General features: G+C 38.6%; 6 protein-coding genes across 14 annotated transcripts in view; 2 read left to right on the top strand and 4 right to left on the bottom strand.

Moving 5' to 3' along the window:
• The first annotated feature begins 9428 nt into the window (after window positions 1-9428).
• LOC127421154 (stathmin-2-like) lies at window positions 9429-36812 on the top strand. The gene is made up of 5 exons (XM_051663965.1): window positions 9429-9668; window positions 17535-17630; window positions 18275-18450; window positions 28311-28502; window positions 33552-36812. The coding sequence occupies exons 1-5, from the start codon at window positions 9650-9652 to the stop codon at window positions 33609-33611; spliced, it is 543 nt and encodes a 180-aa protein (XP_051519925.1). The 5' UTR covers window positions 9429-9649; the 3' UTR covers window positions 33612-36812.
• A 2990-nt stretch (window positions 36813-39802) lies between these two features.
• Window positions 39803-43403, bottom strand: LOC127421139 (hairy/enhancer-of-split related with YRPW motif protein 1-like). Its single transcript, XM_051663932.1, has 5 exons — window positions 43201-43403; window positions 42839-42914; window positions 42650-42733; window positions 42463-42544; window positions 39803-41572 (listed from the first exon to the last, which is right to left on the bottom strand). Exons 1-5 carry the CDS (start codon window positions 43284-43286, stop codon window positions 40929-40931), a joined length of 972 nt encoding a protein of 323 aa, XP_051519892.1. The 5' UTR covers window positions 43287-43403; the 3' UTR covers window positions 39803-40928.
• Window positions 43404-107717: 64314 nt separating this feature from the next.
• LOC127421122 (zinc finger and BTB domain-containing protein 10-like) lies at window positions 107718-127356 on the bottom strand. Its single transcript, XM_051663899.1, has 4 exons — window positions 126439-127356; window positions 118641-119562; window positions 112771-112946; window positions 107718-111164 (listed from the first exon to the last, which is right to left on the bottom strand). Exons 1-4 carry the CDS (start codon window positions 127090-127092, stop codon window positions 110865-110867), a joined length of 2052 nt encoding a protein of 683 aa, XP_051519859.1. The 5' UTR covers window positions 127093-127356; the 3' UTR covers window positions 107718-110864.
• A 10648-nt stretch (window positions 127357-138004) lies between these two features.
• LOC127421147 (tumor protein D52-like) lies at window positions 138005-175577 on the top strand. Of its 4 annotated transcripts, none has more exons than XM_051663956.1 (7): window positions 138005-138151; window positions 166110-166234; window positions 166634-166782; window positions 167298-167399; window positions 169366-169407; window positions 173159-173207; window positions 173288-175577. In XM_051663956.1, the coding sequence occupies exons 1-7, from the start codon at window positions 138133-138135 to the stop codon at window positions 173408-173410; spliced, it is 609 nt and encodes a 202-aa protein (XP_051519916.1). In that variant the 5' UTR covers window positions 138005-138132; the 3' UTR covers window positions 173411-175577. The 4 variants fall into 4 exon arrangements, with proteins under 4 accessions (XP_051519916.1, XP_051519914.1, XP_051519917.1 ...); XM_051663954.1 differs by lacking the exon at window positions 138005-138151 and adding an exon at window positions 158400-158797; XM_051663955.1 differs by lacking the exons at window positions 138005-138151; window positions 169366-169407 and adding an exon at window positions 158509-158797.
• A 16803-nt stretch (window positions 175578-192380) lies between these two features.
• Window positions 192381-276109, bottom strand: LOC127421125 (zinc finger protein 704-like). Of its 4 annotated transcripts, none has more exons than XM_051663908.1 (9): window positions 276083-276109; window positions 268763-268992; window positions 215225-215325; window positions 210235-210476; window positions 205848-205948; window positions 199567-199825; window positions 198299-198409; window positions 197738-197835; window positions 192381-194487 (listed from the first exon to the last, which is right to left on the bottom strand). In XM_051663908.1, exons 1-9 carry the CDS (start codon window positions 276098-276100, stop codon window positions 194373-194375), a joined length of 1275 nt encoding a protein of 424 aa, XP_051519868.1. In that variant the 5' UTR covers window positions 276101-276109; the 3' UTR covers window positions 192381-194372. The 4 variants fall into 4 exon arrangements, with proteins under 4 accessions (XP_051519868.1, XP_051519867.1, XP_051519864.1 ...); XM_051663907.1 differs by lacking the exon at window positions 276083-276109 and adding an exon at window positions 275577-275668; XM_051663904.1 differs by lacking the exon at window positions 276083-276109 and adding an exon at window positions 274736-275486.
• A 1043-nt stretch (window positions 276110-277152) lies between these two features.
• LOC127421132 (phosphoprotein associated with glycosphingolipid-enriched microdomains 1-like) overlaps window positions 277153-283617 on the bottom strand; it is a 98844-nt gene continuing 92379 nt past the window's right edge. For all 3 annotated transcript variants that reach the window (XM_051663925.1, XM_051663926.1, XM_051663923.1), the window contains 2 exons: window positions 282784-282840; window positions 277153-280560 (listed from right to left, as the gene is read on the bottom strand). In XM_051663925.1, the coding sequence (XP_051519885.1) occupies window positions 280246-280560; window positions 282784-282840 (372 nt within the window). In that variant the 3' untranslated portion in view covers window positions 277153-280245. The remainder of the gene's footprint in view (window positions 280561-282783; window positions 282841-283617) is intronic.

Below are 283617 nucleotides of genomic sequence, written 5' to 3'. Positions count from 1 at the left end.
ATGACGTAAGCAGGTTGGCATGTCGATATCGTCGGATCTCTTGGCTGGTCTGAAATCAGCAGGAGAAAAATGTTCACTGCACACCCTCAACATTTGAGTAACTCAGTGGGTGTTTTGATATCCCAGTGATCAGTCAGCAGCCATAACTTCAGTCGCTCAGGATCATTGATAGGGAATCTGTGAAAAGTTAGTCTATCCTCTTGCGATGATACAAGCGGATGTAATCTAACATTTTTCAGTAGGTTGAGGCATCCAGGATAAATACACATAAGCCCCATTTTGAAAAAGAAACAGATACAAATACTAATCTATAGCAAAACCAATTTAGCTTCTGTATAACATTCATCCTCTGTTGTATTTTACGTATTTCACACGTCAGTTCTCACGTGAACTTTCCAACGTACATATGTCATGTGAGAGGCTGCGTGACCTTGACCCTCTTGAACGTGCAAATCAAACCTGGCAGTAAGGGAACATTTTTAGTAAAAAAAAAAGTTTTAAATATTGATCTATTTCTTACACACACCTAGTGTTTCGCTTCAGAAGACATTAATTAGTCCACTGGAGTCGTATGTGTTACTTTTATACTGACTTTATGTGCTTTTTGGAGCTTAAAAATTTTGGCACCCATTCACTTGCATTGTATGGACATACAGAGCTGAAATAATCTGCCAAAAATCTTTGTTTGTGTTCTGCTGAAGAAAAAAAAGTCACACATCTGGGATGGCATGACGGTGAGTAAATGATGACAGAATTTTCATTTTTGGGTGAATTATCCCTTTAAGTCATTCACTAAATAGGGAGCAAGGGAGCATCCTATAGCTTTCCTATGCAACTAAGTACATTCACTTCTGTCATCCGACCAAAAGTTCAGTTTCAGGGTGCAGATGATGTTTACACCACTCAACATGTTTGTCAGACATGGGACAATGATAATCAGTATAGATTCAGAATTTATAATAATATATATATTTATTTTAACATGGTTGGCTGTGATGATGATGGCCATTACTTGTATCAGAATTAATTATGCTAATCTTATTCTAATTGGTAAAATGCTTCAGCACTGGCTGTCACTTGCTTGTTTGACAGTGCAAAGAGTAAACATTGGGATCCTGTTTCTAAAGTAGAAAAAAACATTGTAACATAAGTCAAATCAAGCCAAATAATTTTTATTTGTATAGTTTTTTATTTGTGCTTTTTCCAATACACATTGTTCCAAAGCAGCTTTACAGAAAATCAACTGTAATGTCTGTAATGTCTCAAAATCATGAATAACCAAACACTCTCGGAAACATAATAAACAATTTGATAAAAAAAAAAAAAAAAAAATCAGACTTTCTATAGGTTGATATTATTTAAAATTTCACAACTTAGTCCCGCTGTCCAAATATGTGGACATTTTTAGAAAACTATTTGCTCTCTCTCTCTCGCTCTATTTCTTTATATAAATGTATAAATATATATTCTTTTTTTTTTTTTTTTTTTTGCATGTCTATTAGGAGCTACTAGTTACAAATCAAAAAGGGAAATAAAAAATTTACACAGCAGTCATGCTTGGGTCTCAGGAGGATAGGTATGAATAATTCTGTATTCCTAACAGATAACTTTTCAGAATCGCATTGTTATCTGTTGACCATGGCAGTCTCACATAAAGAAACTAAAGCACTTTAATGTTTTTTTTGGGTTTTTTTTACACTCAAAATTAAATTAATTCACCTTAAAATATCATTTTTTTATTTTTATTGTTTAAAGATTAATTAAATTTGATGGAATTTTGTTATAAAACTGAAATGTGTAAATATTAAAATTACTTTATTAAAGGTATGTAAAACTTAAATTATAGTAAGAAAATAAAATATAAAGCAATTTTTGTAAGAGCAATATAACAAAGTGCATATGAGAAAGAAAGAAAGAAAGAGCTTCTGCTCACTCAGCTGCTTAATGAAAAATATATTTTCATTTTCAGTTTTAGCAGAAATAAGGCGTTTGCATGCGCAAAGGTTACAGTGTAAATTAAATCCAAAGCAGCAACTTTTTTTTTCTGAGCTGAGCCAGGCAACAGGTTTTAAAAGAGATCTGTTTGCAGGAATTCTCTGCTCAAAGGACACATTACTCCCACGAAACAATACCTTTAACAGAACTAGTTCAACAAATCTACCCAGCCTGATCTCATTAATCACTCTAATCAAATGTTTGTCCCTAACCTTGCTATGTTGTGGGTTTGTGAACATATCAGATAATACCTTCTTGGCTCTTGCTGGATAAATAAAGGACCCCCAGTCCTGCTCAGCACGGTCCTCGGGGCCTTTAGTTAATGAGTAACCGTCAACATTATAGTGGACCTATACTTCCCCCAGTTATTATTGGTTTGCCTCTGAAGTGTAAAATCTAATTAGTTGATCTTACTTAGAAAAAGCATGCAAACCGATTGCCTTGAAATATCTAAGTAAATGTGCTTATTTGGCTCAAGTAAACTGAACTAATTTTTTAAGTAACAATAACAAGTTACAAGTAAACTTAACTCATCTGTGATTAAAGTATCATTGTTTATATTTTAATATTTAAATGGAGTTATCATGTCTAGCAGTATGAGGGAAGTTATGACTGGACTCTTGGTTAGCCCACATTGGATATACTCAGTACTTCTTAGTGCACATAAATCTGCACTTTTGTAAACTTCAATTGAGTAAAGAAGAATGCCTTAAACTTAACAGGCTCCAAGTTCACCAGAGGTAACACTAATCACCGTCATGGTGACTTCACAAAAATCTCAACTATCAGCTAGCTACAACAAAACAACAACAATAGTCATAAGAATTCAAACTAAATACAGCTGCAATCAAAATGTTTCAACCCCCCTGACCAGCAAGACATTCTGGTGATGTGAATTAAAACACATCAACTTAAACCTCAGTAAACAGTCAAAGTAAGTTTTTAATACACATTTGAGTGATTATGAGAACAAAGAGTTCAGTTTACCCAAATTTTAAAATAAAAAATAACTAATTCTCTCCACAAATGTCATGTCAAAAATATTCAACCCCCAAAGTCAATCATTTGTGGAGCATCCTTTATCCTTAATAACAGCAAATAAATGTTTCAGGTAAGTGTTCTCAGGCTTCGGACACCTCTCTATTAGAATTTTTACACATTTCTCGTGAGCAAAAGCTTCCAACTCATTGACATTCTTTGGTTTCTGTGCTGCCACTGCGTCCTTGAAATCCCAACAAAGGTTTGCAATGGGATTTTAATGATGGACTGAAAGGGCCATTTAAGGGCATTCCACGACCTATCCCTGAACCAGATTTTGGACAACTTGGATGTATCCTTGGTGTTATTGTCTTTCTGGAAAGTCCAGTGATCACCGAGCTTCAATTTACACACTGAAGGCATCACATTTTTCATGCCAAAATGGCCTGATACTTGTCAGTCACATAGTCAGGATAGCTGTTTCCTGCAGCCGCAAATCACCCCCATAACAGGACTGACCCACCTCCATGCTTGACTGTGGGAATGGTGTCGTTCTTGTCATCAACTTGTCATCTTACTCCAGACGTACTGCTGACCCATGGGTCTAAAACTCATTTTCAGTTTAGTGTCATACGTCTATAAAACCTTCTTCCAGGACTCCACAGGTCTTTCCTAATTACTTCTTGAATATTCAAGTCAACATTTCCCTTGGTGAAGTTTTGCTTTCTTCCACACCCCAAGAAGGTTGCTGTTGTACCATATTTAAAAAATGTATGAATGGTGCAGCCAACTTTGTCTATTGGAAATTGAAGTGCCTTGGAAATGTACTTTTAGCCATGACCTTTCTTGTGTAATGAAATAATCTCCTCTATTAGCTTTTGAGACAGCTTATTTTTAATTGCATTTTTTTGCATATAAATACATTTTTGCTTACAACGCTAAACTTAAATTTTAAAACTTAAATAAATGCCATTGCAGATTGATGACTTCATTTTGTTTTAAAACAATTACTTGTGTAGCCTTACATATTTAAGAAACAGCTACATGCAATAGGGGTTGAATAATTATTTTAATTCAATAATTTCGATTGCAACTGTACATTTTAAAATATAAGAATTATTGTTTTTCTACATAAGTTCCCTTGTTTTGACCAAACATTCATAATTTATTCAAGCATAAGGGCTTATGAGTATTCCACACGGCTGCAGTTTTGTACTTGAAAATTTTAAGTTAGTAGTACTTGAAGCCAAAGTTTAAAGAATGTATATATTTGAGTTATGATTCCAAAATGACATTTCAAGTACTGTTTAATTAGGACCACTTAAATATTTTTATTAATGACAACTTTAGGGTTAAGAGAGTAAAGGTAGCTTAATTAAAACTAGTAAGAATAGTAAAAACGTACGCTTAAGTTGAGTATACTAGTTTTTTACAATTTGAGATTACTATTAGTATTTGCAGTGTAAGAGTTCAGAGTGCCTGCCTCAAAGATATGACAGCCTCTTCTCTTGAAATATAATTTCTCACACTGACCATACTTAAATACCATGCTGGGATGTCTTTATACATGGAACCAGAAGTGTCATTCAAGCATGACCAAAACTCATTATAAATTCATTACGGACACCCTTTTGATTAATGAGTAAAAGGTTCATTGGCTTTGTCCTTTAAATGTTTAGTTAATCTACCATATAGCCAATAGCAGCTGTGACTTTGATTAGTGCTGCACTAACAACAGTCATTTCTTCACTGAACATTATTACCATTTCTTCTTATCCTAGAACATTTGTCCTGTTGAAATATTGAAAATTAAGATGTGCGCTTTGCCAAAAAAAAAAAAAAAAAAAATACAATCAGCTCTGATCTTTCTTGAAATATGAAGTATATAATGCAGCCTAGTGGTTGAAAATAAAAATGCAGTGCTCCTTTTGATCATGAATCTTTAGACGTGAGTGACCCTGAGTTGGCATATCTGATTGTTCATCTATGCATTAATACAATTTTCTTTCAGTTTAGTCTTTCAATAATATGAATGTATATAATGTATTCTAAATATAAAAAAATGTCAATTCAGGATTATTCGCTGATTAAATATCAATGTGGCCAATGGATGATTTAAACTACTAATCATTTTATATTGTAAAATATTTCAAGTCTCCTCTGTTCATGCTAATAATATTTTGATGTGAAATAATGATACACATGTTATCATCCACTAACTGTGGTACAATTCCTAACCCTCTGTGTTTAGTCACAGAATTTTTATTAATTCATTGTGCAGACAGCGCTTCCTTCATAATTGATGTTGAGCATGCTCTTATGAGCATTTCTATTGGTAGCTGAACTGGAAGTGCATGCTCGTGTAGTGAAGTGTGTGTAGTGATAAATCATGACTGAATGTGACTAGATAGATGTATACTGTAGATGTGTAAATTATAAAGAATTATTTTATGACAAATGTATTTATTCAATGCACTTACTTTTATACTTTATCAAGCACTACTCTGTGCCGTATACATTTATATACAGTATGTAAATTGGTCACTGACATATCCTGTAAGGTTGTCCAAGGTGAAAAATCTAGTTTAAAACACTTGTCTGGTTCACAGATATGTACACTTTGTGTCCATGTTGAAAAGCATTTTTAGTATTTTCTAATATATATATATATATATATATATATATATATATATATATACACACACACACTGGTGGCCAAAAGATTGGAATAATGTACAGATTTTGCTCTTATGGAAAGAAATTGGTACTTTTATTCACCAAAGTGGCATTCAACTGATCACAATGTATAGTCAGGACATTAATAGCATGAAAAATTATTATTACAATTTGAAAAAAATTTTCAGAACTTCTTAAACTACTACAGAGTTCTCATCAAAAAATCCTCCACGTGCAGCAATGACAGCTTTACAGATCCTTGGTATTCTAGCTGTCAGTTTGTCCAGATACTCAAGTGACATTTCACCCCATGCTTCCTGTAGCACTTGCCATAGATGTGGCTGTCTTGTCGGTCTCACGCACCTTACAGTCTAGCTGATCCCACAAAAGCTCAATGGGGTTAAGATCCATAACACTCTTTCCAATTATCTGTTGTCCAATGTCTGTGTTTCTTTGCCCACTCTAACCTTTTCTTTTTGTTTTTCTGTTCAAAAGTGGCTTTTTCTTTGCATTTCTTCCCATAAGGCCTGCACCCCTGAGTCTTCTCTTTACTGTTGTACATGAAACTGGTGTTGAGCTGGTAGAATTCAATGAAGCTGTCAGCTGAGGACATGTGAGGCGTCTATTTCTCAAACTAGAGACTCTGATGTACTTATCCTCTTGTTTAGGTGTATATCTGGCCTTCCACATCTCTTTCTGTCCTTGTTAGAGCCAGTTGTCCTTTGTCTTTGAAGACTGTAGTGTACACCTTTGTATGAAATCTTCAGTTTTTTGGCAATTCATTCCTCAAAACAATGATTGACTGATGGGTTTCTTTTTTGCCATTTTTGACCTAATATTGAACTTAAAGGAATAGTTCACCCAAAAATGAAAAATTGCTGATAATTTACTCACCCTCAGGCCATCCAAGATTTATCTGAGTTTATTTCTTCATCAGAACAGAATTTAAGACTTTTAGGATTTCATTTCAGGCCTCCTCCTCTGAACAAATCAAGTGAATGTCCTTAATTTTTTGACGGTCCAAAATGCATATTTAGGGTGCATCAAAATAATCCACACAACTCCAGTCGACAAATAAAGTTCTTCTGAATGCAAATGATTGATTATTTTTAGAAATAAAACAACACTTACAAATGTTGGCTTCTGTACATCTCTGTGACACATGCTCATGAGATGGATGACGTAAGCTCATTGGTAAGGTCACGTGTCACGTGGAGGAGTCAGGAAGCGCGTCATTGTTTACATCGTTTTTTTTATTATTATTATTTGGAAATGAATTTGTTTTTATTTTATATTGTTTTGAAATTGTTTTGGACTGTTTTGGTTTGTGAACAGCACAAGTTTCTCTTATAAACAATGACACGCTTCCTGACTCCTCCACGTGACGCGTGACCTTACCAACGAGCTTATGTCATCCCTCTCATGAGCGCATGTCACAGAGATGTACAGAAGCCAACATTTGTAGTTAAAAAGTATATAAGTATTGTTTTGTTTCTAAAAATAATCAATCGTTTGCATTCAGAAGAACTTTATTTGTCGACTGGAGTCATGTGGATTATTTTGATGTACCCTAAATATGCATTATGGACCGTCAAAAAATGGAGTACATTCACTTGCATTGTTTAGAGGAGGAGGCCTGAAATAAAATCCTAAAAGTCTTAAATTCTGTTTTGATGAAGAAAGAAACTCAGATTTTGGATGGCCTGAGGATGAGTAAATTATCAGCAAATTTTCATTTTTGGGTGAACTATTCCTTTAAGACATGCCAGTCTATTGCTTACTGTGGCAACTCAAAAACAAACAAAAAGACAATGTTAAGCTTCATTTAACGAACCAAATAGCTTTCAACTGTGTTTAATATAATGGCAAGTGATTTTCTAGTACCAAATTAGCAATTTATCATGATTACTCAAGGATAAGATGTTGGAGTGATGGCTGCTGGAAATGGAGCCTGTCTAGATTTGATCAAAAATGACATTTTTCAAATCGTGATGGTGCTGTTTTTTACATCAGTAATGTCCTAGACTTTGGGATCAGTTTAATGCCACTTTGGTGAATTAAAGTGCAAATTTCCTTCTGAACCAGCAAAATATATGTATATAGATACACATGTTAATGCACAGCAAAATCTGTACATTATTCCAAACTTTTGGCCAGCAGTTATATACACTGGCGGCCAAAAGTTTGGAATAATGTACAGATTTTGCTGTTTCGGAAGGAAATTGGTACTTTTACTGTGACTTTAAAAATGTCAAGTGATGTAACCATCAAGAAAAAGGTATTCAAATACTTTCCTTGCATCTTGAATATGTAAGAGTGTACACAACTTTATTATTTTACTTTCATTAATTTCAAACATAATTAAAATAAGGTACAATTATAATGAATTGTTGAGTCACGAATAACAAGAAGTTTTCTTGGTTACTCCATTTTACCAGAACAAATGTGCCTTTTCTTAAAAAAAAAATGTAAATAATTAAATAAATGAAAAAAAAAAAAAAAACTTCACACACAAATATGAGGGTCTAAAGAGGTGCTCTCTGTTTTATATGTTTCAGTGACATTACAACAGAATGGCTACCTTTATGTTGCTTAAACCTTTTTGATTTGGTGGACAAAAGTTTTAAATATTAATAATATTTTAACACAAAATGTTTTCACTGCTATTTTTAAGAAATAATAAGAATATGTTATTCCTGATTACTCTCTAACTTCCTAACTAAGAAATAATAAGTATATATTATTCCAAACTACTTATGCCAAAATTACTTTTTACAAGAATTTAAGCTATACAGTAAATGAGACCTTTTTTTAATTACTGTCTCTGGACGGTTACAACACTTCAATATCAAACTGTCTTATATCATATAATGATTTTGGGTGAATTGCATTTTGTATGCATTTTTTAATAACTTTATTGATCGGGACAAAAAACAAAACAAAAAAACTTGTCATGTTATTGATCCCAATAGTTAAGCCCATTGTTTTATCATTTATCTACATTTGGTGTTTATTTGTATACACTATACACCATAATTGAATGAGTTCTCCTGCCATATAATAATGACTTTATCATCATTAATTGATTATAAATATGTATTATTATTATTATCATCAGCATTATTATTATTATTACTGACCAAATGTACCAAATAAATATATTATTAAATATTGATATGCTTGTTCTGAGTTATTTGAACTGAATAATTTAAAGAAGTGGAAAACATAAATTAGCTATAACTAAAATAATCTTCTTGACAAATGATAATTATAGTTCATATGCATTTGATAGGAGGTACAAAGGCATCACGTTATAGTAAGCCTAATGCAAGACAGGCATTTCATCTCAGGGACCCTGTTAAATCTGGCACTTTTTGTGTCCCAGTGCAGCTGCCTCGTCAATGCTATTAGCACAATTCTCCCAAAATGCTTGTAAATAATAATAATAATAATAATAATAATAATAATAAATAAATAAATAAATAAAAACAACAGCATGTGACATATCATGAGATTTCATAATTTAGCTATTGTAAATAGAATAAATACAGACAGATAAAATAATAAGATAATTAAATTATTTGTACTTCATAGTCTACTGCAAGTTATCAAATGTTCTTCCAATATTCACAGCCTCTTGATGTAGTCTACCTGCTCCCCCATAAAATGGTTATAAATCAATGAGAACTACATGAACAGGCTGCACCACTGCTGCAAAACGGGGGGAGACACGATTAGTCACCTTGTAAGCTACACATCGTTGACATCCTCCTGTACATTAGACTGGTCGGTGAGCGCGCGACAGCCTTTCACTTGCGCGTGAAGGGACAAACAGAAGCCAATCTGATTGAACACACGCACGCTCACAATCCCCGGACTCTCGCGCACTCTTTCCCATAGTGCGCCGTTCTGCTGACTCAGTGCTTTTTCAGAGCGAACAGGTTCCTCTCCACCGAGCAGAGCTGAGACGCACGCACCAACCAACGCAACGACTCCAGCCATGTCCAAAACTGCAATCGGTAAGACAAACCCTCATGTCGTTTTGCATCCTGGACCGTTTCTCTGCGATGCACTTTAAAGGATGCTGAGAGATGCGCGCGAGGGGGTAGATGAGACTCTGATCGCACAAAAGAGCCTCATAGGGTGATGCTTGTAAAACGGAATAAAAAGGTTTTACATACTCACTGGGATATTTCAGGACTATATGTCTGCTGCCTTCTTTTAGACCCATGCTGTTTTATTTTCAAAGATGGCATTTTAGGTGCACGCAGGCTGACCTTTCCCACAGAAAAGGTGGTCTTCATTCATTAAAACAACAGTCAATTGTGTTATTATAGAGAATGCATTCTAGAAAACATATTGGATTGTTTTATACGCCTTAATGGTGACAGTGCACCTGCCGGCTCATGCATCTTCAGCATAATGCAGAAGGACCCCACCCAAGCTCGCGCTCTGTTTCAACCTTCAGAAAATCCAATAAAGCTTGACAATGTCGAACTTAGAACAGCTCAAAGCTTTTGACAGTCAATATACAGGATTTTTGAAGCCATCTTGAGATATTAAATTAGATGTAGCTGATATATTTATTGTCAAACAAAGCTGTTATAATGAAATACGACGTACTGGTTAATGAAACAGGGCGTTTTTATCCATGTGGGTATGCTTATTGCATGGACCAAATTCTTTAATTATTAGCAATTATCACAAATTACAGATGATTAATTGGTTGAAGTCACTGATTTGGGGCATGACTCATGAGATGGTGGGTTTATCACAGACTACACACTGGCTGCACCTTATTTATGATGGGTAAATAACAAGAAAATGCATGGTTCTCACACCTTCGATGCATTCCTGTGACATTCAGTCTCCAGCCTAGATGTCATTATTTAACTAGCATAACCTAATTCACCATTCAAAAAAATCTCCTTGATGATTAAATGATTATTTTAGGGTGAAATGTAGGATCTCTGTGTGCATACATTCGGTCACACCGTTTCTAGTGTTGTGGCACCATATTAAAGGCAGACTGCAGTATAAAATGATTGATGTTTTAACTGGAAATATGTCAGGGCTGTGGTTGTCTCGCCGCTGAGCATGTCTCCGTGTTGTTGTGATGTTGGATTATGTTGTAGGCGGCAAAAGTGGGGCATGTAACATGCACAAGGTGCATGATGGCTGTGTTTGCCAGACGCCTGCAGGGCAGGGCAATAGTGCACTGATGGACTCTGGGTGAATGTCTCTGTTCAAGCTGTCATGTCATTTGAAAAGTTAAATGACAGCTCACTGAAAGAGATCTATTATGGAAATCCAGTTATGTACAGTTAATCTTGACATGCTGTGCAGTTACATGGGGCAGTGTCTGTAGATATTTCATTTTATTTCACAAAACACATAAGAAATGTCCTGACAAAGGCCTGTGGGAATACTTCTGCTAATGAGAAAGACCATGCCAGTCAATATAATCAATCCACTTAGTATATTTATAGGGCTTTAAGATCCTGTCAGAAAGACCTTGGTACATTTATCAGCACCATAACCCTCCAAAGCAATCCAGATCAAAATAATAATCAAGCTTTGCTGTGCAAGATTATGTCACTTAAGTCTTAAGTCTATGCATAATCACTTGCTCATTATGGTGTCATATCGATGACCTGATATGACTCATCTTAAAACATGGTTGACTGACTTAGTTAATGAGACTTTTAATTGTGCATTTTCATTAATTACTGGTTAATTGGGTACAGTATCATGTCTGCCTGTCTGAATTGGCTTTATATTAAAACAGAGCTGCCAGTTGCTTGTAGGAAAGCTTTAAGTTCCAGGGCTTTGTCCTAAATCTCTTATTTGATCTCCACATGTACCACCCATCCATGTTTATCATCTAAGATTACTGGATATGTGAGTGCAGAATGACTAATCAAGCCCCTTTAATCTTTGGCCTATAAGTAACTAAAACAGTATGTGCTTAAATACACATTCAGCATTGTTGAAGTTGCAAAGCACTGGGGTGGGGCCACCCAAAGCTTTGTGAGATTTGTGATTTTCTGGGGTTTAATGACTGCTATATGAGAAATATATTTAATACAAACTAGTATCTGAAAGACCAAAACCTATGTAATTTTAATATAAATGTTACATATTGTATCAAGTGGTTGCAGTGTGAACGGATGTAATCATGGACTCTGCTGAACAGTGAAAGCTCAGCTTTGGGGACATCTGCCCAGCTGCAGTGGACAGAGCGTGTGTGTGTGTGTGTGTGTGTGTGTGTGTGTGTGTGTGTGTGTGTGTGTGTGTGTGTGAGAGAGAGAGAGAGGGAGAGAGGTGGGAGAGGCCATTATTGATTTCCAGGGTGGGCATGTTGATGCATTATCAAAGAAACCACACAAAGGGTAGACATTTACGTTGTCCATTGGTCCATGTTGCCTGACTACAGATTTTAAGTAATGTAAATTTCATCTACTTTGTATTCAGTGGTGGTACAAATGTTTTACATGCATCAAAACCACTGAATATATTAAGGTATGATATATTAAGAATCAGTGACATAATGTGCGGATAAAATGCTGTGACCATTTGCAGTGACCAAATGGACAACCATGTTTTAAATACAGTTTATTGTCTAGTATCAGTAAATCAGTATCAGTCAACAATGGCCACAATAGCTACAAGTCAAGCCAAGGGTGTGGTCCCAGGAGGGTGGGCTACAGTGGCTTCTCTTTCCTTATTACAAGCCTCTAGTATGTTCTGACTGATTCTCAATAAGATCAGAATATTGTAAGCACACAGATTCAGTCATCTATTTGAGATCCTTTCACCTGCTCACCAGCAGTTTGACCTGAATTACCTGCTTCACTGATCTGATCATCCTTATCTAACTGTGACTAGACAGCATAAGGAAAAAGCTTGCTGAGATCTTTGAACACACAATATGAACACCAAATATCACCGTGCTAAACCCCCATTGCCAACACCTCACTTTACCGGCAGGAATGGTTTGCTCCAGTAATTACTAATTAACAGTGGTGGAAAGAGTAAAAATTGTTTTACTTAAAGTTATGTGGTATGTAAGATTCAGAAACCCTTGTTATTAATGACACCTGTGGCCATTAAGTGAACTGCAGCCAGCTACCTGTTGCTCGTGCTCGCGCTCATGCACACACTCCATAGGGACACGAGTGAACATCGACCAAAACAATGACGTAACGTACAAAGAGACTGAACGTGATTCACTGGCATCATGCTGACTGATGAGGTAACAAAATTAAAATTACACAGCTATGATGGTTTTACTACAAACTTTGAGACTGTATATTATATTTGACTCTCCAGTGCTGGAACAGGGCTAAAACAAAGTGTGGATATAGGTCTGACTATGCGAGACTGTAGTTTGAAGTAATCAGTTTTCTTTGCATGATACACTGACTGCATTTATATGATAGCCTATGTCGGCGTAAGCTAGCTAACCAGCTTTATCAATAGCTATTAGCTAAATTTGGTGGATGATGACAGTAGCTGTTTATAAAATAGACTGTACATTATAAATATGTTGACACAATTCAGTATTGATGTGATTCCATCACAACTGTCATTTTGATATATCGATGTGCTATTGTTTTATAATAATAGATTGTATATATTTTCTGTATAACCAAGTTACGTTACACTAATGAATGGAGCTTTTTGCATTATCTTGAACATCGTCTAGCATTAATTTCATGTGTTATTGCAGTTTACCTTGCTGAATAATTACAGATTAACATTGTTTATGTCAGTTACTGTGAATCAGCATACCTGACTTTTAGTATAAAGTGAAGATCATTGAAATTATTTGAAAGATACAAAGCAAGGTAGCTTGCAATTCGTCAGCGTTAGCAGGCAAGATCAAGTTAGCTAAAATTACACAGATCAATCCTTATGGCACTATATTTCACATGCTTTGCAGTTATATTAGCTTACCTGTCCAATAAGAAGAACGCCAATTCAGGGTCTGTTTTGATCCCCAAAACCGAACGAAGGTCCCTCCAGGAATCAAATGCCCTGCCGATGTTCACTCTAGTTTTTGCTTGACCACGATCACATTCCCGCTTAGCCAGATGGGATTCAGTAGATAAATGTTTTTGTTTTTTTGGCTTGGAGTTGGTGTTGTGCTGGGAGCCGGACGTTTGCTGGATTCCATCTCTAAGATAATGTTTCCTAGTGTTGCAGTTTGTTGTCGCTGTTGAATAGCGGAAGAGAAGCTATTACTGTCTGAGGCAAGGCTCCTGGGAGCGTGCATAAATGTCACATCCTTTGGATTTTCCTGGCAAATGCGACCCTCTCCCTTCGCATGAAAATCAGTCTACAGGCTTTAATAGGCAACCTAGGAAGTCCTGGAAGGCTAATTTTGCATTACAAGCCGTTCACACATTGGCAAAAAAAAAAAGGTGAATATTACATGAAAATTGTTACGTATTGCACCTTTAAGTAAAAGTACTGCTACTGAAGAAATAATTCATTTGAGTACAAGTAGAAGTACTGAGATATATTATGACTCAAGTAAGAGTAAATAAGTAGTTTGCCAAAAAACTACTCAAGTAATTACATTACAAGTTACTTTATGAAAATTATATTATATATAGTATATACGCTTCCATTTTTATAACACAAAGAATTTTTGTTCTTGAAATAAATTGATGCTTCCTTTCACCAATGATGCATTAAACTGATCAAAAATACTGCCAATATCATTAATGGCAAATTATTATTACGGTTTGAAATAATTGTTTTAAGTGGTATTTATTCAGTTTTTCTTTAACCATGATGGCAAACATATACTGTGTCACCTGTTCCTTACAAAAGCATTCTAAAGTGCTAATTTGGTACTCAATAAAATGTTCTTAATATTAGAACAATTGAAAATGGTTGCACTACCATGCGGAAATCACAATACAGTGAGTTTTTTCCCCATTTGCTGAGGTATTGAGTTCTTACAAGTTGCTTTACACTTGCAAGTCAAATTTTGGTTTAAAATCAGGCAAAAAGAAACAAATTTCTCCTGAAATTCTATTTTCTCCTAAAGTCTATTTTTGAGAGATGAAGGCTATTTCATCCATGCATTACTGTTTTGAAAAAATAATCTCTAATCAGCATAGAGAAGGAAGTGGACAGCCCAGATGCACAACAAAAAGACAAATAAATCACAGTCTCTTGTTTGAGAAACATACTCCTCACAGGTCCTAAAGTAGCAGCTTCTAAATGCCAAAGACCTGCATTGCTGCAAGATGATTTTTGGAGAAACATTTTAAGAATAAAACATTTATTTAAACAGAAATAGCCATTTGTAACATTCTAAATGTCTCTAAATCATCTCTAAACTACATAATGTGCATTGTGAAACACATTTCTATTTCAGGTTTATTCTCATTCACGCATGTCCAACTATTTTGGCTATTAATTTAACATACTGTAAAAAACTAAGATGCAATATCAAGGAGGAGGAAATTTATCCTCTATGATATTGCAGCAATTATCCAGATATGGAATAAGATTATTAAGCAAATTGTTATCAACTCCTACATGCCAACTGAATAAAATAAGGCAAAAATAAACATTTCACACAGTGTTTAGTGAGAGATTTGATTGATTGAAACACTAAAAGTGGTTGTTCTGTATATGTATTATTGTATTACAGTTGTAATAATAAAGTCTTAATTTACATTATGGTTATTTAACATATTGAGATGTTATTATGTAAATTGTAGCATTTGGTTACATTATGTTTTGTGATTTCTCATACCTTCTTTATATAACATCCCTCCCTTGCGCACTTTTGGCCTCTAGCGGGTGAGGCTTTTCAGAAAGATAAACAGCAGAATAGGGCAGGGAAGTACAGTACAGCACTGTGACCCACTAGGACACTTCATTTTGAACAAGAGGGGCGAACGGTTATGGAATTTAACGTGGGAGCACAATACCGAACTGATGCGGATTGATAGAAGTGGAGAGTCCATCTGTGCACGCGACGGTGTGAGGAACCAGACGGCAGGGAAATAAAATAATGTTCAGTGAAAAGTCAAAAGAAGATCGCAATGTATGTAATTGTAACTATATCAGATATTATTAATAAAACATGGGAACTTGTTGCGTGGGCATTTTTTGCCCCCCATATTTTGAATTTCGGGGATATTTTTGTCAATTTTGGTGGCATTTTTGCCCAGAGTCCCCGATAATTTCCGACACTATTGGCATTGTATCTTTCTAAGGTGTTTAAAAAGTTTGTTTTAGACATATAGTAGCAAGTAAACAAGATATCACCACATATTGTACATGTTAAACTATACTGTGTTAATGTTTGACAGAGTTAAAACGTTGTCTACCTTAAAAACAAGTGAAGTTTGATCAGTGGTTAAACGTGTTCAGACGGTTCCCTCGTACCTGATTGAACGTTACTTTTCCAGAATAAAATGAAATATGCAGAAAATCACAGTATTACAGTTCTTGTATAGTGACAGGGCAGAAAGTCTTGGAGAAGCTAGAGAAGAGAGGACACCGGCACCAGTTTATGCGTTGCGCCACTGCGTGTTTTAGTTTATAAACAGATTGATTTCTTCCCAAAAAACTTCCGAAATATTATGTTTTTTTCTTAACTGTAATCTTAACTGTAGTGAAAAATAACTGTAGCGAAGTTGAATACTTCATTTTTAATCAACTCAAGGAAAAGTAAATGTACTATTATTTATTTATACTTAAAAAAGTTGAAAATTTGAAAAATGTACTCAAGTACTGTAAGAAGAGTACTTGTAATTCGTTACTTTCCACCTCTGCTAATTTAAGAAAATTTTGTTCATTGTTAGTGATACATAACCATTAACTAATGCTAAAGAATACATCCTTATTGTAAAGTGTTTCCATCTTTGTTATGTTTTAAGCATAGTCTAACATAAAAGTAATGTTTTTGCTTAAAACAAAGGCACAATTTGCCAATGGGGTGAGAAAAATACTTAATTCAAGATTTATTCTTATTATATAGCAAAGTTTTGCTTTTCAAGTAAATTCATCTTGTTTTCAGGATGTTTAGATATTTAAGTGTAAAACAAGGCAAAAAGATAAACAAAATATTTGCAGTGTTACATCTAAGGTACAATACAGAGAAAAATAAAATTTTGGGATGTGAATTAGTTCCAGTTTGAACAGCCATCTCGTCTGTCTCGTCTTGAGTCTGCTTTGATCTTGCCGACTCACTACCCACACACACCCTCAGTTGTGAAGTCTGGGTAAAAATGGATTTCAATAAATAATGTAACACATAGATGATGGTTAGGATGGTGGGGGATGGGTGGATCTTGTGGTGAACATTGTCTTTTAGAAAACCAGAGCATGTGAGGACACGGATGCTGGTTTGTCCTTAGAAAGCACAGAAGAAAAGCCATTTTTCCTTTAGATCAGAAATTGTCAACATTTTCCAACCCAGTGACCCCCTAAAATGAAAATGCTGGATTTTTTTCAGAGGCACTGTATAATCAATAATATTGACAAACATGATTACATTATGCTAAACTAGTATTTATTTAATTTCTTTAAACCCTTTGCCATGTTCTAGACTCATTGTACCATTAATTGTCTGAGAAAGAGATTTACGTTTGTTTAATGAATGATTTTACCCTGCAAATCACCCCAAAATGATATAAAAGTCTTCTTCAACCATTTAAAAAAATTCAAAAGATTTTGAACAAATTAACCACATTTAGGAAAAACATTTGAATAAACATATATAATATTGATATATTTTTAAATACATTTTGATCTTTTATATCAGTCCTCAGGCTCTAGATGATTTTGGTTATTTTCTGCAACATTAGAGATGCAGTCTTGAATAATAATTTTTTTTTATGTATCCCCCACAGCATACAAAGAGAAGATGAAGGAGCTGTCCCTTGTCTCCCTCATCTGCTCCTGTCTCTACCCAGAGGCACGCAGCAATCTGATGGGAGAGTTTAAAGGTAGGAAATGAAAATATTATACCAGTAATGAAAAGTTGTGTAGAAGAATTTACAATAAAGCTCTTTGGTTTAAAGGGACAGTTCACCCTTAAATGAAATTCTGTAATCATTTACTCACCTGACTTATTCTCTTTCATGGAACACACAGGGAGATGTTAGGCAGTATGTTTTTTCTCAGTCACCATTCACTTCCATTGCATGTGTTTCCATACAATGAAAGTGAGTGGTGACTGAGGCAAACATTTAGTCTAACATCTCCTTGTGTGTTCAAAATATGAAAGAAGACATATGGGTTTGGAACAACAAAAGAGTTTTTGCATTTTTTGGTGAAAAAAGGTTCTCATTTTGCTTTAATTTAATAATATAACTCATTATTGGCCTATATATGTACTGCTAAGCAATATGAAAAATTTGTTTGGCATTTTCACAGCTAAGATGGATCAATAAATGTATGATAAATGCTCTGGATGACTGTATAACAAAGTTATACGAGCTCATTACATGAGCAGAAGCCAGTTTGTCCATTTGATTTCTTGCATCTGGATGTTCAAAACTCACCAGTGTGCAGATGAATCTTTGTTGCCTGGCATACTGCAGTCTCTAAATAATGGCTATCCATCTCACTTTGTGTCTTGCATGCTCAGACATGGAGGTTAAACCCATTAACAAACGGGCTTCTGGCCAGGCCTTTGAGGTCATCCTTAAGCCACCCTCGCCCATGACTGATGGAGGCTACAGCATCACTTCTCCTCCCAAGAAGAGGGATGTGTCCCTGGAGGACATCCAGAAGAAGCTGATGGCAGCAGAGGACAGGAGGAGAGTAAGTGACCTACAGTTCATACAAACAAATTATATATACATGTGTTATTTTGTTACACAGCTCTCTGGAATACTTGATTCTGACTGGTCAATCGTGGCATTCTGCTGTGAAATATTTTTTTATAATTACTGCTAAACTGTATAATTGACCATTGTCCAATGCAACATTTCCTACAAAGTCTCTTTCTTGTCACATAATAGAATAATTCCCACTCAAATCAAAATTTCATGTCCATTTATTAATTAATTATTTTAGTAACTCCTTGGCTATGGAGGTAAATTCATGACTAAAGTCTTTGAAGCATAAAAGCATATTGAACTGCTCTATTCGAAAAAATAAATGCATTGTATTATCAGTGCTTGCATGTAAATACGTTGAATTTACAGTGATTGCATTTAAATGTGTTGCATTTACAGTGCTTGCATTTTGGGAGGCTGAAATTTAACATGGTTGTATTTTTAAGCATTGAATATTACATTTGGAAACATTTCACAACTAATTTCATTATTAAAAATTCAACAATAAATATTCACCTTCCAAAGTTAATTTCCAAAATATTCAGTTCATTTGAAAATACCATCTAGTTTTTTCGACAGGTAAAATTCAGCATGTTCTATTTTGCTTAACAAAATTCACTTCCTCAAATTCAGTGGTTCGAATTTGGTTGGAAATTCAACCTTCCGCATCCGGGAACTGCAGGAAAAGCAGCAGAATACCGATGCACAATCTCAACCTGGTGCTATTCCTTCACACCAGTAGATGGTGCAATGCAATCGGGTGTTTACTGCTGAAGACCAAAGCTACAGGTAGAGAGAACAGCCGTGTATGTTTTTAGAATTTGTTTTTCAATTTGAAAAGAAATGAGCAGAAACAAGAAAACAATAAAAATAATAAACTAATGATTAAAAAATTACATTAGGCCTTACTTTGTGCACGAGTTGGTACAAAGTGGCCGCGTGATACAGTATTCAATTCAGAAGGAATGATGATAAACGGATGATAAATTAAACATTGCAAACACACATTTGATGAACAAAGCAGTGATTGTATAAAAACAGCAGATCGTAGCCTCCAGCACAAAAATAATTAAAAACTATGTATTTAACTATGTAGTTAATTCGTTTGATTATTTAAGAAAATAACTTTGAACATTTCTCAGCGAGCAAAATTACAAGTATAAAGTTAATAAATAATAAAGTTATGCACATATCTGTGAATGAGCGACACTATACGGTCAGATTTCAGCAGGCGCACTGGTCAAGCTCCGTCGGCACGGCTTTCGAACAGCGCTGTCGAGTATTCATCTTGCGAATCTCCGCTCTCTTCCTAACAAAATGGATGAACTACATCTCCTCACCCGTACAAACAAGGACTTTTCAAACTCTGCTGCCTTGTGCTTCACAGAAAGCTGGCTGAGTGAAGCCATTCCGGACAGCGTGTTACATCTGCCGGGCTTTCAGATGTTCAGAGTGGATCGCATTGCAGAGTTAACGGGGAAAACGAGAGGCGGTCGAACATGCTTTTACATCAATGAAAGTTGGTTTACAGATGTAACAACGTTAAAGAATATGTGTTGTCCTAATTTGGAAGTGCTCTTTATTAACTGTAAGCTGTTCTACGCGCCACGGGTGTTTTCCTCGTTTATTCTGGTGAGTGTGTATATCGTGCCAAACGCATCTGTGAGTGCAGCGCCGCAACAGTTAGCTGATCAGATCACAGACACGGAACAACAATATCCGGACTCCGTTATTATTATTCTTGGGGATTTTAACAAAGCAAATCTCACACGTGAACTGCCCAAATACAAACAGCACATTACATGCCCAACCAGAGACAGGAACATACTGGATCATTGTTACACAACAATAAAGGATGCACATTGTTCTGTCCCTAGAGCAGTTTTGAAACTCTCTGATCACTGTCTGGTTCATCTTCTACCAACCTACAGACAGAAATTAAAATCAGCCAAGCCTGTAGTAAAGACTGTAAAGAGATGGACCAATGAAGCAGAGCTGGAACTACAAGCCTGATTGGAGTGTTTTTGAGGCTGCAGGCATATATGGATATATGCATTTCTACTGGGACTTATTTAACATTCAACAATGACAAACCATGGTTTACAGCAGAACTCAGGCAGCTTCGTCAGGCCAAAGAGGATGCTTACAGAGATGGGGATAAAGTCTTGTACAATCAGGCCAGGAATACACTGAATAAGGAAATCAGAGTGGCTAAAAGAAGATACTCTAAGAAGCTGAAAAACAAGTTTTCAGCTAACGACCCTGCATCAGTGTGGAGTGGCATGAAACAACTTATGAATTACAGGACTTCTCCTACCCCCAACCATGTGGTGGACCAACAATTGGCTGACGACCTGAATGTGTTCTACTGTAGATTTGAAAGGCCCAATCTCACACCCCACCCTGCTCTGACCTTCACTTCACACACCAAGACCTCCTGCAACCCCCCTCCTCCCCTTTCCTGATACTCAACCTGCACTTAAGATCTGTGAAGAAGAGGTGTGCCATGGCATTCAGAAAAAAAAGACTAGGAAAGCTTCAGGCCCAGATGGTGTTTCACCAGCGTGTCTTAAATCCTGTGCTATCCAGCTGGCCCCCATCTTCACACAGATCTTCAATAGATCACTGGAGCAGTGTGAAGTCCCATGCTGCTTCAAATGCTCAATCATCATTCCTATCCCAAAGAAACCAAAAATTACAGGACTTAATGACTACAGACCTGTCGCCCTGACATCTGTGGTCATGAAATCATTTGAGAGACTGGTGTTGGCCCACCTGAAGGACATCACTGGACCCTTTCTAGATCCCCTTCAATTTGCTTATCGAGCAAACAGGTCTGTGGAGGATGCAGTCAACATGGGATTGCATAATATCCTGCAACATCTGGACAGACCAGGGACATATGCAAGGATCCTTTTTGTGGACTTCAGTTCGGCTTTCAACACCATCATCCCAGCTATACTCCAGACTAAACTACACCAACTCTCTGTTCCAATGTCTATCTGTCAGTGGATTACCAGCTTTCTGACAGAGAGGCAGCAGCTTGTGAGACAGGGGAAATTTACTTCCAGCACCTGTACAATCAGCACTGGTGCCCCCCAGGGATATGTGCTCTCCCCACTACTCTTCTCCTTCTACACCAATGACTGCATTGCCAAGGACCCCTCTGTCAAGCTCCTGAAGTTTGCAGACGACACCACTGTCATCGGCCTCATCCAAGATGACGATGAGTCTGCATACAGAAACAGCTGGCTGTCTGGTGCAGTCAAAACAACCTTGAGCTGAACACGCTCAAAACGGTGGAGATGATTGTGGACTTTAGGAGGAACTCCCCAACACTGACCCCCCTCACCATTCTGAACAGCACTGTGGCAGCAGTGGAGTCATTCAGGTTCCTGGGCACTACTATCTCACAGGACCTGAAATGGGAGACCCACATTGACTCCATTGTGAAAAAGACCCAGCAAAGGTTGTACTTCCTTCGCCAGCTGAGGAAGTTCAACCTGCCACAGGCGCTGCTGATACAGTTCTACTCAGCGGTCATTGAGTCTGTCGTCTGCACTTCAGTAACTGTCTGGTTTGGTTCAGCTATGAAATCAGATATCAGAAGACTACAAAGGACAATTCTGACTGCTGAGAGGATTATTGGTTGCCCCCTGCCCTCCCTTCAAGAACTATACATTTCCAGCATGAGGAAAAATGCTGGAAAAATAACTCTGGACCCCACTCACCCTGTCCATTACATTTTTGAACTGTTGCCTTCTGGCCGACGCTTCAGAGCTCTGAGCACCAGAACCATCAGGCACAGGAACAGTTTTTTCCCTCAGGCTATCCATCTCATGAACAATTAAAATTGCCCCATTGAGCAATAATTATGTGCAATACACAGTTTAGTCTTTTTATATTTATCCAACACATCCAGTCTCTTCTGCCATTACATTCCCTTGCACTGTATATAACAGATTTGTATTTAGATTTGCACTACGTATATGAATGTATGTATGTACGCGTATGTGTGTATGTGTATGTATATAGGTGTGTATGTGTGTATATATATATATATATGCATATATGTGTATGTATGTATATGTGTATATAATTGTATGTGTGTATGTATGTGTGTGTGTGTATATATATATATATATATATATATATATATATATATATATATATATATATATATATATATATATACATATACATATGTGTGTGTATGTATATATATATATAAATATTGTCTTATTGTGTTTTCTATATATACTTTATTTTCTATTCAATTTTTATTTATTTATTTATTTATATTTTTTATTCAATTTTGTATAACTCTTGTATGTCTTGCTGCTGTTTTTGTATTGTTTTTGTATTGTTGTGCACTGGAAGCTCCTGTCACCAAGACAAATTCCTTGTATGTGTAAGCATACTTGGCAATGAAGCTGATTCTGATTCTTCTGATTTAGAAACCCAGTGAGCAAGCCGAAGGCGACTTTGGCAAGGAACACAAAACTCCATAAGATGCTGGTTAATGGAGAAAAATAACCTTGGGAGAAATCAGGCTCTCATTAAGGACAAATACTATATTAAATACTATAAAGCACTATTAAAGGTTCAGTATAAAGACATCATAACAGTAGTCCAAATGACTCGTGCATTATGTTCCAAGCTTTCTGGGGCCTTACAACAGCTGTATGTTGTATGGACTACTTTTATGGTATTTTTATAATGATTTTTTTTTCTCTTTGGACCTTGACAGCAGTGGTCAGTATGAACTGTTTTTGTATGGAAAAGAGCAGCGTAAGGATTCCTGAAGAAAATATTGTGTTACGATTCTACTGGGAGGAAAGAACAATGAGGGACAACTTGAGGACAGTAAATAATTTTGTGTATTTTCTATTTGCTAGCCAGCTGACACAGTCATGTCATTTTACAGATACATGAAATTCAAATTATATCACGTCATCTTTTCTATGAGACAGCACAAAAAAGAAAGAAATAATGACTGAAACAGGCAAATTGCTAGCAATGCAGACAGTGTTTGTCTTGTACTGTGTGAACTTTAAAAACTCATGTATCTTTTAAAACCAAAAATTATAAAATTTTTGCATTTCAAGCCTTTTATTCAGAAAATGATTGCATTCAGCGCCTTTACTATATTAAAGGACCAAAGAGGACCATTAAATTTGTGACCTCAACACTCGTGACCCCCCACCCCCAAAATGGTTTGGTCCCCCCAGTGTTCAAGACATGGTTATGGCCTTGCACACACATATTTTTATTTACTAAAACCAACGTAATTAAACACAAATTTCATTATCCAATGTCATTTAGGATCTGTTTTACCTTACCTCAAGGATAAGTGCCCTGTCAACACTCTTTAATTAAGATGCAGTTGACCACAGATTTTAAACTGGGCTCACTTTGTTTCTTTAACTGATGCACTTCATATAGTAGTTAAATAAAATCAGCAGATAAGTCAGTTGAATCATAATTGGTTGTTACATGAGATAAAATAAAAATGGCACTTGGGTTTATTGTTGATTTGTCTGTCTTTGAATTGCCTATGAGAAAACCTGATGCAAATTTAGTGCATTTAGTATTTTGTTGTTTATAATTTCATTAAAATCAAGTAAAATATTTTTTTGGTATGGTTTATGATTTGCACTGACAACATGTCACCCATTAAAATCAGTTCATTTTAAAATTAGGTTTAATTTTGCAGTTTATTTTAACCTGGCAAATCTACTTGTGCACTCATATGCTCCCAAGCCCTGGCTTTCAAATAATACCTCTTTATGAGCTTTTTGAAGGATCATGTAGTTAGGGAATTTTAATGGCATGTATCTTTTCTTCCATGCTTTCAGCATTCTGATATGAGCTCAGTAAATTGTTGTTGATTGGCTGTGAATAATAAGCCTTTCAATGACTTCTACAGAGGCTCAGATACTCGCACTTGCTGCGTCCCGTGTGTAACGGACTTTATAACGGTCACTTTTATGGGTGTAGACAGCCTCAAGCCGTCATGGCGCATTGCGCACCTGGTGTAGATAGCAACATTGATTATGACAGACAATAGGCCAGAAGTCCAAAAAAAGGACAGGCTCCGGTAAAAGAGGATGCGGTCAACCTATTACTGCTCATATGTGGCTGTTGTTTGTGTGTTGGATGTTAAGTACTTCGATAGAGACAAAACGTTATAAATCATCTGCTAAGCGGAACAAACCAATTTGGTGAGAGACACGACACGACCCATTTCAATTCATTTCAGTTGCCTTCACTTCTGAGATAGTCAGCCCGCGCATCTAGAGTCCTTTATTTAGATGCGTGTCTTGAAGAGAACAAGCTTAAAGATGTTGAACTTTGACACAGTAACACTGAATTCAACATGTTTCTTGTAGAAACACCGTGCCATGTGTTCCTCTAATAGACTATTCATATTTGTAGTTGACAGATAATGTGTAATTAATATGACATAATGAATATAATGTATAATGAATGTTAATAAAAAATATTTATTAAAATGGTTGTATTTATTCTTGTAGTGTTTACTACAAAGCAGGAAATAGGAAATTCGTATGATTTCGTACGAGTTCGTTCTTATGAATTTGTACGATTTCATCACATGCAAATGCCCGGATGTCTAATGCGGAAGTAAGCGCGAGTTTCACGCATGAGGTGTTAAGGACATGCTTATTAATATTATGCCCTTACCCAAACCCCTTATCTAAACTTAACTAATCAGTAGAGTGTGTAAACATGATAGGAAGCTGTTGTGTGTGACAGAAGCAAGTAACTGTCACGAATTAGATGGAAACGATGTCCAGCTATGTCATTGGCTGTAGTGAAAGTCATACAAATTTATATGAGTGCAGTCGTACGATATCATACGAATTAGCCAAATTTAGAAAAGTCGTATGAATCCTTACGATTTCGCCGTGAGAGTTTGTAGAACCAGCACTGAATCACTGATTGCTGTGTAGGTAGACATAGGCATAATGAAGTAGGGTGACCACAGTTTATTAAATTAATATGTAAGATGCAATTATTCCATTAATATGATTTGCTGGAACATGTATTGTTTTTATTTAACATTGTACCATGGTGAAAACTGAGCCTTGTTTATTTATTTATTTATTTGCGTTTCCTGATCTACGTCAATATCTGTGTATTAATGTCTGGTGCTGAAGTAAATAATTCCAAAAAAGGACATCTACACAGTCGAGGATTTTTAAAATCAGATATGTAATTGACACTTTTTACACACACACACACACACAAAGTATATATATTGGCTGCAACTTAAACTTTTATGATCATCTTAATTAACGCCACTCGTTATTTTACATAGAGAACGCCTGTTTCCCAAAACAGCACTTAGATTGCTCATTATAAAGTAGAACTTAAATGCTTAGTTACAGGAGCTGTACACTGTCCAACACTGAAATCTTGGCCAATATGTCCAGGAGTTTGTCTTCTCAACATGACAATAATGCGGAAATACCGACAAGCATGGAAATGATATGTAACCTTGTCGAGATACCGAAAGTTAATGACAGTCAATACATTTCATTAAAGAAATAATGATGACTTTGGTAAGATGGGGTTTCAGATCGATGCTCAACTTTATAGAGATTAATGATAGAAATGCATGTATGTGAAGGCATGCAATGTGAATCATAATAAGCATCTCTAATGTTGCCAAAAGTTTGTTTCTTTTGCTGGAAACTGAATGCACACGGTAATGTCATTTTTCCATTTCATAAAATGCATCACACATTTATTTATTTTCCTAAATGTTTTTGAATCAGTGAATGTAAAACCTGGTGTAGTACTATCAGTTAGTGCAAATTATCCCTCCATTTACATGTGCATTTGTCTTCTGGATTTTGAAAAATAATTGTGTAACATTCTAAAATAATTTAATCACATTTTATGACTAAATATTGAGCCTAATATTTGGATATATTAACAGGCATACCAACTCCATTGATAAAAGTGTCATTAATTTGTCTAGGCTAATAAATGGATTATAATGTAATGCAGGGCTAAACAAAATTAGTTTAGTGCTAAAAAATGGTGAATGGCAATTGTTGATAAAGTTACAAAAACAATCTTCAGTTCTTTAACAAAGTTTTCCCTTGTCACACCCAAAGCCTTGTTTCTGGCTATGGCTTTCCAATGATCCAAATATATCAATACAAGTTATTAAACATTCCTTATTCTCTGATAAACTGTAAAAAAGCGAGAAAGATACATTTAAGTAGCACTTATGACTTTAGAGCGGTTCAAAGCCCTCGTTAATTTACTTAGTTTTTACTTTACTACTTTGATGCTTTTTGGGAAATGTGCCATAGAGATTAAGTACTACTTTAGTGATACTAACGTTCTACTTAGTGCCTCTGGAAACCCAGCCATGGACAAATAAATGAAATGAGACAAAAAAAGTTTCCAATTCAGGACTGGTCACCTTACAACATTATATGTAATGCCTACCTACACAGCAATCAGCTCTTCAAACATCTGAGTTATGTAATAACCTGGACAACTTATCGGCAATTTTTTTATAAATATTTTTAAAAGTCAATGCATTCCACATACTGATCTGCACTTCACTACAATGTAAATACATCTGCTCCGCATGGTACAGTGGGTCACGCTTTGCACAGCTTCGCCACACCTTTTGATAGAGATTTTGATAGCTGACAGCTATATAAAACAGGCTATGTGTCTAAGAAGTAGGCTATGTAATTTTGCGTGCAGATGCAAGGGACATCATTAGGCTATTTCTAAAACAGCCAACTAATATTTCTCTGGCACACGTAGGTTGCAGAACCCATGACTACGCAGTAGATAGACAGGGCTTCGTGACTATAGACCCTTCCCTGACTAGTATGGTGTATGTCACAGGCATTCCTTAGTCCGGTTGCTTAATGAGAGAGAGATAATATGTAGTTGCAATAAATCTAATATCAATCTATTTTCTACCCATGAACAATTTTGAAAAACAAACTATCAAAACGTACACAGCTGTTCTCTCTGCCTGTAGCATTGGTCTTCAGCAGTAAACACCCGATTGCATTGCACCATCTACTGGTGAGAACGAATAGCATCAAATGGAGATTGTGCATCGGTATTCTGCTGTTTTTCCTGCAGTTTCCGGATGTGGAAGGTTGAATTTCTAACCAAATTTGAACCACTGAATTTGAGGAAGCAAATTTTGTTGGGGCTGAATTTTACCTGTCGAAAAATCTAGATGGTATTTTCAAATGAACTGAATATTTTGGAAATGAACTTTAGAAGGTGAATATTTATTGTTGAATTTTTAAAAATGAAATTAGTTGTGAAATGTTTCCAAATGAAATATTCAATGCTTAAAAATACAGCCATGCCAAAATGCATGCATTGTAAATGCAAGCACTGATAATACAATGCATTTATTTTTTCGATTAGAGCAATTCAACATGCTTTTATGCTTCAAAGACTTTAGTCATGAATTTACTTCCATAATTGCCTTTGCGTCATGGTCCTGATAACCCTGTTGGAGTTTATTTTTGTTATAATGTGGCTAAATGCACATTATCCCATTCTTATGTATCAAAATTTCTATTTGATATTTGTAATATTATATACTGAAGACCTCAGATATGAATCATTAAATCATATATAATTCAGGTTCCACACATCCTATAGATGAGGCACATGTTATAGGTTAATGTTTTCTATTGTAAATGTTCTGTTTTAAGTTATGGCTAGTTTTCTTTCCCTGTAGGCATGGAGTTATTGATTATTGATTATATACCTTATGAATTAATAAACAGATGTCATCCATCTCTCTCTGTTATTCTGCAGTCCCAGGAGGCTGAAGTGCTTAGAGCCCTGGCTGAGAAGCGTGAGCATGAGCGAGATGTCATGCTAAAGGCAATGGAGGAGAACAGCAACTTCAGCAGGATGGCAGAGGAGAAACTCAACATGAAGATGGAACAGATCAAGGAAAACCGTGATGCCCTCATTGCAGCCATGCTGGAAAGACTGCATGAGAAAGTGAGAGTTCTCAGGGTTGCTTTGTTAGAAGCAATAAAATCAAGTCTTGGTTTAATTTTGCTCTTCATTTTGAAGGAGAAAGCATGAGATTTATTGGTGTTTTTAAATTCCCACTTGAAGAAATAATTTACCCAAAAAAGATAATTCTATCATCAATTACTCATTACATCATCATTACATAAGAAAATAAGAGCAAATAACAAGCAAAAGCAGATTTTGCTTAAGTAATGAAGGAAGAAAGGAAGGACGGATGGACTGACTGACTAATTGGAAGGAAGGAATGAAAGAAGGAAGGATGGATGGATGGATTGAACGTACAGATGGACTGACTGAAGGAACTGACTGACTGACTGAAGGAAGAATGGATGGGTGGATTGGATAGATTGGAAGGAAGGATTGAACGGACTGACTGGAAGGAAGGAAGTATGGACGGACAGAAGAAAGGATGGAAAGGATGGAAAGGAAGGAAGGATAGATGGATGGACAATAGGACGGAAGGATGGATGTATGGATGGATGAAAGCATGGAAGGAAAGAAGGGTGGATAGATGGATCGATGGATCGATGGATTTGATAGATTGGAAGGAAGGAAGGATTGAACGGACTGACTTGAATGAAGGAAGTAGGAAGGATGGACGACAGAATAAAGGATGGAAAGGAAGGAAGGAAGGAATGAAGGAAGAAAGGATGGATGGATTGGAAGGAAGGAAGGAAGGAAGGAAGGAAGGAAGGAAGGAAAGAAAAAAGGATGGATGGATGGATTGGATATATTAGAAGGAAGGAAGGATTGAACAGACTGACTGGAAAGAAGGAAGGAAGGAAGGAAGGAATGAAGGATGGATGGATGGAAGGATGGAAGGAAGAAATGATAGAAGGAAAGAAGGATGGATGGATGGATTGATTGGATAGATTAGAAGTAAGGAAGGATTGAACAGACTGACTGGAAGGAAGGAAGGAAGGAAGGATGGATGGATGGATGGATGGATTGACTGAATGACTGACTGATTGGAAAGAAGGAAGGATGGATGGATGGATTGGAGAGATTAGAAGGAAAGAAGGATTGAACAGACTGACTGGAAGGAAGGAAGGAAGGATGGATGGATGGATGGATGGATGGATTGAAGGTACGGATGGACTGATTGAAGGAACTGACTGACTGACTGAAGGAAGAATGGATGGATGGATTGGAAGAAAGGAAGGAAGAAAGGAAGGAAGGAAAGAAGGATGGATGGATGGATGGATGGATTGGATAGATTAGAAGGAAGGAAGGATTGAACAGACTGACTGGAAGGAAGGATGGATGGATGGATGGATGGAAGGATGGAAGGATGGAAGGAAGAAATGAAGGAAGGAAGGAAAGAAAGAATGAAGGAAGAAAGGATGGATGGATGAATGGAAGGATGGATGGATGGATGGATGGATGGATGGATGGATGGATGGATCGATGGATTAGATAGATTGCAAGGAAGGAAGGATTGAACGGACGGACTGGAAGGAAGTAGGAAGGATGAATGACAGAATAAAGGATGGAAAGGAAGGAAGGAATGAAGGAAGAAAGGATGGATGGATTGGAAGGAAGGAAGGAAGGAAGAAAGGAAGGAAGGAAAGAAGGATGGATGGATTGGATATATTAGAAGGAAGGAAGGATTGAACAGACTGACTGGAAGGAAGGAAGGAAGGATGGATGGATGGAAGGATGGAAGGAAGGAAGAAATGGAGGAAGGAAGGAAAGAAGGATGGATGGATGGATGGATAGATTGGATAGATTAGAAGTAAGGAAGGATTGAACAGACTGACTGGAAGGAAGGAAGGAAGGAAGGAAGGAAGGAAGGAAGGAAGGAAGGATGGATGGATGGATGGATGGATGGATGGATGGATTGACTGAATGACTGACTGATTGGAAAGAAGGAAGGATGGATGGATGGATTGGAGAGATTAGAAGGAAAGAAGGATTGAACAGACTGACTGGAAGGAAGGAAGGATGGATGGATGGATGGATGGATGGATTGAAGGTACGGATGGACTGATTAAAGGAACTGACTGACTGACTGAAGGAAGAATGGATGGATGGATTGGAAGGAAGGAAGAAAGGAAGGAAGAAAGGAAGGAAGGAAAGAAGGATGGATGGATGGATGGATGGATTGGATAGATTAGAAGGAAGGAAGGATTGAACAGACTGACTGGAAGGAAGGAAGGATGGAAGGATGGATGGATGGATGGATGGAAGGATGGAAGGATGGAAAGAAAGAATGAAGGAAGAAAGGATGGATGGATGAATGGAAGGATGGATGGATGGATGGATGGATCGATGGATTAGATAGATTGCAAGGAAGGAAGGATTGAACAGACGGACTGGAAGGAAGTAGGAAGGATGAATGACAGAATAAAGGATGGAAAGGAAGGAAGGAATGAAGGAAGAAAGGATGGATGGATTGGAAGGAAGGAAGAAAGGAAGGAAGGAAGAAAGGAAGGAAGGAAAGAAGGATGGATGGATTGGATATATTAGAAGGAAGGAAGGATTGAACAGACTGACTGGAAGGAAAGAAGGAAGGAAGGAAGGATGGATGGATGGAAGGATGGAAGGAAGGAAGAAATGGAGGAAGGAAGGAAAGAAGGATGATGGATGGATGGATAGATTGGATAGATTAGAAGTAAGGAAGGATTGAACAGACTGACTGGAAGGAAGGAAGGAAGGAAGGAAGGAAGGATGGATGGATGGATGGATGGATTGACTGAATGACTGACTGACTGGAAAGAAGGAAGGATGGATGGATAGATTGGATAGATTAGAAGGAAGGAAGGATTGAACAGACTGACTGGAAGGAAGGAAGGAAGGAAGGAAGGAAGGAAGGATGGATGGATGGATGGATGGATGAATTGAAGGTATGGATGGACTGACTGAAGGAACTGACTGACTGACTGAAGGAAGAATGGATGGATGGATTGGAAGGAAGGAAGAAAGGAAGGAAGGAAAGAAGGATGGATGGATGGATGGATGGATTGGATAGATTAGAAGGAAGGAAGGATTGAACAGACTGACTGGAAGGAAGGAAGGAAGGATGGATGGATGGATGGAAGGATGGAAGGAAGAAATGAAGGAAGGAAGGAAAGAAGGATGGATGGATGGATGGATTGGATAGATTAGAAGGAAGGAGGATTGAACAGACTGACTGGAAGGAAGGAAGGAAGGAAGGAAGGAAAGATGGATGGATGGATGGATTGGATAGATTAGAAGGAAGGAAGGATTGAACAGACTGACTGGAAGGAAGGAAGGAAGGAAGGAAGGAAGGAAGGAAGGAAGGATGGATGGATGGATGGATGGATGGAAGGATGGAAGGAAGAAATGAAGGAAGGAAAGAAAGATGGATGGATTGACTGAATGACTGACTGATTGGAAAGAAGGAAGGATGGATGGATGGATGGGATAAATTAGAAGGAAGGAAGGATTGAACAGACTGATTGGAAGGAAGGAAGGAAGGAAGGAAAGAAGGATGGATGTATGGATGAATGGATGGATGGATGGATTGGATAGATTAGAAGGAAGGATTGAACAGACTGACTGGAAGGAAGGAAGGAATGAAGGAAGGAAGGAAGGAAGGAAGGATGGAAGGAAGGAAGGAAGAAATGAAGGAAGGAAGGAAAGAAGGATGGATGGATGGATTGACTGAATAACTGACTGATTGGAAAGAATGATGGATGGATGGATGGATGGATAGATGTCTATGGAGGAGATGCTTGAGTGTGCTGAATAAAGGAAGGAAAGACGGAAAGAAGGATGGATTGATGGATGGATGGATGGATTTACTGAATGACTGACTGATAGGAAGGAAGGAAGGAAGGATGGATGGATGGATGGATTGAAGGTACAGATGGACTGACTGAAGGAACTGACTGACTGACTGAAGGAAGAATGGATGGGTGGAAGGAAGAAAGGAAGGAAGGATGGATGGATGGATGGATTGGATATATTGGAAGGAAAGAAGGATTGAACGGACTGATTGGAAGGAAGTCTGGATGGATGGACAGAAGAAAATATGGAAAGGAAGGAAGGAAGGATGGAGTGATGGATGGATGGAAGAATGGATGGATGGAAGGAAGGAAGGAAGGATCTAGTTGAATTTTGAGGCATTAAAGGTTTAGTTCACCCAAAAATGAAAATTCTCATCATTTATTCACCCTCATGCCATCCCAGATATGTATGACTTTCTTTCTTCAGCAGAACACAAACAAAGATTTTTAGAAGAATATTTCAGCTCTGTTGGTCCACATAATGCAAGTGGATGGTGATCAGCACTTTAAAGCTCCAATAAGCACAGACAATCTTAGTAAAAGTAATCCATTCGACTCCATTGGTTAAATTAATGTCTTCTAAAGCGATACAATCACTTTGGGTGAGAAACAGATCAATATTTAAGTCCTTTTCACTATAATTGTTTACTTCCGGTCACTCTGCAGTGCGCGTCTCTGAAGGGAATCAGTTCACGCCTCCTCTCGCATGACGTAAGCGCAACTCGCATGGTCACGCAAGGACTGATGTGGTACAACCAGAAATGCTGCTCGATTTGTTCAAGCTACATTAGTTTTGCTCTCATTTAAGCATGCCAGCATGCTTATTGTCATGCGTGACGCAGCATTAATTGATTCCCCTCATTAACGCGCACTGGAGAGGGAGCTATAAACAGCTATAGTAAAAAGGACTTAAATATTGATCTGTTTCTCACCCAAAGTGATCATATTGCTTTAGAAGACATTACTGGAGACGAACGGATTACCTTTACTATGATTGTCTGTGCTTTTTGGAGCTTTAAAGTGCTGATCACCATCCACTTGCATTGTAAGGACCTACAGAGCTGAGATATTCTTCTAAAAATCTTTGTTTGTGTTCTGCTGAAGAAAGAAAGTCATACACATCTAGGATGGCATAAGGGTGAGTAAATGATGAGAGAATTTTCATTTTTGGGTGTCCATTTAATGCTAATTTTCACTGGCAATACATCAACTTTAACATGTGAATTACAATGTTAATATCAATTCATTTGTTTTCTTTCAGGAGAAGCATGCTCAGGAGGTGCGCAGAAACAAAGAGCTGAGGGAAGAACTGACAGCATGAGCACATCGCTCTACGCCCACCGTCCTATCACCCCACCCCCTCCTCCTCCCTTACCTGTGACCCTCTGTCCCCCGAGAGACCTCCTCTCATCCTACCACTGCAGCCCCGTTGAGGAGTCTCTGGTGCCCCACCCCCTGTCCTGCCCACCCTGCCCAGAGAAAGGGAATCTACCCTGCCCCCCTTACCATCAGCATCCTCCCCTGATAGAGTCCATAAGAAAAAAGTAACAAAAAAAATTTTTTTGTTTTTTCTTTTGCTCAGTTTGAAACCGAACAAATTAAGTGGGTGTTGTGTTTTTTTGTAAATACTTCCTATTTGTTTTATATGAGATGATAAAAAGTATTGCGGTGTGCCATTTTATAATTTTCTCACTGTATCTTTCTCTTTTAGTGGATGTACTCGTTTCTTCTCTCTCTGTTTATCAAATCTGCTACAGTTTATCTTGTGCCAGGCTTGGTGTTTGTTAGTTTGCTGGCTAGCAATGTCTTCTCTAAACCCAATGATCATGTTAGTGTCTCTTTGTCTATGTGGAGAGAGTAAAGCCGCAACAGTACACACAATATAAACGACTCTAACAGGTAACTAGCAAAGCATTTACAAGTCAACTCTTACTCCTTCTCTTTCTTCATACAATCATGTAGTATACTGTATGTTCACAAAACACAGACACACACACACTTACACACAGTGACGTGCACAGACCTCAGCAGGGACAGGGCTGAAAGGATAAAAACACTGATTTTCTTATTTTATTTATTTATTAATTTTATTATTATTTTTTAAAGAGTAGCATTTATATATACTTATTCCTTGATTTTTTGAGTATGTAAACATTTTTCTTGTATTATAAACATATAATACCTTTTTCCTTTTTGACAAATAATAGCCTATTCTGTTATATTCCAAACAAAAAGCACCATATTTTACACTTTTTTTTTTTTTTCCAGACATGGTCTGTGATAATCCCATTTTTTTGACATTTGTCATATTAAAACCATGGTATTTTTTTTAAGTATCTTGGAGTACTATGACAGTATCATGAAATTATATTACCCTGGTAAAGGCACAGTGTCTTTTTTTTGTTTTGTTATAGTGCTCTATTTTTTTCTTGTCTCATCACTCTTTTCACTTCACTCATCTCTGCACTCTCACTTTATAATTTTATCTCTGCTGCTTCCATTCTGGCCTCATCATGGTTTTGAATGGGTAGCCCACATGTCCAAAAATGGTAATACCATGGTATTTTTGTGAAAGTGATTAGACCACTAGTTTAAACAAAAACCAAACTGGCGTTGCCTGAATCAGATAGCTCCTTCAGTTAATGGTAGTATTCTATAAAAGGCATATTATATTTCTATCATTGAAAAGGATGCGACTGCTCCCATAATAATTAATAAAGCTGTCTACACTGCAGGTGTGCCATGTGATGTCGGAAATATGGTAGTAATCAAGTATTAATCTGTTGATGAACTTAAAACACAATACATAGAGTGGACATTTTATCTGACTTGTGTTGGTTTGCATTTATAGTTCCACATTGATGTGTCTGCGTCATTCTGTGAGTACACAGCCAAAATGCTAACTTTCATAAATAAACAAAAGCAATGCAAGCAATGTAAGTTCTGAATTCAAAAGTATTTATTAAATTATTGTAGCATCAAACATGAGTTCAGAGTATGTAAATACATTTAGTTACATATTATTTATTATTCATGTTGCCTGTATTGCAGACAGAAAATAAATGAGGAAATTACTGTATGCTTGCTCTTGAGTCGCTTAAATAATAATACATAAACATGTTTTGGAATACTTTTGACGTTCTGTGCTGAAAAAGAAATCATCAAAATAACAAATAACTACTCGCCTCAATAACACAAAACAGATATCGCTCTAAGACTTTACAATGCATAGATGCAATTTAATCAACTCTTACCAGGAGCTTTTTAATTTGCTGACAAATTAGAAGTGCTCCATTTCCATAACGTATGTAGTATGATTATTTACTCTTCACAAACTGTCAAGCATACAGTCAAATCACTGTGCCGATCGCAAAGTTTGCAAGTAGAAAACAACACATCATTCCACTCACATATTAAATGAATATCAAGTAGGCTAATGGCCTGGAATAAAACACATTTAGAGTATATGCTGTAAACAGATATCTTTTGTCGCGTTTCGCTTGTAACTTCATGAAACACAAACAGAATAGAAAACACAGCTAATGCTCCATGACGCCACTCTAATGCTCTGGGGCAAATTCAAAACAACATTTTTGCTCCCTCAAAGGGCACTGCTGCCACTTGAAAGCTTGTTCCAACAAAATGAGAAAATGAATGAGCCCTTCCACAAGATGAATGGCACATTCATACAGTAATGCCGCGTTCCCTTCAGAGTACCCACTTCAAGGGCTCTGCACCTCGGAGTGAGTATGGCATAGAGAATCACTTGCGATTAGAATCCGCCCCCGATTTGCTGTAGCGCGCTGTTACAGGCACCTCCGCTTAATTTTCTTTAATACCCCCGCAATCTACAAAGAAATCTTATAATAACACATTATTACTGTTATTGTGAGATTATTATGAGATTTTAATTTTGATTTAACTATTTTAATTTAATTATTAAAATGTCTACTTTTTTTCTAGACAACAAGAAGGGCACCTTTAGATTTGTGAATGAAAGGGGCAGGGGCTCGCGTCCCTGCTGCCCCCGTTCTGTGTACGTCACAGCTTACACACTTTAAGGATATGCTCAGCATGATTTAGTAAAAAAATAAAGACATGTTTCTCATGAGGAGCTTACTAAATCTGTGGTTTGAGCCACACAGAACCCATGTGAACATCTCTTGACTCTTGTTTGACCATTTGAACTCCGTAACCGTCTCATTGCTTGAGAAATGTTTGTTTGTGGTTCTCTTATTCTAATCAAAGTGTGCCATGGGGAAACCAAGGTTTAACCTAGACTCTTGGGTTTGAAAGGGATACAGACGTGGTTAAAATGGACACGACAGAATGATGTGTGTAAGTGTGTGTGTCCAGAGCAATGTGGGAGGACAGCGTTAGAATTTGCCATTTCTCTTGCATGAGATGTCAAACACCTGCCATCCACATCTTTTTCTTCCAGCTGTGTGCTTTATTCCCCAAACACATGTAACTTTGGGAGCAAGCTGTGGTGAATAAAGGTTTGGGGTTCTTTAAATGAGAATATCTCTCTTTGGCTCCTTTTCATTTCAGACAAGCTGTGTTTTCTTATTTAACATAAACATTTCATTCAATTAAAATGTAATAACATGTCCGGGTGTTGGAGAATCTGAAGTGTAACACCACAGATTACCAACAGGTGGCGATAAATGACTTGGGAACAAAATATACGATTAATGATTTTAGTCATTTAGAAGACTATATTGCACACTGTGCAGTGTATTTTATTAACTATGTACTATTTCTTAAAAAGTGGTACATTGAAAGTGAAACATTGTGCAATATCCAATGATAAAAGTTTCAAACAGTACAATGTTTGAAATTATGACCTCATAATGTTGAATGTTGTCTACTGAGGCTGAACGCTGTGTCCTGCCAGACATGGGCGTAATGTTGTTATGGACCCTGCGTGACATGGACGGGTTAAGCCGTTGCGTACCCTCTCCAGGACGTGAGCGGCGTCCGAGTTGGGGTGGCAAGTGGGGTGGCAAAGCTCATTTTTAGGGTGGCAGCTGCCAAAAAAAAAAAAAAAACTGTGCCACCCTTCTGGCCCCGCCACAGTTCGATGGGAGTTGGGCATATGGATGATCATTTTCAATTGGAATTCGCCCCATTTGTCATCTCAGAAATAAATACGACTAGTTTGCATTTGTATTATAATTTGGTGTAAAAAAAAAAAAAAAAAAAAAAACGTGGCAGTGCAGATAAAAAAAAAAAGAGATGTTAAAATTCCTTCATCTCAGTGGAAATAGAGGGTTTAAGTCGAGCACATTGCTGTACATTGGCTCCGTCTGAATATATATAGCCTACTTTCCTCTACATAATATGCCAAAAACAGTATGCGAATGGAGTATGTTGTCAGAATCCCCAGTATTCTTTAAACAGTATGCGAGAAATACACGGATGACCTACTACATTTGGCAAACTTCTGAAGTGTGCATCCACTGGACACATAACTATCCCATAATGTCATGCGAGTTGGTTGGCTTTTTTCAGCTGTAAGGGCTATACCAAGAAAGATGTTCTAGTGCTTGAATTGTGCTTGTTTAACAAAGCCAGAGTAAATTATTTTCACAATTGTTGTTATAATGTCATACATTTGGATCACAAGACAATACCCATGTTCAAGGATGGAGTATGTCCAGGAATTAATTCATACTACTCACCTGCATACCTAAAGAATGTACTTCATAAAATGCAGTACATGCTCTGATAGTACAAGATTTGGGATGCAGCCATAGTGGGATGCAGTGCGTAGTAAGAAAATACAAACTGTGAAGTACAGTATGCCTATTGCCTAACAGTATGTGTAGTATGGCAGTGCTATTCCGAACATAGCCTTTGCTGCTATCTACTTAAAATTCTAGTTTTAGGAAATGCAACTTGCAATCAACTCCTCTGAGAAAAATGAGGGGACAAACATGATAAAGGACTTGTAAAAAAGTTTAAATAATGCTATATAGATGAATCTGTTTACGGCTTCGGCTGGCAGTTTTAGTACCCATGGTGGTAGCGTGGGATTTCACCACACCAGGAGCTCAGTGAACCCCTGTGATTACTCTGGGTCAAAGATGCACTGTGTGGCTCACTCCTCCCTCTTTACCGCTCTCTTTCCTCCCTGTGCAGTCCAGGCCAGCCAGGCTGCCATTGTCCAGGATATCCCTTGGCTGTTAATGACTTCCTATATCCACCTTTTTCCTACGTCCCGTGATGCTTAGCGTGAAATATGGGCGTTACTTCTGCTGTCAAGTAAACACAGCTGTTGTTGCGGTGTTCGTCCATTCATTCTTTCATTGTGGTGTTGGGATTTCGAGGAGAGGGTGTCTGATTTCATGAGGACATACATCAGTCACTTTATCAGTGTGTTACTGAATGATAATAAACTGCAAAAAAAGTAAGAATGACAAAGAGCGAACAAAACCAGCGCGTTGTTTCTCCCAGATGCAGTTGAGATTTAATCTAAGCACAAACGCAACATTTCGAGCAACATTATTGGTTGTTTTTGTGGAGTATCTGTGTTAGTTCAGCTTCAGATGTGTGTGCTTGTACTTGTCACCCTGTGTGTTCAAATCAGACAGACACACTGAGGAAAAGCATTGAAGTTCTCGTCCTTGGGTATGTAATCGCTTTTTCAAATTTTCCAATTGGACTGTTCTTTCCTTTTAAATACTTTCCTAAAACTTTTGTTCGGCGGATGATTGACTGATGAGAGGTGGTGCTTCGCTGCTGTCTGGGATGCATCAAATGCGTCCGCATCAAATGTGTCCACATCAAATGCGATGTGGTTTTTGACTACCTCTGTATGTGATTTTTTTGATTCAATCACAAAACATTTAGCACCCCGTTTACATCTATATTTAGCGCTGACCATTTGCGATCAGATCATTCGAAATGCGTCTTATTACCAGCTGTAAACAGGGTCTAAAATGACTGCAGCCAGAGCTTGGGAATGCTATAGAATGGCTTTCGGCGGAAGTCCCACCCACAATAGTTTCCCCAGTAAGACCCCCAGGAAAAAGGTGGATACTGTACATAGAGAGGCCACAGAGAGGCCCCTGGGCTGTGTTTGATATGCGTTCAAAACACACGCATACATGCACTGGTTTAAGCCTGTAGAAATCTCTATGGCATGAAAAGAACTATTCATCACCAATGCATTAAAGCATGTGTAATGTAAGACATATTTATGTATTGGCTATGCACCTGTGAGAAGGGACTGCCTGGAAAATGTCAAACACACCAACAATTCCAGACGATAAAAATGTATGAATACTGATTAATGGATTTCAGATTTTATACTTACCTTTTAAAATCTTGCTGAATTAGCTGACAGTGAATAAAGTCAGCAAAATGAAGTGTTGATTTTAATACACAACCAAAATGTTTACATTTTTTTAAACTAGTCTATGTGATTGTTTATGTTGCAGTCTCTATGTAGTCTTTTTGATAATGCTACAAATGGAAATGCAAAAAGAGTACACAAATACAGGGATATCAGCTACACGTATCATTTTATTACTGGGAAGTCACACAGGTTAGTGAGGGACAGGCACAGTACCACACCATCTCTTCCTTTACTATCTATTCCCCTAGTCTTACTGGAGATATTTGATTTGCCAGTGCAAATTTCCCTATTACAATACAAAAATGATCTGATTTTCCAAAACACTCGTCAAGTACAGTTCACACAGGAAGAGAGAGATGATTTGGGGCAAGGATGAGTGAACGTGTGCGTGAATGCACAAATCTGTTATTCACTAACCTAGTGCCTTTCATTATAGTTAAATTAGTGCAGTTCTGAGAGATTGTCACTTGTGGATAAAGTATCAGATGGAGGTAGGACAGTGGTCCCTCCAGGCCAACAGCAAATTCATGACATTTCAAACAAATAAACATGGCACAAACATTGCAGGTCACTGACCAAAATTACTTAAAATCTTTATAAAAAATAAAGTACTTTTTTTTCATGAAGTTCATCTGAGACAGGTTCTGTTGCATAGGTTTCATGTGTAAGCAGAGGGAAAGTTGCAAAACATCAGTGTCACAAAACTTGATTTCATAGTTGCGCAATATCATGGGGATGCTGAATCTTTTTTTTTTTTTTTGCAAATAATTATCAAAAGAAATAATCTTTCTCTGTCTGAAGGTATTTTACAATATCTTGCCATAAACAAAATGATTTACTATCTTCTAGAAAAGATTTAGGATGCATATTGATATTTTATGTGATCAAAGAGCTTTCAAAACCTTCTAATTATATTTAAAATAATTAAATGAACATATTCTCTCTCTGTTTTGCTCTCTTTCTCTCTCTCTCTCTCTTTACTTCAATAGCAAGGTAAGGCAGGTACCTGCCTCATACCTTGCACATCTTAGGGACAAAAGAACTAGACTGGAACTGATAGGCGAGAACCTGGCCATCTGCAGAACCCATCACTGATCAACATGAGACTGTTTTAAAAGACAAGTACATCAGTTCTGCTTTAGCCTTTTCCATTTTTATAGAGAGAAAGTCTTCCATCTCCATCTCTTCCAAATAGTCAGATATTACAGAAAATGACAAGTAATTTCTAACTGACTGTGTGTCCAGAGAGTTCAGAATCTAATGTTTCTGTAGAGTTCAGAAGGCCCCTATTTCCATGCTCCAAGGCCTGTAGGGCTTCCCCAGGCTGCTGGAGGGAGCTGCAGGGGCCAGTGAACTCGGGGACAGCAGAGGAAAAGCGCTCAGCGGAAAGGGAAATGCTGATAGGCTAGAAAGTGACGTCAGGTGGGGAGGAGAAAGCTTGGATGCAGACGGTGGTGTGAGTCCAGGGGGCAGGGAGTTACTGGGCGGCACCCTGAGTGGCACGGTCTGCCCTGCCTCGGTGATCACTGTGCCAGTCAGCCTGCTTGGGGCGTGCGCCTCTGTAGAGGATGCAGATGGAGATGAGGAGGATGGGGATGAAGAATTCGAGGATGGAGGGCTGCTGGTGCTGCGTGGGAGTGGCGACCCCTGCTGGTGCTGCTGCTGTTGTTGCAGGTGAAGGTGGTGAGACAAATGGCCAGGAGGTGTTCCGAATGCAGATCCCCACGCCAAGTGACCCAGACCAGAGTGAGCTTCTCTCTGGGATGCATAACTGTTCAGGTGGGATACCAAGCGGATACGGAGGGGGTCAGTGTTTTCCAGTCCCTCAATGATACTAAGGTAACGTGCTGTCTCCGCCAGACACTCACGGAAACCCAGCCCACGGTAATCCATGGCCAGCGCATGAGCATCAAAATAACCTGTAAAAGAGAGGGAGAGTTGTTTAGTGATGTTATCTTATGATGATTATAGCTCATGAAAAGACTGCACTATTGTGAAGTCAAGGGATCATGCTGGGAGTGGCTGAGAATGAAACTGAATTGGCACGAGATAAGCAACGAGAGATTAAAAGAAAGTTTACACGTCTGGTTTGTCCTGTTTCAGTTGTGTAGGGATTAATTAATTCCAGTTTGGAAATTCCCTAAACAGATTCCCAAACATGAGATGATCTCTTAATGCAAAGTTAAATCCAACCACAAACTTTGCAAGATTTTAAATGAGAAGTTTTGGTGGTACTTTATAAGAACTTTCATTATTCATTATAGTGCAGACAGACAGACAGGCAGGCAGGCAGGCAGACAGACAATCAATACAGTGTATTGTTATTTTAATTCTCATTAATCCAAGTTATTATAAAGTGTTACCCTAGGTTTTATATTCTCTTTAAACGATGGCTAATGGACTCCTTCAGTTTTAAACAATGCCCACCAACATCTACTCAGTTAACTTACATAAAACAAGACTTGTACATGGAAAACTAATATAAGCATTATATTTTTATGCTGTTTAGGCAGAGGCGAACTGGCTCCCCATTTGAGCCTGGTCTCAAGGTCATTTTTCTCCATTAACCAACATCTTATGGAGTTTTGTGTTCCTTGCCACAGTCGCCTTTGGCTTGCTCACTGGGGGCCTAAAGATAATCATTTTCAAAGCATGATTTTCAATTGTGTTATTCATTTAAACCACACAATGAAGACTTTAAGACATCACAGCATCATTTTCTGTTACCGCATAATTTTATGTAAAGCTGTTTTGAAAAGATGTGTGCTGTGAAAAGTGCGATACAAATAAAATGGACTTGACTCCTTACCTTTTCCTCCAGCAGTGTGGAGCATCTTTAAATGGTCCACAGTCATCTGCAAAATCTCAGCTTTTTCTAGTTTGGCAGAGCCCTGAGAACGAGAACACATATATTGATCAGTACATGGTAAATGGCATATAATGATGCTGATACATGAAGAGTGAGATGTGAGTCAGGTGCAGTGATTAAGATTCACCTGTTTCTCAAAGGCACTGGGCACCAGTCTGCGCAGCTCAGACAGACTGTTGTTTATTCTGTCTCTACGGCGTTTCTCAATGATCTGTTGAAAGCGAGAGTGAAATCATCATTAAAAGGACAAGGAGAGTTATTTTGCATTTTAATTCGCTTGTAGTTTCTCGGGTTTTACATACAGAAATGCACTTACCCCTCTGCGACGTTTCCTCGCTTGCACTTGAGAGGTTGTGGATGGAGATATTGATCCAAGAGGAGAATTCACACCACTTAAATGACGAAAAAAAAAGATCACAAATAAGATATCTATTCTTTGAAGCAGTGTTTATTATCTTGAACAACATCAAGAGGAAACACAGAGTTTTTCAGTTGTTTTCAGTGGCATTATTCCACGTATTTTTGTCGACAGAACAGTTATCTGATAATATAACATTGAGCGTAGATCAAATATACTGTCCACATATTATATTGTACATGCCTATTTATCCTTATTCTTGTATCCTTACTCGAACACTAGCCTAAATTAAGAAGACACCAAATAAATAAATAACTTACGTGTTTTCATCTGCGCTCTCCTTCTCCACTTCAATATTCTCATCCAGTTCGCTGTCTGAAGAGCTAAAATCGTGAATTCTCTTCATTTTTCCGACAATCTATAAGCGCGTATCCTCGAGCGTGCGTTTTCTCTTCGTTCGTCTGTCAAGTGAGCCAGAAGTTCATCCGTATGAACCATCAAGCTTTCCCACGGTATCATTTCAACGCAAGAGCTCGCCAAGAGAGGCGGGGCTGGGCACGTAGATAGCCAATTAGCGAACACATCCGAGTTTGAGTGGCAGGTCGGTTGCCTGCGTCCCACTTTAACCCCGCCCCTCTTCTTAAATACATTAAACAACAGACCGTGAGTGTGGAGCTCCGCCCCCGGGTTCCGCCGGCGCTTGTGTTATCTCGCGCAGCTGAAAGGAGTGGCTGGCCGGCTGTCAGCACGCGCGAGCCGTGGGAAAGTTTCTTAGCTGAACGCTGATAACCAATCAGGGGCGACTGCTGTCTCCGGCGCTGGAATGAATGGGGCAATTGGTTGGGGCGACGGGCGGTCTGCGAGTGAGCGTGTGAACCTGTAATCTAATACTATGGAGTTAGAATTGTTTCTAATTTAGAGACAAATTGACAGAGATTCACAAATATAAGGTTGGTTCACAAATAAATTAAATTAGGTCCACAAATAAATGTAAGGAGTTTCACAAAAATGAAATGTATTCGCAAATGAAAAGAATGAGATTTACAAATATATGTTAGGAGTTTCACAAATAAATAAAATGAGATTTGCAAAAAAAAAAAAAAAAAAAAAAAAAAAAAAATATATATATATATATATATATATATATATATATATATATATATATATATATATATATACACACACACAAATATATTATTTAACTCACAAACACAACTCTGTCCAGCATTCATTTTTTATGAATCGCTTGCTGTGCATTTGTGACTTCAGAAACATTTCTTGCGCGTGACCAGAGTCACAGCGCTCTCATGAGCATGGAATCAAGCACATACAGATAAGCTCCAAGGTCACTGTGACTCTGGTCCCACCCTGATAGTAAAATGAAGCATGATTGGTTGAAGATAGAACGTGCTACGATTAGTCTGAGTAATGTGGCCGGCGTTATCTGATTGGTTTGAGTGGATGATGGGTGGAGTCCACCTATTTGTGGATTGTCCACAGCTCTCGTGCAAGAAATGTTTCAGAATTCACAAATGTGTGCTGCCATCCACAAATGCACAGCAAGTGATTCACCAATGAATGCTGGACAGAGTTGTGTTTGTGAGTTAAAAATTATATTTGTAAATATTTGTTTTATTTGCAAATCTAATTTTATTTATTTGTGAAATAACTTTATTTTTGTGAAACTCCTAACATATATTTGTAAATCTCATTCTTTTCATTTGTGAATTCATTTAATTTTTGTGAAACTCCTTACATTTATTTGTGGATCTCATTCAATTTATTTGTGAACCAAATTTATATTTGTGAATCTCTGTCAATTTGTCTCTAAATTAGAAACAATTCTAACTCCATATAATACTAACTCATCTGAAGGAGTACAGTGTGCGAGGAAGCCACTGAGTCTAAATGTACACCATGAAGATCCAGCATGTACCCTCTTGAGGGCATTCCCAAAGGTGCATTGCAATTAAAATGCACCAGTCACTTACTGTAAAATCCATTAACAACTGTGTATTTTTAAACAAAACGTACATAGCAAAAAAAAAAAAAAAAAAAAAAAAAAAAAAAAAGAAAAAACTGGGTTTCAACAAAACAGCTCGTAAAACAAATGGCATATTATTAGATTATTTAATAGAATTATTTATATGATTGTATAATATAATAAACAATCAGAATTACTTCAGAATATTAAATTAATATCAAAATACCAGGAGAAGGATATCAGGTAGTTCATGTGACATGTCAAGAAGTGTTTTATTTTTAAAACTTATATACTACATTTTTGTAAAAATTAATCTGTCACACTGTATGACTATTTATCCCCTTTTGCATTTGCGAGTCAATTTTGACCCGGTGGAATTTAAACTTCTAAAACATTCAATGGTTTTCATTAAAAAACATATTGTAACTCATTATTACCTTCTTAAGACATGGTTTAAATCAATGGAGTCTTATGGATTACTTTTATGCTGCCTTTATGTGCTTTTTGGAGCTTCAAAGTTGTGGCCACCATTCACTTGCATTGTATGGACCTACAGAGCTGAAATATTCTATTCTGAAATAACTATTCCTTTATCTATAGCCAAACCAGTGTGATACATGTGAAGATATATATATATATTTTTTCAAGATTTATATGAAATGTTATTTGAAAATAACATTATGTAAAATTTATATTAAAATCTAATGTGAGAATTACTAGTAATTTGAATGAGTTCCCTACAATATTAACTTTTAAATAATAACTTTTCAAAACAACTCAGAAGTCAAAATCAATCAAACAAACAAATTATTTTTCTAACTAAATAATATCAAATCAACTGTACATCACAACTATACAACATCAATACTTCTTTTCAACGTTTTTAAACAAAATGTATTCTGTTTACTTGCATGAACTGCCAATTGTTAATGTTTGATGCTGGTTCATCATCAGAGCAAAATGTGGACTTTTCCCTCTTTCAAGCCCTATTTAGCTTTAACTTTTTCTCTTCCCACACACCCTTTAGACAGTAGTTCATTTTTTGTGTGTGTGAGACTGTGTGTATAAGTGTGTGTAAGTGTTTTTAAACAAGATGCAGTCCCATCGGGAGACAAAAGTGTGTGTGATAGCATGGTAAAGAAGCTTAATACAAGTTTTTTCAAAAATATTTAATTCATTGATGTACAAAAATAATCTGCACAAAGTCATGTGTAAAAATTGACAAGAATTTGAAAAAAAAAAAAAAAAATGTCAAGAATATATTTATGTTAAGTGTGATAGTCCTGAAAAAGTCAGTTATTTTCTTATTTTATCTCACGTCAAAAATGACCCAAACGTAACAGGAGGGTTAAGTAAACGGCAAAATATATATATATATATATATATATATATATATATATATATATATATATATAAACTTAACATTGATTAAATGTGGTGCAAAAACATCTGAGGTATCTTATATACAGTATTCACTTTGCCTTTTAGATACAGTATATATACATTTAAACACAAAGTCTGATTTTGAAAACTTTCATATCTGTGTTATTTGTGAGCTACCATAATATATAGGCCTACAGTATTTAGTGCATGTTACATACAGTAGAAACACAACACAAAATATCAAAATTTATGCTAATGACATATGCTATTTGAAAGCAACTCTAACTTAGTAATGTTAAGTTCCAAGTAACTACTGAAAAAGAAACATATATCTTGTATTCTATGTATTTAGTTATCTCATCTTCATTAATTTTGAGAAATCTGTCATAACTACAAAAAAAAAAAAAAAAAGATACTTTAAATGTCATTCTGTCAGTCAACTAAGACAGCTGTGAGTGAGTGTGTGAGCCTGTGATCTAAATCACAGATTATTAAATAATTTACAGTATGTCATATATATGTCATATACATTCAACACTGGTACTAATAAGGGTGGGCAAGTAGTTGTCTCTTCATCAGGCCAACAGGGGGGTGTCAGAAGATTCTGGGGGGCAAAAGGTAAATCTACGGGGCCCCTTAGACCCCCCTTTAGGCCTTGCCATGTATATATGTCATACATTGAAGTAACCATCATATATTTACCCATTAACCTATTAAGTGAGACTGCAAAAGCACCAAGAAGACCAGAGTATCTCCTGCGTCTGGATCCTTATCAGCCAGTGCACATCATGCCTAATTGTCATTGGTACTGCATACATGAATGAGAATAAGCTCTTTGGCTGATTTCATGTTGTTATTGCTACCAGCCTCGGCTCGACAGTATGGATGAACTTCTTCATGTTTGGTGGGCAGAGAGAATGGGGTGGATGAAGAGCCATGGTGTATTGTTTGTGCACGCATGTGTGTGTTTGTATGTGCTTGGGGATGGGGGTGGCTCGTTTTGTCAACTCAAGTTTCCCACGCTGTTATTTTCTCCTGACGTTTGTCTTTGTTCTTGTGTCTCATCACATGTTGTGATAAGTGCTCCCTTTTGAAGGTGTGGGCCCACAAAACAACAGTATTTCCCCCCACAAAGCATGCCAGAGCCTCTTCTCATTCCAAGCTTGAGGTTTTTGCCTCTCTGAGTGGGTCTCCATGTCACCATGTTTTCATTTCAGACTCTTTATGTCCGTGCCAAGAAGTGTAGTCTACCCACACAAGGGGGTTTATAAAGGACACACTGCTTTTTGGGGGTTATGTCTCAGCTTATTTTGATGACCACAGCTCATTTATATCCTATAATGTTTCTATTGCATTAAATAAGGCAAAACCACCAAGCAAAGCAGCTTGTATTCCTTGTAATGTGCATGTTCTACAGCAGTGGGTCGCAGATTTGTTCTGAAGTGTCACAAACAGTAAGGAAAAACAATGTTAAATACGTTTAATAAAATGCAACTTACCATGTAATCGTACACAGAAAGGTAGGAGAAAACAGTTTACAGTACTCATCTACTCAAAGTAAAAAAAAAAAAAAAAAAAAAAAAAAAGACCAAAGGTCAAAGGTCCAATCAAACTCTACATTATTTTGCTGCAAATTCATCTGTTACTTGGTAAATTTTCCTATTCACCATATGCTATGTTAATCATGCAAAGTAAATTGTTGGTCTTATGCAGCATGGACACATTGATCAACATGATTTCTGATTTTTAAGACATTTTTGGCACTGTGTTGGGTTTCCACATGGTGTGCAATGTAAAATATGGGTCCTGAAGCAAACCCAGCTGAGAAAATCTCTTTAACCAGCCTAAGATGATTTAGAATGTCTCCTAGCATGATAACACCAAAAACAAAACAAAAAAGCATTGAATTTGCATGATGTTATCATGTACATCGATTCCACATGAGTCAATTAAGTTACATCAACATATATTTTCCTCTTGGTTTAGTTCATTAATTCTGTGCCAGAAAACATATTTTGTTCACACAATTTCAACATGGAATAAAGTTATTTTTAAATAACTTGATTAATTTCTTCAGTTTTACATAATATTTTAGTGTCACATTACTGAATTATCTAATAAGGTTATGCTAGTTAGCTAATGTTTAGCTAGCAATAGCATACATTAGCATCTTAACTGCTAAGTAGTAAATGCTCCATGAGTAAAACGACATACAGCATGTTGTTTGTGTACCCGTCCTCATAAGCAAAACTCCACTTTCCACCACAAAGGTACCTAGCCTAACAGAATCGGTTCTAAATTCCAGAAGAACAACATTAAACACTGTTATAGCTCCCCCTTTTCTCATCTTGCTCAAAAATAAATAAATAAATAACACTTAAATTCTTAAATGCTGGAAACTACAAATCCCCTGCCCAGTTTCATTTGTCAACCAAAAGTATTCATGTAGTCTCAAAACAAATAAGTAAACTTCCATTTAAAAATGTAAGTAGTTTGAAAGCAATGAAATTACGCTGGTTTAAGCTGATGTTTTTTCATCAGGGAAACCAGTTGAGAACCTATGATCTACAGTTACTGTATGTCGACTCATTTCGCAGTTGTATCCCTGCAGACTGTCTGGCAGTGAGGGCCACTGCTTCATGCTGTGTTGTGGCGTCCTGCGTCTTGCGCAGACAGATGTTCAGCTCCCTGGAACAATGTGTTAAACAATCCTGTCCTCCTCAGGAGGAGCATCAGGGGGACATGTTATTGTTTATAAATAGTGGTGCATTCAGTTCACATCGAAGAGGAAGAGTGGCTTTGTTCCTCTCACTGAGAGAGGAAGTAGAGCTTAATTCTCTCTCAGATACGAGTGACACCTTCATTGTGCCATATGTGCATGTTTGTGGGTGTGGGTCTGTATGTGTGTGTGTACACACACGCAGGCCCGTAGCAAGAAATTCTGGGCCCCATGAATATATATTGCTCTGAGCCCCTTAGCTATTAAAATAATACAGTTTTGAATTAGTTGTGGCCCCCCCTGGACTTTTGGGCCCCTAGAATCGTTACCACCTTTCACACTACTAGCTACGGCTCTGCACACACGGGTCCGGATTACACTCTCGTTCGAGTGGTAAAGATGTTTTTGAAGTTCCCCAACTGCTGGAGCTATTTAAAGAGATGGTTCACCCAAAAATGAAAATTCTGTCACCTGGCTGAATCATTTATCTGTATGTGAGAATTCACACTTATTTGAATGCACACAGGAAAAGCATGTGTTTGTTGCATATTTCTAACCTTATTTATGGAAAATAAATGACTTCAATGGTTTTATACTATATTATAATATCATAAACTGCAGTTTGTTTTAATTTTCCATTGGCATCATTTTTAATTTTGAAAAAAAGTAAGGCTATGTTCAGACTGCAGGCAAATCAGATTTTTTTCAAATCAGATCTTTTCAGGCAGACTGTCCGCACTATTAATTGCAAGTGATCAAATCAGATTTGTGCATTCAGACATAACCAACCTATCTGCATGGGTTGCTTTGGTAACAACGTAGACGTACCCACATGACAATGCTTTCAAACCAGATGCGAAAAAAATGCAGGTGCATCATCTCGCTCTCCAAATAAGCGCCCTGTCCAGTTGCGGTGCAGAACTCCTCCGTCGCACAAGCAAAACTCAGCGACGGAGGAGACTGGTAAATATTGTGATGTTCCGTGCTGCAGTCACCGATTTTTGACATCATCGTTGTGTGTCGCGTTAAGAGTGACGCAAAAGACCATTTGAAATCCGATTTGAGCAGCCAGAGCGTCCAGACTGAGACGCATTGAAAAAATCAGATTTCAATCGCATTTGAAACCACCTCCCGATGTGGTTTGAATCAGATTCGGAAAAATCAGATTTCATGTGGTTTTTTGCTGTCCAGACTATCAAAAACTCTATATTTCAAATACATTTCAAAAGTAACCCTCCCAACCTTGATAATAGTATACAGCAACAGCAGTATCACCCCCATTGTCTTCCCTAAGAATTGTAACTAGGCTACTTTATTATTAAACAAATCATTATTAATGGCTGTTAAATCCTGATGAGAGGTGTTTTTAAAATCATATAATTTTTAGGTGTCTGATGTAATATTGTTGACAGGTTTTCATAGATTTTGTAGTTAAAATGAGATTGATATTGGCTCAAGCTGTGATTGCACACAGGAGACACAGTTGCATGTAACTGGATGTTTTAAGTCGTGGGGTGACTCGAGGTGGGTGGTCATCCATATGAACACATGAGCCATGGGACTGTGGTCAGGGAGGAAAAGGGATCTCTGAACTCTCCTGCTTTCATCTCCTCCTGTCTGCATAATTAGTGGTGTGTGTGTATGTGGGTGTGAGTGTCCATAAGTTAGAAGTAGCAGAAGATTGTTAAATGCATCAAAGAAAGTTACAAATGTTGGCTTCAGTATGTAAATAAAAATAAGAGCAATGTCACAACATGTAATCCCATTGGAAAGATAATGGGAAGTCTCCTTAATATAGTTAATACTTCGGCTTGTTTTATTCTCATTTGGATAGAAGAATGAAAAAATGGCTGCTAAATAAATAAATATAAATAAATGAGATCTTTTTAATATCTTAATTGTGTCTTATAGACAGCCATGAGATTAAATGTAGAGCAAATGGAGCTTATGCTGAAGTCTTTTGAACAAGTTAAAAAATGTACAACTTTTACTTCCATGAAGAAAAAGAAATTAACCAACAAACAATGTAATTTTTTCTAAGTTTAACCCCTAACCCAAACCTAAACCTTTTCATAAAGTTTAACCCCTTAACCTTAAACCGAACTACGATTTTAATATGAAAATCACTTTTGTGGACCACGGAAAAAAGAAAAATGTGTGGATTGGAACGAGATGAGGGAAGTGTGTAACAGGTTATTGACACATCAGTCATTTATATTGCATAAATAAAAATGGAATGAGTAATTTGTTCACTGATGTTTCCTTTCTTAAAATAAAGTGTTGGATAGGAGGCAAACTAAAATTGAATGCCTATATTGTATCCATTTGAAATTCTGTTTGTTGATTGGTTGGTCTCTCTGGGAATAAAAGTCTTACAATCTCTTGTTTGCCATCTCGTATGCAAATTATTATGACTTAAGACTATGTTGGTTTCTGAGCTTTGAAAGACGACATCTTAGCAATAAAATTTTCCTGTGGGATATCTTTTAATCTAAGCTCCATTATTCTAAGCACAATTATTCATATAGAGTCTAGATGTCTGGAATTTTGTCTCAGCTGGATTTTCCTGAATGCCAAAAGTGTGTTCAAATAGACATTTTCAAACACACTTAACAATGTTTGCAGACACACACAGCCGCAAACACACAACCACAGTGCATGTCAGTTATGTAGTTTCTAATTTAATAAAGTTACCAATGATCAAAACATGCTAGTAATTGACTTTTGACCTGACAAAATGGCAGCATATTGGCCTTTGTGCAGGTAGCCTGGGAGAGCACCGGCCCGTGACCTGCGTAATGCATGGGGTCAGAGGGCAGGCTGTTTGACAGCAATATGACTTGGGATCTGTATGCCCCACCTGAGCCCATGAAATCAGTCTCTCAGGGCAGCAGACATAACAGGAAAAAGCCCCACACAGTGGACCGGCCCACGACCCGTCTCCGTCTGTCTGGAACCAGGGAGGGACTGAAATCTGAAAAGGGAAAGTATGGGAGTAATCACAGACTGAACAGAGAAGAAATGGTTTGCATTGAAGATTATTTTGGTGGAATGCTATACAATATGAGTGAATCTCATGAAATCTGTCAAGAACACGTACGTGACATATTTAACCTTAAAAAGAACAAAAAATAAATAAGAAATTACATTCTGTATAAAGAAAATTATACCTATTTAGATTAAGATAAAGAATAAAATCACATTAAGATTTTTTACATTGTAACTTTTTATCATGCAAATAAAGCAACCACCCCAAATTGTTATCATAATGCAAAAACAAACAAAAAAAATTATTCTCATTACTGTAATGCAAAGAAAATGTATTCTCAATACTGTATTTTCATTACTTCTTTGTCAGTGTATTTGTTGTACTGCCTTTAATTTATGCTGATTTAAATCAAATAAAAAATAATTGTCTTACAGTAATGAGATTCAAATGATCCAGATTCATTACGGTATTGAAAATGCAATTTTTTTTTTGCATTACGATATAAGAATTTTTAGAGGAATTGTGCTTAATTGCGGGCCCCAAAACTGTCGGGCCCCCTACTTGGGGGACCTTGGCCATTTTTCATCACCCCTCGGGTCCGCGGTCATTATTAGGTTTCTTTTGGTCGACCATTGCTGGCCTCCTCTCATGGCCCCTATATGGTAAATAGCAGCGTTATAAGCGGGAGTCAGTCACTCATTAAAAATAAACCCGGGAGGGTGACCATTTTTCAATAAAGGCTGGTTGCCTCTACATTATAGGCCTACTTTACTTGTTTGATTTTGGGGTAAAATGTGACATGGACATGTTTTTGTAATTGTAATGGTAATGTAATTGGACAGGTGCTGTCAATACACTCTATGCTTTCTCCAGATACACCCCTCAACAAACACACACACACACACACTCAAGGCTGCTTATTTAACAGTGCAAGTGTTTAACCTGATGTGTTTCAGTGATGTGGAGCTGTGAGCTTGATCACTGACAGCAGCTGGGTCACACTTGCCTCATAAATGTCATGGGGCTGTCAGCGATCAGAGACTAAGTGCTAGACATCTCAGATGCTCTGTGGTTTACTGTGCAGGGATCACAAGTAATGCAATCCTGCCTTTCTGATTGTGGTCTAGTTCAGCGGTATAGTAGTGTCTGAAGAGGTGGGCATACTGTGAATTTATGAAAGAAAAAAAAACATGCACCCGGTCTCTAAAATGTATATATGTATTTACATTTATATACAGTACATATGTAAAAGGTATAAGAAATATATTTTTTCCATAAAAAAAAAATTGCCTGTTTTAATCATAGTTATAAAAGTTTCTTGCTGGGATGGTGTACAGTACACTACTATGAACCATGTTATGGTAACTTGATGTTAAATATGTATTTAAATTAATAGGTCTCATTAATGTTACTTTCATTAGGCTTCTATGGAAATTGTTAATACTTTATAATATTCTAATTAATAAACTAATACATACATAATATGCAATAAACTGTTAAGCACTGTATAGATAATATGAGTGTAATGTTCACGTTAACACATTATCTTATTTATAGTGTGAAGAATTTACATGTTTCCATTGATCATCGTATAAATATTGGGGGGGGGGGGGGGGTACTTGCTTGTTTTGATTATTGGGGGGAGGTTACCTCTGTATTTAGATTTTTGGAGAAAAACATATTGTTTTTCTTTTGAAGTGACAAGGTAAAGTTAGACCCTTGGGGTAAGATGCATCCCCCCCACCCCCCCCACCCCACCTTCCCCTCGAGTTTAGGGTAGAAGTTTGTTTATGGTGTCATTATTATTCAATTTAATAATTAACTTATGGGATTATTGTTAAATACTTCCATGCATTAGATGTACACCGATCAGCCACAGCATTAAAACCACCTGCCTAATATTGTGTAGGTCCCCCTCATGCTGCCAAAACAGCACCAACCTGCATCTCAAAATAGCATTCTAAGATGATATTCTTCTCACCACAATTGTACAGAGTGGTTATCTGAGTTACCGTAGACTTTGTCAGTTCAAGTCAGTCTGGCCATTCTCTGTTGACCTCTCTCATCAACAAAGTGTTTCCGTCCACAGAACTGCTGCTCACTGGATGTCTTTTGTTTCTGGCACCATTCAGAGTAAATTCTAGAGCAGGAGTCGTCAACCTTTTTGACATGGAGTGCTATTTTTTATTTTCCTGGTCAATGGCTGTGCACATGTATGTGATTTTTCGAAGTTCGAGTCGATTTAAAAAAAAAAATTTAATCGTTTATGTTTCATTGCAAATGATATTATCAGCATAGCAGTTTGAGTGAAAATTTTGTGCAAAACCCAATGATTATGATATAATCATGATCCTGCATGTGAATTTTCACAGAGCATCTTAAGTGCTTTAATAAAAGAAAACCTGTCCTTATGTGCAAAATGAGTTAACACATTTAATGTCACAAATCTGCTTATTTGATTACTGATCATGAAATTGTGTGGAATCTTAAATATTTCTTATGTTATTGTAATCATGCAATCACTAGCACGCAAGCACCAGCGAGAGAGGAGCAGGCTATTTTATTTAAATGACGTTTTTCGCACCTGCATTCCAATCTACATGGTGATGTAGCCTAATCCTTCCTCATGATCACGCAGCGTGTTTTTATAACTGAATGGGAGGCTAAACACTATTAAAGTGTGATGAGCCATTCGAGCATCACAAGCTGATCAACTATACAGCCATTTTCTGTGTATTTCATCTGCAAAATCCTAAAACTTTAATTCCAGGTTTAATTTATAATTTGAATAGACTTCGAATCGTTTTGAACCACACGATGTGGGTTTATGTTTTCTCTTTTAATCGTTTAATGTAATTTTGAGTGTGACCATGGTTTAAGGAAGGTGTACCTGTATGTTGGGTTGGAAATCTCAAGAATTAATAGTGGTGTTTTCCTTCTTATATCACGCGTTGTTCTGAAAACAAAAAGAAACAAATGAAACATGGAATGTAGGCTGTCATCCACGCAGACTGACTGAAGCAAAGTCTCGTCACACTTTAATAATGTTTAGCCTCCCATTCAGCTCACGAAAACACGCTGCGTGATCATGAGGAAGGATTATATCAAGATGTAGATTGGAATGCTGGTGCGGAATTTATATAAATAAAATAGCCTGCTCCAATCCACTGGCGTGCCAGTGATTACCCCTTCACGTGCCAATGCTGGCACGCATGCTATAGGTTGCCGACCCCTGTTCTAGAGACTGTTGTGTGTGAAAATCCCTGGAGATCAGCAGTTACAGAAATACTCAAACCAGCCCATCTGCCACCAACAATCATGCCACGGTCCAAATCACTGAGATCACATTTTTCCCCATTCTGATGGTTGATGTGAACATTAACTGAAGCTCCTGACCCGTATCTGCATGAGTTTATGCACTGCTGCCACACGATTGGCTGATTAGATAATCGCATTGATGATTGTTGGTGCCAGATGGGCTGGTTTAAGTATTTCTGTAACTGATGATCTTCCTGGGATTTTCACACACAACAGTCTCTAGAATTTACTCCAAATGGTGCCAAAAACAAAAAACATCCAGAAAGCGGCAGTTCTGTGGATGGAAACGCCTTGTTTAATGTAAAATCTATTTTCTTTTCTCTTTACATCATTACAACTCTCCTAAAATTGACCTCATACATTCCCTCCCAAAGGGACTTTGTTCCCTTCTCACTCAAAGCACTCGTACTTGTTAAAGAGTGCCTTGCTATCACACAGGGTTGGGGAGTAACAGAATACATGTAACTGGATTACGTATTTAAAATACAAAATATAAGTAACTATATTCCACTACAGTTACAATTTTAATCATTGGTAATTAGAATACAGTTACATTCAAAAAGTATTTTGATTACTGAAGAGATTACTTTGCATTTTATTGTCATTTGTTTCATTTAATATTTAGTCCTTTCAGATGGAAAACATTTATACATATAAATGATGTGATCCAATGTGCATTTGAACAGCGATGAAACACTTTCTTATGATGTGTTACATTCATACGAGCAGACAGAGAAGTACGTTTGAAGTAAGTTTGGAGCAGAAGAAATAGAAATAAACCTTTTGTAAATTGTCAGCTTTACACTAAGCTAAAATGCTATTTCTAGCCATTTTACATGCACATGTTACCAGGCACGATCATATTTTTTACTTCACGCTGGATCATAATTTCTTTTTTTCTAGTAAGACTTTGATATTAGGGCAAAAATCATATTCTTGATAATCATTTTTGTATTGTTTTCCTGTAAAAATATCTACAAATCCTTAAAACAAGATCAGTTTGATTTATCTTGTTTCAGAAACAACACTGCATAAGATATTTAGGTTTTTCAGAGAATGAATTTTTAACGTGTATTTTGTCTTACTGTACTGGCAAAGTTTTATAGTCAAAACAATTGAAAAAATCTACCAGTGCTGAAGAAGTAATCCAAAGTATTTAGAATACGTTACTGACCTTGAGTAATCTAACGAAATATGTTACAAATTACATTTTACAGCATGTTTTCTGTAATCTGTAGTGGAATACATTTAAAAAGTAACCCTCCCAACCCTGCTGTCACAGCAACCATGTTACATTGTCCTACAAAGGCTGTCTCGTTTAAACGAGGCTTGTTTAATGGAGGATGCTTGGTATACTGCAGCCTTCAAAGGACGCATCCTACCTAGCGCGCAGGCTTCAAAACGAGACACAGATAGTTGTTGTAATCGGAGAATGCGGAAATGACGTGTCGTGGGGCAACCGATAGTTCCAAACACTGAATAGTTACAATACTGAACCCCATTCATTTCAGTGTTTCTCAAGCCCACTCGCTGATAAGTTGATGAAATGACTGCATTTTTTGACATTTTAATGCATTAGCTGACCTCTCATGAATCTAGTCTATAGTGGTATTTTATGTAGTCAGCTCTAGTTAATGTTTATCGTTAGATAATGGCTAGTTAGATTCTAATTGCAGTTAGCTCACGTGAGCAGCACTTCACTAGCTACCATAACCAGATGTTAGTCGGCCTACATTTACCTCAAATTAATTGCTGCTATTGGTGTTCGTTAATGTACAAGGTTTATCATCGGTGATTAGATTTGTTGTTAAAGTTAGCAACACTTATTACAAGACCGTACCGTATTAGTACACCTAAATTCAATGAATGGTAGCTAGCTCAACTAGATAACATGGCCAGCTTGTATCTAGCAAGGTTGTTCCTTGGTTAATTCAGTCTTTCCACACATCGTTTGTTAGACAGTGCATCAGTGATGGGTGATAAGATCAGCAGCATAAATGTGGATGATCATAGTAAAAAGAAAGTATAACTGCAGATAGCTAATTACTTTACATATTTTTCTGTTGAAGAGCTGACATGTGAAACCATGGGAGACTGACTTTGATGACCTAGCAAGCTAGTTATCTACAAATGACCCAAAAAGCATTTTAAAGCTGATATTTAAAAAAGTTTCTTCCCGGGGGACCATGTCCCCGGACCCCTGATGAGTTTGCACCTCTGATAATGAATTTTTCTGTGTTGTTACTTTTGTTATTAAGGAGATTGCTTGCCACCAGGCACATCCACATGGTGTTGCCTAGCAGTGGTCACGAGTAGACGGAACTGCTGAAATGTTGCCAGGGATTAACCCCTGATTCCTGATGGTGAGGAACACACCCCTTGTCCACAATGTCTGAACCCTTGTAATTGTAGGAAGGAGAATTGGTTTGGGATTTATATAGATTGGTCAATGTATTTGGACAATAACACAATTTTTGGTTATTTTGGCTCTGTCCTTCAGCACATTGGATTTGAAATTAAACAATGATTAGGAATTTAAAATACAGACTTTCATCTTTAGTATGAGGGTATTATTTGGTCATCAAATTCAAAGAATCTGCAACCAAGTGCTAAATATGATAATTTTATTTAGGTTAATAGGAACTTGTTCAATAACTTTTGGTCCTCTGAAATTGGCAGTCTGTCAAATGGCTATAATTACTACATGGTTCACTTGATACATCTGAAAATACCCACAAATTTAAGCTGAGAGTTTGCACTTGAAGTCCATAGTCATTATTTAATTTCAGATTCAATGTACTGGACAGAAATCATGCTAATGTACATATATGTATGGACTTAACTGTAGGTGTACACTCTCACTTTTGTAATCTCTACCTCATTAAATTATTTGGGAAACATTGGCTTTCAATGTATATTTAATCTATGTCCTTTAATGTATTAAACCTTAACACCATTTCATCTTTCTTTACTACTCCCAGTTCTCTCCAGCAGCAACAGGCTCGACTTGTCTCAAAACACAGTCTCCTCTGGGGCCTATGACATGGTCTGCGTCCAGTGGTGGAATGTAACTAAGTACATTTACTCAAGTATTGTACTTTACTTGAGTATTTCCATTTAATGCAACTTTATACATTTACTCCACTACATCTCAAAGGCAAATATTGTACTTTTTACTCCACTACATTTGTCTGACAGCTTTAGTTACTACAGTAGTTACTTTTCAGTTAACAATTTTTCATACCCTTCCTGTTCAGTGAAAACCAAGTATCTCCAAGTGTGGTGATTTTGAATGTTTGTGATAAACTGAAAGATTAAGTGTTCCTTTATGGGTTGAGAAAATTCTCCTACTTCTTAAGATAAATAAACTATTTAAAACCCCCCTTGGATTAGCTAGAAAATGCATTGTCACAAAGATGAAAACAGCTGTTTTTCTGAGATCATGAAAGTTCACTTTTTAGATACGTAGTTCAAACAGGACAGCGACGCTACAAACATATGATGATAGAATATGATGATAGAACATGATGCATTGCTGTAGATTAAACTACCCAACAGTGTATATAAAGTAGTTAAAATTAGCTCAACCTTAAACATCTACAGCAGTAAAATGCAACATACACATTAATGCAGCAGTAATATTAATCCAAAACATAATATATAATAGTAAAACACTGACAGGGAACATTTTTCTGCAGAGTAAGTACTTTTAATTTTGGTACTTTAAGTACATTTAGCTGATAATACTTACATACTTTTACTTAAGTAAGGTTTTGAATGCAGGACTTTTACTTGTAGTGAAGTATTTTCACAGTGTGGTATTAGTACTTTAGTACTTAAGTAAAAGATCTGAATACATCTTCCACCACTGTCTGCTTCTGGCAGTGGAATGCCCTCACCCAAAAATTGAAGTAACTAAAGCATTACTTGTGGCGTGGAGTTTGAATGTTTTTGCTATCATTGTATGGATAAGAATTTGACTCTGTGGTTCTTGCATGTGTGTCTGGAGATGTTTTGAGCAGTCATCATCCAGTGAAGTTTATTGAGCGCTCATGGCCATTTGTCCAGATCTCCTTTTCTTCCTACTGTTGTGGTGAAAGAAAGAATGCAATGGCTATTTTGAACACTTTTATGCCTTTCCTGGCCTGCTTTCTGCCATCATTCTCTCCCTGTAGGACGTCGAATTAGTTTCTCTAATGACTGCCCATTCAAGGAAAAATTTATCTATCCTCTCCCTGGATATATTATATAATAAAATGTTTTGCTGAATGCAATTGGTTGCCTTGTTTATTTTGCAATATTGACCAAACTTCTTGGGTTAAATTGAGCAGTTGCTTGCATTCATTGATATTCACTTGTTGTGCATGCTTATGTGAATGTCTTAACATAAGATAATATTAGGATGTGAGAAATTATGACCATAGAAGCACGAGAAAAATATGAATACATACATACTGTAAATTTATTCTACGTTATGGGAGCAATCCCCCTTAAAATTGAACATTGAAAAACTGATTAATGCTGTCTCTCCATCACTCCCCAGAAAAATGCTACTATAAATGTAGCCAACATAGTAATCAATGCACATTATGCGTTAATATTTACCGAAAATTGCTGCAAATATAGTTGCTTCAACCCATTCAAACAGGTTGACAGTGCGGATTTGTTTGGAACTATTAAGAGCTACATGAACCATGTGACCACGTGGCGGCGAGTTCAAAAAGTGTCGCAACTCTCTTTTTCAACAGCGCTAGTTCGTGCCATCAGTTGTGCTCCCGCCTACCACAGCTCTGTGCACATTTATAGAAAATCACTGTACAATTTTTTAAATAATAATAAAAAAACACAATTCACTCTGGGTCAAATGACTACTCGTTGTTCTGGCGGCCATACCTATCATCAATTATTTTAGGTGGGCATACGCAAAATCCTAAGAAAGATAGGTGGGCATCCGGCATATGCCTGCATATGCCCTAAATACAGCACTGGTCTAGTAGTGACAGACAGGTATAGACACCATAGTCTCTTAGTTTGCAATTCAGTACACACCACTTGGCCACTGGTAATATTACAGATGAGTCAGCTGGTTCAAATAATACCACTGAGTGTGGATTTAGTATAAGATCCAGTCCCAGAGGACAATTTTATTGCTCAGAGTTGCTCCTTCATAGCTCATGCAGGAAAGTTAGAAAAGAAACTACGTGAAGAGCAAAGCTACAGTACTTACAGTATATTAGTTAAAAACATAAAAATGCTATAAAACATGATTTAAGTCAAACTGCAACAAAAATAGACTATTATAGTGATATTAAAAGAAGGGATTATGTAATTTTGCTATATTCATTACTGTAATATCTTGACTCACTTGTGTTGTCACTCTCTTTGTCACACTGATATCAAAATAATGGTTTTACCTGGTCCTAGTTAGACCTCAGACCTCCTCCTGAAGAGAGTGAGGCCTCAGCAAAAACATTTGGTAGGTGTAACATTCTTGGACAAAATCAAGTAGTTTTTAACCAGCTCATGAAATGCTGGCTTCTTAAGACCCGGTGTGAATGTGGCTGCCTTCAGCCTCCTCTATGTTTCTGTTTGATTTCCACTGGGCATAGAAATGCATAAATTCTTCGACTACATACTCTTCTGTTCTCTGGTTTGTGTGCAGCTGTGTTGTGTTCTGTTGTCACCTTCGCTGTGGCGGACCTGTTTTTAGATAAACAAAACAAGTTTTCGCTTGAACGCCCCATGTCGTGAGGGCACCGCATGAATGTCATGGTTACTGGTGTAACCTCCGTTCCCTGATGAAGGGAACGAAACGTTGTGTCGATGTAGTGACACTAGGGGTCACACTTGGGAGCCCGAGACACCTCTGGTCTTTGATAAAAGGCCAATGAAAATTGGCGAGTGGTATTTGCATGCCACTCCCCTGGACATACGGGTATAAAAGGAGCTGGTATGCAACCACTCATTCAGGTTTTATGCTGAGGAGCCGATATAAGGTCCGGCCATTTCAGCGGGTAGTTCAGTGTTGTGGCAGGAGGGACACAACGTCTCGTTCCCTCCATCAGGAGGTTACACCAGTAACCATGACGTTCCCTGTCTGTCACTCACTTGACGTTGTGTCGATGTAGTGACACTAGGGGTCCCTATACGAAACGCCACAACTGGCTGAACTGTGTTACGTGAACTGGCGGTGTGTGGTGGGACACCAGGTCGACACGTAACCTCCCCCAACATAGTTATGAGTGTCGAACGGCCCTTTTTGGGGACAAGTCGACTACCCAAAGATAGAGACAGGCTTAACCCAGTCGTGGCCTCTTTTCCCCTTCTCTTTTTCCACTCTCTAAAAAAGAAGAGGGATTATCCGACTGGGCCGCCAGGTCTAGTCGGGGGGTGTCCCTCCCAAGGGGAAGACACTGCGGAGACCACACCTCGCCCAAAGTGAGGGGGGGATATTTAAGTGGAAGAATACGTCACATGGTCATTCCAACCATGTGGAGAGCCTTCAAGGTAGATCCTGCCCAATGGGGGAGGAGTTACTACAAACATGGAGACTGGGGCAGAGGGGCTCTGCCCAAGGAAGACGCAGTTTGCCAGCAGGGAAACGAACTAGCGGAAGATATATATCGCATGGGGTTAGCCTTACAGGGAACCGCCACATGCGGAGCACCTACCCCAGAACAGGGCTCTTAGTTAGCACGTGTACTGGGCCAGCAGAGAGTCTCTCCGAAAACTCGACTCCCACAGGGCTCGGAGGAAGTTAACCAGGGAACAAAGTTTGTGAACACTACTGGGAATTAATGGTGCATGTCTTCAGCTCCAAGGGAGGTGGAAGGCGCTATGTGCAAGTGATACACCCGGCCAGCTATCCCGGGCTTATCCGCTTGTGTTGCGTGCCACTACCTGGGACGAAACCGGTTCCACCTGGAGGTTGTAGAACCTTGCACAGGTGTTGGGTGTTGCCCAGCCTGCTGCTCTGCAAATGTCTGTTAGAGAGGCACCACTGGCCAGGGCCCAGGGAGCCGCTACACCCCTGGTAGAATGGGCTGGTAGCCCTACTGGGGGCGGCATGTCCTAGGTGACATATGCCATCGTTATGGTGTCAGTGAGCCAGTGGGCAATCCTCTGCTTGGAGACAGTACTTCCTTTCCGCTGTGCACTAAAGCAGACAAAGAGCTGCTCAGAGATTCTAAAGCTCTGCGTGCGATCCAAATAGATGCGTAAAGCGCGCACCGGACACAGTGACGACAGGGCTGGGTCTGCCTCCTCCTGGGGCAGCGCTTGCAGGTTCACCACCTGGTCCCTAAAGGGGTAGTGGGAACCTTGGACACATAGCCCAATCAGGGTCTCAGGATCATGTGAGAGTAATCTAGACCGAAATCCAGGCACATTTCGCTGACAGAGAATGCTTGCAGGTCACCTACCCTCTTGATGTAAGTGAGCGCAGTCAGGAGGGCAATCTTCAAGGAGAGTGCCTTACACTCGGCTGACTGCAAAGGCTCAAAGGGGGCTCTCTGTAGACCATGAAGAACTACAGATATCTGATGAGGGAACGAGGCGCGGTCTGGAGGGATTCAGCCTCCTGGCGCCTCTTAGGAACCTGATGATCAGGTAGTGCTTCCCTAAGGACTTACCGTCGACTGCATCATGGTGTGCTGCTATGGGGGCAATGTACACCTTCAAGGTGGAAGGGGACAGCCTCCCTTCCAACCTCTCCTGCAGGAAGGAAAGCACTGATCTGACTGCACATCTCTGGGGTCTTCCCGATGGGAAGAACACCACTTAGCGAACAGACACCACTTAAAGGCATACAGGCACCTCATAGAGGGGGCCCTAGCCTGAGTGATCGTGTCCACCACCGCAGATGGTAGACCGCTTAGGTCTTCCGCGTCCCGTCCAGGGGCCAGACATGGAGATTCCAGAGGTCTGGGCGTGGGTGCCAGATGGTGCCCCGTCCCTGAGAAAGAAGGTCCTTCCTCAGGGGAATTCGCCAGGGGGGAGCTGTCGCGAGGAGTGTGAGGTCCGAGCACCACGTCTGGGCGGGCCAGTAGGGTGCTACCAGGACGACCTGCTCCTCGTCCTCCCTGACCTTGCACAGGGTCTGTGCAAGCAGGCTCACTGGGGAAAATGCATATTTGCGCATGCCAGGGGGCCAGCTGTGTGCCAGCGCATCTATGACAAGGGGGGCCTCGGTCAGGGCGTACCAGAGCGGGCAGTGGGGAGGATTCTTGGGAGGTGAACAGGTGCACCTGTGCCTGTCGAATCGACTCCAATTCAGCTGGACCACTTGAGGCAGTTGATGTGAAAATGCAGTCGCGGACCCGTCCAGAGGCCGGCGGCTGCATGCCCATTGCGAACAGCGCCCCAGCCCGTTTTGGGGGCGTCTGTCGTGACCACGACGCACCTGGAGACCAGTTCTAGAGGAACACCTGCCGGCAGAAACGAGAGGTCGGTCCAAGGGCTGAAAAGACGGTGACAGACCGGCGTGATGACCACGCGACGTGTCCTGTGGTGCCATGCCCATCTCGGGACTCGAGTCTGGAGCCAGTGCTGAAGCGGCCTCATATGCATCCACCCGAGCGGGGTGGCCACCGCCGAGGATGCCATATGCCCCAGGAGCCTCTGAAAAAGTTTCAGTGGAACCGCTGTTTTCTGTTTGAACGCCTTCAAACAGGCCAGCACCGACTGGGCATGCTCGTTCATAAGGTGTGCCGTCAAGGAGACTGAGTCCAACTCCAAACCGAGAAAAGAGATGCTCTGAACCAGGAGGAGCTTGCTCTTTCCTAGTTGACCCGAAGCCCTAGTCGGCTGAGGTGTGAGAGCACCAGGTCCCTGTGTGCACAAAACATGTCTCGAGAATGAGCTAGGATTAACCAGTCGTCAAGATAGTTGAGAACGCGAATGCCCACCTCCCTTAACAGGGCAAGGGCAGCCTCTGCGACCTTTGTAAAGACACGAGGAGACAGGGACAGGCCGAAAGGGAGGACTTTGTACTGATACGCCTGACTCTCGGACGCAAACCGCAGGAAGGGTCTGTGTCGAGGAAGGATCGAGACGTGGAAGTACGAATCTCCACGGGTCACGAGGACAGGCCTCTTCCTCCCCTGTCCCAGGCTACCCATGGAGACTGTCATATCAGGGGCAGATTTGTGCCACAGCTGGGCTCTCAGGGGTGGGAGACCTCTGCTGGAGCGCCAAACCTTCCAAATAGAGTGGTGGATGGTGGTCGTGATGACGGCCGTGCACACCGGATACGTGACCCAGGGAACAAGGAAACCTCTCTTGCTGAGCTCTTGAGTACTGCAGCCACTTGGGCATGCAGCGCAATTAAATGCAAAAGGTAACAAAAAGATAGAGATCTGCTTACCAGCTCCAGAGCAGCGGGTTTCGTTGTCCCTGGGTCGCCCGTCTCAAGGGTGCATTGAAGCCTTTCACGGGTTCTGAGCGGCCGCGAGACGAGTGCCGTCTGCTTCCTGCGGTGGGCACCACGCCGGGGCCAGGCCGAAGGGGCGGGCTGTGGCGGAGCCGGTGCAGTTACCGCAGGGGGACGCCCTTGGCGATGAGTAGACGGGGTGCGGGATCTTGAACCACGCTGGGGCAGGATATGCCGGCTAGCATCCATCTACTGCTCTACCATCGAAAACTGCTGGGCAAAGTCCTCGACGGTGTCACCGAATAGGCCCACCTGGGAAATGGGGGCAGCAAGGAATCGTGTCTTGTCTAGTGTGGCCATCGTCCGCCCGAGAGACCGCGCCGTGACCTCCGTCGCTCGGGGAGGTCGGTCGCTGAGCGCAGTTCCTGCATCAATCCTGGGGTGGAACTACCCTCGTGCAGTTCCTTTAGCACCTTGGCAGACTTGCAGGAGAGCCATGGCATGCAGGGCGGAGGCGGCTTGTCCAGCGGCACCGTAGGCCTTGGCCGTCAGAGACGACATAAACCTACAGGCCTTGGACGGGTGCTTTGGGCACCCGCGCCAGTTGGCGGCGCTCTGCGGGCATAGGTGCACAGCGAGCGCCTTTATCCACCGGGGGATTGTCGAATAGCCCTTGGCAGCCCCACCATCGAGGGTAGTGAGGGCGGGGAAGCTGAAAAGATCGGGACTGGGCAGTAAAAATTGCCTCCCGTGACCTTGTCAGCTCTTCATGCACTTCCAGGAAGAAAGGAATGGGGGCAGGGCTTGGCTTTGAGCGGCGCTGCGAGCCCAAGAACCAATCACCGAGCCGCGAGGGTTCAGGGAAGAGAAGTGAGTTCCACTCTAGCCGACGCTCACGGCTGCCCGGGAAAGCATGTCATCGTCTCTGCGTCAGCCTGTGACTGGGCAATCGACCCCGAAGGGAGGAGCCCAGCTGAGGCTTCCACCTGGACGAGCCCGCTCTGCGATGCTGCGCTCGAGAGCTCATCACTTTTGCGGGCTCCAAATAAGAGGTCGAACTCGCCGTGAGACGAGCCGGCGGACTCATCCGGAAGCCCTATCGGGGCAGACGAGCGTGCTGGGGAATGGGAGGTCCGCGGGGGGTTACCCGGTGGAGGCGGTCCCATTGGGGTCCCCAAATCGCCCCCAGTGCTAGCCGCACTGGCCTCATACCCGTGGGTAAAAGGACCGAGACAGGAGCCTCTGGGGTGGCTTGCTTTCTTACGAAGGCGAGCCGCGACCGCAACGTTGCCATGGACATATTCTCGCAATGAGAACATGACCATCCACGAACGCTGTCTCCGCGTGAGCAGTGCCCAGACACGAAAGACAGTAATTGTGACCGTCAGAAGGCAAGAGATAACGAGCGCAACCAGGAATAACACACAATCGAAAAAACATCTTTCAAAAGACTCGTCTTTAAAAAGACGTTCCGTGTGTGCCGCTCTTTTAGAGAAATATTCTCTTTTATTTCTGCCGAAGCGCCCAGGGGCATTCTCTGCAGTGCACCAGTGCAGAGGGGGGAGAAGCCGCTGAAATGCACCGTCAGATCCAGCAGAGGTGAATGAACAGTAGTATTCAGCTCAGTGAGCATGACCGTTTGGCTCAAAAGAGAAAATCTGAATGAGTGGTTGCATACCAGCTCCTTTTATACCTGTATGTCCGGGGGAGTGGCATGCAAATACCACTCGCCAATTTTCATTGGCCTTTTATCAAAGACCAGAGGTGTCTCGTGCTCCCAATAGTGACTCCTAGTGTCACTACATCGACACAACGTCGAGTGAGTGACAGATAGGGAACTGTTGCTCTCTTGCAGTCTCATGAACGCGCACAGGAGATCAACGATCAGTCAACAGTTTCACTAAATAATACATTTGATTTTGGTTTGTTTCACACCAAACCTTATTGTATGCTTTCATAACAATCATGAGTCTCATGGAATCATTTATTAGACTTCTGAAATACTCTTTTGCATCCTTTTGAAGCTTAAAGAGGTGGTCACCATAAACTGCCATTGTATGACATCACTGAGCACAACTTTTTTTTTTCTCACAATTTCTCCCTTTGTGTTAAGAAAAGAAAGAAAGTCATATGGTGTTATAACAACACAGGGGTGAGTAAACAATGACTGAATTTAAATTTTTGGGTGAACTATCCCTTTATATTTACATAAAGTGTTACTAAGATTTGATTTGTGATTTTTCATCCCTGTGGAGTTTGAGACAGTGAGAAACCTTGACCTAAGTTTACCTTGTGCTAAAACTCACATTTCTTTGTTATGGTAATCTGGAGTGTATGAGGAGTTTTGAGTGACGTGTGAGCTGATAGAGGTCGTCAAGGTAAGATTTAGATAGTCTAAATTTGTGTTTATGCAGTCATTAACATGACAGCCCACGTTACTGCCACTACTCAGCACTGACATACTGTTTTCTAAAGCTCCCACTCTTTCGTAATACAAACACTGGGTTTCACTCTCACCACTGCCCCAAAACCTCAGCACAGAAGTTCCTGTAACACTGAGTATGCAATATGAAAACACTGTCCACTGTCTGCCCTTGTTATGACTGAAATTAGAGTTGTGGGAACTCTGCAAATGTGCTATTTTTATATCTCATAAAGTTTTCACATGACTCAGGGTATAGATCTGTGTCATGGACTGAAATGTTTGAGTTTAAAGGGTTAGTTCACCCAAAAATATAAATTCAGTCAGCATTTTTTCACCCTCATGTCACTCCAAATGCATTTTACTTATTTTTTCTTCCATGGCAGAATGTTCACACGTCTCTGTTCCATATACTTTACATATTGAGTAACACTTTAGTCATGTCGACTGTGTTTATAGTACTTTATTTTGGTCAATTTTAGAGTTTTGCACCCATGCCACCCCTACCAGGTTTTCCTTGTTCCCCCCAGAAACTTCTGATGCCTCCCACCCTGCTCAGATGGTGAAACAACCAACCCCCACCCTTCTCTGGTCAGGCAGTGAAACAAGAGAACCTATTGTACACCCTTAAGCCCAAAGTATACTTCGATTTTACGTGAAAGCTCGACGTCTGTATACAGTTGAACGTGAAACTGTCCAATAAATTATACTGGACTATTTCTCTTCAGGAGAAAATAGATTTAAGTCACACAGTCGCACAAACACACCCACTGTGCTAGAGAAAGCAGTGTAGTCTGGGCCCCTCCTCCATGGCCCCCAGGACCCATGTCTGTCAGACAGCTTGAGTGGATCAGGTTGAGATTGGCCATAGACATGCTGCAGTAACGGCTGCTTACCGCCAGCCCCGCAGCTGTCTGTGCACGATGACCCCATGAGTGAGACCCCCCTCCGCTGCTTCCCAGGCCAGGAGAGGAACAGAGGGAGGGGGTCAGGGATTACAACTGAGGACGTGTAGCCACCACACTCCTATACAAAACACATACACACAGCCTACCCCCAATGCCTGCCTTGAGGCAGCTCTGGTCAGAGCAGGATGTGATTGGAGTCTGTATGTCATCAGTGTAAGTGACTGTGGTATGTGTGTGTGTGTCTTACAAATGTGCATAAATGTGCTTACATGTGCATATAAGCAGTGTGTGTGTATATACTGGATATCTGTTTGCTTACATGCCCTATTAATTAGTGATATGTGCATTCATTCATTTTTTGCAAGCACCACTATTGTTATTGCTGATACTTTGGATAATGGATATTGACATAACCCTAACACTAAGTATTAAACTTTGGCACACAACTCATCCTGCATGTTTGTGTTATGGACATGAATCTCTCTGTGAATTCGGCAACAATAGGTCAAAAGTAATTTTGAAATCAGTCTATGCTTACCAAAATTAGAATTGCTGCCCCCAGTGGCCGCAGCTGGAAGTGTTGTTGAACATATGGGTTGAGTAAGCTTCAGTTTCTGGGTGAGGTGTCTAGAGTTGTAAGTTTGTAGCTGCAAGCAGAAGTGCTAAGTTGCCCGAACAGGAAGTGGGCAGCTGGTTCTGTGGTGACCTTTAACAAGCCTGAGAAACAGGGCAAAATATGAGCTGACTGGGCATTGGGAATGATAGAACTTCACCTTTTTTCTCTCCAAGGAATGTAAGCACAAGTAAAAAAAGGGGAAATCAAACATTTTTCTTTGGGAGACGTTATTTTCATGCCATTGTGTTGCTTATTTATGGAAGCTGGCTGCTGCTTAATGCAATGCGAAAACAGCTTACACAGTTCCTGCACATTCCCTGACTTTGTTTAACCTGTGTATTTATTTTCTTGAGCTGAGGAAAGGACAAGGAAGCACGGTTGTCCTTGCAGAGTGAAACCTATGTTGACAGTGGTATGAAACAGCACTCAAATTCATTCACTGTTCATTATAATTATTATTGTTATTATTTTTATTATTATATCCACATTTTAGATTAGTTGTAAAGTCATCAAAACAATGAAATAACTCAAATGGAACTATTGGGATTGTGGTCAAATATTTCAAAATAATCACCATACATTTAGAGATAGTGATATTTCGCCAGTCAAAATCAAATCAAATCAAATCAAATCACTTTATTGTCACACAGCCATATACACAAGTGCAATGGTGTGTGAAATTCTTGGGTGCAGTTCCGATCAACATAGCAGTCGTGACAGTGATGAGACATACGCCAATCTACAATAAACATCAAATTAACACAACACAATTTAAACATCTGTTATACATAATTAAACTCGACTTAAAACATCAAATTAACACAGCACAATTTAAACATCTGTTATACATAATTAAACTCGACTTAAAACATCAAATTAACACAGCACAATTTAAACATCTGTTATACATAATTACACAACTTAAAACATCAAATTAACACAACACAATTTAAACATCTGTTATACACAATTACACTCAACAATATACAATAATAACATACATTGCACAGTATACAATATGCTGTTTTTGTTTTTTGTGTTTTTTTTTTTGTTTTTTACTATATAGATACTATATAGATACACATTATTCAATAAAAATTAAAATATATATGAAAAAAGTATATATATAGAATGTACAGTATTGTACTGTATTGACATTCAGGCTGTCGGTTGATAGTCAGTTGTTAAGAGAGACATAATATAATGACAGTAATATAATTTATGACAGTCCGGTGTGAGATAAAAGAGTAATAAAGTGCAGGGATGATGTATTTTGATCGTGGGAGATCAAGAGTTCAGAAGTCTGATTGCTTGGGGGAAGAAGCTATCATGGAGTCGGCTGGTGCGTGTCCTGATGCTGCGATACCGCCTACCTGATGGTAGCAGTGAGAACAGCCCATGGCTCGGGTGGCTGGAGTCTCTGATGATCCTCCGAGCTTTTTTCACACACCGCCTTGTATATATTTCCTGGAGGGAGGGAAGCTCACCTCCGATGATGTGTTTGGCAGTTCGCACCACCCTTTGCAGTGCTTTGCGGTTGTGGGCAGTGCTATTGCCGTACCAGGCGGAGATGCAGCCAGTCAGGATGCTCTCCACAGTGCAGGTGTAGAACCGTGTGAGGATGTGGCGGTTCATTCCAAACTTCCTCAGCCGTCTCAGGAAGAAAAGGCGCTGATGAGCCTTCTTCACAACGACTTCAGTGTGGACGGACCATGTGAGTTCCTCAGTGATGTGGACACCCAGGAACTTGAAGCTGCTGACTCTCTCCACTGGTGCCCCATTGATGGTGATGGGACTGTGTTCTCTGTCTTTTCTTCTGAAGTCCACCACAAGCTCCTTTGTCTTACTGACGTTGAGGGAGAGGTTGTGCTCCTGACACCAGTGTGTCAGAGTGTGCACCTCCTCTCTGTAGGCTGTTTCATCATTGTCAGTGATCAGACCTACCACCGTCGTGTCATCAGCAAACTTAATGATGGCATTGGAGTTATGTGTTGCCACACAGTCATGTGTGTACAGGGAATACAGTAGTGGGCTGAGAACACAGCCCTGCGGGGCTCCAGTGTTGAGGGTCAGTGATGAGGAGATGTTGCTGCCTATTCTAACCACCTGGCGTCTGCTTGACAGGAAGTCCAGGATCCAGCTGCACAGCGAGCTGTTTAAGCCCAGAGCCCGGAGTTTCTCATCTAGCTTGGAGGGCACTATGGTGTTGAATGCTGAGCTGTAGTCTACAAACAGCATTCTCACATAAGTGTTCTTTTTTTCCAGGTGGGAGAGAGCAGTGTGTATTGTAGATGCAATGGCATCATCAGTGGAGCGGTTGTTACGGTAAGCAAACTGCAGCGGGTCAAGATTGAGTGGTAATACAGAGCAGATGTAATCTCTGATTAGTCTCTCAAAACATTTGCTGATGATGGGGGTCAGAGCAACAGGACGCCAGTCATTTAAACAAGTTATTTTCGATTGTTTTGGAACAGGCACAATGGTGGATGTTTTAAAGCATGTGGGGACTACAGACAAAGAGAGGGAGAGGTTGAAAATGTCCGTAAAAACACCAGCCAGCTGGTTCGCGCACGCTCTGATGACGCGGCCCGGAATGCCGTCTGGACCCGCGGCTTTGCGGATATTCACCCGTCGGAATGATCGGGTTACATCCGCTACAGAGACGGAGAGTGAACTAACCTCTGTAGCTTCGGCCGTGAGAGCTCTCTCCGCGAGGGCGGTGTTATTTCCCTCGAAACGAGCATAAAAAGTATTTAGCTCATCTGGGAGAGAGGCAGCGGTGTTCATGGCGGAGTTTTTATTCCCTTTAAAGTCCGTGATGATGTTAATTCCCTGCCACATGCTTCTAGAGTTGGTGGTGTTAAACTGTCCTTCAATCTTACTCCTGTACTGGCGTTTTGCTGTTTTGATAGTTTTTCGGAGGGCATAACTGGCTTGTTTATGCTCCTCCGCGTTCCCGGAATTGAAAGCGGAGGTCCGCACATTAAGTGCTGCGCGAACATCGCTGTTGATCCACGGCTTCTGATTCGGATAGATTCGCACAGTTCTGGTCGGAATCACTTCCTCTACACACGTTCTGATGAAGCACATTACGCTTTCAGCGTAAAGCTCGATGTCGTCATCAGAGGCGGACCGGAACATCTCCCAGTCCGTGCGATCGAAACAGTCTTGTAGCGTAGAGTCTGATTGGTCCGACCAGCACTGGATCGTTCTGAGGGTGGGTGCTTCCTGTTTCAGTTTCTGCCTGTAAGCGGGCAGAAGCAGAATGGAAGAGTGGTCCGATTTGCCAAATGGTGGGCGGGGGAGGGATTTGTAGCCATCCCGGAACGGAGAGTAGCAATGGTCCAAAACCCGGTCCCCTCGTGTGTTGAAACTAATGTGCTGGTGATATTTTGGTGCGACTGATTTTAAACTGGCTTTATTAAAGTCCCCGGTCACAATGAACGCGGCCTCAGGGTGCGCGGTTTCCTGCTCACTTATACTCCCATACAGGTCCTTGAGTGCCTGGTCTGTGTCGGCTTGTGGGGGAATGTACACAGCAGTGATAATGACCGCTGTGAATTCCCTCGGTAGCCAGAATGGTCGACACAGAAGCATAAGAAATTCCAGATCAGGAGAACAGAAAGACTTGATAGAATGTATGTTCCTCTGATCGCACCAGGATTTGTTGATCATAAAACATACACCACCTCCTCTAGTTTTACCTGAGAGGTCTTTCGCTCTGTCCGCTCGGAGCATGGAAAACCCCGCGGGTTCAATGGCTGAGTCTGGAATCTCCGCAGACATCCAAGTTTCCGTAAGGCAGATAACGCAGCAGTCCCTCGTCTCTCGTTGGAAAGAGATACGCGCTTTCAGCTCGCAGAGCTTGTTATCCAGAGACTGAACATTTGCCAGTAGAATAGTGGGTAGCGGGGGTCGATTTGCGCGGCGTCTTACTCTGATGAGAACGCCGGCTCTGTTTCCCCTTTTCCTCCTGCGTTTCCGCGGCCGTGCTGCCCAGACAAAGGGCTCCGCTTGCGTGTTTGTAAACAGCGGGTCGGCATTGAGGAATGTGAAGTCCGGTTTACAGTGTGAGATCGCTGAGCCAATGTCCAAAAGTGTTTGTCTGTCGTAGACAATAAGGCAGGCAACATCCAAGACAAGAAACATAAGAATTGTAAACAAAACAAACAAACCATTGCTAAGTTGTGTCGGAGCTCGCAACGCAGCAGCCATACTCGGCGCCATCTTGAGTCCAGTCATCCAGTTATTGCAAGTCATCATTCTGCAATCTTTCCAAGTAAGCTAATAAAATTATTTTTAACTTCAATATTTCAATAAAATCAATATTTCATGTCCATTTATTCATTTATTTGGCAAGTAGTTGTGTAATTATTGGGATAATGAGCAGTCAGTAGGCATGTGACGGTATTTAGTAATAGGGTATATCAAGGTAAGTAGCATGCACAATATTGTTATCGTGGGCTCTTCAAAATACCATAAATGATTCTAGATAAACTTTTTGCTAATTTTTTAGATTTTTCAAATCCTCAGTAGTTTTTTTCCATCGTCAACAAATCAAGAGTAACAACACGTGTATGTGGCACAAAAGACACAAGCACACTCTGATGTAAACAAAACCAACGTGGACTAGAATCATGGCTGAAGGAGGAACGCAGCTGACTTTATCCGCCTTCTAAAAGGGTAGTGTGGAAGTATTTTAGGTTCCATAAAAAATGCAGAGCGATTGTTGGTTGAAGATGGTATCCCTTTGTGTAAAACATGTGTCAGAAAAGTGGAAACGAAACACGGAAACTCCTTAAATATGTTCGCTCATCTGCAGAACAGGTTGTGACAGTTCTGCTCGTTTTTCTAAACTGTTTTTGAAAACTGAGAGACAACACTCTAAGAGACAACTAATTAAGTGACAAGTAAAATGACAAAGAAAGTGAACTGTTGTACCATTTGCAGATAATGTGTAGCTTGCTTTCAAGTGGCCAAAGAGTAGATAGCTAAAACTCTACACAGTAATGTTTGCATCTTTTAGTAACTAAAATAAAGTTGTAATCAGCTAACACTAAGCCCTGTAATTAATAATGGAAATGTGGCACAGTGATGATTTAAATATTATGTTCAAGTTGGAACACCATGCAATTGTACGTTACCATACAATGTGAGTGAACTTGCAGTTATTAAAGTTGTAGCTAGCGCCTAGCTATATATTAGCAACTGGCTTGCTAACCAGAAAAAACATGCATACTATTGTTGTAGTCTAGTATCTGGCTCGATAAAATTAGTCTAGCCTTACTTACTAACATTAGCCTCAACAAAACAAGTTGTAGGTCTGTACTACTAAGTGGCCCTGTGGCATAATGACCATTTAAATATTAAGACATCAACTTAATGGCAATATATTTGGCAATGTATCTATGTTGTTGATGGTAGTTTTTAAACGTTCAGGGTTCTTATCAAAGTTCTTTTTTATATGTTAATTTAAAAGGCCAGTATAGTGTTAAAAAAGTAATTAAACTTGTTATTAAGAGAACAACAATAAAGTTTATTGATCAATGCATTTTTGTAATGTAATTCAATACTGTGATAATACCGTACACCGTGATTATAAAAGCTTCAGCAATTATCTTGATGTGAAAATCAGACGGTCATTTTCGCAGTATAACCACCAACAGATCTCCGGAGGTGGAATTCACTATTTCTGGAGACTCTGTGGTCTCTTTCTTGTCATATATTTACATAATTTGAACTCAAATCTATATTTCATGTCCATTTAATTATTTATTTAGTAAATAGCCATGTAATACAGAGAAATGTACAGATAATCTACAACTGGTCATTATTGCAAAATAAACCACTTCAGGGTGATACTGACAAATCTGACGAGCTGACCAACAAGAACTGACAACATTATTATATTATATTATATTATATTATATTATATTATATTATATTTATTATATTCAAAACTAATTTCAAGAATTTAAGCATAAGATCATGAGAAACATAAGTTCATTTACCATGGTATTTCCATAGTACTGCAAGGTGCCTCAAAGAATACCATGGAAGTAGTACGGTACATGTCCAGAAACCTTGGTAATACCATACTTAAAAAAATAAAAAATATAGTAGTAACATGGTACATTTTGGTCCTTTTTATTAGTGAAGCACAAGCTCATGAACCACACATGAAGGGACAATCCTCAACTTTGACCAGTACTGAGAAGTCACACCAAAATGAATTAACAATTGTAAAGCAGTGTGTTTGCCTTACAAATAAACATTCAATACAAACTCTTTCTCCTACTCTCTGTCTCACACAAACACACAGAGAAACACATTTAGAGAAACACACACACTTCCTTTGTCTCTTGAGGAGCCAATTCCCAGGCAGTTTTGGGGCTGACTGGTTTCTGTCTCACCCAGCCGTACTGCACTGTAGGTAACGACGCATTGTTCTCCAGCTGGGTCCCGACTAGGGAAGGGTTACAGGAAAAAGGGTGGTGAGAGAGAGAGAAGCTGGCCTGGTAAGGAGCTGAATGGAGTTTTGTCTAGGCTGTGTGCTGCAGCAATCCGATCTGGTGGGAAAACTTTGAGACGATCACAGTCACAAATAGAACAACAGGAACTAAGGACAATCACAGACTGCCCCATAAAAGAGGCACTATCCCCTAGTGAGACAGTCAGCTAGGACCTGCCTTCCCCTCACACATGTGCTTAGCCTCGGACAAGTCCAGTATAATATTATATCCACTATAAAATGATATATCAACAAGTAGTCCCAAAACTGCTTGGACACTTAAGCCACATTTTTAAATATCTGAATATCATTGCATTAGATAACAAGATATCAAACCAAGTGCCATTTATTTTAAATAAATATAGTTCAACACACTTTTTAAGCTAAATATTTCACAAAAAATAGGTTTGTTTGTTTTAAAATGATAATATATATATATATATATATATACTTTTTCAAAATTAAGATAAAAAGTATTTGGACAGTATTTAAACGTACTTAGAATGTGTAACACCCAATCGGATCATTTGTTATGATTCAAATTTTTGGAATGTATCGAATTTACATTTATACATAAATCTAACAGTAAATTTGGTACATAATGAAAGTGGCATATTAACTTTTTTGTCTATGTATTATTATTCTCAGTTACTCATAAAAAAGCCAATGCCTCTTTGCTTTATTTTAGGGAAGAAAAATAAAAACAAAATATAACTGCAAGCGACTATTGTGGGGGGCAAATATGGCATGTGACGAGGAGGAGAGTGGGGCCGGGCCATGACTATGGAATGCCATGTGTGCATTTATGTTTTTGTGTCTTTTTGTTTAAGTTCCTATTAAAATATTACTTTGATTGTTCAGTCGGTTCCCACCTCCTCCTTTCCCATGTCAACCTTGTTACATTGGTGCCGAAGCCCGGGAAGGAGGAGGGATCCGCTGTCATGGAGTCCTCGCCACTACCAGCCAACCGAGGAGCAGCCGCGGCCGTCCGCCCGGGGACGGAGACATCACTGCCGGCCGCCGAGGATCTGAGGCACGCTGCCGTTTCCCCCCATAGAAAAAAAGAATAGAGAAAAAAAACAAAAGAGATAAAAGAGGGGGAGGAGCATGACCGTCTGCCCGGGGGCTGGAGGACCCACCGTTATCCACCGGGGGAGGAGCGAGCTGTCGTCCGCCAGAGGTTGGGGAGTGGCTGAGGGCCGGGCGATAGCATATCTGGGCGCCGGCGAACCAGGTTATTCCTCTCTCTCCTCTCACTCTCTTGCTCTGCTTTGCCCTTTCCCTCTCCTCTCCTCTTTTTTTTTTTTCCTCCCCTCGTCCACCTCCCCAGCCCTAAAGAGGCAGGGAAAAGCCTGTTGGGAGGCAGGGCCAGAAGTGCAGCTTTGGTGCACTGGTGGATTCAGAGAAGCTACAAATGTTTATTGTAGTCTATACGGTTCTGGAGATATTAGCAAAAACACAAATTAGCTAATTATAGCCCCACCGTGTGGCCGACTTTCACAAAATTTAATATGCCGATTCGTGTAGATACCCTGCATGTGTATAGTAATTTCCATAACCCACGGCCATTCCCAGTACAAGTTATAAGGTGCTGAAATTTGATTGGCCGTTGGTGGCCATTTTTATTAATTTGTCGAATACATTTGTTTCACAAATATGTTAGCATTTGAACCAAAAGATGCATATTTAATTTGAACTTTGTCACTCAAACGGCTGCAAAATTATCACAGTTTTTTAGCTGTAGTGCCCCCAAGGGGCGGAATTGTCCGAAACTTTGCTGACATCTTCTAAACATCCTGTTGACTATGTGTACCGAGTTTGGTACGTTTGGAGTTTGCGTTGAGTAGATATTGATCAATTACTCAAATCTCGTTAAACTGGAGGAATTGTATCATTAATATCTTTGGAATGATTCTATGTAACGAAATTCTTTTGATCAATTTTTGTCAGGGGGGTCTTTAAATGATGTATACCAAATTATGTGCTGATCGGACAAACGGTCTAGGAGGAGCTTGAAAAAGTAGGTTTTTCAAAAAATTCTAAATGGCGGAAAAAAATTATAGATGGAAATGAAATCGGAGATATACATTTTGTGGTGCTTTACTCAAGGAATCAGAGGAAAAATAATTTGATTCTAGCCCTTACAGTTGCAGAGATATGAGCCGAAATGTAAAAGTGTTTAAGTGTTTATTATAGCACCACCTAGGGTCAAATGGGTGTGCGTTTGTGCGCCTGAGTAGTGGGGGGATTTGGGATCATCCTGTCAAGTTTGGTGTCTCCACGACTTACAGTCTCTGATGCCCAGACACTTTTAGGGCAAAAAAAAAAGAAGAAAAAGAAGAAAATCAGTACAATTACAATAGGGTTCCAGCAGCTTCGCTGCTTGGCCCCTAAAAATAACTCTCATAAGCATGTCTACTAACGTCATTCACAGACATTACACCAATCATATTTTCCAAATGCATACGTTCTTGGATTAATGACATCCTCTGAAGCTGCGTCCCACAAGTCAACTGCTGTTTTTTTGGCTCCTTTATTATTGCCTTGGGCCGCTGATGTCACTTCCCCTGGCGTAATAAAGCAGAGCAGCTGTTGGCAACAGCAGCATCCAGCTGTCCCAATACATGGTTGAGCTGTGTGATAATACTCAGAAGACATGCACTCACCTACAGGAAAAACAAGCAAGAGATCACTGGGTCTCAGTACACACACCCTGTCATTGTATCAATGCTAAAGGTGTTTCACATCATGATAATCATGTTCTTTTGAGGTTCGGTTCAAGTTATTGGGATTAGGTAGGTTTTTTGAGAACCTTTAAAAAAGTAGTAGGCTAGTTGAAATTAAATCAGCTGACTTACCCCATGTGATATGTCAAAGTGAGCCTCTTTGCTCACTTTGAAATAGTGCGTTGCTATACGGTTGCTGAGGTGTTCTGAGTGGTTTTAGTGCATTGCAATGCAGTGGCTAAGGTGTGCTGGTGGGGGTTGCTATGGCATTGCTATATATTTGCTCAGTTGTTCTGAGCATTTTTAGCGCATTGCAAGGCAGTTTGCTTGGGTGCATTTGCCAGGATTTGCTGTAACATGAACACATAGGAAGCTGTCGGCATGCTGTTTCCGAAAGTTCCGGTACCCTAGGATTGGCAACAGTATGCCGACCAGACATTTTTGCATCTGTTTCAGTGTGTTTACCTTCCCACGTGGCTCGACTGGCAGTGCGTTGCATCAGCAGCGTGAGAGACTCAGGTTCTTTTCCACGTTGAAACCAGGAGGTATTCGTATTCGCTTTATCGGTGACGAGCATGATTCGGAGGTTGCACTTTCTCTCCTAACATCTCATTTTTACTCCACTAATGGTTAGGTTTAGATTTGGGTTGGGGGATAGAGTCCATAAAATATGCATTTGAGGTATCAAGTGTGTTTGTAGCACAAATTGTTCCACACAAGATAAACACTGAAATGTAATACTTAGGGTTAGGGGTTTGCTTAAACTCCTAACCCGCATTAGGCACATTTACAACGAATATCAAGGTTAAATTAAAGATCCTGAACAATTTCACCGTGACACTATCTGACCAGCTTAAAATGCGGAACAAATTTCTTCCTCTTTAAAAACAGGACGATCCTGTACTTTACGGGATGGGTGGCAACCTACTCACAGCACACAATTGATTTCAGCAGAAATTGGAATTAGCATGTTGCTAAGCTAATGCTGTGATACTCTAATGAACAGAAAAATACATAGCACACAGATTTAGGATAAAGTAGTCTATTTTAACTATTTTTATCAATAGGTTTTGGTATTGAAGTGTATTTATATTCAACATTTCTCTAATCTGCCATATTGGCCAAAGGCAGCTTAGTTATGCTGCGTACGGGAGCACCTATGATGCCTTAAAATACTGCCTACCTAGGCAGCTTACTAGGTTTTAGGGCAGAGCCTGTGTCTCAAAGCAGTAATTCCGCATGTACTGTATGTGATGTCATTATATGATCTCAGTAACTCCACATGATGTGACTAAAGAGTACAGACAGAGAATGGGAAGAGGAGAGAAAGCAGCACTGAGGATATCTATGAAGAACTTCTATTTTAGTTTAATGTTTTCCTGCCTTCCAATTTCAGACTGAAATTGTTGCATTGTACAAACACTAGACAGATATTGCCTTGACACAGCACACTTTGCATACTCGGTAAAATCCAGAGAAGCTGCATTCATATTAATTTCAAATAACAGATCAGCTGTGCATCAACTGATGCAAATAATTTCCATTCAGCATAGTCAGAGCTTTAGAATTGCATAACGCTTTATCACCTCTCTTTTAGTTACAGAATTTTAAAGCCAGCCCAGAAATAACTCTAATGGTATATCATAGCATTAGGCCAAAAACATAGTCTATGCCAATGCTTGACCAACACATTGCAAGGGTGGTGTCCATTGTACATACTTAACATTTGCTACAAACTTGATGTGTTATTATTCAGGTAGCTAAATAAAAACATGTTGACAGTATAACTAACATGCTTTGCAAGATTCTCTTCAAACTCTTGCTCCACCATAACATTAGTTGACCTGAAAATGAAAACTGACCATTGAAGAAAACATTTAGGAGTTTAAGAAGTATTGTTAAACAATACATTTAAATTCATGCCCGCAGTGGCGCCCCTTGAGGCTGAGAATGCAACATATTCTTGAACTGTAACATGAACCAAAACTATAATCATAAAAAGAAATCAACTATGATCAAATATAAATATTGCAGAATTTCACAAAATACATTTTCAGAAAAATAACTAATAAAATTATAATATTAATAATATTCTAATTAAAAACATTACAATAATACAAATTATAAGATGCATTGCATTTGGCTCTATAAAGTATTTGCATTCATGTGTTTGCATGGAGTAGATTTTAGCATTTACAGTTCTCAGCAGTTAACAAGTTATAAAGGAAATCAATGCGGAGACCACTATGTTTTTAATTGGGGCCCGTCTTTTACTGTGGCCCCACTGTGTGTGTGGTGTGGTTAAGGCCTGAGAACAACCAGAGAACAGAGACAGAGAACAACAGAGAACAACAACAATGTCCATGTTCTCTCTAATCAGCTTTTAATGTTTTTTCTGTTTTTTAATTTTATTTAAAAAAAAAACAATGTTTTTTTTCCCCATTCTCGCTGGTGGTTTGGGTGTGGTCAGGGGGATTCTCAGAGCCCCTCTTTTCTGTCGCCTGCCAGCACGCCTGGGCTAGTGAGAAGAAGCATGTTTATTCTCGGTTTTTGCCACTTTGTCGTTTGGCCACAATTTCAAACCACTTCTTTTTTTCTTTATTTGTCATCCGTTTTTCACAGGAATGTTTCGAAAACCTCAACCACATCAAACAGAACTGTACAGAATTCCACTTTGTGCTCAGCATGCCATTAATACAGCATTAAGAGGGTTCTTGTAGTCTTTAAACAAAGCCTAAATTCCTTTCAATAAGCAGAACGTTAATCCATTTTTAATTCTTAAAGCTGTTGTGTTAAAATATTTCCTTCATTTGTTTGAGCATCCCAATCAGCCTGACACATCAAAATCGGCACAACCAGTGGTGTGAATTTGGGGCGGGGCTATCTGTTTGACAAAGAAGACTGGGGGAAGTGTTCAAAAAACACCAGTGAAGACGCTAGTGGTGCAGAAGTTGCATGCTTCTCCTTTAAATTCCATTTTAAATTGTGAGGTATCAAAAAGGAATCAGTTGCCAGGGTGACTGGAAGTTCTAGAGAAATACAGGTTGCCTTGACATTAATGTACCGTCCTTGGAGGAACTTTTGGTCATGTATTCTTCTCATTCAGAATGGCTTTACTGCACCAATGACTCAGAGGTTTATGTGTCAGGCATTAAAGCCATTGTATAGAGTGAATGAGTCTGTTCCTAGTCTGGCGATCATGGAGCCTGATGCAATGGGAGAGGCAGGTTCTGTCAGGCAGGTCTGGTCCTCCCGGCGCCTGGCCTGTCAGACTGCCCAGGGGAACAGGGACAACTTGGCTTTGACCAAAAAAATTAGCTCCAAGGAGAAGGGAAGCACAGTTTTGAATGCTATTGGCTTTTCTACTTTTCTGTACTTTCGTCCAAAGTCAATAACACAGTCAAATTGAACCCCAACCACCACTAAGGTGTTAGCTAAACAAAGCATCACTATTACTATTTGTCATACTGCGGGTAAGGGACCGTCTAAAAAGTCCACACATTGTGCTAAAACATCCTAATACTGTTGCGGATGTGATAAGGGACTGCCTGAAAAGTCCACACAAGTGACAACTGCCATCGTAACAACCCACCTGAATATATTATGTTACACCAGCAAAAGAATTTTAAGGGTTAGATCAGGTAGAAATTGCTCCTTAAGGTAACAATTGCAATATCTATTTATACAGTATCCACCTGAATATATTATGTTACACCAACAAAACAATTTTAAGGGTTAGATTCTAATTTTAAGGGTTAGATCAGGTAGAAATGGCTCCTTAAGGTAACAATTGCAGTTACTACATTTTACAGTGTGGTAGACAACACGGCAGCTCACACAGAGCCACAGCATCATCCTTGAATCTCATTAATAAGGCCTTGTTACGCTCCCTTTATCACAGTAAGTGTAACTGGTCCTGCTCGACCTGCTCCGAGTGGGATTTAAACCAGCGTCAGTTGGCATGGGAGGCGGGTGCGTTAACGAGGAGGCTAAAGGCTACAGCCCTTAGCGTCAGTCACTATTGCACCTCTTGAGGCCTGGGGAGTGAGGTTTACACACACTGCACAGCTATCACGTACCAGCTGGCTCCCGTTACATAAGCACAGCAGTCAAGTGTTTATGACTGGGAGTCCCCACCATGGAGCTGCACGAGTCACAACATAGGCTTACTTGCATGGCTTATTAACATGCACTTGGTGACCAACCTCCCGTAGATGACCAGGCCTGTCTTGGTGATAGGGAATTAACTCAGGATATAGGTGAGTGAATGAAGGTGAGATTTTGATAAGAACCAGAGCTTTCTTACTGTAGGTGTTGAAGCATTGAGGGAAAGAGATGACAATTAAAGACAGGCTCGATCCTTTCAAAGAAGAAGGGAAATAATAGATGAATGACAGAGTGGGCTAATGTTGCATTCTGAAAATATGAACAAAAGAAGTACTCCTTGAGTCTGGGTTTATCTTTAATAAGCTTTGAACTAGCTTGCCTGAAGTGACTTCAGCTCAGGTATCAAAACCCTGGAGAGGAGTGGGGTTGATTCAGGTTGGAGCTAAATTCTTCAGGAATGGAATTGAATAGACATGCAATACACTTACACTAAAAAACAAAATATAAATTCCTACAACCAATCTGATAATGTAAACCAAATGTGTAATGTTCCAGAATCTAGGATCTTCCACCAGCCAGAACTGCTGGACAATACGGTGATCGCCAGGGCACGGTTCCCAATTTATCAGGCTTTGAGCGTGTATACAGTATGGGAAAGTCTCTCTATACATAAGCAGCCTCCATCATTCTCTTTCATTCTCCCTCTCTCTCTTTCGTTCTCTGTTTCTCACTCCCTCAGCATAGTTTGGCAGCCACAAACAGGCCATGCTTGTCTGGACAAAGCAACTGCCGCATGGCCTGCGGGCTGATCCCATGACCCCTGACGACATGGGAAAGTGTTGCACTCAGCTGTCGGACACCACTCATCCCAGCCACGAGGCTCTCCTGAGAAACACACTCTTCAGATCAACAACATATCAGCTCCACTGTAACTCACTAGCTATGTTCTGATTCACAGGGTCCCTACGCAGTGTTCATTTGTCCCTTTTCACTGATAGGTGATATTTGTAGAAGTTAACTTCACTTTAAAAATGCTCTGCAATATCATCAAACACAATACTTGAGTCGAGTCTTGCAGATTAGAATTTTTGTGTATGAGGACATAACATACTTTCTTATACAAAAATGTATCCGAGAGTATATATATATATATATATATATATAATTACACATACAGTATATACTGTATGTATACATGCATTTAAATTTATATAGTTAATCATACCCCTATATTTAGCGAAACCCCTTTATTTTATGGTAATTTGAATTTTTTACAAATATAATTATTTTTTTGTTTTTATTTTTATTGATATGGAAAAAAATGGATTTGGTTAATTTCTATATATATTTATACAGTATACATGTACAATAAATTATATGTGATCCATGGTAATTATAATGTCATTGTAATCATGTGCACTTTATATCTCATTAACTCACACTCATGTTGTTCTAAACCTACTTTTTGTCCCCCTTAGAACACAAATCAAGAGAGTTAAACCAGTGTTATGTCCCCTAGGGGTAGGACACAATAATGTAAAGGGAGGTGTGTTCCCCTCACAACCGTCAGACCAAAAACCCAAGTCAACAAGATCATAGATCCAATATTTGTTTTTACTGGAAGTAGATCAAGTATTAAAGATGTAAATTAGCAGCAGGTATTTGGGCTTCAGGATGACCCCTGGCCAAAAATAAATAAATCAGCCTAGAAAGAAAATGAGAAAGTAACTAACCTGAAAAAGAAAAGAAAAATACAATTATGCTTCCCTAACTTCACTAACAAAAACAGAACAAACAATAGTAAATAAACAGGCAGGTCACCCCTACAAACCTAACTGCATGAAACACTAATGCAAAGAAATATTGCGGTTCTAAAGCTCTAGATGTTGGTCTGGGAGCTGGTGGGGCGCGTGGAGTAGTGCGACCGGCCTAAAGTCGCTACAGCTAGCATCTGAATGCCAGCACAGAGATTTTATTAGCATTGCAATCAGGAACAGCCAATCGCCATCACACAGGTGGAACAAAGAATTGGCAAATCAGCTGCACCTGACACAGCCGCGGCCCGTGCATTTTAAGTCTAGGCCTTCAGTGCGATTTATGCCATTAAGAAAACACAGTTTAACAATGAAATAAGATGCCATGTGCCGATCATACATTATGTGGCAGTCAACTAATAATACCAACTGACGTTTTAAAAACACGTCCACGAACGAAAGCCAGAGCCAAGGAGGTCTAATACCAAGAAAAAGCTCTCTAATAATATTTGCGATTTAAATTTGGGTTGCAATAAATTTTGTTTTGTCAGGGTATACGGTTACTTTTCAAAACTTGATCCGACACTGAATGCTCAAGTAGCCTAATTTACACTTAGAAAACTCCTGATATTGCTATAAGAATGCAAAAAGCACTTACCAATTTGATTGAAGTGAAAATCAGTCCTCCTTTCCTGTTTAATATATCAATCACATGATCATGCAGAACATCTCAGGTTTGTAAATCCATAAGGATCTCTTTCTCAACGGCAATAACAGCAGTGATGACAGCTGACTTGTCAGCAAGATCTCACACTCTTTGCTTTCAAATTACGTGCATCGCTTAAAGCTTGATTGCTTCACTCAAGGCCAGCTAGAAGGCCTCCACTGGGACATATCCTAAAGATCACACCCACCAAGAACAAATAAATCAATCTGATTGGCTGATGAATCTGACAATCTGACTATAGATGCCTATTCACTTACACTATTGGGGGATTCTGTGGAAATTCTGAAGGCCTGACGGGGTGGAGCTCAGACTCACGCGCTGCTTCAGCTAAGGAGCATGGCTTCAGGCATGGAATAAATTCTGATTGGATACATTTTTTAGTTTTTTGCGATTATTTAGGAGTGGAAAGCGATTGAAAATACATAGGCAAAAATTATTAGGTATGTTACATCAGCAGAGAAGGCTTTGCTGGCCCTGAGAAATTGCCATTGCTCACACACACACAGACAGAGAAGGAGCAAAGCAGAATAGCAACAATGCACAAAACAAACATGGGACATAACAACCAGTTCCACACTAGCAGACTCCAAACAACGTGATTTTGGCCGAGGGTTTCACACATTTAAATGACACATTTGTCGTGGCTCGTCCATATAGGCAGGTAGGGCAGACCCCCACCTAAATATTCATCCATTTGAAAACATAGATGCATACTATAAACTACTCATAATGTAATTTGTTAACCTGTAAATGTGTTCAAAATGCTGACATATGTATTTAAAAGCAGGCCTTAAATAAGTTTTTATTCTATTTTTAAGTCGTAATGTAGCCGAAACCTCAGGTACACTGTGTTTGATATAGATCAAAGGCATGTGGGGCAGAGAATCTGCTGCCCTCCCGAACTCCACAGCGCACCTCATTTATCCAATGGAAATCTATGGTCAAATATGGTACTGCAACGAGCCCTCATTGAGATGCATTGGGGCAGAAATTAATCTGCCCATGATTGTAGAGCCAAACCAAAGGTAACTTTTGTATTAGTGCGCGCCAGCAGTGTGACACAGTGTGCGGATGTGAGTGCAACAGCATGTCATTCCTATTGCAAATTCAGACAAATTGGCCATCAAACAACTTGATCCTGACAAGCCAGACATAAAAACAGTTTGGAAATCAAAAGACAAGGGTAGGTGATAAGACATGTATATATTGAATGACAAAAAATTGTATGTCAAAATTGTATGCCTTGGCACTGTGTACACTGAATAAAATGTTATGTTTACCATATTTACTTTTTTTGTTCTTATTTTGCAAGGGGACAGTAGCGTAGATGTATGTGGTTTGAAACATTTCTACTGCGAACCTATTTACAACTTGAAACTTACTATGATTTTAAACTATTGTTATTATAATTATTATTATTATAGCATTTTGTTTTTTAATACAGTGTAAATGTGTAAATGGCATGTAGATAGTTATATTATTCATTATGTAACAAATGAGTTAAACAAGTTGAATAATGTATAAAAATAAATATTATTATAACCTACAGCGCTCATTGCCAGATCTGCCCCACCCATTTCTGTAGTCACGAGGCGCTACTGTCAGATTCTCTGTTCCCTGAGCTCACTGAAATTACAACAGGAGTATCGCGTGAGCATAAGCAATTGCAATAGAGTGATTGAGGGTGTTTTAAGACCTGTAGCTTGCTTGATTTGTTCCGAATCAGGGGCTTAAATAGTGCGGTCGGTTCAGTTCACTTTTACAAAGTACATTTTTTTAAACGGACCAAAAAGGAAAAAATGTCATTGTGGATATTTTGATCCGTCAACGGTTGCTTTTGCATTATTTCTGCATTGAAAAGTACCTCCCTCTCTCGCTCTCTCTCTCTCTCTCTCTCTCTCGCCTGACACCAATACACACACACTTGCACACACACACAAATTAAACCCACGTTTTATCTGTCAGAAAGTTGCTGATGGCATCCTAACGGTGTCTGCTCTGCCGCTATCCAAAAAAGAGAAGCGATTGTGAAGATCGACCTACAGTATATCCGACTTGATGATGAATTGCAGTGATGAGCTGACCTACTGAATTCTTCTCTGTCCAGGTGGTCTCGGACCGAATGTTTTGGTGTGGATCCGAGTGTGATTGCTGTGTTCATACAGTATATGCCTATACAAACCGAACCAAGGGAGAAAACGCACCATGTTCTGAAACAAATGCTCAAAACGAGCCAGGTGTGAAAACAACCATATGAAGCGATTCACTTATATTTATCCCCTCTTTTCATACAACACGTATGTCCAAATGCAGCTTTCAGTGAGGAAAGAATTTGCATTCAATTTAAACAGACTGTTGTGGCTCTGCTTTCTGATGTCATTTTAGTGAGAAAAAAAAAAGGTAGGAAAAATGCTTGGTGACAGAATCACTGTGTATTACAATCAGCGTTTGTGATGATATGCATCTGTGTACAATGAAAACGTTCAGATCAGCTTGGAACACAAGACGAGGTGACAGAACAATTTTTTTCAAGCAAGCTTGATGTGTTTTTTCAATTTATGAAGCCATTATCTCAGCAGGGAGTCCCGACAGTCAAGTGATTAACGACATCCCGCTGGCAGATGCCAATGCGCTCTTCGTCTCCCTCCGCCTGACCAATGATTATGTAAATGAATCTCACACCTGAAAATCCCTGGAAAAATCGGCTAGTGTGGCACCGGCCTCAGCCTCATCCACTGTTTACTTTCTTTGGAGAAAAAGATGCAATGAAATGGTGACTGAGCATAACATTCTGCCTAACATCTCTTCTGTGTTCCACAGAAGAAAAAATTTCATACAAGTTTGCAACAATATGATGGTGAGTAAATGATGACAAAATTATCTCTGTGATCGTGCATGAGAGCGACCACAACGATGCCGCACAGAGTGCCATGCTGAAATGTCAGCGCTATTGTGAGAAATTATTAGTGACTGATGAGTGTGTATGGGCCCTCTGTATGCCTGTGAAGGACTGGCTGCACTGTATTCAGATGGCCTGTAGCATTGCGTCCTGTGCAATACTGGCTATTCTGGTCCTACTTTTTTTTTTTTATGTGGTTCTCACAGTGGCTGGGGATGGTGGAATTCATGGTATCTGGGACCTCCACAAGCGAAGGACAGTTTGAGACATGACTGAGCGCAGGCCTGGTGGATCCCATGTCACCGGGCTGACAGCAGTGTGGGGAGTTTGTTACCGGCTGTGTGCCCTCTGCACTGTCTGAGACCCGCTGTGGCACTGCACTCACAGATGAGGAGAAAGACTGCACTCTCAGCTGCTAGCGGAGACATACACACTTCTCACCTCACACACATGTACACAACACACAGATATTTAAACACACGTGTAAAGTAATAGAAACCATCAGAACTATAAATCATGTATTATGTCTTATATGACTCTTTGGCCACCAACACTTTTTACAATCGCAGATACAATTTTTATTTGCAGTTTAAATTTTATATATATATATAGATTTATACTTATTATTTATAATAAATTATAATAAAATGAAGCCTATTTTTAGGTCATCGAGAATTTATTATTTATTTTTTTTACATTATTTTTTTATGTACCCGGTGTGTTGTAAATAAAAACAGGCTACAAAAATAACTTTTTGGGGTTTTATTCTGACAGCTGTTTGAACAAAGAGAACAAACAGCGTCAATGGGGCCATATTGTATTTTTTTAAAAGAGAGAGAGAGAAAAAAAACGGAAATGAAATATGGTTCAACGAAATACGCTAGAGGCTAATGTCAACAGAAAATACAAAGTCTTCATACATCACCTTAATACATGCTTATATCATTCACAGCATTTTATACATTCAAGTACTTGCTTAAATCACTCAGTACTTTATGCACTTTAACCAGGCTTTAAGGGCATGAATAACAGTTTAAAACAATAGAATTCTCATATATTTCACACAACACATAATATACTTATTTGGAAAACACTCTGGGCTATAAATCATTAAATAAGATATGATACGTATTAAATTTTCATACCCAGTTCCTTGCATGTGCAGCAAAGTGGTCAAACTCCACACATGCAATCCATATGCATTATCCAAAACAAACACTCAATTTTAACATATGACTCTTGTGAATACACATTTAATGAAATTTAACAACATTTTGTGTAGAATTTTATATTTACCTAAAGAATTATTAACATATGAACAAAACCGGGAGCTCTCTTGCACAACATTTGTTTTCAGGTCTCTAACACCAGAGAGTGGAGGGTCTTGCAAAACTCTTAAAGGGGCCACATCCGATTTATGTCTACAGTTAAATTACATGAAATTTCTCCACTTTGCTACATTTAAGACATTATTTTAAGGATAGTTATGCATATCCCCTCCAAAAGATTACTGTAATGTAAAAAATTAACAATAATGAAATACAATAACTAGTAATTAAAATCTATTTTTCTTTTTTTTTTTTTCATATTGCTGTAAAATAGGTTACTGAAAATTGTCATGAAATGAATGTCATAGTGCAAAAGATACTATAGTAATGGGTCTAAAAATATGCTGCATTTTATGTAAACAAAATATTTAATTTTATTTCATTTGATTTATGAATTCATGAATTATATGCACAGCTGGACAAATAAATAAACAAACTATACCTAAATTCAACGTACAATGTATAGAAACACCTTTAAAAATGTCTTTGAAAAAGTGAACATTCTTAAAATAATTTGAGGCTGTTATGCACAAATTAGTCAAATTGAATGAGCATGGCAAATGTTCAGGACAGGAATTAGTTGCCACCCCTTGACCCCTTCATCTCCCTCCTTCCTCACCCTGCTCATTTGCTCTCCATTGATCAGACAGACACAGATGCACAAGCAGTGAGCGAGACATGAAGGAGCAGCAGAGAGACAGGTGACCTACTATTGTGCCCTAATTGGTAAAGGCAGGGACGTACCTTTCATCAGACATGTGGCATGGGGAGTGCCGGGGCCTGGGAGGGGCCACCATCTCTCATGTGTGCAGCTGACTGCAGTTAATATTTCATAGCAAACAAATGGGGGCACATTCAAGCCTGATGGGGGGTAGTAGGTCACATGGTTTAAAGGGGTGTAATTACCCCAATTACACTGCTGTCAGCACTGGGTCAAACACACAGGCCTCGTAACAGATAAGAGCTCTCGCCTCCATACCTTTCCTTTTCCTGAGTGAGACATTGAGACCCTAATCCTATCTACTTCTAAAGTAGGCTCGTGTAGAGAGATTTCAGTGGCAGAATGGCTGGAAATGGGTTAACTCACACTTTACAATGAATGGTTTTATGGTCTGTTTGGTGTAGAGCAGTAGTTTGCAGATCTGTTTTGAATGGGGAAAAATAATTCAAAATGCAAATAATAAAAAGCAACTTATCGTATATTCATGCAAAATAAATAGGCTTTGCAACTTTTAATAGGGATCCCATATCTATTGTTACTGACATAAAAGGCCACGTGTCCACTCAAACTCCATTGTATTTTGACGCAAAGACACTTGGTAGAAAATAGCCAAATTAGACAGGTAACAACATGGAAGGGTTGTGTGAGCAGACTGATCGCACTGTGATTCGGCAACAACAGGTCGAATGTTTTGCTGCTGAAATCGGTGCTTAATGAAATTGTTTACCACTGCCTCTAGTGGCCAAAGCTGGAAGTGTGGTTGAACGTATGGGCACGTGTGAGCTCCAGTTTCTGGGTGCAGTGTCCACAGAGTGTGGTGTTGGTGGAATGTTGGTGTGGCATGCCCTCATCCTCAAAAACCATGAACAAAACTCTGCAAGGTAAAAGAAAATACGACCCAGACCATAGTAAATACAAATTCACTTGCAACAAGGATAATCATATTTGTGACCACAATTTGTTTTGTGTTGTAAAATATTGTCTACCAAGAGCATGAAACCACTTAAATTCAAAAGACATTATAAAACCTAAATCATTAACTTTCTTAGTTCATTGCAATATGAATACATTTCAATTAAAGGATATTTTTTGTTTATGTTTGTGCAATAAACAATTTTGCTACTATGTTGGGTTGACCAATATAAAATCTTAGTCCTGAAGTAAAACCAGCTGAGATCCACAGGCATAGGGTTCTGTTTGCTTTTCATTGTCATGGCATTGCAATAGTTATCACACTTAGAGTCAAAACTAAAACAGCATCAGGATGCCCTAAACCGAACTCCACCAAAAGAGCACCGTGAGGAATGAAAATAGCAAGCGTAAAGGCAGAAGAAGCAGGAGCATCGCTCTTTGATGTAAATGAAAGGCCGAAATGATTGTGATGAGATGAAACTGGTGCTCTGTGGGGAACAACATCGGATATACATGGATTGAATGGGAGCCAGACCCAACAGCACGATCTGTCAGATAAAAGGGTGTGGTGAGGAGGCAGATAAGTTTTGTGGGACGTGTGTCAGGGTGTATGTGTATTTCTAAAGTAGCTATACTTTGAAAATTGCTAAAAAAAAATAAAAAATACTTAGAAGTTAGCTAATTCTGACAAAAATTGTTGTGGGGATGTCCTTAAGGAGAAAAGTGGCTCATAAATGTTCAAGCATTGTAAACATGCAAAATGTTTCTATTAGAGGTAGGTTTAGGGTTTGGGTTAAAGTTTGTCTTAACCTCAATTGCTCGCTCATGCACTGTCCGATGCATATTGCAGACAAAATGACAAAATGACAGGAGCTGGCTGAAATCAACAGGTCCAATTTGATTGCCAGGCTTCTACGCAGTTTCTGGGAGTGCAAAGGTTTAAAACAGTTTGGCGGAAAACATGTTGTGTTTATAGGGTGAAATGATGAGCACTTCTGAATAAGAACTAGTTTATTGGTTTGCTAAAGTTGGCATTAAATCTTTGTCAGATATTCAAGAGTTTTGTTTGAGACACCTACGGTAGATTTCCTTGTGCACAACTGTATATTTCACTTTGTTTTTGAGTTAAATTCGATTTCAGATTTACACATAAAAAAAACAAAAACAAATTGTAGTTGGTCAGTTTGTCAGTCAGATGGCCTCTTCCTATCTAAGCAGGCAGGTCTTGGTCAGCATTAGTTTTTCACCATGAATATTTACTGTGAACAAGACTTTGATTTGAAAAATATTCCTATTCACACAAAGGAATATTCTGGGCTCAGTACAAGTTAAGGTCAATCGACAGCATTTGTGGCATAGTGTGGATTACCACTAAAATAACTTTGATTCATCTAACTCCCTCCTTTTCTTTAAAAAAAGAAAGTGAGCTGCTTTTATATATATATATATATATATATATATATATATATATATATATATATATATATATATATATATATAGTTAATAAGTGGTCTATAATATGTCCCTATTTAAATTTCATGTACCTACATAAATATGTTGGTATATCAGCAAGTGTCTAAGGAGGTCACTAGCTAGATATTAATAGTTGATGGCAGTGCAAGTGTGCTGATTGTGTGCACGTATGTATATTTGATCCAATCCATCTTGAATTTGAGTGTGCTGGGGCCCGCAAATGTTAACGACCGTGCGTGTGTCTGTGTGTGTGTGCATGTACCCAGGGCTAGCATGAGCAGGCCTGCTGCATTTGAATTGGCTGAACATTGACAGTCAGGTGGCCAGGCCTGTAGACAGGTGGTGGTCTGTTTCACACACAGCCACTAATTGTGGTGAAGGTCAACTTTACGACAGAGAGAGAGAGAGAGAGAGAGAGAGAGAGAGAGAGAGAGAGAGAGAGACTAAAGAAAATAAGGCAGAAGATAAAGAGAGTTGGGGGGTGAGGGAGGGATGGGGCAGCTCGCTCGCTCACAGGCTGTCTGTAGATTACTGCCCACTTGACCGTGTTGTGCGCTAATGGAGCTGGCAGGGCGGAATCAATTATTGGCCAGTGTAGATTTTCCCACAGGCTAGAGCTTGGGAAATCCAGAGAACTCCTGGGCCAAGACAGCTGGCACAGAGCGGACACTGGGAAAAGAGCCGGTGCCCCTGAAACAAGGACCTTTCTCTTTGATACATTTGTGACAGACCATTAGTTATGTTTCTTTTCTCCCACACCCCAATTAAACCAGCTAAACCTAATCACCTCTGCTCTCTTTGTCTGTCTGCACAGAATGCACTTTAAAATATACAAAATTTAATTGAGAGAATTATTGTGACTCATAGATGCATTTATTGTCATGATTCTACCATTTTCCCACGTTACCAACAATTCATTGCTGTTTTTGCACTGTGCCGTCCTATTCCATTTCTTTAAAAACCTCATGAAATGTCTTGCAAAGTGCAGTTTTCTTTCCTGTATTGACGTATTTCCAACCTAGTCTCATGACAAGATGTAGCCCTAATAACAGGGCTGGTACTAGGATGTGATCTTTGGGGGCCCGTGTGCATTTTACGAGCCCCCCCTTAGACCCAGCCATGCCTAATAATAGTACAAGATGGCGAAATCACATAAGAAATCGTGGGCTCGTAAAAACACATAAAACGTTTACTCCCGTAGAGAAAAATAAATGATCCAACGAACAATGTTAAGTTTTACTCTAACCAAAACCTAATTCTAACCATAAAGTCTAACCCCTTACCCCAAACTCAAAAAACTTGTGTACCATAGAAGAAAAAAAAAAACAGGGTTTTGAACGAGATGAAGGAAGCATAATACAGGTTATTGACATACATTATCATTTATTTTTATTGCATAAATGAATATGGAATGAGTAACCAAATTTTTCCTGAAATAAAGTGTTAGATAGGAGGCTAGCTATTGTCATATGTATTTTGTTGCATCATGTTTTTCATGTCTTTTATTTTGAAAGTTATTTCCTGTTTCATGTCATGTGTCCCTAGTCATGCGATTTCATGTTTTCTCTCCAGGTTCATGTGTCTTGTTTTCATTGTTTTTTTTTTTGGTTTATTATCTTGTTATCAGTTCTGTCTGTTTATTGGTTATCTTTGTCATGTGTTCTCCCATGTCCATGTATTTAAACCCTCATGTTTTCCATTGTCCTTTGTCAAGTATTGTTGAATGTAACACTGTCAAGTCAAGTCAAGTCATGTCATGTCATGTCATGTCATGTCATGTCATGTCATGTAATGTTATGTTATAGTCAAGTTCATGTTTTGTATTTTGTTCACATTTATAGTTAGGGTTTTTTGGATTTTACGTTTGGAATAAATTGCACTTGGGTTCTCACTATGTCATCATCCTCGTCTTCATCATTGCCGGCACCAACAGCATCGTTACAGCTATAACTGTATACCTATTCTGTATTCCTTTGAAATTCTGTTTGTTGATTGATTGGTCTCTATGGGAATAAAAGTCATGCCTTTTTTTACAAGCCAAGTTGTACAATATATTACGATTTCGCCATCTCGTTTGAATTATTACGAGTTGTCATGAGACTATATTGCATATTTCCTGTTGAAACAGGAAGTTTGTGCAGGAAAAATCCTCCCTTTAAAAAACAGCCAGTAGGCTTTCTTTATGTCACATGAACCATGTTTTGCTAGTTGCTAAAGGGTTGGAGGTGGTATTAGGGGATTAACATTCTCATTGTAGAGAGCATTTGATCAGACAAAAACTGTAGTAGAAGATGAGTCATCAATATTTTTGGTCCATTTTGCTGGAAGAGAAAGACTGCAAATTTTAAAAGCGTGCATCTGCTAAAAGTGTAATTTGTCAACTCTAGTACACTAGCATACCGATACCCTCAAAGCTAACAGACGTGAACTAAAAGCCACAAAACTCTGATAATGACGGGCTGACTGTACATTATTCTGCTTATTTCATGGCAACTTACCAAGTAAATAAATAAATGGGCATGAAATATTAATTTGAGTTTAAACTATTTTATTTTGTATGAAGATCCTTGCCTGAGACAACATGATCAATCTTTTTTTTTTAATTTAAAATATTATTTTTTATCATGCCATGATTTTTTTAAATGATAGAATACATAATGCCACAATTTACCAATCATAATCAAGTTTTCCAGAGTGCTTTATGATAATGTCACATAACTAATTTATGAAAATCTCCCATCACTGAAACGCTCATTTGAGACACATCAACCTTCAAGCAATGAGAGAGGCAAGACGTTTTGATGCCTTTTAGACTTTTCTGCCCATTGAGACGCTAGTCTGGAGCTTATGTGAGTCACAGCATCAAACTGAGTGCTCTGAATGGCCCTGTGAGGGTTCAGGCCCCTGTGAGTGCTGTCATGTGTCACTCTGCACAAGAGGAGAGGGGACATGGCGAGCGCTGGGGCCATTGTGTGATTGAACCGGACCTTAGGGGAGCTTTCAGAAGCAACAGGCCAGTGACACAACCTCAGTCAAAACGGGTAACCGAGCATGTGTGTGTTTGAGTGGATGTTTGAGTAAACTAGACAGATTCAAAGAAAAGAGCACAACAGCACAGACAAATGGGGAGAGAGATGTATGTTCATGTGGCAGCGTGTGGAGGGTAAAAGCGGAACTGCGGGTTTGTTTCAGCAAAGACTCCCTCAAGACATGTGACACTGATGTGACACTCACCGATCTATCATCACACACACACACATGGTTCTGAATTCAATGCAAGTTAAACTCTACAGAGCTTCCATGCTTGACTGATTACTACAGAAAATTATTTTTAATTGTTTCTCAGTTTGTTAGAACATAAAATTCATGTTTATAGTGATGCACTTATACTGGAAGCCTATGGGGCAAGACATTGCGCTGGAATAAATGTTAAGGCCGAAACAGACTATGCAACTACGTGAATGCAGACACTTCTAGCTAAGCAAGCTCCTTTTTTGTCTCATTTGCGTTCCAAAATGTGACAAGCTGAAATTCATATCTCAACGTAAGTACGCGTTGCATTCTCAACATTGACTCAAGGGGCACTGTAGCAGACATTAATGTGAACTGTCCTCTTCTACGATGAGTTTTCTTTTTCAAACCAACTAGTCTCTTGGTGAAGCAACAGTTTGAAGAGAATAATTATGCCTGAGTAATTACACATCCAGTTTAATGACAAAGACTTTTAAAGGTAACTCTATCGTCCCTTGAATACTGCGGTTTGTTACTGCCACAAGAGCACAAGAATGCATGTTTAGCATGTTCAGCGAACCGTGCATTGGCCAAGCATTTGCATCTGTGTACGCGTATTTGCGTAAAATGTGTTTCTGGCCTTAAGTGTACAATTTCAGCGGTTTAAGACTTTATATGTGTTAACATGAGACTAGTGTGACAAAGTTGCTTACTAAAGGGGTGATCACATTTACCTTCCGCAGGTGAAATACAGTCATCTCAATGGGAATTTGCGCGATACTGAATTCCGTGCGAAGGACTTCCAGTGGCGAACAATTTCCCCTCGCGGATTTTCCGTGGAGTTCAAGTTTGGTGAACTTTGACAGGTGAATTTGCCATGTTGACCAATAGGAAGCTTGGTTTGGGGGTGTGTGGGCGGTGCTTCGTGAACAGTGCCACGGAATATTCACAATGGACAACGATAAAATTTTAGTGGCAAGTTTTTATTTTCAGCTGAACTCTCATAGTGTATAAAGTGCAGCATTAAAAAGAGGCTGCCTGGCAATTAGTTATTTTCTGATTTCACACTCGCTCAACATTCGGCCACACCTTCTTCAGCCACGGAATTTTGCTGTGGAAAGTTAAATGTGACCGTGCCTTAACCCTGTTCATGAAAACTGATAAACAATCTTTCAGCTCCTGTCATGACCATGTTAAGCTAGTAAACCCTGTAACATTTGTGTGATATGCATAAGGATACCAGAACGGATGATGATAAAGTAAGCTGTTTACTTACAGCAGGAATGATGTCGCATAAAATATGACTGGAGTCTTCGTCTCATGTCACATCATTTGAATTTGTGAAAAGTACCTTAGATGTAAAACTTTCAAAGTGGAATAAATTACTTAAAGGACATTTAAATATTAATGTGCATCCACAAAATGCAGCCTTTTGAAAACCATTTAAATTCATAGTTCATCTATTAGCTCATGTAGTGCTTACTCACCTGTGCACAGTACATCAGAGCTCACATCCAGAAAGATCAAAAGTGAGTTACACAAGGAAATACACACAAGCACACACTCAGAAGTTGGGAAATGAATTGGTGTTACAGCTTTACTGTGCTGTAAATGCTTAACTTATATAGAAATCCTTTATTCCCTCATATTGTTTATGATTGCAGTCAGACGGCTATGTAAATGTAAAGTTGTTCTTGTTCTTGTGTTAAATACGGGGTAGGTTGAGGACCGTGAGAGAAGGATATGAGATCTAAAATTGTGTTGTTTGACATGGCTGGAGGTGAATACCTGATGTTTATTTTGAGGGGGCTGTGGGACAGGGGTTGAGGAGGGCTGTGTGTGAGAGAGTTTGTTTTCATGGGGAAGGGGAGCGAACTAGTGAGTTTTTGTGTGCGTGTTAAGAGTTTAAGACAGAGTCGTAAGACGTTTGGCTGACAATAGGTGATGTGTGAGTGCATGTGTGTGTGTGTGTGTGTGTGTGTGTGTGTGTGTGTGTGTGTGTGTGTGTCCTGAGGCAAAGTTAAACAGACAAGCCCCAACAGAAAGCAGGATCTACAGATCTCTATGATGGACAGATCTGTGAGCGGTGTAACTGAACCTCTACTCTAGATGAAATGCTGATGATGGTGATTCATGACAGAGCAATTTTTGTAACAGTTACTGGGCTGCAGCAATATACAATACCATCACAGGAAACCTTTGAATATGTGTGCCCTAAGGCCGCACATTAATGGAACAGTTCACCTAAAAATGAAAATAAAATCATTTTATTCAATGTCAGGTTGCGCCAAACTCATATAACTTTCTGCCCTCTGTGGAGAATGCAAAATGTCCAGACTGCTCTTTTATTAGCAATGAAAGTGAATGGGGACTGATATTGTTGAGCTCCAAAAATTACCAAAATGCACCATTAAAGTAGTCGTTATACAGTGCACTGAAAAGTTTTCCTCCTCTGTAGCTTAAATCTCATTGTAACAGGTAAAGGTGGGCAAGGAGGTGGGAACCGGCTGAACAGTCAACATAAACTTTAATGATATAAATGAACTTAAAACAACATAAAACATAAACGAACACAGACACACACGTAGCGCGGCCACGTGCGTCTCTCTCTCTCTCTCTCTCTTGAACTGGCACCTCCGGCTCCCCTTTATCTTGCTCTCCCACTGATCAGCTGATTCAGCGCTGACCATGCACCATCACGGCCTGGCCATGCCCCTCCTCCTCTCGGCAGCCGGCAGCGACCCCTCTGTCCACAGGCAGACGGCCGCGGCTGCTCCCCTGGCGGATGGCAGCGGCGAGGACTCCATGACAGCGAATCCCTCCTCCCTCCCGGGTTTCGGCACCACTGTAACAGGTAAAGGTGGGCAAGGAGGAAGTGGGAACCGGCTGAACAGTCAACATAAACTTTAATGATATAAATGAACTAAAAACAACATAAAACATAAACGAACACAGACACACATGCAGCCCGGTGGCGTGCGTCTCTCTCTCTTGAACTGGTGCCTCCGGCTCCCTTTTTTTCTCACTTTCCCGCTGATCAGCTGATTCAGCGCCGGCCATGCACCATCACGGCCCGGCCATGCCCTCCTCCTCGTCACACTCATACACAGAAAATATTACCTTAATTACATATTCTAATCCAATGCATCATGATCAGTTACAAAACACTCATGAATTAACGACATTCGTCATCATTCTGTACATTTACAAGCACTTTAAAGGTTTGATTTAAATTGTACTAAAACAATAATTTGTCTTTTTAAATCAACTTTAGTCAGACTGTATACACTTTAATCGGACCACAATTGTCCTTGCCGTTGTGCACATAGTATGAAAGACACAGGTGATGTGTGACGTGTATTTAACAGTTCCTCAGCTGACATCCTTCCTTCAAATATTCAATTATGCATTATGTCATTGTGACTGTAGCTCAACTAGGGGTTGATAAAAATATTGATTTTCCAATTAATCATGACCTTCATTTGAACAATCTTGATTCTTATATCCCAAGATCGATCTTTAAATCTATGCGCAACCTTCTACTACAATAAGATTAAATCACTCGCATTTGCAGCCAAATTTCGCGCTATGCGACTAAAATGTTTACATTTCACTCATCAGTAATTTTGTAGTTTAGTGGTTAAGTATTCAGCAGCTAAATCCTTTCACAGCGTGTTGAGAGTAAAAGTTGTTCCGTGTAATGTGTGCCTCTTTTAATACCCTTCCTCTTCTTTACCTTGAGTTGTTTTTGTTGATAAAAATAAAAATAAACATTTAATTCTAATCACATATAGCACAGATGAGGTAATGCCATTCGAGCCTCTCGTTAACATACGCTCATTTACAGTCACTCTTTACAGAAATTACGGTTTTCTTAAAGAGACAGTTCTGATTTTTAGCATGTTTAACAAATCAATGTAAATACTTGTTAATAGTACAAATTATGCATGTAAACATTAAACAAAATATAAACTAGTATCACATTTATTGATGGACTACATGGATTTTTTCATTTGTAAAAAGCTAAAATGTGACCAAAATTATGAAAAATATTTATTTATTAAAACAAATCATAATGTACCTATTTAGAAGGTTCCCTGTATAATTAACAGCATCCTATCTGGGAGAGAATTTCTTTCATATGTAAGCAAAAGGAGAATTATAACTGAAATATACCCATATGAATCGATATCTAATTGAATCGAAAGCTTGTGAATTAGAATCGAATCAGGAAATCTGTATCAATGCCAAGCACTAAGCTCAACTATGCAAAAACCTGCTGTAGCTCAATTACAAATGCGCATATAAAAGTACTGATTGATATCAAAGTTCCGTAACGCTTCTTGAAGCGGCCACATTTGAATGATGCGATTGAGATTTGATAGCTACAGCGGCCGGCAAGATTTTCTGTGGATAAAAATGTACATTTTGGTCTGTTCCTCACAAAATTAAGCTATTGTGTGGTATTCAGACAACTTGGAATATAGCGCTCAAGTCATATGGACACTTTTATGTGTCATGTGTATTTTGTTTATTCATGTTTTTCATGCCTTTTATTTTGAAAAGTTTAGTTCCTGTTTCATGTCATGTGGTTCCCTTGTCATGTGATTTCATGTTTCCCTCCAGGTTCATGTGTCTTGTTTTCATTGGATTATTGTTTGATTACCTTGTTATCAGTTCTGTCTGTTCATTGGTTCCCTCATCTTTGTTTTACCCCTTGTCCATGTATTTAAGCCCTCGTGTTTACCATTGTCTTTTGTCAGGTATTGTGTTTGTGTAGTTGAGTTGAGTTGAGTTGAGTTGAGTTGAGTTGAGTTGAGTTGAGTTGAGTTGAGTTGAGTTGAGTTGAGTTGAGTTGAGTTGAGTTGAGTTGAGTTGAGTTGAGTTGTTTATGTTTGTTATGGTTTGGATTCATGTTTTGGATACTCTTATGTAAATAAAATGCACTTGGGTTCATCTTTACTTCATCGTCATTGTCAGCACCAACGTTACAGAATGTCACATTATGGTGCTTAAACTTTGAATGTGTTTTGGACTTGTGTTTTGGAGCTGCTGTGATAAAATCCTCCACTGCTCATATGCATGCTCAACAACAAGCAAACCAAAGCCCTCCACACCACGTCCACCACTAGCATCCACCCCCCAAAGGCCCGGGGGTCCATTATTACCAGCATTCTTTCAAGGACTCCTGTTATTCAACTCAGTCAACTAAGCCTTTGTTCCACTCACACACGCTTGCACTCTCTCGTCACAAACACACACACATAGGAAGTTCTCTCACACTCCTCCACATCTGTTTTTATTTCTTCTCTGTCTGTGAACCCCCACATCACCAATACACACACACACACACATAAACACACACACACTCTCGTCTCCTCTCTCTTCCCAATAGTCCCAGCAGGCAAAATGTCACGAAACCCGATGCCCCCCACCCACCGCACCTCCCTCCTTCTCTCCTTCTGCTGTTCCCTCATTCCTGCAGTTGCTGAATGTCAGGTATAAGGTGTCAGAATGGTGTGCACACAGGATGCATCGGGGCATGTGGGTGCGGCTGCTGCCACCCGCTCCCAGAGTTGACATAGTAAACCAATCCGGGCGAGCCGCTGTGCCGAGGGGCCTGGGGGACTGGCAGGGGAAGTGAGTGCTACACACACACACAAATATAGTAGCAGTGGGAGGGAGAGCGCTGGCCGAGCGGTGCTCACACGGAGATTGGGTTACAGCAGAATTAGACCAGAGATGTGGGAACCAGCACCTCGTCAGGCACACACACACACGTGTGCACACATGGCTAAGCGCTCACATACGCAGTTGTGCTATGTACACAAACACACTCTGACAGATCATCACACACATACACATATTTACATGCATGGTTGTAGACATAAACACATCTGTATGGCATACATCTCCTAACTGCTGACACATTTACTAATATTGTGTATGTGTGTATATACAATCTAAATGCATGCATACTGTACTCTTACAGCTTAGTATCTCTTAAAACCTTTAGTTCAGTTGGACACCATTCTTAAACAAATTCTCACAAGTACTTCTTGCTTTCTCAGCACTGTGAGGGGGTGCTGCACTGGTAAGCAGAATTTGTGCTTATACAGCACCAGTCAAAAAATATGGACACACCTACTCATTCTTTATAATAATAAATCTTTTGTGTAATTTAGAATAATAGGGTGTTTCTTTAACTTCGGGCACTTTTAGCGCTATTAATTTCTAAAAAGTTACATTTTCTAAAATAAAACATTTTTCACATTCTCATTAGTTTAATTTGTCTACTAACAATATCCAACAGTGTCTGCACATGCATCATCGTAGATTTATGTCATTTTTTGGAAATGGAGATTACATTTTTAATGTTTTTTGAAAAAAAGGATGACTCCTTTGTCTTGCTCAGGCTAATTTCATAGCCAACATTTTATGTATCCTGTTTTCACACTTTTTGTGTAATTTGGCAAAATTACTGCTTGATTGGAAATGACGGCCAAAAAAATAAAATTAAAAATTAAAAAAAAAATAAATAAAATAAAATAATTTATGTTCTAATTGATATTTGCCTTAATTTTCTTTGTCTCATATTTCATCTCAAGCATGCTCTTCACTGACACTTTTGTCGACTTTATAAATGTGTAGACTAACGTTTGTTTGGCCAAAATTGTTTGGTGTGATGGAAATGACGCAACAAATGTGGGACAATCGTAATATAGAAGTAAATTAAAAAAACTTATGGAAACCATTTTTACACAATAAATATTGAAACAAATCTATAGAAACGTAATAATTAATATTTCTATTATGGATTCTCATGGTTTAATATTGAAAGTCTGGGAAAAGTCTAAAACAGTCAAATCTATACATAAAAAGCAGCAAAAATAAATGAAGGCCTGGTAGAAATGTTCCAGTTCAGATTTAATGAGACCTTCATATAAAAATATTTTTAAAAAGTTGAAATCTGTTCATTTTAATAAAAATCAACCCATGGGACATGGAATTTCCTGAAGCTGAAGGAACACTCAATAATAAAAGCACCAGAACTATGAATTAGCACAAAAGTGTAATGTTTGCAGGAACAAGACGAAAGAAAGAGGATCTAAGTGCAGGCATTTTAATATAAACACAAGAAACTAAAAACAGAACAAACCACTACACCCATGAAAGGTTAAGAACTGACAAAGGACACAGGGGGACACAGGGATTAAATACACAAGGACTAATAGGGTTACCAAGACACACCTGGGAGTAATAAACACAAGAACCAATGAACAATGACAAGGAAAAGAACTACAAAACCCATAATCAAACAAAAGACATGAAGTGAACAATCATACATAGCGACTCCTTGTGGTCGCCAGGGTAATCCTTACAAAAAAGGAAATGGGGGAATTATGTACTGACCAAAAAAAATAAAAAAATCAAATTAAATCAAATTAAATCAAAACTAGCTTACATTTTAGATTCTTCAAAGTAAAACTTCATAAGGTAGCCACCTGCGATGCGTTTTAAACACCACTGAGTAAACTCATCCATTTATTTTTGTTATTTTTTTAATTAACATTTTAGTTTTATAGAGAAATTCATGCATTAGTCCATCACAATTGTATGCATTAAAACATAAGCCTTCTGATCAAAAGGTTTTCAAGATCATGAGAAATGCAAATTTCGTCAAGCGCCCAAAGTTTTGACTGGTAATACAAGAGTTTTTAGAAGTGTGTGTTTGAGGTGTTGTGCAACACTCCTTGACTTCATGTTCAGCAGGGAAAACAGAGTTGTAATAAAGGAGTGTAGGGGGAGGTAGTGCGGATTGAGTGAACTTGACAACTTTATTTCCTCCTTTTTTACATGCTAATGCACCCAGTGCGCCAATGCAGGAGAGCAACAGGCTCTTAAAAAATCACCCCCATGATTCACAACCCAAGCGTGTGAACCGAACCAGCCTTTGTGACCCAGGCCAAGAGATGCCATAACAGAAGATTTCTCACATCTCTCTCTAGAGCAGCACAGCCCATGATAAAGACATGAAGTCTGCAATGACTCCTCATACATCAAATATGGAAGTCTCTATACATCTGCTGACCATAGTGAGACCACATGTCCTCATCAAACTCGCAATTAAACTAGATGCATTGCAAGGTTGTAGTGCTGTAATATAATTTAATGTTACAACATTTATACCATTGTTAGTTCAGGTCCACGAACTAACCATTCCACGACTGCTGATATTTAGTACAGCACGATATTTAGTTCATTTGTGTTCTGCAGAAGAAAGTCGTACACATCTGGGATGGCATGAGGGGGAGTAAATGATGAGAGAATTTTCATTTTTGAGTGAACTATCCCTTTAAGGATCTATGTCTACCTTATCTGACTCTTTAAAATGACTTTTGTTTGTGTAACCTAACGAAATCTGGCTGATTAAGTCATATAAAATAAGATTTTGACTCGTCTAAAAACAGTTCATTTCAAAGTTACCACATTGGACAAATCTAAACAAAATTCTGCATATGTAATTTAAGAGTAACCCTTTTATGTGAGGTGACTCTCCAAAAAAATAAGAAAATTACTTTTACTATTTGTATTGACTACATGAAGAGAAAACTACTGAAGTACTGAACTACTGAAGTCATAAAAATCACAGCACCAAGGAGTCAAATCAGTGTGATACAGCTGAGATTATTCCACAAGTTAACACCCACAATCCACCCCACCTGCCTGTGACGGTATGGGTGGTCCCGGGCGATAATCTCCCTACATACCTTCAAAACTAACTTGATCTCAGTCCATCCGTCCTCTATCTGACCTCATCAGCTCCTGTGAAACTATGCCGTCACAGAGAACACGACCACATGCAACAGGAGACACAAAGGAGAGTGAAACCAACCGCAAGCATTCACTGCTGCCCTCAATAAACGGCCGCCACAGGCCACTGTCAACAACTGCAGCTGTGACCACACCATTACCTGCTGTTCTTTAATTTGCCCAACCACAGTTCAGAATGAAACACGGCAGCAAACAATGGCACCAGGACAGAGAGAGAAAGGGAGCACAACCGGTACACTGCTCAAAGGATCCAGTTTCAGCCTCTGATGGGCCAAGCCAGAGGGTTGGAGCATGGGAACAGGCAAAGAGAAGGTCCTGTGTCAATAAGGGACAGTGGTCGGGTACAATGGGGCCAGCTCCACACAACAGCACTGACAGACACCCACACAAAGGCAGCCATCCATTCTCACACAGCCAGCAGAATGAGCCAGTGTGTGGATGCCCGGGGCATATTTGAACAACACACACACACACACACACACACACAAGCAGGGTGCATAAACAAACACACACTCGCATATACACAAACATTCATACAGATGAATGAACTTGGCCAAACAAACACACTTATGAACACATACACAAAATTTGTACTGTATTTTAAGACATAACACCAAATCACTGTCAATCATTCACGTGAGGAAAATATACAGGCCTAGTAATATATAGACAAATCATTTTGTTTATATCCTTTTTATGAATTTTTGCAAAGTGATTTTCAAAGTTACCCTGATGAAAATCTCTTTTTTTTTTTTTACAATAATTAAATAAGTATAATTATTATCAAATCAAAATGATTAGGAAAATTTCTGTTTAATAAAAAGATTACAATTCAATGTACAGTAATATAAATTTACATGAAGGATGAACGACATGTTTTGGGCGAGTTATTTGTCGTCCACCTGTTTTGGATATTTCAGTTCTACATACAGAAAGAATGTTTTGGTGTCGACCTTTGCAATAGTGAATAAAACAAGAAATTGTCTGCCATCTAGTGGTCAGAAGTGGAACTGTTTAAAATGAAAAGCAATAGATCTTTTTCATACTCCGGGTTTTGGAACGCGGAAATAAACGTTTGCATGGTAAACTTATGGGAGATCACAGCAAATATTAATTTCACTTATCCACTTGCTCCAAGAGCAAAAGTAAAAATCTTTTGTTACGTTTGAATGACTTTCCAGAAGAGTTAAAAAAGAGAGAGAGCGGTGGGTTAAGACAGTCAGACGGGAGATGCCAAATGTACTGTCACTCTCTTAGCAGCTGTAATAGAAACCCCTCGCAGCTGTGGTAATTATTTTTTTTAAAACTAGGGTAATATATTCCAGGGTAATATAACACAAATCATAATGTTACAAATTTACACTCAATATTTTAAAAATTTATAATATAAAAAAAAATGCTAGATTTACGCTAATAAATAAGGCGGAAACGCGTCATCACAGTATGTGAAAAAAAAGGTCTATTGTCTGCCATCTATTGGTCAGAAGTGGAACTGTTTAAAATGAAGGAGAATAAAATCATCTGCCATCTAGTGGTCAGAAGTGAGACTGTTTAAAATGAAGGAGAATAAAATCATCTGCCATCTAGTGGTCAGAAGTGGAACTGTTTAAAATGAAGGAGAATAAAATCATCTGCCATCTAGTGGTCAGAAGTGAGACTGTTTAAAATGAAGGAGAATAAAATCATCTGCCATCTAGTGGTCAGAAGTGAGACTGTTTAAAATGAAGGAGAATAAAATCATCTGCCATCTAGTGGTCAGAAGTGGAACTGTTTAAAATGAAGGAGAATAAAATCATCTGCCATCTAGTGGTCAGAAGTGAGACTGTTTAAAATGAAGGAGAATAAAATCATCTGCCATCTAGTGGTCAGAAGTGAGACTGTTTAAAATGAAGGAGAATAAAATCATCTGCCATCTAGTGGTCAGAAGTGAGACTGTTTAAAATGAAGGAGAATAAAATCATCTGCCATCTAGTGGTCAGAAGTGAGACTGTTTAAAATGAAGACGAAAAAAAATCGTCTGCCATCTAGTGGTCAGAAGTGGAACTGTTTAAAATGTAGGAGAAAAAATTGTCTGCATCTAGTGGTCAGAAGTGGGACTTTTTAAAATGAAGACGAAAAAAAATCGTCTGCCATCTAGTGGTCAGGAGTGGAACTGTTTAAAATGAAGGCGAAAAAATTGTCTCCATCTAGTGGTCAGAAGTGGGACTTTTTAAAATGAAGAAGAAAAAAATAATCTGCCATCTAGTGGTCAGAAGTGGGACTTTTTAAAATGAAGAAGAAAAAAAATAATCTGCCATCTAGTGGTCAGAAGTGGAACTGTTTAAAATGAAGGAGAAAAAAAATAATCTGTCATCTAGTGGTCAGAAGTGAGACTGTTTAAAATGAAGACGGAAAAAAAAATCATCTGCCATCTAGTGGTCCGAAGTGGGACTGTTTAAAATGAAGGAGAAAAAATTGTCTGCATCTAGTGGTCAGAAGTGGGACTGTTTAAAATGAAGAAGGAAAAAAAAATCTGCCATCTAGTGGTCAGAAGTGGAACTGCTTAAAATTAAGAAGGTGGGACTGTAAATAGTCTCACAGTATACATTTTTTGTCTCCATTGTGATTATCTTGAAATTTGGCTCCACTGTTAGTTTAGTCATCAGTGAGCGCTACTAATATAAAATAAAGCCAATGAAATGATACAAAACAGTTTGGGACTGTATGTAAACAAACGCCTAAGTCTATCCCTCACAGCCTCATTGTCATTCCCATTAAAAACCAAAGATGACGCTTTAGAGGTAAAAAGGTTTAGATCTAAGCAGGCCATCAAATAAATGTTTTTATTGTTTTCAGTTGTGAAGACTTAACCAAAAGTGAAATTATATTATAAAAATGACCAAGATTTCAAGCTAAATTTCTCAGTCACTTCTTTTCATATAGACTATTAGATGCAAATACTTATTAAGAATTGGCCTACTTTCAATATGATAAAGATCGATTTTGTGTGCTGTATTACTTAAAGGGATAATTCACCCCAAAATGTAAATTCTCTCATGATTTAGGACCCTCATGCCATCCCAGATGTGTATGACTTTCTTCTGCTGAACACAAATGAAGATTTTTAGAAGAATATTTCAGCTCTGTAGGTCCATACAATGCAAGTGAATGGTGATCAGACATATAGCTCCAAAAATCACATAAAGGAAACATAAAAGTAATCTTTAAGACTCCAGTGGTTAAATCTCTTTCTTCAGAAGTGATATGATGGGTGTTGGTGAGAAAAAGATCAAAATTTAAGTCCTTCTCCACTTTTACATCTGAAAGTCACATGTGGTGCCTGTTTAGTTTCACTTTCACAAGTTAAAATTAAAGTGGAGAGTTAGAGTAAAAACTGACTTAAAGATTGTTCTGTTTCTCACCCACATTAAAGTATTTAAAAGCATCATAACTTTAGACAGCAGAAAAAAAACTGCATACATTCAAATATTGCAAAATCAATAGGCATATTTCTCAAAATTTCATGCTTGATTTAAGATATTTAGAGTTGCAATTGCAACCACTCTCTCATACATATAAAAAGCAAATTAGTTCTGTTGCAAATATTGACAAAGCATTTCTACTATATGCACTATAATACATGCATACAATACCAATATACTAGATTTTTGCTGTTTTGAGCTTCCTTCAATTTCACCTCAGGAATCAAATGTATTTCTAATTTCTATCTATAACAAGGTTTGACGAAGTAATTGCCAACAAAACAGTATTGAAGTTGCACATATCCGCAAGCATGAGTTAAATTTGTAGGTCAACGCTGACAAAGCCTCATATTAAAAGATCAAATAGCATTCAATTATATAAATTATATCAGCCCCACAGCACCCCCCACAACTCGCTGGTGTAACAAGACAGTACAATAGAGAGAAATATCAAAGTTTTATTTTAAAAGTTATAATAGAGGAACAGTAGTACAATTGAAAGAGAAGGAAAATGTATTCATTTAAAACCTTGAAAAAAACAACAACATTAAAAGAATAACCTGATTTGATTTGTGTTCGAGGTGAGCCCATGGCCCTGTTTGCATCACTGTAAGAGAGTTGAAAAATACATCTTTGAAACAGCTTTTACAAAATACAGCTGGAAAAAAACTTCATCTGTAGTGTTTTTTTTTTTCTTTTCTTTTTTGTGTGTTATGTCCATATACAGCATTAAGTCTAAAGAGTACATTGTTGTGAATTGAACAGATACACAGACAAAACAAGAAAAATTATAAACAACATGATGGTGAAAGAGCACATATGAACAGAATGAGAAAACCTCAGTGAAAGTGAAAGCCAGGACAAGGTTTGAAACCATTTAACTGCAGCGGTGTGCCATCATTTAAATCAACTATTTAAATTTCTTTATACAGTACTGTGCAAAAGTTTTAGGCACTTGTGAAAAAAGTTGCATAGTGAGGATGTCTTCAAAAATAATGAGATAAATAGTTTTTTTTTTTAATTTTTTATCAATGAACAGCATTCAAAGTCCAGTAAACATAAAAAAGCTAAATCAATATTCGGTGTGACCACCTTTGCCTTTAAAATAGCTCCAATTCTCCTAGGTACACCTGGACACAGTTTTTCTTGGTTCTTGTTAGATAGGATGTACCAAGCTTCTTGGAGAATTCTCCACAGTTCTTCTATCTATTTAGTCTGTCTCAATTGCTTCTGTCTCTTTATGTAATCTCAGACTGACACAATGTTCAGTGGGGGGCTTTGTGGGGGCCATGACATATGTTGCAGGGCTCCCTGTTCTTCTATTCTAATCTTTTCTATTTGCAAAAGTAATGTTTGGGAGTCTAAAATGTATTTTTCCTATTGACACACTAAAGCTGAAGATATAAATTACCATCTTAAGACAAATGCTTTTGTGAAACATCTTATGTGCCTAAGACTTTTGCACAGTACTGTATATATATATATATATATATATATATATATATATATATATATATATATATATATATATATATATATATATATACGTACAGTATATAATATCCCTCCCACAGTGATCTGAAGGTAATAAACAGGATTTATTTTTTATACAGCTTTTAAATTACACTTTCATCTCGAGTAAAGGGAAAGATAGACTATTTCTGTATCAGTATAGCACTTAAATATATCCACTGCATATGAACAGCAACACCTGTTCCTACCAAAAAACAATATTTCTTATAAAATATGTGCTTAAAATAAAAAAAAAAAAAAAAAACACAACAAATGAACAAAAACAAAATAAAAGCTTAAAAGGAAGGACAATTAAAACAATATATGCATCTAAGGGTAAAGTGAATGATTGATTTTAGAATAAAAACATTTAATTCTGACAACATACACGAGCAAGGATCTACACTAAATATTTTACCTGGTTTTCTTATACATTATTTTTTAACAATTAAACAATGATTTTGGTAGGACATATAGAAATTAACAGTCTTGATTGCATTTTGGAGTCAGTACATATATAGCATTAAATAATGAAATGTCAAAAAAGAAACAAAAAAGAGGTTCCGCATGGAATAAGAACACAACAGTTTAAATCGATTTCCATCCAGACCAGCTTTGGGGAAATAAGAAATTATTGAACGCAGAGTAGTAAGTGCCCGTCTATGCGTTACCATAGACCTTCCACTCTACAATAGCATGAGCAAAGTGTTTTCCACTCAGCAGACACACAAAAAAGTCAAAATAATCTCTTCAACTAAATAAAAACCGTCACAAATGTTATGGGGGGAATCTACTGCAAACAACCTCGTTCAATCTCGATCTGCATTCTTCAAAAACATTACACAGGTCGTTCAAGTGATTAAAAGTACACTCAGTACCACTAACCAACTCAGGAGGGTCAAGGACATCAGGTCGTTCCACCTATACAAGTACTGCCAGTAGTTTTAACAACAAAAATGGTATGTTTGAGTGTGTATGTGCATTTAATAGAAAAGACGTTAAAAACGGAAAAAGCATACCTGATAGGCTCCTTAGCACAACAGTGTAAAGTACAAAGCTGATTAGTATAACTGAGTTGAGTAGGCTTTACGATTATTAACATCATATTCAGCTTGTAGGTCCAGGATTTAAAAATAATAAAAAAATAAAAGCGTTACAGCACCAAACTTTTCCATCATTTGGCAAAATTCAAGCTTTAAGTGAATGTCAAAATGCTTTATAAAGTGTTACTGTGATGCTGTGATTCAAATAAAGCTAGCAATAATATATTCCCCTTATATTTTATCATTTTCTCTTTTATGCTATTTTTTTTTTTCTATTTCTCTGCTTTATGTTCTCTCAGCATTTTCAGTAGTTTGTGTCCTGCAAAATCTTGGTGTGCGTTCTGCTTGGCACGATCTAACAGCCCCTGTATAACTTAATCATAAATATGGCTGTGGTGAATTAGAGTCACAAAACAGATTTTTGGTTCCAAGATTTGTGCAGGGAAAGGAAAATATATATTTATTTAATAAAATCTCACGACAATATTTAGCTAGAAAGGAAACACACACAAAAAAAATCTTCCTGTTGGCAAAATTTCTATAATGCTCCTTTGTCTAAATACTCCTCTTGAGCAATATACCTTGAAATCTTTCAGGAAGCGCAGTTATAAACTGAAACAAAATAAGCAGACATACAAAACAAATCTAATTCTATCATTTCATAAGACCATAATATCTTTCTTCATAAATTAAATAATTAATATTTCTTTTAATATGATTGGCCTATTGTAACTCAAAAACGCTGTACACCCTCAACCCCTACAAAAGAGAGAAAAAAAAAAACCCACAGAAAAACCTGATTTTTTTTGTTATAAATCATTATACCTCTTTCTCTGACAGGCACAAGGCCCAGACTCTGACACATAAAACAATCTTTAAATATTGGAGTCCCTCTCTCTAACAAAGCTATTTATCTCTTTGACATAACTTCACGTGCAACAAAGAGGTTGGATAGCACTTTGGAATAGTTGATTGTTTCCCAGCTATTTTTTTCTTTGCATTTTGATTTGTTTTTCTACCAGGTTATGTTTAAATTAGTCCTCCTTGGTGGTGCCACCAGTGTCACCCTCGCAGTTGGATTGGTCAATCTCGTTGGGCTCCTCCCCTTCTGCCTCCATGTCCTCATCTCCCTCTCCGGGCTCCTCGAAGTCTTCGTCGCGGGCAAACTCCAGGTCCTGCATGCCCTCCAGACCCTCTTGCGTGCCCTGGTGGGAGTCGGCGCAATCCACGCACACGCCGTAGCGCCTAGAGCCGTGCCGTATGCCCACGCTGGCTGCCAGCATGAAGATCTTCTTACACACCATACACTTGTATTTCTTATCTTTTTTGTGCACCTAAAAACAGATGACATGAACAGGGATATCAGTGAGTAAAGCCCATTCTGAGTGAAATAAGCAGAGAAATCACTTCAAGACCATCTCTGAGTCATATTTCATCCTAAAATCAAAAGAAATTATTAAGAAATTATGTATTGCATAAATTTGTTTTTAACAACAATCCACCCCAACTCTCATTACAGTAATACCACACAACAGCTTATTCCTTATTACTGTAATGAGAAAATAATACCCAATTCCAAAAAAGTTGGGACAGTATGGAAAATGATAATTAAAATAAAAGAGTGATTCGTAAACTACTTTTACCTTGTAAATTGAATTGTATTTTTGAAAATATACACTCATATCAAATCACATAATTGCAACATGCTCCAAAGTTGAGACAGTTGAGTGTTTACACTTTGTAACATCACAATTTCTTCTTATAACACTTATTAAGCATTTGGGCACTGAAGACACAAGTTTGTTAAGTTCAGCAAGCAGAATTTTCCACCATTCATCAATTATGCAGGTCTTCAGCTGCACAATTGTACAGGGTCTTTGTTGCCGTATTTTGTGCTTCATAATGTGCCACACATTCTCAGTTGGACACAGGTCAGGACTGCAGGCAGGCTAATCTAGCACCCACACTCTCTGCTTACACAGCCATGCATTTGTAATCCGGACAGTAAGTGGTTTGGCGATGTCCTAAAACATTTAACAAATGTGTTGTTGTAGTGCTTTTAATATAGAACATGGTAAATATAATTTACAGATCACTCCTTTTTGTTTTTATTAGCATTTTTCATACTGTCCCAACTTTTTCAGAACTGGGGTTGTAATATTATTACATTGTAAAGTTTTCACCTGTTTGAAAAACAATCATGATTTTGCAATTCCTTTTGGTGACCCTTTTGGTCTTGAAGCTGAAGTATGCAATTTCTGCGCCACTAGCACTTCTGAATACGTCCCCCAAATGCTGTTAGTCAAACAGAGATAGTCCCGTCCCCAACTCATGCCATTGGTTGAGTAAGGTTGTTGGGGCGGGTCTAAGCGGGTTACTCAAAACAGAGCGATTTTTATAGCTCCACAGAAAGACAGTTCTTACAGTTTCTGAGAAAATGTACCTATGAATGACTAACCAATAGTTGTCTTTGCAATTAAGCTGGGATAGGAGACAGTATTTTAACACAGAAAAAGTTACATACCTTAGATTAAAGCTTTAAATTGAAAAAATAAAAACTACATTCCAGTCTTTTTAATTTTTACTATAAAACATAATACATGTAACAAGAATCACAATTGAGAGAAATGGAAATCACCAAAAAAAAAAAAAAAAAAAGAAGCTCAGAAGTAACATTTGAAAGCTTCATGGAAATGGGAATATGGGGGAAAATATGATTAATTGTCATGAAAATAATGTCAAAATGATTTTTATTTTTGATATTGTGTGATATATGTTTGATATGTAATCTGTAATATTTTTTTAAAGATTCACCCATATAATATATATATATATATATATATATATATATATATATATATATATATATATATATATATATATATGTGTGTGTGTGTGTATATGTATTTGGGTGAATATATATGTGAGTTTGTATATTACCAGGGAATGTCTCTTGACGTGCTCTCTGCGAGTGAACAGCTTCCCACAGATGTCGCAGCTGAAGGAACGCACGCCTGAGTGGATGATCAGGTGTCTCTTTAGTGTTCGTCGGTGCTTGGCAATGTAGTTACAGTGGGGACACTTCAGCTTATTGAGGGCATTTTCAGATGCATCGCCTGGGAGATAGCACACAAACACAAAGAAACAGGTTTTCACCGAGCAAACGTTCTAACAGATAAAGCATAGCAAGTTATATTTATGTGTTTATGTATAAGTATCTTTGTATGTATTTAAGAAAAAAGAGATAAATTATATCTCTAGTGCGCAGGTATTTGTGTTACCAAAAAGTGCATTGCCCCTCAGTGTTGTTCTCACAAAAGAAAAACTCCACACACTGTGAAAGTGTGTCAGTTGCCATGGAAACCTCGTGCCAGAGGCCCTAACTCTATTTGTCTAATGCAATTTTTTTTCTACTGATAAACAAGCACTGTATAAAACTCCAGTTACCATTCTACTCCTCATAACTAACATATAAAAACAGACTACAGTGGCTGATCATTTATCAGGGAAAGAATACCAGAAATGGAATTCAAATCTCCACTTTTTGCTTCTGAAAAGATTCATCCCAACACTGCAGTTCCTATGGGAGTAGTGACAATTAGACCGGAGCTGTCTCTACTACAGCATGTGCGATGGGGTGGGGGTCCGGCTTTCTTTGAGCCAAAATGGCCAAAACAAAAGTGTTGTCAAGCATGTTGCCAAGGGGGTGATGAGAGCCAGATCACCTGGGAATTTGATTGAGGCTCTAAACACCACTTCGTGGGCTAAAGAAGCCCCGACAGCAGCTGTGCTGAGACTTACAGTTCGCTTGTGTTGACAGCCTCAAAAGTAAAGTTCAATCTGTTGCTGTAGACTTTTCAGGTACTTAAAATGGTTAACGATTAACCTGGATTATTATTGGCCAAGCTTAAGTCATGAGACTGCTCAAGACCATGCAAATGTGTTACAAAAAGCGAGATTCTCCTTGCAGCAGATCATACAGTAAGCTGAATGGGACCTGTTTGGCCAGATCTGTGATGTCTCACAATTGGAGATGATGGTGGTAAATGGACTCAGGGTTTTAGCCGACCCCACCCTTTAAGTGCTCCCATGGTATACTGATTTCAAAATCCCCAAGGAAAAACGGGTTTGAGACTAAATGGGCTCTCTTAGGCCCCTGAAACATACTCAAGGACAAGAACTGCAGTACGTTTAGCTCTGCAAGCTCGATTTCACATGCCATTGTGTTCCCAAAAGGTTTCAGAGCACAATTCATAATGCAACACTATTACACGTTGCATTTTCAGCGTTGCCGCAAGGGGCGCTATATCAGGTATTAGCTAGGGGTTCACCGATCAATTGGCCATCAATCTAAATAGTCCGATCTTCATCTTAAATCTGTGATTGGCCGATAACGCCTAGATTTAGGGCCGATCTTTTTTTTTAATTGCTTCACGCACAAAATCACACATTCACTGCTACTCTAATGAATGAGCACAAGCTCAGCCCTCAAAGCATTATACTGCGCCCACTGGAGAGTGAGTTACTGGTAATAACTAAGTATTTGCAAATTGACACTTTCAGACATGTTGTAATGTTTTGTTGGTTTGTTTTAAAAATGTGTTTGAATTACATGTGTATGAACATTAAGGTGCCGGATTTCAAGAGTTATGGTAGTAATTCTGACTTGCTGTACAGTTAGACACACAGAGAGGAGAAAGATGCTGCAAACAGATGTAAATCTAATGAAAACAACAATTAAAGATGAGAATACAAATCTGAGTATACTTAATGTAACATGAGTTGTGACAGTTAGACGGTTTGTGGAGCGATAGAGACAGTTTGAGTGATCACGTGCCCTTTCAGTTTCACTTTCCAACACGTCCGCTCTCCACTCCAGGTGCTCTCAATCTCTCATCAGTCACTCATCCAAGCGCTCTTTTGTGAGAACCCCAATTTAAATTAGAGATATATATTTGTCACAGTACCACTAATAACAGTGTAACCTTTAATAACGGCACTGCGTTTTCACGCAGTTGCTTAATAATTAGTGATTTGTGTTACAACAAAATGCCAAAGAATGTAAATAAATCATATACTAAAGCGGTTTTGGAGCTTGTAATAGATATATCTCTCTTATTTTTGAACATATCTCTGCTATGTGTGATGCTCTCATGGTGTTTACTCAATGATATTTGATAGTGACAACAGAACTATTCACAACTGTTTTCTATTAAAATAAATGCTAGCTTTTCACAATTAATATAATTTAGATGTAATTTTACAATGTGGGGCATAAACATGTAACTGCAGCATATAACTTGCAAAAGTGTGGCAAAGGGCAATTTAAAAAGAAAAATCTGTGATTGGATCGCTATCAGCCAATCTTAGTGTAAAAAACAAAAAAACTGTGTATCGGCATCAAATGTCCTGATCGGTGCACCATTAGTATTAGCATAAACCATCTTCTTCTACGTTCAGTTTACTCTTTCAGGTCAACTACTGTCTTGGCAATGGCTGAGTAACAATTTTAAGACAATCTTGGTGAGGAAATTAGTTAAACAGTCAACATGTCTGTAGCCAGCTAAAAGAATAATAATATATGAGGTTTAATAAACAAGCATTTGATGTATCTCTATCACCCCATTGAGTGCTTCCACAGTAACGCAAGAAATACGCTAAAAATGTACAACGTGTTTGCACACTTGTAATGCAATGGTCAAGTATTTGCGTCTGCGTTGCCGTGCTTGGATATGTTCTTTCTAGCAAGTCAGTCCACTGGCAGCCATCTTTGGAATGCTCCCGGGAAGTTATTTCCAGTCATGACAGTGCAGCTCCTATCTACTTGAATGGGGAAAGACCAAAATCTCAAAAGACAAGAGTATGATCAAAGAGCATATTTCAAATCAGCAGTAAAATCTGATAACACTGGTATTATAAATTGTGCTTCTTTACCTCGGGTCACACTAAAAAACGCAGCTTTCCCAGCTTGTATAGATAATGCGCGTTCTCAAGTTGGTTGACAGCCGATGTCTGTATCTAAAAGGTGATTGGCTCTTTTACCTGTAAGGCGGGACTTTCTTTCTACATCTGCTGACCGTTGGCTCCCGTTGAGTGTTCCAATTTCTCTCATTCATTTTAATAGAAGCGGCCCGTCTCTGCTAAATAGTCTCTGGTATGTTTCTGGCCTTACTGCACCTTCTCACTGTAACCCACTGGGGATTCTAAAATCCTTGATAATTTTACGGCACTATTCGTGCCCATGTGTACAGAGCACTACTTTGTTTGACGCTGATTTGCTTGTCTGATCTACGCAAGGCAGCAACAGTAAGTGTGTGTCTTTATGGGTGTGTGAAGCAGATATGATGTGTAAATACATGAGAGAAGCCCTAACAGTGGATCATCTTATACACTGTGGATTTACTGGCAGGCGGGCTAAAGCCGTTAGATCCCATTGTAAGTACCAATTCAGTGGGTCCACTCTGCCTGGGTCAATATTTGGAATGACAGAGATAGTTGGGCTGCATTAGCAGGATTAGGGCGGGACAGCCCCTGGCATCGCTGCACCTCAAAAGAGGGACTCGGGGGTAGTTTGCGTATATGAGTGTGTCATTGCTGCAATTCAACTGTCCTGTTTGGAAAAGACTCAAGCATTTACGGAGACCAATCCTACTGTGATCTAAGAGAGAACAGACAGGCTTCGCTGACCTAAAGAATTGGCCAACATCATCAAGAATCCATCGTGACTGATTTGAATGTCAGATTTGGTTTAATTTGGTAATCTGTAGTCTACACAAAACACACTGAAAGGAACGGTTCATGCAAAAATACAAATTTCGTCATAATTTACTCACTTTCTTCTGTGGAACACAAAACGAGATGTTTCAAAGTATATATGAAAAAGAGAAGCATGATCAATGAAAACAAACAGTTATCAGGGGCTGCAAGCCCAAAAAAGTATTAAAAGTCCCATACAAATTTCGATCAGTTTTTCACACAAAGTTATCGTATGGCTTGGAATATAGTGCATAAAATAGTCATATGGACTACTTTTATGGTGCTTTATTTGAGCTTGACAGCCCTTGGTCACTGTATGCTTTTACTGTATGTAAAAGAGCAGCCTCAACATTGTCACATTTCCTTTTGTGCTCCATGGTAGTCTTACGAGTTTAGAATGACATAAGTGTGAGTAAACTGTGACAGAATTATTCATTACTGGAAGAACTAACCCATTAGGCAACATGCCCTAGAAAAAGCACATATTGAGAAAGAAGGAAGAAGACTATCAACTTGAACGCAAGAACACATGAGCAAGTAAGCACATGTATGCATGTGTAGGCAAACACAGTCAGACACATGCCTTGTAGGTGTGATCTCTGAGCTCTGGGCAGCTTGGCACATTTAAGTGCCCTCAGGAATATGAGCTAAGTGCATTTGAGAGTGTTTAGGAAGCCTGTGGGTAGAATGTTCCCCCGCTTTACTTCATTATCCTGCATTAGAGGAGCTGACGACGGCGAGAGAAAGCCTCTTCTCAGATCCGCGTCACTTAAGACATGATACTATTCCATGCTTCGCTCTGCTTAATGGGGGCAGAGAGTTTGAAGCATGACAGCTCGGCTGGCTGGAGAGATTACGCAGGTTTTTTGTGGTATGAAGTGGAGGGAGGGCCGACTCCCTTAATAAGGGCAGAAGAGAATGGACTGGCCACTCTAATTAAAAAGGGAAGATGGTCTCGTGGCTCTGAGCAACACGGGGACTGAGGAAAAGCAATCATGAGGCGAGACTGTGGCTGGCTGAGGGCCACAGTTGAGGTCGATGGCATGTATGTGTGTGTGTGTGTGTGTGTGTGTGTGTGTGTGTGTGTGTGTGTGCATGTGTAAGAATGTGCTTAAACATAACAGGAGATATTTCTGTTCAAAAACTGCCAACATATCAGCTATCATTATTTGATGGTGCACGGAGGCATGCAGCCTAGATTTTCCTAAACAAGCAGACAGTCCGTGATCACGGATTATGCCCGGTTGATCGCACTGCCTTTCAAAGTATACTCTTCTGACCATGAACGAAAAAGAGCGCGTTCGACGCAAACACACTATGACTGCTTTTTGATACTCTTTAGTACAGTGAATGACGGGCGCATGCACCGACAATGGACAGAGAAAATCTGGGCACCGTGCGGACTGTGCTAATGACAAAATCTGCACCATACATAATCACCAACGTGGACAACCAAAGTATAATTTGGCCTTAAGACATAAGCCATTTTTTAACAAACTTATGTCCAAGTTTGGAATCAGATATATGCCATTAGCATACTGAAAATTTGTACTAGTACTAGTAGTATGATATCATGCTATTTTGAACACAGCGTGACCTCTTCCTCAAGGCTATTTGGACTCTGAAAAACACTGATTACACCATTCGTAACCAAAAGCTTATTCAATTCTGGTCTTTGTGTGTGTGCATGAATGTGAGGTGTCAAAGACACTGTTGTTATCCATTCTCCTTCACAGGTTTCATCAAATACACATAAAGTTTAAAGACAGCAATGAAGCCTGATGATGAGACAGACTAGTGTGATGTCATTATTCAAATAATCACACTACCACAACCTGAATGAGCTCAATCATTAAAGACACCTCCAACACACATGAAAGCGAAAGCATTTTTCTTGAGCACCTGCTGAGTGTGTTAATGATCCTTAATAACACTTAAATTTGTTGAGATTGATGATCTAAATTGCATCTGGTTTGAAGAGCACCTTCAGGGTGTCTCCAGAGGCACCATATTGTGTCATGGAAGAAGAGACAAGGGCATAATGGGTAACGTACCAGCATTTTCTGAGAAGTAGGAGTAGTCCTCTCTCGTGTAGGAAGCAGACGGTTGGATGAACATGCCCTCATCAAAACCCTCCTCCGGCTCTGGCGGGATATTGTACACAAAGCGCTTTACAGCCTGTTTTTTCCGCCTGCCGCTGCCTGGTTCCGGACGCACCTCCATTTTGACGTTGGCCCCAGCTCCGGGATTCGGCTCGTTCCAGACGAACACCGTCCCCGGGCCCTGTGGCTCTGTCTCTGTGGACTCTGAGGAGTTCTCCCCTCCCCAGCCAGAGCTCCCTAACGCGCAGCCTTCTCCCCCAGATACCTCCACATCGCTCGGTTCATCCTTCACTTGCCCGCTGGCCTTGATGGACAGCTTAGACAGGATGCTGGTGGCCCAAAAGTTGCTGGGTTTCTTGTCCGCACCCTGGCAGTCTTTTGCCACCATCCGCCGTTTGTTGTAGTCTACCACCACAGAGTCAGGGGCCTCCTGCTTGATGCTGATGTTAAGGGCATCTTTGATGAAGGCACGACAGGACTGGACCACCTCGGTCATCTGGAGGTAACTCGCAACAGACATTACCTCGATGGCATTCTGGCTGGTGAGCAAGAGGTTGCCAGAGTAAAGGAAGTCCAGGATGACGGAGAAGCCCTGCACGGCCGCCATGTCCAAGTGCGTGATTGTAGTTTGGTCACAGCTCTCGCTCTTTGTCAGGCAGTAGAGGGTCTTGAAGTAGCCGCTCCCAGCAACCAGGATGTTCTTGTGTGCCCTGAACACCTGGCCGCTCACCACAATGTTGACGTCACAGAGTATGCCGCTCTTGCGCTGCTTGTCCAGCTCTTGCAGAAGCTGATAGCAGTAGGAATTCTCGTTGGGCTTGCTACTGTAGTCCTCCACCTCTGGGCTCTCCGTGTCCTCTGGCCTTTCCATCTCCTGGTGGAGTGACAAAAAACAAAAATGAGAATCAGCATTAGTCTACAATGTAAACACAAGGCAGAGGGCAGGTGTACGGTGACAACTCTAACAAGAAAACTGGTTGGACAGGCTCTAAAGCTGCAATATTGTGGGAACTACACTGCAGTTAAACCCCTCCACTCACAGGACACATGCGCTGCACCCTTGTTAATGCTCTTTAAGATGAGAAATATTTGGCCATTATCCCATCCCACAATCAGTGTGCATCATCTGCTCTCACAATTAAAAAAAAAGAACCGGCTGGTACCTACTAATGGGAGCAAATGTACACAATATATTTCTGGATTGCAAAGCAGATGTCCTAATCCATGCAGAAATTCATACTGCTCAGGCCCTGCATTTTTTTTCCCTCCTACCACACAGCTGTGTTGGAGTAATTCAGATTAAATCTATTTCTCAGGGCGGAGGCCTTCCCAGATCCCCTCCTCCACACTGCTGGCCTTGTCCTGGTAGATGGGGTTATTACTGTAGCCTGATCCAGCTACAGCAAGCCCAACCAGTAGTCAGAGAGAGAGAGCGAGAGAGAGAGAGAGAGAGAGAGAGAGAGAGAGAGAGAGAGAGAGAGAGAGAGCAACCCCATTTCTCCACACAATGCCAGCCCTTTACTCCAGGCTCATTGTTCAGTACTGCTTAATGCTACACTGGAGCTTTGTGAAGAAAGCACTTAGCCTACAACTCCCTAGCACACTTACTAGTGACGGTTGGAACAGACTTACAAAGACAGTAGGATTTAAAGGAACAGTTCACTGGTTCAAAAATGAAAATTCTGTCATCATTTAATCACTTTCATGTCAATCCAAAACTACTTTCTTTCATACAAGAAACAAGAAATGAAAAACTTCAGAATTTCAGGCTGCTGTTCATTCCCATACAAAAGCATACAGTGACAATGGGCTGTCGAGAACCAAAAAAAAAAAAAGATAATCTATACGATTTGTGTGTTGTTTTCCAAGTCCTCTGAAGCCCTACTATAGCTTTGTTTGAGGAACAGAAAAAAAAATAATGCTACTACTTGCTAATAACATTCCCTTAACTACCAAATTTCATTTTTGGACGTACATATTCAAACTTGCTGTGTCAAGATACTACGTCACACCAAGTTTCATATCACTGATGGCACATCCCTTTGGTTCTTGCATGCCTCGTATTAAAGAATCAGTGAATAATTACTTAAATCCTGGTCTATTCCTCACACAAAGTAATGGGTTAACAAGACTTGGAATATAGAACACAAGTCCTATGAATTACTTTTATGGTGCTTTTTTGTCCAGATCTTGGTCACTGCCAACATGATTACACAGGAAATTGACATGTTGCTACCAAATTTTCATGTACCCTGAAATCTACCCCATTCTGTTGAATTACTGACAAACGCAATCCCCATTAGATATTTTTGCATCAATACAAATGTGTTCACCTTTTCCTGTGGTGCTACTGATAGCGCAAGTAATCTCAGAGAAACAGGTTTTGGCCCCATGGAAACCATGAAGTAAACATGTTCACATAAACATTGTTAGCATGATACTGAGTAGATCTGGGATTTCTGAGACCGATACCGATTTTAGAGGGGGGAAATTCACAGATTACCAATATGGTGGTCAATTTAGTTAATTTTTGAGCTGGAATGAAAACAGACCTTTTCTATGTGGATTGTGCACTGATTTTGCACTGATATGACTATGCAAAGGTTTCTTAAATATTTTTATCAAAGAATATTTGACATTTTTATTATACATTGTCAACAAATTCTAGAAATGAACACTGAGAAAATAAAGAATAAATAAAAATACAATAAATAGCTAAATAAACTTCAGTACTTTATGTTCAGTAACAGTCAGTTGCTGACCATTAAAATAAAGAATAAAGTTATATTATAGCTAAATAAAAATCAGTACTGTATGTTTAGTATCAGTCAATGGCTGACCATTTAAATAAAGAATACATTTATATTACAGCTAAATAAATATCAGTACTGTATGTTTAGTATCAGTCAATGGCTGACCATTTAAATAAAGAATACATTTATATTATAGCTAAATAAAAATCAGTACTGTATGTTTAGTATTAGTCAATGGCTGACCATTAAAATGAATAAATTCAAATAAAATAAATAGCTAAATAAACATCAGTAGTACTGTTTAGTATCAGTCAAATGCTGACTATTTTAATACTGCCAGTCAATTAGGGGCAGGTTGTAAAACAAGAAGCATTTACACCTGCCAAGTCAAGAGATAAACAGCAGCAGTGTTGTTACACCGTATTCTGCTATACAAGTTCAGGGAAACTTTCAATGGTGGAAAACCAAACTTTTAAATATTATATTTTGTAAATGCAATGACTGGAATTGTTCGGTTGAAGGGGGTACCAAACTGTGAATCCTGAACAAAACAGTTTGGTGAATACATGTTTACACATTAGCTTCCACTCAGCTGACAAGGTATGAAAGTATTTACGTGGTAAGCTAGTTAGCTATAAGCTTGTTGTCACGGAGAGTAAAAGACAGATGTTGTTTATTTACTTTCCAGCATTGCGTCTCATCAACTAGGTAACAGCATAGCGTGAAATCAACACTCAACAGACACAATCCACCACCGCACCGTTGTCTTCTGAGCTGCAAAAAGATGCTCTGATGTTTACCTTTCAATCTGCTACGTTACTGAATGCACTGACAAACTATAGCTGGCTAACATACAAACAGATGTGATAAACGTGTGACATGGTTGTCAGGGACAGGGTTAAAGTTATATTAGATATATTGAAAAGGGAAAATGATGGGGTCTTTGTTTATTAACTTTCCAGAATGTATTCCACAAACTAGTTAGCAACTTACCGAGAAGACACCACACTGTCTGCAGAACCACCGTCAGCTCAGCTCTGTAAACAATGGAGTCGGAGCGCGCTCTGCTGGACAAACTATGTTATGACACCAATTCTAAATCAACCCAAGCATTGTTTTCTGCATTATATGTTCTGAAAAAAAAAAAAAAAAAAAAAAAAAAACATTTATATCTGCGCATATTGGAAAACATATACGATATATTTGTGAAAGGCTAATATCGGAGACTGATAAACCGGTCAAGCACTAATTCAGAGGTTGCATTTTTGCTCTAATAAAAAAAGTTTTACGCCACTGACGGTTAGGTTAAGGGTTGGGGTTTGGGTTAGAGTTAATAAAATATGCATTCCTGTATTTTATGTAAATTATTACATAATTTACAACTAAAATCAACTCTTTAAAATTGATTTTTGGTGCCACTCTGTGAACATTTCACCTAGAAACTGGAGTTCACATGTTCCTACACATTCAACAACACTTCCAGCTCCGGACACTTGGGGCAGTAGTTAAAATTTTGGTAAGCACAGACCGATTTCAGCAGCAGAACTTTCGACCTACTGTCGCCAAATTCATAGTGAGATCAGTTATTTTTGTGTTATATTTTTGTTATTCAGGTTTGAAACAACACAGGGTGAGTAAATGATAATTTTTTATTTTTGTGTGAATTGTCCCTTTTAACTAAAATAAAACCACAGTCCATCACGGTGGAAACTGCCCCAATAAATGCTTCCCTCTTTTCAAAATCCAATTCTAAACAGCAGAAATGCTGAGTCTAGAGAGGTCTTGTGGAGAACAGGTTTGAAGGAAAAGATTGAGGTGAAGCAGAGGGGTGTTCATCCATTTGTGGTGTCACAAAGTCTCTGCTATTGTTCCCTTCTGACTATCCAGAGAGAGCCTGACTATGTGCCAAGCCATGCTCTGGTAAGAGGACAGATGAGGTGGCAGCCAGTGGAGTAGAAGAGGGTGTTAGGACATTCAGTAGTAGTCTGGAGTAAACCTCTTTCTTTCTCTCTCTTTTTTTCTTTCTATCAAACTGACATACTGCTCATCCTTTCTCCAGATGTGCCACGTGTAAACTTATTACTACAGAACAGATGCTTTATGAAGCTTCTCCTCGTATAAACTGTCAAAATAAGTCTGTGGTGACAGTTTACTTTAACTTTTAAAAAAAAAGAATGCTCTATTGTATTGTTACTGTCAACGGTTTTGATGCATAGTCATGTGTTTCTCGATGCATAAAATTAAATCCCGTTCTATTAAAAGTGTAAAGAGAAGGAAAATGCATTAGTTTTACAATGACTACAAATGCCAAAATTATGATTACATACAGCTGATGCCAGCTGAAACAAATTTGAGCATTTTGTTACTCAAAGTTGCCCTAATATTGTAAGAAACTTTTTTGGGGGGGGGGGGGAGATTTTTAATTAATGAATTAAATGAATTCAAAATCATTAATTATGCTAGACATCAAATAAAACAGGAAATAGTGTCTTTTCTTATAAAACGTCACATATGAAACTCGCTGTGGTTTCTCTCTCTGGTTTCCCACCCCAGACTTTCATTTTGATGCGAAACGGGAACATTGTTCAACCACCAATACCACTGGCCCTCTCTTGTGCTTCAGTTAAACAGACAGTGCCTCTAAAGCTCTTCAGGCGATGAGCTGCCAACACCCTTCTTCCTATTGTATACTTCCAACATGTTCCATTCACTGCAATCCAACAATGGTTCCCCAAAATTTAAACAGATAGCCTTCAGCAACACAGAGCCCTGCCTTTATCACCTATGAAAATATACTACACAAGTGGCATGTTAGGGGGACATTGTGCCTCCAACAACAGGGATGGCAGTTTTGTTTTCCTTGTGCATAGTCTTCCTGAGCCATCCCAGCCCCTGAGGCCAGCATCTGGTCCCATCATCCAGATGCATGAACAAAGCAGCAGTGTGCTTGACCCAAGGTGTGGGAGGGGAATGCCAGAATCTGGGCCTCCCAACAAAGACAAGGGCTCATCAATACAAAATTCTGCAGAATTCCACCCCCCAGTACCAACAACACAACAACCCTCCAAAACACACATATTTCACAAGCGGCAGACAGTAGGGGTGGGGACCCTCATCTTCAGTGCAGCTCACTAACAAGGGGGCGAAGTCCAGACTTGAGAGTGAGGCAACCCAGATACCCTTCTCTAGGGGTAATTGAGTTACGGCCAGTGAGAGACCAGGTTTGATATGGACCAGTGAAGAAATGTATTAGCCCATTATGAAGGACAGTTGCAGCACAGAAGAACATAATAGATCACAATTATGAAATTGGCTATTGGAGGATGTGCCTATGAGAGAGGTCTTTCTCTACCCAGACAGCAGATATCCCTATGTTTCTCTCAATTAGCTTACTTTAAGTTGACAGATACTGTTCTTCCATGATCTCGTGATCTGCTCCACTATCATTTCCTTTTCCTAAAACACCACTGAAAAAAAAACCAAGTAAATGACAAATGCCCTATATTTATTACATGAAATAATACATGTAGCCTACAGTTCACAAATTTACATTTCTCTGACTCTACATATTACGTAGAATTTAATAAAAACCAATTGTGAAAAGGTTCACTGACAGAGGTCCCTTGATAGAAAGTGAACCAAAATCGTAACAGGGTTGAGACCTTCTGTATAGCGTCTTAACCCCACTGTTGCTATAGAGACGGCAGTAATCTCTCCTCCTCCTTGCCTTCCTAATTAGTGTGGGGTATAAATTGAGTTAGTGGAACAATTTATGTCATCCTGATTAGAGTGACGGGACATTAGCATACCACACAATCCAACAGGATTTTACTGCCAAATCATAAATACTGTGGGCCTTCTGAACAGTTTAAGATCATATTTAGTATACAAATCAGTCATTTTGTTACTTGGGACAGGGAATTAAGAGATTATGAATTCTAATCAGTAATACTATGCATTCAGATGGTGACAGATTGCATTTAGCACTCAAATTGTTCATTAAATGACTTGACAAGGCACACTTAATAGAAATCACTGTAAAGTTTAAAGCATTAACATTAAGTAAATGTCTCGAGATGGGGTTACACCTACAATTACAATAGTCTTACGACAGTGCTAATTTTCTTTCCCAGTAGGAAAAAAACTCTTGATACGAAACATTTATTTACAACTTTCGTATCATTGTGTTAATTGTGGTTGCCTGCACATATCAGGCATAGCGGTCATTACAGGCAGAGGTAACATAATTTACTCCAGCCCAATGTTGCAAGTGACACACTATCTATGGATCTTGGGGAGTCACCTAACACAATGCCTCTAATTTAGGTGTCCTAAAGGGGAGGGTGAGATGTGCCAGAGGTCACTTTTTACAGTAAGGCACCAAAGGAAGGGGGTTGGGAAGGGGTGCGGCTCCCCAAAGGTAGTTGGGTCAAGCCCTTGCCATTGTATGACCTTTGTGGCAATTGAGTTAGTTACCATGACAACTAGGGTTGATAATTACAGTGTAATACATGCATGGGTTAAAGCACGAATTAAGCCAGTTGGGCAACATTCATTCTCAGCTAGAAACGTTATGCATTATTAAACAGACAGAAAGATATTAATTTCTTACTCAGTCAAATATATAGAGTTCTTACTGGTGAAGACAGCAGATTGCCAGTTTAAAGGGCTGGTTCCTATATGTCCAAAATGCATTAAAGTTTGAACTCCTACACATTCTGGTATTAAAATCGCTCAAAGCGGTGGTCTTTTAGCTCATCTCACAAACTGACAGGACTGACCCAGTTAGCTCACATATGCTAAACTGCTATTCGCGACATGGGTAGTCAGTAGCTAGCAGACCTGTTAGCTCACTAAACCGCCTCAAAAATGCCATCCTGTTCAAAAAGAGTGGGATAAACCGCACCGTTCGTTAACTAAAACGAATAAACACACCCCAGCTCGGCTCTATCGCCGATCAAACTGCCCCCGTCCCCGATGTGGCTGTATAAACGTACCTGTTTGGTCGGGTCATTCCTGCCGTGCTCCGAGGACAGGTGATGTCTCAGCAGCAAGGCCCGCTTGTAATTCCGACTGCCTTTCACCAACTCGTCGCTGTTGCTAGTGGCGATGTTATGGCACCAAGAGCAAGACATCAGCCCCGTCTCCTGGCAAAATCTGAGCCAGGGAAACTCCTGCAACCAGGAGGCTTGGAAGAGCGAGTGTTTCAGCAACTGCGTCTGTGGTCTCATCTCCACCAAGGGCTTCCTGGCACCCGCTTCCTCGTCCGCTCCCGTGCCACCGTCCTCCCGCTTCACGCCGTTGCCCGTCGCCCACCTACAAGCACCATCGGAGCTCTCGGTTTTAACCATGACGTTGTTTAAAGCGCCTTTGTCGTTAAATAAATTACCCCCTTCCGGGTCCTCGTCCTCCTCCGGCTCCGTGCTGTCGCTCACGGACCCCCCACCCTCGACTTTCCCCAGCGATGGTCCTTTCGCCCCCAAATCCCTATCGTCCTCTTGATCCGGCTTGTCCCCGTTCAAATGTCGCTCTTGACAGGCCGGGGCCTCCCTGCTGTTCCCGTTGCTGCCTCCTCCGACAGCACTGGCACCGGTGATGGCTAATCCACCTCCTCGGAAAGCCAGCGACCTGCGGTTTCGCTCTCCGGACATTTTCTTAAAATAAATGACAATCTATATACTTCCTCAACGAAAAAGATCCTAACCGGCTAAGCGTCCTCCACTCTTTTCAAAAACGTATTCCGCATGAAATGACCTGTTTTTTAGCCCCCCGCTCCTGGTAAGAGTATGTAGGTTATGCGGAAATAAATAGGGGTTTTGAAGGCATAATGAATTTCAGGGTTCTGTCTGCGTCCGCGCAGGCCCTGCAGAGGTCGAATGGCAACGACTTCCCCCACAATGCATCTCGGTGAGAGTGAGGGGGGCTGCGGGAGGGGGACTCGTGGTAAAGGAAGATGGGGGTGATGCCGAGCAGCCAGGGGGCTTTTGTGTCGATGACTGCACCCATTTTCCGCATGCTTTTTCATCTATAGAGCTACACGTCTCGAGCCAATAAGTCATTGTATTCTTTTCATGCCCTCCCCTGTGCGTGTTAGCAGCGTTGACATTAAACACGTCGCTCCATGTTTGTCGCGCGACTTGTGATTGGCAGGACAGGTGGGTTGGAGATATCAGGAAAAGGTTCTTGATGAGCGCGTGCATAGGTGTATTGTTCAGGTGATGACAAAGATGGATGCACAGGGTCTGCGATATCATTTAGCAGATTTATTGGTCTATTTTAAACTTGTTGAAATAAGTAACACGTCTAACATAATTTTAAAAATCCCTATGGAAAACATTTATAATAGTGTATTGTCCATTGTGAATTATGTAAAAAGAACTCCAATTAAGTTCTAAAATTAATATGTATTATCGGAGTGGCCTTGAATTAAAAGTAAATTAATTTCACTGATTTACGTTCACTTTCAGTTTTTATCTAAATAGTAAAAAAAAAAAAATCTATACCTAAACAACGCTTGTTTGCGTTGTATTTGTTTTTTCGACTATGTTACCAATACATATTGAGGTTTAAGAAATGTCTGAAAGCAAAAATAAGTATAATTATATATTCAGATAATATAGTCAAAAATATACTGTAGGACTATTTTTGTATTGTCTCTTCAACACAGTACAGTGAAAAGATCACCATACAATTAACAAGTTAGCTGAAGGAATAACATATTAAATGGAATAAAGAACAAGGAATAACACATTAAGCCAGAAAAGAAAGGAAAATAATAATACAATAAAAGACAAAAAAGTTAACAAATGAATAAATGAAATGACACAAAAAGTAAGGTAAGAGGGCATTAAAGGAAACAATAATTTACACATAAATTAAGGTAAAGAGTTTAAAGGCAGGACAAATTGCAATTGTTCTAAGTGCTTTTTTCTTTACAAAGTGTTACAGCATTCAAATAATGTTTCATCTCTTTTAAGAACACAGAGCAACTAGTATACTGTATGATTACGAGATCCTGTCACCCAGTGGGTGGCGTAATTTCCCAAAGTACTGGTGATTCACCAGTAATAAGCCAGTAATAAGAGTCACTGTCGCCTTTGGGGGTGTCTTGTTAACCAGGTCTCAACCTATTTTTGATGAACCATGTGACATCATTTGAAAGCAGGGACTTTGTTGTATCAAAAAATATAAAACACAAAACTCAATATTTGTGTTATTTGTTTATTTGCTCAATGCAAATTCGATATTTTTTCAAATGTTAAATTTTGCATAATTTTAAAGTTTTGTTAATAAATTCAGCAGGCTTAAGCGTCAAGAATGTGAGACCAAACCTTGCGTTTCTTGAATTCAAACAGAAGTGGGCTATATCTGGGGCCTATAAAATGAAAATGCAAAGACAGAAACTAATATTAAAAGTGATATTGTTCATATATTTCAAAAATAAGTGAAAAGACCAATAATATTGCATATTTGGTCCCCCTAAAATGCTCGTTCTACATTACAGCATTGATTTTGAGTTGGATGCAGATGCAAATTTACTCGTATCAACAACAATAAGGTTATCTATAACATCTATAAAAAGTAAACCAGTTATTTCTTCTTACACTCAAACAAAAATATTTTAGCCTATTTTTTTTATTTTTTTAGGATTTACACATTTCTATTTCATCTTTAAAAAGTAGTGTATTTTGCATTTGCCCTTTTGAAAATTGTAAATTATTCATAAATATATATATATATATATATAGTTTTAACAATGGTATATGTATATATATATATATAGTTTTAACAATGGTATATGTATATATATATATATATATATATATATATATATATATAGTTTTAACAATGGTATATATATATATATATATATATATATATATATATATATATATATATATATATATATATATAAACTATGGCATTTTTGAAATTATAAACAGTAGACCTACTCTAAACACATGTAGAGACAATTAATACAAAATATAAATATTTATAAGTTGTAACAAATATTAATTCCCTAACTCCCCTAATGTAGCCTATGACAAATTTAATAGAGCTGAAGTAGTGCTATGATAATATTTATTATCAATCTATTTGTGCCTCCGCCTGTGTATTTGGCGCTGCTAAACCAGATACTTCAGATGCATCACTATACTTCAAAATCGGATGAACCGCAGTACAAATGTGTACCAACCCATATAATTGAGAACCAACTGATATACTCTAAGTCTAGATAAACGTTTTAATGCAAAAAGGAACTTGACAATAGATTTTATTATTATGACTGATAAACGCCCCCCATTTGAACCTTAACGCCCTCCCCTCTTCTAATTTGCTCTCAGCGCCCCCTGGCATCCTTTGAACGCCCCCTTTGAAAACTTTCCCCTGACTTCTCCATGGGCGGCGCCATTGCGGCAAGAGACTTCCTCTCGGATGCTCCACACTTCCACAGTTGTTGTTATCAGCTAGACTAATGTTACTGGTGATGGCGAGCAGCTAAGGGTCTGGATAATTATCTGTTATAGTTATAGGGTGTTATATCAACTACTGGAGGCTTAAAAACTACTGGAAAATGAATGTCACAACAATAAGCCCCCACAAAAGCTGCCAATGCTGAAACATTTCGAGTCTAACCAGATGTAATAAGCAGAGGTTGCATTAAACAAATTCTCTGTCACTTACCTATTTTTTTAAAACATTGACAGATAATTCCAAATGATGTCCGTCATTTTGGAAGATAACAAAGATGAAAAACATTTAAACCAAGCCTTTGTTTTATTAATCATATTTACAAGGTTAATATCTAATGTCGCGCTGTGAGTGTATGTGAATGAGGGAGAGACCAAGTTGTTCTCGGCAGAGTGCATGAGAAGGCGGAAATTGTTAAAGCAGAAATAATGCAAATTTATGTGCCTCAAATCAAAGATTTTTAAATGCAACCTATTATGACCATACGTCCTCTTTTCACGGATGTTTCCTCTTTTTTTAGAACCTTAAAAAACGACCGGTCGTATTTGGCTGTTTTCATATTGAACTGCTCAGAAGAAAAAAAAAAATGTAATTAAATCTAGGGAATCATATCTCTCTCTCTCTCTCACTCTCTCTCTCTCTCTCTCTCTCTCTCGGCGTGCTGTATGTCGTGTTGTCTCTCTTTCACACACACACACACATACACACGCACACACACACACACATATTGGTGCAGCTATCATTATGAGGACTCTCCATAGACATAATGATTTTTATACTGTACAAACTATAGATTCTATCACCTAACCCTAAACCTCACAAAAACCTTTCTGCATTTTTATATTTTCAATAAAATATTGTTTATTATGTTTTTTAAGTGATTTGAATTATGGGGACACTAGAAATGTCCTCATAAACAACATTTATAGCATAATACCCTTGTAATTACCAGTTTGTAACCTAAAAAAAAGGTCCTTGTAAACCACATAAACTTGCCCACACACACACAGGGCGCGTGTAGAGAGCGCTAGAGCCCAGTAACTTTACCATGTAAATGTGTGTGATTGTGTTCTCATCTATTTGGGATTGCCGTCGAAACCGAAAGTCCACACGTGGCCTTTAGTGAGAAAGGGATTTATGTTAAGTAAACACAGACTGTTCACTCATTTTTGACTGTTGTTAGTGATATTTCAGTGCTTGGTACTGGGAATAAGCTGCGAAGCGGAAGTCATTGGAAGAACACTCTAATCGTGTGTTCCATTTGTCTCGGAAGTCGAAGCTCCGAGTTATTTTCCGAGTTCCGAGGCCGGAACTGACAAATGGTACGCCCCCCCGATGTCGGAATTCCTACTCGGAAAGTCGGACGAACTCAGAGTTCAGAAAACAAGATGGCTGCGAAGAGCATCGACTGTAGTATGCTGTAGGTTTAAAGGTTTTTTTTTTTAGCACTTTTGTCTTTTTTGTGTCCAATTTAGTAAGTCATATACACAATACTGTATTACCGTTGCCTATAGGCATGTTGCTACGATCCTGTTATGCGTGACTTACCGCGTAATGTGTTGTTTATAAACTGGTACAGCTAAAATTGTCTAGGTCGCTGCTGCTGCTACAAGAACAATGGTCAATGTTGCTACAACAACACTGCCTAACGTTACAAACCGTAAAACCGTTTACACATAAACCCCGTTAGGCAAATTTATATTGCAAATATACGTTTGTTCTTCCATAGGGCATTGCCCTTTGTTTACACCGCTGGTTCGATTAAAACGTGGTTAACATGTTTTGATACAATCAAATACGTGGAAACATTAACATACTTTCTCCGCTTTCTCTTATCTTCCTCGAGGTCTCTTAGGTGAAGGGCATACTTATTTTGTAGCTCTCTGTACTCCAAAAGAGCTAGTGCAACAATTACTTTCCTGGAGGTGTCCATCTTTTTTTCTGACTTGTTGTGTTGTGTGTAATAGAATGCATCCAACTCGGATTTCTTGTTTTTTTTTAACGGATATGACGTCGATCCGAGTCCTGAGCTCCGACTTCCGAGACAAATGGAACACAGCATAAGCATAAGAATAATGGCCTTATTCACGCTGGCGCCATCTTTGATTTTTAATGGGAATGACAATGATGTTGTGAGTTAAAGACTTATCTCTTCAATGGCACGAACAGTATAAAGCTCCTAGATCAGATCTGATTTGATCAACTCACGTTGTCTGGAGTTCTTTGTATACTGAATGTTCTTGGACAGATATTTTATCAATGTTTTGTCAGCGGAACGACCCAAAAACGCTTTAAACAGCAGTACAGCCCATTGAATGAAGCGTGATGGCCAACTGCAGTACAGCCCATTGAATGAAGCGTGATGGCCGACTCGGTGTGGAGCGCTCCTATTGTTTTGTTGTTTTTGTTTGTTTGTCCTGTGTTTAGTATCTTTTTCCAGTCAGTTTTACCAGAGACGAACTGCTGAACATTCGACAGCTTATACCAGACAGTCTTTTCCCGGTTTTTGAATATTCAGATGTTTTGCTGGACATTTTAGTCGGAGGCGCGGCTGTGTTGTTTAAATGCGCTATGAGACGCAGGCAAGGGAGATGAGCCAGAGCGCTGGTCAAACTCCGTCGGCGCGGCTTTCGAACAGCGCTGCCGAGCATTCATCTTGCGAATCTCCGCTCTCTTCCTAAAAAAACAGACGAACTACATCTCCTCACCCACACAAACAAGGACTTTTCAACCTCTGCTGCCTTGTGCTTCACAGAAACCTGGCTGAGTGAAGCCATTCCGGACAGCGCACTACATCTGCCGGGCTTTCAGATGTTCAGAGCGGATCACATCGCGGAGTTAACAGGGAAAACGAGAGGCGGTGGAACATGCTTTTACATCAATGAAAGCTGGTGTACAGATGTAACAACGTTAAAGAAGATGTGCTGTCCTAATTTGGAAGCGCTCTTTATTAACTGTAAGCCTTTCTATTCGCCGCGGGAGTTTTCCTCGTTTATTCTGGTGAGTGTGTATATCGCGCCAAAGGCGTGTGTGAACACAGCGCTGCAACAGCTGACTGATCAAATCACAGACATGGAACAACAATACCCGGACTCAGTTATTATTATTCTTGGGGATTTTAACAAAGCAAATCTCACTCGTGAACTGCCCAAATACAAACAGCAAATTACATGACCCACCAGAGACAGGAATATACTGGATCACTGCTACACAACAATAAAGGATGCATATCGCTCTGTCCCTAGGGCAGCTTTGGGACTCTCTGATCACTGTCTGGTTCATCTTCTTCCAACTTTCAGGCAGAAATTAAAATCAACCAAGCCAGTAGTAAGGACTGTAAAGAGATGGACCAATGAAGCAGAGCGGGAACTACAAGCCTGCTTCGATTGCACGGATTGGAGTGTTTTTGAGGCTGCAGCCACAGACCTGGATGAGCTCACAGATACTATTACATCATATATCAGTTTCTGTGAGGATATGTGCATCCCTACTAGGACTTATTTAAAGTTCAACAATGACAAACCGTGGTTTACAGCAGAACTCTGGCAGCTTCGTCAGGCCAAAGAGGATGCTTACAGGGGTGGGGATAAAGTCTTGTACAATCAGGCCAGGAACACACTGAACAAGGAAGTCAGAGTGGCTAAAAAAAGATACTCTGAGAAGCTGAAAAACAAGTTTTCAGCTAACGACTCTGCATCAGTGTGGAGTGGCATGAAACAACTCACAAATTACAGGACTCCTACCCCCAACCCTGTGGTGGACCAACAACTGGCTGATGACCTGAATGTGTTCTACTGCAGATTTAAAAGGCCCAATCTCACACCCCTACCCACTCTGACCTTCACTTCAAACAAACACCAACACCTCCTGCAACCCCCCTCCTCCCCCCTCCTGCTACTCAACCTGCACTTAAGATCTGTAAAGATGATGTGAGCCGCGTCTTTCAGAAACAAAAAACGAGGAAAGCTTCAGGCCCAGATGGCATCTCACCAGTGTGTCTTCGATCCTTTGCTAACCAGCTGGCCCCCATCTTCACACAGATCTTCAATAGATCACTGGAGCAGTGTGAAGTCCCATGCTGCTTCAAATGCTCAATCATTATTCTTGTCCCAAAGAAACCAAAAATCACAGGAATTAATGACTACAGACCTGTCGCCCTGACGTCTGTGGTCATGAAATCATTTGAGAGACTGGTGTTGGCCCACCTGAAGAACATCACTGGACCCTTTCTAGATCCCCTTCAATTTGCTTATCAAGCAAACGGGTCTGTGGATGATGCAGTCAAAATAGGATTGCATCATATCCTGCAACATCTGGACATACCTGGGACATATGCAAGGATTCTTTTTGTGGACTTCAGTTCGGCTTTCAACAACATCATCCCAGCTATTCTCCGGACTAAACTACACCAACTCTCTGTTCCCACGTCTATCTGTCAGTGGATTACCAGCTTCTGATGGACAGGCAGCAGCTTGTGAGACAGGGGAAACTCACTTCCAGCACCTGTACAATCAGCATGGGTGCCCCCCAGGGATGTGTGCTCTCCCCACTACTCTTCTCCCTCTTCACCAATGACTGCATCACCAAGGACCCCTCTGTCAAGCTCCTGAAGTTTTCAGACGACACCACTGTCATCAGCCTCTTCCGAGATGACGATGAGTCTGCATACAGAAGGGAGGTTGAACAGCTGGCTGGCTGGTGCAGTCAAAACAACCTTGAGCTGAATACGCTCAAAATAGTGGAGATGATTGTGGACTTTAGGAGGAACACCCCAACACTGACCCCCCTCACCATTCTAAACAGCACTGTTGCAGCAGTGGAGTCATTCAGGTTCCTGGGCACTACCATCTCACAGGACCTGAAGTGAGAGACCCACACTGACTCTATTGTGAAAAAGGCCCAGCAGAGGTTGTATTTCCTTCGCCAGTTGAGGAAATTCAACCTGCCACAGGCGCTGCTGATACAGTTCTACTCAGCAGTCATTGAGTCTGTCCTCTGTACTTCAATAACTGGTAGTCTGGTTTGGTACAGCTACGAAATCAGACATCAGAAGACTACAAAGGACAGTTCGGAGTGCTGAGAGGATTATTGGATCCCTCACAGCCTCAAAGATGGCACTAGCGTGAATAAGGTCTATAGGGACTTTGAGCCTACCCTGTGAATATGAGGGATCTGGTCTAATCTCCAGTAATAGCTTTGGTGATAATTTTCCTTATCATGCCAAAATTTAAAGGGTGAAAGTAAATTGTCTCCCTACCCAGCGTTACCTCCCCACTGGAATCTACACCCTTGGAGGCACTTACAATGGAAGTGAAAGGGACCAATTCGTAAACATTAAAATACTGTTTCTAAAGTATATCAACAAGAAGTAAACAATATGTGTGTTAACTTGATTTTAATCTGATTAAATCGCTTACTAACCTTTTCTGTGTAAAGTTATATACAATTTCACAACTTTGTTGCCATGATGATGGAACGCACAAACACTAAAACGACAGTAAATCATCTTTTTTTCTTTTTTTTGTCATTAACATTTTTTATTGATTCAAATCAAAATCAAATCAAATCACTTTATTGTCACACAGCCATATACACAAGTGTAATGGTGTGTGAAATTCTTGGGTGCAGTTCCGATCAACATAGCAGTCGTGACAGTGATGAGACATATACCAATTTACAATAACATCAAATTAACACAACGCAATTTAAACATCTGTTATACATAATTACACTCAACTTAAAACATCACATTAACACAACACAATTTAAGCATCTGTTATACATAATTACACAACTTAAAACATCAAATTAACACAACACAATTTAAACATCTGTTATACATAATTACACAACTTAAAACATCAAATTAACACAACACAATTTAAACATCTGTTATACATAATTACACAACTTAAAACATCAAATTAACACAACACAATTTAAACATCTGTTATACATAATTACACAACTTAAAACATCAAATTAACACAACACAATTTAAACATCTGTTATACATAATTACACAACTTAAAACATCAAATTAACACAACACAATTTAAACATCTGTTATACATAATTACACAACTTAAAACATCAAATTAACACAACACAATTTAAACATCTGTTATACACATAATTACACTCAACAATATACAAATAATAACATACACTGTACAGTATACAATATGCTGTTTTTTTTGTTTTTTACTATATAGATACTATATAGATTCACATTATTCAATAAAAATTAAAATATATATAAAAAAAGTATATATATATATATATATATATATAATATATATATATATATATAGAATGTACAGTATTGTACTGTATTGACATTCAGGCTGTCGGTTGATAGTCAGTTGTTAAGAGAGACATAATATAATAACAGTAATATAATTTATGACAGTCCGGTGTGAGATAAAAGAGTAATAAAGTGCAGTGCTGATGTATATTGATTGTGAGAGATCAAGAGTTCAGAAGTCTGATTGCTTGGGGGAAGAAGCTATCATGGAGTCGGCTGGTGCGGGTCCTGATGCTGCGATACCACCTACCTGATGGTAGCAGTGAGAACAGCCCATGGCTTGGGTGGCTGGAGTCTCTGATGATCCTCCGAGCTTTTTTCACACACTGTCTTGTATATATTTCCTGGAGGGAGGGAAGCTCACCTCCGATGATGTGTCTGGCAGTTCGCACCACCCTTTGCAGTGCTTTGCGGTTGTGGGCGGTGCTATTGCCGTACCAGGCGGAGATACAGCCAGTCAGGATGCTCTCCACAGTGCAGGTGTAGAACCGTGTGAGGATGTGGCGGTTCATTCCAAACTTCCTCAGCCGTCTCAGGAAGAAGAGGCGCTGTTGAGCCTTCTTCACAACGACTTCAGTGTGGACGGACCATGTGAGTTCCTCAGTGATGTGGACACCCAGGAACTTGAAGCTGCTGACTCTCTCCACTGGTGCTCCATTGATGGTGATTGGACTGTGTTCTCTGTCTTTTCTTCTGAAGTCCACCACAAGCTCCTTTGTCTTACTGACGTTGAGGGAGAGGTTGTGCTCCTGACACCAGTGTGTCAGAGTGTGCACCTCCTCTCTGTAGGCTGTTTCATCATTGTCAGTGATCAGACCTACCACCGTCGTGTCATCAGCAAACTTAATGATGGCATTGGAGTTATGTGTTGCCACACAGTCATGTGTGTACAGGGAATACAGGAGTGGGCTGAGAACACAGCCCTGCGGGGCTCCAGTGTTGAGGGTCAGTGATGAGGAGATGTTGCTGCCTATTCTAACCACCTGGCGTCTGCTTGACAGGAAGTCCAGGATCCAGCTGCACAGCGAGCTGTTTAAGCCCAGAGCCCGGAGTTTCTCATCTAGCTTGGAGGGCACTATGGTGTTAAATGCTGAGCTGTAGTCTACAAACAACATTCTCACATAAGTGTTCTTTTTTTCCAGGTGGGAGAGAGCAGTGTGTATTGTAGATGCAATGGCATCATCAGTGGAACGGCTCTGATTCCAACATAGACAAGAATTAATTTAATTAACTTATAGCCCTTATCAGTTGAATTCCATCCCCTTAGGATTAGGTAAAAAATATGTTTTAAACAATTTTACAGCTCAAATATTACAAGTTTTAACAGAACAATTAATGTGAATTAAAGTGCTTTTATAAAATTAACATTTCTGCCTTTAAACCCACCAAAAATTGTCCCCATTCACTTTCATTGTTAGTACCTCACTGTAACCTCGATTTTGCTTTTTATAAAGAAAAGGCAAAACAAGTTGAAATTATTTGAAAGGCACATATGCTGTCGATTGAGCTTTAAGCTACTCGTAGGCCTGTTGAGCCCGGGATATTCCTTTATCGAATATCGTCAATAGAGGCAATTTAGAAAGAATAAATGCACACATTTACATAATAATACAAATAATCTATTCATATTCTGTGTCTGTCGCCACAGTTTCGCCATACTCGGTGGGCTTGAGTCAACCGAACTCTCACTCAAGTCAAACGAGAGGTCGCGTCAGGCAGGACCTCGTGACAGTCTCTCTCTGTTTACATCTCGACGTGCTGTGCGTCGTGACGTCACCGAGGACCCCACCCCAACTCGCGCTGCAGCCCAGTCGCAGTGGCAGTTTCAGCTCAAATTTGCAAGATTGAAGTGGGGAAAGCAAGACCGCAAGGATCAGAATAACGCACAACAAAAAGAATCCTTAAACACAGGATGGAGGAAGCCGATAAAGGTAGCTGAATTCTTTTGAGAATGTGAGGTGACATGTCGGCGAGATTAGTAGTGCAACAAAACTCAACTTTCAGAAGTTAGCTAGCTCGTTTGTTAGCACAAGCAGCAGCTGGTTACAGAAGAGTGGTTACGAGTTTGGTGGAAATTGATATTGTGACAGTCGGTCAGACTAGATATGTATACTAACATCTCCCAGAATTCAGCTGCAAGACATGTTTTTAAAGGTGTTTTCACGTAACAAGTGTTTTAAATAACTATTTAACATGTGTAGGCTTAACTTTCTTGTTGAACCATATGTTGGCTTCAAACACCAGCTGCAAACGTGTGTTGTGAACGTGTCACTGATGAAATGACACTTAATCACACTTTTTAAACATACTGTAGACTACATGTATTGTTTACCTTTTGTGTGTGTGTGTGTGTGTGTGTGTGTGTGTGTGTGTGTGTGTGTGTGTGTGTGTTCTTGTGTTAACCCTTGTTTTACCTTCAGGACATTTTTGTTTTTTCGATCATTTTGACTGTTAATGCCAACGGCATACATTCGAACAAAGTTGTGTATTTTGGGGGGAATTTTGATATTTCAACCTCAGTTCCTATAATACATCTATAATACACTGTGTACACAAAATAGTTACACTCAGGACCTTCAAAAATGTCCCCATTGAAACCCATTAAAACTGCAATATTCGATCCCAGTGCCATTAAACCATAAAATCATGAATTCTATGATATTATGCTTTCACTCCGGAGCCCTGGCTTCAAATGTTACATTTTTAATATTTTCTGTATTATAGAATATTTGTAATATTGCTGTATTAGAGCACTGCAGGCCAATTGAATAAATGATGCAGCTAAAATTGTGTGGGTGTGTTAGTATGGATGTCAGAGTGTGTTTTGTATGTGTGTATTGAGAAGTGTGTGTGTGTGTGTGTGTGTGTAAAAAAACAACATTAGCATTATATAAACAAACTGGCATTTAAAGGGTTAAAATCCTGAAAATGAATGAATATTTGGTAGTTATGATCAGCACTGATGTTGGTTAAAAAAATGTAACTCATTGACAGTGGAAAATAATATTAATATATCATATTTTTATGGCAGTTTTTTGACGTGGACATTTTTGTCCTCTAAGGACCTCTGAGTAACTTTTTGAAATTAACACACAAGGGTTAATTACATTAATGTATGTTACTTTTTGGACTTTGTTTTAATATGTTAATGATAAACCATGTTTCTATTTAAAGTTATGACAGTGTCAAATAAGAGGATGAATAGGAAGGTGATCTACACTGTTTATACAGTACATCATCCATATGTAGAGTTTGGACAATATATATGATAACTTGTATTGTTTTGATGATGGTCAGATTATTAACAGGATCTCATGCATCATATTTGCTCTTTATAAAGGTCAGAGTTGTCACTCTGGCTGTTTGGTCTGTCCTTCTGATGTGATTTGTTCAGTCTGGGTTGCTGTTCAGGCACTGTATTATGCTTAAATAAAAGCTAAGCAAAGACTACACAGTTGTTATTCGTTATGTGAGCTATTTTTTCAGCTCAAGGTGTCCTCAAATTGTGTTCAGATGCCTGCTATTGATGTTATCTTTTGGGAGGGAACACATTGGCCTACATTCTACTGATTTAGGGGAATAGTCTTCTCCTACAACTTTTGCTTAAATACAGTGTGTGCTCTGCAGTTGTGTAATATACGTAAGAAACAGTTTTCCCGATTGTCCTGTTTTTTTTTTGTTTTTTAATTTTTTTTTATGATTCCGTTCTTTGAACAGCATTGGCATTTATTTGTTTAGATCAAACATAATGTGTCGCTATCTTACGGTGGAATGGTACCTTGTTTAGTAAAACAAAAGTTATTCTTTTGAATGTATGCTGAGTCCATATTTGGGCATACAACTATTTGTTCAGGTTTAAAGCCATGCCTTGCGGTGCCATTAAATAATAAAGTCCCTGCAAATTCAGCCTGTCTCTTGGCACGCATTTACGGTCTTCTTGGAGAAATACCATTGATTTCACCATCTCCACCCTGGTCACCACATCTCCGCCCTGCTCTCTGAATCTGAGCAGCCTGTTCTGTCTCATCCCTCCTGGGCCGCAGTGAGTCGAGGAGTAGCCTCCCCTGGAGCCAGAGCCTTCCTGCCTGATTCTTCTGTTCCCCTCCCCTCATCTCTCTCACGCAGGGCCACCATCTGCTCATTCCTCTTGTCCGCATGCCCATGTCTCTCTGCAGCTGGTGCCCACAGGCCATTGTGCGATATGACAAGCAGATTGCAGGACAAAGCCCGAGACACCTTTTGTTTGTTTGTTTACTCTGAGATGGTATGCAGGTAGACTCTCCTTGCAGTGGCATTGTTTCTGGACCCCACAGTGACTGTGTTTGCACACATTTGTTGGAGTCGTTTCATGAATCCTCAGTTGGTGATTTTGTATTGAGGTTTAGAGTGAGTCATAGATGGGAGACCTTTCACCCAAAAACTTAAAGCAGAGAGGGTGTAGCCTTATGTTCTTGTTTCTAGGAAACCTGCTCTGATGAAAGTGAATGAACTTTAATAAATAGGCTTGATTTGTCCCCAATTGCTTCTGTTGTGCTCAGGTAGTTTTACGCATTGTTCTCTTGCTGTCTTGGCAACAGGAATACATTAAAAAAAACCTTGAAACTACAGAGAGGAGTGAGGAAGCTGTAATCAAATTATTTTAGCCAGTATTGCTGAATTTGTTCTGTTATGAATGTGGTCATTGCACATTTTGTCAGTATCAATGAAATGGGCTTTTCAGCATCTCGAGGTTGAAAGTTTGCACGACTGTTTCATCTTTTTACTATTGCCAAAAGCTAGTAGAGAAGTCTTTTGATTTCAGTGATGGAAATTTCCACTCCTGAAGTTTGTTGGTATGGCTCAGTGTTAGTGTGTGCAAGTTATGACAGTTATACCTTTTACCTCTCAGAGCTCCAGACTAAAAAAATGACTTGGGAGCCATTGGTTTCTAAACTGAAACATTAAGGAGCCAAAGGTCTGTTTTTGGTCGCCAAATCACAGAATTGCCAAATTTAGATAAAAGCAGAAGAAAAGGAATTCAGCTGATAACCCATTCATCGAAGGTTTAATAAACAGTATATATAGTTGAAGATAAGTTTGCATTCACTTTTGTCTCAAACGTTCACACCCCTTTTATAATTTCTACAAATATAAGAGATGAAAGATTTTATGTAGTACTGCTCTTCAGAATCTACAAATGGTCGCATTTGTGCACTTGTATTGTTTTCATGCAATGTTGCAGTAGCACAGAAAGCTTTTTTTTGGAATTTAATTTAAAATTACATTTTTTAGGTGTTTCCCCAATATTCTTGTTTTTTTTCTAAGCTTTTTGTCTACATTTTTCTCATTCTTTTCTTTGTTTTATTCTGTGCACAAAGGAAGTGTGTGCCCATACATACATATATATATATATATATATATATATATATATATATATATATATATATGTGTGTGTGTGTGTTGTAGAGAGTGAGTTACAAATTAATTTGTTGTCATTGTAGGACTTCAGTTTTTGGGCTGATTGCTGTGAGGGTCCCAAAATGGCTTGGAATACAATTTTGTAGCCTATTCTTGGAATCACTGTCATTTGATAGTAGGTTGAAATCCCCTCACGGTTCAGAATGGGCATTTTTCACCCCAGTTTTTGGGTTTCAGCATCTGTTTTGGTTTGTTTAAATGGCCATGTAGTTAACTAAATTAGTTAGTTATAATTAAAGGTTACTTACATTTTCCATTTAATTAACTAAACTTAATTAACAACACAGTTAAGTCCGATTAAAGGTATAGCTAGTTCACCCAAAAAGCAAAATTGTTATCAGACATTTACTCATTCTCATGTTGTTCCAAACCCCTATGACTTTGCCTAATGTGGAATGGAGACTGGGGCTTTCAAGCCACAAAATGACGAAGAAGCACAATAAAAGTAGTCCATATGACTTGTTTGGTTAAGGCGTTTGGTGACATTGATGTCTCGCCAACGCATTTTGCTGCACCAAGTTTGAATATGTGCACGCACAAATTATATAAGGGAAGAGGGGAAGAATGTCAATGAATAACTGTATAATAGCCCTGGGCCCATATTCACAAAACATATTAAGGCAAAATGTATTGTTGTCACAGTACCAAAATTTCAGGAGTCTTCACTGATACCAGTAAAATTTCACGATTCTTGATGTCAATTTCAGTACCAAAAAAAAAAAAAAAAAAGGGAGTATGCATTTGAACACTCCTTTAGCCTATACAAATTATACATTTAGAAGTAAATGATACATTTAAACAAATGCTAATTTAAGTAAACATTGCTTCAAATAGGACCCTATGAAAACAGTTTTTTTTCTATATTCTATTTGTATTTTTCCCCAAATTCCAAGTTTAATTCCAAGTAAAAAGTTTTAGTTAAATTCAATTTCATCATCAAAATTGTGTTTAGGCTAATTAAATAGATCCAAACCTTAATCAAATGAAAATAAAACAATTCATTTTCAACATACCATCGCAATTATTTATTTATTTATTTTATCAAATTAAGTGCTTTAGTACAGATACTCTCAACATAATCTAAAACACAACATTGGTCTTGTTTTTATAAAATAAATTGCTGCCCAAAAGAGCATCACATTATAAATGAAAACATTGATGAAATCTTCTATTCAGTAAAGCAGCACTCCTGCTTGTGAGATACAGAGTGTAAAACATATAATAATAATGGTAGTATTACAATAAATTTGACTAAACACTAGTATTATATTTCTGTTGCAGTTTCTTGAATTTCAAGCATCAAGCTTTTATTATGAAACAAACTTTTATTTTGATGCAAAGTCTTTTCCGGCTTTTCTGTGTTTGTGACTGTAGTTTTCACTCTTCCGGATAAGACGTTGATTATATGAACCAGTGTGATTATTGAAGAGCAAAATTCTGCAATTTAAATATATAAATATATTGTCTGCAGGCAGCTTCACACATTCACTTTGCAATGCGCAGTACATGTATTCTGTTTATTTATTTCATTCAATTGTATCAATTAGCAGTTTAAAAATCATACTAGGACATATCACAATTTTCATTTGTTTAATTGTAGGCTCTGATTTAGGTAATCTTTTGGAATATCTGATGTCAAATCAGTTTCCTAATATCAAACATCATTAAATTAGAACATATATCAGACATGAGGAAATCTTTATACATAATTTGTTCAGAATTCTTCAATGTAAAAAAAGAATTGAGCAAACTTAAATCAAGGCAACATGATGCTGTAAGATTCGAGTTCTCTCAACAACTGTCTTAATAATTGTCATCGGTAACATTGCTTTTAGTCAGTGTGAATTTGTTTGTTCACTAAATGCAAATATTCTTGTTAAAGAGTACCATAAAAACGATCAATTCAGGGCTGCAGATTGTGACTTAAGTGGTCACAAATGCAACCGAAAATAAATGATTGCAACAATAATTAAAAATCTAGTCATTATTGGCGACAGTCAGCTTGTGTGTGTTCATATGTGATTTCATCAGATATCATCTTGTGAGTTATTGAATTATATCTTAAGAGTGCACACCAGTGTGTCTCTTGCCACTTTTCACCCTTTCTGTTGTGATGAGCTCACTGTTCTCATGCAACAACAAACACAGCACAAGTCATGACTCATGATGTCCGATTTGTGAATAAATGACTCGTTAACCAGGTCTTTTTAATTAATCACCCTAAGAGAACTACGGGTTTGTACTCAGGATTTCAGGTTAGCAGTTTGAATCACTTTCTCCGTGAATCAGTTCACACCTGGGAGCGCAGACATTTCAAAATAAGAGTATCAGGTGTAATTAATTGTAATTAAAAGTCCCGCATTATGTACCAAATCTTGTTTTTTTTCCTTCTGTTTATTATTGATTGGGATTGGAGCAGCACAATAAACTGCATCTGGGATTACATTCAATTTGCACTCTTGTAGTCTCTGTATGTGGTCACAGTAAAGAAAGATTATAATTATACTAATACCAACAATCATGCCATGATTCAAATCACTGAGATCACATTTTTCCACATTCTGATGGTTGATGTGAACATTAACTGAAGCTTCTGATCCGTATCTGCATGATTTCATGCACTGTACTGCTGCCACATGATTGGCTGATTAGATAATCGCATGGATGATTGTTGGTGCCAGATGGGCTGGTTTGAGTTTATCTGTAACTGCTGATCTCCTGGGATTTTCACACACAACAGTCTCTGTCTCACGGATGGTGCCAAAAACAAAAAAAACATCCAGTGAGGGGCAGTTCTGCAGACAGAAACAACTTGTTGATGAGAGAGGTCACTGGAGAATGGCCAGACTGGTTCAAGCTGACAGAAAGGCTACGGTAACTCAGATAACAGCTCTGTACAATTGTAGTGAGCAGAATAACATCTCAGAATGCACAAAATGTTAAACCTTGAGGCAGATGGTCTACAACAGTAGAAGACCACAATGGGTTCCACTTCTGTCAGCCAGTAGAAAGCTGAGGCTGCAGGGGGCACAGGCTCACCATAACTAGACAGTTAAAGACTGGAAAAACATAGCCTGGTCTGATGAATCTCCATTTCTGCTGAGGTACACAGATGGTAGGCCCATTTCTGATTTGAAATCTATGTATGAATTTTCTATTTTAAAGTGCCATGGGAGGAATTCAACCATGTCAAACGTCAAGAGAGCCCCGACATTGTGAAAAGCACTTACGAGGGAAAGAGAAAACACCTGCCCTGTACCAACATCAATTACAAGACATTTCACATCTAAACATCAACACTTTACTAACATTTATATAAACTGTAACAAATATTTTCAATACAATTGTTGAAGTTGTAGCCAAGAATAAAAACACAGATAGCAGCACATGCTCTCCTGTCGGAAACAAGTCGTGGGTATGTAAGTATTTTGGATCTAAAGACTTTGGCTGTTGTAGAGATGACAAATTGTCACTGTAGTGTTTCCCTCATTCCACAAGCCAATGAGCTGTTATCAAACGATTGATGATCACATGTATGTGAATTTATTTTTATATTTATTTTTCTGTATTATTATTTTTTTAACTAAAGTACCTTATTTTGTTTTGGATTCCCCAATGTGGAAAATGTATGTGCACTTTTTAAAGAGCTCAATAAAATATTCAAATTATATTTTTGATGCATTCGTGAGATTAAAATATGGCACAAAAAATAGGCACATAAAATTGTAATCTCAATCGCAGTCCCCTGAATCGAATCCACTCGAAATCGTATCTTGGCAGACTTGCGATTTACACCCCTAGTTATCAGCTGTCTTCCCTTTCTTCAGCTTTCTATCTTGTTTCTAAACAGTAATCTAAATCGAGCAATTCTGTGATTTGGCAACTAAAAACAGCCATTTGGCTTCTAAATGTTACAGTTGAGGAGCCAATGGCGCCGAAGTCTTTTTTATTTTTTTTTTTTTTTTCTGCTCTGCAATTCGCAATACGAGAACTTTAATTTTGTCACTATTTGAATTGCTTTCACAATAAGTTAATAGCAATTTTTGCCTCCGTAGTAAGGTTTGTCTTGTCTTCTGTTTTTGTGTATATCTTATACTAAATTGTTTCAAAAATCCAAACAACATCTCACATAAAACAAAGACAATCTGAGTAAACACATAATACAGTTTTTAAATGATAATTGTATTTATTGAAGCAAAAAAGTTATCCAATACCAACTGGGCCTGTGTGAAAAGTAAAAATTTGCCCCCTTAGTTACTAAATCCCCAAATCTATGAAACTGCATTCATAATGGGGTTCAGCTGGACTAAATACACCCAGGCCTGATTACTGCCAGCCCTGTTCAATCAAATCAACACCTAAATAGAACTTTTTCAGCAGCATGAATTTGGCTAAAAGGTCACCCAGTAGCACACTATGCCAAGGTCGAAAGAAATTCCAGAAATGATGAGCAAAAAGGTGATTGAAATACATCATCAGTCCGGGAAGGGTTACAAAGCTATTTCAAAGGCTCTGAGAGCCATTATCTCCAAAGGGAGAACACTTGGCACAGTAGTGAACCTTCCCAGAAGTGGTTGACCTTCCAAAATTCCTTCAAGAGCCAAGCGACAACTCATCCAGGAAGTCACAAAAAAGCCAAGGAGTGGCAAGGTGAAAACCACTGCTAACCCAGAAGTACATTAAGTCTTGTCTGAATTTTTCCAAAACACACCTTGATGATCCTCAAACCTTTTGGGAGAATGTTCTGTGGACTGATGAGTCAAAAGTGGAACTGTTTGGAAGACTGGGGTCCCATTACATCTGGCATAAATCAAACATGACCAAAATCTTATATCATGATATGAGTAATTTTGTATCACGATAACAGTATATATCACAATATGGTATACTGTATATTTTTTTTTCACACTGGAAAACCAATACAATTTAAGTAAATGTATTGTAATGCCTATTTTTGGAAAATTTAGTCAGTGAATTAAATACTTTTTAAATGAAAATGTCTTCCTCTTAAGTAATTTTCTCTTTATTTGGAACTTAAAACAGTCAAAGTAAAAAAATTAATAAATAAAAACTCTAAATTATGCTTACATAATACTCAATTTCACATTATCCCACATTTCATTCTGATGTTGTTGACCAATATTATTATAAACTTTCCACAAGAAACTCAATATCATTTCAAAGCAATGTAACAAAGTAAATTAATGGCTTATGTAAATTATTACATAATAAAAAAAAATAAAATAAAAAAAAGACCCAACGACAATAACACTTCTTGCAGTAGATAAATGTCAAATATATTTAGAAACACTTCTTGCAAAAAAAATAAATAAACAAAAATAAAACAATTTTTTAATTTTGAGTGATTATCATCACATGACTACAATTAAGTTTTTTTCTGCTCCGTGTCAGCTTTTGTGAATCCATACCACAGATGCTGCACCAGTTTTAATAACAAGCTCCTTTTCATTTTCTTGACTTTTCTGGAGAAGTACAGATGTGTGGTGTAGTCAATCGCACTTCGACATGTTAAAGAGATGATCTAGGTTCACAGTGACGCCGCACAGCAGAGTGTGTCAGATCACGGTGGACTGCTGCACATGGATATTTACATAGTACGATGTACATGATATTGCAAAATCTCTATCGATTGACACTTAGACCATTACCATGATATATATCGTCATATCGCACAGCCCAACACAGGGCCGCATTAATGCGCGGGCTAACCTGGGGCCGGTTGCATAAACATAGCCGTTAACTTAAGACTGTGTCTAACAATTCGTTTGACCAGCTAAAGATGCCATAGAAAGCCTGTTGCATAAAACAAGCTCACAGCTGTCTTTAGTAAGACAGTCTATTTTGCATTGCATTGTGGGAAAAATGACACTAAACAGCTTTAAAAAAATGGCCGACAGTGGACCCTCAATACAGTTTTCATTCGCTGAAAATATTTGCTTATTAGAGGACTACAGTGCTTTAAAATTTATTCTATTGAACAAATTTAGTGATTTTTACCCAAATAATAAAAAACACATGACATTTTGTTACCACCGTTGAAATCAGAGTCTTCAATAAAGTTTCAACTGAAGTCTCACTGGATCAGCTGATAGTTATTTTCCACGGCAACATAGAACGTAAACAAAAATTAGCCTAGACGTCTGCTGTCTTACATTTTAGTCTTAAATTAGACTGATCTAAGTTTTTATGCAACTGACTGAAAAAATGAAGACCAACATTTTAGTCGATTAACTAGTAAGTCTAATCTAAAACAGTTTTATGCAACCGCCCCATGGACTTAAGCCCCGGGGCCCCCGGCTGCAGTGGCGGGAGGACGCTTATGTAGAAACGCATTCAGCAGGAGAGCTGATGTTAACACGGAGACGGTGCACAACAGAGAAATGCTTCCGTGTAGTGCATGGTCATACAGTAACGACGTTCTGCCCATCCCCCACCCCCCATTCAACGACTGGCTGGGCCCAGTAGAACTGTAAGCCCCTGGAATCTGTAGTACCTTAATGCGGCCCTGGCCCTGCATACACGCAATAGACCTCAACTGTTAACACCCAAACCTCAATAACTGTGAAAATTAACAAACCTCATTAAGTTAAAAGACGAGCTCTTAACATCACCACTCTACAATTAACTAACTGTATCAACAAAAAACAACAATAACAGCATAAATTATGTCACCGAACAACAAAAAAATATGCCTATAACACTAACCGCATTATTTATTCATGATGCAGTGCATGTTGGGAACTCACGAATCAGCAACATTTGTTCAATATGATATTGTTTGTTCACACTACTAGGCAAGTTGGGAGAACATTTGTGGGAATATTGTTGGTCTAACGTGTTTTTATGTAGATGCCAAGTCATTCCCATTTCGTAGTGTCTGTGACTCGATAAAATGCAATGTCCAAGTCCTTTATTCTACATTGTACTTGCCCTTATGTTTACCATACTTTCGTTTTTAACAGTTCATTTGTAAAAATATATAATAAATAATAAAATCTAAAATATAATATATAACCACAGGTAAGAACATGGATGGCTTCTCATTACTTCGGTTTGGCCAATATAGCTAGTCTTTTCAAATAAAACAACAAAAAAATCAACAACAAATGATTGTATTCGTTTTTGTTATGAATAATAAAAGCCTAAACACATTTTAAAACTTTAACACAGTTGTAATCCTAAAAAGAATGTTGAGATATTATTTAGTATGTAACTATTCAGTAACATTTCTAGTATAGTTTACCGTGTTAAATTTTGGTAGCCCAAGTGTGGTAATGTGTAATTTTAAAAGCCTTGCAATTTATGAAATTTATTGACTTGCATTTTCACAGTTATTGAGGTTGGGGTGTTAACAGTTGAGGTCTATTGCGTGTATGTATGGCCAGGGCCACATTAAGGTAGAATTAAGAAATTCGTTGTCAATGATTTTCATTATTTCATTGCACTAATTTGTATATTTGCAGTAAAAGACTTAACAAACCGTGAAGTGCTTTTCTCTAAAATGTCCTCAATTTCTTCATTTGTCATGATAGATTACCTCCTTTTTCTAAATTTTTACACCCACTGAAGAAATAAATTTGCTCTTTTCTACCACCCTGTGTTGGTTTGCTGCAAGACATTCTCCATCCTGTCACGCTGCTAGAGTTGCACTCTGTCTCATGATTCTCATTTTGACCCAATCATGGGATGCAGTGCGCATGGAATAATCCAGTAATTGATTAGACGCTGTGGTTTATTAGGTGCTTCAAATGCACTCTTTGTTCCTTTATTGGGTTGTTAATGTCCTTGTGCTCGCCAAGTTTAAATGGAAGTCAAAAGAGATCCAGTTCTGAAGGGAAAATGGGTCCCTAATGTTGAAGAGGGAAGCGCCCATTAAAAGATTTGACACTGTCTGTTTGTGTGTTGGTCGGTCATTGATTGAAATCACAACACATCTCTATATGAGGTAATGGGATTCCATGTCTATCCTGTTATTGGCATTGTGATGGTCCCAGCCAGTTTGTGTGGGGTCAGGGGAATGTTACTGGGATAGAGGCAGATATTACAATCAGTAATCAGTGATGATTAACAAGTTGTCAAAACTAGGAATGGGTCCTCCTGATGATCGACTTGTTGAATAGTTGTCCAACAACCTATCGATTAATTTATTTTGATTTGTTTTTTCTTAGATATTTTTTGGTTGATATTTTTAGCGGCCACACTTTAATAATCATGCTGATAATGTGCTGTGCTTCAGCGTTCAGACAGTCTGCACAGAAAAGCATCTTGTGATGTTTTTTTGGAGCATCCCACTATTAGTGTTGCATAAGACTCCTAGACAAGTAGAAAAATTAATAGTCCAACTTTTAAAAACCGTGTCTGAACATGTTTTAAAAACATGTCAAATGCATCTGCATTGTTTTATTTTCTGTTTCACTCCCTCTAGCTGTTTTTGAACACAAGAACACATCTTATGTAAACGCACTAGTTGCTTAAACAGCCAACCAATGCAACCTGGTCTCATTGAATCGCGTGGTTATTCGTACGGTATATTTTTTGCAAAATTAATTTTTGTAGCTCGTATGTATCGTGGCAGATTCCTGGTGAAATAAATACTAGAGGTGCTAAGACAACAATGCAGTTTGTTCCCTTTCACACAAATAAACATAAATAAAACAGCAGATTGGTTCATAAACTCTAACTTTTTACCTTGTTACACACACAATGCTATATGACATCAAAACACTTTTACTATAGTGCATGACTTATAAGCCAATAAATTTTAACATATGCATAACATAACCAACTACATTCTCAAGCATGTTTGAGCACTAAATTGCACAGTAGCGCAACTGATAGAGCGTTTCAATTGGGAATACAATGCAAAGCAATGGGGTACGAGTCCTGAAGAGCAGGCACGTGCAGAGAGGGAGGCTCTAGGGGCTCGAGCCCCTACCCTTTTGCTGAGGTGTCCCTAAAAATGCCACCCAAAATGTTTTTATTTATTTTTTATCCCCTTTTCTCCCCAATTTGGAATGCCCAATTCCCACTACTTAGTAGGTCCTCGTGAGGTTACTCACCTCAATCCGGGTGGTGGAGGACAAGTCTCAGTTGCCTCCGCTTCTGAGACAGTCAATCCGCGCATCTTATCACATGGCTCGTTGTGAATGACACCGCGGAGTCTCCCAGCATGTGGAGGCACATGCTACTCTGCGTGGTCCACGCACAACTTGCCACGTGCCCCATTGAGAGTGAGAACCACTAATCACGACCACGAGGAGGTTACCCCATGTGACTCTACCCTCCCTAGCAATCGGGCCAATTTGGTTGCTTAGGAGACCCGGCTGGAGTCACCCAGCACACCCTGGATTTGAACTCGCGACTCCAGGGGTGGTAGTCAGCGTCAAAACTTGCTGAGCTGCCCAGGCCCCCTGCCACCCAAATACGCTTAATAGTATTTAGGAGTGTAAAAATGCATCAGTATTGTGCTGTAACCTCAATGCTTCGATTATGGAATAAAACAATCTGTTATAATGACTATAATAACACCCAATGTGATACAGAGGCCATCTCAGATTACAAGCGCACTCTTGTAATACCCCAATTTGGAATGCCCAATTGCCAGTGCTCTCTCAATCCTCGTGGTGGCATAGTGACTCGCCTCAATCAGGGTGGCGGAGGACGAATCTCAGTTGCCTCAGCGTCTGAGACCGTCAATCCTCACATCTTATCATGTGGCTTGTTGAGCGCTATTGCGGAGACTGCGCGTGTGGAGGCTTCATGCTATTCTCAGTGGCATCCATGCACAACTCGCCACACGCCGCATGAGAATGAGAACCACATTATAGCAACCATGAGAAGGTTACTCCATGTGACTCTACCCTCCCTAGCAACCGGGCCAATTTGGTTGCTTAGGAGACCTGGCTGGAGTCACTCAGCACGCCCTGGATTCGAACTCGTGACTCCAGGGGTGGTAGTCAGCGTCTTTACTCGCTGAGCTACCCAGGCCCCAATGCACACTTTCTTTCAGATATATTTATTTAGTTTATTTCAGATTTCTGCCTCATTATTCATAATCGTGCATGCCAATATACAACCCCAATTCCGAAAAAGTTGGAACAGTATGAAAATTTGGAAGGATTTTGGGCATTTCACCTTCTACAGTTCACAATATAGTTAAAAGATTCAAGGAATCTGGTCAAATCTCGATGTGTAAAGGGCAAGACAAAAACCACTTCTGAATGCGCTTGATCACTGATCCCTCAGACATCACTGTCTTAAAAAACATAATTCATCTGTAATGTACATCATGAACATGGGCTTGGGATTACTTTAGTAAACCTTTGTTAGTCAACACCACTCGCTGCTGCATCCACAGGTGCAAGAAGACTTTACTATGCAAAGCAGAAGCCCTACATCAACACTGTCCAGAAGTGCTGCCAACTTCTCTGGGCTCGGTCTCATCCTAGATGGAAAGTAGAACAGTTGAACCATGTTTTTTGGTCCGATGAATCCACATTTAAAATCGTTTTTGAAAAACACAGCTGTTGTTTTCTCCGGGCCAAAGAGGAAAAGGACCATCCAAGCTGTTATCAGCATCAGGTCCAAAAGCCAGTGACTGTATGGGCCAGGGGTGTGACAGTGCCCATGGCATGGGAAACTCGCACATCAGTGAGGGCACCATTAATGCAGACAGATATGTACAAATTTTGGAGCAGCATATACAGCCATTCAGCACTGTCTTTTCCAGGGATGTCCCGAAATTTTCAATAGGACAACTTCAAACCATATACTGGCCGAATAAGCAGAGAGTGCGGGTGCTAGATTGGCCTGCCTGCAGTCCTGACCATCTCCAGTTGAGAATGTGTGGTGCATTATGATGTGCACAATACGGCAATGAAGAATGGGGGAAAATTCCACTTTTTAAACTTCACAAACTTCAGTCTTCAGTGCCTACAGTGCATCCGGAAAGTATTCATAGCGCTTCACTTTTTCCACATTTTGTTATGTTACAGCCTTATTCCAAAATGGATCAAATTCATTATTTTCCTCAAAATTCTACAAACAATACCCCATAATGACAATGTGAAAGAAGTTTGTTTGAAATCTTTCCAAATTTATTAAAAAAAAAAAAAAAAAAAAAATCACATGTACATAAGTATTCTGTATTCACATGACTGTAGGTGATACTGTACTGCGCCTTCAGTCGTGATCATTATTTTTCCTTAATGTGTTACACATCATTAAGTTTTTTTATTCTGTGAGCCTGCTCGGCTTAAAGATCAGACTTAACTGCCTATTCTGTATAGTGTAAATTATCCCACCATTTATATTTTTGTCTTAAGCATTTTTTGGAAAATAATTATGAATACAAAATAATCTAATTATTAAGCATAATATTTTCATACACTAACAGGCCTACCTACTACATTGAAAAATGACATTAATTTGTTTAGTGTAGCATTTAAACGTAACACAGGGTTACAATAAATAATTATAGTGAAAAAGAAATAGTTAGATAGAGATTGTATTCCTGCCTGACCCCAATGGACAATTTTGAAGCGATTGCCCTTAAAAAAGGTTTAGAGCCCCTGCCCCTCAATGTCTGTGTAATCGTCCCTGCTGAAGAGCATGCGAGTCGACATGTGAGCCGATGGTGTCAAACAGGTTTTGTTGATTCCTCATCTCAAACCCCATCCGTTTGGGACTCACTTTTAGCACCACACATTGGACATTTCACCTTGAAACTGCTGCAATACGTGTAATGAACCACGCAATATCATTTTGCAAAAAGTTTGCCATGCCACATCATTTTCATGAGACCAGGCTGGACTAGTTGATTTTGAAAATATGTAGTTTTGCACCTCTCTGGTCTAAACAAAAGTGTGATTATTGCTTATTTCCTCTTTTAAATACTTCTCTAATAGTACAGAACTGTATTAAAAATGGGAAGTTGCACATCTTCCTTATGGGCATGGGATTGTTCTTTTTCCACGGTTTGTTTTAACATGTCAAATAGAGGCCTCCACAACCTAACACTTGTTTATGTTAGGTTGTGAGGGCCTCTCTGTGATGTTAGGTTGTGGGGGGCCTCTCTGTGACATGTTAAAACAAACCTTGGAAAAAGAACAATTTATCTCAAGGGGGCTTGTGTTGTTGTGACATGTAATGCTCTCACAATGCACCAGGCCTTTGTAAAGCGCGTGAAAAAGACGTGGTCTGGACTTGCCAAAATGTGCTGATGTGCTAATGAAAATTCATAGAGTTTAACGTGAAAACCATTTTTACCATCAAGGAACACAATTTAGACTTCAGCTGATTGTGCAGAAGTCTCTATTTGAACATCTGCTTCTGTGCTTTTGTTGTGCCATTGAAAAACTGAGTGATGCATCATCTGGCTGAAGGCCAACAAGGACTTTTGTGAAAAGCAAATATCCGGCTACTGGTAAACCTGAACACAACACCAAGGCATCGGTAGGGCTTTCACAATTATGAGATTTGGCTGACATTTAAAGGGGTAGTTCACCCAAAAATTAAAAATGTCTTATCATTTACTCACCCTCATGCCATCCCAGATGTTTATGTCTTTCTTCAGCAGAACACAAAGATTTTTAGAGAAATACCTCAGCTCTGTAGGTCCTAAAAATGCAAGTGAATAGTGATCAGACGTTTTGATGCTCCAAAAATCACAGTGAGCATTAACATCATACATACTCCTGTGGTTACATTCACAGTGCGAATTACAGGGAAATTACCCTGGAAAGCGAATTTGCACCACGGTCTCATTTAAAATCATGCAATTTACCTGATTGGAATCTGAGCTGATCAAGATCTGAGCAGCGTCGCAGTTAGATCAAATAATTGCAATCAGATGATGGTTTAGGCTAATAATCACATCAAGCATAGACATCAAGGTTTTGCCCTCCTAGATTTGTGTTTAAAATGAATTTGGTTAGGGAGGGTGTTAATTGACAAACACACACATACACATACATGTCTGTCACTTGTACATGCTTGGCCCCTGTATGCCCATGTGAGAATGTTTGAATAGTGTTTCTGTGACTGATTACAACCTGACTCTTTGTATCTCTGATTGTTCTCACAGCTCTCGCTGAACTCTGTTGGCGAGACCAGACCCATCCTACGTTAGACAGCAACTGTAGTCTGCAGAGATGTGTGATTTCAGGTTCTGAGGTGCAAAGCTGAATAGAGGGTGTACCAATGGTTTATCATGTCATGTGTTTTAGAACCTTGAGGCTTGCAACTGCATCTGGATTGGGAATAAACAGTGTGGTGCCCATAGCTGGGTTAAAAGTTAACATTAAACAACATTCACAACCCATTTTACTTATGTAATTTGGTTTTATTTAAGTGTATAGGGCGTGATCGCCCATCTTAATACCAGGTGTAAACGGGGCCTAAGAGGGATTGGTGACGTCAGCCACAGAGAAAATTTGTTTCAGAGGCAGAGCAAGTTGTTACATTTGGTTTAAATTTCAAAATGTCACGATTCTCTATGCCAATTTCAATACCAGTGGAAAAATGGCTAATATTGTATTAAACACACTCCTTTAGCCTATTTAAATGTTAAATTAAATGGTGTTTCTCAATTAAGTACACATTGCTTCATTTTTTTGTTTTGTTTTTTTGTTTGACCCTATGAAATCAGTTTTATTTTTTTCTAAATTGTTACATTTTTTTCCCCCTAAATTCCACATTTTCCATTTTCTTCTGAATACCATGTTTTTTGAAGTTCAATTCAAATTCATTATCAAAATTGTCTAATCAAATAAATCCAAACTTTTATCAAATGAAAATAGAACAATTACTTTTCAACATACCATTGCATTTATTTTTAAGTAAATGCTTTAGGAAAGAACCTCACAGCATAATCTAAAACATAACATTAGTCTTATTTTTGTTAAAGTGCTGCACAACAGAGCATCACATTATAAATGAAAACATTGAAAACTTCTATTCAGTACAACAGCACTTTTGCTTGAGATATACAGTAGGTTCAAAATAATTTATACTTTTTACTAAACACTAGTAATAGATTTCTATCGCAAGTTCTTAAATTTCATGAGTCGAGCTTTAATTTTGAATCAAACTTTATTTTGACATGTAGGCTTTTATGGTTCTGTGTTTTGACGGTTGTTTTCACACCCCGGATTGGTTGTGTGACCCAGTGTGAACACTGAAGCTCAAAATACTGGAATTTAACTATATAAATATATAGTCTGCAGGCGCTGCGAGCGCTACAGTGAATGAGTGTTCTGTCTGTCATCTACTTCAATTAGCACAATGCGCAATGCTCCAAAAATGTGGTGTTTTTTGTATTTGAGCGGCTTCACACATTCACTGCATGCAGTACATGCAGACTGGTTATTTATTTAATTAAATGGCTTCCATTTTCGACATATCTCAATTTTAATTTGATAAATTGTCCATTTCAGTGTAAAAGGAGTCATAGAAAACGCGCTCTAGTGAGCGTGTGAGCATTTGAAAGCAGCCGTGTCGGTCGGACAGCACCCTGGGACTGAATTGATTCGGTGCTCGGTACTATAAGTAGTGTAGAAACACTGGTATCGTTGCATCTTTTTTTATTTTAGTATCGACTTGGTACTGAAACACTGGTACTTTTGATGTCATTAGTACACAATAAGACCAGGAGCATGTATTAAGAAAGTAAATCGTGTCAGTTTTGATTTCATGCTGGCGAGGATAGATTTAGTCTATATTGGCTATGTTTACATGCACTAATTTTAATCAATCCGAATAAATTCAATCCGATTGCAGATTCTGAATGTACTGTTTAAATGTCCCCTAAACTTTGCAATATGATACAAATCTTTGTTTACATGTGCATTACATGTATTCCGAACCAAACTTCTGCGCATGCGAAGAGCGTCAGTCGTTGCGTTCTGAAGAAGCGGCGAAAGGCTGAGAAAGTGAGAATGGCACCAAAGTCCGTAATTGGTGTTTTTGCTTTGTTGAGATATCTAAAAAATATATACCAGAAAAGCTTTCTTCTTGCGTTACTCGGCAAACGAAGAATTAGAAGCAGCGTCTAATACCCTGTCTGACTTAACCATGTATTTGCCTCATGCCCATTCTTCATCCAGTCTAACCGCAGGCATCTCTGGATGCGAGTATGAAGTAAAGACATGTGGGTGAGAGTTGTCCTTAAAGGAGTTTACAGATGTGAAATGAAAACAGATGTGAAATGGGACTTTTAAGCAACAACTGCGGACGAGACGCTACGCAAACATCACTAAGCAATAGTGACGGTGGAACGGAGTATTTAATCATTCAAGAAAAAAGGGAGGCTATTTAAAACTGCAAGAGAAGTGATGCTCACTGTGTTGAATAACTTTTAGAAGAAGAGTTTTACTCTTGTACTATATAAATAGCCTACGTCTAAAACCTAGATATTATTATTAATAGTCTACCGATAATTTTGAGTTTTTTTTATTCAGAGCCTATAATTTAACATACGTTTTGAGAAGTATGTTTAGGCTATTTACGGTGTTCACTCTGCATCATCTCTTGTAAAACATATTCTAACATTTACTTTCCTAATCTGTCATGTGCGATTGACCGTCACTATGGCAAAGAAGAAATGCTTTAAAAATGTTGGTTTCGACATCAGAAAGTGAGTAAAATCGCGTACACGTAATGGAACACAACGCCGTAACCGCACCTGCTGCTTAAAGTCCCTATTAAGAATGACACAACATTCTTTTTTGCTTTGTGATGTCATGAAAAAACATATGTGCCCTGCAGAATATTCAGTGCAAGCCCTCATACCTTTAAAAAAATAAGTTTTGTCATTGCTTTGTAGGTTCACGTTAAGAGTATCATGTATAAACATACAAACACACCACATCTCTGCGCATGAGTGCAAGGTATTTTAGAATATGATTGAGAAAGTAGTCAGATTCAGACGTTTACATGGCTAATATTTTTATTTTAATTGGATTATTTTAAGTCTACACCACCCCCTTCAATTGGATGTACATTCATTTGGATCAGCTCAATTGGATAATTTTTGTGTTTAGATGAAGGCTTTTCAATCCGATTGAGCTATTAGTCGGATTCTAAACTGATTATTTAGTTGCATGTAAACATAGCCATTGTGAGAATGACTTGTGATAGTACTTGGAATCATCAAACAAATCAGTACTGTTTGCCATCATTTCCCAAAAAAGTGTGATTGAATTCATAGGTTTATTGGAGTTAAATTATAGTTGTATCATTTCAGGCTATTAGTGCAAATTATAAACAGATTAGTGAAAATGGTGACAGGACAAGTACAAATCTAAACTAGAAGAAAACATACTTATTGTTGAGCACTGATAGCTAAGCATTCCAGTATATAATTTGGCAGGGATGGACCATTAGTGTGTGTTGGCCTTTAGGTATCAGCAGTTCTCGATGTCTTGCGCTCGGCTGAGTCCATTTTAGTCTGCGTATAATGGTTTGTGCTTCTGGTGTGCATCTGATGCTGTGCAGAGGCCCTTTGTAATGGATTAGCGCTGTAATCTGGGCCATTGCAGATTACAGCTTCCTTTCATGGGCTTGCCCATGTGTCATGTGACCAGGGCACATATGGATCATCATTTCCCATGGATGTTAAGATGGATAGATGGGACAGAGCATGAGACAGCCCACCACAGCTGAAGAAGATGACGTATGCTTTTTTCAAGCATTAAGAACACGGGATTTTTCAGATTACAGCGGAGGAATTGGGAGTGTTGGCCCGTGACAGAAATAGAACGCTCTGGAGAAATAACTCATTAATGCGCTGCCGTTTTTCCACAGGCTGGACGTCATGTGAGCCGGCAGTAGCCCTACAAGCACAGTTGAATCTGCAATACACACTTTTGCATAACTGTTGCTAGAAGATAGGACAAACGGTGCAGTGAAAGCCTCACATGCTCAGTCACATGCGATCAATTAGTGTCCAGGGAGATTCCTGGTCATGGGCAGCATGGAGGAACCTGTAGAGGAGTACAAGTCTCCATTCAACTTTGAGGAGGGAGTGAACACCAGCTACCTCTACCTGTCACCCAACGAGAATTTCACCCCTTCGGGCTCTCCGGTACTGTCATTCAGAGGTAACAGTGTTTGCTCAGCTGCTAGTGTGTGTACGTTTAAGTGTGGACTGGTGTTTGTCACAGTTTAACCCGTGATGGAGACAGAGAGTGTTGTTAAAATAATGCAGGTGTATCTGAGAGCCCTCTACCTGTCAGGTGCTGATGCTTTGAAGAAGGCAGCTCTCAGGATCAGATGCTTTTCAAGGGGTGTTCACACTGACCGTGATCTGCAGTGACAAAGCAAAGGCATTAATTTTCTAAGAGAGTGGGTGATTTCCGCTGACATGAGTGACTATTTGTGATGCGATGTGAGTGTGTCCAGCGATGAATACAAAGTTGAGAAAAGCTTTACTTTATGCAAATGAGCAATGACTCAATGCAGGGACTACCAGTAGGAGTGAAGACAATAGAGATCACGTGATCAGTCTCCTTTGAGATACGGTAGTTGAGTCCAGGCAAGATAGAGAAGTTTTTAAGCTGAGAATCACTCATAGTAACTTCTACTTTCTCTGCCAGTATACCTATAGTACAACATAACACCGTAACAGTTATCATTTCATTTAGAGTTGGACTTGACGAAAGTCATTACTTGCGCACCAGTAATATTATTTCAGTAAACCATTGATGTAGAAGTGAGGAGGCAGAAAACTGCGTGTTCGGGACCATTAACGGAACCGAAAGTCATTCAAATCATATGGTTCCGGTATTTTTTTTTTAAACTGGTTCTGGTTCTGAAAGCCTAAATATTATGCATTATGCACTGCTTCAATTTTGCTTTCCCTTGCAGAATGTTAGTTTTAAGTAGCAAAAAAACACCTTGTCAAATTAAAATGACATCTTATTTGTGGTCAGATTTTTAAAAGCGATGGCCAGTTGTATTGCCTATAAATAAAAAGTGACCAGCAGCTGGAATGCCTTCTAACGACCAACAGTACAGCAACCTCCATTGAAAAAATTGCTGTCGGTGTGAACATCAGGAGGGGACATTACTGAGTCTTTAAGGGTTGCACAGTAACCCACATGAACAGAGTGCAGAAAACCCTGCAAGACCCTCACAGAAAGTACCACCTCAAATAATCATTAATTTAACCAGTAAACAGCCAGAACCACAATGGAGGCCCCAGGAGGGCCTTTAACAAACATTGATTTAATTAACACTGCTCTGGATTGGCACGTACCCAGATTACAAATGCTTAACAGTACTGTACAGTAAAACTGGATCTATAATAAATTCCATGGCCACTAGTGGTATTACAGTGCAGTTAAGATGTAAATCACTGAATGCAAGAGCAGTGAGCTTGGTTAACAAATTACAAGTGTGCTTACACAGTGCTTTCAGTCTGATTATATGGACAGAGGAGAGGTCATTGATTAAGCCTGTGTGCCAAAAAGAGGACAGATGTGGACAATGAACCACAAATTTATAAACAAGAAACTGTGACAATAAAGCCAGTGATGAAATCAGGGCTACAGATCAGGGGCGTCTGATCTAATTACAATTGTTTTCATCATAGCTCATCTTGGGTGTTTTCCAAAATGAAAGGAAATTAATCCTTCCTTTTTGCTTTCTTTTTAACGTCCCCAGTGATTTTTACATTGCTTGATAATCTAGTTTTTCCCTACCACTTTTAGGTAATAAGCATTTTGTGTAACAGATTTGAATTGTTTGCCTTTTGTATCATGACTAAAAGTCAATTGTAAGACTTTAAACTTTTATTTTTTACTTTAAAATGAAATATAAATTTTTTATGGTACATGGTATTTTTTTAATTTTATAGTACATTATACACAGTATCTGTTGAACTGACTTTATGCAAATAATAAAATTATTTGTGTGAAATGTCACAATGCAAAAAAGAAATAAATAGAATAATGATAATAATAATCTTAATAATATTAAAATAGGCTTTATTTTCTGTATGCAAAATACTTCAGATTTTTTCCTCATTGATTTGTATTGATTTTTAAAAGTAATTTATGACTTGTTCTTTGTTAGTGTCACTCAAATTGATTAGTTAAAAAAAAATTCTAAGCATATACAGTTGTGCTCAAAAGTTTGCATACCCTTGGAGAATTGGTAATATATGTACCATTTTTAAAGAAAACATAAGTGAGCAGGCAAAACACATTACTTTTATTTCTTATGGGATTCATATTCAACTGTAGGTTATAACAGAATGGCACAATCATAAAACAAAACATGGCAACAAAGAAAAAAATGAAATGACCCCTGTCCAAAAGTCTGCTTACCCTTAGTTCTTAATACTGTGTATTTCCCCCTTTAGCATCAATGACAGCGTGCAGTCTTTTGTAATATTCGTCTATGAGGCCCCAAATTCTTGCAGGTGGTATAGCTGCCCATTTGTCTTCGCAAAATGCCTCCAGGTCATGCGAAGTCTTTGGTCGTCTTGCATGAACTGCACGTTTGAGATCTCCCCAGAGTGGCTCGATGATATTAAGGTCAGGATACTGTGATGGCCACTCCAGAACCTTCACCTTTTTCTGCTGTAACCACTGGAGGGTCAACTTGGCCTTGTGCTTAGGGTCATTGTCATGCTAGAAAGTCCAAGAGCGTCCCATGCGCAGTTTTCGTGCAGAAGAATGCAAATTGTCTGCCAGTATTTTCTGATAACATGCTGCATTCATCTTACCATCAATTTTCACAAGATTCCCCGTGCCTTTAGAGCTCATACACCCCCAAAACATCAGTGAGCCACCACCATGCTTCACAGTGGGGATGGTATTCTTTTCACTATAGGCCTTGTTGACCCCTCTCCAAACACAGCGCTTATGTTTGTGACCATAAAGCTCTATTTTGGTCTCGTCACTCCAAATTACAGTGTGCCAGAAGCTGTGAGGCGTGTCAAGGTGTTGTTGGGCATATTGTAACCGGGCTTTTTTGTGGCATTGGCGCAGTAAAGGCTTCTTTCTGGCAACTCAACCATGCAGCTCATTTTTGTTCAAGTTTTGTCGTATTGTGCTCCTTGGAACAACCACACCGTCTTTTTCCAGAGCAGCCTGTATTTCTCCTGAGGTTACCTGTGGGTTTTTCTTTGTATCTCGAACAATTCTTCTGGCAGTTGTGGCTGAAATCTTTCTTGGTCTACCTGACCTTGGCTTGGTATCAAGAGATCCCCTTCCTTTTCTTTTTATATCCTTTTCCATCTTTATAAAGTTCCATTACCTTGTTATGTAGGTCTTTTGACAACTATGTGATGATAAATGGCTTCATATAATCACTATCCTTAAATAAAAGACAGTGTTTTTTTTGTATGATCAGTCATATTTTCAAAATCAATGCCAAAATTTCACAATTTCTGCCAGGGTATGCAAAATTTTGGGTATGGGTCACATAACTGTACAAAAATTATTTAAAAATTCTGAAAGATTTTTTTTTTATTCCACTTTATATACAGTATATGAAACAAATGGAGAGCCATAGTGAAGCATAGAATCTTAAACAACTTGAGAGAGAGTGTGTGCGATGCAATGGCAATTTATTTATTTTTTTTTGTAAAGATTTCTGATGGAGGAATGTGCCACCATTTTTTTTTTTTTTTATTCCCACAAATGCAGAATAATGTTACTCGCATCAAACCTGTTTGTTTATACTGTCATCGGGAGTGTCATTGGAGAGTGCTTCCTCAATTAAAACATTTAGAAAGCTCTCTTTTAAAAGACATTAGCTACTTTTAAATACTGTCCTCCTCCCCATGCAGAGAGTTCAGGCATTGGTTATAGGCATAATTATCATGTGAGTGAGTATTGTAAACCATTCAACTTGACTGTTGGGCTTGCATGACAGTGTCAATATTGATTTCTCTTGATGAATGAGCATGACAAACCACTCCCAAAAAATGTGTAGTGTTTTACTTCAGTGTGTATGGCATAACCTGGACAAAAGGGTGTAAAAGTGACCATAGAGCAAAGCAGAATATTTATTCATAGTTGAATGTTCACCCTCTCATTATGCCAGTACTAGAACAATCTGTATGGATCTCATTGTGTTTATATTAGAAAGGTAACATGAAGTCAAAATAATGATGTAACCAGTTCTTATGTTCAGATAAGTTTAAGTATGACTTGAATAAATCATTGTATTTCAGTTGTCTAGCAGCTAGCTACAAAAGATCAACTTTTGTTCCTAATTACTTTTGTGGTAGTGGGAGGCAGAACTACCAGTTCTACCAGAAATGCCAAACAAGATGCTTACAAATAAGCTGCACGCCCTCCTTAACATGTGATGCAACATTAGACGCAACATGTTTCTTCCTCAAAACATGGCCCTCCCTCATCCTAAGGGTCACAGCTGCAATGGATATTTTATAATTGGTAATTCAGCTTAAGGTTTACTAAACCTCTATTAAAGGTAGATGCAAAATTAAATCCATCAAATGAACACGAGCCTCGGATTTTTGCAAATAAACATGGAAAAAGCTGGAGCTACTGAAATACAGATTTAAGAGCTTACAACGATCTTATCAGGTTATTCCTGTAAATCTAGTAAGGCTTAATCATGTTATGCACAAAAACACAGACTTGTCTAATTAGGAAATGGACTTTAGCTGATACAGGGATAACATGGGGTATGTTCAGTACAGTGCAGGGCTGTTTAGCTGCTGGCATCCTTAATCTTCTGTCAGTTTGATTGACAGTGCTGCATTTTTGGCCTTTCCTGTCAGTTATCAGCCTGCTAAGTGATGCCATCCAGGAATTGTATTATTTATATTGTATTTCCATTGCATGACATGACAGTGGACACATCAAAGTATATTTTCTATCATGTATGAACCCTTGGGTGGGTGTCAACCAACTTATGAAGTTCTTGAAGCTCTGTGACGCATGACTTTCCATTTGCCTCCTGGAATGAAGTCTGACACTCCACAATCTCTCAATCCCAACTTTCACAAAGTCTTTCTTACCACTCACCACTGGGGCTAACAGGGTTTATTCTCAGAAGTAATTTATGGTCCATTCACGTCATGTAGGAGTTACCGTAATTACGAGATTCGGACTTCATGAAAACCGTTCATGTCTTCATAGATCTCGCAATAAGTTTTAAACTCTGTATTTATGAAAGCTATGGCTTCACTGTCCTAACGTCCTGTAAAACGTTTTATTCTCCTTGATGAACTAAAGCACCCTAGGTGAACAAAGCCGGCACTTATACTACACGCAACTTAGTTTTAAAATTAGTTCGTAGAGGGTCATATCACAGTGTTTAACTTAAGGTTCCAACCATGGAAGTAATGCCAATAATGCAGCCCTTTGTCTCTGTTGATAGCAGCTTTTAACATTGTATCGCTTCTTTGTCTTCATAAACATGTCAGGGAGCCCCTTCCACTTTTGCCGACAAGTTATCTGATTTGATTTCATAAAAAATGCCGTCTCTCTCAACGCATTTGTCGTGGCCATGCTGTCTTTGTGGAGGTTGTGTAGTGAATCATATAAAAAAGTATACTTCTGCAAAATCTCTGAGAGACATTCTTCAAAGTTATACATTTTTAATAATAGTAACCTATAGGGGTGGGAGAAAAAAATTAATGATCAGACACGCATATACTAGAAGCCTGTTTGCCCAGTAAGTATAAATTAGCCTTTAGAAGAACCGAAATGGTAGCGTGCTCAACTTACATATATTTCTGTTTCAAATGCCATTTTATTTTAAAACCAGTTTTACCTGGAGCACTATCTTTGTTCTTAAACATTTTGCACAAACATATAGAGGTGAATTAATATAGTGATTAAATATTTTGCTGTCATAAACAAAAATGCTGCACTTAAATCCGTTTTGGGATTAAACAATTTTGATCATTGCATTTTTTCTTTTATATATTCTTAAAGTCTATATGAAATAAAAATTAGGACTATTTTTATTTTATTTATACAATTTACTATTTTCAAAATTGGCACTAAATTAATGTTATTATTGTGCACAATTCATCTGTGCATATTATTCCAAATTTGTACACTGATGAGCCAAAAATTATGACCACTCACAGGTGAAGCGAATAATGTTGATCATCTCCTAACAAGGCCAAATATCAAGGTCTGGGTAGATTAGATTGTAAGCGAACAATCAGTTCTAGTCAACGTGTTGAATGCAGGAGAAATGGGCAGGAGAAAAGACCTGAGCGACAAGGGCCAAATCATTATGGCCAGACGACTGGGTCAGAGTATCTCTGAAACGGCAAGGCTTGTGGGGTGCTCCCAGTCAGTACCTACCGACAGTGGTCCGAGGAGGGACAAACCACAAACCGGTGACAGGGTGTTGGGCACCCAAGGCTTATCGATTCCCTAGGGCAGCGAAGGCTGTCCCATCTGGTCCGAATCGATAGAAGGTCTACTGTGGCACAATTCACAGAAAATGTTAATGATGGTTATGGGAGGAATGTGTCAGAACACACAGTGCATCGCACCCTGCTGCTTTTGGGGCTGCGTAGCCCAGACCGGTCAGAGTGCCCATGATGACCCCGTCCACCATCGAAAGCACCTACAATGGGTATGCGAGCATCAGAACTGGACCTTGGAGCAGTGGAAGAAGGTCGCCTGAAGAGTTCAAGGTGTTGCCCTGGCCTCCATATTCCCCAGATCTCAATCCGATTGAGCATCTGTGGGATGTGCTGGACCAACAAGTCCGATCCACGCCGGCTCCACCTCGCAACTTACAGGACTTGAAGGGTCTGCTGCTATTGTTTTGGTGCCAGATACCACAGGACACCTTCGGGGGTCCTGTAGAGTCCATGCCTCGGCAGGTCGGCACTGTGTTGGCGACACACAGAGGACCAACAGCATATTAGGCGGTGATCTTACTGTTTTGGCTCATCAGTGTATACTGGCAATATTCTAATCGTCTTAACCTTTTATTAGAGTGTAATAACTTGATCCATCTCTGAAACTTTCCATTTCGACTTATGTCATGAATTTAATTGTAGAACAGAACACCCACTTTCCATGATTTAATCAGTTCCCGATGGATAAAATAAATTCCTGCCTCCTTTTATTTTATCCCATTTCACTAGGAAATATGTCAGATTATGGAAGTAAAATGGTTTGCAAATGCGAAAACCATATCATGTTGTCTTTATAATAAAGTTAGTACTCTTCCAGATTGAGGATAATCATTATTCTGTACTGTGATATTTGTTTGCACAACTTCTGATGTTACTATTAAATGGCACCACGTTAAGTTATGGGGACCATACCTGAATAGTGAAAGCTTAAGGATCGCCCCTCGCAGGCTTGAACTTTCAAACGTTCGTTTAATAGCCTAATAGGCTATATAACTTCCATTTGTTTCATAACAGTATGTATGTTCTATTTGTCTCTGTAGGGACCCAGAGGCCAGACTCCATCCCAGAGGTGGGTGAGGATGCAGTGAATACAGTAGGACCCTCTGCATCCACCACGGCCCTTACTGAGGAAGAGCAAGCAGAACTCCGCAGTGAACTAGCAAAGGTGAACATCCTCCAGTCCTGATATTTCATAGATTCCACTGCTCATTGTGCACACAGAAAAAAGCCATGTACAAAAGCATCTGGTCAACTTATTGAACATTATGAGAATGGCAGCTTGACTCAACCACAGTCTCTGCAAGACCCCAGTTGAAAGGAAATTATGGCATACCATAATGCGATTGAATGCTCAATTTTCTCTTGGGGAAGTGTGGTTATTTCTAAAGGCAAAACTAATTTTGCAATGCCTACTTTCTGCTCTATTTTGCTACGTGAAAATCTGAATGCCATTATAATAACATAAACTACCAGTAAAAGTTAGCCTAATTTCGAAGATATAACATATTTTCCATATAAAATTCAGTATATGTCAGGTAACTTCTTGTATCCTGTTTCCCTACAGGTTGAAGATGAGATCCAGACTCTTTCTCAGGTGCTGGTGGCCAAGGAGAGGCAGATGGCGGAGATCAAGCGGAAGCTGGGCATCACTCCACTGAACGAGCTCAAACAGAACCTGAGCAAGAGCTGGCAAGAAGTCACCACCTCCACTGCGTATGTACCCTCACCTGCTTCAGGCATCTGTGTGCCACCCGCTGCCTGTCGTACTGCTGCAGAGGAGTGACTCCTTCTGTCACTGTTTCTGCTGTGTATTTACACAAGTTTAAATACCTGGTGTTTGGCTGAATCACATGAAAGATACACGGTTGTGAATATTCTTGCTTTTACTTGCTCACTCTATTCTTTCCAGCTGAAAGAATGAAATGATCTTGTGTTTTATGTTAAAACATATCCAAACCAGACATGGTGCGATAAGATTCCAGTGACAAGTAAGTTGTCGACACAGTCATCACTAATCAGAATAATGTTTAATATACAGTACATGTGGATTTATATTTGGGACCAGTGAGGTTGGAGCTAGCACAACACCACAGGAACACAAACCAAGCGATTGACAAAATGTCCTGTCACAAATAGCTTTATTGCATCACATCTGGTTAAGACATTCTTTTAAGGTGTGATGCTGGAGTGTGTGTTCTACAAATCTTCATCTTGTTTTTGCTGGACAGGTATAAAAAGACCTCGGAGACCCTGTCCCAAGTGGGTCAGAAAGCGACAACGGCGTTCTCCAGTGTGGGCTCAGCTATTAGTAGAAAATTGGAGGACGTTAGGTGAGATTACTTATCCAAACTTTACATTTTTTGTTTGAACTACCCCTTTCATCCACTTCAGTTAACACCAGTATCACATGGATGAAAACTTAACACTTACTAATAATGCCTATTTCAAATGACTTAATCTTATACATTTATAAACAGTGGTGTCCAAAAGTCTGAGACCACAACAATCTGGGATTTTTGGGAAATGTATTAGTTTGAAGTATTTTTAAAAATGTTAGACAGCAAATGACAAAAATAAAGAAAAAAAATAATACATTGCTCAGTTTTACTTTCCACTCAAATTTAAATACGTTTTTTATTTAATTAAAACAAATTCAAAATAGAACCATTTTTGACCAGTGTTTGTAAGAATATTGGATCCCACTGTTCAGTATGTGTGCTTTTTAACATAACATTTCTGGACAGCATAATGAAGGGCTGGGTCTCACCCCCCCCCCCCCCACCCCCAAAAAAAAAAACACACAAGGGGAATGATAGAAAATGATAAATTGAGCCACAATGAAACCATTAAGCATAGACACCCACATCTTGCACTGAAGTCAAAGGAAACTGACATGTGCTTGATTTCAGCATCTTACGACACACTGCTGCAATGCTGGCAAAATCATTTACTGTTTTTGCTAATGAAACCTCTGCCATTTACAGATTACAGTCATTGTCTAATTCTTTTGGGTAAGACTGTCTGCAATGGCTTCAAACAAAAGCCACTTATTTTGGATGCTATATCACTCAGTAGTGTGAATAGGTAGTATAGCATGTGCTCAGATCTTTGCTAGTCTCCCATTTATCTCTCTTGCGCTGTGCGTCTCCATGCATGCATGCTTTGTTTGTTTTCCCATTTTGCTCTGATGTCTTAATGTGCATGTTGAATGGATATGTGTATTATTCAGACTTCAGTTGTTGACCATTTTACTTGAATATTTTTGTTCATTTTTACTAAAAACTAAAACTTATACACTTTTCATTATGTGATCGATACTATCATCAACGACTGATTGGCAGTCAATAAAATAATTTCCCATCAGTTCCATTAAAACAAATTTGGAGTTTTGTGGATATACGTCCATGTTTGTTAGCTTTGAGTTCATAATAAAGCTAAAGTTTAAAATATTATCTTTTTTTTTTTTTTTTGTGTATGCAAATTTTACTCCATATTCACATTTTAAATGAACAGTCTTCCTCTTTGGGGAACACAGGACAAAAATACTGACTGCGTATCTTGCATTCACAAACTTTTTATCCAGTAAAATGCTCTCTAGAATGAGAATGTCCCCTCCCCCTTATATTTCTTACTTCTGATATGCAATAGCAAGTAGCAAAGTCTATTGGCTTTTTTTTATTATTTTTTAAATGTCCTGCCCCAACTTCCCATTTCAATAGGAAATGTGTCAGTGCAGAAAACTGTGCTCGTTAAGCGATTTTCATAGGGTCTTTAAGAGCAAAGATCTGCCCTTTGATCCCCCACCCATCCCATTAGCGATTTACGTGCGAGGTTCTGCCAACCCACCTGCTTGGCACATGCTTGCACGAAAATATCAAAACTTCATGGCCACGCCCACTGACTTTGTGCATATGATGTATCACATAGTGCTGCACTTAAGGCAAAGCACTCTTAAAATAGGGCCCTAAATCTTCTTTCATTGTTTCTCTGTACTCTATGTAGTGTGTAATAATGTGCATAAATTATTCTCTCACACACTCTTTATCCAAACTGGCCATCCCAGCTGTGGTGTGAATCCATGTCAGTGTTACCGGTAATAAAGTCTTAAAGCCCTGATGGATTAAAGCCTTACACTCTGTCAGTTTCACAGAGCATGAAGGGCTGAGGTGTTTGTTTCTTCACAAATTGTAAAATCAGACGCGTGTCTTAGCATGGCTTTATTCTCCTCTTGTAATGCGTTTGACACTCACATCTTTGCCTAACTCCTGTCTGCTCTTCTTTACTGCTGACGGATAGTATACGTTCCATACAGCATTCTGCTAGCATGCCCGTGATGAGGTAAGGAACAGCTCACAAAATGGAATATCTTGATTCTGATTGTTCAGTCGCAGCATTCTGTCGTCAAATGTTTTTGTATAATGACCACTAAACTGTATAATCGTCCCTTGCAACCGATTTCCTACATAGCTGTGCTAGTTTCATGTCTCTCATAGCACTCTGTGGTCTCTTCTCACATATTAAAATAATTTAAACTTAAACCAATTTCCTATGTCCATTTATGTTTTTGTCCATTTATGCTGGATAAAGTACAATCAGCTGGTCATTATCACAAAACAAACACATTCAAGGTGATACAAGATCATACTGACACCTGAAAACCCTGTCAAGGTTTTTGCACTAATGACCAGTTGGCTGTACATTTTCCCTTGCTTATGTTTCTTGGAGATCATATAAGCTCTGTTCCAAAACCTAGTGAGCTGCATTGCTGTCTTCATTGGCAGCTACTTTCTTAGGCAGCATCGTAACTGAAATGGGACTTCATAAATGACTGATTTGAAACACTTCAGCAACTGTTAACGGTCTCTCACGCAAGCAACACAAAACGTGCCGTGCACAAAAGCCACGTATAATGCTAACAGTTGTTTCCAGTTGAGTCTGACATTAGCATGTTGCTAAGGTAAGAACTTGTCTCTCGAATAGGCACAAATACATACGGTAGCACACATATTTGGTGAAATGCAGCATTATTAATTTGAACTATTTTCTATGAATACTTTATTCAGTACTGGAAAGTATATTTGTAATCTACATTTTACATGATGAACATTTTCCAACCTTATCTCATGGATTCAAGTTATATGCCTACATTTCTGCAAAATTATTTTTACGTGGCTTGTTGTACCCCAGCAGTTTTCTGGTGAAATATACACCAGAGGTGCTACAACAATGCTTATTATTCTCTTTCACTCAAATGACGAGTAAAACAGCAGATTAAGTTTTACCGATTACTAACAGCACTAACTTTTTTGCCTTGTTCCTTACACAGTGGTATCTTATGACATCTAAAAACTTTACAATGCTTGACTTTTAAGCCAATACATTTTAATAACGTTTAAAACAACAAAGTGGTTTAAGTTTTAGGTTAGAAAGGTTGGTTTTGGGCGTTTTCACATCAGTTCGTTTGAGCACTCCAAACTGTCCCAGAGCGATTTAACGTGAATAGATTAGAACAATCCAAATGATCTCGGAGCCCCCCCTAAAAGGTCCCACAAACAAACCATACTCAAACCACCTTCTGGGGTACGGTGTGCTGTCAATTGGGCAGAGAAACTAAATTTGAATTTTTACCTTATAAATTTTCTAAATTAGAATTAAATTAGAATTTTAAAGTCAGCTGATTTTTTATTTTTTTTAATTGACATTATTTCCTTAGTCCACAAGAGGACGCATTGAATACATATAACCACAGCACTGTGTTATATTATAGCAAAGAACATTCCTGGCTGTTAAAACAAGCATTCCATTTTAAACGAAAGTGCATACAAAAATTAAATAAAAAAGTTTAAGTCGGTTCATATTCTCAAATTTTAAGTAAAACGAGGGGGGAAACGCTTCAATAGGCAGTTCTGTGTTAACATGGTGTTATACTTGCACTGCTGCCACAGTATATACTACCAAAGACTCAAACTTCATAATAACAGCGATATACCACAGTGTTTTTCATTAATTACAGCTGTATATAGGGTAGAATTATTCCCAGAAAGCAGTGGTATTTGGCTGATCTCGGTGGTAAAGCGGCTCATGATCCCTGGTCAGGGGCTGTTCAAACAGATGGAATACAACAGAAAGGAACCGAACGCAAGGATCTCGAGACACACATTTCCAACTTGAACTCCTTTACAGACAAACCCATTGCTTAATCTGAGAAATGCTGATAAGAGAGCAAGACGCAACAGCCAAAGACCTCCACTTACTGTAAGGGGCTGTTCACACTGAATGCTTTTGCAACCATCCAGTTTAACATTTGTTTTTCTATGTAAGTGCATTAGACGAACGTATTTGTTTAATTTTGTTTTGTTTATTCAGCGTCTAAAAAGCAAGTTAAAAAAGAACTTGTCTCGAGACACCTGGTTTCTGTTAAAGTGTATTTTGTTGAGCTTCATATAACTTTTTTTTAGCACAAGAATACGATCGGTCTGAAGTCATCGCCAGTTCTTGGCACACATCCAAAATTCAAATGCACAGTTTTAGCATTCAAATGTGCATATTTTTCTTAAATTCAACGAATACTGGGGGCCTGGGTAGCTCAGCGAGTATTGATGCTGACTACCACCGCTGGAGTCGTGAGTTCAAATCCAGGGTGTGCTGAGTGACTCCAGCCAGGTCTCCTAAGCAACCAAATTGGCCCGGTTGCTAGGGAGGGTAGAGTCACATGGGGTAACCTCCTCGTGGTCATGAGTAGTGGTTCTTGCTCTCAATGAGGCACGTGGTAAGTTGTGTGTGGATTGCGGAGAAAAGCATGAGCCTCCACATGCGATGAGTCTCCGCAGTGTCATGCACACGAGCCACGTGATAATATGCGTGGATTGACGGTCTCAGAAGCGGAGGCAACTGAGACTTGTCCTCCGCCACCCGGATTGAGGTGAGTAACCACGCCACCACGAGGACCTAGTAAGCACTGGGAATTGGGCAAGCCAAATTGGGTTAGAAAAAGGGGATAAAATAAAAATAAAATAAATTAAAAATTTCAACGAATATTAAAATTTGAATTTGACAGCCCTAGTGTGCGTGCGTGCATGTGAGACAGGGAGAGCTCTATGACCACGAGAAAAGGCCATTTTAGTGCAAATAATGCAAAACCAAATAATGACATATAAAAATAACCATGCCTTAAATTTTACAACTCAATTTTTCAATCCGAGTGACGGATAATGTTTATTTGCAGCGCAACCTCTCACTGGAATAGACATTCTGTACCGTGCGGTGACGTTTTGCATGACCTTGACATAAAGAATGCTCTTAAAAATTTGTAACAGCTGACAAATGTATATAAATATATAATTTTAAGTGGTATATCAATGGATGAGCTACATCCCAGAACAGTGCATAAACATTCTGGCCAATGAGGGGACAGTTTGCTTACATGTGACTTATATAAAAACAGTTTTGGTCCATTTTGAAATACTGCCTTGTGAAAGAGAGGAGAAAATGCAACATTGTTACAGATTTATCCCCTGTTTCAGAACCAATCAAATGAGCTACAGGTCTGAAAACGCCCTAAAACTCGATAAAGCATTAACCTTCAAAATCTCATCTGTTTTTCATCTCACAAGTTTAGGTTTAGGCTAGGAAGGTTGGTTTTGTTGATTTTTAATCTCAATAATGCATTAACCTTAAAAACTGCATCTGTTTAGGAGAACATTTAACTCACTTTAAGTGCCACTTTCATTTAGCAAAAATGACGGCAAAGCCACATAATTTTAATGAGATCAGGCTAAAATTTTCAGTGAACTTGCTACAATGTATTCTGGAATGATGCACGAGCTTGTGATGCTGCCCAAGGTTTTTGCCAAAACAAGTTATCTTATAAGGCAGCATAATTTTGCTTCCTAGTGTTTGGAACAGTCATTATGTCTTTAGAATGCCTATGATTCCTAAAAATATTGCCTAGATCAGAAGCTTGTGAGGATTTGGAGCAAATCCCTAGTAAATAAAATAACAGCGTAACAGTTGTTATACTTTGCACAGTTTTGCACTGTATTAATTGTCAGGTGTGAAAATGATCCGTTTCTCATCACATCTCTTGCAGGAACAAGCCCACCTTCAAATCATTTGAGGAAAAAGTGGAAACTTTAAAGGTATAGGAATAATGATGATAATATAAACCGTGTGTGCATGACTTAAAGTTCAACAGCTGGCCTCCTTTCTGCCCTTGCAGACCAAAATGAGCCCAACACCATCGACGGAAGATAATGAAGCAGATTCAAACTCCACACCTGACACAGAGCCAGTGGTGAAACAGCCAGAGGGAACAGTTACACCAGATCAAGAACCCCACTGAAGATCCATCTGACAACCTTCTAAACCCATCAAACCATCCTCTCCTACTCCTCTCCCCTCTTGCTTTATCTCCTGCGCTCCTCCTGCCACTTCACAGTTGTTTGCCATGACAGACAGTGGAACAGTTTAAAAGGAGATAGTGCCCTGCCCCAGTCACATACATTCAGAACATGTGTTTGAAATACCTAGCATGCACAGGTGATGTGCATATGGCATATCGAAAAGATTCCAGTTTTTTATGCTACTATTCTCTACATGTCTCCATAATTACATTTGAGCATTTGCTTTCTGTTAGCTGCCTCTTTTGTGTACTGGAGACTGAGGCATCTCCAAACAGGACATGATGTAGGCATACACTGGAGTGTGTGTGTGTGTGCTCACATAAGAATGTAAGATGTATGTTTCCTCGAGCACTATAAGAGCTGTACATCACTCATTTCACTGCAGCATTGACCTCTGACCCCTGCCCTTTAACCCCTAACTTTAGTTCAGTGCTGCTCGCTTTGCTTACATGACAGACACGGGCAATCCTTTAACAAATGGGGTCTCTTTTTACACACACTTTTGATGGATATATCCTGGAGTGATTATATAAAGTTCAAATTAGATTTTCTAAATTGTTTACAATGACACTCACAACCCACAAAATAAACCAAAATTCTACTAGCATGAATCAGTTACATTTAGGGGTGCTTTGTGTTTGTCTACATATATAGTAGTACAGTATATAAAGTGGTTGTGTTTTTGTCTTATATTTTTAAAACAAATGCCAAAAATGCAGAACTTCTGGAGTTCTGTGTAGTTCATTGCGTGTAGTTTAGTCTAATCAAAAGGTTTTGCATACAAGTGTGTATTGTTAGCATTAATTACCATAATACCAAATATGATCAAACAATAGTACTGTTAAAGCATTGTATCATCACTTTCTTTTTCTGTGCTTTGGATTCATGTTCATGGTTTAGATGTGCTAGAGAGCTTGTGTCATAAAGTGAGGAAACGTGAGTGGTACAGCGTGCTTCATGTGACTTCATTTCTCTTTATTTATGTAAGGCTTTTGTTCTTGATGGTACTGCTGTTGCTTTTTTGAGACAGGGACTGACGACATATAATCTAGAAACTGTCCAGATTAAGATTGTCTTTAACACACCAAAAAATGAGTGTTAATCTGAAATTATTATCTTGCCTTTCAGCACAACTTTATCATATTTTTAAGCACTAGTTACAGTATTTGTGTTTCATTGAGTTGATTAGAGTATGTGGTGTTGTGCCATCTTTAAGATCTTAAAAAAATCTGGCAAAATTAAGTTGGTGTTATCATAGTTTATATAAAATACATTATTTTTCGGTATTGTTGGCAAAGTTTCTTACATGCAGAAAACTGTTTAGTAATGTTTTTATGGTTGTGGTATCCTAAATTGATTACTAAACACTTTGGCGAGCAGAGGGCTTTCTCCTTTTTGCATGTGCACATTTCTGTGATTTAGGACTTAACACACTAATTGTTTGTCCCATTCAAAGCAGATCTGTTCTCGTAATATTTCATTCTTGGTTATTTGACTGGGCAAATGTTAAATGTACTCTTGACAAATTAATTTGGGTGGTGTCCCGTTACATTCATTACATTTTTATATTTTGCTTTGATATGCAAGACACAAAGTTCGTTTTGCAAATGCTTGCTGCTATGCTGCTGCAAGAAATTTTCTTATAGAGGAGGAATATTACTTATATATATATATATATATACACAAATTTTTTTTAAGTTTGTAAGTTCAGCATGATAGATCTACCTAGCTGTGATTTCCAAAATAAAACTACTAATATCAAAGGCATTGAATATGGTCAGCAAAAAGTGTTTATGGTGACAAAACTGATAACGATGATAGATGGATTGTTAAAAAATATCTAGGGGACCAAATAATTTTTTTGTGTAACCCTTTTCAGAGGTCTGCCTCACTGTTTTCATAGCTCAGGATGTGTATGTTTCCTTTTCATCATCTTTACAATATGAATGCTGCTCTACACTGAATGTCTCGTATGGGCTTTTGTGTTGGGTATCAGTTGTAGTGGTTAATCCTGCTGTTAGGGTCGTCCTAAAAAAACTAGAACTACTTTGAGCACAGAAATGTGTTAATTTGTATGTCCGATGCTAATAAAGCACATTACACACTGCCTTTGTCCAGCCTTCATTCTTTGAAATGTCTTTTCACTGTTTCACAGTGCTGCAGTACCGCTACAGTACACGCGATGGCGCCTTAATGTTGACTTAGACCATGGACGAAATAGTATACTGACAGTTTAATGTAACAAAGTGCTTTACAGTATAGTGCAGTTTAAATCTTGATATTAATAGCTAGGTTGGATAAATACTGAAAGGGGAGAGTGAAATTGCTGTTAAAAAGTTTTTATTTCTCGATAAGAAATCTATTTAGCTCATAAAACTGCTTGCGAGCTTTCCATACAGTATTTACAAATAGTTACATTTCATACTTAACATAGGCCTAATATCCTAGAGGTATTTTAATAAGTCTTTGAAAAGGAGGAAACACACTGTAGGGTCTGCAAGCACATTTGTTGGGGTTTTCTCCATGAAGTTACAAAACACAGTATGGACTAAGGCTGCTAATTAGGTCTAACGATTCTGTCTGCAAACCATTATAATCAAGCCCAGTTTCTGAACATCACATATTACCCAGTTATATTTCGATTAATAAATACACACAGTAGGCATCGTATAGTAAACAGCTGCCGAAAATTTTTATTTTTCTGTAACCATTGAACAGGAGCTCATAACACAGGCACCTTAGACATTATGTGTTTTACATAAAAGAAAACAACAGCGGCACTGATAATCACCAGAACATTTTCACTGTTGCACAATTACAATGGCAGGTTTTATTTACACACAGCTCAGAGTAAAAACAAGTACAGCCAGAAAGTGAGATGATAATAACAGTAACCAAGTGTTTTCTCCCTCAGGAAAGGAAAGTCTTTTAAACTTTGCAAAAAAGAAGAAACAAAATGAAACGGAGCCATTAGATAAACATTGTAAGACATGTAGCAAGTGCTTTCAGTTAATGTATTGCAATATTTGATCAAATCCAGATAATGAAATGTCATATCTGACAAAAATCATCTCTCTCTCTCTATGGCCCTATCCACAAACAATAATAAAATGTCTGACTACCGATTTATACAGGCCTATTTGTTAGGTGTCGTTGTGTGAACCTGTGCATCAAAGCATACAGTTGCATATTTGTTTTGGAGTGAACACAGACTAGACACTCACAATGACAAATATAGTTGCATGAAGGCTTAAAGGAATAGTTCACTCAAAATGGAAAATTCTCATCATTTATTCTCCCTCATGCCATCCCAGATGTGTATGCCTTTTTTTTTTTTTCTTCTTCTTCTGCTGAACACAAATAAAGATTTTTAGAAGAATATTTCAGCTCTGTAGGTCCATTCAATGCAAGTGAATGGTGGCATTGTGGTGGTCTTTTTTTTAAATTTATTTTGTTTTTATTTATTTTTAATTTTTACAATATATCTCCATCTTTGACCAGCCCCGACCAGTAGGGGATGATATACACGAAGAATGCAAATCGGCAAAAAACTAAAGAATGTGGAAGTGAAAGTGGAGATTTATAGTAAAAAAAAGGACTTAAATATTGATCTGATTCTCACCCACACCTATCATATCGCTTCATAAGACATTGATTTAACCGCTGGAGTCGTATGGATTACTTTTATGCTGCCTTTATGTCCCTTTTGGACCTTCAAAGTTCTGGTCATCATTCACTTGCATTGTATGGACCCTACAGAGCTGAAATATTTTTTAAAAATCTTTGTGTTTTGCAGCAGAAAGAAAGTCACACATCTGGGATGGCATGAGGTTGAGTAAATTATAAGAGAATTTTTGGATGAACTATTTCTTTATAAATATCCTCTAAGGCCCTCATTTCTGCTGATATTTGACAATGTTTAACATGGGGCTACATTTGGTTTCCTTTGATTCCAGTTGTTGCCAGATAACAGGCTTCAGCAGCAATTGCTATCATTAAGAAATACCCTTGAACCTCAGAAACCTGCACCTCAAATCTTTCTGCATTCCTCAGTGATGGGCTCACAAAGAAGAAAGTCTAGATGGAATAATGTAAGAGAGGTAAACCCCACTGGGATTAGACGTGTGAGCCTACAAACGAGCAAAAACTTCATCGTACCGCACTCAAACTTGACTTGGCATGTAGCATCTGCAACTGAGGATGGGAGTTTAAAGAGGGCCGCTCATATACAGTAGCTCATCATCTCCAATACACATCAACGAGTTTCAGGTGACATCTATATCCCAAATAGACAGTTTCAATAATTCAGAAACATATAGGATTTTACAAATTGAATATTTCAGGAGTTGTTGTTGCAACATTGTTAGGGCTGGGTAGCGATACAGATTTGATTATATTCCGATACGGTTTCTGATTCGTTTTGGGTATATTTTGGTTTTATGTACTGTATATTATATACATTTGGATGTATTTTTGATAATGTCCATTTTATATATTACAAATGAAAGAAATTCTCAGTTTTTCTGAGCATCCACTAGGCGGAGCCATGATGATTCTTATTGCCACTGGACTGTTTTCAGGTTCCGCTCTTCATAGGAAGCAATGTAAAAACTACCAAAACGAACAAACCAGATGGAGAGCAACAAACATTTTAAGTATTAGTTGGAGTAAAAATGAGTTCAGGCTCAACTTGTGCTGTCATAACAGCTTGAACAATGTAACCTCGGGCCATTGCTTCATGTCATCTACCTACTCCTTAAACTTTGACGAGTGAAGTACTGTCAAATACGGCTGAAATGAATGAAAAATTTTCTTTGTTGAATAGTCGTTTTATCTATTTTAATGCAACATGAGATCATTTGAAACGCTAATGAGGATGTGGGAGAGCAGCACTTCAGCTCACGCTTGATTGAGGAGAGGAAGAAAACACAGCACACAGTCCAGATGCACTCCAAACTTTCCAAACAGCTTCAGGTGATGTAGATCGCAAAGTATGAGGGAATTATAAAAAAATAAAAAATACAGTAAGTAAATACGGTAGCAGTGTCGTTGTGACGTGAAATAAAACAAATGATGGCCCGCTTGAGCAAAATTTGCCTGTCAGAGCATCTAAAAAGGAAACACACCGGCGTTATACAGTATCTTTAATGCATCCTTTATTAGTTCAGATAATAAGGAAGCAGGTCATGTAAATAAGCACAAACACCAAAACGCTGGTTACGAATGTAACTGTGGTTCTATGACTGAGTGGAAGACCATTGAAAGCACTAATGGAAAACTCTTGCGCTTGCGCTTTGACCAAGAATTGAATTAGAAAGTGGTCACCCTGTGATGCATGACGTGTTTTCAGCTATAAAAACCCCTGAACACGTCAGCTCGATCTCTAGATCCTTCTCGTGAATTCCGAGTGACCAGAGACTCTGGCGGTCTTCTGCTCAGTCATAGAACCACAATTACATTCGTAACCAGCATTCAATTTCCTTTCGTTCCTGACCGCCAGAGGCAGTACTGAAAGCACTAGTGGAAGACTAATACCTACGCAATCACGAGGAATCCCCTGTGATGCATTAGTGTAGGTAGAGAGCACCGCAGCACACACTGCTGGCAGGGGACTCACATTCAATCTGTAGAAACGAGAGCACGCATAGAGTGACCGTGAATAGATGAGGGGACAGGACGCCCTGAAGACTCGTATGCATGAGAAATGACCTGTGTCACCCAGTGCGCAAGTCTCTGCTTGGAGAGCGCAGTCCCTTTGTGTGTATCACTAAAGCAAGCAAACAATTGGTCAGTCTTGCACCAGGCTGCTGTCCTGTCAATGTAAACCCTCAAAGACCTAACTGGACATAGCTCAACCTGCATGTCACCCTGATCTGGTGGCAGAGCAGCCAACACAATGGGTTGATTCGTAAATTATAGAGACGATGTCTTGGGTAAAAATGCTGGATTGGGCCACAATGAAACTACTGAAATCAGGCCCCCAGCGCAAACAGGGAGCTCTCACTGATAATGCATGGAGCTCACTCACACACTTCGCTGTTGTAATGGCCAAGAGGAATGCAGTCTTCAAAGACAGCCATTTAATATCAGAGTCCATAATAGGCTTAAATGTTGCTTGGCATAAGGAATTGAGCACCACACACAAGTCCCACGTTTGGCTTTGCACACCCTGTGGAGGGCACAGACGATTAGCCCCTTTTAAAAAGGCTACAACTAACCGGTCAGACCCAAGTGAGACACCACTCACCTCAGAAAGGTGGGCTGCCAAAGCTGCTACTTACACCTTGAGTGTAGATGCAGAACGTCCAAGCTCGAAAAGATCTTGCAAAAAAATTCAAAAATCCATCCTACAGAACAGTGTAATGGATCAGCAGCATGGTTGGTGCACCAGTCACAGAACACCCTCCACTTACCAACAAACAATTATCATGTAGATGCTGCACAAGCATTCAAAACAGTGTCCATGGCCCCCTGTGAACACATCAAGAGAGGCCTGGTGGACCCAGTGGCCACACCCACAACTTCAACCGGTCTGGATGAGGATGCCAAACTCTCCCCTCCAACTAAATCAGCAGATCTGATATGCGGGGTAGAGGACAAGGTGGCCCTGCTAACAATGCGAGGAGGGTCTGAAACCATGGCCTCGTAGGCCTTTGAGGAGCAACTAACAGCAGACTGTGGCTGCAGTCACGCACACAACACAGGATTCTCCAAATCAGTGGTAACAGGGGGAAAGCATACAACATTACGTCCAGCCAATCGTGGGCCAGTGTGTCCAGGCCCAGTGATCCTAGCTCATCCATCAGAGAGAACCAATGAGGGCAGTGAGTTGTCTGACTGATGGCAAACACGTCGGCTACTGCGGTCCTATAATCCGCCATATCATCGGCACCACCTCCAGGCAGGTGCGGACTGGCCATTGGGAAGTTCTGGAATTTTCCCAGGCCGGTCTTTTTTTCCCCAACCCATTATATAGCATATATACAGATATTTAATAGGTCATCTTAGCTGCAGTGACATGGCTGGTGCAATCCGTAATAGCAGGTAGCAGTTGCCATCACAACTGAAAGTATCTAGCACTCGTTGAAAATATCTAACACTTGTTGCCGAAACATGGATAGAAAGAGAAAACCCACGGCCAGTGGTGCAGAGAAGGTGCGCCAAAAAAAGAAAAAGGATTTGCTGGCCGACGCCACGAAGTGTGCTAAAATAACGGATTTATTTAAGCAGTCTGCAGGTGGTGATGAAGACAGTGGCAAAGAGGCAGAAACATCAAAATGGAGTGAGCAGGGAGCAGGTGCTTTGTCAGGTAATCATTACATTAATTCAACTTTGAATTTTTGCTTTCTGTACACACAAACATGGGGAGGAAAACCTTTATAAAAAAATTAGTTTAATCATTTTACATATTAGCTTAACACAAACAATACAAATGAACAGATTGTGTTTTTATTTATTTTATATTAATGATTCGTTATTCGAGAAACATATTGTGTCAGTTCGAATTTGGTGTATCAAATTGGGGCCGCTTGACAGTAAATTCCCGGGCTGCTTTTTGTTGCCAGTCCGCCCCTGCCTCCGGGTGTAGTCTCCAGTCTCCCTGTAACACCCTGCTGCGTGAGAAAGCGTCCGTGGCATGGTTCCATTCAACCGGGCAGGTACGCCGCTCGAATGGAAAGGTTTGCTTGAGCCCATATCAGCAGATTGTGAGCTATTTGAAGTGCACTCCGTGACCAATTAAAAGCCCCGCTCCAATTGCCATTCACTCCTCTCCGGCACCAGACTCCACCCTATCTGAAAAGACTGACCTCCATCCTTATTACCTCCCACTGTGCAGGTGGAGTACCCAGTTGAACTCCTTTGAGGAACTGCTTCTGTGACCATGGAGCCAGGGCTTGAATGCAGTGCTGTGTGATTCTGACCCTTGCGTATTTGTCCCGCACTGGACACAGCTGCTTCTGAATGAGCCAGCGTTGGAATGGTCTCAGCCATAGCAATCCAAGTGGCACCACTGCTGTTGCCGATGTGAGCTTTCCTAAGAACCTCACTAAAGTAATGTAGCGTTGAGTCTGGCCCACCCGAAGATGCTTCACCACTGTCAGAATTGAACATACCCTGTCCATTGTGGGGGAGGCCAGCATCGTGTGAGAGTTGAGTGTCAGACCTATAAAATGGGTCGACTGAGTTGGGACAAGCCTGCATTTGTCCCAATTCACTGTGAACCCCAAAGCCGTAATATGGTCCACCAACTGGCGAGATTGATCTATTGCCTGCTGTGGTGATGCTGCAAAGACAAGCCAATTGTCAAGGTACGGCAGCACTCTCATGCCTTTCCTTTGTAGTGGTTTCAGTTCAGCCTGGACGCACTATGAAAACACCCTTGGTGCCAAACAGTAGAACTCTGAACTGAAATATTTGACACATAAATGAAAACCAAAGGAATCACCTGTGTTCCAGAAAAATTGGAATATGAAAGGAGGCATCCCTTAAATCTATCATCACAAACCAATCTTGAGGCATTACGGCCTGTAAAACATCTGCCGTGCACAACAATCGGAATGGCAGGAACTTTAGAAAACAATTTAAATTCCTTAAATCTAAGATTGGCCAAAACCCACCATCTTTCTTTGTGACCAGAAAATAAGTGGAAAAGAATCCCCTGGGATAAACTTGGGGGTTGACAAGTTCTATAGCTCCTTTACGCAGCAACACCTGAACATCGAGCACAAGGGTGTCTACGTGGCGTCGATCGTGAACTACTGTGGATCTGACGCCAGTGTGTACAGGGGGTCGATGGTGAAACTGCATATGATAGCCTCTTGAGAGGGTAGTCAGCAGCCACTTGTTTGTTGTTATTGATCCCCAATGAGCCAGCTGACTCTCCATAAAACAGCCCACAGTCGACCTTATCATGTCAGCGCTCCTGTCTCCACTTGTCTGCAGAGATGTGAGGGGACGCTAGGGGCCTTGGTGTCGCATGCAAGACTGATGCCCCTGTAGTAAGGCTCCACCACATCTGGCAGGAAGAGGGAGGTTGGGGGCTCTGACGGCGAAACTGATGAGGTGGCTTGAATGTAGGTTTTGCACCAAAATTCTGATAGTGAGCAACAGGGGTCGTTATAGGTGCCCTGGGGCCTAAAGCTGTCCCTACATGACGGGAACGAGTCTCTGAGACCAGAACATGACGATTCAGAGCATCCTGTGCCACCAGTCTGAAGATTTTGACCAGGTACTAGCGGCAGCCATCTCAAGTTGTTCTGATAGACCTCTGGCAAAGGGGACTGGGCCAACAAAACCTGGCACCATGCTTGCACTAAAGTGCCCAAAACTATGCCACAGTGCTTGGCAATGACACCCATCGCCTGCAACACAAGTTCAGTTAGATCCATCACTAAAGGGTCAGATAATGTTGCACTCAGGGAGGAGTGCAATGCAAAAAGCTTGTGTGCCAAATAATTAGAAACACGACCAAGACATGCTGTAGAGTTGTATGCCCGTGACAGTTCATCTGTACGTCTGCACTGGATGTTGGGGCAGCACACGTTCTCATGGTGTGCCTCATCAGGAGACACGATGAGCGCCGCAACGCTGGGTTCTACAGGTGGCATGCTGCCAAGACCCACTGCCTCTGGGTCCTGCATTACAGCCAGTGTGCAGGCAAGTTGATCAGGACGTGCGGCCTTTGATGAACTCTAATGCAGACACCAATACGGATGTAAAATCACAGCACTGAGGCATCATGAAGGAGGCTCTTTGTGCATGACACAGAAAAACATTCTCAGAGCCCACTGCCGGTTGTGGGGGGTCCAGATTAATATGAGCGAGCATCACTTTCAACATTCCCTCCAAGGACGTTACCATTGAAGATGACCCACCCGATTTCTCAGACAAATTATCACTGTCAGAGTGGTGTGACTGGGCCGCAGGCAGATTTTCACCAATCACTGAGGTTGCAACTGGATTTGCGCCAAAAAGCGAGTCAGAGGCAGCCACTGACATTGCATCTAACTCCTGTTCTGCATGCATAGCTGGTGACGTTGGCATGCATGATTCAGGCTCCAATTTTGTCCTGTGCCTCTGTTGTAGGCTGAGCTCTAGCAAGAAGCGGCAGTAAATTGGCGCTTATTATGTCCATCCATGATATCCATCACATTAGGGCATGAAGTACATCTAGGTGTATCCATACTGACTTCAATACTCACCTAAGAGCAATCCAATGTGAATAAATCCAGCGCTTGTTAACGACACACATAAGTTTCACGTCCAGTGAGAAACAAACAATGATCCTGCACTCATTAAGCCTAGGCAACCACAATGTGTGTTCACAAAGGTATACAAACTTACAGGCAGTATTGGGTAAGTTACTCAAAAATAGTAATCCACAACAAATTACTAATTACTTCTCGAAAATTATAATGTAATCACATTACTAATTACTTTAATTTTAAGTTACTTTCTAAAACAATTTTCCTCTCAACGTATTCAAAATAATGTCTTTTTCCTCCTTGTTCATTATTGTCCATAAGTCATACACTCAGCACCTCACATTTCTAATTATATTATAGACCTCACTCATTACAGGTCTATAATTCATGCTTTAAAATAATTCTACATAAAAAAAATTATTTTAAAAACATGTGTAACGCTAATAATGTACATAAAAGTAATTAGATGAATTAAAAGTCAGTTACTGTAATCTGATTACAAGAATTTAAAATGTAATGTGTTTACTTTTTTTGCCATATAAGTAATTCGATTACAGTAACTAATTACTTTGTAATCGCATTACACCCAACACTGCTTAAAGGCAGCTATAAATTTGAAACCCTTCAGAAGTGCGAGGCCATCTCATGGGTGCATCCCGGAGAAAACCACTCGTAAACCATACTTCCCAATCGCTAGCAGCGCTTCACAGAGAAAACCGCTCATAATCCAATCCGTAAACACGGTACTAGGATGTGATATTTGGTGGGTCAACGTTGATTGTTTCGCTGTCAGTCAGAGCGGGTGCATCAGAAGTTTCTCAATGCATGGCCAGACCCGGCCAGGCAAACAACACTCAACCAAAACTTAAGCAAACATAGACGTTTAAGTAAAAGATTGATCTTGGGGTTTAAAGACTGATATCAGGATTGTTCAAATGAAGATTGCTATTAATCGGAAAATCAATATTTTTACCCAGCCTTAACACTGTCAACATAATCATACCGAGATGTTTAAATGACATTCATCGGACATTTACTTGCTTTTTGCCATCAGTATATGTTAAATCCAATTTGGTTTCTTGATTTGATAAAGAGTGTTTTAGCTGTGGAAATTGTTGCTGCAATGGATCTGAACCTTTCACAATTTAAATTCTATTACTATTGTGACAATTCTTTAGTGCTAATGTTGCAAACATATATGCATAATAAAATCAAAATGAGTCTGAACGTTTTTGAAAAGCCACCAATTTCAGAAGCGTCCCTCTATTTTCCCTCTTCTCATAATTTTCCTTCATAAGCCCATAATTATACCATCCAGTTTTTCATAGCTACGTTCATAGCTATTGCATCTACGATAAAATCTGTCACCCATCAATTAATTTGTCCTCAACATTGGCATAGAGACATCAAGTACCTTCATTGAACAACTTCAAAATAGTACATGTAATCAATGTGCAATAAGGAATAATACACGGTTATTGAATATATAGCATTGCTTAAGGGTCAAATGTAATTTTGGTTAAATGGCATGGATCACCTCAAACACACCACTTCTATGGCTTTACAACTCAATTGCTGCATCTTTTCTGCTTGCAGCTGGATTCAAAGATGAAGACATCCTGAGTGTTCCATTTATCTCTTTACACAGTAGACTTCCATCATGTGCACCGGGTATCACATGACCCCCTTTAACAGCATACAATGCACTTCTTAAACCAGGAATGTCAAATGAAGGGACAATGGGACAGAAATGAGTCAAGTCAATATAAAAAAGCACAGTTTGGGCTGACTGCAGAACAAGAGCAAACTGGTCCTCACTTTAGGCTCATAACTGAAGTGCTTTTGCATCATCCGTCAGGCGTTTATATCGCCTCTGCTATTGAGGTCTTAAGCTGTTTCTTTTATTATCAGCATCTGTTTGTTTTATGGCAGTCCCCTCTTTCAGTGTGCACATGCTGCTAGATCAGGTTTAGAACAAAGCCACACAAATTTGGCTTTTGGCCCAGACCCAGTGAAATGGCAGCAGTTTGTGGCACAGTTACTATCAGCTGTTCAGCCAATCAGAATCCATTGCTCCCTTAAAGGAATAGTTCACCCAAAAATGATAATTCTCTCATCATTTTCTCACCCTCATCATGTCATTCCAGATCTGTAGGATCTTCTGTGAAACAGAGACATTTTTTTTTTGAAGAATAAACATAAAACCAAAGCAAACAGTGAACAGCAGCTGTCAAAATCCAAAAAGCACCAGAAAATACCATAAAAAAATAAAAATCAATACAACTCGTTTGCTATCTTTAAATTGTAATTCAATAAAAATCTTTGGATAACAAAGCTCTCAAATCTTATTTGTGTTTCCGCATATTAAAATGTTACTCACAGCAATTAGACAAGAGCCAATGCCAAAACCTGATTTCCTGGCGTGCAATATTCACCAAAAATCTTCAAACATCTGTTTTTGTTTTCCATGGAAGAAAGAAAACCATACATGTTTGGAATGACATGAGGGTGAGTAAATAAAAGCGAACTATTCCTTTAAAGATCTAGCATCCAATTTACATGAAGAAGCACTCTGTGAGAACATACCATGAAAATGTGATAGATGCTGAAGGATGGAAATTAATGCATAATTTTTTAGAGGAAGTGGATTTTGCAAGTCATTCCTACAGTAACAGCAGCCTGCCTGCCCTGTGCCTGTTTTTACAGATAAACACCAAAAACAACACATTTATAAATTGCGCCTAATATCAGATCATATTTTTTTTTCTTCGGCATGCATATGCAGTATTACAAAATACAGTTAGATCAGCAAATACTTGAAAAAAGTGTAAAAATCCAGTGCGACAGTCTTTGAGTTCTGAGGTTAATGTGGTTCTTCATTGACAATGGTCAGCAGTGAGATAATCCATTCAGAGCGCTGAGCCTACAGTTCCCATGCCTCTGTGGCTGCTTTTGGCATCTTATTTTCAAGTTGAGAAGTCAAACATTTAGGATTATAATAAGCTATTGTTGTTTTTTTTTGTCACAACAGCAAGGCCTGAGATAGAAAAGGTGTTACAATAGCTCTGTTTCAAAACCTAGTGAGCAACCTTGCTGTTCAGTGTCTACATGCAGTAAGAAGCTTCCATCTAAGGCAGCATCCTATCTGAAATGGAAACTCACATAGGCAGCAACTCTGTGTGCTACACAAATACCACTCCTCATGTGAAGTGCATGGATACTCGACTCACAACTGATTTCGATAAGAGTTTCACATTAGCATTAGGTTTGCCAACTTTCCCATATTAGACAGGGCATCCCGAATTTTGGCCGAAATTAAGATGTCCCATTTGGGATGCCTATTGTTCCATATTTTAATGGCAAGGAGGAGCCCCCCATGTCCTGGACAAACGCCGAGGGGGACCCCCATTCAGTATATAAGCGCTCAAAATGCACAAGCATCCCGTATTCGTGTGGCGAAATACTGGCATCCCTAATTAGCATGTTGCTAAGCTAACAATGTGCCAATGCATACATTTAAATGTAAATAATCAACATTTCTCTTAACTCATCCAACATCTTGGATTTATTTTTTACTGGGATTGCTTAATCTGCAGAATATACATGTGATGCTGCCTTAGAATTTGGCAGAAACAAGGTATTTGAAAAGGCAACATAAATATGCTGGCTACCCTTTGGATCAGCTTTTGCATTGGGAGAACTTTAAATGCTGTCTAGGTAGGCAGCTCACTAGGTTTTTGAATAGAGCTAATACTTATTTTACCTTTAACCAAGATACCTGTCTCTGAGACCCTTTGAGGGGCATTGGAAACCATAAATTGGTATGTGTACACTATATGACTAAGCTGGCGATTCATAGCCCTAAGATCGTCTGTTGCCCATCAGTGCATGGCTCGATCTATTCTGTTAGGCTGGAGTTTTAGTCTCTGAAAACAATGGATGATCTCACTGTACAAGCATCTTGTAAGAAAAACTTTCCCTGGTCTTTAAAACACAGCCGTAATCAACAAACTTGTTTGAAATGTTGATTAAACGCTTCTAGCTGCGTCTCGAAAACTGGAGATGAAAACAACAAAGATAAAAACAACTGGGGAAAGACACCACCCCCAAAGCTTCAAATTCACCAAAAGACACTTTTAGTAGAATAAAACAAGAGCTACTCCTTAAATCTGTTGAAGGTAAAAAAAAAAAAAAGGTGGGCCTTCACTCCCAACATGTTTAAATCTAGTCAAAATGATGAACTCAGACAAGCAGATGGACACATTCCTTTGCTTTTCTGTGCATCTCCATGCACAATATCAGACCTCACCAAGGCACAGTCAGACTCCTACATATCCTCATACAAATACATTCCTGAAAGCAGTCAGGAGGATTGGCCACCTCCACGGAGAACAACAAAAAACATTTCAGGTACCCTTTCTACCCCTGAACAAAGCAGTTCGAATTGGATAGACATGAGACCTGGCAGCTTTTTTGTTGTTAAAGGCATAGTTCACCCCAAAATGAAAATGTTGTCATCATTTACTCATGCCATTTAAACCCATATGACTCTTTCTTGGAACACAAAAGGTGAAATTTTGAAGAATATCCTGGCTGCTCATTTCCATATAATGAAAGTAAATAGGAACTAGGGCTGTCAAGCTCCAAAAATGTCAAAATACACACCATAAAAGGAGTCCATTGAACTTGTACACTATATTTCAGGTCTTTTGAAGCCATGTGCCCACAAGGGGGGGACCTACACAATATTAGACAAGCGGTTTTAATGTTGTGGCTGATTGGTGTGTGTGTGTGTGTGTGTGTGTGTGTGTATACACACACACACACACACACACACACACACACACACACACACACACACACACACATACATACATACATACATACATACATACATATATATATATATATATATATATATATATATATACATATATACATACACACACATATATATATGTGTGTGTATATATATATATACACACACACACACACACACATATATGTGTGTGTATATACACACACACACACACACACACATATATATATATATATATATGTGTGTGTGTGTGTGTGTGTATGTATATATATATATATATATATATATATATATATATATATATATATATATATATACATACACACACACACACACACACACACACACACACACACACACACACCATTAAAACCACAACAATTTCTAGAGTGTATAGAGAATGGTGCGAAAAACAGCAGTTCTGTGGACGAAAAAGCCTTGATGACAGAGGTCAATGGAGAATGGCCAGACTGGTTCGAGCTGACAGAAAGGCTACGCTAACTCAGATAACCACTCTGTACAATTGTAGTGAGCAGAATAACATCTCAGAATGTACAACACATCGAAGCTTGAGGCGGATGGGCTACAGCAGAAGACCACGTCGGCTTCCACTTCTGTCAGTCAAGATCAGAAATCTGAGGCTGCAGTGGGCCTACCATCAGCAGAAATCCAGATTTGTCAGACAAGGCTATGTTTTTCCAATCGTCTACTGTCCAATTTTGGCGAGCCTGTGCCAACTGCAGCCTCAGCTTTCTGTTCTAAGCTGACAGTAGTGGTACCCAGAGGAGTCTTCTGCTGCTGTAGCCCATCCCCCTCAATGTTTGATGTGTTTTCTGCAGATTTTTTTCCAATCAAATGCTCTAGAGTGAGAATGTATCTCCCAGTAAGACCACCTGTCACTGACTAGCAACCCATTTGGCCCTTTAAAAAAAAAAATGGGGACAATCCCTTTAATATGTCCCACCCAAACTTCCTATTTCAGTAGGAAATATGTCAACATCAAGCGAGTTCATGGGGTCTTTAAAGTGGCTAAACTTCTGTATCATAACATATTCCAAACTGTATTACAATTCTGGTGACCTAGTGAAAGTACTGAACAAGAAGCATCTAATTCTGTTGTCTAGAATCTGTATGCATACAAGTTCACCTGTGTTGAAGTAGTTTATAATATGGATCAACATTCAAAACTGTTACACATTTGGAATAATATAATAATATCATTAGTTATATCTTGGTTATAATCTATACTGTATGTTTACACAGAACCAGAAAAGATTACTTCAGCTAAAGACGGCTAACAAGTTATCAAGCTGCAAACCTCCGTCTCGCTGGATCTGTAATCTGAACAATACAAGCTTGGTACTGCATAACTATGAGACATGGACCAAAGTAGGTATTCATGAGCAGCACTAGTCTAAATACTGTATAACTGTTTAACAGGTAGCTTATATAGGCATTGTAGGTATATTATATGTTGTTAAACTTGTGAAACTTCATAATCAATCATAATGCACAAGCATGGTGAAAAAACAACATATTCATGTTGTAGTTTGATACGCACCATACGTCTCTTTTTATTTTCATGTTCTACAAAATAACAGAGGCCTGTGCACATAGGGAAACTAGCACCCCTAAAGAACACCAGTAACAAGCTCTGGCCTACAACTGCTGGCCAGCTAACACAACTGAAGCCAATATATATGCACCATGGTGACACAGGTGTAACATTATGTACGATTAATTCACACAACAGCATATCCAAGACAAAAACACATGTTAGGTAGCATATTTGTAAATATATATTCCAGTGTATCTGGAATATCAGTTAAACAGCATCCAATATTTGCTCCTAATTGTTACTTCCAAAAGTTAAATTCACCCAAAAATACAACATTCGTCATCATTTACTCACCCTTATGTCATTCCAAAATTTGTGGTATCTTTATTATGTAGACCGCAAAAGGAGAAGTTTAGCAGAATGTTCACGCTGCTCCACACAATGAAGGTGGATGGTGAGCAGAGGCTGACAAAAAACACCATAGAAGTCCAAACAAAATGTAATTTAAGAGCAACAGTGAGGGGAAGATTTTCAGAGAATAATTTAATTTCAGTCTGTTTCACACAAACAACTATCGTATGACTTCAGAAGACTTGGAATTTAGCGCACAAGTGCTTTTAGTCATTTTTGAGCTTGACAGCTACCTGGTCAACATTCACTTGCATTTTATGGAGAAGAGCAGCATGAACATCCTGCCTAACATGTCCTTTTGTGGTCTATGAAAGAAAGAAGTCATACAGATTTGGAACAACATTAGGGTGAGTAAATGATTAAAGAACTGTCCTTTTTTGGTTGATCTGTCCTTTTTAAAGTAAACATGATGAGCAGAGTTTCCCCAAGTTTAAACCGAGTGTAAACAACTGAAGACATCAACTTGCCCTATGTATATAAAACACACATGAGATCTCTCAGACCCTTGGTCAAAACTAGCACCAGGAAGGGAAGCAAGCATCAGCCTTTATGAAATGTTCCTCCTCATACCAGCAAAAAAAGGTCCAAAATATGCAGCTATTAATTTTCCTAACTTCATCCCTTCATCACAATTTTTTGTTTTTGTTTTTGTTTTTTCAGTTTTGGATGTTATGATGGGGGCGGATGTAAAATTGATGTGCTAGAGCCCTTGGGTGCTGGTGTGTGGCTTCATCATAGCTGTACTTTCACAACAAGGTTGCCTCCAGTCACATGGGAAACAGACCTTTTCAACTGCAATATCTGTTGTATCATGTCAACAGAACATGAAAAAAACAAAAACAAAAACAAAAAAAACAGGAAATAAATAAATAAAAAATGTATAGATCAAAATGCAGCAACTACTTATTCCCTACTTATTAATAACAGTATAAACATAAACTATGTACTCCTTGGGTAGTTTGTATAAGCAACACTGAAAGCACAGAGGACAAATTGTACTTTTTTTTTTTTTTTTTCAGTGATTTCAAAAGGTAAAATGTTGTTTTAGAGACATTAAGAAATCGCTTAAAGGAACAGTTCACCCAAAAATGCAAATTCTCATAATTTACTCACCCTCATGCCATCCCAGATGTAAATGACTTGCTTTCTTCTGCAGAACACAAATTAAGATTTTAAGAAGAATATCTCAGCACTGTAGGCCCATACAATGCAAGTGAATGGGTGCCAACACTTTGAAGCTCCAAAAATCACATAAAGTCAGCATAAACTAATCCATATGACTCCAGTGTTTTAATCCATATTTTCAGAAGTGATATGAAAGGTGTGGGTGAGAAACTTCACATTTTCACAAGATCAATTTCACATTTTTCTTCTGTTTTTGGTGATTCACATTCTTCATGCATGTCACCCCCTCCTGTGCAGGGAGAAGAATTTCAAGCAAAAAAGGACTTCAATATTGACCTGTTTCTCACCCTCACCTTTCATATCAATTCTGAAGATATGGATTAAAACACTGGAGTCGTATGGATTACTTTTATGATGTCTTTGTGATTTTTGGAGCTTCAAAATTTTGGCACCCATTCACTTGCATTGTATGTACCTACAGAGCTGAAATATTCTTCTAAAAATCATCATTTGTGTTCTGCAGAAGAAAGAAAGTCATTCACATCTGGGATGGCATGACGGTGAATAAATGATGAGAGAAATATTAATTTTTGGGTGAACTTTCACTATAAAAGCATAATAATTTAATGTGGATCTTATAGGATATACAGTATAGTTTCAGATTCAAAATGCTCTTTGAATTCTGTTGTACTATTCTAGTCTCTTTGGCTTTGTTCAGACAGGCAGCAGAAATGTGTGGTTTGAAATCTGACTAAAATCAGATGGAATCTATATCAGTCTGAATGGTCAGATCGGATTTCAAGTAGTTTTATTCGTCAATTGGGACGTGACACGCATTTAACACAAAACAAGCAGGTCAGTTGTATGCGAAAAAGTCATTCACCATAAAAATGATGCTTACATCATTACTATGGCAAGGTACACCAGATATTGACTATGCCATATAAATGAACAGATTAGATTTCTTCACTTGCAAAACTACAGTGCAAAATTTGTGTGCAGTGTGAACAAAGCCTTTCTCTGTTTTACCAATAAAACCAAGTTGTTGGAAGTGCATGTATACATGTATATACTTATATAAACATAATATGGACAGTGAATAAGAGAGGAATCATGTGACAGACAATGAACTGACCACAATAAGTGCTGTTGTGTTTGCATGTGTATAAGTTAACAAGCTGGTGTTGGTATTATGTAGACGGTGTCATATACTTGTGTATCAGAGCCACATTTACAGTGCCAGATTACTATTGCCAACTGAGCTGAGCTGCAAAACCAAATGATACATCTCTGTGGTGACATCACGCTGGACTAAATAAGTAATCTTTACTCCATCCTGGTCATCCTTTGCAGCATGCGAAAAAGCCCATCGTGAAAAGACGTCCATCCTTACATGACCAGTGTACTGTAACAACTTCTCAAGAATAACAAAACCACACTTGAGTGCATCCAGCTTGTTGATCTCCTGCGGTTGGTTAATCTGCACTGGAGTGGATGTGGTATTTGTTATTTTTATTACTTCTTACTTGAACCTGTGAGGTCAGGGAAAAAAGGCGAGAGGAAAAGAGCTCTTCACCTGTCGGAGCTAAAATGAAGCATTTTGCAGAGTTTTAACACTCGCTGCTCAGGCATGCGGCAGCTTTTTTGTTGAAAACGGTCGACCCTCTCTAGACAACTGCATTGTGAAACTGTCGATTAATGTATGGCTCTCGTATGAATGCAGTTTAATTCCTGCTCATGCAGTCTGGTGGGAATGAGGGTTGCGTTGCCTGAACAGATGTTTTTTACAGCCGGTTCTGCCGTCAGCTTTGATGCGAGTCTATGCCGTTGGATTTTAAGGAACGTAGTCTTTATACTTTATTGTGTAGAAGTCAGATATACACACAAACAAAAAAAAAAAAAAAATGGAGGAGGAAATGGCATGTAAAAAAACCCCTTTTTGGTAGCAATTCCTATGACAAAAAACACTGAGTTCTCTGCTTAAATCTTAACTGCTGGTTTTGCTTGTACTGACGCATCCCTGAACAAAATGTCCTATTGGTAAACACACATATAAAACCAGAGATATAAAATCTCTCAGTTGTAGGAGAAATTGCTCGTGACAGTACAGCTAAAAGGGGTAGTTGAAAGTCTTTTTCATCCATTTGGCCTCCCATACCTTGTATTTTTTGCATTGATGAATTCCCACTCGAGGGAGCTGTCCAGTCACCCTTGATTTCTTAAAACGAACCCCTGTGGCGTTACATTCTTTAAAGAGACAGGGCTAAAACTGGGTTTTCTGCCTGTCCAACACTTAACCTTTAGAAAAATGAGCAGGAAAAAAGTGGAAGTGCCCATAGAAAAAGAAACACTCCCCTGTTCAGTTTTATAGCACTCCCAAAGTCTCAAAATGAGCTTTCTTCTCTTTTAAAAGGAGCTTGGACAGGGGCTGATCCTGCCATTGCTGGTCCTTCAGAAACTGACAAGAACGTTAATGAGCAGTACATCAAAAACAAACAAAGAGAGATGGAACACATAACAGTTTTTACTTTCTTGCTTTTTTTTTTTGTTGCAGTGTAAAGCAACTCGCCTCAAAGGGAGAGCTGGGAATCTGCAAAAAGAGACAGAAGTGCGTCCATTGGGTTTGGAGGGAATGCATTGGGGTTTGAACCCAGGTCCACGCAGGTTCAAGATGAGGCAGGGTGGGGCTGTGGTCAGTAACAAAGAGAAGGGAAGTTTTGAATTATGCTATGCATGCAAAGGAAGCCCGCCCAGTTTTTCATGTCCCAGCTATCACAGCTGTTTCAGTCCACAAATCTCTGGCAGGCTTTCTTCCAGCGACAGGCAGTGCACCACATGTCTCTGTTCTCCATGCCGTACACCTTACGACACTTCTTCCCCTCACCGCGGGACTTCTTACTGCACGGCAAGAGAGAAAAATATGAGTTGCGAAAAAACACACGAAAGCAACTTTTCACAAAACAACTAGTCCCGCGTCCAAATATGCATACTTCTATATGTACATCAAGAAAGTATTAATTGTGGTTAAATTGTACTCGTTTAATAAAACCAGAGTAAATTATTTTCGCATTTGTTATTATAACGTCACAGATTAAGGTCACAGGACAATGCCCACGTTCCCGGTTGAAGTATGTCCAGGAATGTATTCAAACTGTATGCAAACCTAAAGAATGTACTTTTTAACAGCCGAGAACAATGTTCTTCAGCAAATGCAGTACATACTCAGAATTTTTCACCTGTTTGCCAGGGTGTTGCTATGCAGTTGTTAATATTGGTATTTATGCTGCATTCACATCCTGTAAGAAGTACTGTAATTACAATATAACAATTCGGAGATTCTACTCGGAGCTTTTCACACCCTCGCACTGAGAAATTATTTGTTTCCATGGCAAAGCTCACAACGCCAAAAGGCATCCTCGTGTGGCTTTGTTATTGATGACAGCTAAATATTTAATCGCTACATTATTTCACCACTATATGTTCTTGCAAAATGTTTAAGAATAAGCGCACCAGGATAAAACGCCGTAAGAAACAGAAATACGTTTCCTTGAACTGTTTTTACTAGGGATGTGCACGGTTACCGTTTTTAACATTCGGTTAACCTCAAGATTTTACAAATGGTTATTCGGTTTTTCGTTGGGAGTCAGGATGCGAGAATAAATAACTTTTGGTGCAATGGAATTTTCTCAAACACCACCCAAAATAGCAGCAAATAAAGTGCACAGTGAGCTATGAGCTTTAATAGCACAATAAATAAAATCTCACATTAAAGTAAAAAACTAAAGGAAATAAACAAACTGTCACTGCCTGTATATGCGCTCTGCCCGGTCAGGTTAACATTTCTGTGAGATAGCAAATGCAAGTATTGTCATGTGTAGGGATGGGATGATATGGTTATCTCACGATTCAGTTCGATATATGATATGAAGTACACAATTTGATATTGTCTCAATTTGATATGATAACACTTAAATGACAAAGTATGGCAGAACATTGTGTTTATTTTTTGAAAAATGTTTGAGCAAAATGCACATTATACTTTCTCATCAAAATGAAGTTCTTTAAAACACAATATAAATGCTCAGTTTAAATAATAAGAGTTGCTCATATACCTTTCACTATAAGATCACAAACAAATAAGCCTTCAAAAACTACATTCAGGCTGATCAGGTGCAGAACAAGCAATAGAACTGAACAGAACTTGTCCTGAAAAAGTGCGTGAAAGTGTACATTTAATTACTAATTTGTTTGTCTTGATTATTTTAATTACATTTTACCTTTTTAAATATATAAAAAGAATACTTTCAATTAATATTATCCTTGAAATTGTACATATAATAATGATATGAGCTGTCAGTGTTTGAAATAATGTGTACAATTTACAAGTAATAACATTAAGTTTACATTCATTTGTATAACAAGCGCTATAATGGTACTGTCACTTTAAGAGTTTAACGCGCATCTCACAGACTCACACAGATGTTTATGTTCATTCATTAATGAGACAGAAGTCTCGGTTTTTCAGCGCATCCATGCTATTTGTTATTCGAATGAATATTTATTGTTACTTTTGTAACCGACTGTTAAGAACAGAGAGTATATTAAAAGACTTTATTCAATGAAAGTGGAGTGCGGCATCTCATCTTTGGATAATCTCAAGCACTTGTCAACAAAACAAGGCGATTCCAGTACTTACATTTCTAAGAGCTAAATTCAGACACTTTAAGCAATTAAGGACTTTGTGTGAACTCTGTAAACAGTGTAGAAAAAAGTGCAGTATGGGTAAAATCAAAAGAGATTATCATGTTTGATGGGTCATTTCATTCATAATCACACGGACAGAAAAAATGTTTCAAATTTCTAAATATCGAGTTTTGCCTCTATATGGTTTGTCATTTTCTGGGTTTGCGATATATTGAAATTCGATATATCATGCCATCCCTAGTCATGTGCGTGGAGTTACACTGCTGTTGTTAAATGACCTCTATGGGATGCTTTGTTTTTTTAAATGGTTTAAAATTAAATAGCATTAAACTTTGCTAATTATTGTATGCAAGTATGCACACCAGAGCAAAAGTCTTACCATTTATCAAGCGCTGAAACTTTGCTCGGTAATAAAAACCTGGAATCATGTTTAATACTGTCACAGTCACATGAAGTCTTCTTCGCGACATGAACTTCTTCAGAGCGCAAGCACAACAAATCAAACTAATGAAACGGAATGCGGGTGTCTAAAAATGTGGCGATCGAAAGAAAATACAGTGAGATTCAGTGCAAAGACGTCTGTCCAGCGCGTGTTAACGGTATATAGAAAAACAGCGCAGATGCACATAAAAGCATGTGTGAACAGCCCCTTACTCACCCTATTCTTGAAAAACTGAACCGAACCCAACAGTTTGTCAGGTCCCGTTGGGCTTGGGTAGAAGACCTCTTATTGCACATGTAGAATAACCGAATATTGATTGTGGTATTCGAATAGTGGCGCGTCGAACGGTTAACCGAATGTCGACCATCCGTGCACATCCCTAGTTTTTACATGACATCACGACTGACAAGTCGGAGCTTTCAAAGAATTCCGTTCTAATTAAGAGTTCCCCAAGGACGTCAAAGTTTCTCCCAAGTTGGAATCTCATTACGGTAATTCCAATATGGAATGATCGCACCATTAGTGCAATTGCTATGGCTTTGCAATATGGTTGCATACTGTCCCAAGCCAAAAGAGCCCACTCAATGCAAGTCCATAGGACTATTTCTTCTGTTTTATTATCTGCCAGACAAATTTTTTTTTAAAGTCTGATCACTTACAAAAGTAAAAGCACAAAGCTCTCCTCAACAAACTGCACGATTTCAGGTATCATTCATGTTGGTAGCACAAACAGTGTGGAACAAGTTAAACTGAAGTTAAATACTTAGTGTACGGGGTGTAGAATAACCCCTAACCATAAATCTGATAAATAATAATAGCGATTTTTGCCTTAGTAAACACCATACATTTTCACTCAGGTCCATTCATTGTTTCCATAATTGACATTTCAAGTACCAAGTTCAGAGAAAGACTGGAAGGAAATGCACATACACAGTAAACACTAATGTCTTGCAGCCTGTATGTGTTGAAGATACACAGGTGTGCAGTAACACTATAATGTACCTGAGTGAGCCTGCAGCTCGAGGGGGAGATGAGAGCACTGCAATAGTTTGAGAGCGCTGTTCCCCGAAGCCCTGAGTCCGAGTGTGAGTGGGTGAGGCCTGCAGTCATGGAAAGAGTGTTAACACCCTTCAAACATAAAAATCCCTAAAGCACAATTTAAAGAGACAGTGCATGCAAAAAATGGTGTCTGCTTGGCTTGTTTTGTGAGTGTTTGGCTATTTGATTATGTAGCAATGATGAGATATTTGTCAAGCTGATAAAAACACCTATGTCTGTGGTTGGCATGGTTTGAAGGTTGCATTCACAAAGATGTGAGGGGATTAGATCTCACATTTCAGAATGTGGTTGAAGCAGTACAATACTGATCTCATGGATATGTGTGCTAATATGTGCAACCTAATAGCTTTTACTGTCAATCAAATGAGGGGCCAAACTGTGTGTAGATCTAGATGTTTATAAAGAGAATATCGCTCAGAATTCTTGTGCATGTGCACAAGGGGCCTTAGACAATAAAATAACTGGCACTTTGCTGTCCAGAAGTGTGTGCATGTGTGTACTCACAGAGGTGCCAGTGAATGTAACAGGCGGGGACTGCCAGGAGATACTGAAACTGTTGCTGGAGGGGGTGAAGCCGGTGGAGCTGGTGGAGGGGATGGTGACTGGGGCAGTGGCCTGTGGAGTGATAGGTGGGGCTACAGTCACACTGATCTAGAGTCAGTCTCTATTTGGGTCCGGGATTGAGACTGGGCTATACAAGTTGGCATGGTATATTAGATGAAAGTAATAAGAATTTTAGGACTGTATAATGCTTAAGCACTTAAAGCTACACTACGTAACTTTTGGCCCTTTAGCGGTTAAAAAATAAAACTGCATGTGTCTTGCGGAAGAACATTGTTTTGGTAATGACACAAGTTGTGCTTCGGCTCTGTGTGGATGAATGTGGTTTGAGGCACCGGTGTACACATGAATACAGGACATCTTATCAGAGCGAATGGACAAATAAATAATGAAAGAAAGGAAAAGACGTATATCTGAAAACATGTCACCTGAGCAGGTAAGTGCCATATCTTATGCAGTTGTTTTGACATGGAAACACTGATGTTTTGAAATAAATGACATTACAAAAGTTAGGCAATGTTCATTAACATTAGACATAACGATTGCTAGTCTGATAAGGTCAAACGTTGTAAAGTTTGTAAACTGCAGGATATTCTGGCCAAATAGACAATGATAGTAACTAATTTATAGATTGTCATTGTTACCAACCAGTGGGCAACATAATTTCAAGACTCACATGTCCTTGGCAAGCCTAATGCCTTCATTTAGTGAACTATTTCTTTAACCTTCTTCCTTCTGTACATGTTGAACCTAAAGGAAGTGTTGTTTGTTTACACTAATGTAAGTATTCAGGGGAACATGTGCAATTTATCATCACTGAAGTGATATGACCTTTTCATACTGCGTTTCAGTGTATTGTGAGCAAGGAATGGTTGTATTTACAATCTGACCTGCAGAATCTCTGTTGTGAGTCATATGGAGGCCAGCTAACATGAAATATTTAGTTTTTGCAGACTGCAGAAATACAGAGGATGGAAATAGGAGGGATTTTTCTATGTTGTGAAAGTCCTAAAATGTGGTCCTTAGTTTATATTATTTGCATTATTGCTCTTTCTATAGTAATTCATATACATTTTTGTCTGGTGGGTGTGTTTTGAGGGAGTTAATGTACATGGACAAAATGGCTTCAGAGTGAAACAAGTGATAAACTGTATGTAAATGTTCAGAGGACAAACTGATCATGATAGAATAAGGGTATGAATGGGCGGTACCTGGTAGGCGTGGTCTGTATGCACTAAGTAGAGTGCACTGGGAGCTGAGCGACTGAGAGGGGTGGTGGTGCTGTTCTCACTCTTCGTCCCGTTTGTGCCGTCCGGCTGTCTCTGGTCCAGGACCGTTGGGGGAGACAGCACAGTTGGGGAAACAGGAGACAGACTGCTCAGGCCGTCCGCCACAGAGTCTGTGTTGAGTTTAATCTCTGTGTAGTAGAAATCTTCCTCACCATCACTGCACTCTGAGTCACAATTACGCCTGAAGAAAAATTATTGTAACATTTTATACTAGTAGGATGGCATAGTATTGTACAATGTGGTAAGGTATCACATTGCAGAGAGAGGTATATGCTACAGCATTGTATATTATGGTATTGTATAGTATAATGTAGAACAGTATAGTGCAGAATGCTACAGTACAGTGGACTATAGTACAGTATGCTTCAGTATAGTGGAGTATAGTATAGTATAATTGAGTATGCTATAGTATAGTTATGTTACAATATAGTGAAGTGGAGAATAAAATAGTAAACTATAGTGTAGTACAGTATGATACAGTATAGTTATGCTACTGTATGGTGCAGTACAGTAACATGGACAATTGTATAATGTAGTATGCTACAGTGTAGTGAAGTTGACAATAGTATAGTATGCTAAAGTATAGTGAAGTGGACTATTGTATATAAAGTATGCTACAGTGTTGTTATTAAAGTACACGTACTTTAAAATAAAGTGCAACAGAGTACAATATAGTACAGATTAGTATAGTATATTTTAGTATGCGACATTATAGTGAAATAGACTATTGTAAAATATGCTACAGTATAGTGAAGTAGACTATAGTAAAGTACAGTATAGTATACTACAGTATAATTATGCTACAGTTCAGTGAAGTGGACTATAGCATAGTTTGCTACAGTGTAGTTATGCTACAGTTTAGTGGAGTACAATGCCGGCTTGAAAAATACACGCAGACTTTATTATTCAACTTAAACACAACATAAAACTTTGCTTTTCAGCAGAACATGGACACACAGACAGACACACACACAAACACAGCTCCTTGTGTCTCTCTCTCTCTCTCTCTCTCTCTCTCTCTCTGGTATCCCCGGCTCCTTCTTATCTCTCTCTCCTGCTGATTGGGGCAACTCAGCGCCAGGCGTGCACCCTCACGGTCTGGCCATGCCCTCCTCCTCATCACATATAGTTAGTATGCTACGGTATAGCTATGCTACAATATAGTGAAGTGGAGAATAGTATAGTACAGTATAGTGTAGTATGCTACAGTAAAGTGGAGTACAGCATCTACAGTATTGTTATGGTACAGTGTATTAAAGTGGACTTCAGTATAGTTTGCTACAGCACTGTTATGCTACAGTATAGTGGACTATAGTGTGGTAAAGCATGCAAAAGTACAGTTATGCTACAGTATAGTGAAGTGGGCTAGAGTATAGTAGAGTATGCTACAATATAGTTACAGTCCAGTATAGTGAAGTGGAGAATATTATAGCACAGTATAGTATACTGTGGTGTGCTACAGTATAGTTATGCAACAGTATAGTGAAGTGGAGAATAGTATTTTGCAGTATAGTGTAGTATGGTACAGTATAGTGAAGTGAAGAATAGTATTGTGCACTATAGTGTAGTATGGTACAGTATAGTTATGCTGCAGCATAGTGAAGTGGACTTTTGTATAGTACAGTATAGTAAGCTACAATATAGTTATAGTCCAGTATAGTGAAGTGGAGTATAGTATATTACAGTACAGTCAGCTATAGTACAAGTCCCACCAGGATTTTGCTGCACTTTTTCTGATTTTTGCAGCTGAAAATGACTGAATTGCTGCGGCTTTTCTCAAATTTTGCGATGCAATTTGCTGCATTTGGGGTTGTTTTGCAGTGAAAACTCACAAATCATCATTATATACCTTTGTAATTGTGTTATTTACATTGTAAATGCAATTATATGTAATATTTTAGTGCACATTAACTGAATATGCAGTTAGCAAGAAAAAAAGTATTGCACACAAAAATAGGCTACCATACATTTAGGTGAAACCTATGGGTATTGGAAGACCCTTAATTATTTTTGTTTTAAAATTTTCTGCCTCAGACAATGCAAGAAAACTTAGTTTCTTAGACTTAGTCGAAGTTTAAAATAGACGTGCAATAAACTAAAACTATCAATGAGGATTCATTAGGCCTGTTGCAATCTGATATTGAAAACTGATATATGGCCATATACAAACAAATACAATTAGAGTTCATATATTTGAGCATTTATGTACAAATTTAAATTCCACAAGTGCTTCAAAGAAATGTTACATATATGAAAATTGCCATTTGTGTCATATTTTGAAATATACTGTATGTATAAGTGACCTTTTTATATCAGTAAAAAACATTTATTTTCAGTATATAAGTGTTTAGCATAAATTGCCATTTTCAGATTCATAACCTACTGAATTAAGCACTTTAAATTCTAATCACATTTTATAACACAACTAATGGGGATTTTAAGTGAATGTTAGGGTTTCTGTGTATAAACGCAGGTTTTGTGCCTCATTGCAGCACTCAGTGTGAAGATTAAACGCTAGCTGTGATGTATGTGGCATGTGTGCAGTCTGCTGTCCCGCAAAAGTTTAGACAAGGATTTTGATAGTTAACGGAAAACGTGGAGGAGACGAGGCAGAGATGCTTACACTGTTACTATGGAGATGATACAAATGGCAGCCGTGCATTTAGATGTGTTGCGACTGCTTCAAGCTTTTCAAGCATTTGTTTTGCCACTGTCAAACATGAAGGAAAGCGATGGGATTCCCTCAGATTTACATTTTTGAGGAAAATTTGCGGAAATTATAAAAAATGGCAAGCTACCGCAAAAAAACGTGGAGATTGGATGAATTTGCAAGAATTCTTGCGATCGCAAAATCCTGGAGGGACTGTATGGTGGAGAATGGTATAGGATGATATTGTAAAGCAGAGTGTATTTTATGGTATTGTACAGTGTTGGTGTTGAACAGTATAAGATAATGTGCAGTTAATGTTACAGGACAGTTAAATTGAGCACTGTATCCTACAGTAAAGTGTAGTATAGTATATTGTGGTATGGTGTAGTGTGGTATTGTATTGTATATATTGTATATCTTGTTGTGCTGTATGTTATAGTATCTTGAAGTGGAGTATAGTGTGATATACTAAAAAATACTATTATCAATGTTTCAATAGCTACGTAAGGTATAAAACATAGGCTACTGTAAGTTTCTCTTGTTCTTTCACTGAACCGTACTTCACAACTTGAAAAGAAAGATAAGATATTCTCTAAAATCCAACTGCTATCTCCCAGCAGTACTGACATTTTTGTGGTTTAATTAGACATAAAAGTGAGAGTAACATAAACCTTCCTTCATGATCATGTGGCCTTGCCTGTCATTACTTTCTGCCCAGCAGCAGCAGAGTATGTGTTGTGATAATCCTGCTGGAATTACTCTCATGTTTTGACACTGAATCAGGAGCAGCCTGCTGTCTCTTATCTCATACTATAGGCTCTCCAGACTTCACTGTGATGAATGTCAGACCAAAGAGTCTGTATAAAACTATAAAAATGAGAATGTGTTTCTACCTCAGAGTACATGAAATTAGTGGTGAGGCCGATAAATCGGCCAATATTCTGAATGTTTTAATAATCGGCATCGGCCGATACATTTTCCAGTTTGGACGATTTATTTCTTGAGTGCAGCGAGAATCGCGTGCTTGCATGTGAAGCGACTGAGACAAGTATACGACCAGTCACGGTTCATTTTGTTGTTACGTGCCATTGTGTTCCTACAATAATTGACCGGTGTGCAACACAGTGTCATTTAAACAGTCCGCATATCAGAGCCGTGGCAGACGCGTTTGAGCTCATAATGTTAAAGTGCTCGCCTATTTCATTCTCCCTCTCCTCAACAGTTCCATGTAACTTTTAACTGTCTTTTCAAATGATAAAAGGCAAATATCAGTAAAACTAATATCATATACCGTCTGCAAATGTGCACATATCTCAAATAAACAGATGTAATAAACCAACCTCACACAAGTTGAGCAGATCCAGCATCCTGTGGAGCGCTCATAAATCTTCCTCTGAAGCACATATTCTAACAGCCTCTCCTCAACAGTTCCCTGTTCATTTTAATTTACTTTTCTAATGATAAAAGGCAAATATCAATAAAACTTCTATTATATACATCTACAAATATGCAGATATCTAATTTAAAAAGATGCAATTCACGAACCTCACGAAAATCCAGCGTTTTCTTCCCGTCGAGCTCTCATCTAATATCTTCCTCTGAAGCGCGTATTCTATCAGCCAGAATCAAAACTTCAGGATCAGGATCAAAAGTTCCTCTGATTCACAAATCATGATGGTCAGTCCATGACAATCCAAGCAGGCGATCCGGGCCATTTAAACTATCAGGAGATCCACACGAGCACGTGAGTGCAACTTCAAAATAAAAGCACTTCACGTGTACTATAAGTAAATGTCTTATTCACTATGCACTGTATGGAGGGTTCCCACGAATCCTTAAAATATCTTAAAATAAGTGTCTGGGTAGCTCAGCGAGTAAAGATGCTGACTACCACCCCTGGAGTCACAAGTTCGAATCCAGGGCGTGTTGAGTGACTCTAGCCAGGTCTCCTAAGCAACCAAATTGGCCTGGTTGCTAGGGAGGGTAGAGTCACATGGGGTAATTTCCTCGTGGTCGCTTTAACGTGTGGTTCTCTCTCAGTGGGGCGTGTGGTGAGTTGTGCGTGGATGCCACGAAGAATGGCGTGAAGACTCCACATGTGTAATGTCTCCACGGTAACGTGCTCAACAAGCCACGTGATAAGATGCGCGGATTGATGGTCTCAGACACGGAAGCGACTGAGATTCGTCCTCCGCCAACCGGATTGAGGCGGGTCACTACGCCACCACGAGGACTTAGAGCGCATTGGGAATTGGGCATTCCAAATTGGGGAGAAAAAATAAATGTTTTAAAATGTCTTAAATTCATTTTTCCAAATTTTAAGGTCATAAAAAGTCTTAAATATATTAAATGATACAACAAAAGTCTTAATTATCATTTAAAGAGGTCTTAAATTTGTGAGCGGAAAAACAGGAAAGACAAAAGAATACAATTTAATTAAATAAATGCATGCGCTGTGTCCTTCAAAGTGAAAACGCGGCACTGTTGTATTTTCTCTAAGCACGAGGAGGCTTGTGAGTGTTTCCAGCTGTTGCAGAGCAGTTCACAATCATTAAGCAATATCGTAAATTTATGACAAGCGATTACTAATGATCAACTGTTGATGATGATGATAATACAGTGTTGATGAAATATGACAATGTTTATATTGCAATACGTTATAGATTATTGTAGGAGTGCACATTTTATTTCCCTTATCTGTTTAAATGAGCAGCTGGAAGCAGTGAAGCGCAAACATTTCGAAATAAGAGTCCCCAGTGTATTTCAGCTTTTAAACTTAAAAGTTCCACATTATGAATCAAATATTTTTTCTTTCCCTTGGTGTTGATGTACCAAGTTTTATGATCTGTATCCATGACTGTAGATAAAGTGGGGTCCACTTGTGAAAATGCTTCTACTTTCCTAATTTATTAAAAATAAAAAACAAAAACATTACAAATTATAATTTCAGCATAACAATATGCATGAAAAGTTACATTGAAAAATGAACAGTTTTTGTATTTGCTTTGTCTCCCTTTTATCTTTGATGACAGAAAGCACTTGAGCTGGAATGGAGTTAGTGCAAAAAAGCATGATGATTCATGTTATTCAACATAATCTGAGAATTACTTCATTCCAAAACTGAAGCAAGGAAATCCAAACTTTTATACACAGTAGGACTGCACAACAATGGTTAAAATGATAGTCACAATGATTTTTCTCAAAATTTTAATGTGATTTGAACATTTTTATTTATTTATTGCACTTTCATGTTATCCCAAATCTAAAGAACATGGTATCACTGTATTTAAAAATAATAAAAAAAAAAAAAAAAAAAAAACAATAATTATAATAAATAAATAAAGAGGGACTTTGTGATGGGGTCTCCGCTCACTTTTCATTATTTTTGAATTCTGTAAACTTGAATATTATATTACTGCAATATAATCCTTAATTATAATTATTATTAACAATATTAATAGATTTCTTTAATTTCTTAATTTGCACACAGCATTGCTATAAAGTCTCGAGAGACATTTTTACTCCAATGAATGCCAGGGTCACTGTGCCTTACCCGAGGTGGATGGTTCGAATGTGCCTCTGGATCCCAGCAGCTGTGCTCAAGACTTTCCCACAGTTCTTCCACAGGCACTTGAACATGACCTTCATGGAGTTCTGTGAGAGATACAGGTGCACAGTGAGAACACTAATCCACATCAACTGGCAGACCTCTTCTCCCCAGCATTCAGAGTTTCACAATGGTCTGACATGGGGGGCCAGTGAAGAAAAAAGCCCTTTAATCTCTCTTTCCTTCCATTAAGCAGTCAGAGCTCAGAGACTCAGCAAGACGCCCATCCTCATGTCTCTCTTCCTCTAGTCAGAGGCCTGTAATTGATCGGCATTGAGAGTGACACTATGGTGAAGTCTTCAGAGCTCATGCCATTTTTCACACTATGCATCGGCACTAATTACAGAATAGTAATCTGAGAACTGTAGATTCTCCATCAAAACTGCGCTCAAGTTGAAAGCGCAACGGAGCATAAGCGAAGATGAAAGACTTAATACTTCGATCTCTCGGCATATGCTTTTATACTGGGTGTCATTCGGTAGTTTGTTTACCATTGTCGAGATGCTAATTTAATTTTCACAAGATAGCTATGTATTTGTCTGGCAAACAAAAGAGCTCCTTTCTGTTTAATCAACTCATCATGTCCCCAGATGACAACAGTGCCCCCGATTCCCAGTGTTATAAAGCAGCTTCTAATTAATAACAGAACTCAAATTGGCTGGTTTCCTTGTGTTGAAATCAACTAGAAGGCATTTGAAGGTCAAAGCAGCACACTTTGCCATTTGTCTTCAGTTTGGAAGGATTCTTTAGACAATGCTGCCAGGAATGACACTGGGATATGACTGATTGATGGCTGAGGAGGCAGCTAATGATTTCATACCAATTCCTACAAATTAATTGAATAAGGGATCGCACATGGCTGGAAATGAGACTGACGTAGTTGAATGCTTCATTAACGACTCCTCTCGCTCTTCACTAACATCTATGTCACTTCACTATGATCTATATTCTGGATGTCCCTTTAAAAAAAAGTATCCACACAGTATTAAAATACCATGGTAGTACAGTGTTTTTTTTTGTGCATGAACCATGGCTGTAGTACCACTGAATTTTGGGTAATGTTAGGTTACTTTTTGTAAGTGGTACCTTAGAGTACAATGTAAATACCATGATATACAAAATGGTAATCATTCAGTATCATGGATGGTATATATCAAAGTACCATGCTTTTACCATCTGATACAATCACTGTACCAAGTTACTTCCATGTTTTTTAGACATAATATCATGGTAATACAATTTTGAACATGGTACCATTGTAATTTCATGTTATTTGGAGATGTACCTTTGAGAATGGTATATGAAGAAGGTAATCATTCAGTACTATGGAATATATCAAACAAAAAAAATATATATGGTACCTATCAAATTACCCTCTAATAATATTATATATACACTACTGGTCAAAGGTTTTGAAACACTTACTCATTCTTTATTATAATATTTTTTTTTTGTTTTTTTTTTTTTCCACATTTTATAATAATAGTAAAGTCATCAAAACTATGGAATAACATAAATTGAACTATGGGAATTATGTTGTGACTAAAAATACAAAATAAATGAAAACTATGTTATATTTTATAAGTAGTCACCCTTTGCCTAGAATTTGCAGACATGTACTCTTGACATTTTCTCAACCAACTTCTTGAGGTATCACCCTGGGATGCTTTTTAAACAGTATTGAAGGAGTTCCCATCTATGTGGGGCACTTATTGGCTGCTTTTCTTTATTATTTGGTCCAAGTCATCCATTTCAAAAACTTTTTATTTTTATTAAATTTTAGTTTTATAATGAAATAAATTAATATGGTGGCACAATTATATTTTTGTCTTCATAACTAATTTCAAACATTTAAGCATACACCTTCAGATCAAAAGATTTTTAAGATCATGTGAAACATTTCAGTCAAGTGTTTCAAAACTTTTGACCGGTAGTGTATATATACATACAGTATATATATATATATATATATATATATATATATATATATATATATATATATATATATATATATATATATATACACACACACACATATATACATATATACACACATATATACATATACATATACATATATATATATATATATATATATATATATATATATATATATATATATATATATATACACACACACACACACACACACCGATCAGCCACAACATTTAAACCACCTGCCTAAAATTGTGTAGGTCCCCCATTGTGTGCCTCCAAAACAACGCCAAACCGCAATAGCACTCTGAGATGCTATTCTTCTCACCACAACTGTACAGACCAATTTACCACAGACTTTGTCAGTTTGAGTCAGTCTGGCCATTCTCTGCTGACCTCTCATCAACAAGGCGTTTCCGTCCGCAGAACTGCCCCTCACTGGATGTTTTTGGCACCATTCTGAGTAAATTCTAGAGACTGTTGAGCGTGAAAATCCCAGGAGATCAGCAGCTACAGAAATACTCAAACCAGCCCGTCTGGCACCAACAATCATCCATGCGATTATCTAATCAGCCAATCGTGTGTCAGCAGCGCAGTGTATAAAATCAAGCAGATACGGTCAGGAGCTTCAGTGAATGTTCACATCAACCATCAGAATGGGGAAAAAATTTGATCTCAGTGATTTCGACCGTGGCATGATTGTTGGTGCCAGACGGGCTGTTGTTGTTGCCATCCTGTACCTGTCCCGCAGGTGTGATATTCGGATGTACCGATCCTGTGCAGGTGTTGTTACACGTGGTCAGCCACTGCGGGACGATCAGCTGTCCTTCCTGTCTCCCTGTAGCGCTGTCTTAGGCGTCTCACAGTACGGACATTGCAATTTATTGCCCTGGCCACATCTGCAGTCCTCATGCCTCCATGCAGCATGCCTAATGCACGTTCACACAGATGAGCAGGGACCCTGGGCATCTTTCTATTGGTGTTTTTCAGAGTCAGTACAAAGGTCTTTAGCTCTTTAGTGTCCTAAGTTTTTATAACTGTGACCTTAATTGCCTACCGTCTGTAAGCTGTTAGTGTCTTAACGACCGTTCCACAGGTGCATGTTCATTAATTGTTTATGGTTCATTGAACAAGCATGGAAAACATTGTTTAAACCCTTTACAATAAAGATCTGTAAAGTTATTTGGATTTTCACAAAATTATCTTTAAAATACAGTGCCCTGAAAAGGGACGTTTCTTTTTTTGCTGAGTTTATATACATTGAATATATATACTGTATATGTAGAATATATACTGTACATACAGAAATGCATATTTATGTTTTACCATTAAAAGCATGGATAATAGCAGTGATAATGGAAACGAGGCAATGACAAACATCAGCACTGCTGTTGTGCTGGAGTCCTGAGAGAGAGACAGTAAGGGAGATTAAGGAGGCCTAATCATTCTCACAAATGAGGGAAGAGTGACAGAATCTGGGATGCACCTGACAACAGGCTAACAAATAGGAAGATAAAGTAGAATGGTCCCTGTGAATGGTCTAGTTCATTGATAACTTGTCTTTGTGAAGTCAAGAAAATGGTCTCTGTACATGCCATCATAATTTCTAGCAAAGGCACCCCCAAATGAGCCACATCCCAGAGAGGACAGTATGTAATTTAAAAGGTAAGAAATATGTATCCCAAGGGTCTTCCAATAATCCTCGGCCATGCTTGTTTTAGGACACATATCATGACTGAATATGTCAGTCTCACTTACTTTAAATTCGGGAACTATTTCTCACATGCACAAATATAAATATCCATACGTCTTACTCTCCATACATTTTCAAGGCATTTATGAGGCAGAAACACACTGTATATTAAGTGCTCACATATACTGAAAGATAGTACAAAGCACATGTTTCAAGCAAAATATTTCACATACAGAAGTTATTATCATAAATCAAAATTACTGATCAAAATTAAGCCAAAAAGTATTTGGACAATTTCTGGTTGTCAAACCATGTTCATAGTCAAACTACACCTGTGGTTATTCCCCAAGGGGACTTCAGCTAAAAATGACCATGGGACAGTTGGTTAAAAGTAATTGCAAAAACTGCTAAGCATCATTTGTTTGCAGATACCAACTGGTTTGATATTTTATAATTGAGCAATGACATACATACACTTTAAAGTGTGGCTTAAGTGTCAAAATACTTTATTGTATGGGTCTTTTTCTCACCCAAAACTGCATTTGCATTTTATTTTCAGGATCACAAACCATGCCAATTACATGGGTGGCAAGGTGCGCCCATTGTAAATCTATTATCTCTTCCATCATTTCTTCTTATACTGCTTTTTAATGAGTTATGCCTGATCAAATCTCCACAAGTGAAGGTGAGATGACAGTAGCTCACCTTGCGTTTGCGGGGGATGGGCTCGTCAAACAGCAAGCTGTTCTCGTCATGTTCATCGATGTTGTCGTCCGGTGGGCCGTTGAGGCTGGGCATGCGGAAGGGTTTGAAGCTATCAGCGGACAGGGGCGGGGACGGCGTCGAGGGGTTGGACTGGTCACTGGGTGCGCTCCAACTCCAGTACCCACTGCTGCTGTAGCTGGACGGGGTGAAGCCTCCATCCTTCCAAGAGCCATTCAGGCCTTCTGTACGGAGAGAACGGTTCATGGTTAGGTCATAAAAAGAAATTAATGTCAATAATAAGCATCAGCCAACCACATGTACAGCTTTAACGAACACTAAACATTTTAAATAAAGTGTAATGAGGAGTGAGAAAAGTAAGAAGATGAAAAAGAAGACAAAAAAGTCAGGATAGTTTATGAAACAATGAACTCTCACTATGCAGTGGTGCTGTAACACACTATCATATCAAAAATGCACTCTGAAGTTAAAATCCTAATTTTATTCCATAAAAGCCCTACAAAAGTTTTGTCTAAATGTGCCTTATCATGTTAAACAGGAATGTGACATCACAACCAGGAGCATTTTAACAAATGACCACCCATGTTTCCATATTAATACCTTAAGTAACTTGGATGGAGCGTTGTTAGAGCCCAAAAATTTTAATAAAACATTAGAACAGGACAATTACTTTTCAACATACCATTGCATTATTTTTATCAAATGAAGAGCTTCTATACTGATCCTCACAGCACAAATCTAAAAACCCAAAATTAGATTTAAAAAAAAAAGAAAAATAATAATAATTATTATTATTATTATTATTGTCAAATACCGTGTTGCACATTAGAGCATCATGGTATACTGTAAATGAAAGCAGTGATGAAATTTGCAACTTGTTTGTGAGACATTGCTAAAATAGAATGTAATTATTATTGATATACTATTATTATTATCATTATTACTACAACTACTACACTGAATATTACATTTTGCTCTCTACAGAAGTAATATTTTTCTGTCGCATTTTTTCAGTTTCACGCGTCTAGTTAAATGGGGCTTTTATTTTGGCATTTTACCGCACAAGTGGATGTTTTCGATGACTTCACTTCTCACCTCTGGAAAAGTGTTGCCAACTTAGCAAGTAAAAGACCCATCTAGTGACAATTGCAGTGAATTCTGTAGTCTCCTTTAGTGACATTCTTCCACATCTGGAGACACAAAAAACATCAGCTCTATCGTGAATGTTGTCTAATTTTTCTCGGTGTTCTAGCGCCCCCCTGTGTTTCAAGTAATATGACTGACCTGCATGCCATCAGCAGTTGGATTTATGTGCATACGGATATTCTATAAATCGAATGACTAACGAGCTTACGTGTTGTTGGTATTTGTTGCGACAATCTCAACCTCAATTCACATGCATGCTCTCCGTTTAGAAAAGAAAAGTCAGCCTACAGCGATAGAAGAGCATTGAGAAATGATCTAGCAGGGCAAGAGAGAGAAAGAGAGAGAGAATGAATATGAATCCCTGATCTATATAATAAAGTATAGAGATAAGTGATATGAACAGATGAGGTGTCACTGTCAAAAAGTCATCGTGACACAGTAACACAGGCACACGTAATCAGCATCACACAACAGATATGTAAAAAATAAAATAAAATAGATATATTACATATCTCCAAAACAGCTCCACATGAGGCATTATAAGGCATACAAATCCATGTTTAAAAATAAATAATAATAAAAAAAACATCCAACACTACACCGCTGTCTACCCCTGGTTACTATTGCTAGGATAATTTTGGACTTTGTCATTGTTCAATAATGCAGTTCAGTTACAAAACAAAACAAATAATAAATAAATAAGTAAAAATCCCCCACTGTCTGAATGTTTGACAAGTTCAATTAGTGACAGCTAAATGATTAGTATTTAAATACTAATTGATAAATCATTAGTTCAATTTAAAAAAGAAAACAATATGGTTCCACACCTTTAAAGAATTGCCATAGCTCTTTACACCAATTCACTTACATATGTCAATTGGACGTCATGCATAATAAATGATGTCATCATGTGATTTAGCTACTTTTATCGGCATTTCAGTGAGCCTTTGGCGACTTCCCATGAGAAATAGTTGGCGACACTGAAAGCTGTTCGCTGTATGGGCTAATGTGCTTATTAAATGGCTAAAGGCTATGTTTTAATTATAGAAATATATAGTATGCATGTGTTGCACATCACAGTGAATAAAGTGATCTCCTCTTCGTCATTTATACACATACAGATCGAACGTGATGTTAATGATGGAGTGGCTTCCCATGAAGCGCAGCTCATGCAAACCGTTTATTTGTTTAATTAGATCTCAGCCTTTTATAGTTCAAACACCACACTGGGACATTTTACGATTTTAATTTGATTAATTGTGCATTTATACAAGAATGTTATTCCGTGTTTTATTGTTAATTCCGTTTTTATGACTGGATTCCACAATTCCGTCCGTGTTTTCCGTAACACGGAAATCATAGGGCCCTATGTTGTTCCTCATATGGTAAACAAAGTTGTCAGCCAATCATAGTAGAGGTCATTTACATTCACATCTTAAAGGTACAGTAGTAGGGCAGAACAATTTGGACAAAAAAAAATACTGAAAGATATTGTGATTGCAATTTTAACTTCAATATGATTATTAATATTAAAAAATTGCAAGTGTTTACTTTTGACCAAAATTAAGTCATGGTCAAACATGCTCTACTGCCAATAGAAATATTGTTCAAGAAAGGGTGTTCACATTTGAGTCCTCATAAAAAAATTTAATTATATATATATATATATATATATATATATATATATATATATATAGCAAAACTTGGAGGGGAAAAAACCTTCACATTGTATCTGTTCACTGTGTATCTGTTTTCTGTCCATTTTGTGATTGGGTTTCAGCACACTTTTCATCATTATTTTTGGAACCTATCAAAATTACTCAAATGTATTTTGTTTGCAGATGATACAAATGTATTTTAAAAGAATTGAAGAAGATAAAAAAAAAAAATGGTTTGCCATAAATTGTCCTTAAATCTTGGGAAAACAAAAGTACATGGTATTTAGTAATAAAGAGATTAAAACAGATCGGCAGATAGAAATAGACTAAGTTTTCAGGAGCTATTATTGATGATAAATTAAGTTGGAAAGCACACATAAATCAAGTGAAATCAAAAGTAGCATCAGTTGCACTGTTGTATAAAGTCAAGTATGGGGTAACGCTTGTAAGACTTACACTCATCGAATTTTTATGCTTAAAAACAAAGCAATAAGAATTATCACTAGAAGTAATTATAGAGAACCATCAAATCATCTATTTGTAAAACTACAGATATTGAAATTTAGAGATCTGGTGGATTTCAATATTATTCAAATTACGTAAAAGTCATACAAGCATTTATTACCGAAAAATGTACAAAATATGTTTGTTATCAGAGAGAGTCACTATAATTTGAAAGGAATATGTATATTTAAGAAAAGTAGAGGACGGACTGATTTGAAAAACAGATGTATTACAATAAAGGAAGTAGAATTAAGTGGAATAAGCTTAATAATTAATTAAAATTGTGAAAAACAATTACATTTACGAGAATGTTTAAAAAATATGAAAGAATGGGTTAATAGTGATATTGTATCTATACATATATATTTATATAATTGTAAATGTGTTATGTATAGAAACTAAGCGGTTAAACAAACTGTATATTCTGTTAAGTTTGATTCATAGAATTTATTTGTTAGGATGAAGTTAAATTTATAAATGTTAGATTGCCATCTTGTTCTTCATTTTCTATTTTTTCTGTCTTCTATTTTCTTTGCTATTGTTTTTTATGTGAAAATGGACTGTTGATATTGAGGAGAGAATGGAGAGGTAAGAAGGGTAGGCATAATAAGCTTTTGCTTCAGCCTATTCCTTTTCAGCAATAATTAAAAGATACAGTAGCAAAATAAATAAATAAATGAAATGAAGGTATTATTAAGTTGTGAAATTATGGAAATATATTTGTGTATAATAATAATAATAATAATAATATATTATTATTATTATTACTATTATTGTTATAAAACAATACCATATTTTTGTAATAATTTCTTAACTTACATGTGGCATTGCCATGCAGTCCAGTTAAACCCTTAAGCCTTTATTTTGGCAGAACACAGTGTTATGAAATTAATTAAGATCTGGACAGTAACTGTTAGCGGCCAAACATACTTGGAATTATGCATACGTGCATTAGTGAATCTACAGCACTGTAAAAATAACGCGCTCAGCTCATTAGCCTCACACAGCAGCGCACATAGAGTAAGCACAGCGAGCAGCACGTGCAGACTATATATTTATTTAAACTAATGGCAGCACTTGAGGTTTGATAATCACACTACGTTTTATCGCGATTTCGATTTAATTAATCGCTCAGCACTATACAATAGCAAAAACAGCACGTTTAATTTGAACATGTGTCCTAACCAGATGCGATGCGATAAAGCAACAAGCGATAAAAAAAAATCAAGTCCCCAGCCCCGACCAACCTTATTGGTTGAACATCCTGCTCCACATAGCTGTATCTTAATCATAAATATGTTCAGATTGGCTGTTATTGTGCCGTAACGCACGTTTTGCATCATGTGGAAATGGTTGTTTTGGTGTGAGAAATATTGACTAATATTATAAGTTGACTTTAAAAAGAAAAAAAATGTAATTCAATAAAGTCTGATATGGTCCCTTTAAGTTATTATATAACAGGTTTAAGACAAGACCACAAAAAGCTTTCATAACAGCAGAGCCAGTACACTACTGTTTCATGTGACAGCTTTCAAGTGCATGTGATAATGAAAACAGGAAATTGAAGAGTGAAAAGTTTGCTTTCTCTGGAGCTCAAAGACGACAGTGTGAAAATAATTTCATGAGAGCTGTCATCATTGAGCTTGTGGTTTGAAGATACTTACCATTAACCTTTACAGGAGGACTCCGCACCAAAGGACTAGTGGACAGGCTGGTCAGCACCATGGCAGCTGTCACTTTGTCCATGTCTTCCTCCTCTGACTTTCTGTAAGATAAAGCAATAAACAAAGATTAATTTATTCAATTTAAATAAAACTTTTCTAACACTCAAAGTGCTTTACAAAGAGAGAATACTCTCAACCACCACCAGTGGAGAGGAAACAGAGAGTGATGTAGACAATCCATGTGTAAATGGGGATTATTAGGAGGCCATGATAGATAGAGGCCAGGACACCAGGGTTACACCCTAAGGGGTCGTTAAAAGCTAGACACAGCATCTTAAAAATGTGGCATTCATGCTTGATACTCTGAAAAATCTTTTGCCGCCACAATGGTAAAAAACATCCGTCTAGTGCCTGCATACATAATAAAAGATTAAAAAACCAAACATAAAAATGTATGTGGTGTAAACAGCCCCTTACTCTTTTTGAGAAAAACCAAAGAGAGTCACAACTTCATTTGCGTCTCATCCAAAGGATGGTGCTTTATTCCAGTGGTGTCCCTGTCACTATCTTGGGGCTTTAGGACACACACAGACCAATGGATGATCCATAAGCAAACAGCTTTTTCCATAATCCAGTCCATGCAAATTACATACTGTTGCTCTGATGTTCAACTGCAGATGCTTAGTTCATCGTTGTGGGATCTCTGATGCCGCATCGCACAGCGTTCATGTGATGGACAGAATCAGAACATCTACCCCAACAGATGACTCTAATCACTCATAAAAGCAGTGTAACACCATGTTTCCTTACAATAGTGATGCTGATGATAATGATATCTCAATGCAATCCATTTCCACCAATATGGGCACGGACAAGCAGATCTCATGCTGTCACATGTTTGCACACTTGTGTTGTTTTACACCTGCATGACTTTCTTTTTTCTTTGAAACCAAAAAGGATATGCTAGGCAGAATGTTAGCCCCAGTCACCATTCACTTTTATTGTATAGAGATGGATTTAGATGTAATGAAAGTGAATGGTTAATTCAAAATTTCAAATTTGAATTGCAATTTTGCATCCTGTTCAGTACCTCAGTTCAAATTCAACTCCAATACAGGTAATGAATCAGAATTTAAAAGCATTCTCAATTCAATTCTGAATGGCACACAACCCTTATACGAAAGACGTGTCATAGTTTTTATCCAGCGAAGGACATTGTAAAATCTCAAACTGGCATTTTCTTTCATGTGATTGAAGGACAGAGAATGAATGCGTTGATGTGCAGAAGGTGTAATAAATCTTCTCATCTGTCAGCTCGAAGAAGCACATTGTCTCTCGGGAAAATCTGAGCTGCCCTGCCAAAGGCACAGTGTGAAATCTCGTAAGCGAGAGAGAGAAAAAGTGAGAGACCCCTGGCTGACAGAGTAGACCGGGACCTCCATTAGAGATAGCCTAATTTATGTTTCTTGTGTGGTGAGAATGATGTCATTACAGCTTTCGGATAAATCACGCTAGGCAGTCATCGTCTTCCTATGCCACTTTTCCCAAGACCCCACTAATCCCAGCCACTTCCTGGTCACCTTGGGAGAGCAAACTGGGTAAGATGGAGCTTCCAGATAATGCCACGCTGGTGCTCCCAGACAGCGGCTAATTAAGAGCTTTAATATACAGCATCTTATGTAATGAAATATTGTACATTTTGAAAAACGCATTAGAACCTATGTAATTACCTTGTGATATATTGCCACTCTCCAACAAAAACAAGGGAACTCACTCCCAAATCACATTAGTCTTTAGGGTCCTTTTCAAGCCAGAGGAGTGAAACTGGCCCCACGTTTATGAGTGGTAATTAAATGAGGCGGCGAATGATACTTTCACCTGTGCAACGTGCATTTGACAGGAGAAGAAATGTTTCAGTTGCACAAAAGCGCTTTACACTGTGACACATTCACCCATTCACGCACACACTCACACACCAATGACGACAGAGCTGCCATGCAAGGCGCTAGCCTACCATTGGTAGCAACTTGGGGTTCAGTGTCTTGCCCAAGGACAATTCGGCATGTGGAGTCATGTGGGCCAGGAATCGAACCGCCAACCCTGCGATTAGTGGCCAACCCACTCTACCATCTGAGCCACAGCCGCACCATTGCCATCATCCAGCCACCTAGGCCCATTCCCCGCTGCCAAGCATGAACACTATGAGTAAGGGCTGCTTCAACAAGCACTGTAGCAACAGGGTTAGGCACAACTCAGAATTTAAGAACTGGCTCCCATTTAATTCAAGAGTTGGAAATGTAATTGAATTGGCTTGCAACCTACATGCTGGATTGGAATCTGAATGGCATGAAGACGAATTTATTGAATTACATTTCAAAGGAACACCACATGGTCACACAACAGAGGAATTTTAGTAATCCAACACAAATTTAAGGTTTCCAACTTGAAAGCCACATGTTGGTTGGCTCCATTTTGAAGACTTTGGGTGAAATTAGAGCATTAAGTAACACTTCACAATAAGGCTGTATTTGTTAACATTAGTAAATACATGACTAATACCATGAAAAATATTTTTTACAGCATTTCTAAATCTTGGTTAATGCTAATTTATTAAACACAATTTTCAGTGTTAGTTCATAATGCATTAACTAATGTTAACATATACAAATAATGGTTGTCAAAATTGGTTTTAATGTTCAACTGTTGCATTTTGTTACAAGTAGAAATTATATCTGAAGAAAAGGAAAAAAAAAAGAAAGAAAAACACAATTACTGATTTTAAGTATATAGTCCTGCACTGAACTTCCACCAGCCTGTCAGTGTAGAGACAGAGAATCAAAAACTATAACATGTTGGCACACCATTACACAGCAGCATGCATGTAATGGCTTCATACTTCCTCTTTTTAAAAAGTAACTAAGTATTATGCCCCATAAAGTGTCAAGATGCATTTAAGTGTAAGTTTTTCAGTCTCCTCTGACAATGTCTGAATAAACTGCACAAGTACGGCAATAAACATTGAAAATTAAATGTAAAGAATTAAAAAGTATTATACACAAAGTTATGTGATCAAGACTGTACTTAATTGTACTTCATGTGTAACTACATCCCTTAACAAGCTGTGCTTAAGTTTAAATTAACTCATTAGTACACAGCTGAATACATGCAACAGCTTCATAATTACATTAACAATATGTATACTATTGAATTAATTTAAACTTAAGCACAGCTTGTTAAGGTATGTAGTTACACATGAAGTACACCAAAGTACAATCTAAATACACTTTATTTTACAGTGATTAATACTGTGTAATATTGTGTAATTTTAATGTAATTATAAATCTATTACATATATTCAGCTGTGTACTAGTGAGCCAATTTAAACTTAAAAGGTGCACTCAGTAATATTTTTCTCAATGAAATAGTTTTACTCCTAAAGCAATGAATTGTAATTTTTAAACATATGTATAAAATCATGATTAATCACATGAGATGAAGACTCCAGTCATATTATTAAACTTATAAAAGCTGTTTTATTCTACATGGAGAGTGTCCCCTTGTGTGGGCTGCCATGTTAGAATCACATGACCAGTCGAATACTACTCACTTAATCTCCTTAACTGCCCTGTTATTTGACATTTTCACTCTTAGATTAAGTTTATCATGACCAACTTTGAATAGTGAATTTCTACAATGCCTTCTGTAACTGAAAACTTTTGATTTTGAATAGTGCTGCATCCAAGCCCCTAGGTGTCAGTGTAAGCCCAAGACTCCATGCATAAAAAATTACCGAGTGCAACTTTAAGCACAGTTTGATAAGGTCAAGGGCGTAGATTTTGCTTGAACATTGGCGGGGTTGCAGCGTAAAGCATTTATTTGTTTCCATTGATCACGGTATAAATATTGGGGGGTTGTAAATGCTTGTTTTTATTATCAGGAGTTCCTGACTTTCTTTGAGATGCTATAGTGTTTGCTAAATAAAAATTTTACGATGTGAATGCACTTTCATAAAAACGATTTCATTACTGAGCTGCACAGATGTTAAAAGCATGTATTAGCGAGTCTGTTGATTTCCTTAAATGGCATTTAAATTGGCATGGATTATGATAACTGTGAATGAACGTGCACACGCCTCTTATTTACAAATGTTTTGAATTCACTAACATACATACATTTAACTAACAAATCTGGGTACCCAGCGTTTGATAATTTGGAGTAAAGTTTTCGGGAAGGTCCATTTTACACATTTTACCAATTTTTATTGGGATTAATTATTTAAGAAAATATTTATGAAAGTTTCATGAATGATGCCCAGTGTACCCCGACATAATACAGCCTGATAACATAAAAAAAAAAACCAGCTTTATTAGTGTATCTTGATTAACAAACTTATAAACCAGTTCTTTCAATGAATCGCTCAAAAAGACTCAAGAGTTATTTGTTTGAATCAGTCAGACAAAAGCTTCACTGAAGAAATTCACTGAATTGGTTATTGAACTGCTATGATTACATTTAAACTCAAATCATATCCGACTCAAAATGAAACAAGAAGTAATCTGAAATCCGTACAATAATCTGATGTAATAAGAAAAATCTCTGCTGGAAATATGTAGCCTATATTTAATGATATTGTGGGTTCCCCTTGCTGCAAAAGCTGTATTCTGTAGGAAACACAGAGCTGAAGAAAAACTCCAGATGACTTAAAACAAATCGCACTCCATTCAGATTTTAGTGAGAGCATTTCAGCGTCAGTAAACACTGATAACTCTAAAATAACAGTAGTAACAGAAGCACGGGAATTCCCTGAAAAACCAGAGTGCATAGCTCCTCCTCTGCAGCCCCTCCCTCTGTATTGAGAGTGGAGTGAGTGCAGAGACCAGGAGGCAGAGGAGAGATGCCTTTAAAGTTGGCTTGAGCTGGGCCACCCATCATTTATTACAGTCACCAGTGTATGACGCTCATTTCCATCTGAATAACAGCCAATAAATCAGACATCAGCTCCTGCGTTATGTTATCACGAGCAATGGTGCGACTGCCAGAGACTTAAAAATCTGCATACAACACAGCACAAATATGCATGAAAGACATTAGCCCATTATTAATGCTAACCTGCTGTAAACATGTAGCGCTGTGAATGCAATCTTTGACTGTTTGATACTAATCAGTTACGGTCATGGACCGAGTCACGCTGTTTATCTACGGCAATGTGCAGATCCCTGTCACATACCGTTAAAAGATAAAATAGCAGCAGCAAATATGGGTTGTTTACTTTCAATTTCCTGTGCAATATCATTACAGTGTTTTATATATTATTTCAGGAAGCCCACATATGTGAATATATGAGGGAACAGGAACCAGAGCCCAGTGCAGTAATTGTAGCGGAACAAAGTAGTTCCTCAAACCAGAATAAACAGGTCAAGCACTGGGCCTGTATATCTAATAACAGTACACTTGGATGTACTCTATAGGTTGGGGAAGTTCCTGAAAAGTGAGTTTTTGTGCACTTGAAGTGATGGATAGTAATGCATCAAATGTCCTTGTCAGCTGGTATGGTCCAAATCACAAATCCTAGCCCAGTGGTTCCCAAAATGGTTGCCGCAAGGTATGGCTAGGGGTGGCGTGAAATTTCTGCTCAGTTTAATATTTTAATAGCTATCAGTTAAAAGTACCGGCAGTATAGAGTACTGACATAATTCCATACCTGCATGCTGTTTGTCTACAGCCGGAAGCTTTTCAAATGCTCACATGCTTAAGTGCGTGTGCTCGTTTTTCGTGGTGAATGCAGCTGCGTTCATGAACTTTACAAAATGCGCTTCTTTACGCGATATTAATGTAAACACAGATGTTTATGTATTACAGGAGTGTTAACAGACGGTACAAAAATCTGTGCCTTCTTGACACGATTTTAATTAATTCCATTAATGTTTACGTGATGCAGACAGGACAAAAATCTTATTTCAAAATATCCAATCTGTGTGATATGTAAATGCAGCCTAATAGACGTGCTCCAGCTGTTATTAGCCTATTGTTAATATTAATCAAACAAAATATTGACAAGAAAAAAAGCACTTACTGTCCTTGGCTGGATATCTTCAGAAGCATTAAGCCCAATCAATTTAAATAACAGTTCTGCTTTTCAGTCAAACTTTGCCTATATTGAATCCTTATTAATGTATATCTAATAATCACACAGTAAATTTAAGTTGAAATACTTTTTAAATGTTTTTATATAAAAATTTGTAATGGTTAATTGCTGCTGTCCCTAAAAAAACTTAAAGCTCTGTTAACTATTTTATTACTCTACTTTATTACTAGCTCTTGAATAATTACTTTAAAAACTTGAGGCAATGTTTAGGAGAAACACTTGATGGCAACATTATTTTAATTTAATTTGTTAATATTTAATATAAAATTATCCAATATTAAACTTTTTAAATAAAAGGATTGTTTTCAATCGCATATTTGTTTATTTATTTTTTCAGTAGTTGGGGTGCCTTGGGGTAGAAATCACTATAAAGGGGTGCCACAGTTTAAAAAACGTTTGGGAACCACTGCCCTAGCCAATTGACCATTCACTAACTGTCTGGTACATACTGCAAACAAAAATGGCAAGAGCTGGCTGAAATGTGATTGGCTGGCTTCTATGCAACATCTGGAAGTTGCGGCACTCTAGTCTGCCTGGAAACAAAGTCGTGTTTACAAGGTAACTTTGGTTGACACAATGATCGTTTCTGAGAAAGTACTGATCATTGTATTTGCCAGGTTCATGGCATTAAATCTTTCAAAGATATTTGGATTTTGTTTGAGGAAACTTTGTAACAGGTAAACTAGATATCCAAAAGCAAAACTGAATTTCACTTTGTTTTCAGAGTTTAGCTGGCGGATGACGAACAGAAATTCTGATCAAAATCTACACATTTTTGCTAATTTCTTTGGTGGTTTCTGACAACCGGACAGACACTGAGTGTATTTACATACAACATCTTACACAAATTTAGCTGAACAAACCAACCACATGTGATCATGTAAATGCCTTTAAAGTTTTTTCTTTTATCGGGGTAAGGTCATAAACAGTTTAAGCAGAAACCGATCAACGCAGGTAGAATTTTGCCCATTACCCTGATTTTGTGTTGCATGTAAACACTTATATCGGTGAATGTCTGTTTATGTTTTGACATCAAAAGCAGAGAATAAGCCGATGATTTCAACTCCCATGAAAACACGGTTTTCTTGTGTTGTCATATTTTTTTAATAAGCTGATTTTTGGTAGTTATCAGCGTATTGGTGTGCGGGTAAATGCATTATTGCTGTGCAATTATAATTTTTTATACGGCAGTCTGCCGTGGTATTTTTTTTGTTTTGTCAGATAAGCCCGCCCCTAAACAGCACAAAATGACAAAACCAACAGTGGTTGGTCGCTTACCAACATGGGAAGACCAACCTGATTTCATTACAAGTCGTAATAATAGAATGAGATGGCGAAATCACATGAGTTGGCTCTTAGAAAAACATGAGTTTTACTCCCATAGAGAAAAATAAATGAACCAACAAATAATGTTATTGCAGTTTTGCATAAGTTTTAACACTAGCCCAAAACTAAACCTAACCATGATTTTATTAGAAAATAATTTGTATTCCACAGAAGAAAGGAAACAGGGTTTGGAACGAGATGAAAGGAAGCGTATTACAGGTTATTGCCATACATCAGTCATTTGTATTGCATAAATACTGTAAATATGAAATAAATAACCAAATTTGATCACAGACATTTCATTTCCTAAAATAAAAGTGTTGAATAGGAGGATTTGTATCAATTTTAAAAGTATGTTTGTTGATTGGTAGGTCTAAAAGTCTTACCTTAATCATACAGTATCTTACAATTTCGCCATCTCATCCGAATTATTAATAGTTATATTACTAATTATTCATCAGACTATGTTAGTCAGACATTTCCTGTGTAAGTGGGAGGTTCTTGATAAGAATAAGCTGCCTTTTTGCAGATATTCAAAAGTCTGGCTCCATGAGACAAAAATTCTGCCTATTCAAGAAACTCCAGGAAACCTCCCAAGTCTGCTCCAGCCAGAGGACCAGTCTGGTAGGACTGTTTCCAGTTTTGGTAACAATCAGAGCTACTGAATTCTCTACCACCCAACTCCATGATCTAGAATCCTCTCTTTCTTTTGCAGGCAAACTTACAAAGCGCTCTATAGGGAAAGTTATTAACCCTGGAAACCTCTGAGATACACACATATTATCTCTTTCTAATTTGATTAAAGCAAAAGATTAATCCATTCATTATCTATTACTTTATGTTATTACAGGTCGAGCGTACTGTTGACACAGAGGGTGTCAACACACGCATATGCTTTGTTCTAACCACGCTCATTTCATCTCACCCCTACCCGTTCCCCTCCACCCAGTCCAGCCCAGCCCGCACCCCAGAGGATGCACAGGATACGCCAAATGTGTGGGCTGCGCCTGGGCTCGGGGGCCTGACGGGGGTACTGTCGGTCAGCACAGGGAGGCTTGAGGCGGTCCAGATATCACAGTGGTTGGCACCGGGCCAAAACCCATCCTCCCTTACCTCACACACTCACACACACACACATGGCCCAGCTCCCTGTAGTATGGATAAACATTGTGCCTGTGAAGCCTGGCCCAATGCCAGAAGCCAAAGCTGGAGTCAAACAATGATTTCCCTTAATTCTGGATACCCTTGTTTACTAACTAATCTGCAAACAGTCAAAATACAGCACAGCGTACTGGGCACTCTTCTTCCATTCATAGCATCCCCTGCCCCCAACTCACTTGGTTTTATGTTGAGCTTTTACAGTTCCTTGTTTGTTCCTCAATGAGAGCAGGGGAAACATTCACAGAGGGAAATTTCCAGATCCCTGTTAAACACAGGCAGTGTAAGAGCTGTAGTATTTATGGCCAACATCGAACTCAGGATAGAGCTCATTTCCACCAGCATTTTTGACGGAAAAATGAAAACAAGGCTTTATCGGGCTCCGCCACACACTGCCACTGTAAAAAAAAAAAACATGAAAGAAATAGGAGAAAAATCCCAGTATGTTAATTATGACAAGCTCCTAACAAGCATGTTAAAAAAAAAAAATGACCCATTGATTAATTTGGGTTTTTTATGTCTTCTTGTTTGTAGATAAATGCTGCTGTTCACCTTGTTGTCAATTCGGATATGTAAATTGGAGTGTTTTTTCGAGCTTTTTTTAGTTGTATTCAGTGTGAATGTATCGGTTCGATTTAATGTGGTCACCCTAATTAAGATCCTCATTTTTTTTTGTACTAGATAAACACTGATTTAATTTAGAAATACTTAAAATAGTAGCTTTACTGTTGTTGAACTACTTTTATGAGTAGTTTGTCGCTTAGGAAGCTACAGTTTCAAAGAAGCTTTCCTAATGCTGCAGCCTGCAGGTGAATGTCGTTTTTCTGAAGGTGCGTAAATTAACCTAAATACTTCCCGCCTCACTGTCACACTTCAGGAGAAATGAACATAAAATCTGGTCATGTGTGTATCTACAAGACCTGGCACTTGTGCCCTACATTTTACAAAATAGTTTACACAAAGATATGACCCACAAAGAAGAAAAAAAAAAAAAAAAACAGCCGTAGACTTAGAGTCACCTCCCCCAACTGAGAGGCATACAGGGAGTGCTCTGACCAAGTACCTGAGCTGCATTCACAAAGCCAGTGTTGGGGCGTTTAAGAGCCAAGCCACGCGGCAGGCATTGCAACTGCTTTGACGGACTCAGGGAGAATTGATGTTTCTGTCTGACCTAATGAGCGATGGGAATACAAAGCTCATTTCGGCTATAAGCTATTCAATTTGGCCACCCCTTTACTTCAGGAAAAAGAGAGAGGAATAGAAAGAAAAAGCTATAGTGAAAGAGAAACGGCCGTGTAAAAAAAAAACGCTAGCAGCTAACGAGTCATTATAAAGTCTACAGTGGCGACAGTGACTTGGTTGTGTTCTATTCCCTGAACACTGGACTCACACCACTGCCTAAGTGTGCTTGCTGGCTTTCCAACAGATTCTATTCCTGCCTTCAAGTCACGTCCGAATGATTGTATTTACGAGATGAGCACACATGAACGGCACCGCAATGTTTTGTTTACCAGTGCGACACTGGATTTTCTTTAAGCTCAGACTTTCCAAGTCCATTAAAGAATCATGGTGCAAGCTAATTTGTATTGATCATAATAAGTCAATCTTATTTGGTCAACCAAAGGTACCTTGTAAACACGACTTTGTTTCCAGGCAGACTGGAGTGCCGCATAATAAAAATTATGAAAGCCGAGCATACGATTCAATAAGTGTGCATTTTTGTGTACTGTTGTTGTAGGATATCAAAAATGTTTGCCAGAACACACTACTAGCCCATTTAAGCTGCTTTACAACAGGCTTGTGCTACAATGCAGCACACAATTTCCAATCATTCTCTGTGGTAGCACAAGAATGATACAATACCTGCCTAGGGCGAGTTTCATTTGAAAGTGAGCATCACTTTGACCTACTCATTCTGGAGGGCAAAACATTTAAAGTGAGTACTTTAAGGTTGCAGGGCATGACTGTCTCAAACGTGCTCGTTTGGTAGACCTTACTCAAAGCTATACGTCACTGCCACTGTGTATTTTTTCAATCGGGATTAGGGGTGTAACGATTCACTTGTTTTCTCGATGCATAGTTTAGTAATCTTAACGATTCATATGCATCAATCTTGAAATATGATTTTTGAATAGAGAATCTTTAGTGTTGGTCAACAATCGATTTAAAAATCTAATGGATCGCGATTCAGCAAATATTTTAGAATATATAAATATTAAATTAGTTTCATGTGTGATTTAAATGAGACACGCGTGGCTTCATTCTCTAGCGCATCCCGGAGCGCGCGCCCTCACAGTTCTCCCCTCACAGACGTTCGCTGCAGTCTTTCATCATCGCGCCTGCTCTCCATTCCATCCGTAAATCTCACCGAAACTTTCTGAGCAGCTTTCCGAGACTTTCAAGCACCTCATGTCTGATATCTCCTCCAGATGGCCACTATCTCATGAGCAAATGACAGCTCTTAAGAATTAAGAATTTGTATTTATGACATTTTGACATAAACAGATAAGAAACAGATTATGTTTTAAATTGTTAGAAAAAAATCAAATAAAATACAGGGGGCACAAATATTGACCATAAATGTAAAAGTAAATTTCTGACACTGGGTCACTGGGTCAAAGTGAATTAATTGTGAGGAAACTAATTAAGCCGTTATTTTCTATAAGATAAAATCGTGCCATTTTACTAGTATCATTGTTTAGTTGGGGACAAACATTTAAATTGAAGTCATCAATATGATTGCTTTTCTTTGAAACTGAATGTAGTCAGATGATGTTACTATAATGTTGTAATATTTGGATTAGTTTACTGATTCAGGGTCCCCGCAGTCATTGAAAGCGTAGAAATATCAGAGAATTTTATAATTGTGATTTCAAGGCCTGGAAAAGTAATGCAAATTAATAAAAATACTTTTTATAGTGAAATATGCAATATGGAAACATTTTCTAGATATGTTCAGCTCTGAAATATTTTTTTTTAGCACATTTTACTCATGTACTACTTTTGCATTCCAAGTAGCCTGTATGTACAGTACATGTATTTAATGTGTTTTCTTTCAAGTTACTTTTGGTGGAATAAACAATGTTAAGTAGTTTGTCTTTCTTTTTCATGCTTAAGACACATTAGGGGAAGTATTTAAAGAAATACAGTATTGAATCGTTAATCGAATCGAATTTCATTGTGAATCTAATCGAATTGAATAGTTTTGAATGAGCAAAAATCTTTTTTGAATCAAAAACCTGTGAATTGTGAATCGAATTGATTCACTTTCAACCCAAAGATTCACACTCCTAATCAGGATGTTACAGTACCTTGATAACATAGCAGCAAAATTCTCATTAATATCTGTTAAGATTGTAGCAAATAACACTTTTGCATCAAATATTGCCTTTGTGTCTTTAATTTAAATGTATTCAAATTTTGTAAACAAACAAACATGAAAATATATAAATACTAGGGCTGTCATTAAATTTGATTAAAATTTGATTTGATTAAAACAGTAATCAAATTAATTACATTGTATGCTAATTAATTGATTGAATTAATAGCATTTAAACGCATATCAATATTTGCAGAAATTGGCCCCCGGTAAAGATAATACAATAATAATTAAAATCGGTATAAATATAATAATTCAGAGGCCATTCAAAGACCATTATTGTGGCAGACGAGTAAAGCATTGATTAGACAATACAAAAAAGGGTCTTTAGAAGTCAATCTATTGTTTGTTTTATTACTATATCATCGAACATAGGCCTTTTCCTGGCTATAGCCTGATTTATACGATGGAAGAAGCCGGATTTATTTTTCTCCTGGATGAACTAAAGCACCATAGATGAATGAAGCCGGCATTTATACTACACGCAACGCAGTTTTAAAATTTGTTTGTTGAGGGTGACGTCACAGTTTTTAAAGTACTGTTCCAAGCACGGAAGTAATGCCAATGGATGCAGGTTTTTCCCTCAGTGGATCGCCACTTTAAGCGCTGCATCGCTTCTTTGCTTTATTAAACTTGTCACGGAGCCCCTTCCTCATTTGGCAAAAAGTTGTTTGATCGGAGTTCAAAAAAGCTCCAATCTCACTCCACGCATTTGTTGTGGCCATGCTGTCTTTGTGCAGTTTGTGCTGATAGTCATAAAATGATACAAACTTTGAGAGACGGGCTTCAAAGTTATCCATTTTAACGACAGTACCCTAGGTAACATCTCCTCAGCTGGCATACACAATTGTAAATTAAAAAAACGTCATGTCCAAACCACACCCACGATTAGTTTTAACCAATCATCAACGCTCTTCGACCAGCCAAGTTCTCCTAGGTCAAGAGTTTCAGAGATGTGCGCGAACAGAAGATATATCACCACACGAACACATTGGCTGAACAAAAACTTCACTGCATTTCGTCATCATCTATAGGTGAACTAAGCGAAGCCTGTTCGCCCAGTAATTATGAATTAGCCTTAACTGTCCACAGCAATCCATTTTGCAATTGAGTTTGTCAATCTGTCTGAGGAGTACAGGATGGTTTTCACAGGATGCTTTCTTGCATTTCTGTTTTTATTGCATCAGTCGGACACTATAGAGCACTATGGTTGCATCATGATTCACTGATTTTCAACGTTTCTAGCCTTAATGCAGTGTTTATAGGATGCTGTGTGAAACTTGAACATGTCTCGACTGCATTTTGTTGGGCTCCATCTAGCTGTCTTTTTGTTGCCTGTACAGCTGGAGCTACGCTGACTGCTTCCTGCTAACTGTGACTTAAAAAACCAAGCTTGAATTGCTCTGTTGGTAGGAAAATTCCACATTACGGAATTTACGTACCATCAGGAGACAAAATGAATTTTTTTTTTTTTTTTCATATAATTACTTGTACTGAATTAACATGTTACATCAGCGGTGCTAATAAATACGCAAGACATCTTTTTTAATGATTGTCCTTGAATGTAAAAGAGCAATTGAAAGTTTCCCAGGAATTTTCTTTTTCTTCTAAATAATAAAACCTGAGTTAATACATTTACAATTTTCAAAATGACTTGCAAGGATTGCGTGAATGAATCACCACCCAGGATTAGAAAATCATAAAATGGCAAAATTACTTCCTCAAAGGACCATTATCTGTACTTTGCTTATGGCCTTGAGGAAGGACCCTTTGTAAAAGGATTCAGCTGCACACTTTCATTTGGAACGACCCTACAAGTAACGCCCACTTCCTGCAGTGCCCTTTAAGGACACAAATATTCCATATAGAATTCGCCCCAGATGAGCATCCTTTACCCTTCATTTTGTTGTACTAGTGCTAAAAAGCTTCCTGTCTACGTCAGTAAGTGAAAAAAAGAGAAATATGAAATTGTCCAAAACAACTATTTGACAAAACCAAAATCACTTGAACGCAATTATGATTTCTGAACTTGTAAGTAGGAACGTCCCGGGAGGACTTAAAGGCAGCAGAAGACTCATCCGTGGTAACAATAGGGATAAGCACAAAGCTGAGGTCAACAGCACCGGAATTCACTAGTAAAGATGCGATTATACTCGAGTACCAGCCCGCAAAGCACCTGCGCCTCCATCCCATGAGGGTAATGGAGACCTACCTTGTTCCTTCCACATTAAAATGGAACGGACGCCACAAATGTTGACATTGATGAGAAGACCTTAAAAGGTACATTGTTACCCATTAATCCAAGGCACAGAGTCCCCACCAGGCATGCGCGATTCGCACAATCTCTAGCAGAGCATTTCCATGCCCAACATCTCTCACTTTTGGCACGTGAGTGACCCTTTCATACCCCCGCCAACATCCCCTGGTCCCATGGGAGCCATCACCATGACAGAGACGCTCCCAATTACATAGTGTGGGAGGTATGGAGTGCCCCATAAAACCCCACCCTTCATGAGATGGGGCTGATGGGTAAGAGTATGTGTGGGGGTAATGCTTTTCTCTTAATATCATCTCCTAACCGCCTCAGGGCAGGACAAATACCATGTCACTTCCGAGCATGTTATGGACTCTTATTAGGGGAGAAATGGTGGCTTCCACGGGTTTAATGCTTAAGCAAACTCCACATAAAGAAGCCTAAGGGGCATAATAAAAATGGCAGGTGCACGGTTAAAAGTGAGAAGTTGACTATGGTAGAACCTCCAAGGAACACTTTTTCCATCAACATTCATTTGATTAATTAACTAACATCATGCATAAAGAGAGTGTAAACCCTCACCACTTCTACAACAGACCTGAGCACAGCTAACAAAACAACAACAATACATAATCAGTAGGCTTATGGTTGAAGTCAAATTATTGGTGTTTGATAAGCATCACTATTACTACTTCTCATCGTTGAGTAAAGGTGTGCTATTACCAGTGTTGGGTGTAATGCAATTACAAAGTAATTAGTTAGTATAATCTAATTACTTTTTATTCAAAGGCTAATGTAACAGATTGCATTTTAAATTAAGTAATCAGATTACAGTTACCTCAATTATGTTATAATTACATTACTTTTGCTTTTACATTACACATTATTTATGTGGACTGCATTTAAATTACGTTCAAATATACGTCTATTTGCATTTCTGTGAAAGCTGAATGGCATCATTGTAAGGGAGAAACGAGTGGTGCTGAGTGTACGCCTTGTATACGTCAACTGACGAGAAGAAAATATAGACATGCTTTTGAATTTGTTTAGCAGAAAACAAAAATAGGGGTTAAAGAAATTAACTAAAAATAAGTAATTATTAATGTGATTATTTTGCCAAATATGTATTCAGAAATCTGACTACAATTTCAGAGAAGCAATTAGAAATCTGTAATGAATTACTTTTGAGTAACTTGCCCAACACTGGCTATTACTCTAAGAGATAAGACTTAAATGATTTTTTGCCTAGCAGATGATAAAATTTGGACACTCACAAAATAAAACACATAGACTTACATTGACAGAGTGACACAAGTCATACCTAGGGAGGCAAATATCATAGACATGGGGTGGGCTCTTTGACTTGAGCCAGCAAGCAACCACCAAGCAACCAACCAGAAACACCTTAAGTTGGCCCAAAAGTTGATTTTGGCCAAGAATGTCACATGAACACTGTTTTGCTGAGATCTTGCTCTCTTCAGGTGGGGTTTGACACACTTGACAAAATGGTTGAGGGGTGACAAACAAACAAACTCTCCATCTCTAAATCCCTGTCACATAGAGCTCACCGAAATAACAACATAAGTAAAATTACTGTACATTTTCAAAAAAACAACAAAAACAATGAAATTCACAAGGTAAAACATCATATAATCTGTAGTTGTAGTGCTTTCAATATAGCAAATGGTGAATATAATTTACAAATCACTCCTTTTTGTTTTTGCTAGCATTTTTCATACTGTTTTCATAGGTTCCAAAACAAATGCTCTAAATGAGCCAGGTGTGAAAATCTTAGGATGTGATTCATTGAGTAACTTTAATTTGTGAAAGTGCGTAATTGTGTATTTATCCCATCAAGGCTTGTAGTAGAACGCGTATGTCCATATGCAGCTTTCAGTGAGTAAAGAAACGGAATGTTGTGTATCTGCTTTCTGATGTCATTTTAGTGTAGCAGAAAAAGGCAGGAAAAACGCTTGGTGACAGAATCACTATTGATTACAATCAGCGTTTGTGATGATTCACAGCTCAGTGTGATGAAAAGATCAGATCAGCTTCGCGTCTTGTCCGTTGTTCATTAAAAGAAGCAGCTCATTGGTCACTTGATGATAAGACAAGACCCCGCTTTGGTGACAGAACAATATTTTCAAGCATTCCAGATGTATTTTTATTTTATTTTTTTCCAGTTTTTGAAGCCATTAACTCAGCAGGAAGTCCCGATGTTCAAGTGATTAATGAATGCTTATGCGCTCCTCGTCTCCTTCAGCCTGGCGATTTTGTAAATGAAGCTGACTTGACAATAACTGGAAAAATTGGCTAGTGTAGCTTTAGCAACCACCCAGAACATCCTACCGACTGTATAACAACAACTTAAACACCACTCAAAAAAACCTTAGCAACAACATAGCAATGTCCTGGCAACCACCCACAAAACCCTAGAATTTTTACTGTGGTACTGGTTTTGCTTGAACCAGTGCCAGTCACATTTTCTTCAGAAAATGTAAAAATCAAGTTTTTGTCTTTTTATAGATTGTTATCTGACTTAAAGGAATAGTTCACCCAAAAATGACTTCTGTCAAGATTTATAGTGTAAAAGGAATTCAATTTTGGTCTGTTCTCACCTAAAACTGATTGGATCACTTCAGAAGACATTGATTAAACTTTATTGATTTTTATGATGCCTTTGTGATATTTGGACCTTCAGAGTTCTGGCCACCATTCACTGGCATCGTGTGGACCTACAGTGCTGAAATATTCTTTTAAAAATCATCATTTGAGTTCAGCAGAAGAAAGTGATACACATCTTGGATGGCATGAGGGCGAGTAAATGAGAGAATTTTAATTTCTTGGTGAACTATTATTTTAAGCCCTGGTCACACTAGACTTTGCACCCCATTCACTCCCACTCAAATACTGTACATCCAAATGCTGGGATGGGAATCGCAAGCTCATGTAAAGAAATATCGTGTTTCGCTGTGGACAAAAGTTCAAGTTTGGTGAACTGCGAATCCATATGACGATGAGATGCGTGACCAATAAAAGATCGAAACGTCACACACTGACCTCTTGGCTTAATACAAAGACTATTTCAAAGCTACAGGTTTTATTGTTGCAAGGAAGTGAGTAGACAGTATATTTTCACATTTTGAGTATAGTATTATTTGTTATTTGAAAAGTATTATTTCCTAAAACCATCTCAAGCCGTCCTGGGATGCATGACATAAATGTAATGCATGTTCAAAGCCTATGACCGCCCCTTTAATGTGGAGCTAACAAACTCTGCATCTCCATCTTTACCTAAATCAGTGGAAACATGTGTTTATTATCAGTAAACAAGGTCGATCTAAACAGCATGTAAACCAATTTTCCTTTGTTTTGGCAGAAGATTGGGTGCATGTTAACAGTACACTTGGAAAACAGCAGCAGAAGCCTTGTTTAAAGTAGAACCAGTGCCAAGCTACTGTTCCTTATGTAAATGTGAGATCAAGAGCCAGTGTAGTACAATGTCCTGCACAGCGGTAGACAAACATCTCTCTTACAGAGCAGAAACAAAGGGAGAGACAAAGGGGGAGAGCAAGGGGACGAGAGAGTGAGAGTAAAAGTAGAAAAGAGAAAGAGAGAGAGAAAGAGAGAGACAGACAAAGATGGAGAGGGGTCTTGGCCACTCAGCACCTGAAAGTGAACAGAGAGAGAGATGGGGGGTGGGGGGGGGGTTCTGGTACTCTCATTATTTCTGAGTGGCTGCAGGAGGACCGCTGCTGTATTTATGACCGTCACGAACCGCGCTACCCCGCCTGGGAGTGACAGCTAGCTACTGAGAGGTGGGGTTAAGTTATCCATGCAGTCTCTGAGGGCATGAGCCCCATTTTATCACCAGCAAAGTGCATTACGACACTGTTTTTATGCCGCTCTCTACTATTAAGGTCTAAGAGAAAGCGTGGCTTGATATAGAGCACTGTGAAAGTCAAAAATATTAAATAAATGATGTCTGTAATTGAAGAAATGTGCATGGAAGGTATTGATGTGGCAAACTACATATTTTTTTAAAAGACTAGTTGGTTACCGGAATGACTAGTCGACTTATTGGTCTTATGGGAGCCCTGTAAAATTTGGTTGGTTTCTGGCTAACCTGACCCTAACTAGATGCGTTTCCCAGGGAGCGTTTACATAAGATGCGTTACTGTGTTCAAAAACCATCTAAACGCAGAGCAACACAATGGAACAGAACTAGTCTCGAGATACATTTTTTTATGTTTTTGTTTTTAAACTATTTTTTACTTGACACACCATCCTTTAAACGCAATGCATGTGACGTGAAACTCTAAAAAATAGCGCAAGTCGCAATGGCTGTAGTTGTGGTGTCTTAAAGATGCAACTTCTCAGAGAGGGTTTTAGCGTGAAAATGTCTAAAAGCTAAAGCAAAGTGCACTGTCAGCGTCACTATAAAATTTATATTAAAAAAAAAACTGCATAAATACATATACAAATATACATACTGTATATATAAGAAAAAATCTTGATAAACTAACTTGAGAATTTGAAACAATATCTACTTAAAAGAGATACTGATAGTATCCCCTCTTCTCCCAATTTGGAATGCCCAATTCGCACTACTTAGTAGGTCCTCATGGTGGCGCGGTTACTCACCTCAATCCGGGTGGTGGAGGACAAGTCTCAGTTGTCTCCGCTTCTGAGAGTCAATCCGCGCAACTTACCACGTGCCCCATTGAGAGCAAGAACCAATAATTGCGACCACGTGGAGGTTACCCCATGTGACTCTACCCTCCCTAGCAACTGGGCCAATTTGGTTGCTTAGGAGACTTGGCTGGAATCACTCAGCACACCCTGGACTCACGACTCCAGGGGTGGTAGTCAGCATCAATGCTGATAGTATTTCTTAAATATATTAAATATTGAAGGCTTTATGTCATTGTTATTTAAATTATTAATACTTATAACAATATTAAACTTTTTAAATAGAGGAGTGTGTTTATTAGAGCAAATAATTTTTTGCTGTGGTATCAAAACACATTTTGGTATCATGACAACCCAAGTGGAAAGTTTTTAATATTAATTGAAAATAAGGTGGAATGCAAGTGTTACACCGAAAAAAACAGTGAAAGAAAATGTGAGTCATTCACAAAGGTAACAGGCAGACACAGTTGTTATGCACAGGGAACAGGGTAAACATAAAACAAGACTGAGATAGAGAGAAGAAAGAGAGAGTTGGAGTTGGCCAATTCATTATTGCAGTGTTTCCTGTCACTATATGCTATAAGCTTGTGCCAAAGCTCTAACCCTCGCTTTCACAGCTCCTCGAGTTACACAAGTGACTTTAACAGGCACATAAGCTCCAAAGCGCAGAGAGGAGGAGCAATCTCTTGGGTATGGCAGGACTGGCTGCTGTCCTTCCAAACAGAGCAAAGTTCAGAGCCTGTAAGAGGAGCACAGCATCTCACACAGATGCTGCAGAGCTGCCGAGACTGCCTCTCATGTGATCGCCTTATTGTTTGCTCCAGCCACAGGCATTCTGTGACAACTGTGATGTCTTAGTCGGGAAGAAAAAAAAACAATGTGGCCTGTGTGTCCCTTGAAGGGGGACTGAGGGGAGACTTTACCTGTTGTCACAATCAAAAAGGGAAAAACAAGGAATACAGAGAAAAAGGGCTCCATTACTCTGAGCAGTTCGAAATGTGAAGATCAGCAGTACTGCGACAACAAAACCAGCTCCTGTGAAGAGCTTTGAGAGTACAGCAGCAGATCAAACTCAAATCAACAAAAACTACAGTAGATTAACATTTAAAATATGAGTTCTATACAGTATACCACACAAGTGGTATTTTATCAAAGGACTTTCAACATCACACCATAATTATACATTTTAAAACCGACTATAGTCAGTGGTTTGTCTGAGCAATTAGTCGACTAGTCCTTTTTAAAGTAATACGTCACCCAAAAAAAAAAAAAAAATTGTGTCAGCATTTTCTTACCCTCATGTTGTCTCATACCCATATGCTGTATTTTTAAAGGGGTCATGTCATGAGGAATAAAATTTTCCCTGATATTTTGACATAACGTTTCTTTGTGCTGTTGTCAGTAGTAGTGCCAGCGCAGCGCAAAATGGAACGGGACATCTGTTTACTGTTAGAGTGGCATGCCGCAACGGACTCTTCCATGGTAGACAGCATCAATGATTTTAGCGTCCGGTGTAGATAGGTGTGAGTGTTAACAGTTGTGCTCGAGATGAATAATGTAAAATATTCGGAAGCAATGTGTTGGACATGAGTTTTGGTGCTTGTTTATTCTCTTCTGATTGAGTTTAAAAAAATGGCTGAATTTAAGGAACTGCACGCTGTTAGCCAATCATAACAGAGGGCATTTACACTGAAGTTCAAAGGAGGAGCAGAGGCAAAAATTAAACTTTTCAGAAAGATGGTCAGAGACAGGGTGGAAAATTATCATACATTACAAAATTATGACTGTTTTGGTAAAAAAAAAAAAAAAATAAAAACTTTAACATTATCAATGGACCTCAGGGAAGATAACGAAACCATATATATATATATATATATATATATATATATATATATATATATATATATATATATATATATATATATAAAAAAAAAAAAGAGCATTTCATGACCCCTTTAAAAATATTTACGCAGCTCTTTCATACAGATGACCATAGTTCAGCCATGTAACTCTATGTGGCGCAAGCATGTTATCTGTAAGCCAACCGGCTCATTTACATATGACATGTTAAGCCAATAGGCTTGCATGGTGTATGCTGATTGGTCCTTTGACCTGTAATTGGGTCATCATCAATCAACTTGTGTCTGTCAGTTTTTTCCCTGAAACCCTCCTCCACCCCAGCTTCACAGGTCTAGAACTGCTACATGTGGATTTTAGTCGTGTCTATTTGTGCAGCAGCTTGTCATACATGCTCGATGCAGCATGTCTTGCATTTTGTCTTATTGTGCAGCAGCAGCATGTCCACATGCTTAACTCAATATTAGTGCCCAACCGATATATCGGACGGCCGATATTAGCCTTTCACCGATTAGGTGATATCAGCGTATATGTTTACGGTTTATATGTGCAGATATGAACTTTTTTCAGAAAGTATAGTGCAGAAAACAATGTTTTAGAATTGTTGTCATAATGTAGTTTTTCCAGCAGAGTGCGCTCCGACTCCACTGTTTACAGAGCTGAGCTGATAGTGGTTCTGCAGACAGTGCGGAGTTAAGCGGTGTCTTCTCGGTAAGTTGCTAACTAGTTTGTGAAATACATACAGGAAAGTTAATAAAAAATGACCCCCATCATTTTCCCTTTTCAATATAACTAATATAACGTTAACCCTGTCCCTGACAACCATGTCACTCATGTTTATCACATCTGTTTGTTATGTTAGCCAGTTGTAGTTTGTCAGTGCATTCAGTAATGTAGCAGATTGAAAGGTAAACATCAGAGCATCTTTTTGCAGCTCAGAAGACAACGTTGCAGTGGTGGATTGTGTCTGTTGAGTGTTGATTTCATGTTACGATGTTTCAAAGTTGGTGAAACGCAATGCTGGTCCATCTTTTACTCTCCGTGACAACAAGCTTATAGCTAACTAGCTAACCACGTAACTACTTTCATACCTTGTCAGCTGAGTGGAAGCTCATGTGTAAACATGTATTCACCAAACTGTTTTGTTTAGGATTCACAGTTTGGTACCCTCTTCAACCGAACAATTCCAGTTAAAAGTTTGGTTTTCCACAGTTGAAAGTTTTCCCTGAACTTGTATAGCAGAATACGGTGTAACACCACTGCCGTTGTTTTTCTCGTCTTGGCAGGTGTAAATGCTTGTTTTACAACCTGCCCATAACTGACTGCCAGTATTAAAATAGTCAGCATTTGACTGATACTAAACAGTAATACTGATGTTTATTTAGCTATTTATTTCATTTTTATTTATTCTTTATTTTAATGGTCAGCCATTGACTAATACTAAACATACAGTACTGATCTTTATTTAGCTATTTATTTATTTGAATTTATTTTTTATTTTAATGGTCAGCATTTAACTGATACTAAACATACAGTACTGATGTTTATTTAGCTATTTATTTTATTTGAATTTATTTTTTATTTTAATGGTCAGCAACTCACTGATACTAAACATACAGTACTATTTTTTAAGCTACTTATTGTATTTTTATTTATTCTTTATTTTCTCAGTGTTCATTTCTAGTATTTGTTGACAATGTATAATGTCAAATATTCTTTGATAAAAATATTTGTTTAAGAAAGCAGCCTTCTGAGTACCTTTGCATAGTCATATCGGTGCAAAGTGGTGAACAATCCACATAGAAAAGGTCTGTTTTCATTCCAGCTCAAAAATTAAATATATCGGCCACCATATCAGTAATCGATGAATTTGTCCTCCTCTAAAATCGGTATCAGTCTCAAAAATCCCATATCGGTCGGGCTCTACTCAGTATGTCTGTGTATTTTCTAGAATTAGCAAGTCTCCGTACTTGCTCAGCAGAAACAGTGACCAATATCCTATCAATACATCATACCCAATTTAACATGTTAAATCTTTCCGAGAGTTGTCATGACTGAACTACATTTTATTGTTACCAGGGTCTTTCAAGCTGCAAAAATAAATAAATTATATATATATAAAACACACAAATCGCTGAAATTTACCAGCCCTAGTTCAAATATTACAGTTACTATTTTTCTCACACAATAAAAATAAGTCTTTACACAGGAAAATACATAGCTGCTGCAAGGGGATCATCATATTTTATGCAATCAAAAAGTTTTAAGTGTATAACTATAACATTCCTCACATACAAACAGAGACATACCGATTATGTACAATAAGGAGAACATGGCTCACAGCAGGCGATTTGAAGTCTGACAGTAACTGTCTCTAAATGCAATGTTGAAGGCAGTGAATTTGTTGCAAAAGTGCTGCTTTGAATGCTGTAGCAGAGGCAATGTAAAGGTGATGAATTTCGAAAAGCAACTTCACGGAGAAAGTTTTAGCATGTTGACAGTAAACAGTTATCGTTAGCAATCTAAAGCACAGCGTGCTGAATTCATCCCATTAAAAAAAATAATAAAAGGTAAAAGATAAATCTGGATAAACACACTAGTCGACCTCACAAACCAACTAGTCAATTATCCGAGGCCATCTCTACACCAGAACTGACTGCGGTTGCTCTTGGAAGCTGTAACACGAGATCTAATCAAGTGAAATTTCGAAATGCTGCATGACCTGGAAAAACAGTAATATCATTTTCACAGTGCACAGACAAAGTTGCAGTGCTATTGTGCAACAGGCATTATATGAGGGATTCATATCTGTGAACTAAATGATACTCATCTCCTGGGCATATGGGGCAATATAATGAAACCTCAGTGCAAAGACTGCTCTACTACATTTAAGACATATGGAGCTCCAGCAGGCATTCTTTAAACATCTGGAACACTCCCTCGCTAGTACACCACATTGTTGAAAGAGCCAGCAAAAGACCATGAATAGTAAGGACTAGCCTTAACCTGAGTAGCAGCACCTTTAAAGTGGTTAGTAGTAGCCCTCCCGAATGTTTGTGGTCAGTTAAGTCCTTCCATAAGAAAATGTGTAATGTAAGGCTAGGAATTATGGAACAGTATTACAGTATGCAAAAATAAATCTAAGTCATAAACATGTAATCCATCCAGTGCTTTTGGTTGGTAATCTTGGCTTTACATGCTCTAAACCTTTACAATCACATTAATCACATATAATGCCAAAACAGATATTTCTGCTTTTTTCCCTGAGCACAGCTGTATGAAAGGAACAACAATACATTATTTTCTCATCACTGTCATGTAGAAATACATATACAGTTGTGCTCAAAAGTTTGTATACCCTGGCAGAAATTGTGAAATTTTGCCATTGATTTTGAAAATATGACTGATCATGCAAAAAAATTTAAGGATAGTGATCATATGAAGCCATTTATCATCACATAGTTGTTTGGCTCCTTTTTAAATCATAATGATAACAGAAATCACCCAAATGGCTCTGATCAGAAGTTTACATACCCTTGAATGTTTGGCCTTGTTACAGACACACAAGGTGACACACACAAGTTTAAATGGCAATTAAAGGTTAATTTCCCACACCTGTGGCTTTTTAAATTGCAATTATTGTCTGTGTATAAATAGTCAATGAGTTTGTTAGCTCTCATGTGGATGCACTGAGCAGGCTAGATACTGAGCCATAGGGAGCAGAAAAGAACTGTCAAAAGACCTGTGTAACAAGGTAATGGAACTATATAAAGATGGAAAAGGATATCCAAAGCCTTGAAAATACCAGTCAGTACTGTTCAATCACTTATTAAGAAGTGAAAAATTCGGGGATCTCTTGATACCAAGCCAAGGTCAGGTAGACCAAGAAAGATTTCAGCCACAACTGCCAGAAGAATTGTTCAGGATACAAAGAAAAACCCACAGGTAACCTCAGTGACGGTGTGGTTGTTTCAAGGAGCACAATCTGACGATACTTGAACAAAAATGAGCTGCATGGTTGAGTTGCCAGAAAGAAGCCTTTACTGCGCCAATGCCACAAAAAAAGCCCGGTTACAATATACCGACAACACCTTGACACGCCTCACAGCTTCTGGCACACAGTAATTTGGAGTGACGAGACCAAAACAGAGCTTTATGGTCACAACCATAAGTGCTATGTTTGGAGAGGGGTCAACAAGGCCTACAGTGAAAAGAATACCATCCCCACTGTGAAGCATGGTGGTGGCTCACTGATGTTTTGGGGGTGTGTGAGCTCTAAAGGCACAGGGAATCTTGTGAAAATTGATGGCAAGATGAATGCAGCATGTTATCAGAAAATACTGGCAGACAATTTGCATTCTTCTGCACGAAAGCTGCGCATAGGATGCTCTTGGACTTTCCAGCACGACAATGACCCTAAGCACAAGGCCAAGTTGACCCTCCAGTGGTTACAGCAGAAAAAGGTGAAGGTTCTGGAGTGGCCATCACAGTCTCCTGACCTTAATATCATCGAGCCACTCTGGGGAGATCTCAAACGTGCAGTTCATGCAAGATGACCAAAGACTTTGCATGACCTGGAGGCATTTTGCCAAGACGAATGGGCAGCTATACCACCTGCAAGAATTTGGGGCCTCATAGACAACTATTACAAAAGACTGCACGCTGTCATTGATGCTACAGGTGCATCTCAATAAATTAGAATGTCGTGGAAAAGTTCATTTATTTCAGTAATTCAACTCAAATTGTGAAACTCGTGTATTAAATAAAATCAATGCACACAGACTGAAGTAGTTTAAGTCTTTGGTTCTTTTAATTGTGATGATTTTGGCTCACATTTAACAAAAACCCACCAATTCACTATCTCAAAAAATTAGAATATGGTGACATGCCAATCAGCTAATCAACTCAAAACACCTGCAAAGGTTTCCTGAGCCTTCAAAATGGTCTCTCAGTTTGGTTCACTAGGCTACACAATCATGGGGAAGACTGCTGATCTGACAGTTGTCCAGAAGACAATCATTGACACCCTTCACAAGGAGGGTAAGCCACAAACATTCATTGCCAAAGAAGCTGGCTGTTCACAGAGTGCTGTATCCAAGCATGTTAACAGAAAGTTGAGTGGAAGGAAAAAGTGTGGAAGAAAAAGATGCACAACCAACCGAGAGAACCGCAGCCTTATGAGGATTGTCAAGCAAAGTCGATTCAAGAATTTGGGTGAACTTCACAAGGAATGGACTGAGGCTGGGGTCAAGGCATCAAGAGCCACCACACACAGACGTGTCAAAGAATTTGGCTACAGTTGTCGTATTCCTCTTGTTAAGCCACTCCTGAACCACAGACAACGTCAGAGGCGTCTTACCTGGGCTAAGGTGAAGAAGAACTGGACTGTTGCCCAGTGGTCCAAAGTCTTCTTTTCAGATGAGAGCAAGTTTTGTATTTCATTTGGAAACCAAGGTCCTAGAGTCTGGAGGAAGGGTGGAGAAGCTCATAGCCCAAGTTGCTTGAAGTCCAGTGTTAAGTTTCCACAGTCTGTGATGATTTGGGGTGCAATGTCATCTGCTGGTGTTGGTCCATTGTGTTTTTTGAAAACCAAAGTCACTGCACCCGTTTACCAAGAAATTTTGGAGCACTTCATGCTTCCTTCTGCTGACCAGCTTTTTAAAGATGCTGATTTCATTTTCCAGCAAGATTTGGCACCTGCCCACACTGCCAAAAGTACCAAAAGTTGGTTAAATGACCATGGTGTTGGTGTGCTTGACTGGCCAGCAAACTCACCAGACCTGAACCCCATAGAGAATCTATTGGGTATTGTCAAGAGGAAAATGAGAAACAAGAGACCAAAAAATGCAGATGAGCTGAAGGCCACTGTCAAAGAAACCTGGGCTTCCATACCACCTCAGCAGTGCCACAAACTGATCACCTCCATGCCACGCCAAATTGAGGCAGTAATTAAAGCAAAAGGAGCCCCTACCAAGTATTGAGTACATATACAGTAAATGAACATACTTTCCAGAAGGCCAACAATTCACTAAAAATGTTTTTTTTATTGGTCTTATGATGTATTCTAATTTTTTGAGATAGTGAATTGGTGGGTTTTTGTTAAATGTGAGCCAAAATCATCACAATTAAAAGAACCAAAGACTTAAACTACTTCAGTCTGTGTGCATTGAATTTATTTAATACACGAGTTTCACAATTTGAGTTGAATTACTGAAATAAATGAACTTTTCCACGACATTCTAATTTATTGAGATGCACCTGTAAATACACAGTATTAAGAACTAAGGGTGTGCAGACATTTGGACAGGGGTCATTTCATTTTTTTCTCTGTTGCCATGTTTTGTTTTATGATTGTGCCATTCTGTTATAACCTACAGCTGAATGTGAATCCCATAAGAAATGAAAGAAATGTGCTTTGCCTGCTCACTCATGTTTTCTTTAAAAATGGTACATATATTACCAATTCTCCAAGGGTATGCAAACTTTTGACCACAACTGTATACACACACACACACACACACACACCATTAAAACCACCTGCCTAATATTGTGTAGGTCCCCCTCGTGCCACCAAAAAAGCACCAACCTACATCTGAGAATAGCATTCTGAGATGCTATTCTTCTCACCAAAATTGTACAGAGTGGTTATCTGAGTTACCGTAGACTTTGTCAGTTTGAATCAGTCTGGCCATTCTCCGTTGACCTCTCTCATCAACGAGGTGTTTCCATCCACAGAACTGCCGCTCACTGAATGTTTTTTGTTTTTGGCACCATTCGGAGTAAATTCTAGAGACTGTTGTGTGCGAAAATCCCAGGAGATCAGCAGTTACAGAAATACTCAAACCAGCCCATCTGGCACCAACAATCATGCTAAAGGTCCAAATCATTGAGATCACATTTTTTCTCCATTCTGATGGTTGATGTGAACATTAGCTGAAGCTCCTGATCCGTATCTGCATGCTTTTATGCACTGCACTGCTGCCACACAATTGGCTGATTAGATAATCGCATGGATTATTGAAGGTGCCAGGCGGGCTGGTAGTATTTCTGTAACTGCTGATCTCATGGGATTTTCACGCACAACAGTCTCTAGAATTTACTCAGAATGGTGCCAAAAACTAAAAACATCCAGTTCTGTGGACGCATAATGTTTGGCTGAAAATAAATAAATAAATAAATAAATAAATAATACATACATACATACATACATACCATACTTACCATACATACATACATATAAATTTTCAGCCAAACTTCTTTTGGTTTCCCATATACTCCTACTTCCTCTTCCGCATTGGCCATTGAAATCTAAAAGGAAGTTCGGCCCCCTACTCACAATTTGTAATTCGTTGAGCCAGACATTGCCACACCGCTCAAACAAACAGCGCAACGATTTGAAAGAGACTCTGAAATTACTCAGTCCTTTAATTTTTGCCATTTCATTTGTGATAAATGTTGAAATATGCAGTCAATTACTTCAATACATATAGTATATTTTTGGCAACATTTACAGTATTGTTTTACACATTCTTAACATGATAAATGAGGTATCATGAACTTCAATGAACAAATTTTTTTAAAGCATTTACAAACAATATATATACTAATGTTAATTGTTCCTTCATGATAGCTGACATTGCATTAACTAATGTTAATGTTTACAACTTTAAATGTTTACAAAATTATTGTGTATAGAAACTGTAATTAACCAAGATTAAAAGTAATTTAACAATGAAATTATTGTTTATTGTTTGTACATGTCAGCTATTGCATTAAATAATGTTACCATATACAACTTTACTGTTAAGTGTTTCCACAATACAGAAATGTATCATTTTAATGTTGATACGTAAAAGCTGCTTTCCTCCTGTCTTATCTTTGGTTTCATTTACCCTTTCTTTGTGTAATGTTGTGTGTTTGAATTTATAAGCAACATTCTGAGTGCTCAATACGGTTGTCCTGAAAATGCGTGTACATTTATTTTTTCGATAAAAATATCAGCGTCACAGAGCCAGTGTTTTCACTTTTCAAGAAGCCAGTGTGAAATGAATAAAATAAATAAATAAAATAAAATAAAACACACACACACACACACACACACACACACACATTCCCTTTAAGATGACAATGTAATAACTGAAATATTGGATAGAAGCAAACATCGCTTCATTGCACATGTACTGATTTGTATAAGGCAAAAGATGTTGATTGACACTAAGAGGTCTCTTCCACATCTCGACCCACCTGCTTCTGTCCCTTGCCTGGGCGTCTCTATCCCTCGGTCTCCGTCGGATCCCTACTCTGGAGTCTCCCTCCACTCTCATCCCTCTGAACTGTGACAAAATTGATGAGTGTCACCCAAATTAAATTGCGGACAATTATGACACCCCCATGCAGAGAGTGTAATCAGAGCATCTCCATTTTAATTAATAATTTATGTTACCAGCTACACTGTCAAAACTGATAGGTATAATTAGAAACGCAAAACTGTTTTCCGCAGGTTTGTTTTAATAGGACACACTTGAGTAAATTAACATCATAATGCCCCCTGCTAGAGAATCTTTGCCCCAAATCACAGCTCAAACTGAATTAGTTCCTCTCAATAACCACAAAAGGACAGGGACAGACAAAGAGGAATAGACAATTACTTCACAAAACATTACAACGAGACATCTATACCAAGATTTTTACCTAATAGTTCATTAAAATTTATTTTCATAAAATTACAAAATAGTGATATTAAATTCATAATGATTATTTAAAGGTGTTCTCAACTGGTGAGTCGCAGGTCTGTTCTGATCTGTTTTTCAGAATAGCAGGGAAAAACCAATGCAATGCAAATAATACAATACAACTTACCATGTAATCATACATACTGTATTTAGGATAGCAAAATAAATAAGTCTTTTAAAGGTGCTGTAAGTGATTTTAGCATTCTGAAGCTTTCACATGACTGAGCCGTTGAATTAGCCATGGCCCCTCATTCCAAAACCCACCCTCCAAAAATAATTCTGAGACCAAAACAGAGCAAAAGAGCAGCATTGTTTGTTCCTGTGTCTGTCAAATTCAACAGTGGCACAATAGTTCCCTCAACTGACAAACAATATGAATTACAGCCTCAATGATCCGCTTCAAATACAACTCTATGAGAATGAGCAAAATGATTGACAGGTGAAAAGCGTCAATGTCCGCAATCTGCGGACACATTTTTGTTTGCTGTTTACAAAGTCTACAGCTGTCACAGAGACCGGTGAGATATCTCAGGACACTTATTTCATTAATATCTTTAAGGGACTAGGAAATATTTTTGCATACTTTTCCATGGAAAAATAAAATAAAAAATTTGCTTACAGCACCTTTAAGCTTTTAAAACACTTCCCATATATTTTGTTGCTAGGTTCAAAGGACATGTGTCCAATCAAACTCAATGGTATTTTGGAGCAAATTCAGTCAGTCACTTGGTAGAAGCTAGCCAAAATAGGCAGATACCAACATGGACAGGTTGCATGATATGCTCTCATTCAAAAACCCTATGCAAGGTAAAAGAAAATACCTACACTACATATGGTAAACAAGGTTTGTCCTGACCACAATATGTTTTGTATGGTGAATTATTGGCTGCCATTTAATATTATATTACAATTAATACATTTCAATGCGATTTTAAGGACAATTTTGGCTCTGTGTTGGGTTGCCATTTGATGTGCAATATGAAATCTGGGTCCTGAAGCAAAACCAGTTGATAATTGCACTATGGCATGTAACGTATAGCATATTTGTCAATGCAATCAATTTATACTTTCACATTCATCTGGGTTGCAGACAACCCATTTCAAAGCGTTCATCAATGTTTCAAACACAAAGCATTGTGTATGATCTCATTATTGATGTGACAGAGGTCACCATATCTTTTCTTGATCATACAGCAGAGAGAATGCCACAGGCACTTTTAACACAGCTTCTGACAGATGCTTTAGTGCAATTACATTTGAAGTGGCCCCTACACTGTTGACTGATTTACACAACGACTTACAGTTACGTGAGTTACACAGTCGGAACATTTTCTTCTACTCCCATGACTGCAGTATTGCAGTGTTTATACTCACAGCATAAGGTGATACTTCATTACTTACAGCATTAATACATTTGAAGTCAGAAGTTTACTTACACTTAGGTTGAAGTCATTAAAACTCATTTTTTAACCACTCCACAGATTTAAGCTTGTTGCCACGGAGACATAACGCATGTGGAGGCTTCACGCCATCCACCGCAGCATCTACGCTCAACTCACCACGTGCCCCACCGAGAACGAGCCACATTATAGCGACCATGAGGAGGTTACCCCATGTGACTCTACCCTCCCTAGCAACCGGGCCAATTTGGTTGCTTAGGAGACCTGGCTGGAGTCACTCAGCACGCCCTGAGATTCAAACTAGCGAGCCTCAGGGGTGGTAGCCAGCGTCTTTTACCACTGAGCTACCCAGGCCCCTAATATATATCAGTCACTTGCACATTAATCATTGTTCTTCACAATCACAAAAGTGACCGATTATGGTTTCAAAACGGCGAATTTCTCCAAAAGATGACGAGTTTAGATCCTTGAAATTATTTTTATTTTTTTTCAAGCATTTATTTATTTTGTGAAATTTTATAATTTTCCACGGCACACCTGACAATCTTTCATGGCACACTAGTGTGCCACGGCACAGTGGTTGGGAAACACTGGTTTAGGACATCTAATTTGTGCATGACAAGAGTAATTTTTCCAACAACTGTTTACAGACAGATTGTTTCACTTTTATTGACTATATCACAATTCCAGTGGGTCAGAAGTTTATATATACTAAGTAAACTGTGCCTTTAAGCAGCTTGGTAAATTCCAGAAAATGATGTCAAGCCTTTAGACAATTACCAATAAGCTTCTGATAGGAGGTGTACTGAATTGGAGGTGTACCTGTGGATGTATTTAAGGCCTACCTTCAAACTCAGTGCCTCTTTGCTTGACATCATGGGAAAATCAAAAGAAATCAGCCAAGACCTCAGAAAAAAAACTGTGGACCTCCACAACTCTGGTTCATTCTTGGGAGAAATTTCCAAATGCCTGAAGGTATCACGTTCATCTGTACAAACAACAGTCTACAAGTATAAACACAATGGGACCACGCAGCCATCATACCGCTCAGGAAGGAGACGCATTCTGTCTCCAACAGATGAATGTAGTTTGGTGCGAAAAGTGCAAATCAATCCCAGAACAACAGCAAAGGACTTTGTGAAGATGCTGGAGAAAACAGGTAGATAAGTATCTATATCCACAGTAAAACGAGTCCTATATCGACATAACCTGAAAGGATGCTCAGCAAGGAAGAAGCCACTGCTTCAAAACCACCATAAAAAAGCCAGACTACAGTTTGCAAGTGCACATGGGGACAAAGATCTTAATTTTTGGAGAAATGTCCTCTGGTCTGATGAAAGAAATATTGAACTGTTTGGCCATAAAACAAACAGTTCCTCAAAACAAACTTTTCCTCCAAACATTGTTATGTTTGGAGGAAAAGGGATGAGGCTTTCAACCCGAAGAACACTATCCTGACAGTGAAGCATGGGGGTGACAGCATCATGTTGTGGGGGTGTTTTGCTGAAGGAGGGACTGGTGCACTTCACAAAATAGATGGCATCATTAGGAAGGAAACTTATGTGGATATATTGAAGCAAAATCTCAAGACATCAGCCAGGAAGTTAAAACTCGGTCACAAATGGGTCTTCCAAATGGATTATGACCCTAAGCACACCTCCAAAGTTGTGGCAAAATGGCTTAAGGACAACAAAGTCAAGGTATTGGAGTGGCCATCACAAAGCCCTGACCTCAATCTGATAGAAAATTTGTGGGCAGAACTGAAAAAGCGTGTGCGAGCAAGGAGGCCTACAAACCTGCCTCAGTTACACCAGTTCAGTCTGGAGGAATGGGCCAAAATTCCAGCAACTTATTGTGAGATGTTAAACAATTTAAAGGCAATGCTACCAAATACTAACAAAGTGTATGTAAACTTCTGACCCACTGGGAATGTGATGAAAGAAATAAAAGCTGAAAAATTCTCTCTACTATTATTCTGACATTTCACATTCTTAAAATAAATTAGTGATCCTAACTGACCTAAGACAGGGAATGTTTTCTACGATTAAATGTCAGGAATTGTGAAAAACTGAGTTTAAATGTATTTGGCTATGGTGTATGTAAACTTCTGACTTCAACTGTAAATGTAAATAGACTTCTGTTGACAGATTTAAAATTGATGTTATGGCTAGAAGTCAGCAATTGAATGCAGCGTATTGCACTCGATTCTAAACTATTGTAATTAGCTTTGGACTTTTAAACAGATTATTCTCTTCAGGCAGGCATCTACAAGGAGGCTGTAATAAAAAGTAGGGCTGGGAGATATATCAAATATCTACAATATTGTTGTGATGATTTTGGCTGGAAATAAGAAATAAAGCAACACTGAGAATATCACAATGATATGAAGGGGCTGGTTTACCCCTGTCTTTTGCCTATTGATGAGTTGAATATATTAACTTACAATTGTTATAATCAAAAGGTAATCAAAGCATTTTTAATCATGTGCATTTATTCAGTTAAGAATCAAGTAAGAATTTTATTGTGTTTAAGTTTTAGGTCATTAATTACGGACACAAATACATTCTTATCATTCATCACTGAAACTATATTTCTGCCTAACTTTGCACTGTTGCATTTGGATGTTTTGTTCTATTGTCATGTTTGTTCCAGCTGGATAAGGCCTGAGTCCCAGTGAGGCCTGACTCAACCATAAGAGAAATGTTAAGTTCTGATGATCTAATGATGTCATTGCAGGGATTGTTTGTCATTTTGAGAATCATGTGACTAAAGGCCGATTTATACTTCTGCGTCGAACCTACAGCAGAGGATATGCGTAGCTACTGCAGTTGCGGAGTAGCCTATGCCGTAGCCTGACATGCACCTCTTCAAAAATGTAACTGCGCATTGCGTCGACGCAGACCACAACAGCTGTGATTGGTCCACTTTAACCAGAGACCACCCCCCAGGATGATCAAGGAAGTCTGTGGTAGCGTCGCATTTTATCCAAGATTATTTTAATATCTATGCATCATATCACATTGTATTTGGACTCGTGACCATTAAAGCAATTGTCTCAATTGGGAGCATCTGCTGTTTTTTTTTATTCTGTTTGTAATTCATGAAGTTACAAGTGACAAAAGATATCTGCTTACAGCTTATAAACACTAAAAGCTTTTTTTTTTCCTCCGGGCACAGTGATTTGACGGTATGTTTGACAGTATGTGTAGTAAATAATATTTCAAAAGTTATGGACACGGAATACTTCTAATTTGTCAACAAATTAAAAAGCACCTGGTAAGAGTTGGTTATATTGCCTATATGTATTGTAAAGTCTTTAAAACAACAACCATTTTGTGTTATTCAGGCGAGAAGTTATTAAATAATTTGACGACTTATTTTTCAATCACAGAACGTCAAAAGTATACCAAAATATTTATGTATTATTATTTAAGCGACTCAAGAGCAGGCATACTATAATTTCCTCATTTATTTCCTCAGGTGACATGTATAATAAATATGTAGGCTACCTACATTTCAACATGTTCACATACTCATTGTTGCTACAATAAATTAATAAATACTTTTGAATCTAGAAATTACATTGCTTTTGTTTATTTATGAAACAGTTAGCATTTGGCTGTGTACTCACAGAACAACGCAGACACATCAACACAGAACTATAAATGCAAACCAACTGGGTATAACTGTATTCCCTTACAAATTTTTATGTGCTTTTTATTTGGCCATTAGGTTTCCTAAAGAGCATGTCATTAGAATATTTTGCGACCCTTTCCTTGTAATGTTGCTGTTTTTGACTATGTAAAGGTAATCGGGGCATACAAATGAAAATAAATAATTGTTGATTTAGTGAAAACAAATGTAATCAACTTTGCACCACAATGGCTGTTTGTTTGATATACAGGTGCATCTCAATAAATTAGAATGTCGTGGAAAAGTTCATTTATTTCAGTAATTCAACTCAAATTGTGAAACTCGTGTATTAAATAAATTCAATGCACACAGACTGAAGTAGTTTAAGTCTTTGGTTCTTTTAATTGTGATGATTTTGGCTCACATTTAACAAAAACCCACCAATTCACTATCTCAAAAAATTAGAATACATCATAAGACCAATAAAAAAATTTATTTTAGTGAATTGTTGGCCTTCTGGAAAGTATGTTCATTTACTGTATATGTACTCAATACTTGGTAGGGGCTCCTTTTGCTTTAATTACTGCCTCAATTCGGCGTGGCATGGAGGTGATCAGTTTGTGGCACTGCTGAGGTGGTATGGAAGCCCAGGTTTCTTTGACAGTGACCTTCAGCTCATCTGCATTTTTTGGTCTCTTGTTTCTCATTTTCCTCTTGACAATACCCCATAGATTCTCTATGGGGTTCAGGTCTGGTGAGTTTGCTGGCCAGTCAAGCACACCAACACCATGGTCATTTAACCAACCTTTGGTGCTTTTGGCAGTGTGGGCAGGTGCCAAATCCTGCTGGAAAATGAAATCAGCATCTTTAAAAAGCTGGTCAGCAGAAGGAAGCATGAAGTGCTCAAAAATTTCTTGGTAAACGGGTGCAGTGACTTTGGTTTTCAAAAAACACAATGGACCAACACCAGCAGATGACATTGCACCCCAAATCATCACAGACTGTGGAAACTTAACACTGGACTTCAAGCAACTTGGGCTATGAGCTTCACCACCCTTCCTCCAGACTCTAGGACCTTGGTTTCCAAATGAAATACACAACTTGCTCTCATCTGAAAAGAGGACTTTGGACCGCTGGGCAGCAGTCCAGTTCTTCTTCTCCTTAGCCCAGGTAAGACGCCTCTGACGTTGTCTGTGGTTCAGGAGTGGCTTAACAAGAGGAATACGACAACTGTAGCCAAATTCCTTGACACGTCTGTGTGTGGTGGCTCTTGATGCCTTGACCCCAGCCTCAGTCCATTCCTTGTGAAGTTCACCCAAATTCTTGAATCGATTTTGCTTGACAATCATAAGGCTGCGGTTCTCTTGGTTGGTTGTGCATCTTTTTCTTCCACACTTTTTCCTTCCACTCAACTTTCTGTTAACATGCTTGGATACAGCACTCTGTGAACAGCCAGCTTCTTTGGCAATGAATGTTTGTGGCTTACCCTCCTTGTGAAGGGTGTCAATGATTGTCTTCTGGACAACTGTCAGATCAGCAGTCTTCCCCATGATTGTGTAGCCTAGTGAACCAAACTGAGAGACCATTTTGAAGGCTCGGGAAACCTTTGCAGGTGTTTTGAGTTGATTAGCTGATTGGCATGTCACCATATTCTAATTTTTGGAGATAGTGAATTGGTGGGTTTTTGTTAAATGTGAGCCAAAATCATCACAATTAAAAGAACAAAAGACTTAAACTACTTCAGTCTGTGTGCATTGAATTTATTTAATACATGAGTTTCACAATTTGAGTTGAATTACTGAAATAAATGAACTTTTCCACGACATTCTAATTTATTGAGATGCATCTGTATATCGAATATCACCAAAAGGCTGAAAAATATAGAGATAAACTTTTTAAGTTATATTATCGCCCAGTCCTAGTGGGAAGCCATTTCTCACTTGGTGTTTGATGCAGTGCAATGCCAAACAAACTAAGACCATTGCGCTGGAAACTTCAATCAGCTAGTGAACACAACAGCCTGTGTTATTGCTTTGAAAAAAAATTATCCATTCTATCCATTCTTGGCCACTCCCCCTCACTGATTTTCAGGGATTTTAATTAAACCACAAATTTGCATAAACATGACAACACATTTCATTCCAAACCATCACAGGTGGTCCAATTTCTCAAGCCCTGACATGCAAGGTTTCAGAGATTTAAAGCTTCTAATGGAAAAGGCCATTATTGCTTAGTAATGAAAGAAACTATTCACGGATGGCCTTTTTGAACCCAATTTCCAGATCACTGATTTTATAGTGTGCTCTTCAAGAGAGATACAAGAGTGTCGGAAGTCGAGAAACGGATTGATTATCTGGAGTCATCGTTGAAGGAATTAGCTGCTAATCCGCTAGCGACCAAGATAGACTTGGAGTGCATTTGGGAAAAGTTGGAAGACTTGGAGAATTTAATTTTTTTATTTTTATTTATTTTTATTTTTGACACACAATCTATTTTTTTTTTATCATATGTCAAAATGTCAAATGTTAATATGAGCGGATTGTCTCTATCCACGTGGAATGTGAATGGATTGGGGCACCCCATAAAAAGAAGGAAGGTTATTTCTTAAGCGTAAGAAATATGATATAGTGTTTCTTCAATAAACGCATCTTTTCCCGCAGGAAGCTGAAATATTTGGGAAGATGTGGGGTGGACATGTTCTCTTTAGTGCTGACTCAAGTAAGAGCAGGGGAGTCATTACATTGATAAGTAAACATCTACAATTCAAATGTCTCAAACAGATTAAAGATAAATTAGGAAGAGTCATTTTTGTTTTAGCAGAAATTCAGGGGCAAAGTGTTATATTGGCTAATATTTATGCACCTATTGCTGATGATCAGGGCTTTTTTATAAATCTTGAAGGGATGTTGCAAGCCGCTGGCACCCCTCACAATATAATATTGGGAGGAGACTTTAATATTTTGATGGACTCAGTCCTTTATCATAGTGATGCAAAAGTATGTAAGCCCCCTTGAGCAACACTGAAGCTTCACAGGATGTGTAAAAATCTTGGTCTTACAGATATTTGGAGACTTTTGAACCCATCTGGTAGGGACTATAAATTTTTTTCCATCAGTCCATAAGATTTATTCTAGAATAGATTTATGTGCCTCATTTCATCTATTGTTGATTGCTCAATGGGAAACATCTTTGTCTCAGATCACACCCTGGTGAGTTTAGAGGTGTTGACACATACAGAGAAAAAGAAATCATAAAGTTGGCGCTTTAATGTATCCCTTTTCCAAAATCCTGAATTTCAACAAATGTTAAAGTCTGAAATCAATGTTTATATGGAGACCAACTGGTCCTCAGTATCCTCTGTGGGCGTGGCTTGGGAGGCACTTAAGGCGGTTCTTAGGGGTCGGATCATACAGTATACCTCATTCATCAAAAAATCAAAAGCACGAGAACTCGTGGAGTTGGAAGAGAATATTAAAAGTGCCAAGGCAGAGCTGAAGCGTCAAATGTCGTCTGATGGCCTCAGAGAATTGACCCGACTGAAATACAGATATAACACTATTTTGTCACGGAAGGTGGAGTTTTGGCTAATCAGGGCAAGACAGTCATACTTTGAGTCGGGGGACAAAGCAGGGAAGCTTTTGGATAGATATATAAAGCAGAGAGGGTCTATTTCTACCATTCCCTCAGTGAAATCTGCTGGTGGTGAAATCTTTACTTTGGCCATTGATATAAATAATGCTTTTAAAGAATTATTTTTAAGAGTTAAGAGTTACCGTCCAATTTCCCTGATCCAGCTAGACGTAAAAATATTGTCAAACATTCTGGCTAACCGATGAAGTTATGATATCACTTATACATATATAGATCAGGTAGGGTTTATTTGGGGCCGTAGCTCTTCTGATAATATTAGGCGTTTCATCAATATCATGTGGTCGGTGGAGAATGATCAGACCCCGGTCGCTGCCATCTCACTTTACACCGAAAAGGCGTTTGATATGGTAGAATGGGATAATCTTTTTTAAAATTTTGGAAATATTCAGGTTCAGAAATACTTTTATTGGATGGATTAAGTTACTTTATAGACACCCGGTAGCGGTGGTACAAACAAATTTCAGATTATTTTACTCTGGATAGGGGCACCCAGCAGGGTTGCCCTCTTTCTCCATTATTGTTCTTTCTTGCCAACAGCAGCTGCGATAAGAAGGGAAGGTGATTTTCCAGGGGTGGTAGTGGGAGGTATGGCGCATAGGCTTTTGCATCACGCAGATGATAATTTATTATTCGTTTCCGACCCCATTAGATCTATGCCTTGCCTCCACAGAATTATTAATTCCTTTTCCAAATTCTCAGGATACAGATTCAGTTGGTCTAAATCCGAAGCTTTGGCTCTGACAGCGTACTGCCCAGTAACGGCTTTTCAGCCGGGCGCCTTCCAATGGCCCAAACAGGGCATTAAATATTTGGGCATTTTATTCCCAGCAAATTTGTCTGATTTAGTTAGAGTTAATTTTTATCCCTTAATAAAAAAGTTTGAGCGATGTGGGCAGGTGGGCTTCATTACATTTATCTATGATTGGGAAGGTTAATGTTCTTAAAATGAATTGTATTCCAAAATGTAACTACCTGCTACAATCTCTCCCTGTAGATGTCTTATTTCCAGCAATTTGATAGCATAGCGAAGACCTGCATTTGGAATGGTAAGCATCCTAGATTACATTTGAATACGTTACATAGGCCGACTGAAAAAGGTGGGCTAGGCCTACCCAAGATTTTGTTTTATTATTATGCATTCGGTCTCAGACATTTGGCTCATTTGTCGCTTCCACCTGAGAGAGCCCCTCCCTGGTTTTGTATTGAACAGGAAGTTTTCCCCCATTTCGCCATTGCAAAGCCTTTCTATCAAACTAACCGAAGAAGTTAAGTTACACCCCATTATCTCACATTTGCACTCGGTATGGACAAAGGTGTCCAGAGTGTTTAATTCAGACATTTATTTAAATGTTGCCTCAAGCATATGGCTGAACCCTAAATTATGTATTGGCAATTCCCCTTTCTGCTGTTCACAGTGGATTGTGAGGGGGGGTTACTAACTCGGTGACCTATATGAGAGTGGAGTATTGAGATCTTTTGAAAATTTGGTTCAACATTTTGGGATTCCCAGATCTCAAATCTATAGGTATTTACAGCTGCGCCACCTGCTCTGTATTGTTTTTGGGAGTAGCACACACCCCCCTAAAGTGGCAGATACTCTGGGAGAGGTGATTACTGCTTTTGGAAAAGGTCATTAGGCATCAGTGTATTACTCCCGGAGAATGGGAGACGGAGCTTTAACTTCTATCAAGAGATTATGGGAGAAATATTTAAACTTGGTATTGGAGGAAAGAGTGTGGCTAGGATAAAAAAAAAAAAAAAGTCAAGTCTGTATCTAGAGATGCAAGGGTTCGCCTTGTGCAATTCAAGATTTTACATAGATTCTATTAGACCCCTTCTAGATTGTATAGACTTGATCTTAAAGACACACCCACCTGCTGGCGATGCCAATCAGAAGATGGAGACACAATTTAATGTTGATTCCGTGTATTTATGTTTTGCTTTTCTGTGTTCGATGCAAGAATCAGTAAAAATGTTAATCAACTTTAATCGTAAAAGTAATTGTACTTTAGAGTTGAACTATTTTTTTTTTTTACTTCAGCGTCTTAAAAGTGCTGCACTCACAGCATGAGACGCTGGGAAAAAACCCCAGCAGGACACGATGCAAAGGCTGAAGACATCCACCTGACACAGGTACATAGACCAACAATTACAAAATAGAGCAGAAGGAATGCAAGAACACGTCCTGTGTGAAAGGCCCCTAAGTTTACCTTGGACAGACTGACAAACTTGATTACAAAATGGATTGCTGTGACTGCGATTGGCTTATGTTCAATAATATGGATATTAAACAAATAAACTGCCTTCTAAAACCACTTTTCTAAATATATATTCAATGCTTTATTTGTCTGTGACAATAATGTAATGTCTTTGAATTATCTTCATTTGGGGCCTTTCTCAGCACATTTTCAGCAAAAGTTATTTGATTAACAAATCAGTGCATCATGTAATTCATTCGATTGCATTTCAACTGACAGCCCTTATCTTTATTGCAAGCCACTAGAAACAGCGACTACATTCTTTCATATATCATACTATCACAACCGCAAGACAGTTTATGAAGGATAGAATAAATTCAGGCATGTATTTTGTTACTTGCTGCATCAGATAAGGCCTTGAAAACTACCTCAATCATCATGAAGTCTGAAAACACAAAAACACACTGTGTCCACTGTGTCCACTGTGTCCAGTTTGCTGTGAGAGCGCTGGAAGTTGTCCAGCCTTCGTAGAGTGTTGCGCTTTTCAGAAGGTAATCGCATGCTCTCTAACGTTGCAGCCTAATCACCAGCCACTCTCTGAGGGAAGTTGTTTTTATTGGCAGCCACCAAAGCTGCTCTACTGAGAAAGCATACTGTTTGACCAGAGCGGCCCCCCTCCCTGCTTTATTCACCCACCACTTTGACACAGCACATCCCAGCTCTGGATCAACAGGGGGAAAAAAGAGGAAGGAAAAACCTTGTTGTTAAAGAAAAAGCAATAACAAAGTCACGCCTATATCAAGCAATAACATGGCTGTCTAAAAGGTTATAGGAAACCTAGTAATTTGGTTCCAGTCCGGATTGGACTGGCTTTACCACAGTAATGCAAAGGCTTATTTTGATGGATTTAAGGGACTGAACTTTAAAAGCAATAGACTCATTTGCTGAATCCTCCAGTGTGGTTCCCTAACAACGGTCCCTGCCACTGTCACAGTCACACACATGTGTACAACAGATATATTTCAGGTCCCTGCAAATCCAAGTGATTAAAGTTTACAACCTAAAAGTAAATAAAATAAAATAAAATTTGTAATATTTTCAATGTTAAAATACTGTCTCCTATTCCAGTTTAATATTCAATTTAGACAACTATGGGGGCTTTCACACTGCCAGTTTAATCTGAAAAAGAGCACAGTTTGCATGAAATATTGATAATATGAAAGCAGTTATGTAAGCCGGGGCGCGGACCATGGTACCAAACCCGAGACTACCTGTGGGAGGTGGTCTGAGTTTGGTTGTAATGGAACTCTAGCATGGTTCACATGAGTGAGAAAGAAACCTGTACTCGGGTCCACACTTGTTTAGGAAGTAAAATAACTAGTGAATTGTGATTTTGGCGATTTAAGCATGATGACATCATAAATTGCACAAAAACACATATTCACGTGCACTATGAGTGGCAGGGGAATGTTGCCTTTTAGAAACTTGCCAAAGTGAACTGTGCATTGTAAGCAGGGCTGCAAATTAATTGCTCGCAACAGATATCTGCTGTATTACCACATGCGATGCGCAGAGGCACAAGTGTTCATCACTGTGGTGCGCATAATGGCTCAAAATTGATAAATACCACACAAATATAGTGACCCGCGTTGTATGAAAAGCACCTAAAAGTATGCCTTTAGTAGGTTGATCTCAAGAAGAGTGTAAACACTGTGGCACTATCAAAACATTGCTCTGTTTGAGCATCTTGACCAGCATGACATTGGCTAAACCAATTGCGTGAGTTTTGGATGGGACCATCTTTTTGTTCCACCAATAGAAGACAGTAACACTGTAACAAAAGCTTGTTTTTGTCATTCTGTTTAGTGCCATTAGTTGTGCAGAAATTACACCACCTTTACAAAACTTTTGCTTTGATAATGAATTAACAAAGCCTGAAATGCAGTCAGAGGAATCCATCTTAGAAGGAAAAAACATGATCATTTTGGCCTTAAAAGTGAAGAAAACAGAATTTCAATAGGTTTATTTAAATCAATTAATCAGTTACCCGACCCTAGCCCCACGGGACACGACTGTCTGGTTTGGGCCAGGTTCGGGTCAGTTTTTCCAAGTGTAACTTCGGGTTTTGGTCAGGTTTAATGAAATTAATGAAAAATTATTATTATTATTTATTATCATAAATATTTTGATAATATATCAATTTAATATAATTTAGGTTACATTTATTTCATATATAATATATATTTTTATTTTAACGTAACTTGTTTTGCCCACGTGCTCTTACTCAGACTCGTGCAAACACTTAGGGGCTGTTAGGGGTTGTTCACACAGAATGTGTTTTTGCGAGTGTCTGTGCTGATTTTCACTTATGTGTAAGCACGTGACTGATGGACATCTTTGATCACTGTGTCACATAATTTTTTTCAGTGTCTCATGCAGCACCACTACATTTTTTAGACACCATATCTAGTTTTTAAAAAAAAAGTATTTCAATTTTTTATTTTTTATTTATTTTTTATCTTGAGACACCTGAATTCTGTTTAATTTGTCTAGCTGTTTTTGGTGCAGCGGACACAAAGATTTGACGTTTTGAAGTAGAAGATCATGTTGCAAAGGGGACTTCATGTGACTTAATGCTCGTGCAGACCTCTAGATCCGCCTGACTGGGCACGACATTGGCACAACCAATAGCGTGAGTTAGTGATGCCAAAAGTATCGGTACTTCGGTACCAAGTTGGTACTAAAATAAAAAAAGATGTCCCAATACCAGTGTTTCTCCAGTACTGGTAATATTACTGCATAGCCTACATTTAAAATTACATTCGGGGCTACAGTCAAAACATTCGGGGCTGAAGCCCCGGAAAAATGACCTGACGACGCCGATGCCGACTACTGAAATTTTGGTATCGTGACAACACTAGCGTGAGTGATGGCAGAGTGTTTGAAACTTTTTTAAAAAGGCATTATTTTTGTGGCGGTAATGCTGCAGATTGTGACTTCCCCTTTTAAGTGACCAGCGTTGTTTCTTTACATTCCTGAACTTACATACACATACACCCAAACACAAACATAATTAATTTCCTGCTTGCAATTAGTTTGGTGGAGGCTATTTGTCAGTGTGCAGTGCTACAAGTCAAGTGTTCTTATTACAATTCCGTTTCATGCTATAGAACAAAAATAAAATGTTGTGCGCCCTACATTACATTAGCTCCGGTATAGATTCATGTTGTATAGGCTATTAGTGGATACAGAAACCAAAAATGCTTTCAAATTCAATCTCCACATTCAGAGACACAGCAGTTTATAATCTTTTACTAAAAGTCTCTCTCAGCAAAGCAGCTGAATAAAAAAGGGGTCAAGAATCACGTTGGGTCAACTTTTATACAAGTCATAGAATGCTTGTGGTGTAATTCTAAACAAATATGATGAACTAAGCTATTTGGTATCCAATGATGAACTTTAAAACAGCTGATGGGAGAGGGAAAATGTGTGCACCCCAGACCTGCGGGTCACCAAACAAACCCACATACAGCTACCTCTCCACTGTATGATTAAACACAAACCAAGTGGCTACTTGTGAGTACCAGCCCTGTGATACTGAAGTGTTGCTGCATCCAGGTCACTGTTGTATACAATCACAAGATCAAAAGTATGTGACCTGGTGTCTCTAATCACAATCAGAGCAGGATATGTTCCTGGCTCTTTCTTGAACAGATTTGTCCCTAAACACTCCATTCTTTCTGCTTAAAGTGAATTCCTTTCCCATCAAGGTAGACCCAGTGACTCTTTCAGAGCAATGAATCACAATTTCAGAGTAATCATGGCCATATTCACTGGAGAGGTTACTCCCGACTTTAAATGCAGGGAAGATCCTTTCTTTTGTCAAGGGGCTCTCTGTGTTCATCAATTAAAGTACTTGCTGCGCACACATTTTCACACAATACACTCACGGTCCATGGGATCTAATGGTCTTCTCCGGTGCTATATAAAAATCGTTCAGAGCGAAGCTCTATATATTGATTTTTGACATGTTGAGAAGGCTTTACACAATAACAGTGAAGCTAATCCTTATGTGCCTTTGACACGGGCAGGGCGGAACAGTGCGACAGTTTTGCTCGTATTTTTACAACGATCTGTCATTAACTCCTGATCAAAAAGCAATTACAAGTAACTACAACTAAATTCTTACTAATTACTAATTCCAATTTTATATATCAGCTATGTTCTACTTGCTATTAAAAACAATAATTTTTTTCATATCAATAATTAAATTGCAAATGTCCATTCCTGATATTAACAACTGAATTACAACTACAAAAACTGCTTAATCTTGATATTGATAATTTGGTTTTCACAAGTAGCAATGATAATTTTAAGTCTATAATGTTATTATAACTGGTAAGAAAGCCTTTTAATATATCTTTATTTACTCCTCTGTCTAACATCCATTTACAGATATCTGAAATACCACATCTAACACACTGAAATACATTTACAGATATCAAAAATTAGCATTTTTACTAGTTGTAATTCAACTGTTGATATCAAGAATGGATTTTTGTGGGGCCTGGGTAGCTCAGTGGTAAAATACGCTGGCTACCACCCCTGGAGTTCGCTAGTTCGCTAGTTCAAATCCCAGGGCGTGCTGAGTGACTCCAGCCAGGTCTCCTAAGCAACCAAATTGGCCCGGTTGCTAGGGAGGGTAGAGTCACATGGGGTAACCTCCTCGTGGTCGCTATAATGTGGTTTGTTCTCGGTGGGGCGCATGGTGAATTGAGCGTGGATGGTGTGAAGCCTCCACACGCGCTATGTCTCCGTGGCAATGCGCTCAACAAGCCACGTGATAAGATGCGCGGGTTGACTGTCTCAGACGCGGAGGCAGCTGGGATTCGTCCTCCGCCACCCGGACTGAAGCGAATCACTATGCGACCACGAGGACTTAGAGCGCATTGGGAATTGGGCATTCCAAATTGGGAGAAAAAGGGAAAAAAAAAATCCCCCCCCCCCAAAAAAAGAATGGATTTTTGTACTAGTAACAATGTAATCATTGATATGAAGAATTATCTACAGTATTTAGTAAGAAGTACAGCTGATATGTGACATTGGAATTTCAAATAGTAGGAAATTAATTACGGATTACTGTGAGTTTTGAATAGGAGTGAATGACAGATCATTGTTAAAATTCTACTAGTGAAAATGCAGTTACAGATATCCTTAATTCAGTTTTTTACTAGTTGAAATTCCATTTTTGACATCAAGAATGGGTATTTCTGCAAGTAATGACATCATTTTTTATATCAAGAATCAACATTTTTACTAGTGGAAATGTATTTACTGATATCAAGAATTTGCATTTTCACCATTCCATTGCTGATTAACAAGAATTGGCATTTTAACTAGTAAAAATATCTATAATTCACATCCTGCATGTGATTTAATGTCGAAAGGGCTTGCAATATTTTAGCCTGTGCAAAAGAGAGTGGCAATATCTATACTCCTGTTTTGTAATACATTTTAATTTTAAGCCACTAGCACCCGTTCTAAAATCTATAAAATGAAGTGTACAGCCCTGGGCATAGGAGACTGTTCATCTATCCTGTAGTTGTACTTTTCAAAAGAGAAAAGCAAAAGAAAAACCACAGTATCCAGATCTCAGTCTATGTTTGTCTTAACTGACCACCTCTGCCAACAGAAAGCCACTGTAATTATTTTGGGATACTTAAACATTGTGCTGTTCATTGTCCAAAACTGTGTATAATAGACCTCAAAGCTTAATGTATACCTGCTTTGAGATTTGTGCTTTCCAAAAGAAACACACAAAGGAAAATATATTAGCAAACATGGACACAACTTGACAAATGCACACTGTGAGACAGAATCAACTCAAATACACAAATCTAAAAATCCATTCGATTTCAGCCAGAATCCGGTCATGATAAGTTGCTCAACCTTACTGTCTGTTCAGAAAACTGTTTGTATTGGGCCACAACATAAGCACGATGCAGAAAGTCCGGATGTAGAGATAGCCAGACAAATTACACCATTTGTTGCACATGAAGGATTAATCGCTTTTTTCTATAAGCGTTAAAAATAATGAGCTTCATAGAGCACCACTGAGGTGATCAATATAACACCCAGAGATATCGATAGTCGACCTATAGCAAATCAAATACACACAGCCAATTAACGCTGGCAGAAATCATAAACATCTTCCTCAGCCATTAAATAAATTCAGTGATTAATGAGACATTTTGTTTTCCCTGAATGGACGAACAGAATGTAAACTGAGCATGGAGATCAACAATTCATCAACAAATAAATACTAAGTCGATCACAGGCCTGAGTGCAGTAATAGAGCTATCAGACAGCAGCTGTTTCATATAGGCCAAGTGCTTCACACAGAGCACTAAGTGCATTGATTTCTGAGATCTAAGAAAAGTAAAACACAACTCAAGTTAGATTAGGTTGCAGGCTAACATAGATTAACATGTGTTAAAAACATGTTACTGAATGTACATTACAAAGTCAATGAAAATAGCTGCTTTCAATGTTTTTGTATGTGAGGATCTTACTGCACCATTGAGATGTGTCAGAGAGATCTTCAAAGTGCAAATGCAGTAAGGCACAAAGACCACAAGACTCAAAAGACCGCAAACAAGCCTGTGTCGATATGCTGGTGGTCTATGCCTTACTCAGAGTGCTATTGAAGTACCATGTACACTTCACATACTGATTACATAAAATCTAAAATTACAGACATGTACTGTGGCCATATCATGGTAGAGTGATGGTATCAGGTTGTAAACAATGCTACTTTGATATGGATTGTGGTACTGAATGGTTACCACATTCATATACCATGGTACTTTAGAGAATACCATGGTGCTACCATGGTACATGTCCAATAAAACATTGTAATACCATCATGGCATATGTGCAAAAAAAAAAAAACAACAACAGAAAAAAACAATGTGGTATCATGAGCTTTTTTTGTTAGTGTTGCTGATAATAAAATGGATTCAGCACAAAACGAAATAAATGTTTACCAAATGTATAATTATAAGAGGTAGAAATGTATGCATGTTGAGTGGAAATACTTCCTCTGAAAGTCAAAGATTAGCCAAAGTTTTATCGGTCCATGGAATCAATAATCTGGGTGTGTGCTGAGCTTTCTTAGAAGAATCTTAAGTTTACATATTATATAAAATAATAAAGTATAGGGTAATTGTCATTGTACTGAAAAACAATCATTGTAACATTTCAGACCAAAGATGTATGTAAACAGAACTTGTGGAGCCTTCACGCTATTCTCCACGGCATTCATGCACAACTCACCACGCACCCCATCGAGAGCGAGAACCACATTATAGCGACCCGAGGAGGTTACCCCATGGGACTCTATCCTCCCTAGCAACCGGGCCAATTTGGTTGCTTAGGAGACCTGGCTGGAGTCACTCAGCGAATTCGAACTCGCGACTCCAGGGGTGGTAGTCAGCATCTATACTCGCTGAGCTTCCCAGGCCCCGTGCGATAGTTGCTTTTTAAAAATCTAATATGCCGATAGTTTTATTATTATTTCTCTGTGTTCCTCTGTGGCCAGCACTGGAAGAGTCTACAGCTAGAACAGCTTGGTTCTACAGTATAACACCGGTTCTATAGCGCGCACGCACGCACACACACACACACACATATATATTTGAAGTCAGAAGTTTAACCACTCCACAGATTTCATATTAGCAAACTATAGTTTTGGCAAGTCGTTTAGGACATCTACTCTGTGCATGACATTAGTAATGTTTCCAACAATTGTTTACAGACAGACTGTTTCACTTTTAATTGACTATATCACAATTCCAGTGGGCCAGAAGTAGTGCCCATATTAGCCTTTCACAGATATATCGGTATCAGAGTATATGTTTTTGCAGATATTAAAACATTTTTTTTCAGAACATATAATGCAGAAAACAATGCTTGGGTTGATTTAGAATTGGTGTCATAACATAGTTTGTCCAGCAGTGCGTGCTCCGACTCCATTGTTTACAGAGCTGAGCTGATGGTGGTTCTGCAGACAGTGTGGTGTTAAGTGGCAAGTTGCTAACTAGTTTGTGAAATACATACTGGAAAGTTAATAAACAATGACCCCATTATTTTCCCTTTTCAATATAACTAATATAACGTTAACCCTGTCCCTGACAACCATGTCACTCATGTTTATCACATCCGTTTGTTATGTTAGCCAGTTGTAGTTTGTCAGTGCAGTCAGTAACGTAGCAGATTGAAAGGTAAACATCAGAGCATCTTTTTGCAGCTCAGAAGACAATGGTGCGGTGGTGGATTGTGTCTGTTGAGTGTTGATTTCATGCTATGTTGTTACCGAGTTGGTGAGACACAATGCTGGAAAGTAAATAAATAACGTCCATCTTTTGCTCTCTGTGACAACGAGCTTATAGCTAACTAGCTAACCATGTAGCTACTTTCATTGCTTGTCAGCTGAGTGGAAGCTAATGTGTAAACATGTATTCACCAAACTGTTTTGTTCAGGATTCACAGTTTGGTACCCCCTTCAACTGAACAATTCCAGTCGTTGCATTTACAAAATTTAATATTTAAAAGTCTGGTTTTCCACCGGAATACGGTGTAACACCGCTGCCACAGTTTATCTCTTGACTCGGCAGCAGCAAACCATGCATTATTGTTTGTGACTGTTTTGTTATTCATTAACAGCGAAATATTGCTGATGATGTTTTGATAAGCAAGAAAACTGTATTTTAGTACAATTTAGAGGTACTTGTACTTTACTTGAGTATTACCATGGCATTTTTCTATTACTTCATACTTCCACTCCACTACATTTCAGAGGGAAATATTGTACTTTTTCCAATGATGACAATTTATAATAATAAATGTCAAATATTCTTTGATAAAAATATATGTTTAATAAAGCAGCCTTCTGAGTATCTTTTTATAGTCATATCGGTGCAAAATCCACATAGAAAAGGTCTGTTTCATTCCAGCTCAAAAACTGACTATATCGGCCACCATATCGGTAATCGGTGAATTTCCCCTCAATAAAATTGGTATGGGTGTCAAAAATCCTATATCGGTCGGGCTCTAGTCAGTTTACATACACTAAGTTAACTGTGCCTTTAAGCAGCCTGAAAAATTCCAGAAAATGTCAAGCCTAATTTAGCTTCTGATAGGCTATTTGGAGTCAACTGGAGGTGTACATGTGGATGTATTTTAAGGCTTACCTTCAAACTCAGAGCCTCTTTGTTTGACATCATAGGAAAATCAAAAGAAATCAGCCAAGACCTCAGAAAGAAAATTGTGGACCTCCACAAATCTGGTTCATTCTTGGGAGAGATTTACAAATGCCTGAAGGTATCACGTTCATCTGTACAAACAATAGTACGCAAGTATAAACACCATGGGACCACGCAGCCATCATACCGCTCAGGAAGGAGACGCATTCTGTCTCTTAGAGATGAACGTAGTTTGGTGAGAAAAGTGCAAATCAATCCTAAAACAACAGCAAAGGACCTTGTGAAGATGCTGGAGGATACAGGTAGACAAGTATCTATATCCACAGTAAAACGTGTCCTATATCAAAATAACCTGAAAGGCTGCTCAGCAAGGAAGAAGCCACTGCTCTAAAACTGCCATAAAAAAGCCAGACTACAGTTTGCAAGTGCACATGGGGACAAAGAGCTTACTTTTTGGAAAATTGAACTGTTTGGCCATAATGACCATCGTTATGTTTGGAGGAAAAAGGGTGAGGCTTGCAAGCAGAAGAATACCATCCCAACCGTGAAGCATGGGGGTGGCAGCATCATGTTGTGGGGGTGCTTTGCTGCAGGAGGGACTGGTGCACTTCACAAAATAGATGGCATCATGACGAAGGAAAATTATGTGGATATATTGAAGCAACATCTCAAGACATCAGCCAGCAAGTTAAAGCTCCATCACAAATGGGTCTTCCAAATGGACAATGACCCCAAGCATACCTCCAAAGTTGTGGAAAAGTGGCCATCACAAAGCCCTGACCTCAATCTTGTAGAACATTTGTGGGCAAAGCTGAAAAAGCATGTGCAAGCAAGGAGGACTACAATCCTGACTCAGTTACACCAGTTCAGTCTGGAGGAATGGGCCAAAATTCCAGCAACTTATAGTGAGAAGCTTGTGGAAGGCTACCCAAAACGTTTGACCCAATTTAAACAATTTAAAGGCAATGCTACCAAATACTAACAACGTGTATGTAAACTTCTGGCCCACTGGGAATGTGATGAAAGAAATAAAAGCTGAAATAATTAATACTCTCTACTATTATTCTAACATTTCACATTCTTAAAATAGTGATCCAAACTGACCTAAGACAGGGAATGTTTTGTACGATTAAATGTCAGTAATTGTGAAAAATGTTTAGAGTTTAAATGTATTTGGCTAAGGTAATTAACTGTAATATATAATCAAGACGTTTCACATGATGGTTGAACTGCTCCATGGTACTTTTAAATAGCAAATTATCATGTACATTTCAAATGGGTTGCATGTGCAACGATATGGATGGAAGCCCGAATTAATCACGTATGTGAGAAGCTCTGCGTTTGTCACGAGAGCATTTTAGGAAATGCCCGGTTGATGCGCTCGCACAGATAGCAGAGCACAATTTGACTTCACAGACCCTGCGCACATCCTTGTCCCACATGAAAAGCGTATTTAGCGCTCATAAAGTAAAATTAATGTAATATGGTTGCTTCATCGCCTGACGGAAATGCGTACAGACGTGGCTGACATGTATTAAGATAAAGGTGCATCTTAAAAAAATGCCTATATCGATATTTACGTGTTGTATCGATAACACTGGATCGTTAGTTATTGGATCGATGAATCGTTACACCCCTAAAATATATATATATATATATATATATATATATATATATATATATATATATATATATATATATACACAGGTGCATCTCAATAAATTAGAATGTCGTGGAAAAGTTCATTTATTTCAGTAATTCAACTCAAATTGTGAAACTCGTGTATTAAATAAATTCAATGCACACAGACTGAAGTAGTTTAAGTCTTTGGTTCTTTTAATTGTGATGATTTTGGCTCACATTTAACAAAAACCCACCAATTCACTATCTCAAAAAATTAGAATACATCATAAGACCAATAAAAAAAACATTTTTAGTGAATTGTTGGCCTTCTGGAAAGTATGTTCATTTACTGTATATGTACTCAATACTTGGTAGGGGCTCCTTTTGCTTTAATTACTGCCTCAATTCGGCGTGGCATGGAGGTGATCAGTTTGTGGCACTGCTGAGGTGGTATGGAAGCCCAGGTTTCTTTGACAGTGGCCTTCAGCTCATCTGCACTTTTTGGTCTCTTGTTTCTCATTTTCCTCTTGACAATACCCCATAGATTCTCTATGGGGTTCAGGTCTGGTGAGTTTGCTGGCCAGTCAAGCACACCAACACCATTGGTGTCATTTAACCAACTTTTGGTGCTTTTGGCAGTGTGGGCAGGTGCCAAATCCTGCTGGAAAGTGAAATCAGCATCTTTAAAAAGCTGGTCAGCAGAAGGAAGCATGAAGTGCACCAAAATTTCTTGGTAAACGGGTGCAGTGACTTTGGTTTTCAAAAAACACAATGGACCAACACCAGCAGATGACATTGCTCCCCAAATCATCACAGACTGTGGAAACTTAACACTGGACTTCAAGCAACTTGGGCTATGAGCTTCACCACCCTTCCTCCAGACTCTAGGACCTTGGTTTCCAAATGAAATACAAAACTTGCTCTCATCTGAAAAGAGGACTTAGGACCACTGGGCAACAGTCCAGTTCTTCTTCTCCTTAGCCAAGGTAAGACGCCTCTGACATTGTCTGTGGTTCAGGAGTGGCTAAACAAGAGGAATACGACAACTGTAGCCAAATTCATTGACACGTCTGTGTGTGGTGGCTCTTGATGCCTTGACCCCAGCCTCAGTCCATTCCTTGTGAAGTTCACCCAAATTCTTGAATCGATTTTGCTTGACAGTCCTCATAAGGCTGCGGTTCTCTCAGTTGGTTGTACATCTTTTTCTTCCACACTTTTTCCTTCCACTCAACTTTCTGTTAACAGCACTCTGTGAACAGCCAGCTTCTTTGGCAATGAATGTTTGTGGCTTACCCTCCTTGTGAAGGGTGTCAATGATTGTCTTCTGGACAACTGTCAGATCAGCAGTCTTCCCCATGATTGTGTAGCCTAGTGAACCAAACTGAGAGACCATTTTGAAGGCTCGGGAAACCTTTGCAGGTGTTTTGAGTTGATTAGCTGATTGGCATGTCACCATATTCTAATTTTTGGAGATAGTGAATTGGTGGGTTTTTGTTAAATATGAGCCAAAATCATCACAATTAAAAGAACAAAAGACTTAAACTACTTCAGTCTGTGTGCATTGAATTTATTTAATACACGAGTTTCACAATTTGAGTTGAATTACTGAAATAAATGAACTTTTCCACAACATTCTAATTTATTGAGATGCACCTGTATATAATATATATATATATATATATATATATATATATATATATATATATATATATATATACACACACACACACACACACACACACACAGAATCCTTAATCTGGAGAACATGGTTAAAAAAAAACTTAATTTGGTAAATACTTAAATATAAAGCATTCTAATAGAGCCAAGTCTCCATCATAAATAAGAGTCCCAAAATAAGTAAGTGTATTCCAGGTTTGATTATACCACCAAATCTTAATTTTCTAGCTGTTGTTATTGTGATTTTTGGATGCACACTAAACTGCATTGGGATTTTGTTCATTTTGGACGTTTGTTGCTATATCTGTGCCCGTCACTGTAAGGAAAGACTAATCATTTTATTTTTCACATTCGATAAAAAAAATAATAATAAAAATAAATGAGAAAAAAAAAAAAAAAAAAACTATCAGCTAATTAATCGGTTATCGGCATCAGCAAAATCCACTATTGAGCAACCTTTAATTTAACCAGGCAATGTGGATTCAAGAAGAAACAACATTATTTCAGTTCTCATCCCCACCTATGTGGGGCACCCATCCTGTAGCCTTACCTGGCTTGTGGTACATCGATGCTGGACGAGACCACCTTGCGTTTCTGTTCCAACAGAGAAACGGAGCGGGTGTGGTCCTTCTCCAGCTCCAGTGCCCGGCCCATTCGCTTGTGCTCCAGCACCCGTGGCTCCTCCATGTTCTCCGGGCTCAGGGAAGGGGCATCTCCTCTCTGCACACCTCCATTCTGGCCTTGTGTGGGCCCGTCCCGCTGGCTACCGTTACAGGTGCTCTGCAGAGTAAAGTACATTTGAGTTTCTTCAGTCTTAAAGGGGTAGTTCATCTAAAAATAAAAATTATGTCATACTTTACTCCTCATACCCCTATACTGTTCCAAACAGCCTCAATCACCATTCAATTTTATTGCATGGAAAAAGATGCAATGAAAGTGAGTGAGACTAACATAAAGACTAACATCTCCTTTTGTGTTCCATGGAAGAAAGTAATACAGGTTTGGATTGTAACAATTTGAAGGTGAGTTAATGATGACAGAATATTCATTTTTGAGTGAACCATCTCTTTAATCACATAAAGTGTCTCTCCTCTCCATGTGGTTCCCGTGAATAAAGCTCTATTTACATCCGGGGGCCGTTAATGGCACAAACCCATACTGTGAGGCTTATTTGCTTGCAATCACTGAGCATTACACTGTATTTAAGCTGTTAGCAATTAATGCATTGGTCGACATATATACAGCAAAACAATGAAGAAACCCTATTCGCTTATCATCTTGTTTAGAAGATCTCTGCACTGCTGACAAAAAAAAAACAACAAAAAAAAAAACCTTGCACTGCCATTTCCCCCCACTACACAAAAAGCCACCATCCATGACCACACTATTACAAAGACGATGAGCAGCTTTTCCTCCTGCACATCTCATCTGCACGACAGGCAGCTGTACACTTTTCTATTACACTGTCACTAAACCTCACACGTGACACAGAGGGCAAACAGAGGCCAAGACCACGCACATCACCGCATGCACCAGAAGAGTGCATGATCTATCGACGAGCAACATGCAATCCTAATCATTATCTTACCACAACATGATTAGTTTGACTGAAGAGAGGAAAAAATGCATATCACACTACGTTTGAATTTACTTATTATAATGGGGTTAAAATAGATGCATTATTTGCCAAAACGCCTATATACGGTATGTTAACTCTATTGCTAAGGGCTTAAAGGGAATTTCAAAAAGGAAAATTTTAAACCAAATTCACAATATACATACTGTGTGTGTGTGTGTGTGTGTGTGTGTGTGTGTGTGTGTGTATATATATATATATATATATATATATATATATATATATATATATATATATATATATCAAAATATTGTGTAGGTCCCTCTCGTGCCACCAAAGTAGCGCCAACCCGCATCTCAGAATAGCATTCTAACATGATATTCTTCTCACTACAATTGTACAGAGCGGTTATCTGAGTATGATAAAGTCGAGTTCGTGGGCAATGAAACAGGTTCAAGGTCAGTTCTTTTAATGAAAGAGACACGCTTGACGGTAACCGTCATCTAACATAAACACTCATAGATTCAGTGGAACACTCTCTCTAAATCACTGTACAGTCTCTCTCTCGTGCCTTCTGGTCACACTCTCTCTCGTTCTGACGCTCTGGCATGCCTTATCAGGTCTCCCGCCACCATCACTTTTATGAGAGACAAGTGTTAGAGTAATTACAGCCCAGGTGACAAGCCTAAACCGCTTTCCCTCTCCCGCAGACAGACACATGACCACGCCCCCTCATGCCACACAGATTTACCATAGACTTTGTCAGTTCAAACCAGTCTTTTCATTCTCTGTTGACCTCTCTCATCAACAAGGCATTTCCATCCACAGAACTGCTGCTTACTGGATGTTTTTTGTTTTTGGCACCATTCGGAGTAAATTCTAGAGACTGTTGTGTGTGAAAATCCCAGGAGATCAGCAGTTACAGAAATACTCAAACCAGCCCATCTGGCACCAACAATCATCCATGCGATTATCTAATCAGCCAATCGTGTGGCAGCAGTGCAGTGTATAAAATCAAGCAGATATGGGTCAGGAGCTTCAGTTAATGTTCACATCAACCATCAGAATGGGGAAAAAATGTGATCTCAATGATTTGGACCATGGCATGACTGTTGGTGCCAGATGGGCTGGTTTGAGTATTTCTGTAACTGCTGATCTCCTGGGATTTTCACTGTTCTTAATAATATAATAAAGTGTATTTCTTCAAGCGCTTGTCTGTGTGTCTATGGGCAAATTATTTGTAATATTCATTTGATAATAATAATAGCCTAATAATAATAATAATAATTAGGAGGAAAACGAGCCAAATATCATCTTGACATCGTCAAAGGCATCAGCTATTGCCGATCACTCTGACCATCGTCGATCCCCGAGATCATCGTCTGTCGACACAATCCTAATGTGCATTTCTCTCTATAAATTAACAAAATGTTCAGACAGTCTCCTTGTTGGTTTTTCCGGCACATTCAGAATCATTACCGTTTTTGCCGGTGTCGCTGCAGCTCACTTTGTGCGTGCGCTTGTAAAATTAATTGATTATGGTTTCGTTTTTTTCTGTAATGTAGAACAGTGTTAGAAATCTTACTTATAACACTCTTTTTCAGCCCTGGAACTCAAACCATTTTCTGATGCCCCCCAAAATATATATATAAGTAATTAAGTTAATATCATACTAATACTAATTGCTTAAACTAACGACTACTAGTGGACTAGGAAATCTTTGGTCGGGGGCAGCCCTACTCACAGTATATAGAGTATACACTGTATACACAGAGGTTGCACTAGAAAAAATATTTATCCATCACTTTGACAGACTGAGTTGTAAAATTTCTATCAGGGTCTATTTTTATCCGTCATACTTGTTTTAATTTTTATTAGTACTACATTCAGGGGCGTAGCAGCCATTATAATGGCATACTGTATCCATGACAGTGGATAGGCTTAATTATATTTTTGATTCCCCTAGCGCAAATCTGGTGAAACGAAGGAATTCTTGGAAGAAAGTAGCTACCTGTCAATCAACCACTGCGCTAAAACAAGATTTTTAAACTTTACCGGTACGTGCGGCTTTTAAATGAAATAACCTTCCGATCGGAAAATGCACAGGTTCACGGAACTTCATCAATGTACCTGATGGCCTATAACAATAAAGTCACAGTTGAGAAGCACACACATTTCTGAAGCATGTACTCCTCTAAAACAACTAACAACTCTGCTCTAAACGTAGGCTAATGTTTGCACTTATGTGCCGCTTTTTCGCACTTTCATTTTGTTACTATACTTTTTTGTGCTTTATTAATAATGTAACACACTGATCATGCAATAACACACTAACATAATGACTGATATGCAGTCAATTATTCAGACCTCTCCTCGAAATCCAAACACTATTACTACCAGGTGTTAATGGTGATGACACCTGTTAATACGCATCTTAATACCAGGCAATAAACAGGGCACAAACACACAGCAGGAGTGCGTGTGAGAGGGACAGTGAAGTCAAAATTGATGCACTAGGTGAAAATGTTTCCTTATAAAAAAATTTTTTTATAAAAAATTATAAAAATAAATCTGTCAAAATTACGGACACCATTTGAAATTTTCCGTAAACCTTTCAGCAAATTGGTAAATGACAGAAAATGTTCAGTTAACGCAACCCCAGTATGTACACAATTATAAATTACAGTCAATTATACGTAATCTTTTGGAAGGTTCATATCTCTGAAAATGTAAACTATGTTGGTCTGTAGCGCTATCAAGACATTGCTCTGCTTGTTTGAGTATCCCAACCGGCTCGAGACAGCAACATAGACTCAAACAATGGTGTGAGTTTGGCACAGGGCAATCTTTTTTAATGGAAGATGAGGGGAGTGTTCTAGAAACCTGTTTGAAAACAATATGTTTTGCAGTTCAGTTTGATTATAATAATGGTGCATAAATGACACGCTTCACCTTTAAACCTCCCATAGAGAAAGAATAATGATACTTCATGCTGGACATAAATGCCAGGCATTGGCATATCATGAGATGAGACAGATTTGTTACAGCGGTATCATGTTGTGCAAGATTTCAGGCGACAAATCAAACATGCACAGTTGACAAGCTCAAATTTACATTTCACACACTATTAAGTCTCTCTCTCTCTCTCTCTCATGATACAAACACATTCCCTTGCTCTGGCAGTTGTTTTTAACGGCTACAGCTTTCGTGCCTCATGTGGAAGCACAGTATCTAAACGGATCAAATATGGGTCACTTTTTAAGTGTCAATCAAACTATTCAAATGAGATCTTGTTTTTTTTTCTAAAAAAGTTTGATGGTTATAATTAATTTAAACAGATCTCAACTGATCTAATAACCGATTTAATTAGATTTGAGAGCAGGCTGCACAGAGATGAGCACTCCAATTTAATTATCTACAAATTATTTATTTATATTTGAATATTCACAAAGGAAAACAAACACATACGCTACTGCATGTTCATGTGCGAGAAGCTGTGTTCAAGATTTGAGATATCTCATCTCAAGAGGAGCTATAATGTTCTTGGTAAACACACAATAAACACATCTACTTCCTGACTGCTTCTGTAACGGGCTTCATCTATCATGGCTAAACCCTAAACCATTTTACATGAATTAAGTTTAAAGCATTGCCCCCTCGGTGCATAAAGAGTCAGGTCTGTTAGACAGCTTGAGTGTGTTAATTAAATTTAGATTTGAAGCAGTGGACACAACATGGGGATGAAAACAAATCCAGTCTGCCTTTGTCTGGAAAAGCCACACTGTAATGGTACTTAATGTGAAGCCCCTCCCTACAAAACAAGTCAACAAGTGGCATTCCCCCAAGCTGAATGGCACTTGTTTGGGATTCCAGGCATCTTGCCAAAGCCCCAGATTCTACGAGCATGACCCTCTCTAAAGCTCCGTTTTGTTGTTATGGAGCAGCAGCTGCTCGGGACCATTTGCCTCCACCCTTGTTTCACATCCTATATCATATTGTTTCCCTGTTTGCACTGTTTACATCTCAACTTTTTTCTCATCTTATGCAACCAGAGAAGATATCAGCATGCTCTGATCACCTCAACATCACTCAATTCACATTTAGAGAGTGGAACATTATTATTTTTGCATGCAAATTAAATAGATGAATGCAAATGTACATTGCAAAGGTGTCAAAATATCTTGTGCTCAAAACAAATCAAATAAACAAGCAAGCAAATAGAAGCCATACATTTTAAATCAGCATCCAAATAAAAGAATATTGCATGACATACTTGCACATTTCATTTATTACATTTTAGTTCTATATTCTAATTTACTTTATTTATTTTCCATGCAAAATCTAAAGAGAAGTTATTAACCAAATGCTCACAGATCTGGTTGTACGACAAAATTTGTCTCTCTTTTATTTTGGCCCTCTTTGTTATGATGTGGCACCTTGGGCTGTATCACTTCACACTGACTGCAATTATGTCATTATATATATATATATATATATAAACTTTGTATACATTGAACTTGATCCCAAGCAGATGAAGAAGAGGGCTAATTAAAAAAAGGGGACATATTTTTGCAAATCTACGTTGACTGTAATAACAATTTACGTCGGAAATGTTGTGTAATACAATATTAATAGAGCCCGGTGCAGTGGAGAGATGGAGACTGTTGTACTCGCGCGCGCACATACACACAGATGCATTTGCTGGCGCGTGAATGCAGCAGCGCTTGTTTGATTGCCACAGATATTCAGCCACTAAAGTCAGATAAACAACTGCACAGGCATCATTACTGCAATATCCACTCTCACTCATGCAGGTGATAACTGCTTGGACAGTCCGTGCCATCAAACATACAGTCTCTCCATGCACTGTAAACAATAACTGTGCGCGCGACAGTGATGCATGGACTGCCTCAATCTGCAAAACAACAAGCCCAGCTGACCACACACCTTCAAACTCGACTTCAGCGGTCCTTTCGCAGTCATCTGTGCGATCTCTTCCTCGGAGTATTCTTTCAAGCTTCCGTCTTGCATAAGCACAGTGTACACGTTGCGCCGATGGCCGGTTGCAGCATCTGTGTTGTCCTGTTTGACAGCCTGGATGACTCCCGTGAGCGGTGCCGCGTCTCCCGGTAGACCCGGCGCATACACGCGGCTCCCAATGACGGAGCGCTTCACGAGCCGCCGCGTATGCATAGTTTTTGTAGCAACGATATCCCCAAATGCCCAAAGTCTAATCAGTTCGCCCGCTGCACAATAATGTCGTTTTAAAAATAACAAATGTCACGTTGACAAACCCCGAACGAACCGAGCGCGAGCTCTGTAAACATCATAATCAACAATATGGGCCGAACATGAGAATAATACGCCAACATTTTCACAGCTCTGGAGCGCATCCACATATTTCACCATTTGTTCCGCGTTCATGCAAAGCCGCGCGGCCGTGAACGTGCATCGTTAAGACATGCGACCAGTGCACCGTTACAACGTGTGCGATTCTACGCTAGACAACCTCTCAGTCCGACCGACCGGCAACCGATATCTTTCTTCTGTCGACCTGTTTGTTTTCCTTGCCGTTCTCTTAAAACTAGCGGGTTGTAATAAAACACGGAGCGGAGTCCAAGTGTTGGTTCGACAAACACGGCGTATCTTTCACAACACAGATCGCAGGCAGTTATGCGCTAAAACAACGTCGACGAAATAATACCATATATGATAGGTGCTTCAATATTAACTAGCGTCTCTCGTGTCATGAGTGCTGTTTTGGTATGTATTCTGTGCCCCAGTTTACCGTGAATCCGCTCTCCATCCGGGTTTTCCAGATTCATTGGCTGTACCGGCGGAATGTCGCCTGTAAACATGTGCGCTCGCGCGGCCAGCGTGCGCTCTCATTGGCTGACGGCACACACGCCTCCGCTCGCTCGCGTTCTCCTGCACTTTCCCTCCAAGCACAAGCAATGGGAGTGATTTAAAACAGTGACTAGAGGATAGTGAGAGGGAGTCGGTGGATTGTTTAGTTATGTTGGTCAATGTTCATCATATTAATGGTAATATACTGTGCAGAAGAGTACGTGACCCGTTTGTGGGTTCTATCTATCTATCATTTCAATGTTAATAATTTGTTTGTAATGGCGAGGAAGGAAACGCTACACTTTTGCTCAGTATATAGGCGCAAGATAATTACATTTTCATTACTGAGGGGACCAAATGTAAAAAAAAGAAGAATCAGGCATTGAAAAACATATCTTTTAAAGGGATAGTTCACCCAAAATACAAATTCTCTCATCATTTACTCACCCTCATGTCATCCCTCATATGACTTTCTTTCTTCTGCAAAACACAAATTAAGATTTTTAGAATATGTTATCTCTGTAGGTCCATACAATACAAGTGAATGGTGAACAGAACTTTGAAGCTCAAAGAAGCATATAAATGCAGCATAAAAGTAATCCATACAACTTAATTGGTTAAATCCATGTCTTCTAAAGTAATATGATAGGTGTGGGTAAGAAACAGATTTTTTACTATTAATTCTCCTCCCTGCCCAGTAGGTGACGATATACACAAAGGATGCAAATCACCAAAAACAAAAGATGAAACTGAAAGTGCAGATTTATAGTAAAAAAAAAAAAAAAAAAGAAAAGAAAGAAAGGACTTATGAATATTAAAAGGGATCTGTCTCCCAAAATGTCTTGGTGGTTTTAGCCCCCTGCATATGCTATAAATAATGTACATAATAAGTTTGTTATTGAAACAAGTTGGAACAAACAGCCTAAATGATCTTAAACGTGCATATTGCATTTTTTCCATTTTCAAAAATATTTTTCATTTTAAGTGTCCTCAGATCAGACCAAATGCAATGGCATCTGATTAGTGATGCTTATAGACTTTACCATCCAGTGTAATATCTACAACAGGCTACTCCCTTAAAATTAATTGTGACAAATAATTTGAGTATGAAGTAGTATCAGCATCACAAACCTATTTACACATACAGAGATATGTCATAATTATCAATGAGGACATCTAGCCATCTTTTGGACAGTACAAAGCCTTAATGGGACATTTTTTATTGCAGTTTTGCTCATATTTCAAACAATTGCACCTTTCGTGTACCTTCTCTTTGTATATTATAATTACTGTGTGCTTATAGGCATTCAGTTATAATAAACTCTCTATAAGAATAACCCCTTAATGCATAGCTTAAAATATTTCATGAATGTTTATCTAAGAAATAATTTTCCCTTGTGAAGTGAGAGTAATAAATCTATTCAGTGTCCTTGTTTACCACCCTTCCCTTCCCTTATGGAGTAGTCACATTTAAAATGCATGTGGCTTTGAGCAGAGATTCAATCAATACCAGGCAGAACAGTTTAATGTACTTCTTTATTTTAAGTCTCCTAATGCCAATGCATTGACATGATAATAAAACTGCCTTATTGCAGGTTGTTTTCCTGCACTTGAGAATTTAGTTTAGCGACAGATTAAATATGAACAGATTATAATGTGGTTTTGTGTACAAATGCAGTGTACATTTCTAAATATCATTGTCTGAGATTATCATGTAACATAAAACATAATAACACCTTAATCAGTAATTTGTTCAGCGGACGGTTGATGTTGATGAAAACATGCATACACGTTATATTATTAGTCCAGCATGACTATATTGTTTATTAAGCAAATGCCACAATAAAAAGATGATGAAATAAACAAATGCAAAATTCACTCTTATTTACAACTAAATATATCGAATTTGGGAAGAGGGAGAAACGAGGACCTTCTCAATATGGAATCTGTACCATCACAATGTACCATTATTACAAGCAAACACATGGACAACATTGGGACTCTTATCCACAGTCCACCTCATATTTTAATGCAATGCATATTTCTTAACCTTTTTAAATGTTAATTTACCCCACTTAAACTTACTTTAATTAACAATGCATCTAGAAACATGTATTCCACTGACTCCAAATGTTTCATTAGTTACTCAATACAAACAAACTACAAAACGTTCCACATACTGTTGTTTGAAAGGAGAGCTGTTGTTGCCAAAGATTACAATATTTTGTAAAACCATATTTCAACAACAGTGACATAATTAAAAGATCAAAATAGTTATGTTAATATTTACAGTACAAGTGTCTCTTGGCATGAAACTGTCAGATGCGGTGTCTGGACACGCTATATTGGTTTTATTATACTGCTACATGAGTGTAAAAGAAGCTAATGCATACCTGATAATAAAGTACATTGACTAAGCTGCCAGGCAAAGCTCTTTGTGGCAGTACCATGATGTCAATCTCCCCTGTGCTTTTCAGTCTTTTGAAATGTTACGTACCTATTAAATGTAATTAACCAAACAATATCTTAAATATACAGTATAGATACTCAATCAATACAGCTGCATTAATAAAAAACTCTTAAAATGCTATTTTGCACATACATATCAATGTAACAACTCCATAGCATCACTAATGGACAATGTGTGAACAAATGAAAGGATCTGAATTCATCAGCAATAAAACCTGTCCACCTTTCAATAGAGGAATAATTAACTAAAAATAAGGAAACTCTGTTATTTTTTAATTTACTCACCCTCATGTCTATTCAGACCTGTTTTCTTTTTCTTTCTGTTTTTCAGTGGAACACAAAAGGAGAATTTTTAAAGAATCTTTACGCAGCTCTTTTCCATGCAAGGACAGTTCCTAGTGACCACATCAGTCATGCTCCAAAAAGGACAAAAAGACCATATTAAATCACCATATAAGTAGTCCATACAACTTGTACATTTTATTCCAAGTCCACTAAAGTCTTATAACAGGTCTGTTAAATTTAAGACCAAAACTTAGGTTGTTATTCACTGATAATCTGCCCGTCCACCAAAGCTTTGAAGTGTCATCCACATTTACATTCAATGTTAGCACATCATGCTAGATTTTACAACATTTGGACTGCTTCTATGGTGTTTTTTTCTTCTTCTTCTCTTTGGCGCTCACCAGACATGGTCGCTATGTCATTATATGGAAAATAACTTTGTGAAGATTCTTAAACAATTCTCCTTTTTGTGTTAAACTGAAAAACATAACAGCATACAGAACTGGGATGACATGACATGGGCGAGTAAAAATGAATAGAATTTTAGTAACACTCATAAACGAGTATTATAGACTAATGTTGCGTACCTTAAAAGGTCCCTCCCTCAAACGTCTATGATTTGAAAAAACGATTAAAATACATCTTGCATCAGTAAGAATCATGGCTACAATTAAATATTCCTCTTTAATCTTTTGATATGTGCAATGTGAATGTTACCTGCTTACCACTTGATCTCTTGTGAACTAAGTGCTCCAGCAGGTCTGAATGATTGAAATAAGTGTAATGCTGTTGAATGTACCTGTGTGGTTCTCTTTTTGGGATAATACAAAGACACAATTCCACTTAGTTCAGACACGCTCTTTGCTCAACTAGTATCGGGTGAAAACATGGAGGCAAAGTGGGGCTCACAGCAAGTGAAACTACTACTACGTTATGAATAAAATTTCTCGTAAGAGCACAGCTGACATAAAGGGGGCACCTCAGGTTTGTGGTCCCAAATATTCTCAAAATAGCAAAGCAAACCCTCAAACTGAGCCACTCAACAGTGTTGAATCACCTGTGCTGGGTCGCAGGTCTTACACTGAAAAGATGACATCAACTGTGGTCAGCGCAATATCATTCATTACAGGGATGGGTCATGATGGTCGACTAGTCATTTGGGTGAGGTTGATTAGTTTATCTAAATGTTTTTCGTAATTTTTTTTTAGAGATGTTTAGCAGTTGTGCTTAAATTAGCGTGGTGTGCTTTAGCTATTGGACAGTTGGCATGCTAAAACCCTCTCAGAAAAGTTGTCTTTAAATGAATCTCCTTTAAAGCACAGGCACTACAGCCATACTCATTAAGACGGATATCTTTGGCCATCGCATCGTGTCTCGCACTGTTTTTTAAGCATCCAGCCACATGCATTGAGCTTTAAAGACGGTGTGTCAAGTTAGAAATAGTCTAAATTTGAAAAACATGTCATGAGACACCTGTGTTCTGTTCCATTTGAGTGCACTTCAAACTTTTTTCAATGATAGAATATGTCTTATATAAAGGCCTAATTATACAGTGCTTCCTAAGACGTATTAGCCGACTAGCCATTCAGCCAACCCAACCACCAGTCGATTTTGAAAATATGTGGTTTTGCACATCCCTAGTTCATTAGTACACTTCCAAAACCCCAACACCAGATAAAACTAGTACTCAACTGTAATGTAATGCTCCAAAACAAGGGGTGCCAAAATGCTGTACTCAGAAACATTCAATCAGGAAGGGTTAAGTGCATTATTCTAGTTATATCACCCCAAAGTCCACCTCTAAACCTCAAACAATTGAGTTCCCAGTCTCTGAAGTCTCTGATTTGTGTGGGTGGTCAGAGATGGGAGATGTCCCTGGTGAGGCCCAGTTCCGCCACACTCTCATAGTCAGGTTCCGCTATCCCATTGCCCTGACGAGCCTCTTCAGCTGTTTTGGGGATCCTGATGGTCTCGTACCCAGGGTCTGAATTCTCCACAAGCTCCTCCTGAGGCTGAGAGCCAGGAGCCAATGGAGATTCATCCCTGACTTTGGCATAAAGGTCACTAGAGGTGGACTCCATCACCATTCCCTTGATCTCTCCAATGCTGCTGTAGTCATGCTCTTTTTCCTTAACAACAGGCTTCTGTACCTTGGAGTACATGTCTGAAAACTGCAAATGGGAATGTAACAGTGAATTGGACATCTTTAATCTATAGACTTATTATTAAGTTATTTTAGCATAAAGTGGGATATCAATTTGTAATTAGTAGGCCTGTCATTCACAAGGGCTGTTTTAAAAAAAATAATTTATTAAAAGGGATAGTTCACCCAAAAATGAAAATTCTCTCATCATTTATTCATCCTCATGCCATCCCAGATGTGTGTGACTTTCTTTCTTATGCAGAGCACAAATGAAGATTTTTATAAGAATATTTCAGCTCTGTAGGTCCATACAATGCAAGTGAATGGGTACCAAAGTTTTGAAGCTCGAAAAGCACATAAAGGCAACATAAAAGTAATCCATATGATTCCAGTGGTTAAATCTATATCTTCCGAAGCGATGTGACAGGTGTGGGTGAGAAACAGATAAATATATAAGTCTTTTTATACTATAAATCTCCACTTTCACTTTCACGTTCTTCTTGTGTTTTTGGCGATTCGCATTCTTCATGCATATCTCCACCTATTGGGCAAGGAGGACAATTTATAGTAAAAAGAACTTAAATATTGATCTATTTCTCACCCACACCTATCATATAACTTCTGAAGCCATGGATTAAACCACTGGAGCCATATGGATTACTTTTATGCTGCCTTTATGTGCTTTTTGAACTTAAAAATTTTGTTACCCATTTCCTTGCATTGTATGGACCTACAGAGCTGAAATATTCTCTTCATTTGTGTTCTGCAGAAGAAAAAAGTCATTCACATCTGGGATGGCATGAGGGTGAGTAAATGATGAGAGGATTTTCATTTTTGGGTGAACTATTCCTTTAATTACATGACACATAGATTAATTAATCAAAAATAATCACATATCCATGTTTATTTTGAAAGCACACAAACATTATATTAAAAAAAGGTACTTCAAATACTGTGACAGACAAGTTAAGCATTGAATTGACATTACAAAAAGTATTTTGTGAAGTCAATATAATTAGTTTGATTTAATTTAATATAAGCCTATAACTGGCTCACAGTCCACAGGAATCTATTTTTCAATCAAGTTTCTCAATCATCTGAGGTAGTCATATAGGGCCCGTTCATTCAGGATGTGTTCTCGCATTCCATTTTTGTGCTGTTTTTTAATTGTTGGTCTATGACAAACGCATCCAGTAGACATCTTTTTTCCATGTTTTTAAGGTGCTATGTGTCAAGTTTGCTCCAAAAAAAAAAAAAAAAGAAATGCTTTTCTAAACCAATTAATTCTGTCAAGAATATAGCTAAATCCTGCTGTTTTCAAAGCAAGAACTTGTTCGTTCTGTTCTATCAGCTCTGTGATAGGGTGGTTTGGGGAGTCAGGGGCATAATTAAATGTTTAAACTTTAGGGCTACCCCCTAATAGTCAAAGGTTAGTCGATGATTAGAGTCTTGGTCGAACAAGTTTGGATTGGTAAGTTGGTCGCAGAAAAAAAAACTCCACAGGAAACCGACGAACACCAGTATTACCGCTGGTTGGATGCTAGGTGGTACTATGGGGCAGTAGCGGTTCTAGCTTGTATGGCGCCCTGAGCGAAACCTGCTTCAACACGCCCCCAAAAGTTGTTGAACGGGGTGGGGGGAATTGTATGGCGCCTTGGGCGAAACCCGATTCAACACGCCCCCAAAGTTATTGATGGGGGACTGGGGGGGGGTCTGTGCGGGTGCCTCGTGCTGCCCCCCCCCCCCCCACAAGATGCCGCCCTGGGCAACTGCCCATGTCACCCATGCCTAAATCTGCCACTGTTATGGGGTCATTTTCGTTAAGCAGGGTTAGGGTTAAGCCTACACAATAAAGCAAGACACCTTGATTTCAAACTTTGAACTTTATTTTTTATTTATTTTTAACTAAAGATTCAAATGAAACTAGAAAAAAATTAAGTGCAATTAAAATGTGTGTTATCCAACTTTTTGAAAGATGGCTTTACAACTGTTGTAAAGGGCAACATCTCTCTGGCAAGGAACCTACTTCATCTGTGCAATCTCTACCGATCGGGTATTTTGTTGTCCGTGAAAATACACGTGTGTGAATAAATTTGTTTTGTTCCCTGCTTCACGTATATATATATATATATATATATATATATATATATCTCGCAATATCCAATTACATCAGCAACCCCTGGGCTGAGGGATCGGTGAATATTCATTACAAGGGGCTCTGAAGTACTGGTAGCATTGCACAAGGGCTTACCTCACTGTCTGGCAATGCATGATCCTGAAGCTCTGGTGTCGACAATGGGGAGTGTAACTGTAAGACAGTGATTGAAATGAGACCATTAGTTAAAATCACTCCTTACTTAATCAATTTAAATATACAGCAGCAGAGGAAATGGCTGACAGTCAAGGACTGATTGATGCAAAATGGAACAGCTCAGAGAAAATGATTTAAATCAAATGTACAGTTCCTTTCTTGGCAAGAGCAGTTGTATATTTTCAAAGAGAATCAATAACAGAGTCATTAATTAACAAAGTAAATCCTACAGCAGATCAATAACAGACACCTTGGCTGTCGGAAGAGAATATCAATCGCTGTGCCAGTCACTGAGAGATTACCGTTAAGTGTGAAATTTAATATAACCCCTTTGAGATTAACTCTAAGATGTTTTAGCATAAAATTCCAAGCCTGTTTTGACGAAGACAACTCACCCTGTGAATTTAAAAGTGTGTTTTGCTTTGATACAATTTCAAAAAATTTGCACACAGGGGCTTGCCAGATTGGCTTTGATATTGGTTTAATTAGCGAAGCAATTAATTTAATAGCCTTTGAGCCCATTTGTGTAGCTCTTAAAAACACCCCTGACCTCATTGCAACTAACAAATGTCTCTTACAATACAGCTTATCTGCTAATTCACTCTTGCCTTTGTCTCCATCCGGCCCGCTATATTAATGAAAGTGTCTCCTCTATTGATTTTATCATATTAGAAATGAGCAATCATTGGAAGCGCTTAAAACCCTGTCCTGTGCTGTTTTAGACAGTGGTTTGAAATAGAGGTATTTAAACAACTTAAAAATGGTATTTTTTTG

The sequence above is a fragment of the Myxocyprinus asiaticus genome, chromosome 30, assembly GCF_019703515.2.
Source record: "Myxocyprinus asiaticus isolate MX2 ecotype Aquarium Trade chromosome 30, UBuf_Myxa_2, whole genome shotgun sequence".
NCBI lineage: Eukaryota > Metazoa > Chordata > Actinopteri > Cypriniformes > Catostomidae > Myxocyprinus > Myxocyprinus asiaticus.
The sequence above is the reverse complement of the archived record's forward strand: the minus strand, read 5'-3'. Positions and strand labels throughout refer to the sequence as shown.

Excerpts from the sequence above, each read along its gene's own strand:
- LOC127421154 (XM_051663965.1), top strand. Across the intron at positions 18,451-28,310 it reads CAGCAGAGGACAGGAGGAGA|TCCCAGGAGGCTGAAGTGCT; the intron begins GTAAGTGACCTA and ends GTTATTCTGCAG. Across the intron at positions 28,503-33,551 it reads TGGAAAGACTGCATGAGAAA|GAGAAGCATGCTCAGGAGGT; the intron begins GTGAGAGTTCTC and ends GTTTTCTTTCAG.
- LOC127421139 (XM_051663932.1), bottom strand. The coding sequence starts at position 43,286 with ATGAAGAGAATTCACGATTTTAGCTCTTCAGACAGCGAACTGGATGAG. Across the intron at positions 42,545-42,649 it reads CCAGTGCCTTTGAGAAACAG|GGCTCTGCCAAACTAGAAAA; the intron begins GTGAATCTTAAT and ends TCTCGTTCTCAG. Across the intron at positions 41,573-42,462 it reads CCACACTGCTGGAGGAAAAG|GTTATTTTGATGCTCATGCG; the intron begins GTAAGGAGTCAA and ends TCTCTTTTACAG.
- LOC127421147 (XM_051663954.1), top strand. The coding sequence starts at position 158,662 with ATGGGCAGCATGGAGGAACCTGTAGAGGAGTACAAGTCTCCATTCAAC. Across the intron at positions 166,783-167,297 it reads GAAGTCACCACCTCCACTGC|GTATAAAAAGACCTCGGAGA; the intron begins GTATGTACCCTC and ends TTTGCTGGACAG. Across the intron at positions 167,400-169,365 it reads AGAAAATTGGAGGACGTTAG|TATACGTTCCATACAGCATT; the intron begins GTGAGATTACTT and ends GCTGACGGATAG.
- LOC127421122 (XM_051663899.1), bottom strand. The coding sequence starts at position 127,092 with ATGTCCGGAGAGCGAAACCGCAGGTCGCTGGCTTTCCGAGGAGGTGGA. Across the intron at positions 119,563-126,438 it reads GGAATGACCCGACCAAACAG|GAGATGGAAAGGCCAGAGGA; the intron begins GTACGTTTATAC and ends TCACTCCACCAG. Across the intron at positions 111,165-112,770 it reads ACGTCAAGAGACATTCCCTG|GTGCACAAAAAAGATAAGAA; the intron begins GTAATATACAAA and ends ATCTGTTTTTAG.
- LOC127421125 (XM_051663904.1), bottom strand. The coding sequence starts at position 274,981 with ATGCATACGCGGCGGCTCGTGAAGCGCTCCGTCATTGGGAGCCGCGTG. Across the intron at positions 268,993-274,735 it reads CGCTGAAGTCGAGTTTGAAG|AGCACCTGTAACGGTAGCCA; the intron begins GTGTGTGGTCAG and ends TTTACTCTGCAG. Across the intron at positions 210,477-215,224 it reads TCCTCCTGTAAAGGTTAATG|AAGGCCTGAATGGCTCTTGG; the intron begins GTAAGTATCTTC and ends CTCTCCGTACAG.